The 288358-nt window shown below is 44.4% G+C and overlaps 4 protein-coding genes across 6 annotated transcripts; 3 read left to right on the forward strand and 1 right to left on the reverse strand.

Annotated features, from left to right (window-relative positions):
• Window positions 1-10964: 10964 nt before the first annotated feature.
• Window positions 10965-154950, forward strand: GLS2 (glutaminase 2). Its single transcript, XM_073576914.1, has 18 exons — window positions 10965-11585; window positions 54334-54430; window positions 63086-63207; window positions 65785-65914; window positions 91922-92001; window positions 98837-99000; window positions 106522-106580; window positions 106999-107031; window positions 128319-128377; window positions 136126-136192; window positions 136616-136666; window positions 139226-139402; window positions 142482-142613; window positions 144480-144572; window positions 144665-144726; window positions 145701-145777; window positions 145863-145926; window positions 151043-154950. The coding sequence occupies exons 1-18, from the start codon at window positions 11434-11436 to the stop codon at window positions 151197-151199; spliced, it is 1776 nt and encodes a 591-aa protein (XP_073433015.1). The 5' UTR covers window positions 10965-11433; the 3' UTR covers window positions 151200-154950.
• Window positions 154951-171661: 16711 nt separating this feature from the next.
• On the reverse strand, window positions 171662-177596 carry SPRYD4 (SPRY domain containing 4). The gene is made up of 2 exons (XM_073576915.1): window positions 177372-177596; window positions 171662-172456 (listed from the first exon to the last, which is right to left on the reverse strand). The coding sequence occupies exons 1-2, from the start codon at window positions 177472-177474 to the stop codon at window positions 171918-171920; spliced, it is 642 nt and encodes a 213-aa protein (XP_073433016.1). The 5' UTR covers window positions 177475-177596; the 3' UTR covers window positions 171662-171917.
• Window positions 177597-237540: 59944 nt separating this feature from the next.
• Window positions 237541-279893, forward strand: MIP (major intrinsic protein of lens fiber). Of its 3 annotated transcripts, XM_073576918.1 has the most exons (7): window positions 237541-238026; window positions 238422-238769; window positions 249561-249725; window positions 259747-259827; window positions 275458-275622; window positions 278089-278169; window positions 278326-279893. In XM_073576918.1, exons 1-7 carry the CDS (start codon window positions 238012-238014, stop codon window positions 278509-278511), a joined length of 1041 nt encoding a protein of 346 aa, XP_073433019.1. In that variant the 5' UTR covers window positions 237541-238011; the 3' UTR covers window positions 278512-279893. The 3 variants fall into 3 exon arrangements, with proteins under 3 accessions (XP_073433019.1, XP_073433020.1, XP_073433021.1); XM_073576919.1 differs by lacking the exons at window positions 275458-275622; window positions 278089-278169; window positions 278326-279893 and adding an exon at window positions 260666-262982; XM_073576920.1 differs by lacking the exons at window positions 237541-238026; window positions 238422-238769; window positions 249561-249725; window positions 259747-259827 and adding an exon at window positions 267680-268039.
• Window positions 255244-258448, forward strand: LOC141091361 (uncharacterized). Its single transcript, XM_073576917.1, has 2 exons — window positions 255244-255591; window positions 255692-258448. Exon 2 carries the CDS (start codon window positions 255784-255786, stop codon window positions 257935-257937), a length of 2154 nt encoding a protein of 717 aa, XP_073433018.1. The 5' UTR covers window positions 255244-255591; window positions 255692-255783; the 3' UTR covers window positions 257938-258448.
• Window positions 279894-288358: the final 8465 nt, after the last annotated feature.

Here is a 288358-nt window from a genome sequence, read left to right on the forward strand (position 1 = left end):
GGACGGCTGGGGGTAACATGGTGGAAATAACTTTATAGCCAGATCTTTCTAGCTCCAAGAACCCTCCCCTCATAATTTTGAATTATTTAATGTTTATTGTTAATGTTTGTTAATAAAATTGGCCGCTGTGGCCAAAATTATCCAAAGAATTAAATTGTACCGTGTCTTTTTCTCAGGAGAAGGGAAAGAGGGGGATGATAAGAGGCGGCGAGGTATCGAGGAGAAGGTAAAACTGAAGTCACCATATGCGGTCAAGAAGGGGGCTGGGGAAGGGCACAGCCTAGGGGAAGCCCCCCATGACTGCTATGGGCGGGAAGTTTTAGAACTAGTGTGGTGCCATTTTTGAAATGGTTGGCCGGGACGGGGGACGGGGGAGGGGTTTAAGGTGGGTGGCAGCCTGTATTAGGGAAAAAGTGCGGGAAAAACCGCACTCACCGCCAGGAGCAGAGGAGAGAAGTCCCACCCGCCCTCCCTGTTTTTGGGTAGTATGTTGGGGGCTGCTAGGGGATGTACGTTTAAAAAAAAAAAAAGGGTGATCGGTATATAGATTCTTGTCAGGGTCTAGATGAGGCGTTGTTGTTGCTGTTGTCACAGCGGCTGTGGGGCGGGTGGTGGGGTTCTTGGAGTTGACGGTGATTGGTCGGGGAAGGATTCGGAAGTAACATTCCCGACAGTTTAAAATGGTATGGGGGATCTGGCTTTTGGCTATGGGCTCTGGACGGGGTTTTACCTCGGGAGCTATGGTGGTTGGTCTCCCAGAAGGGGAGTTACGGTGCCCTCGAGCTGGGCTGGACGGCTGGGGGTAACATGGTGGAAATAACTTTATAGCCAGATCTTTCTAGCTCCAAGAACCCTCCCCTCATAATTTTGAATTATTTAATGTTTATTGTTAATGTTTGTTAATAAAATTGGCCGCTGTGGCCAAAATTATCCAAAGAATTAAATTGTACCGTGTCTTTTTCTCAGGAGAAGGGAAAGAGGGGGATGATAGGAGGCGGCGAGGTATCGAGGAGAAGGTAAAACTGAAGTCGCCATATGCGGTCAAGCAAAAATTCTGCAGGAGTATGTAAACAGAGCACAACTGTATATGTATATACACTCCCTGACAGAAGGTATGTCGCTTATCCATGTTATGTAAATAAAAACTTATAACCTGATGCTAAATTCATCCATTGGTTGTATAAATTATTCATTTGAAAGCTGAAACCCTCCGAAATGTGGTTTAGGTTAAGAAAATAAATTGGCATCAATGCAGAAATATTGATCATTTAATGGACACAGAATGGTCAGATTTTGGCAAGACAAAAGGTTTGTCGCCTGGTCATATAATGCACCCAATCCTAGTTTACATCCACAACATGCCAAAAATCCACCCTGCGACCAAAGCCTGGATTATCAAGAGGCTGAAGACCAGATCCACTGCAGAGGTGGCTGGCACCTTTAGGCTGTGTGCCCACATTGCATTTTTTTAAGCGTTTTTGAAGCATTTGTGCCTGATCAGACGCTTCAGAAACGCTTAAAATAAGCTTCCCGTTCAATTTAATGCATTTTTGGCTTTTTGTGCCAATGCATGCGTTTTTTTCCGCTCAGAAAACGCGTAGCGGCTAAAAATGCAGCATGCTCATTATTTTCCACATAGGTCCGCGTTTTTAGACGTTTCCAAGCTTTCCAGAAACTGTGCGGAAAAAAAAGCATCAAAAACGCGCGGATTTTGTGCAAAAATCGCACGGAAATAAAACGCACGGTTTCTGGGAAGGAGTCCGTTTTTTTTTTTAAAAACACTAACGTGGGCACATAGCCTTAATGTGTCTCAGCGTCAAGTGCAAAGAATTAAAAAAAAGATTTAAAAGAGACTGGAGATGTGTTTGACAAGCCCAGGTCCGTCAGACCCCGGAAGACAACTGCTGAAGAGGAACGTTTGTTGGTTAGAAAGTCCAATATATATATATTCACACATGGAAAAAAACAACACATGTAATAGACATCAGATAGGTTTTCTCTGAAATGCCTCCATTGACATCTGTTTTGTTATGGAATGATGGAATGCTTTTCTTTTTACAAGTTAAAAATTACAAAAATGTGGTGTGAAAGACCTAAGGCGTGTATTTGGAAGGGGAATACAGAAGACAGGAGATATCAAAAGTCAAAATCTTGTGTTCAGTATATAAACAGCACAGATAGAAAGTTTACACCAAGAGTCTATAGTATAAAGCTGCACATTCAGCATGGTATTGTTTTTTCATGGAATTTTTGAAATCGTTTATATAATACTATACATGACAGATATGTTGTTTTAGAATAAACATGAAGTTAAAAATCCTTACTGCTACCAATGTGTTTAAATAAGGTTTCCCAAATAACTTACCAGGTTGTATTAGTAAGGCTAGTTTCACATTTGCGCTTTTGAGCGCAGCAACGGCCTGCGCACGGCCGCCAGTAAGCCCCGCCCCCTGCAGCACCTCCGCTGGTAGCTCCGCCTACTGGCGCATGACGCTGCATGCGTCCTGCGTTCCCTATCTTTATCACTGGGGGCGCAGGCCGTGCGCAGTAAGCGTTTGGCGGCGCATGCGTCCTTTTCACGGTGCGCCGACCAGCGCCAGATGCAACCTGCTGCAGTTTGGTTGCGCTCGGCGCACCCTGAAAAGGACGCATGCGCCGCCAAACGCATACTGCGCATGGCCTGCGCTCCCAGTGATAAAGATAGGGGACGCAGGACGCATGCAGCGTCATGCGCCGGTAGGCGGAGCTACCGATGGAGGCGTGGCAGGGCGGGGCTTAGCGGCGGCCGTGCGCAGGCCGTCGCTGCGCTCAAAAGCGCAAATGTGAAACTAGCCTAATCTGTCCACCATGTACAATGACAACAAGAAAGATTACAATAAAATTACTAGTGGACATGCTCTATATCGATGGAAGGTGAAATATCATAATCATTTCCTGTGGTGGTCTTGCGCAAACTCACTAAAAGAAGACATGGGAATCTTCTATTATAGCACCACTCCAGAGTTTAATTTTATTGCAGAGCTGGAACGGTGCTACTAATCTAAGTTCCCGGCCTCTAGGCCTCTTTCACACTTCCGTTTTTTACAATCAGTCACAATCCACCAGGTTTTGAAAAAAAACGGATCCTCAATTTTTTTTTGAGGATCCGTTTTTTCCCATTGACTTGCATTAATGGCGGATTGTGACGGATTGCTGTCCGTTGCATCCGTTTTTTGTGAGGATCCGCCAAAAGTTGCTGTCCGTCACCATCCTCAAAGATTTCAAAACGGAGCTTGTAACGTTTTTCCTCTGGCGGATCCTCCAGACACTGATTTAACCCGAATTTCTTTCTGGGTGCCGGACAAAACAAGAAAAAAAATTCATTCAAAATTCTCTCTCTCTCTCTCTCTCTCTCTCTCTCTCTCCAGCGATTTCTTCATTTTCAGGATCCGTCTGAAAACGGATCCTGTGCCATCCGTTCACATCAGTTGAGAACGGATCCGCTTGTCCGCCTTTTTGGCGGATTATAACTGATGCAAAAAACTGAAGTGTGAAAGAGGCCTAAGTAACAAGTAATGGTCACAAGATGGTTGGGCGGGACAGGAGCAGCATCGGAAAGAGATGAAGACAGCAGCTGGTGAGTATATTACTGGGGTACGGGAACTTATATTAGTAGCACCACTCCAGCGCTGAAATAAAAAAAATACCGCTGGAGTGGCACTTTAATACTAAAATATAGCACATAATATATTATTCTACACCAAACATATGGCGCACATCGTTAATAAATTAGCACATTTTACAACTTCTTTGTAGATTGTTGTTTCAGAATTGTTAAGAAACGCATAAAAGTGTCTGAAAACATAACAAGCTTGCATATTCTTATTCCGGACAGAACTGGACCTAGAAGTTAATAATTGTGACCAATTTACAGAGCAATTCCAACTATTCCAAATATTTATAATGGGATCTCCCCAGTGTAAATCCACAACTCCAATAACAAGGGAAGCATTGTTGTTGATTTGATCGTCCATATTGTGGAAACAAGAGTTGATGGTATATAGTTGTAAAGATGTAAACTTCCATTTCAGGGTCAGAAAAATCTCAGAAGTTGGATAATGGTAGATTGTGAGCCATCGCGGGCAGGGTCCTCTCTCCTCCTCTACCAGTCGGTGACTCGTTCTGTTCAAGATTATTGTATCTGTTTTTATTATATAAACCACTTTCACATCTAAAGCTCCAGGGAATAAATGGCGCTATAATAATAAATAATAATAATTGGTAATTGATGGTTAAAATTATTACATGTAATGGATATCTCTTGCCACCTTCTGGTCATCAGTGGTATTTCAGGCTCTCTGAGCATTCTCTGCCCAGCAACTCCTCTCTGTGTAGTATCATTTTACAACATTTCATGACTTGAGGAAGACTAATCACAAGATACTAAGCAAATTGCGCCTGAATTCTGTAACAAATTTCTCCCAAAAATGGAATACATAACCTGTTCTAGTGTATATTCTAGACAATAAAATGGTTAAAACTTAAAAGGGCTGTCAAGGTTTGGTACAAAAGTCAGCAGTCTCTCTACGTGACTGCAGACTTGTGAGTTCTCACAATGCGCACAGAGTGCACTGTTAGGGTTCTCTGGTACATATACCAGGAGTGGCCTATCACATGACCACAAGGGTGTGATATGCATAGTACCTGCCACATCCCAACTAGACGTGCACCGCCTCGTTCAATGAAAGTTAATTGTTTGTGGCTGTGATTAGTTGGAAAGTGGCCAGAAGTTTGCATGTCACACATTTGCGATCACATGATCACTCAGTCCTAGGTTGTGTGCGCTGTCAGAATTCACATAGAGTGACTGCAGACTTTCCTGCCAAACCAGGATAACCCCTTTTACAGTTTTAAAAAGGGTGTACAAAAATGGTCACAATTAAGTTGTAGATGGCACCAAACTCATTAGCTGTATATGTTTGGCTCAAAATACTGTTATAGAAAAGTGGGGCGTGCAATATTATTTAGCCCCTTTACTTTCAGTGCAGCAAACTCACTCCAGAAGTTCATTGTGGATCTCTGAAAGATCCAATGTTGTCCTAAATGAATAATGATGATAAATATAATCCACCTGTGTGTAATCAAGTCTCCGTATAAATGCACCTGCTCTGTGATAGTCTCAGGGTTCTGTTCGAAGCACAGAGAGCATCATGAAGACCAAGGAACACAACAGGCAGGTCCGTGATACTGTTGTGGAGAAGGTTAAAACCAGATTTGGATAGAAAATGATTTTCCAAAACTTTAAACATCCCAAGGAGCACTGTGCAGGCAATCATATTGAAATGGAAGGAGTATCATACCACTGCAAATCTACCAAGACCCGGCCGTCCCTCTAAACTTTCATCTCAAACAAGGAGAAGACTGATCAGAGATGCAGCCAAGAGGCCCATGATCACTCTGCATGAACTGCAGAGATCTACAGCTGAGGTGGGACAGTCTGTCCATAGGACAACAATCAGTCATACACTGCACAAATCTGGCCATAATGGAAGGGTGGCAAGAAGAAAGCCATTTCTCAAAGATATCCATAAAAAGTGTCATTTAAAGTTTGCAACAAGCCACCTGGGAGACACACCAAACATGTGGAAGAAGGTGCTCTGGCCAGATGAAACCAAAATGGAACTTTTTGGCAACAATGCCAATCGATATGTTTGGTGTAAAGGCAACACATCACTCTGAACACACCATCCCCACTGTCAAACATGGTGATGGCAGCATCATGGTTTGGGCCTGCTTTTCTTCAGCAGGGACAGGGAAGATGGTTAAAATTGATGGGAAGATGGATGGAGCTAAATACAGGACCATTCTTGAAGAAAACCTCTTGGAGTCTGCAAAAGACCTGAGACAGGGACGGAGATTTGTCTTCCAACAAGACAATGATCCCAAACATAAAGCAAAATCTACAATGGAATGGTTCACAAATAAACGTCCAACATGCTGCATTTCGGCGCGCACGGCGCACCGTCAAAAGTGCGCAGCACGCTACTTTCACACTGGCAGCGCATGATCTGCGCACCCTATGCTAAAGATAGGGTGCGCCGATCGCATGCGTGCAAATGCGAAAGTAGGCGGTGATCCCGGATGGGGCGGGCAGGGAGCCGGCTCGGGGCGGGGCTTAACGACGCAGGGCGCAGCGTTGTTTTAACGCAAATGTGAAACCAGCCTTAGCATGACGTCAGTGCTGCAGACAATCACAGACACTGGGAGCAGCGGTGGAGACTCAGCGTTGGACCTGGTAAAAGGATGGGTTTTAAAGCAAACTGCAGATGGGGGACAGATTTTCCAAAACTAGAGACCCTCTTTAATTTAAAAAATTGTAAGATTTTATCATTTAAGGTAACGGAAGAACTTTTTACGATATTGAGAGATGTCACAATGTAAAAACGTATTACATAATATCATAATGAAAAATGTTATCATGTGAGGAAATGATAAAGCTATTTTTTTTCTCTTTTTTGTTACCCAGTTATACGGACTCCTTGAAACCTATACGTAGGCTGCAGAGAGTTAGAGCTGCCATCAATCTAATGTCAATGGCCTATCCTAGAATCTTAGTGTCCCTGCCCCATACAGTGACATTGGGTTGGAGTAGCTGGAGGTGTTATGGAGCGAAGGTCACCTGGTGTCACCAGCTTGATATACCGGTACACAGGCTTGCAATATGGTACTGTAGTAAATAATTAACAATATTTCCACTTACTGAGACAAAAGCGCAGAAAGCAGCAGGATGCCGAGTAACGAGAGCTAGAAAAAGAAACGTCGCTGGGATTATTTTAAACACTAAGCACAGAAGTTTGATCAGGAGTGGCCACGGGCCACTGTGCCAGTATAATGTATGGGCCCCACGCTCCCTAACGGCTCCATACGTCACCTCCTGCCTGTATGTTCGGTAAATTGCTCTCATGCCATGGTGGATGGCAACTGACCAGTGATTGTGAGCCATGAAATTCATTATTATTAACTTTTAGAAATCGCTATTTCTAATGGCGTTCTCGAGTTCCTGTCCTCTTTCTCTCTGAGGAAGCCGTTTGCATATTTATGTTCTCATAGAGGAATTGTGTGTCTATGTCTTGGTGCTCTCCACAGGGAGAAACTTTACCCTTTAGGCTATGTGCCCACGCTAGCGTTTTTAAACGCTCAGGAAAAGGATCCCCTACCCAGAAATCGCGCGTCTTTTTCCGCGCGTTTTTTGCGCGATTTTGACGCGTTTTTTGACACGCGATTTCTGAGATCATTGGGGAAGGCTAAAAACGCTGAGCAATGCGGGAATTAATGAGCAGGCTGCGTTTTTAGCCGCTAAGCGATTCCTGAGCAGTTAAAAACGCATGCATTGGCACAAAAAGCCAAAAACGCATACTAATTAATTTGATGCATCTTTTAAGCATTTCTGCAGCGTCTGAGCCGGCACAAACGCTGCGGAAACGCTTAACAAAACGCATTGTGGGCACACAGCCTTAGAACTCCTTTCCACCCAGGAAAATCAGACCTCTTGCTTTGTACTGATGAGGAGCAAACAGTCCCAAAACACAAGTTTGCAAATAGCTTCTAGTTTTCTTGTTCATTCTCACCAAGGACAACATCTGCAAGGAGGTTGTATGCTCTCCCCGCATTTTCGTGGGTTTCCTCCGGGTTCTCTGATTTCCTCCCACACTGCATGCAAACACATACTGATAGGAATTTAGAATGTGAGCCCCAATGGGGACAGCAATGATAATGTATGTAAAGTGCTATAAAATGTGATTGCGCTACATAAGTAAAATAATTAAAAAAAATTAGGCCTATCTATGTGACAAAGCCTCAATGACTAAGAATGTGATCTGATACATAGCGAGTCATCCATGTAGTGAAAATCAGACACCGACACTGAAGAAATGAAAAAGTCAAACTGTAGATGAGAAAAAAGTTCTGTATTTCAAATATCGTATTACTTTTTTTAAAATAATGATTAAATGCAGGAACAGTAGCACAATCGCTTCTTCCGCTTTTTCACTTTCATCCCTACTTTGTTCATTATCATTTCTAGCCCAAGCTGCTGTCACACTCGTCTATTCTCCATTGGTCTTCCATCCATTTTTTTTGCCTGTGATACAGAGCTAATGTTAATGTATGACTCCATTCACAAGTGTGCAGGTTATGGCGGATCAGTCGCCAGTTTTCACAATAGAAACTGTAAACATTATTAAATAAATCTCTTAGACTTGATAAGGCTGGTGTACTTACCTTGACAATTTATGGAAGAATGGCTGTAGAATAGTTTAGCTCGACTTATAAAATAAACATTTTAATTTGAGAATTGTCCAGTTATTCTTCTATGGGTTTTCAAATTAAGAACATCAGCCCAATCAGGTCTAAGAGTTCTATCTAATAACATCTGCAGTTTGTATTGCAAAATCTGATGACAGATCTGCTTTGACCCTTTGTGTCCCTGACTTTGATGCTCTGAGCCTGCATCTTTCCCCGCTCATGGCAGCTGATTTAAAAGGAATCTGGGTCGCCTTCCCAGGGCTGTGGAGTACTCGTTACCAGGCCGGTGTCAGGGGAACGTGTCACAGCAGCGGTGACCCGGACCGTGGCCCTGGGCGCCCAAGTCAATAGTGGAATGTATATGTACTTAATAGTTCGTGACGCCACCTGTGGTGTTTGGCAAGCAAGATGTTAAGCCAACGCTGCGTGCAGATCCTCTGGGCTGATGGTGTATGGCAGCATAGATGGTGTAGCTCCCCACAGGTGAAGCTATAACCCCAGGGCAGTGTAATTGCAATAGATGAGGATAGGCGCAGGCGGTGTGAGGAATGCTGGTACCCAGATGTAGCGGTGCTGACGGTGTTAGCGCACAAATGAATGGAAGACACCAGGGCTTGCAGTTCCAAGGCTTTACTCACAGTTCGTGGTACACACTGGTGCCTGCCTCCGTGCTGTGTCCTCCGGGGCAGAGACTCAATCATCCACCCGGGCAAGTCAGGATTCTCCTGTCCAACACTCCGCCAGCATGTACCTTTCCTGAACGACTCCTCTATTGCGCCTTAAGGTGTGAAGAGCTCCAGTACCGTGGTACTCTGAAGTTCCTCCTGTCAGATGTTCCTAACAACTCTACTCGTATGGCAAACAGCTGTAGCCTCTCTCGGGGACTCCCTTCTCCGGACTCCTGGCTCTCTATTCAGTTGCTGTTGTGCCCCAAGTCTTAGATGGGAGTAATGCATTTACAGCTCACTACTCCACCGGTGTCTGCTGCAGAACCATAAGTGTCCATACAACCTCGGGGACCGGGCCCCGGCCTTTCGCTGAGAACCTATAGGCAGGGTTCCTCTTCCAACCCACGTCTTCTCTCTATTCTCCTACTCCTTCGTTCCGCATTGTTCTTTCTCTCTCTTATGGAAGCTTTGGTTGCAGTTCTATGTCTTTCTCCTTCTGTTCCTTTCCCATGCCAGCTGGCTCAGATCACTGAGGCCTGCTGCAGCACTCCTTCTCCTCAGACCCGTCCTCAGACTCTCCTGACTGACTGTCCTTCTCCCGCCTGACCTCCCGTCAGACTGACCTGTAATTTTAATCCTTCCCAACCTTTTATATGGATCTCAACTCCACCCATCTCCCAGCACATCCAGTGTTCCAAGCAGGGAACCACCAAGGCACTCCTAATGTCTAGGAGGAGAGAGAGACCTCAATGTGGTTGTGCTGAACTACCCTGTCATGTGGGATGCGAGTGTTGGAGTGTGGAAAGGAGCTCCCAACTTACCTAGGTGGTGGGGCGCTACACCTTAGGAGAAGGTGCACTACCTCTGTGGCGACTGAGCCTCAGGGGCGCCACAAATCTGTCACCTATTTTTTTGCATATAAGATGCGGCCACCGCCATCAGGGGCTTATCTACAGCATTCTGTAATGCGAAGGGAAGCAAAGAAGAGGACGTCATCGCTAGAAGATGGGAGGCGTCAGACCAGACCCCCCCCCCCGTGAGTATAATCTAACTCATTTTTCTTATCTTTCAGGTTACATCTGGGGCTTATCTATGGCATTACACAATGCTGTAGATAAGCCCCTGATGGCGGTGGCCGCATCTCATAGGGGAAAAAATAGGTGACAGATTCCCTTAAATCAGTGGATGGAAATGGCCCTGCATTTAGTATGCATTGTATGGGCTGGTGCAAGCGAGCGATCTGACAAAACATCGGATTGCACTCGGACCAATGTTAGAAATGGGGCCGTGCATGAAAAATTGCTTCATGTCCAAGTTTGATCCAATATTCGGATCTCACTCAGCCATACAAGTCAATGAGTGCGTGGAAAACCTCAGACTGCACTCGAATGACATCTCAGTGCAGTCTGATTCCCATGTACTCACAGAATGGAGAAGAGAGAGATTTTGTTTCCATGTTCTTCTCATCCGTGAGAATCAGAGTTTGATCAGAGTGTGATTTGCATCATGGCCGATTCCCTTGGATAGGAAAACACACGACTCCCTATCGGCCATCGGTATCTCATCTGTCACTGTGGCCGGGTCCACAATTGTGGATGTATTCTCTCATCCGTTTCCATCGGAATGGTTGATTCTCCTATTCGACATCCTTCCTATGAATCACTACAGCAATATTAGGTGCAATGATTCATCGGGGGCGATGTCGCTTGATGTTATAGGGAGGAATTTGGTCCTTTTTGTGAATTTTATAGAATATAAGATCTTGTCGTAATCACGGTCACTAAGACTCGTCTTCTACGTGGCGGATTTTAGAGAGCAGCGGTCTATGGTGAGTCTGAGTAAGAAGCGAAGTGCACAGCGCAGGAGGCAGGTGTCTGTGGTGGAAGCACACGATAAAGCACATCCAGTGGGTGTGGGAGCCTCACAACTAAGATAACAGTTTCCCTTTCCGCCCTCTTGACCGAGTCCCACCTCTGGGCCTGTGTGATTGGGTGTAGGGGCCGCCTTTGTAGGGGGCTTGACATTTATCTTGAAATAGCTACTATGTAGCACCCAGAGCTTCCTTACAGGGACTGTGCCTGTGGGTGTGCTGTCACAGCTCCTCTGCCAGAGATGACACATGTCAGAAGGACCTCGTGCTTGAGAGCCATGGCATGCTGGGAACATGTCTGCTTGTGAATGAAGCAAGCTCTTCAGACTTGTACGTCAGCGCCCGGTAGCCACAATCGTCGCTTGGCGAAGCGTTTACTCAGACTTCTCGGGAATAGTTTACACTGGGATGAATGAGACTGTGGAGCATTTCCCACAGACACTTCTCTAACCAGCCACATCAGTTTCTCTGGACAGTTGACACTGGGAACCTCAGTCTATTTGGTTATTTTAGAGGATTTCTACCTGATTTTCTGCCCACATTTTTATTTTCCAATTTCTTCTCATCGGTCATCTGTGAGTCTGAAGTCCAATCTGTAACCGTCAGATAGCGATGTTCATCCTGAGATGGAGGCTACGGAGCGACCCAAGACTTCTGTCATGGATGTTCACCTTCCCGGCCGCGGAAAAGCATGTCCCACGCCGTCACCTTGGAGAATACAAGCCTGGCACATCTGATGGGGCACTGGAGCCCAACAAAGAGTTGTAAGTGGCAGTACCAGCATGTGAGGGGCTTTCACTTATATTTTCACTTTTGTTAATACTTATCAATCGATACCAGGAGCTGATAGACCTGGCGAATGTTCACTGAGGACCACATTCAATTTTTAGGGTCCTCACTACTACCAGTTTACTTTTCCTTTTTTTAAACTTTTAGATTTTATCATCAGATCTTTAGAAGGTAAACCCAGTCATTGATTATATTTGTGACCACAATGTTTCTTAAGAATGTCGCATCTTCCGTTTATGTCTCCAGGGGTCCTCAGGGAAAATTTAGGACTTACACTAATATCATCAATCCATTACGATTTGTTGGTCGATCTCACTGTCATGGGTTAAAGGGTTATTGCTTTTATAGAATATTACGGCATAGCACTAGGGGTTTGTGGCAGAAACCCACCAAACAAGTGAAGCATGTGTTCTGCGAAGAGGCACTCCAGATAACCCATCATGTAACCCAACGTACCACTATTTAACAGAATAGAGGGCTATACAGCAGTGCCGTGCACAGAATGGCCAAGTGGAGCGAAACACTGTAAGGCCTTCTTCATGTCCGTTTTTTTATGTCTGTATAAAGTCTGTTTTTTTTATGTCCGTATAGTCTGTTTTTTATAGTCCGTATGCGGTCCGTTTTTTTTTATGTCTGTATAGTCTGTTTTTTCAGTCTGTATGCGGTCCGTAAACTGTCCGTTTTTTTATGTCCATATGTGGTCCATTTTTTATGTTCATATGCTGTTCGTTTTTTATGACCATATGCAGTCTGTATGCTGTCCGTTTTTTATGTCCATATGCGGTCCGCTTTTTATGTCTGTATGCGGTCCGTTTTTTATGTCCATATACAGTCCGTTTTTTATATCTGTATGCGGTCCGTTTTTTATGTTCGTATGCGGTCTGTATGTGGTCTGTTTTTTATGTTCGCATGTGGTCCATTTTTTATGTCCATATGCGGTCTGCATGATGTCAGCTTTTTATGTCCGTATACAGTCCGTTTTTATGTCCGTATGCGGTCCGGTTTTTATGTCCATATGCGGTCCGGTTTTTATGTCCATATGCGGTCCGGTTTTTATGTCCATATGCGATCCGTTTTTTATGTCCATATGCGGTCCGTTTTTTATGTCCATATGCGGTCCGTTTTTTATGTCCGTATGCTGTCCGTTTTTTATGTCCGTATGCTGTCCGTTTTTTATGTCCGTATGTGGTCCTTTTTTAAGCCAGTATGTGGTCCGTTTTTTATGTCTGTATGCTGTCCGTTTTTATGCCTGTATGTGGTCCATTTTTATGTCCATATGCGGACCATTTTTTATGTCCATATGTGGTCCGTTTTTATGTTTTTATGCGGTCCTTTTTTTCAGTCAGTATGTGGTCCGTTTTTTATGTCTGTATGCAGTCTGATCTTTAAGGACTGCAAATACGGTCACATGCACACCCATTGTATTCAATGGCAGTGCACGCATGTCACAGACATGTCCCTTTTTTAACGCACCACAAATTAAATGTGTACGTGTTTTATCAATTTAATTTTTTTATAAGGATAGAACACACATTCACATGTTATGTTTTTGTAAATGATCCGCAAAAAAAAAAAAGAGACCTGTCCGAATTTCAAATTTACTGACCAAACTCGCACATGGCAATGAATGGATTAGTGATGTGACGCCATGTATGTTGCTTCCGTGTCCTGTCCATTAAAACACAGACGTCTGAATTTGGGCTAATTACACGGCACATTGGCTATTAGAATTTGAACCTGTGTTTGCCTGGAAACTTTTTAAGTTTAATTATATATCCTGTACACGCTGTTGTTCAAAATAAGATTTGCTTCAATATTCCAGGCTGTCCTAAAAAATGATTGATTGTGGGTCAGAAGCAAAATCTGGACTGGTGCATACAGAGATTATGGTACTATGTCATGTTCAATATATTTTCTGTACAACGCAAAATTAATATTAGACATCTAAATTTCACAAATTATTCATAAATTAATATTCTGAAACAATGCAGGACTGGGGAGCCAAGGGCCCACCAGCGACATTGATAGCGGGGGCTCACTGTTCAGTGACCGATTCCTCATTCACAAATTCACCGGTGCGAATATTATTACATAGTAAACTGAGTAGTTTGTGAAATGAATGATGAGCTGCCGCCCTTTCTGCACACGTTGCATTAAGTGTACCGGCGCTACTCATATAGGAGGGTGGGGTCTCATCCTACAGAGCGGCCCATCTGGGGCTTCACCTGTCCCCCGTGGGCGAGTCTAGGCCTGCTGTGAGAAGGTGATGGAAGCATCCGAGATACTGCAAATATCTATGGAGTATACTGACAGACTCTATATTGGTTGTGCACCCGAATTCTTCTCGCAGAGACGTGTATTAGCAAGTCCTGCTGCAAAAGATCATTTGTGCGATGGCACGTGAGCCGTCACGTTGTCATCTTTCATGCATGTCTGGGATACAAAGACTGAGCGTGGCTAAAGTAAAATGCAGCACACAACTCTGTAGTTGTTTCTATGAACTCCCAGAATTTGACCCTGAAACTTGAAAGTGTAATTCCATTTTTAACCACCTTTTGTACTTTAAATCATTTAGCATTATATATATTTTGCTATAATATTTTTAAACACATTTTTTTTTCTTTCAATAGTTGAGAGCAATCCTTTTTGATGGATGATTTGAAAAACAGCAAGTTTGTGATTTTATTTTATTTTTTTTATCATTTTTGTCATGACATTCACTATGGAATAAATCGAGTATTTCTTATTCTGGTCACTAGAGCAGAATGTCAGCAGTAATATGGCACACTGTACATGTACGATAAGTTGTGCTAATCTCTGGGTGGCAGCACTATATACTGTATATCGGCTGTATATCTCGCTAAATGGCTACCACATGGGTTGCCATACAGCCTGTTTATCTACACAGAAGTTTAACCCCTTCATAACCTATAGGTACGTTGTAGGTCATGTCCCTGTATTTGTGCCGGAGTCCGCATCTAGCCTGGCACACGACAACTGACATGTGCCCCTAACAGCCGCGGGTGGAATCCAGATCCACCCGCAGCTGTTAATACATTAAATGCCAATCCCTGACAGCGCATTTAACTCGTGTCCGGAGGAAGCGCATCACAAGACTCGCCCATTGGCTCCCCAGGCACGTAATTGCAGGGCGCCAATGGGTTGTCATAACAGCCGGAGTTCTGCAGAAGATCCCTGTGTTTGTCAATGCAGATCTCCCATAAACGCCGGCCTGTGACTGGCGTTCATAGGAGATGATGATTTCTGCAGGCTATGGTAGCACATTTAGGTTACACAGGATGCTCACAGTAGCACGAGCAACATGTAGCCTGGCGGTGTTATTCCATGACCAAATCAATGTAACGTAGACTAGTTAGTGTACCTAGAACGAAAACTAGAAGAGTTCGGCTACCATAGATTATTCCACCTTACACCATAATCCTGGGAGTAGGACCGGTATGATGTAATGTTTGGGCAATGTGTGTAATCTGTAGGATATGTCCAAAGTGTGCGGTGCGTGAGTGGCCAACATTTCAATTCGCTATCATTGCTATCATTGATAGTCAAGATATCTGCTTGCTGTCAGTAAAGCTAAACAATCTTGGTCTGGATATCCAGCCTTGCATAGTACAATTGGTAGGTGTTCAATGTGTAAGCAACTTGTGTGTGACGTATGACCAGTGTGTGAGTGCTATATATGTGGCATGTGCCCTACCCAAGAGAAAGGTGATATATAGAGTATTCAATGTGACATTTATTTTAATAATTATTTTATAGAATAGTTATTATAAATGTATACACTTAAGTTGACAGCAGCAATAGGAGCCCATGTTTAGGAGAATTATTAAATGACCTAGGTAAGGATTTCTGCGCACTGTAAATCGTCTGATGGTCACGCACACATTTCTATAATGGGAGCTGAAATTCCAGCCAGGCTGCATGAAAATTCCTCGAGCCATGTGTCTTTCGTTTGATTTACAAGTCAGTTAGTGCAGCTTACAAGAGCTGTAATCCTTCTGACTATACTGATCATATAGAAAAGGATGATAGTGGTCAAATTCTCACTCCCTCTGCCGCCTAAAAAAAAAAAGAATAATATTTGGTTGAGTGCACATAGGCACAGACACAGAAGGGTAGACCTCCCAACTTTTAAAGACAGTAACAAGTACACAGAAATAGTGTGTTATGAACCCAAAAATGCCCCAGTAAACAATATGATACACCCACAGTGCATTCCCCACCTCGCTTTGCCCCCACTGTACCCCCCAACACGCACAGCATGATGACTCCACAGTGCATCAAAGGTTTATACCCCTACTGTGTCCCAAACACAGTATGATACCTTCTTAGAGGCCACAATACAATATGATGCCCCTATAATGCCGCCACAGTATGAAGCCCCATCAATTCTCACTAAATTTGAGGTGCCATAGTGAATCACCTTCCCCCACAGTTCCTCTCATAAATACTGACAAAATGAAAAACTAACAAAAAAACTCTACTCACCTAGCCCTGTTCCCCCAATGCGCTGCTCCAGTCTGTGCTGTGTATGGAGTGAGGCTCTGGACTGCAGGCGCGATATAGTGATGTCATCATTCCTGCTGTGCTGCGACTCAGATAGACAAGCTGATTGGGGGAGCAGAGAGCTGACTCCTCCTTGTTCCCCCATTGTATTCAACTTAATCTGCATCCCGAGAATGCAAAAATCGTTGAAATCGAGATGCCATGCTGGGGGGATTCACACATGGCAAAATTATTGCAGAAATTTCTACAACTGGCTGATTCATCTGGATCAGACTCTAAATATCTATGTGTTTGCTGTCAAAGCAACTGTATACAGATGAATGGAAATGGTTTTCAGGTGCAGTCTCTTCACCCTACTCCTGATTTTAATAAGAACATAGGTTATATTCACTAAATAGAATCACAGCCTTCAAGTCTTCTCTAAAGGTGCAATCCAGGATTAGAAAAGCTTGGTTGCCTTCTTCCAAAAACAGTGCCACACCTGTCTATGGTTTGTATGAGGTATTGCTAGTCAGTTTTATTAAGCTTTATTATTCATGAGATTCAGCTGCAACACTACACAAAACGTATAGACAGCTATGCAGATATTTTTTAAAAGAAATGTGCCATGTTTTTCTTACTTTTGACAACACCTCTAGCATAGCTCCCAACCATCCCGGATTCAGCGGGCCTGTCCTGGAAGATCAAGGCTATGTCTTGCCTTTAGCTCATGGTGTCTGCGCTGACTCCTGCAGTGAAGACTTTAAGAAGTGTCCAGGGCTCCTCCCTGCTCTGGTTATATTTCCTGTAGTGACGAGTTCTAATCGAGTATTTTTGGCGCGCTTGAAAAAAATGTTTGAGTCCCCACAGCTGCATGTCTCACGGCTGTTTGACAGCCGCAACATGTGCAAGGATTGCCTAACAAACAGGCAGTCCCTACATGTGTTGTGGCTGTTGAACAGCCGCAGCGACTTGAGCATTTTTTCGAGCACGCAGAAAATACTCAATTAGGACCAGAGCATGCTCGGATAACACCTTATCCAAGCACACTTGCTCATCACTATTTTACAGTCATTTAAAAATATTTTTTTTTCTTGAATTCTCGTCTCCCCGAGAATTGAACCCACAACCTGTATGATGGAAGGCAGCAGCAAAACCTATGAACCCCATGCTGCTCTGTAGAAAAAAGAAGATTTTTTTGTACTGAGTAGTGCAATGTCTTCTGCTGCACTATGGGCTCAGCATACAGTATATAGAGATACATTTCCATATACTAGTGCATTTCATTGTACCAGTATTCTAGAGGTCAGACATTTTTTATGCTATAAAGATACTACAAAATATGGAAAGATAATTACAAATTAAATTTTTAATACATACATTTGGTATCCGTATAATTGTAACAACCCGTATAACACAGTGAACAGATTATTTACAGTGATCAGTAAATGACGGAAAAACTGGAGGAATTTTTTTTTCTCCATTTAACCCATAAAAATGTAAGAGAAATGTAACGCTGAGGCTGCATCTTTTCTGCTGCTTTTTATCTGTATGTTTTTCTGCCGGTGGCTGCTCCAAAGGATTCTATATCAATTCTCTTTGTGTTTTTGCTGCATTTTTCTCCGCTTTTTCCTCTAAGGGCTCATACTCACTGGTGCAAAAATCGGATGAGTGTAATCCGAATACAAATCGGATTGCACTCTGACCAATGGTAGTCAATAGGTGACATCTCATTTGCGATTTTTTTCTCAGCCGAAATTGGACTGAGAAAAAAATAGCAGCATGCTGCGATTTGCTGCCATTTTCAGGTGAAAATCGCCAATGCAAGTCAATGGGTGCGAACTGTGCGATAAAAAAATCTGACAGCACTCGCACCATGCGAGTGTTGTCCAAGTTATACGCATCGGTGTCCTTTGAAAAAAGCCAGCAATTCATCTCCGGCTACTGTATAATCACACTGACATGTTAGCATTAGAATAGATAGAATATATACAGTACTAGCTGAAGAGCCCGGCGCTGCCTGGGCATAGTAACTAACTGTGGTTAGTTATAGCAAATTATAATTATCCTCCATCCCATAGTCCCGTGCCCATATAGCCATCACACATCCTCCATCCCATAGTCCCATGCCCATATACCCATCACACATCCTCCATCCCATAGTCCCATGCCCATATACCCATCATACATATTCGCCATCCCATAGTCGAGTGCCCATATACCCATCACACATCCTCAATCTCATAGTCCCATGCCCATATACCCATCATACATATCCTCCATCCTATAGTCCCGTGCCCATATGCCCATCATACATATCCGCCATCCCATAGTCCCGTGCCCACCCGTCATACATATCCTCCATCCCATAGTCCAGTGCCCATATACCCATCACACATCCTCCATCCCATAGTCCCGTGCCCATATACCCGTCATACATATTCTCCATCCCATAGTCCAGTGCCCATATACCCATCACACATCCTCCATCCCATAGTCAACCATTATGACATCATAATGAGGGGCGGGGCTTGATACACACGCACTGTTTCCCCATTATGTAGATAGGGGCAAAATTGTTTGGTGAATTGGAACGCGCGGGGATAAAATTTCGCCTCACAACAGCCTATGACGCTCTCGGGGTCCAGACGTGTGACTGTGCCAAATTTTGTGGCTGTAGCTGCGACGGTGCGGATGTCAATCCCGGACATACATGCATACATACACACACTTGAGCTTTATATATTAGATATACACATAGAATACATAGATATATACTGTACATGTCAGTGACACACACACATATATATATATATTTATATTAGATAGATAGATAGATAGATATAATATATATCTAATATATTAAATATATAACATATATTTAATATATAAATATATTATATATATACATATCATATATAATCAAAATATAATATATATATATATATATATTAGTGATAAATACAATTAGTCTAGTGTTGTTTCTATATTGTGGACATGTATTTAATTAATAAATGATTTTTTCAAGGAACAAAATGGCGTAGGGTCCCCCTATAATTTAGAGACAGCAGCACTATACTAATTGTATTTGTCAATGACATCTTTCTCTCTCCCTCTCTCTCTCTCTATATATAAATAATATGTATATATATTATATATCTTTTATATATGATATGTATGTATATTATATATAATTACATTTTATATATCTCTATATATATAATTATATTTTATTATATATATATATATATATATATATATATATATATATATAAATATATATATTTATTTATTTGGCACAGTAAGATAGCAAAAAAGCCAGTAATTCATTTGCTGGCTTCTGTCAAATCATTTAAGAAACCGTGCAGGATATGAGACATGGTTTACATATAGTAAACCATTGCAGATCCCTATTTTTTTTATATGTCCCTGACTAAAAATTTTAGTAGTGTAGTGTATGTGTTTCAAATTTGTGAGCTCTTAAATTCAAGGGTTAATTCCCCGAAAAAAATCTGTGGGCTCCCGCGGTAGAATCGTAACCAGAGAGGGAAAGCAGGTGATTGACTGCATATTTTATTAGCCTAGAGAGGGACCATTGTTTTAGCACCCCCCCCCCCCCCGGCTAAAAAAATCTGCCCCCAGCCACCCCAAAAAAGGCGCATCTATAAGATACGCATTATCTGGCACTTATCCTCTCTATTCCCATTGCCCTGTAGTGGTGGCGAATAGGTTAATATTATTGGTTTAATGTCACCTTGCAATTGGAAGGTGACATTAAGCCGATTAATAATGGAGAAGTGTCAATTAGACACTTATCCATTATTAACCCTAGACTATTAAATGGTTAAAAAACACACACACACACAGACATTAATTAAAAATTATTTTAATGAAATAAAGACACCTAGTTTTTGACCACATTTTATTGCTCTGCTAATCCATAAATAAAACCATGATCTGGAAAAAAAATAACATAAAAAATCAACAATATCCATACCTCTCCGCCGTTCAGTTATGTCCAACGCTGTAATCCTTCACAAGGGGTTAAATAGTTTACAATGAGGACCGGTGCTAATGCGACCAGCCCCACTGTAAACTACTTCAGAATGATTTAATTCAGCTCTCTGCGCAGCCTCACTGGCTGCCTGGAGATGAACTAATTAGCGTGGGAATGTTTCTGACTTTTTTCCCACGCTCATCAGTTCCCCTCAGGTCAACCAGGGGACTCCCACTGACATCACGTCCATATACGCATGTCATATGGAAAAATCGCACAGAAATCGCATTACACTCGCAGGACAATCGCATAGAATCGGTCCGGTTTTTCCATCCAGAAAACGGACCTTTTTTGTCTCGCAAATGGGGATGAGCCCTAAATGCGTTTTTGGTGAAGATTTCAAGCAGCGTTTATTAATGCTTTTTTATAGCACAGAAAAGTTTTTCTGCACCTGAAAATACCTAAAAATTGCCTTTTTACATGATTTTTTAAGTTCAACAAGGAAGCCTACGGTAAAAACGCACATAAAGCGCACAGCTCAGCAGCGTCTTTAGATGCGCAGTGGGCAGAAGTTTTCAAGAATTCACATCCACTTTGCTTGGTCAACGTAGTCACTTAAAGTAAAAGATAAAATGCGACTGCTGCATAATTGTTGCCAAAATGTAAAACCTACTGGATTTTTGGCCTCAGAGTCCATCATGTTCAGCTGTCTCGTGGCCTGCCTGCAATATGGTTGTTTTACAGCTAAATTGCAATCGTGAAATAGTCACCCAATGGCCGGTCGCAAATCACTAACATTTTTTCGCTTGAATGACTTGTCTGAGACTTCGTAGAATGCAATTAAAATGACCCTGTAGCCCCAGCGCACGACAACTAGCATACATTATAATGTCATGCTATAAAGCAAGGGCGGACACAGACATTAGAGGGTCCCTGTGCATAAACAGTATATGGAACCTTGCAGTCCAATAGGTCATCATAATGTACAATTCCACCTAATTTGGAGTTGGCTGTGACCCCCTTACAACTTGGGTCCCGATTCAGTTGCGCTAATTGTATGTCCGGCCTATCCTTAAAAAACAGACCAAAAATATCTGATCAGCGGGGATCCCAGATCCCCCATCCATCAGCTGAATGAGGGGGCTGTGTCTCCTTCATTATTTACCCGGTAAAGCGCCATACATTTGGTCGTGGCTGTTCCTGGTACTGCAGCTTTGTCCCATTATCTGGAATCAGACTGAGCTTGCGTGAGTTGCAATACCTGGGAATTGGACCACCATCAGTGAGGTCCTAATTCCCTACTCTAAGGGATCATTCACACAACCATATTTTTGGTCCGAGTTCTATCAGAGAAAAAAACGGAGAGCATTTGGCCCAATGTTATTCAACGGGGCAGTGCAGAGGAGAGTTTTTTTTTATCAATGACCAAATCTGCGTGTGAAACAAACTGCAGTATGCACTAGTTTCTGTCATGATCCCAGTGCAGGTTTTTGAGCTGCACACCGGGGGTTAATGTCTGGAGCTCTGGGCAGGTTTTGACCTGCACACTTGGGGTTAATGATTGTGGCCTCTTTCTAGTTCTGGGAGAGCTTCATAAACCTCTGAGTAGCTTCAATCCCTGCCAGTTATACTTTTGCCTTTGGCCTAGTGTGCTGACCTCTGTGTGCCTGTTTGTTGCTATAGCTTGTTTATATGGTTCTGACCCGGCTCTGTTTCCCGTTGTGAGTTTGCCTGTTGTTTTTGTACTGCGTTATTATCTGTGTATGACTCATTGCCTGTGACCTGACTACTCTCTGCTCACCCCTCTTGTACCTTGCAGCTATCTGTGTATGACTCATTGCCTGTGACCTGACTACTCTCTGCTTGCCCCTCTGGTACCTTGCAGCTATCTCTGTGTGTGACTCATTGGCTACGTCCTGACTATTCTCCCTGTCTACGCCCCTTGGTAACTTTGTCTCGCAGTTACTCTTCTAGGAATTGTCTTGCAGCTCCTAGCTCTGTGGAGTTTAGGCCACGCCTCTAGCAGTCACGTGCTTCAGGTCCTGCAGCTCTGAAGTACGCATCTATTCGGTTGCTGCCCGCTCCACAGGTAGCTTTGAGCACGCTTTCGCTTTACTCAGGGCACGCGCACTGGCTTAGTGAGCAAGTTCAGTGCGGTGTCTCTGACAGTTTCCCTCTGTAAATCGGATGAGACTCGGCCATTCACGTCTAAGGGTGTGTGAAAAAAATAAGATGCCGTACGGAGACAGAGTCCGATTTTTACTGATACATTGCAGTTCTGTAACATAAGAGCTTGTAAATGGTCTCATAAATGATAAATAACTGCTGTAAAAAAAAGTAATGAATATCAATTGCACACAGATAACAAGTGAGAAAACAAAGTGCTACTTTTGTGGATGAAACTGTCCGATTTTTTTCATACGCGCGTATAAACCGACCTTGGATAGAAATAGCAATATTATAGCCCAAAAAGGGCTGTCTAAGGATTGATTTATAAAAAAAAAGATAAAATTGTGATTATAATATATTTAGTAGTGTTCCCATTCTTTCATGTGACAGGGGACTATGCACAGTCCTCTTTGTGAATTTATGCTTTGAAGTATCATTTAGCATAATTTATCAATTATTTGTGTAATTTATGATTGAATGAGAAATTATATTATCACGTTGTAAATATTAGGTTTCATAATTATTAAACCTTGTTGGATATCAGCAGTGACCTTGTTTAGGAAAGTCCTGGCCACGTCATCAAGCATTAACGTTGAAAGGCAGACAGACATTTCCACTTAAAAGACGAGAAAAACCAGAACCAATGAAGCTGTTTACTTTTCACATTCTTTGAAGATCATGAACGTATTCATCAGACTAGATCCGAAGAATATCATTTCTAATAGTTGCAGGAAGAAAAATGTTCTCGTTCATTTATACAGAATGTTCTGGAAGAGTGTTGCCATTATTTATCACAATTCAGCCATATAGTGCCAATGACTGCATCCTGTAGCGCTGCTGCACCTGGATATGCAGAAAATCAAGATGGCAGCCACTCACATATTGTACCATACCTTGCTGTTAGTGAGAGCAGCTACAGAGGAATGAGGAGTGCAGGTCATTCTGCAGCCAAATTTGACAGCTCATTGGTTCAGTAGGAAATTTAAAGGGATTATCCAACTTTTACATAAAAAAACATAATGGCAAATGTTCAAAAAGCCAAACACTACTCAGCTCTCCATTTTCCCTGTGATGTAGTGCTAACAGTCCGCTGGTTCTCCTGATCTCTGTGTACTAGAGGCCCGAATGTGACCCAAGCAGCAAATCAGCACCTAGAGAGGTCTTCTGTCATCTTACAAACCTCATGGCTCCCATTACTGTTATGCCAGTAGCACGCCATCTGGCTCCTGTTGCCACTGATTGGCTTCAGTTGTCACATGCTGGCTGCTTTAATGCTGCAGGAACAAAAAGGTAAGTATTGTTTTGGTTTAAAACCTTTATTAAATGTTGTCCCAAAAGTAATAGGAATGATAAAATAACTTTTCACCATGTCAAAGGAGTTGAAAAGAAAAGTCTTGAGTGAGGAAAAGAAGGGCTCAATTCTGGATTTACTAGCAGAGGGATACAGTGAGTGTCATGTTGCCTCCATCCTTAAAATTTCTAAGACGGAAGTCCGTTACAACAAGGTCAAGCAGAAGACATTGGGGACAAAGCTACAGACCGGCAAAGGGCGAAAACGACTCTCCACTGACCGGGATGACCGTCATCTTATTCAAATGTCACTCAGCAACCGCAGGATGACATCAAGTGACCTACAGCAGAAACCGGAGGAATAGAAGTTGTGACCACTTTATTCCCACATAAGACTCGACGGACACAGTAGCAAGGTGTGTGAGCTGGGACATGATTGTAAGGAGTCCCCGAAGTTGGCTACAGCTGCCTGTCATGCAAGTGGAGTTCTAAGTAACAGCGAAAAAGAGGAACTTGAGTGTAATTCATAACTACAAGTACTTCAGATTAGCGCAGTAAGGAGACGTTCAGAAAAGGCACACGGAAGGGAGTGCCGGAAGGATGTACTCCATCTGCTTGGGAGTTGGCAGAGCCCCTCACCAGGAGGACACGGCACTAAAGAGGGCACTTGTCAATGCCAGAAACGTGAGTAAAGCATTAAAATTGCATTCAGCTGTGTCATTGCCTTCTTCCTGTGCCAACCCCTTCAACACTGCTACATCTCTGAGCCTAAACACTACACCATCTACCTCAACACCTACTACCACTGCCCTGGGACTACAGCTCTGCCTGTGGAGAGCTATTACACCTCTGCTGCATCCCACTATCTGTCCCAGAGGATCTGCACTGCAGCGCTGGTCACCTCTGACCAGATACCACAGGTGGCGTCACGAACTTATCTACACATAAACTTTATTCCACCTATTTTACATGGACACCCAGGGCCACAGACCGGGTCACTGCCGGCGACACATTCCCTTTAAGGCTTCATACCCATTGGCGATTAAAAAAAGGTCCAATTTCTGGACTGGAAAAAAGGGTGGAGTGTTATGCCAGTGTCATGCGATTTCTTTGCGATTTTTTATTTTTCCATCCGTTTTTCATCCGTTTTTTTTCCCAGCCACTCTTTTTCTACAGTCATTTACAGGACCATTTACAGTGTTCTATACCACATAATGGTGGTGATGTATCCGTTAAAAACGGATAGAAAACGGATGGTCCGTTTTTTTAATCGCACCCATTGACTTCTATTGTCAAAAATCGCTGCAAATCGCAGCATGCTGCGATTTTTTTCTCAGACCGATTTTGGCTGAGAAAAAAATCGCAAGTGAGATGTCACCCATTCACTAACATGGGTCAGAGTGCAATCCGATTAAAAATCGGATTGCAATCATCCGATTTTATCGCCAGTGAGTATGAGGCCTAAGACACCGGCCCGGTACCGAGTAAGAACCCCACTTGCCTTGGGGGTGATCCAAAAGCATGCCACGACGCATGAAAGCTGTGATTAAAAATCATGGTTATTCCACAAAATATTAATTTCTGAACTCTTCCTGAGTTAAGACATTAGTATTGTTGTTTATAAGTGATTATGAACTTGTTTTCTTAGCATTATTTGAGGTCTGCAAGCACTGCATTTTTTGGTTATTTTAACCATTTCTCATTTTCTGAAAATAAATAGAAAATCTAGTGCTTGGAAATTCAGAGAAATGTTGTCAGTAGTTTGTAGAATAATAGAGCAATTTACATTTTATTCAAAAATATACTGTGGTACAGTAAAGGGTGTTTTTCTGGATGGAAGATACGTTTCTCCTAGCAGATTAATGCTTGGCCGGGTGTTTTTCTTAAAGACGGGACCTGCGATGATGTCAGGGTCACGTGATCAGCCCATGTGATGTCTACCTCACTGGTGGGAGGGGTTAGGCCCTATGTAATGGAGGTTGGTGATTGCCACAGTATGAGTGTGTTTCTGGAAGCTACAGGAACTTGTGTGGACTCAGCCTGAAACTTGTATATAGGACTCCCGTGCTGCAAGACTCGGAAGAACCCTGGGAATGGCACCTGGTGGATGCCGCAGGACCTGGCAGCCGCTTAGTTACGCCCGTCCCGTGCAAGGGGTGAGTCTGGGACCAGTGGTTCTCCAAGATGGAGTATGTGTTTGCTTTCCCTTATGTTTTGTTAAGCTGCTTGTTACTGAGTGACATTAAAACCTCTGAAAGTGGACTTTATGCCTGTGTGTTGCCTCGTTACTGCCGCCCAGCTGTTGCCTACCAGAGCGAATCCCTACAATTGGTGGAGAATGCGGGCAGAAGCAGTGAGGCCAGGCTGTTTTGATTTTTGATCTACCCCAGCCTATGTCCTGGGTGAAACGAGTGGCAGATATCGAGGCGGGGAACTTTCCAGAAATGGAGGCCACGGTAAAGACGCTCATAGAGGCCATGCGACAGCAACAGCAGGCTATGCAGCAGCAGCAGGCTATGCTGCAGCAGGTTACACAGCAGCAGCAGGCTATGCAGCAGCAACAGGAGGCCATGCGGCAGCAGTAACAGGAGGCCATGCGACAGCAGGCTATGCAGCAGCAGGCTATGCAGCAGCAGCAGGAAACCAATCAGCTGTTGATACAGCATATCACAACAGCGCAAGCAAAAGGAGCTGACCAGGGAATCCAGGATATTCGGAAAGCGGTTTGTACAGCGATTCCTAAAATGGAAGAATCGGACGATGTGGAGGTGTATCTGGAGATGTTCGAAGGAGTCGCTGAGAGAGAGAAGCTCCCCCGGGACCATTGGGCAGGTGTCCTCGTTCCGTTTCTGACCCCAGGACCGTTGAAAGTATATCTCGACCTACCACCAGAGCAAAGGGCGGACTACACGGTCGTCAAGGGTGAGATACTGGCACGCCTTGGGGTAAATGTGTTAGTGCGGGCCCAGCGGGTACACCAGTGGGAGTTTACCCCCTCCAAGCCAGCCCAGTCCCAGTATTACGATCTTTTGCACCTGTTACAAAAGTGGTTGCAGCCTGAAGTGTTGTCCCCCACGGCCATACTGGACCGCATAGTGACTGATAGATTTTGGAAGGCTTCGCCCCACTCCCTCCAGACCTGGGTCGGACAGGCATCCCCTACTGATGCCATGCAGATGATAGACCTCATTGAAAGGTATGGGGCTACCAAGGAGTTACAGGGAGGGACCCCCCGAAAGGTAACAGGAAGGTTCCCCAAGTCCCCGCCCCAGGTTCGGCGAGCAGAGCCCAGGAAGGCCGCTCCGGACTTATCCGGGGAAGTAAGGAGCCCCATAATCTGCTGGCGGTGCCAGGAACCAGGTCATATGAGAGCTGATTGCCCCCACCTGACTGAGCCCATGGACACCAATTTTGGTTACCGCCAGTCCCACTATGCCGAACCAATGTGTGCAATGGGCACCCCGAAAGGCCCTAATATGGAACATTTGTGTCGGGTAGAAGTGGAGGGCACCCCCCGGCTGTGGCCCTATTGGACTCAGGGAGTCTTGTAACCCTGGTACGAGCCAGCTGGATACACACCAGTGACTATACGGGTCGGAAAATTGGGGTGTTGTGTATATATGGAGACTTAAAGACTATCCCACCGCACTAGTCGTAATCAGCACGCCAGCAGGGAGGTGGTGCCACGTGGTGGGGGTGGTGACTAATTTACATTATGAAGTGATAATTGGAAGAGACTTTCCTTTGTTTTCTGTGCTGTGGCCGTCGGTTGTCCCGTCCACTGAGCAATTGCCGGGACCAACGGCAACCAGGTTACATTCTCCAGAAGGGGGGCATGAACCTGGTGGCCCAGAGGAAGAAGTGCTGGCGGTAGGAATAACCTTCCCTTTGGTGGAGGAGGGGGAGAGTTCTCTCATAGAAGTATTGGCTGGAGAGGTGGAAGACTTGCTGCTGGGACCTGAGTTGTCAGACTTGAATGTATCAGGTGATAATTTTGATACAGCGCAACTCCGAGACCTCACTTTAGCCCGGGCCAGAGAAAATGTACTGTTTTTCAATGGGGAACCCCAACAACCTGGGGCAGATACGGTGTTTCCACACTTTGAGTTGAATCAGGATTTGTTGTACCGAGTCGAGAAAATACGTGGGGAAATGGTAGAACAGTTACTGGTACCTCAGACATATCGAAGGCTGGTAATGGATTTAGCGCATGCGCAAGTACTTGAGGGGCATTTGGGCCAAAAGAAGACCCTCGACCGAATCCTGCAATGATTCTACTGGCCAGGGGTTTATGAAGAAGTTAAACAGTACTGTAGCTCCTGTCCAGTATGCCAGGTAACCAGTCCCCAGCCTCACTTTCGGAGCCCTTTGGTGCCTTTGCCAATTATAGAGGTACCCTTCGAGAGAGTGGCCATGGACCTGGTGGGGCCTCTCAATAAGTCGGCAAGGGGACACCAACACATTCTTTTAGTTCTAGACTATGCTACCCGATATCCTGAGGCCATTCCTCTGCGCCACACATCAGCTAAGCTTATAGCAAAGGAACTCATGGGTATGTTTTCACGGGTAGGAATTCCGCAAGAGATTTTAACAGACCAGGGAACCCCCTTTATGTAAAAAATTATGAAGGAACTCTGCCGGTTGTTAAATGTTAAACAGTTGCGTACCTCGGTCTATCATCCCCAAACAGATGGTCTGGTAGAAAGATTCAATAAGACACTGAAGAGCATGTTAAAAAAGGCAGTTTCCAAAGATGGGAAGGACTGGGATCTTTTATTGCCATATTTGTTATTTGCAGTGCGGGAGGTACCCCAGGCATCTACGGGGTTCTCGCCCTTTGAACTACTGTACGCCAGACATCCACGGGGCTTAATAGATATAGCCAAAGAGGCCTGGGAGAACCAACCTACTCCCCACAAAAGTGTGATAGAACATGTTGCAAAAATGCAAGAGAGAATGGAGACAGTCCTACCTTTGGTCCGGGAACATATGGAGGCAGCACAACGGTCACAGAGTCGGGTCTATAACCGGGAGGCTCGGGTAAGAACCTTTAGCCCTGGGGATCGAGTTTTAGTGCTTGTGCCTACCGTAGATAGCAAATTTCTCGCAAGGTGGCAGGGACCCTACGAGATCATGGAGAAGGTGGGGCCAGTAGACTACAAGGTACACCAACCAGGTCGGAGAAAGCCAGAACAGGTTTACCATGTTAATTTGCTTAAACCCTGGAAAGATAGAGAGCACCTTGGTGGGGATAGTCCGCTGCCAGCATTTCAGATGGAAAAGGCTCCGTTACCTCAGGGCGAGGCAGGAGAAGCCAAACCCGCAGTCAAAATTGCAGATATTTCGTCTCCTAAACAGGTTCAGGAGGTCCGGGAGTTCATCAGCCGAAATACAGATGTTTTTTCGGAGCTCCCTGGATGCACCTCCCTAATCCAACATGACATTGTCACAGAGCCACAGGCCAAGGTCCGACTAAAGCCATATCGAGTGCCTGAGGCCCGGCGACAAGCCATCTCGGAAGAGGTAAAAATGATGCTACAGTTAGGGGTCATAGAAGAGTCTCAGAGTGAGTGGGCCAGCCCAATAGTTCTAATACCCAAGCCTGATGGGTCTCTAAGATTCTGTAATGATTTTAGAAAACTCAATGACATTTCAAAGTTTGACGCCTACCCCATGCCCCGGGTTGACGAGTTGATAGAGCGCTTTGGGCAAGCACGGTATTTTACAACTCTGGACCTCACAAAAGGTTATTGGCAGGTACCCCTAACAGAGACGGCGAAGGGAAAGACGGCGTTTATAACACCTGAGGGGCTGTTCCAGTATAAGGTGTTACCCTTTGGGTAGCATGGCGCTCCAGCAACGTTCCAGCGGTTAATGGATATTGTTCTCAGTCCCCATCGCCGCTATGCCTCAGCCTATCTAGATGATATTATTGTGTTCAGCACCGATTGGGAAAGCCACTTAGCAAAAGTACAGGCAGTGGTAGACTCCCTGCGACAAGCAGGGCTAACTGCCAACCCAAAGACGTGTTTAATAGGGTTGGAGGAAGCCCGGTACTTGGATGTCATTGGGAGGGGAGTTCTCAAGCCCCAAGTGAACAAGGTTAAAGCAATTCAGAACTGGCCCCGTCCCCTCACAACAAAGCAGGTAAAGGCCTTTTTGGGTTTGGTGGGATATTACAGGCGATTCATTCCCAACTTTGCAACCCTGTCCGCGCCTTTAACAGATTGTTTAAAAGGGAAAAAATCTGTGATGATCCACTGGAATGATCAGTTAGAGGAGGCTTTTACAAAATTAAAAGGGGTACTGTGTGGTATACCAGTCCTGATCACTCCAAATTTCAAAAAATAGTTTGTGGTGCAGACTGATGCCTCTGACATAGGCCTCGGTGCCGTGCTGTCTCAGGAAGTTAATGGAGAAGAGCATCCCGTTAGCTTCCTAAGCCGGAAACTTACCCCAGCTGAAACCCGGTACAGTATTGTGGAGAGAGAGTGCCTAGCCATCAAGTGGGCACTGGAATCGTTGCGCTACTATTTGCTGGGGAGAACATTTCGGTTGGTGACAGATCATTCCCCTCTTACGTGGATGAGTCAAGCTAAGGAGAGGAATGCCCGAGTCACTGGGTGGTTCCTGTCCCTGCAAAACTTAAAATTTTCAGTAGAACATCGCGCAGGCAGACTACAGGGGAATGCAGATGCCCTGTCCAGAGTTCACTGTATGTCATGTGTCCACCCCTCTAAGGTTGAACATAGGGGGGAGGTATGTGGTACAGTAAAGGGTGTTTTACTAGATGGAAGATGTGTTTCTCCTAGCAGATTAATGTTTGGCCGGGTGTTTTTCTTAAAGACGGGACCTGCGATGATGTCAGGGTCACATGATCAGCCGATGTGATGTCTACCTCACTGGTGGGAGGGGTTAGGCTCTATGTAATGGAGGTTGGTAAATGTCACAGTGTGAGTGTGTTTCTGGAAGCTACAGGAACTTGTGTGGACTCAGCCTGAAACTTGTATATAGGACTCGCGTGCTACAGGACTATCGCAGCAAGACTCGGAAGACCTCCGGTAATGGCACCTGGCGATGCCGCAGGACCTGGCAGCCACTTAGTTACGCCCGTCCCTTGCAAGGGGTGAGTCTGGGACCAGTGGTTCTCCAAGATGGAGTATGTGTTTGCTTTCCCTTATGTTTTGTTAAGCTGCTTGTTACTGAGTGACATTAAAACCTCTGAAAGTGGACTTTATGCCTGTGTGTTGCCTCGTTACTGCCGCCCAGCTATTGCCTACCAGAGCGAATCCCTACAATACCTATAAAGAGAAAAATCAAACAAAATGAAAATTTTGCAGTGGTCTCTTAATTTTTGCCTGAACTGTATGTCTGGTATCCTGCTTTTTATCGCCACTTTTCTCCTTTATTTGCCCGCTCTAATTTTTTGTTGTCTGAACTGATGGATTGAGACTAGCAGTAATGATGTCTCCCATGCACAGTACACACAGACATGAGGAATTGCTGCTTTTTGGCATCTATGTAGCACATAGATAGAGGCAGTAGTATGGAGGACTTTATACAGCAGTACTAAGCAGTTTAGCTGTGAATCCAGTTTTTGGATGAGTTACACTTACTAGTAAGGCTGCTTTTACACTTGCCGTGTTTTTTGCGGCCCATTTTTACAGGCTGTTTTTGCAGGCCGTATTTCTGTGATTTTCACGGTATTCCGCAAAAACCTCGGATCGCCGTTTTTCCCTGTTACAGCAAAAAAACTTAACGTTGTTTTTGCTGTACCATTGAAATGCATTGCAGCCGTGTCCGTAAGCCGTAAAAATATCGAGCAAGCTCGATATTTTTTCACAGCCGCAAATATGGCCCTCACGGCCTTCCTACCAATTTTTGCAGGCCGTTTTTGCGGCCCCATAGAAATGCACTGGGGCCGCAAAAACGGCCAGGAAAAACACGACAAGTGTAAAAGAAGCCTAAGTAGCATCAAGGGTCTGTGTGTATCTGTGCCATTCTTTTTGACTCTACTTCTCACTCAGCTTCTCCCTTCTCTACCATGTTCAGTAGGCAGCTCTAATCTCAACCCTCTGTGACCTTGCACTTATTTAGTTACATACTGTAGGTTTAAAAAAGACAGGGCCAACAAATTCAACCTTTCTCCACTAGTTATACATTTTGTACATCATTTATAACCCACAATGACATTTTTGAAAAACTAATGCAGTGTCTAACATTACTACATCTTGGTGTACACAGCATTCCACAGTCTGACTGCTCTAACTGTAAAGAACCTTTTCCGATTCATATGCTGGAATAGCCTTTCTTCAACACATAATGTATGCCCCCTGGTCCTTTGTAAGGTCCTTGTAAAGAATAAGTCATGTGTCTTTGCCTTTGTACTAACCACACACATATTTATACATGTAAATGAGATCCCCTCTGAGGCGTCTTATTTCTAAGGTAAACAAGCCCAACTTTTCCAACCTCTCATCATATGAGAGACCTTCCATCCTTTGTAATAATCTAGTTGCCTGCCTTTGAACTGACCTTAACTTTACAATATCCTTTTTAAAATGTGGAGCCCAAAACTGGATTCCATCTAGATGATCTGACCTTACAAAGGATTTATAGATGGGTAACACTACATTGGGATCGCTGGATTTTAACTCTCTATTTATACACCCTAAAATCTTGTTTGCTTTTGTTGCTGCTACTTGACATTGAGTACTGCTGCTCAGCTTACTTGTAACCAGAATACCCAAGTCCTTCTCCTGCTCTGTAGTCCCGAGTATACTCCCATTTAATCTATATGCAGCAATAGGATTACTCCATCCTAGGTGCATTACTCTACATTTATCTACATTAACTCTCATTTGCCAAGTCTTGTGATTTTCCCATGATGCTACACAAAGAAGCAGTTTTTCAGGTGTGCATCAAAATACATCCACAGGTGTGTCTCTAATTCACTAACATGTTGCCAAAAAAACTATCAGAAGCTTCCAAGCACATGACATCATATGGGCAGTTCAGAATTGATTAAAAGTGTAGGGGAAGTGGACTGACATACGGACCTGTCTGCAGAGGAAGGGTTAATGTACACTGTGCTGGACATGGACTGCTGTAAATGAAGGCTGGAGACAGCTAGACAGGGGAGAAGGTTGTTGAAGTACAGCGTTTTTGCCACTAGAGGGAGACCAAAGACAGCAGAAGAGTAGGAAGGTGTAGTACTGCAGTTTGGCCACGAGATGGGAGCAGGGAGCAGTGAGAGCAGGGCTTAACATCAGCTTATGGCTACGAAACCGCACAGTTATGGGGGGCGGGGTTACAAGGACTCTAGGGGGAATTCCCAAGGAGGGGGATAAAAGGAAGACAGAGAGTTCTAGAAGCGGTCAGCTCAGGAGAAGAGAAGACTAAAGGGAGAGGTGGACAAAGAAGAAGCTCCGGAAGGGACTGACAACAGAGACAGTCAGGGGGTGCCCCTGATGGGAAAAGCCGCAGACAGAGAGAGAGCCTGGGGTACCACAAAACGGACTGACTCGGACGGGTGAAGCGCTGTGGTGGTAGACTTAGGGCAGCCACAGTGAAAGAGCCGCGAGAGACGTCAAACAGGAAAGGAAGGAAGTGAAGGTACCCGGGCCTGTGTGTGGAGTCGAGCAGCTGCTGTGTGGTGCTGCAGAGTCGAGCAGCTGCTGTGTGGTGCTGCAGAGTCGAGCAGCTGCTGTGTGGTGCTGCAGAGTTGAGCAGCTGCTGTGTGGTGCTGCTGGTCGTCGAGAGGACGGCCAATAAAGAGGACCTGTTGGACGCACTACAGTCTCTGTCTCAGTCTGTTTGCGGCTGTAAGAGGAACACCTCCCAGTCAGCCCCCCTACCTACATTTGGCGTAGTCGGCAGGATCATCGCCACCAATACTCCATCTTCAGCGGTAAGCCTGCACCGAAGATTCCAAGAACCCAAGCTGAACAGGTTGAAGATTTCCCCTTTGGATTACAAAATTGGACTGTGTTCAGGATTGCTGGCTGTCATCAGGCGGATCCGGAGCGGAAAAGAACTTTGCAGGATGGCGGTGGCGTATAAGCGCCTGAAAGAATCGGAGGAGCGTGCGGCCACATTGGACTACCAGGAGCAGCCACTGGAGGAGCTGTTGCCGATCGTTCCTGCGGAACCATCAGGCCTGAAGGCTGGTCCTGCCGGACGGCAGGATGAAGAACAGCAGCGGACCTCAGATGATGGGACCAGGACCTGCGGAGGAGCAGCGGAGACCAGCGACTCCCCGCACCGACCCCTGGAAGAGCGGTGGAACGGCCTGAAGGGAGCTGCGGCACCGGGGAAGGTGAGCGTTCCCCCGGCTCGGCCGTTCCCACGCCCCATGCTCCCGATTACTCTGCGGCCCCCGCAGAGCCGACCAACGCCCTTGTCAATGACCCTGAGCCGCCCCGCCCGGCGGCGCCCCGTCCCGCTTCACCAGCGCGGAGCAAACCAGCGGCCACCCCTGCCGCACTCCACATCCCGGCAGTGGCCTATCCATCGGGGCTTGCCGCCACTTCGGCCCCGCTCCAGACCGCTGTGGTGGCCGGGCCGCCATCCTCCGTGGCCTGCTCACCAATGACCGAGGCCACCTATGCTCCGCTTTCAACTCCGGCTGTGGCCTACTTGTCAGGCTCCGCGGCCTACTCACCGGCACCTGTGGCTGCCCCTGCCGCACTCCAGATCGTGGCTGTGGCCTGGTCACCGGGCTCCGCCCCCTCTGCAGAACCGACTCGCCCGCGCTGTCGGCCCCGGGTTCCCCGCTCTGCTCCTTGCTGGTTGGCATCTCTGGCCCCTCGCCTGCGGTTGGAGCTGCAGGATTTGGGAGCCAAATGGAGCGGAGCCACCATGCTGCCCGAGATGAGTGCACCCACGCCACCACCGGTGGTGAACTGCTGGGCCCCGACGTTGTCCCCCGGTGGGGACGCGGGGTCTGTAGCCCCTGTCACTGGACATCCACGCCAGGCATCCCCGGGGGCCACTGGGCCCTGCAACGGAGGTGCCAATCCATGCGCAGGGGCGACTGAGGCCTTCTCTGCCCCTAAGACTCCTCCGCCGTTTAAAGATGCTGCAGCGGTGGAGCTCTCTTCAGCCCATGCCAGGGCCTGGTTCCCATGCAAAGATATGGTGCAGGATGCGCGCCGCGGAGCTATCCTTGGCCTCTTCTAATGCATCTCTCAGGAGGGAGATGTACTCCTGGGTCCTGGGCAATAAGAACACTCGGGGCCTAGGGACAGTCAAGACATCCCGGGGACTTCACGGCTGTGGAGTTCCCTGTTGTTGGCGAAACATCGGCCGTCAGGAGATGGCCCGGAATATCCTTAAAAAATTGGCTGCCGAGACTGCTGTGCGCCGTTGTACAGCCTGGGGACAGTTCGACATCCTCAGTTGGGTAACAAGTCCCACTCCTGGTGTGGCGGGGATGCATGGAGGGAGTGCTCTCCTTAAAGGAAGGGGGAGCACCTATGTTCATGTTTTGTTAAAAACAAAAAAATGTTATGTCTTATATGGAAAAAGCTGAAAGTAAAGGAGAAGTTAAAGGCGGTAGTATTAAAACATAGTATAGTTAAAAACTATGTATAGTATATAATAGTTGATTTGAAATGTTATTTGCATCTAAAAATGAGACTGTTCAACAGGTCCCGGGTACTAAGGGTACAGAGGAAAAACGCCACCATGACTATTTAAATTTGACAGGATGAAGAGACAGGTGGAATTGTAACAGGCAGCGATCCATAGGTCAGGCCCGAATACCATGAACACTCCAAAAGGAAAGGAGGACGCTGACAATGACCTTGTAGGTTAGGGCCTCGGTCATTGCGCTCCAAATTTCCAAAATATCACAGGACGGGAGAAAAGTGGGAAGTACGCACCTGTAGAGGAATCCGGGTGGTCTTAGCCCAACCAGACGGAATTGTCATAGTGGCGTACGCGGCAGTGAGTAGCTGTAAGCTACTCGGAGCATGATTGCTCCCAGTTTGGTTCCGCCCCCCACGTATCGCGGGCATGGCTCAACAACCGGTCCGACAAAAGAAGGTGGGGAAGTTTCAGAGCGAAAAAGAGGGGAATGAGATTGTCGAGGATGGCAATAGTCAAAGGAAGGGGAAGTGGACTGACATACGAACCTGTCTGCAGAGGAAGGGTAAATGTACACTGTGCTGGACATGGACTGCTGTAAATCAAAGCTGGAAACAGCTAGACAGGGGAGAAGGTTGTTGTAGTACAGGGTTTTTGCCACTAGAGGGAGACCAAAGACAGCAGAAGTGTAGGAAGGTGTAGTACTGCAGTTTAGCCATGAGATGGGAGCAGGGAGCAGTGAGAGCAGGGCTTATCAGCTTATGGCTATGAAACCGCACAGTTATGGGGGGTGGGGTTACAAGGACTCTAGGGGGAATTTCCAAGGAGGGGGATAAAAGGAAGACAGAGAGTTCTAGAAGCGGTCAGTCCAGGAGGGGAGATCAGGAGAGGAGAAAACTAAAGGGAGAGGTGGACAAAGAAGAAGCTCCGGAAGGGACTGGCAACCGAGACAGTCAGGGGGGGGTGGCCCTGACGGGAGAAGCCGCAGACAGAGAGAGCCTGGGGTACCACAAGATGGACGACTCGGACGGGTGAAGTGCTGTGGTGGTAGGCCTAGGGCAGCCACTAGAGTTGAGCGACTTTGGTCGGATCGGGTTTCGTGAAAACCGAATGAAACAAAATAAGTTTCAGATGAAACTCGTCCGACTAGAGCAAAACAAAGTCGGAGTTTCGTCCGAAACCCGACACCAATGCAAGTCAATGGGAAATAAAAGTCGGACGAAACTCCCACTTTTTTTGCTCTAGTCGGACGAGTTTCATCTGAAACTTATTTTGTTTCATTCGGGTTTCACGAAACCCGATCCGACCAAAGTCGCTCAACTCTAGCAGCCACAATGAAAGAGCCGCGAGGGACGTCAAACAGGAAAGGAAGGAAGTGAAGGTACCCGGGCCTGTGTGTGGAGTCAAGCAGCTGCTGTGTGGTGCTGCGGAGTCGAGCAGCTGCTGTGTGGTGCTGCAGAGTCGAGCAGCTGCTGTGTGGTGCTGTGGGTCGTCGAGAGGACGGCCAATAAAGAGGACCTGTTGGACGCACTTGTGATGGACTCAGCTTCTGCTGAGCCGATTCTTTTTCTTTAGAGTGGACCCTCTGGGTCATGGCACCCACCCACCGAGGGCGAGCTAACCTTGTGAGGAACCACCCCCTATACAGGGAGTGTCAGGGGCAAGACCAAGGGCGTGAGCCACCACGACTGCTGGAACCAGACGGCCGGCTCAAGGAAGACATGAGTGTCTGACGACAAAGGATACGCAGGAAACAAGACAAGACAAGACGTGAATTCAAGGTATCTTCATTAAGGCAAACTCAGGGTTACATCAGGTGCAAAACGTGATAACAGGGAAAACAGCAAGGTGCGTGCAAGGGCACGCCAAGATCCATGGCATGGTACGTGCCAGGTGGCACGCCTGGATACAGGCAAGGGCTCAATGGCATCGGACTCTGGACAGCTGGCAACGATCGACTTGATCAGGGCATCAGGCTGTGGACATCAGCTCCTGACATCAGGCCGCAGTCGTCAGGCTTACGATCTCTGGCAGCGATCAGCAGGTTCCAGGCATCCGGCAGGCAAACCAGGGTTCAGGCAAGGAGGCACGACAGATCTCCAGACATGGTGCGTGTTAAGGAACACGCCAAGATCCAAGACAAGGTTCCAGGCAGGGTGCGTGCTAGGGGAAACGCCAGGTTCAAAGTACAAAACACAAGACATGGTGCGTGTGTAGGGAACACGCCAGGGTCAGGGTTCAAGGCAAGGTCCTGCACATGCCGAGGGACATGCCAGGGTCAGGGTTCAAGGCAAGGTCCTGCGCATGCCGAGGGACACGCCAGGGTCAGGGTTCAAGGCAAGGTCCTGCGCGTGCAGAGGGATATGCCAGGGTCAGGTTCAAGTCAGGGTGCGTGCTAAGAGACATGCCAAGGTACAGGCTAAGGCAAGGGCCTGCGCATGCTAGGAGGCACGCCAGGGTACAAGCTAGGGCCTGTGCGTGCAAGAGGGCACAACAGGGTACATGGCAAGACCTGCGCGTACTTTTACAGAAGCACGGGGAGGTATGCCAAGGAGCAGGCTAGGGCCTGTGCGCGCTATTAGAGAAGCACGCAAAGCACAGTGCAGAAACAGCGTGGGTGCAAGGAAGCACAGAGAGCACGGCTGGGGCACTGGCTAGCTGGTCGGGCTGTGTCACAGACAGACGGGCAAGATTCCAGCTAACCCGGCTGAGGCATAACAGGCGACACAGCTGTCACTGGCCGACGAGCACGGCTGAGGCACAAGCAGGCGGGCATGGCTAGGGCGGGCACGGCTGAGGCACAGACAGGAGGCTAGGAAGGCCAGGCGCATGCAAAGGGCACACGAAGAAACAAGGCAAGGCAAGGCGGGAAACAAGGCAAAGCTGGACAAGGTACGGAACAAGGAGCAGAACGTAGGCAGAAGCACAGAGCGGGGTCAGAGAGAGAAAAGGACTAGCAGCAGAGTGTAGACCGAAGCTCAGAGCCGGGTCAAGGAAGAACCTTGAAACTAGCCTGGAAATGTGCTTGAGAAGCACCATAGGTCAGAGAGCAGAGGAATGATGCGTGTACCAGGAGGCACAACAGAGCACCATAGGTAAGAGAGGAGGAATGGTGCGTGTGCCAGGAGGCACAACAGAGCACCCCAGGTCAGAGAGCAGAGGAATGGTGCGTGTGCCAGGAGGCACAGCAGAGCACCCCAGGTCAGAGAGCAGAGGAATGGTGCATGTGCCAGGAGGCACAACAGAGCACCCCAGGTCAGAGAGCAGAGGAATGGTGCATGTGCCAGGAGGCACAAAAGAGCACCAGGCAGAACAAGGAAGACCAGGCAGAAACAGGGAAGCGGAAGCAGTACAAGGAAAGCATAGCATAGACAAAACATGGCAAAGTAGGCAGAGAACACAGGAAGGACTACAAGTCCAAGCAAGACAGAGACAAAACATGGCACAAAAGACAACACAAGACATGGCACGAGACAAGAGGCAGAATACAAGCACAGAGCGTGTGCAGAGACGCACGACAGGGCAAAGTGCAGGGGCACAGAATACGGGGAGCGACCGAGCAGACCAAGCAGCCATGCAGGGAAGCAACAGGATACTCAGGCCCCGACCATAGGAAGGGGCGGTCTGATATTGCACCATAGCACCTGCGATTCTGGGTCAGGACCAGGGAAGGACTTCCGGTTCAGCTCCTCCAGGGTCATAGAGAGCATTGCTAGATCAGACTGGGCTGGACCATAGAGAAGGTCACATGATCAGGGGCTCCAGAAGCACTGAGAGGTTAGCTGGGTCAGACAGTGCTGGAACATAGGAAAGGTCACATGATCAGGGGCAGGACCACAGAGACAACCACAGCAGGCAGAGCAGAGACGGGCGTGCACACAGCAACGGCGTGCAGCCATGAGGTACGCGTGCGTATACACACTGCTCCAGGAGTCACGCAGCACAGCAGTCATGAGGTGCACAGGCACACTGCTCCACGGATCTTGCAGCATAGCAGACATGAGGTGCGCGTGCACACTGCTTCAGGGATCTTGCAGCATAGCAGACATAGCGGGCATGACAGCAATACAGTCTCTGTCTCAGTCTGTTCGCGGCGGTAAGAGGACCACCCCCCAGTCGGCCCCCCTACCTACATTGGCATAGTAATCTTAGTATATGTAAACTTTTGACTTTGCAGTAAGTAATAATAATGCCTTTAGGCTATGTGCACACGTGTGGAATTGCCGGGCAAATTTATGCGGCAATTCCACAACTCCCTGCTGCTGGAAATACCCATGCGGAATTCCCACGAAAAACTAGCATTTTGCAAGTGTAATTAGCTTGCAGAATACTAGCGTTTTCCAAGCGATTTGTAGCATCGCTTTGGAAAACTGATTGACAGGTTGGTCACACTTGTCAAACATAGTGTTTGCCAAGTGTGATCAACTTTTTACTATTGAGGCCGCCTATGCAGCATCAGTAGTAAAAGATATAATGTTGAAAATAATAAAAAAAAAAATAAAAAATCGTGCTATTCTCACCTTCCGGTGTCCCCTGCAGCGTTCCCAGGCCTCAGTGATGCTCCCGGCAAGTCTCGTTCCCAGCGATGCCTTGCGACAATGACCCAGCATCGTGCAAGACCGCTACATCATCACAGGTCATTGTCGCAAGGCAACGCTGGGAACGGGACTTGCCGGGAACATCGCTGAGGCCTGGGAACGCTGCGGGGGACACCGGAAGGTGAGAATATCACGATTTTTTATTTTAATTCTTTTTTTTAACAGGGATATGGCACCCAGGGCCTGGAGGAGAGTCTCCTCTCCTCCAAACCCGGGGTACCATCCGCACATTTTCCGCTTACTTTGCGCATGGTGGGCATAGCCACATGCGGAAAGTAAGAGGATCAATGCATTCCTATGTCCCCGCGATTCCGCACAAAGATTGAGCAGGCTGCATATTTTTCCGCTATGCAATTCCACCGCGAAAAAATGCACAGCATGTGCGGAATGCCATTGAATTCAATGTGTTGCTTTTTGTATGCTTTTTCGCGGCGCAAAAACGCATAAAATCCGCAACGTGTGCACATAGCCTTAAACATTCTCTCTCTCTATCTCATTAGTTTGGCATTTGGCAAATATTAATAATTATGGAAATCCTAACTGACCTAAAACTGGAAACGTTTATTCTGATTTCATGTCGGATATTGAGAAAAACGTGCACATGTGTATTTTTATATAGTGTATGTAAACTTCTGGTTTCAACTGTATAATAAATTGGGGAATGAGGGAGGATGCTATTAGAGACTTTGCATCCTCAACCCTCAATTAATTTTAAGTCTCTATACAGCATCCTCCCACCCCACAATTAATTATAAATCTTTGTATAATGTCGTATGTATGTGTGTGTATCAAGCCACACCCAATCCGCATAGCCACAGTCACTCCACACACAAAGCCCCGTCCACTCGGCCCACGTTGTAAGCGCACACAGGCAGAGACACATTCACCTCGAAAGCCACCCTGCAAAACTCACCGGCTGCAACGTCCCAGCCGCTGCGAGCCATTGAACCTAGCGATGTAGTCGTGATGATACTGTGGCATCCTGTAAATAATCACTGAGGAAGTGGTAGAGTAGCATTACTAGACCCAAAATATGAAACCAGAAACCCCTTTAAGATATATCATGTCAAGCCCCCTTCTTTTCTATCAATATTGAAATGTCTGTGCTCTCTGAGAATGAATAAAGCCAGTAAACAACAAGGAGGAGTACTCATTTATCTAGATTAATTCCAAATGTATAATTACACACCTTCGTGGACATCCTAAATGAAGGTAGTCCTACACCAGTATGTGACATGATAGTAGTATCCACCATGTTCAGCAACTCAGGACAATGTATCTGATGACTACAAATAATGAGCAACACCAGATTGTACCATGCAGATAAAAAATAGTCAAGGCTGGTAAACTAGTGGCATGGAACTTGGAAGACATTTTCCTTTTCCTGGGATTTTACAATTGGCGGGTGTGCAGTACCTGGCCGTGACCACTATAAGGAGACGGAGCAGTTCCGTTAGTGAGCACTTCTTGCAGCTGCCGACACCGAGAATAGCTGATCAGCGGGGATGACGCATGTTCCATCCTCATCGATCAGACATTGACATATTCTAAGGAAAGGTCTATGTCTCCTATCTAGGAGACAGTGATCTGCTCATCCATTGCTACATTCAGCTGATAACATTAGATAGCAGCTTGTCTTTTAGCCACATCAGCTCCATGGCTCTTTGGAATTTGATCACCCATAGTCTAATTGTAATGAATGCCTAGATTCCAAAAACCCACCATCTGGCTAGTCTTTAGGACATAAACCAGGACTAGGGAACATTTTGCTGTAAATAAAGGCATAAATCAACTAATCTTAATTGATTTAATTATTAACTTGTAGAAACATATGGGGAGATGAATGGATGATTGTGTAACACTCGCCGGGTACAGATATAACAGAGCCAAGAGCACTAAATACAGGATGTTTAATATCTGCTCTAGGGGACAGGTGAATTTGTGTGCCGGGCCCAATGCCGAGCCCTAGACTATAGTCGTGCTAAGAGCACAAAAAGGACGACTCTATAGGCCTGGTTTCTCAAAGCTTTTAAGCCACAATTCTGGAGTAAAAAGCTTTGAAAAGTCACAGTATGTTGGCGCAAAGTGAGGCCATGCTAAAATGTTGGAGTTCTCACGCCATTTTCACCCAACTCCAACAAAGTAGGGAGAGATGGGATGAGGGTGTAGCAAATCTCGCTCATAAAATCAAGACAAGCGGCGGTGTCCCTTAACCCAGAAATCTTAATCTAGTGAATTAAGATTTGTGGCAAAGCGCACACCACTTATCAGACTCATTAGGAGACATATGTCGCTTAATAAATCTGGGGCGTCTGACTCCAACATGCCCCCTCATCAAGACTGGGATGAAAAATTCCGGTCCTGATGAACCGATGCCCATATCTGTCTTTTTTCATAAGACGCACTATTATTTTGAACTAAAGTTTTTAATAAAATCAACAATTTTATTCTTTTGAAATATTTTAGTTTTCTTATTTGCACTAATACATTACGCTGAAATTTCCTGTTTTCAACTGCTTATATTTTACAGTTTCGGTTCAGACTTCGACAAGGTTCAATATGTCACCATTATCATCAGATGGTAGGATTCAATGACTGGAAGACAAACCCATTGATCTAGGTTCACATTTGAACATCGCCAGACGTACACGTTAAAAATGTCTGCAAATGTGCACCATATACATCAACCTATATCTGCCAAAATTTACAGGGAATCTGTCACCAGTTTTTCTTATGCGATCTGAGAATACCGTGATGTAGGGGAACCGCCTGTTTACAGTGATGTGTCACTTACTGGTCTATGTTTTGCTGTTTCAATATAATCAGTGTTTTATCAGAATATATCCAAAAAAGATTATAGAGGCCTAATAATGGCACTTCCCACTAACTCACTTTTGGGGAAGAAGCTATACGCGAAACGCGCGTCGGAGAGTCTGGATTGCTCACTGGTCAGGTACAATTTCCTTTCTGTGATCTCCTGCATAATGATTTTTCTATTACCGCAAAATCTCCATTAATCTGAAGCTGCTGTGCACTATTTGCACTTTGTAGGCAGATTTACAGTATTACTATGCATGTTGATATGTTGTTTAATTAATTTTGCTGTTATGCACTGCTGCTATGCACTAATGCACTCTGCAGACAGGTCTATCATCATGTATTTGTAATGATTTCCACTTTACTTTGCTGCTATGCACTATTGCGCTTTGCAAGCTGAGTAAACTATTAATAACTTTTGGTGATATACACTGTTGCCAGACAGCTTTCTTGTATAGGTAGATAATGGAAATGTCATTATTTTGAAAAATCTTAGGAGTGTTGCACTATATACACTTTTTATGGATATTTATCCTAATCTATTTATTCATTATGTGGACACTTGGTTGTTTATTTTATACATAAGAAATAATTTATTCTCGGTGTAGGTTAATTATTTAGCCACATATATTGTTTTTTTTTTAAAATAAATTATTTTCCTAAGTTAATAATAATATAATAATAATAATAATCTTTATTTATATAGCGCCAACATATTCCGCAGCGCTTTACAGCTTAACAGTTCCAAACACAAGTCATAAGTAACAAAGTTAGCAATACAATAATTAAAGCAAAATAAGACGACCCTGCTCGTGAGAGCTTACAATCTACAATGAGGTGGGGGAGATACAAAGTACAGGTGTGTATTTACAATGATGGTCCAGCCATTTTGAGGGAGTGAGGGATGGATGGAGATAGTGAATGGGCTACACACGCACACTTACACATAAAATGACTGATTAGTGAACGTGATAGGCCGCACTGAACAAATGTGTTTTGAGGGAGTGCCTAAAACTATGCAAGATGTGGATAGTCCTAATTTCTTGGGGTAGAGCATTCCAGAGGATTGTCGCAGCGCGGGAGAAGTCTTGGAGTCGGGAGTGGGAGGTACGGATTAGTGCAGAGGTTAGGCGAAAGTCGTTTGCAGAGTGCAGCGGTCGGTTAGGCCGATAAACAGAAATTAGGGAGGAGATGTAGCACCATAAATAGAGGGTGTATTGTACTATTTGTGACCCGTGATTAGCAGTCAATTTTTGCACGTGTATTTCCATTTGTTTGATCTTAAACATGTTTGTTTGAATGAAGATGCATTATGATTCATTTATACCAGGCGTATACTTCCAATTCTTTGTAGGCGTTGTCAGTGTTTTATCAGTAGGAGATTATCACTACAGGACAACTGACCTCATGCCTCCTACTCCAACTACATCTCCAGCAATGATTTTAGCAACTCTCTGTCTATACAATGTACACAGAAAGCTGCAGTGAGTTTGGGATTATACAGCTCAAGAACTGAGCTCTGCTAGATCTGCAGCAGGGAAATCAGTCTCAAAATCATGCTGCTGACAGAATACATAGGAAAATCCTGCTGACATATTCCCTTTAATTATATACATTTAATATATGTAATTTGTCCATCTATGTCTGTAGAGAAAGAATGTTAATGCACTCAGCATAATCCGTCAGTAAAAATAAAAGATTTTATTAGAAAATATATCAATTCATCACTACATAATTACAAAAAAAATCAAATAAGTTTTAAGGGCGCGTTAGTTCCACGTGTAATTTTTTCTCATATGAGTGCTAATGACTTTTTTTCACCGATATCACGCGTACATACAGTATGATAGTCTATGGGGTTGTTCACATGTGCAATTTTCTATTTTTTCGGACCGAGTGGTTCATGCAGAATCGCACAGACTGTGCTGTCCATTTGGACTAATAGATAGAAGAAGCTGGAGAATTTTTTTTATCCTATGAGAGAAAAATTGATGAAAATCTTAAACTCTGATGAAAAAAACTGACATCTGAATGAGGGGGTTTTGTGTGAAATGATCTGATGTCCAGTTTGCCTTCTTTTCTCTGCTTTTTTTGTGTTGTTTCAGTATACACACAGGAAATAAACACGTGTATAACAAAACCTGCGTAACTGCAGTAATGTTCTGGGAGAAATACTTTATTTTCTGCAATAATTTCAATGGTGCCAACACTTTCCGCCATGATTGTGTATAATATTAAAATGTGTGTGTATTCTGTTATTTCCAGAATTCCATTACTTTTCCTTCCAGCTACAATTTCAAAAGCAGCAGAGTACCTCCATACAGTCATATGTTAAAGTTTGGGCACCCCTATTAATGTTAACCTTTTTTCTTTATAATAATTTTGGTTTTTGCAACAGCTATTTCAGCTTCATATATCTAATAACTGATGGACGCAGTTATATTTCTGGATTCAAATGAGGTTTATTGTACTAACAGAAAATGTGCAATCTGCATTTAAACAAAATTTGACTGGTGCAAAAGTATGGGCACCCTTATCATTTTCTTGATTTGAACACTCCTAACTACTTTTTACTGACTTCCTGAAGCATTAAATTGGTTTTGTAACCTCATTGAGCTTTGAACTTCATAGCCAGGTGTATCAAATCATGAGAAAAGGTATTTAAGGTGGCCACTTGCAAGTAGTTCTCCTATTTGATTCTCCTATGAAGAGTGGCATCATGGGCTCCTCAAAACAACTCTCAAATGATCTGAAAACAAAGATTATTCAACATAGCTTTTCAGGGGAAGGATACAAAAAGTTGTCTCAGAGATTTAACCTGTCAGTTTCCACTGTGGGGAACATAGTAAGGAAATGGAAGAACACAGGTACAGTTCTTGTTAAGCCCAGAAGTGGCAGGCCAAGAAAAATATCAGAAAGGCAGAGAAGAAGAATGGTGAGAACAGTCAAGGACAATCCACAGACCACCTCCAAAGACCTGCAGCATCAACTTGCTGCAGATGGTGTCACTGTGCATCGGTCAACAATACAGCGCACTTTGCACAAGGAGAAGCTATATGGGAGAGTGATGCGAAAGAAGCCGTTTCTGCAAGCACGCCACAAACAGTCGCCTGAGGTATGCAAAAGCACATTTGGACAAGCCAGTTACATTTTGGAAGAAGGTCCTGTGGACTGATGAAACAAAGATTGAGTTGTTTGGTCATACAAAAAGGCGTTATGCATGGAGGCTAAAAAACGCAGCATTCCAAGAAAAACACTTGCTACCCACAGTAAAATTTGGTGGAGGTTCCATCATGCTTTGGGGCTGTGTGGCCAATGCCGGCACCGGGAATCTTGTTAAAGTTGAGGGTCGCATGGATTCAACTCAGTATCAGCAGATTCTTGACAATAATGTGCAAGAATCAGTGACGAAGTTGAAGTTACGCAGGGGATGGATATTTCAGCAAGACAATGATCCAAACCACCGCTCCAAATCTACTCAGGCATTCAAGCAGAGGAACAATTACAATGTTCTGGAATGGCCATCCCAGTTCCCAGACCTGAATATCATTGAACATCTGTGAGATGATTTGAAGCGGGCTGTCCATGCTCGGCGACCATCAAACTTAACTGAACTGGAATTGTTTTGTAAACAGGAATGGTCACAAATACCTTCATCCAGGAACTCATTAATAGCTACAGGAAGCGACTAGAGGCTGTTATTTTTGCAAAAGGAGGATCTACGAAATATTAATGTCACTTTTATGTTGAGGTGCCCATACTTTTGCACCGGTCAAATTTTGTACAATAAACCTCATTTGAATCCAGAAATATAACTGAGTCCATCAGTTATTAGATATATGAAACTGAAATAGCTGTTGCAAAAACCAAAATTGTTATAAAGAAAAAAGGTTAACATTAATAGGAGTGCCCAAACTTTAACATATGACTGTAGCTGTTGCAAAAACCAAAATTGTTATAAAGAAAAAAGGTTAACATTAATAGGAGTGCCCAAACTTTAACATATGACTGTATCATTACACTACTGCCACCATGTAGAAGCAATAGGGCATTCCACATCTTCACATTACTACCAAGTAGAAGCAGCAGAGCACTCCAATTCATTACACTACTGCCTCCAATTACCAACAGCAGAGCACCTCCATATCATCATACTACAGCCACCACTTTGTAACTGCAGCGCACACTATATCATAACACTACTTTCATCACATAGGAGTACAGCACGCCAAATTGTCACTCTACCCCACCATGTTAAAGCAGCAGAGCACTTCCACATCACCATACTGTCTCCCACCATGTAGAAGCAGCATAGCACATCCGCATTCTCATACTTATACCCAACATGTAGAAGCATCAGAGCATCTCCTCATCATCACACTACTGCCACCACTATGAAGAGGCATCAGAGCATCTCCACATCGTCACACTACTGCCACCACCATGAAGAATCATCAGAGGATCTCCATATCATCACACATAATAATAATAATAATCTTTATTTTTATATAGCGCTAACATATTCCGCAGCGCTTTACATTTTGCACACATCATCATCACTGTCCCAGATGGGGCTCACATTCTAAATTCCCTATTAGTATGTCTTTTTAGAATGTGGGAGGAAACCGGAGTGCCCGGAGGAAACCCACGCAAACACGGGGAGAACATACAAACTCCTTGCAGATGTTGTCCTTGGTGGGATTCAAACCCAGGACCGACCACTGAGCCACCGTGCCGCCCACTCTGCCACCACCATGAAGAAGCATCAAAGCATCTCCACATCATCACACTACTGCTACCACCAAGAGGAAGCATCAGAGCATCTCCACATCATCACACTTCTGCCATCACCATGAAGAAGCATCAGAGCATCTCCACATCATCACACTACTGATACCACAAAGAGGAAACATCAGAGCATCTGCACATCATCACACTTCTGCGACCACCATGGAGAATCATCATAGGATCTCCACATCATCACACTACTGCCTCTACGTAGAAGCATCAGAGCATCTCCAAATAATCACACTACTGCCACCACCATGAAGAAGCATCAGAGCATCTCCACATCATCACACTACTCCTACCACCAAGAGGAAGCATCAGAGCATCTGTGGTGCCCCTGAGACTCAGTCGCCACAGAGGTACTGCACCTCCTCCTGAGGTGTGGTATCCCACCATCCAGGTAAGGTGGAAACTCCTGACCACGCTCCAACACCTGCACCCCACACCACAAAGTAGTGTAGCAAAGCACCTTCGGCGGCTCCCTGCTTGGAGTATAGCAAAGCACCCATTAGTGGCTCCCTGCGTGGAGTATAGCAAAGCACCCATTGGTGGCTCCCTGCTTGGAGTATAGCAAAGCACCCATTGGTGGCTCCCTGCTTGGAACACGAAACGTGCTGGGAGGTGGGTGGAGTTTAGTTCGCACCAAAAAGAGCGGGAAGAGTTCAGTTCAGTCAGTCAGTCAGTTGGTTAGAGAGTTGGAGAGAAGAAGATCCCTGGAGAGAGGGATGGATGGATGGAAGTGGGACGCCCCCGCGGGCTTCACCCAGGGCAGCGGGGTACTCGGTACCGGGCCGGTGTCAAGGCGGGAACGTGTCACAGCAGCGGTGACCCAGTCCGTGGCCCTGGGCGCCCAATATCAATGGCGGTGATGTTAATGGTGTTAGAGTTTATATGAATAGTTTGTGACGCCACCCGTGGTGTTTGGCAAGTAAGATGGTAAGCCAATGCTGCATACAGATCCGCTGGGACTGATGGTGTGGTGCAGCAGAGATGGTATAGCTCCCCACAGGTGGAGCTGTAGTCCCAGGGCAGTGTAGGTACAATGGATGAGGAGAGGCGCAGAATGATATGGAGGCTGGTACCCAGGTGTAGTGGTGCTCGAATAACTGGAGGACACCAGAGTATGCGGTTCCAAAGCTTTACTCACTGTTTGCAGTTCACACAACTGCCTGACTCCGTACTGTGTTCTCCAGGTCAGGGCTCCAGCCAACCTCCGGGCAGGATAGGATTCTCCCTTCCACACTCCGCCAACATGTACCTTCCTGAACGACTCCTCCAATGCGCCTTTAGGTGCAAAGCACTCCAGTACTTAGTTACCCTGGAATGCCTCTCTCTAGGTGTTCCTAGTCTTTACTTGTATGACAGACAGCTGTAGCCTGCTTCGGGGACTCCTCTCTGCGTCCCGGCTCTCTATTCAGTTGCTGTTGTGTCCCAAGTCTATGATGGGAGCAAGGCGTTAGTGGCTCACTACTCCTCCGGTGTCTGTTGCCGGACATAAAGTTCCAATCAACCTCGGGGACTGGGCCCCGGCCTTTGTGCTCTCTGGACTGGAAGGGTTATCTCTCTTTCTCAACCTGCTTCCCACCGTCCTTCTATTCTCCTTCGTTCCGATCTGTTCTATCTCTCTCTTATGGAATCTGTAGTCTTCAGTCTATGTCTCTTTCTCCTTCTCTTCCTTCCCTGAGGAGCTTGTTCCACTAAGACCAGTCCTCAGCCTCTCCTGACTGACTGCCTTCCTCCGACTTGAGCTCCTCTCAGGCTGACATGCTGTCAGCTTGCTCTCTCTCTGGGACTCACCCCAGACTGACCTTCTGCCAGACTGACTTGAAATCCTACACCTTCCCTCTCTTTTATATCTATCTACACCCGCCTCGCCAGCACCTCTCGTGTTACGAAGCCAGGGACCACAAAAGGCACCCTATGACCTTTCCAGCATAAAGCATGGATGGGTCCCTGCTGAACTATCCTGTGTGTGGGGTGCAGGTGTGGAGCATGGTCAGGAGTTCCCACCTTACCTGGATGGTGGGGCACTACAACTTAGGAGAAGGTGCAGTACCTCTGTGGCGACTGAAGCCTCAGGGGCACCACAGAAGTGCTGCAGCAGATCCCAGTGACCTGGGTCTGCTGGCACGGGAAAGGAAGAGAGAGAGCAACATAGACTGAAAGCCTGATTCTCCATAAGAAAGAAAGACTAGTACGGAACGTGAGGAGTAAAAGGGAACAGAGGACGTGGGTTAGAAGAGAACCCTTCCTAGAAGTTCCAAGCGCAAGGCCGGGGCCTGGTCCCCGAGGTTGTATGGATACTAATGGTCCTGCAGCAGACACCGGAGGAATAGAAGTAGTGACCACTTTATTCCCACACAAGACTTGGGGGCACGACAGCAACTGGATAGTGAGCCGGGACTTAGTAGCAAGAAGTCCCCGAAGCAGGCTACAGCTGTCTGCCGTACAAGTAGAGTTCATAAGAACATCGGACAGGAGGAACTCCAGTGTAACTCAGTACTAGGAGTACTTCATTTAAAGGCGCTATAATATTGTTTCATTGCAGCCATTTGGTAAATTCAAAAAAGTTCATTTTTTTCTCATTAATGTACACTCTGCACCCCATCTTGAATGAAAAAAAACAGAAATGTAGAAATGTTTGCAAATTTATTAAAAAAAGAAAAAATGAAATGTCACATGGTCAGAAGTATTCAGACCTTTTGCTCAGACACTCATATTTAAGTCACATGCTGTTCATTTCCTTGTGATTCTCCTTGAGATGGTTCTACTCCTTCATTGGAGTCCAGCTGTGTTTAATTAAACTGATAGGACTTGATTTGTAAAGGCACACACCTGACCTCACAGCTCACAGTGCATGTCAGACCAAATGAGAATCATGGGGTCAAAGGAACTGGCCAAGGAGCTCAAAGACAGAATTGTAGCAAGGCACAGATCTGGCCAAGGTTACAAAAGACTTTCTGCAGTATTGAAGGTTCCTAAGAGCACAGTGGCCTCCATAGTCCTTAAATGGAAGAAGTTTGGGACCACCAGAAGTCTTCCTAGACCTGGCCATTCAGCCAAACTGAGCAATCGTGGGAGAAGAGCAATGGTGAGAGAGGTAAAGAAGAGCCCCATGATCACTGTGGCTGAGCTCCACAGATGCAGTAGGGAGATGAGAGAAAGTTCCACAAATTCAATTATCACTGCATCCCTCCACCAATCGGGCCTTTATGGCAGAGTAGCCCGACAGAAGCCTCTCCTCTTTGCAAGACATATAAAAGCTCACATAGAGTTTTCTAAAAAAACACATGAAGGACTCCCAGACTATGAGAAATAAGATTCTCTGGTCTGATTAGATGAAGATAGAATTATCACCAAAAAGTTCTAAGCAGTATGTGTGGAAAACAAACAGGCACTGCTCATCACCTGCCCAATATAATCCCAACAGTTAAACATGGTGGTGGCAGCATCATGCTATAGGGGTGTTTTTCAGTGGCAGGGACAGGATGACTAGTTGCAATTCAAGGAAACATGAATGCAGTCAAATACAGAGATATCCTGAAGGAAAACTTCCAGAGTGCTCTGGACCTCATACTTGGCCGAAGGCTCACCTTCCAACAATACAATGACCCTAAGCACACAGCTAAAATAACAAATGAGTGGCTTCAGAACAACTCTGTGACCATTCTTGACTGGCCCAGCCAGAGCCCTGACCTAAACCCAATTGAGCATCTCTGGAGAGACATGAAAATGGCTGTCCACCAACGTTCACCATCCAACCTGAAGGAACTGGAGAGGATCTGCAAGGAAGAATGGCAGAGGATCCCCAAATCCAGGTGTGAAAAACTTATTGCATCATTCCCAAGAAGACTCATGGCTGTTCTAGCTCAAAAGGGTGCTTCTACTCAATACTGAGCAAAGGGTCTGAATACTTATGACCATGTGATATTTCAGTTTTTCTTTTTTAATAAATTTGCAAAAATTTCTACATTTCTGGGGGTTTTTCAGTCAAGATGGGGTGCAGAGTGTACATTAATAAGAAAAAATTAACTTTTTTGAAATTACCAAATGGCTGCAATGAAACAAAGGGTAAACAATTTGAAGGCGTCTGAATACTTTCCGTACTCACTGTACATGTCTATATCTAAAAACCATATAATTATAGGCTAGCCTCCCAGGAAAGGAATCATATTAGGTTAGGCTCCCAGCAAAGAGGATTGTCTTGTTATTCGCTGCTGGGCACACATGAATTGGCCAATTTATGCGCTAAATATCTTAGTTTTTTCCTATTTTCTAGAGCAGTAATGCAAATCAAAGTTCATGTTTGCATGCTATAGCTCTACAGAGTCCAGCTTTATTTGTTAGTTACATATGGAGGTGGCTACTCTTAGCTTGCACTTGTTCACACCTGTTCTCTGTTTGGAAGTGACAGTCAGTCTTTGACATTGATCACAAGGAAAAGTCATCAAGATCTTGTGAATGGACAGCTCCTTTAGATCTAAAATTGGGAAGAGAGACAAAATAAAAGTAGTGTTTATTGTTACTTTATTCTTTTAGTATCCTCTTACCTTGCACACCATAAGCTGCATGAAATTAGATTTCATTCATCTTTTCTCTTTGGCAACTGTTCATGGTTTACTAACCCAAAAGAAGGTGATCTATGATTGAACCACGGGTCTATTTTCCCCACACCAATTATTCTTAGAATTCAAATATTAAATTCTCTTTAATAAGAATTTTTTAACATTAGGCCTCATATCCAGGCTGCATTTTGTGCATGGAGCCTGCCTAAAGTTTCAACGAACCTGCTCAATTTTGGTCAAACTTAGAGGTTAAGACACTAGCGCAGGTATATATCCAGGGTGTTCTTGTTTCCCTTGACCAATGTCAACAGCTCTATCAAGTCCCCAGACACGCTTTCTTTAGGTATCCGCAACTAAGGCATGTCCTATATTGTCAATTCCCAGACACTGGAAATTCTCACATCCTCAAATCCCTGATTGGGATTCTAATGAGCAAGGGACCTAAGGTGTTGATCTCATTTGTATACAGTACATCCAGTTACTAAGCAGGAAATGCTCCTCATCACCATTTTTGGTTGAGGCCAAATGGAGGACAGTAAGGCTATGTGCCCACGTAGCGTTTTTCAAGCGTTTTTTTCCTGAGCAGAAACGCATGCCCTTGCCAGGGAAAACGCATGCGCTTTTTGACACGCGTTTTTGATGCGATTGTCAAGCGTTTTGACATGCGTTTTCCTATGCATTTTTGCAATTACAGTGTATGTATGTGGAATCGCACAATTAATGAACATGCTGCGTTTTTTTCCGCTAAGCGTTTCCACAGCGGAAAAAAACGCACCATTAGCACAACATGTGCGTTTTCCATTCCATTACATTAGATGCTTTTCTTAAGCGTTTCCGCAGCAGAAACGCTTGTCTAAAAGCGCTGCGGAAACGCTTAAAAATGCAATGTAGGCACACAGCCTAATACCCTCACTATCAGAGGAGGATTGGAGCAAGGCATTGACCTTCCCATAATATGTTTCACTGGCAATTAATAACAAGCTAGTCCAAATCTTTATCAATGCTACCTGACACATAGCAGGTTATATAAAATGGGTAATTCCACAACTGCAGATTGCTATAGGTGTGGGGAAGAGGTGGCAGATTTTACACACCTGATGTGGTATTGCCCCCCTATTGCAGACTTTTGGAAGGAGGTCAAAACTAACCTCATGAAGAGGTTCCTCTTTGACTCATATTAGTCCCCAGGCAATACGGAGTTGGTTAAAGTATGTGATATTTGGTGAAGGACATGGGTGTCTTGTAGTTTTAGTTAAGACATTAGAGCCATGGTAAGTTCAAGGCAACATTACATTTGCCAGATAGCATTAATGAGCAATAGGAAATGTTGTTTGCTCTTTTGTTCTAGTATGTGACCTTGTTATGTTGTATAATCTTCAATAAAACGAGTTAAAAAGAAAAAAGTTTTGATGGGCCCATAAAATGAAGATGCAAGCACTCAGGATCTCCATGTGCCTCTATATGTTGTCTCCATCATATGCCAGCTGATAGAAAATGCCATACTTCTTTCTTCTATTATCCTACATACACCTGGCAAAGAAGAAACAAAACTGTCTACGCCTCCATATTATTATTATATAACCTTCAAGGCTTCTGTGGCTGCCGACTCACGGCGTGCACAGAGGAGTAATACATCCGTGTACGTATGACCTTAGGAATGACTGTGTTAATAACTGGTTGTCCTATCTCACGCTAGGTAAATTGCCCACTCGCCCGGCAGTAGTTTCTCTTCCCTGCCAACTAGAGAAATGTTTTTACAATGAATACATCATTCCTCCAAGGTGAGGCTTCTATTGTGTTGCAAGTTATTGCAAAATATTATAAATACTCGGGGAAAAAATCAAACTCAGAAGAGGTTAGTCAGGCAATAGATCAAAGTGATCCTTCAGTTTGGTCGCTCGTTCACATACTACATAAGGTGAATGAAATCTATTCTGAAGGACTATTGTGCAAGGACACAATGTCTCATGTAAACATGCTACGAAAAGATTTTGCTGTATATCAGAGTAATAACGGAAACAACAACATTTCTGCCAATTTCCAGTAAGATAACAGTTTGCAAAAGATGGCATTTCTGTTTTTATAAGAAAAGGATACTGCAGTCATGAAGTGGTTAAAAAAACTTGTTTTACTCCTCTCCCGCTCGTGCCTTTGGATTGTGTATTAGAGACGTCACACTGTTTGCGCGTGTTTTTATATTTATAGGTGTGTTTGTGTGTAGCACAACTGTATAGCGTGCCAAGAATCTTAGCGTAAAATGGACATTGACCTCCAATTTCATCCAACGTTTATTATCTTCAGAGTCCGTAGAATGGAGCCACTATTTTATTAAGAGTCATGTCCTTGATGCAGTGGAAACGTATATATTAGGATCATTAAATTATTTTTTTCTTGTCTTTCATTTCAGAATTCCAAGCAACACGGTGATCAATCGCCTGACTAACCTTCTCTTCTACACAATTTCTGAAGGCCATGAGCAGCTTCCGGTCAACAAGTTTATTAATGTAAGACAAAGATTCTCAAACATCTCCAAGACTAATGACCAGGTTTGAAAAAAAAAAAAAAAAGAAAAAGGAACATATTAAACACTAAAAAACAATGAACAAGCCTATGAGATGAGGCAGAACTCATAAATTTGTTCAGGGAACGTTTGACCAATTTTGCTCACTATTGGTCTCTAACATCTCATAGTAGACGAATCATCTATAAAAATGTAGAGAAAGTGACTACATTTAAAGCTTATATTTTCTATAGTATAAATATTTATTATTTTCTACATTTACCATTGGGACAGCAACAATCACTATAAGGGCTCGTGCAGGCAACTGTATATTCGATCTGAGTGTGAGCCAACAAAACATCAGATCAAACTCGGACCAATGTTATTCTATGGGGCCGTGTACATGTCCGATTTTTTTCCTCGGACAGAGTCTGTTCAAGGTAAAAATCACAGCATGCATGATTTGCTCAATATTTTCACAATGTTCAAATCTCACTCGGCCATGCAAGTCAATAAGTCTGTAAAGAATGGAAGCGGAGGCAGAGATGGTGAAGTTCACATTTGTTTATTTTTAAAATGGAACCTCGGAACCACGGTCCAGGGGGCTCCGAAGGGGGCGTAACTAGTGAGCCCCGGATACCTGTAGTAAAGCCCCTCAGACAGGACCAGAATGGAATACCTGGAGGACACAGGTGCTACCTCCAGTTAGACCCCGGACACATGGCAGGGATAACAGAAATGACAGCAGAGTTCGTAATGAGACGGGTCCTGGATCCGGGTAGATGGTGTGTAGCTGGCTCTGGTAACCTTGACTCAGTTCTCGGACTCGGATGGCTATTGGCGGAACGGCATGGCTTTTGCCCAGATGATTGCAGGTATAACCAGGGTTATCTGGATTCAGACATTTCTGTGGAGACAGACAGCATAAGAAAATGCACAGAGACTGCTACGCAGCGCAGACAAGTTAGCAACAGAACCGGATGTAGCAATGATTGATACTCGTTGCTCCGGCGCACTCCCTATGGAGGAGAGGCCAGAAATAGCAGCCAGTGTGCTGCCATTGGATAGTTGCTTATTTTGAAAAATGCACGTGTCATGATCCAGGTTGGATATGACAGAGAAAATGCACAATGTCGCCTCTGTTGTCGATCCCAGAATGAGTTCACTGAATTATGACAAACGAATGTGTGGCAATAAACGTTCAGGTCTGGATCTGTGTGTGAACGAGCATGTATAGGTGGCCACCAAAAAATATCCTGTGGAAGTGTGTTGCGGAGTCTTACCAGCTGTTACCGAACATACACATACATAACTCGTTCCCCAGGTCGACGCTTTGGAGACATGTGGTGCCTCCAGAACATACATTGCCAATACCAGCGGTGCATTTATCATCAACCATACTTTTTTTTTTCTGGTGAGCTTTGGGCCATGTTCAGACCTGTGAGCAATTGCTGCTGGGCCTCACTGAGTTGAGTGAGAAGCTGCATGGTGTGTAAGCAGTTCCAGCAGCAGTAATCAGGATCTGGGGCCTTCCCCCTGACTCAACCGGAAAATCAAATAGCGGCTGGCAATGAAGCCCCCTAGAGTCGCTGCTGGGGAGCGGGACTTGCTCATACAGGCGGATGCACCCAAACAGGTGGGTGGAGTTGGTGTCCCCATGGTGCTGGCTGGGGTTCCCCGAGGTGAAGGGGTACGTCCCTGTAGTGAGCAGACTGGTGTTATAGTCCGTGGGGCTCACGCCAAATCTTCCATACCACCGAAGAAGCCGCCCCCTCCTGGTCGTGTGGAGGAAGGCGACCAGGGAGTGTATTTTTCCTCCATATCCCAGGCCCCTCCCTCTCCAGTGTGAGCAGCAGGTGTGCTGCGGGGGAGTAGGAGCAAATCTCAACCCTCGCCATTAGCCAACCCTGGGAGGCGCAGACCTTGTGGTGTAAAGGGTTGGAGGGTGGTGTTCCCTTGGTGAATAGCGGGGGTGTGAGTGTGGTGACACAGGGGGACGCCTCTGTTGTCGATCCCAGAATGAGTTCACTGAATTATGACAAACGAATGTGTGGCAATAAACGTTCAGGTCCGGGCCTGTGTGTGAACGAGCATGTATGGGTGGCCACCAAAAAATATCCTGTGGAAGTGTGTTGCGGAGTCTTACCAGCTCTTACCGAACATACACATACATAACTCGTTCCCCAGGTCGGCGCTTTGGAGACGTGTGGTGCCTCCAGAACATACATTGCCTATACCAGCGGTGCGTTTGTCATTAACCTGAAGTGTCAGGTAGTGGTTGGGGTGAACTCTGGATCTGGGCGTCCCCGCTGTAGGTGGTTCCCTAATGAGGAGCGGTCTTGAGGGTCCAGAGGCCCCTCATTAAGGGGAGGGTACTGTCATGATCCAGGATGGATATGACAGAGAGAATGCACAAGTAACCTTTTTTTTCCTTTGGCTGTTTTTGCCCCGGTGGCCATTAGGATTATTGCACTGTGGTGTCTTTTGTTCTAAATTTGCCCCCCGGTGATGGTGAGTGTCATTGCACTCTGTTTCTTTAGTTTGTGCATGTAATTATAAAACAGGTGTGATTGCTGGCTCTGCTATAAAAGAGTCACAGGTGTGGTAATCACTGTTGGTGATAGTTCCTCAGTTACAAGCAAGCCTGGGTGAAGGATGGCGCTGAAGGAGAGTCCCTGGCAGCTCAGAGAGAGTCCTGGAGTGGCAGCTTTGGTGTCTGCGAGGAGGACTGGCATGGCTTGGTGGAGTTGCAGCTATGGTGTCAGCAAGGAGTTCTTGCATTGCTTGGTGGAGTGGCAGCTATGGTGTAGAGCTGCACTCATGATGCTGGACTTGGTTGCTGGAAAGCTGGACTCAAGATGCTGGACTCTTTTGTTGGAAAGCTGGACTCATATGCTGGACTCTGTTTCTGGACAGCTGCAGGCAGGTGGTGGACTCTGGTTGCTCCAAGGCTGCACTATGGTGTTGGATCCGGTCGGAGGAAAAGATGCACACAGGTGGTGGGCTCTGTTGCTGGGAGCGTAAGCAACAGAGCAAAGCTAAGTTGTGTTCCCCTGTTTTGTCTCTTTTCCTTATGTGTGTTTAGTGCAGTGGTGGGATTAGTTTCCGCACCGTCCACTACACTAGAAAGGGGTAGGTGGAGGGCAAGCTAGGTTTTAAAGGTATCCTGACGGCGCCCGGTGCGGAACCGGCCTAGGGAACGTTAGGAGTGTAGAGACACTGACTCAGGGGAGTGCAGGAGGTCTCCACATCCTCCATTCCCTATCGCAGGGCCACCATTGTTATTGTTACCCAGGTTTTCCCTTTATTGTTTAACTTCGCCTTACTGGAGGCAGGGTTTCCAGACATACGTGTACTTCCGAAATTCGCCTGTTGGAGGCGGCGTATCCAGCTTCACGTTTTATTATTTAAATTCACCCAACTGGAGGCGGTGTATCCAGGGTCACGCGTGTCATCTAAATCCACCCTGCTGGAGGCGCTGTGTCCAGCCATGCGTGACCGTGACAGCACGCTATCCCTTTAAGAAGCCAGGGGGCGTGCAGGTGTGCCCTAATAGCTCTGGCTGAAGACCTGCCGACAGGACGCCAAGAGGTGGGGGAAGGGGAGATAACTGAACGCTGAGAAGCAGGATGGGACACACAGGGAGCCGGCTGCTGCACAGGCACAGCGTGCAAGGCACGAGGTGAGTGCCCTGAATGGGGAGCAGCGGCAGACCGAGGCGCAGAGCCAGGACAGGGACCGGGTGTAACAAAGTCCGTGGAAAAAAAAATCAGACTTGGATAACATCTGAGTGCGGTCCGAATTCACGGACTGACAGAATTGATAAGATGGAGACTTTTTTTCACATCTTATCCTGATCTGATAAAATCGGATCACACTGTGATCATACTCTGACCAAACTCTGATTAGAGTGCGATTAGCATAAACTTCCCGATTTTCTTGGATGAAAGAAAATATTGTCATGTGACTCTAGTCTAAAAGGGGTCCTGTAGCTTTTGTTGTACACATGCTTGCTAAGAGAGGCGTTAAAGAGTTGTCTCATAGATAATATACAGTATATCACATACATAGGATGGGTATAAGCATACAGTCTAGATCACGTGAAGTCATTATTTCCCTCTACTCCTCTTTGGTCAGACCTCATCTGGAATATTGTGTCCAGTTTTAGGCACCACATTTTAAAAAAGACATCAACAAACTGGAGCAAGTTCAGAAAAGAGCGACCAGAATGGTGACCGGTCTGCAAACCCTGTCTTATGAGGAAAGGTTGCAGGATTTGGGAATGTTTAGTTTGCAAAAGAGAAGACTGAGAGGAGACTTAATAGCTGTCTACAAATATCTAAAGGGCTGTCACATTGTAGAAGGATCAACTTTATTCTCATTTGCACAAGGAAAGACTAGAAGCAATGGGATGAAACTGAATGGGAGGAGACACAGATTAGATATTAGAAAAAACTTTTTGACAGTTAGAGTGATCAATGAGTGGAACAAGCTGCCACGAGAAGTGGTGAGTTCTCCTTCAATGGAAGTCTTCAAACAGAGGCTGGACAGACATCTGACTGGGATGATTTAGCGAATCCTGCTTTGAGCAGGGGGTTGGACCAGATGGCCCAGGAGGTCCCTTCCAACTCTACGATTCTATGATTCTATGATTCTATGGTATAATCATTGGTGGTCCAACCAATGGGACACCCATGATCACAAGAACATAGTGGAGTCCCACTATGTAAACCGCGACCGATTAATCATTTATTGCATATGTTATAGATAAATAGAAATGCTGGTAATTTGTGAAAAGGTGTAAATGGGGTTATTTATTGCTTACACTGATGAGCAAAAGGGTAGCAATGCTTTGAACTTTTGACTTTCAGGCTTCATATCTCACCATCCACTTCTGAACGTGTGACTACCATTATTTTATAGACAGTCATCTTGGATATCTTATACATAAATGTGACTTGCAATATTTAGCATATGATTAGTTATGCAGATTATTTTCATGTCACTGCATTGTTACTGTTTAGCTCGTGGTGGTGTAAAAATCTTTTTCTTCCTGTATACTACAAAATACAACCTGTTCTCACATTCCTTAATAGATCAGTGTGTTATTAGGTTGCTTCCCAAGTGAGAGGTCACTGGCTCGAAACGAGGAGCAGCCATGAAGATTTTCCAAGAAAAGAGAAACAGCATCATCCAGCTCATCAATAGCTGTCTCTTGGCCAAGAAAATTGCCAAACGACATCATATGAGTGACATGACAGTTGGAAGAATACGAAACGAAGTCCGTCTATCCATTCAAGCCAAGAGGTGGGCGTCCGGGTAAAATATCGGAGTCAACACAAGGGCTATCAGTTCTGGTGTGACAAATGCGGCAGTGGAGGTGGCTCATATGCTTCATAATAGTGAGATTGCAAATATCCGTGCAAGCACCGTGAGATACACATTACACAAGTCTGGAATGGAGGCCCGGAAAAAGGTGAAGAAGCCTCATCATCAATATCATCATAAGAAGCGTTGGTTTGCAAACAAGTACGAAAAGTGGACATTTAAAGATTTGAAAAGGTTGATTTGGAGTGACAAAGCAAAATCAATAGACTAGGCTATGATAAGTGCAAATGGGTCCACTTTTCGTGCTTGTTTGCAAACTTGAACCAATGCTTCTTATGACAATATTGAAGTTGTGGCTTCTTCACCTTTTTTTGGGCAACTATTCCACACTTGTGCTTGCATCCACATGTGTGATCTCACTATTACGAAGCATATGAGCCACCTCCACTACTGTGTTTGTCGCACCAGAACTGATAGATCTTGGGATGAGCAGACTAGTTGACTCCGATTTTTTCCTGGATGTCCAACTTTTGGTTTCTGACTGGATGGACTTCATTTCGTATTGTTGCAACTGTCATGACAATCACATGATGCAGCTTAGCAATTTTCTTGGCCAAGAGACCGCCGCTATCGGTGAGCTGGATGATGCTGTTTCTCCCACTGATCTATTAAGGAATGTGAGAACAGGTCGTATTTTGAAGTATTCAGGAATACTTTTCCACCACAAGGAACAAAACAGTAACAATGCAGTGACAAGACAAGAATCTGCATAACTAATCATATGCTAAATAGTTGCAAGTCAAATTTCTGTATGAGGTAGCCAACATGATTGTCTATAATTTGATGGTAGTCTCACATTCAAAGCAGTAGTGGATGGTGAGATATGGAGCCTGAAAGTCAGAAGTTCAAAACATTGTTAACCTTTTGCTCGTCAGTGTATTTCAGGTAGTTCTTACACTGATTTTTCTAGGGCTAGTGCTGTATTTTAATAATAATAAGAAAGAAATTAATATATAAGCAATACAACATGATTCACTGAATATACCTTTTTAGCATCTTACTATTTGTTAGTATTATTTTAGCACTAGCAGTGTCAGGTCTACTACACTAGAGTTGTGTGGTGTCTTGTTCATTGCATTGAATAAAGAGTTGTGATGGTGATTTATGTGTCATTTCTTCTTCTGTGCCCTCCTTGATAGGTGGCATCAGGAGAAGCAGAAGTGTATGCTGAGATCACTGCTGGAGCAGTACTCATGGGAATGGATCAGATGGGGGTGACTGAACAGCTTGTCTTTATTGCAACTTTCACCTTGTAAAAATGTATTTTGACATTTTTCCAGTGAGATCAGTGAACTCTATGTGGATTCCTGGGTTGAGCATTTAGTTTATGTAGCTTTCCTCGGACAGGTGTTAAACAGCCAAGCCCAGATCCTGCTCTGCCCGCTGTTTATGGAGGCCTGCTGGCACATAGAGAAGAGAAATTCTAGAGTTAGGACCATCGTTTTGTTGGTCTTGCATCTGGGTATCCACCTCCAGTAGGCGGACATGCCAGAAAATGATACATGACAGACAGCATGTTCGCTCTGTTGGCACCATTATAATCCATGGCCTCGTCAGCACTATTGCCCGAATCACGTTTTACGTGGGGTTCGGCTGTAAGCCCTGAAGGAGCCACTGAACGGGTGCCCGGACGCAGTGTGAAAGCACCCTTAGGCCATGTGCACACGGTGGTCGTTTTCCTGAAAACTTCCTTTGACATTACAGTGTGAAGTGTAGAGAGTGGGTGGCTTCTAAGTGGAAGCCGCTTGAAGAATGGTTATGTCACGTCTTTTATCCGCGTCAAGGTTTCCGAACCTTTAATCTGTTAAAAGAAGCGACATAAGGCAGAACATGTGCACAGCAACGTCGTTTTGATATGGCTGTACGCCATGTTCATTTTATGCTTTTGCGGCACTTTTTCAGTCAGATTCTGACAGAAGCCATGTGCAAATAGCCTAAGGATGCTTTTTATAGCCAGGATATATGCAAATTGCCTCTTCACAGAGGAAGAGGACTAGAACTCTTGTGTCACCTATTGGAAGTAGCAATCCTAAAAGTCATCGACCCTTTAACGAGCCTTGCCTTATGGCTTAGTATAAAACCCAAACCAGAATCTCAATAGACAGAAACGTGTTTCAGGGTCTTGCCCCTCCTCAGCGCAAAGCATGAAATCTGATTTGGCTGTACAAACAGGCCCTCATGGACTTGTATGGGTTTGGCTGACTCTGACATTCTTTTAAAGTATTTCATATCAGGCAGTTGCTGAGTAATTTGATGCAGGAATGAGAAAAAGAACAGAGTGTCAGCTTATCAGCACGAGATCAAAGTTTGAAATTTTTGTCAAATTTCTGACATTTTTGTAAATAAATCCAAAACATATTAGCATAAAGTATAATGTGTCACGAAAACACAATCTCAAAATCACTGGGATATGTTGAAACATTGCAGAACTATAACCACATAAAGTGACACTGGTCAGATCTGAAAAAAAAAATGACAAGGTCACTAATATAAATTAAAGAGGTATTTCCATCTCCAAGATTCTAACTCAATATGTAGTAGGTGTAATAATATTAATAATAATAGCAAATACCTCCAATGAGAAATGTAGTATAGTTTTTCTGATTCGCTACCTAGCTTACCTCATGTAGGGCATTGCAGTATACATGGTTATGACCACTACTGTAAGAGCTATCTGTCACTTTATCAGTGGTCTTAATCATGGACAGCTAAGCTACTGCAATGTCCTACATGAGGTAAGCGACATAGAGAATCAGAACAACTATACTAAAATTTCTCATTGGAGGTATTTGATAATATTATTATTATTATTAGACCTACTACATAATAGGATAGGATCTTGGAGATGATCATATAGGCCCCTCAAAGTCACTTCAAATGTGATGTTGTCCCTAAAAAAATGGTTTTGTAAATGTTGTTGTAAAATTGAGAAATCGCTGGTTAACTTTTAACCCTGCTTCACCGGCGCCGGCGTGTGGTCCAGCACACGGGCGACACATGGTTGCCACAAGTATCACACTGACGGACACTGATATCTCCAGTACCGGAAATATCAGTACATGTGAAACAGGCCTTACTGTTGGAGAGTTTAGATAATTCTGTCCTTGGCTGCAGAAATTATTCCCCCACGTTGGTCAACTTTTGTTTTAATGCCTAAACTTAATTAAATCATTCTTACAACTTGCCACAAAATATAAAATGTATAAGGACAATGAAAGTCATAACTAATGCAGTCTTCATTACATTGTTTATGTGATTTGAAACATTCTAGACACTGAAAGCCAATGGACTCCTCGTATCAGACCCCAGGCTGAAGGACTGTATGGACAAGCTGCAAAATACCATGCAAGAGTCAATGATAGGAGCATCGATGGACTTAGAAATCTTTCGAAAGTATTTTTTTTTAAACTATTACACATATACTAATCAGATCACACATTCCATACTGACCTTGTGCACACCTTCAGTACTTTGTTTTGTTCCCTTTTTTTATGTGCGTTTTTGCTGCAGATTTTTCCACACTCCTTTAGGATGGGTGAAATCTGCTGCAAAAAAAGCTGAAGGAATTGACATGCGGCAGATTTAAATCTGCTGCAAATCTGCAATGAAGAAATAAGTAACAAGTGCACAAAACTTGAGGAATCTCATTCACTTTGCTGGTACTAGGAAATTCTTCAGGCTTTGTGACAAAACTGCAGAAAATAACACACTTGGACTGTGTTCACATGTTGCATTTTTTTAATGCAAATTAAAATCTGCTTTTTACAGTGCCAGCAATTTTCAGAATTGCTGACAATTTCAGAATACTAATGCAAACATTTGTTTTTTTTTTTCCTGACTGAATTGGAAAATTGCTGCTATATTGAAAACTGCAGCATGTCAATTCTTTCAGCGCTTTTGCAGCGTTTTGCAGTGTTTTTTCACATACAGAAAGCAATGAGTAAGTGCAATAAAGCAGAAAAAATATAGCAAAAAATGTCGCCATCAGTTTTTTGAAGCGTTTTTAGGGAAAAAAAAGTAGGTAGCAGGATCTGACACCCATTTATTTCTTTTTATTTTCACAAGTTTAAACCAGTAGCTTGTGTCCTCACAGGAGGCTGGCAGTTAGGATTAGTACCGTGTAATTCAATTAGTGATATGTGTTAAAGTAAACATTGCCTTACCATCTCAATGCCTGACCAATGTGTGACAGTAAACAATGTCCTACTAAAGTGTGACAGTAAACAGTGCCCTGCCAACATGTGACAGTAAACAATGCCAGACCAATATGTGAACGTAAACAATGAATTACCAATGTCTGAACATAAAGAATGTCTGACCAAAATGTGACATTAAAGAATGTCTGACCAAAGTGTGAGAGTAAACAATGACTTACCAATGTGTGAAAGTAAACAATGACTTACCAATGTATGAATGTAAACAATGCCCAACCAATGTGTGAACATAAACAATGCCCGACCATTGTGTGAAATTAAGCAATGTCCGACCAATGTGTGAATGTAAACAATGCCCAACCAATGTGTGAAAGTAAACAATGTCCAAGCAATGGGTGAAAGTAAACATTTTCCCAACCAAAGTGTGACAGTAAACAATGCCCAACAAATGTGTACAAACAAAGCCAGACCAATGTGTGAAAGGAAACAATGGCTGACCAATGTGTGACAGAAAACAATGCCCAACAAATGTGTACAAACAAAGCTGGACCAATGTGTGAAACTAAAAAATGGATGATCAATGTGTGATAGTGAACAATGCTCGACCAATATATGAAATTAAACAATGTCTGACCATTTGAATGCTCAGTCAATGTGTGAAATTGAACAATACATGACTAACTCAATCACCTTACCAATGTGTGAAAGTAAATAACGTCTGACGAACTCAATGCACTGCATTGTAATTGTGTTTTTTTTCTGTTAACTCATATGATTTTCTTTGTTCAGAATAGTCACTATTTTTTCAGACATAAAAATCTCTTTGCATTACATAATTTGTCAAATTGCTCTTTTTTTCCAAATGTTTTATGGTTTCACATATGTCTTGCATTGGTGCCCTAACACCTGGCATTGTTCATGCTTGTATGGTGGAAGCAAAGCTGAACATTGGGATCCTGAAAAACACAGCAAAAAATGCAGCAAGAAAAGCAGTATAAAACACATCAAAACGTACTTTTTGTCTGCAGCTTTTTTTTACTGCCTAGAGATCTGGTTTTGTCTGCAGAAAAAAGCAGCAAAAAAGCAAAGTGTGGACATAGCCGCTGTTTTAGGAGAACTTGCAACAGGTTGTCATTATGTGCTTCTAGCTTCCCCCCAACCTTCTCCATTGAATTGTAATAGTAATCTCCTATCTCAGTAATGAGAAAATCTATCTTCACTGAATACAGATTTTACCCATGAAATGAATGTGAAATCTCAATCCAGAATGAAAAAGAAGCACATTTCTCTAATAAAATATATTACAAATTTGTTTATTTTCATGTGTACTATTAAATTATGAAATGAAAGTTAAAATTAGTTATTGTTTACTATGACCAGTCACTTGCTCAAAAAAATGAATGAAAAACCTTGCAAAAATCCCTGCGCTCTTCCGATTCTGCATCCCTTTTCCAGTTTGCCCTGCATCACTACATTCCAGAGATATTCACAATTGTTTCTTCTGGTGTGCAATATGTGAAATCTCTTCTAGCAGTTCAACTGGATGTTGCTTCAAATTTTTCTCTGTTGGTGTGCATTTTCACCCCTCCCTCCATATTGCTGCCAATCACAGTTTGGAAGCATATGAGAGACTGCTAGGTCAGCTGCCGATTGGCAGGAATTGGGCAGGAGGATTTGAAAGAGCACGCCCTCAAAGAAGCCTCTGAAGAAAGTCAAGCAGATATTTTAAACCTTGCACTCCAGAAGATACAACTGTTATAATGTGAAACCAGCCTTACCGGTACATAGTAATAATTCTAGAATATTTTTTCTACAGGTGTGTTCAGAGTAACATTGTTCTGCTGACTCAGGTTGTATGCAAGAAGTGTGTGATTCCAGATTTTGAGCAGTTCTCATTAAACATAAACCGGCTGTACGAGAGCACACTCAGTATAAAGGAAGGGGAGGTGAGCACATCTTATATTTTTAAAAGGTATGAAGCATAATGTTTTATAGTGGCAAATCTAAACTATGTAATATATGGAAAAAAATATAAAATAAGTGTGTTAGAGTCCTACAGTCATTTACTTACAGTCGTATAATGATCTTTAGCTTCACACAAATGATTTAGAAAAAAATTGTTTTAAAATAAAGAATTCTTGTAATTGATTGCTGCAGTGCAAATACAACTAATATACATGATGTGATGATAAATATATGATGTAACGTTACAGGAAAATTACATTTAGTACTCACAGCAGCCTCCGGCTTTCAGTCAAAAAGGCGCAGCTTCAGTCACTGCTCAGTGCATAGTGAGCGGCCACTGTAACCACTCCCCGGCACTGACTGACAGCCAACTCTGCAGTGCATCATTTTTGAACCAGCTTTCAATCAGTGGTGTTGTCACTATGTATTGAGTGACAACTGAAGCCGCGCTGGCTGAAATTCTACGACTGAATGCCAGAGGCTGCCGGGAGAAATAAAGATCACTACATCCTACTAGCCGAGCTTTCAGTGCAGTGGCCGCACAGCTTTAGAATGCTATTAACTTTCAGTTTAACCCCATATCTCTAGGTGTATTAATGGTTTTTGACAGGTTCCTTTTAAATTACACGTTTACATTAAACAATTTCAGTAGGTAAAATTCCTTTAATCCAGCATCCCCAAACCAGAATCAGGGGATTGACAAGTAATAACTAACTTTCAAAAAATCAGCTACGGTTAGAGTTGAGCGATACGTCCGATACTTCAAAGTATCGGATCGGAATGGATCGGCCGATCTTAAAAAAAAGTATCGGTATCGCCGATTCCGATACCGGAAGTCCCATTCAAGTCTATGGGACTTCCGGTATCGGAATAAGAAAAATCCTGTTTTTCCCTTGTACAGCCTCTCTGGGGTCTGTACGGGCCTTTCGGGGGGCTGTGCCGGCCTGCCAGGGGGTCTGTGCAGGCTCCGGTGGTCTGTGCCGGCCTGCCGGGGGGCTGTGCCGGCCTGCCAGGGGGGCTGTGCAGGCTCCGGTGGGCTGTGCCGGCCTGCCGGGGGGCTGTGCCGGCCTGCCGGGGGGCTGTGCAGGCTCCGGGGGGCTGTGCCGGCCTGCCGGGGGGCTGTGCAGGCTTCGGGGGTCTGTGCAGGCATCGTCCGATGGGACTACAAGTCCCATCGGGCGATGCCTGCTACCATGACAGTGATTGACACATTAGCCAATGATGGGACAGTAGTAGTCCCATCATCCGGCTAATGTGTTGAATGTAAAAAAAAAAAAAAAATTACATGCTACATACATACAACATGCATACTACATACATGCTACATTCATACTACATACATGCTACATTCATACTACATATATACTACATGCAACATACATACTACATACATACTACATGCAACATACATACTACATATATACTACATGCATGCAACATGCATACTACATATATACTACATGCTACATACATACTACATATATGCTACATACATACTACATATATACTACATGCATGCTACATACATACTACATACATACTACATATATGCTACATGCATACTACATGCTACATACATACTACATATATACTACATGCATGCTACATACATACTACATGCTACATACATACTACATATATACTACATGCATGCTACATACATACTACATGCTACATACATACTACATATATACTACATACATACTACATACATACTACATGCATGCTACATACATACTACATGCTACATACATACTACATATATACTACATGCATGCTACATACATACTACATGCTACATACATACTACATATATACTACATACATACTACATACATACTACATGCATGCTACATACATACTACATGCTACATACATACTACATATATACTACATGCATGCTACATACATACTGCATGCTACATACATACTACATATATACTACATGCATGCTACATACATACTACATGCTACATACATACTACATATATACTACATACATACTACATGCATGCTACATACATACTACATACATACTACATGCTACATACATACCACATATATACTACATACATACTACATACAATACATTCATACAATACATACATAGACATACAGTACATATAACATAGAGTAACATACTTACCAATACTTGTCACATTGTTCCCCGAAGCCATTGTCTTTTACGGAATAAATATTAACATAACAAACCACAAAAATACTCACCCACGATCCGAAGCAGTCCACGAGTGTGTCCCACGACGATCTTGGGTAGAGAACTGCAGCATCAGCTGTTGCTGCCGTTCTCTACGGGCTGCAGGAATCCAATGACGGAAGGTAGGTATCCTTCCGCACTGTATTCCTCCGCCACTTAAAAAAAAAAAAGTCCCTAGTCTCACTTTATGCCATTGCTGTGTGGGAAATTCCCACGCAGCAATGGCATAAAGTGAGACTAGGGACTTTTTTTTTTTTTAAGTGGCGGAGGAATACAGTGCGGAAGGATACCTACCTTCCGTCATTGGATTCCTGCAGCCCGTAGAGAACGGCAGCAACAGCTGATGCTGCAGTTCTCTACCCAAGATCGTCGTGGGACACACTCGTGGACTGCTTCGGATCGTGGGTGAGTATTTTTGTGGTTTGTTATGTTAATATTTATTCCGTAAAAGACAATGGCTTCGGGGAACAATGTGACAAGTATTGTTAAGTATGTTACTCTATGTTATATGTACTGTATGTCTATGTATGTATTGTATGAATGTATTGTATGTAGTATGTATGTAGTATATATGTGGTATGTATGTAGCATGTAGTATGTATGTAGCATGCATGTAGTATGTATGTAGTATATATGTAGTATGTATGTAGCATGTAGTATGTATGTAGCATGCATGTAGTATATATGTAGTATGTATGTAGCATGTAGTATGTATGTAGCATGCATGTAGTATGTATGTAGTATGTATGTGGTATGTATGTAGTATATATGTGGTATGTATGTAGTATGTATGTAGTATGTATGTAGTATGTATGTAGCATGTAGTATGTATGTAGTATGTATGTAGTATGTATGTAGCATGTAGTATGTATGTAGCATGCATGTAGTATATATGTAGTATGTATGTAGTATATACACTCACTGGCCACTTTATTAGGTACACCTGTCCAACTGTGTGTTAAGACTTAATTTCTAATCAGCCAATCACATGGCGGCAACTCAGTGCATTTAGGCATGTAGACATGGTCAAGACAATCTCCTGCAGTTCAAACCGAGCATCAGTATGGGGAAGAAAGGTGATTTGAGTGCCTTTGAACGTGGCAAGATTGTTGGTGCCAGAAGGGCTGGTCTGAGTATTTCAGAAACTGCTGATCTACTGGGATTTTCACGCACAACCATCTCTAGGGTTTACAGAGAATGGTCCGAAAAATAAAAAAAATCCAGTGAGCGGCAGTTCTGTGGCCGGAAATGCCTTGTTGATGCCAGAGGTCAGAGGAGAATGGGCATACTGGTTCGAGCTGATAGAAAGGCAACAGTGACTCAAATTGCCACCCGTTACAACCAAGGTAGGCAGAAGAGCATCTCTGAACGCACAGTGCGTCGAACTTTGAGGCAGATGGGCTACAGCAGCAGAAGACCACACTGGGTACCACTCCTCTCAGCTAAGAACAGGCATCTGATGGCTACTTTCAGCAGGATAATGCGCCATGTCATAAAGCTCGAATCATCTCAGATTGGTTTCTTGAACATGACAATGAGTTCACTGTACTCAAATGGCCTCCTCAGTCACCAGATCTCAATCCAATAGAGCATCTTTGGGATGTGGTGGAACGGGAGATTCGCATCAGGGATGTGCAGCCGACAAATCTGCGCCAACTGTGTGATGCCATCATGTCAATATGGTCCAAAATCTCTGAGGAATGCTTCCAGCACCTTGTTGAATCTCTGCCACGAAGAATTGAGGCAGTTCTGAAGGCAAAAGGGGGTCCAACCCGTTACTAGCATGGTGTACCTAATAAAGTGGCCAGTGAGTGTATGTGTTATGTATGTAGTATGTATGTAGTATATATGTGGTATGTAGTATGTACTGTATGTAGTATGTATGTAGCATGCATGTAGCATGCATGTAGTATGTATGTAGTATATATGTGGTATGTATGTAGTATGTATGTAGTATGTATGTAGTATGTATGTAGCATGTAGTATGTATGTAGCATGCATGTAGTATATATGTAGTATGTATGTAGTATGTATGTAGTATATATGTGTTATGTATGTAGTATGTATGTAGTATATATGTGGTATGTATGTAGTATGTATGTAGTATGTATGTAGTATGTATGTAGCATGTAGTATGTATGTAGCATGCATGTAGTATGTATGTAGTATTTTTTTTTTTTTTTTAACATTTAACACATTAGCCGGATGATGGGACTACTACTGTCCCATCATTGGCTAATGTGTCAATCACTGTCATGGTAGCAGGCATCGCCAGATGGGACTTGTAGTCCCATCGGACGATGCTTGCACAGACCCCCGGACATCAGCACAGCCCCCCGGCAGGCCGGCACAGCCCCCCGGCAGGCCGGTACAGACCCCCACAGGGTGCACAGACCACCGGCAGGCCGGCACAGCCCCCCGGCAGGCCGGTACAGACCCCCACAGGGTGCACAGACCACCGGCAGGCCGGCACAGCCCCCCGGCAGGCCGGTACAGACCCCGGGCAGTCCACACAGCCCCCCGGCAGGCCGGCACAGCCCCCCGGCAGGCCGGCAGAGACCCCCGGAAGGCCCGAAATGACGGCGCATCATGATGCGCACACACCGCGCATCATGATGACGTCAGGCTGTCAATCAACTTTGAACTTCCGATTCCAATGCCGACTTCCGATATTGAAAAAATATCGGAAGTCGGTATCGGAATTCCGATACAGCAAGTATCGGCCGATACCCGATACTTGCGGTATCGGAATGCTCAACACTAGCTACGGTGTAAAGATGCTTATCACCGTATTCAAAACCCTCAGGGGTTAACTATCAAGAGCTAGGAGGATTCCCTACTTCATAAAACATAACCTTTAATCAGTCATTAAAACCTAAGACATCATAAAAACACAGAACAAACATAACAGTGCTCGTGCAAATCAGTGCTCATTAAAAAATGGTTCGGTCTCACCACTAGTCACGGACATGGTACTCCCGGTCTATTCTCGGATGTGTTCTGCTGGGTAATGGATCCACACGGTGGAGCAGGACAGCATACGGGGAAAGGGATATACATGTATAATGATCCCTATCCTCCCTGTCGTGCCCAAGTTTTGCTCCTGCCCTCACAAGGACAGGCCCCGAGTGGACCCTATAGTGTCACCCCCAATGTGTAAAAACGGGGGTGGGACATATGCTTAATAGGGTCTATTTAAGGATACTCCACCATCTACACATGGGACTTACTTTTTGGCAGTGACTTGGACAGTCACTCTGCTGGATAAGGCACTCAGCCACTGCGGGGCCTTTATATAAGATATGGACAATTCTCAGAATAAACCCCCACTTTTTGATTTATCTATCTAAACTCCCCTGATGAATCCCCACTATTGGGGAGGAAATGCGTAGGGAGCCAGTACCCCGTTTTTACACATTGGGAGTGACACTATAGGGTCCACTCGGGGCCTGTCCTTGTGAGGGCAGGAGCAAAACTTGGGCACGACAGGGAGGATAGGGATCATTATACATCTACTGTATATCCCTTTCCCCGTATGCTGTCCTGCTCCACCATGTGGATCCATTACCCGGCAGAACACATCCGAGAATAGACCGGGAGTACCATGTCCGTGACTAGTGGTGAGACTGAACCATTTTTTAATGAGCACTGATTTGCACGAGCACTATTATGTTTGTTCTTTGTTTTTGTGATGTCTTAGGTTTTAATGACTGATTAAAGGTTATGTTTTTATGAAGTAGGGAATCCTCCTAGCTCTTGATAATAACTAACTCTACACTGACTGACAGCTGGTTGTCATACATAAATGCCAATCAGAGGTTATTTAACGGCTTATTTACACAGACCGACCACACTTCTTATTAGGCCGATGTCACACTAGAGAGAAATACGGACGAGTAAGAGGCGTAAAAACCTCACACTAAACACGGACCAATGTTTCTTTATGGGACAGCTCCTAACAGTCGTATATTTCTCGGCCGTATTTTACGGCCATACGCCAATGCAAGTCTATGGGGGCGCAAAAAATACGGATTACACATGGACCAGACGTGTGACTTGCGAGAAATACGCACCCGGTGTCCTTTAACAAAAGCCGGCAATTCATTTAGCGAGACAATAAAATCACACTGACATGTTTAATAAAGAAACGAAAGAATATATATATACACATAGAATACATATACAGTACAGACCAAAAGTTTGGACACACCTTCTCATTCAAAGAGTATTGGGAGGACTGAACTTGGTGGAAGGCATTACTCTTTATACGGAAGGCAGAGACAGGATGATGTCGCTGGCTTCATATGTCTACAACAACTACAGCGGGGTTTTTTTTCTCCATAAATGTGTTTATTAAACTTTTCAAAATAAGGTACAACAATCCAGAAAGTTGTTATACATATGAATACATCAGAATATACAGACAGGTAAGATACAACATTGCGAGGGACAAAACAAGCTTGTAATCCTAGATCTCTCAAATCAGACACGTCATGTCCATTCACATTTTTACAGCGGGGTTTTTGTTGGGACCAAAAGTGGCCGGATTAAAAAGATTCGGGCAGATGGTCCTCCGTACGGTGGCATTCAGTATGAAGTAGTACACGCAATGAGAGATGGAAGTCCATTCCTTAGGGACATGGCATTTTCCACGGACAGTAAATACCTCTACATCATGTCAGAAGGACAGGTAATTGGGCCATATGACGACACTCAGATCTACCTCTCTGGCCCAGACATCACCTCTCTGCTGTCCAGAATCCTGGAGTGTCTAGCAGCCATATCCTCCTTCTCCTCTCGCTTCCTCAAGCTCAATGTGGACAAATCCGAACTCATCATCTTTCCTCCATCTCACAGATCTTCCTTACCTGACCTATCTATCACAATTAATGACATCACGCTTTCCCCAGTACCGGAAGTCCGCTGCCTTGGAGTAACCCTTGACTCTGCCCTGTCCTTCAAACCACACATCCAAGCTCTTTCTACCTCCTGTCGCCTCCAGCTCAAAAATATTTCCAGAATCCGTCCTTTCCTCAACCTTCTAAAATGCTTGTGCACGCCCTCATCTCCCGCCTCGACTACTGCAACATCCTTTTCTGTGGTCTCCTTGCTAACACCCTCGCACTTCTCCAGTCCATCCTTAACTCTGCTGCCCGACTAATTCATGTCTCTCCTTGCTACTCCTCCGCTTCTCCCCTCTGCAAGTCTCTTCACTGGCTTCCATTCCCTCAACGTATCCAGTTCAAATTACTAATACTGACCTACAAGGCCATCTATTACCTGTCTCCCCCATATGTCTCTGAACTAATCTCCCGATACCTTCCCTCACGTAATCTCCAATCCTCCGAAGACCTCCTTCTCTCCTCCACACTTATTCGCTCCTCACCCAACCGCCTCCAAGACTTCTCCCGAATAGCCCCCATCCTCTGGAATTCTTTGCCCCAACATGTCCGACTATTAACCACATTCGGATCCTTCAGACAGATCCTGAAAATCCACCTCTTCAAGAAAGCCTACAGCCTGCAATGACCCCACTACTTCCTCACCACTACTGGAGATATCACCTCAACCAACACCGGAACTGCTGCAACCCCCCAACCTACTGTCTCCTTCCCCACCATCCTGTAGCATGTAAGTGGAGCGCCCCGCGGGGCCTGGGGGTACTCGTACCGGGCCCGTCGACTTCCATGAGGGACGGTGTCACGGCGGCGGCGACCCGGTCCGTGGCCCAGAGGCGTCCAGTAATAAAATAGGGGAAAGTTGTGTGGTATTTACTGTATGTGGTAAAAATAAAGATAATGTTTATAGATGGTGAAATATGTGACGCCACCTGTAGTATTCTAGTCAGAGGTGACCAGCGCTGCGGTGTTGCTTCTCTGGGATGGACGTTGGGCGCAGCTGATGTTGTAGCCCTCCACAGGTAGGGCTGTAGTCCCAGGGTAAAGATGTTAAATAAATAGTAAAAGTGGCTGTAAACGTTGGGGTGCAGATAAATGAGAGAAAGACACAGAGAGGTGCAGTTTCTTTACCTTTTACTGGTAATAGGTTGCAGTCTGGAGTACTACATACAGGTGATGGAATGAGTCCGGCTCGCCTGGAGGCATTCAGGGGATCCACCTTGCCAGGTGGGGATTTAGGATCTTCCTTTCTGCGCTATGTGTGTGGGTCTCCGCTGTATACGACTATGCTGCGACCCTCTATTCGTGATGGTTTCACTAACCTGTACGGCTGTCATCGTGAGCTTATTCCACGGGTACCGTCCTTTTCACCGTCAGCCCCGGGCTCCTTATCTGTTGACGTCCCCTCAGGTGTTCAATGTGCACAGGAATCTACAATTCCCTGTACTTTCAGATTCGGCTGTCAGGACTTACAGCTCCTGTCAGCCTAGGACTCTGATGTCCTTTTTCTCTTTATTAGCGCTTCACTCAGGGGTCTGCTATATGCAGTATTTTAGCTTCCCTAGAGTCTTAGTCTCTGCTTTTGTCCTTTTCCTCTTCACAGATCAGCTCTGCCTATTGAGCTCCTCTCATATCAGCTCCCTGTCTTCATCTCACAGGATCTTCCAGGAAGATCTCTTTACCTCACGTCCTCTCGTTTAACTGTCATTATTTCTCCTCACAGCTGTTTTGTTTCCATGACAACCCCCTCAGCTGACTTCTAGCTGACTCACCAACCTCCTCTGCTGGCCAGAATTTATAAGGCATCTCCCTTTTCTGACAAGCAGCAGGAAATTGTGATTAAATCTATGCTGCCTGGCATGGGGGTCCCTTTTTGCCTCCAAGCATGACCTTACCCATTAGAGGGAGGTAATGTCACCGTGACAACCGGACTCTGGGGTGTCACATTCCCCCCAGTTAAGTTCAGTACTCCTGGACTGAGGAAAATATAACAAGAATTGTTAACAACAACAATTAATGAAAATCTACAAAGTCTTAAAAATTGTAAAAATTATCAAAAACCAGACAAGAAAAAGAAAACAATGGCACAGTTACTGCAGCGACCAGTCCTTAAGCTGCTATCCAGGAATTGTCTTTGTGCTTGTACCTGGAGTTTAGTTGGTGGGAACTGCCTTAACCCACTTTGTGTGTCGTCCCTGGGTGTGGCTACAGGGCACTCTGTAGATGGGCCTGTTTTCCAGCCATGCCGACGGCTTATTTTTAAGGCCTTTTTGGAGTAACCTTTAGCTGGTTATTGCGAATACTTTAAAAAAAAGGTTCTTACATTAAGTCTCTGTAGGCTCTCATGCTTAACGGTTACTACTATACATTCTTATTACTTTATTTACATTACGTAATCTCTGTAACGGGCAGGGATCTGACCTCTAGTACTACGAGTGGATCTACCCAGTATAGGTATTTCTGATGACCTAACCTGTTCTCTGATGTCTGCTGTTGGTGCATTAGTCACTACGCTATAAGTAGACTTGTGTAAGATAGGTATTCTAGACTGCCTTCTCTCTACTCTTAGACTCACCATAAGATTGTTAGATTCGCTGTTAGCAGGGGACAGATTTCCGCATTACTCTGCAGATATGGTATCTGTTACTGGAGCTATTTCATTATGAGTCTCTTCTTCATCTGGTGCAGTAGGCTGATGAAAGGTTAGTACTGGTACTACTATTGCCTGATTTACTTGTGTCCACGTCCGTGGAAATTCTCCAAGTATAGTTTGAATCTTTTCTTCCACCTCTACTATGGGTTGTGGAGTGTCCTGGACTTCTTTCTTTCTTCAATTGATCAGGGCACATCTTTAGATGATCTCTTGAGACTGTTTCGAAGGTTTCTCCTCCAACTTTGCTGATGATACATACTTTGGTGTTATTAAAGTCTGAAGGTATCACAGTGTATGGCTCTGCTTCCCACTGGTCATCTAGTTTGTGAACACGTCTCTTTCTTTTAAGTACTTGTTCTCCTGGTGTTAAGGGAACTGCAGGGGCATGTTGGTTGTAATTTCTTTCCTGCCTCTGTCTTGCTTGGAACAAACTTTTCTCCACACATTCTTGTACTTTGCGGTATTGTTGTTGCCGCTCTGTATCCCAGTCTGCATCTGGTGATGTTGTCTCTGGTGTTAAGACTCCCATATCTAAATCAATGGGTAACTTGCCTGGTCTTGCTCTCATCAAGTAGGCCGGAGTGCAATTTGTGGAGTTTACCGGTATATGATTATATAGATCTACCAGATCTGGCAACTTCTCTGGCCACTGGTTTCATTCTTCCAGAGGTAAGGTCTTCAATAAGTCAATGACCACTTGGTTCATCTTCTCACACATGCCATTTATCTGTGGATGGTACGGCTTCGTTCTGATTTTCTTGCAACCGTACATGTCACAGAACTCCTGGAACACTTCTGCCTCAAAGGCTGGACCTTGGTCAGTAAGCACTTGTTCAGGGTATCCGTGCGGTCGACAAAAGTGCAGCTGAAATGCCTTGGCTGCTGTCTTCGCTGTTTGGTCTTTAACAGGCACAACTACCAAGAACCTTGAGTAATGGTCCACGATGGTCAAAGCATAGGTGTAGCCATTCCTACTTGGAGTTAACTTCACGTAATCCAAGGCTACCAGTTCAAGCGGCTGTTTTGTGATGATCGGCTGTAATGGGGCTCGCTGGCTGTTTCGGTCTTTTCTGCGCAGGTTGCATAGACCACATTCTTGGCACCACTTCTCAATGGAACTCCTCATGCCAACCCAGTAGAATCTTTCACGAAGTAGAATTTCCATTTTCTTCCAGTCGAAGTGTCCTGCTCCATTGTGGTACGCCTCTAAGACCATTGGCGCATCCCTCTTCGGGACTACCACCTGCCAGACCAGTTCGTGTGTGCGCAAGTTGATGTTTCTCCGACACAGTTTACCCTCGTAGATGAACAGCTTGCCTCTCTCCTTCCATAGCTGTTGTGCTTCCTGTGGGTCATCTGGACCAGGGTGTGCATCAGCTTGTGCCAGGAACTCCTTTACTAGGCGAACAGCTGGGTCACTATCTTGTGTCTCTGCCCACTCATGATGGGGTAATGGATTCAGAGTTACCTCTCGTACGACAAAGCGCTTATTCCTCACTCCTTGAGAGTGCTGGGCTGCAATTGGATGGTGGAAGGCTGGTAACTCGATTTCTTCAAGTTCTTTTGGATCTTCCCCCCCCCGTCTGGTGAATTGGGCATCCTGGACAGCGCATCTGCATTAGCGTTCTTATGTCCTGCTCGGTACTTGATGGTGAACTTGTAGTTGGACAGCCGGGCCATCCATCGCTGCTCAAGTGCCCCAAGCTTTGCCGTTTCAAGGTGGGTTAGCGGATTATTGTCCGTGTAGATGGTGAACTTTGCAGAAGCCAAGTAGTGCTTGAAGCGCTCTGTTACCGCCCAGACTATGGCAAGGAACTCCAGCTTAAAGGAACTGTAGTTGTCGGGGTTCCTCTCAGTGGGACGAAGCTTCCTGCTGGCGTAGGCAATCACTCTCTCTCTGCCTTTCTGCACTTGTGACAGCACTGCTCCCAATCCCACGTTGCTGGCATCAGTGTAAAGTACAAACGGTTGGTCATAGTCAGGGTAGGCCAGTACCTCATCTCCCGTGAGGGCCAGTTTCAACTTGGTGAAGGACTCGTCTATCCTTTTGTTCCACTCGAATGGAAGATTTTTGTTCTTCGCCTTCTTGGATTGGCCCACTAGAAGATCTTGCAGCGGTGCTGCTATCTTGGTGAAGTTCTTGATAAATCTTCGGTAGTAGCCTACTAACCCAAGAAATTGCCTCACTTCATGGATAGTGCTGGGTCTTTGCCAGTCCCGGATAACGGTGACTTTGTCAGGATCGGGTGCCACACCTTCCGCGCTCACCACATGGCCTAGGTACTGCACCTTGGGTTTCAAAAGGTGACATTTGCATGGTTTTATTTTCAGGCCAAAGTTTGACAGGGCTTCGAATACCTCGGCTAGGTGCTTCAAATGGTCTTCGTAGGTTTTGGAGAAGACAATGATGTCATCCAGGTACAGCAGAACGGTTTCAAAGTTTTTATGTCCAAGGCAGCATTCCATTAACCGCTGAAATGTTCCTGGTGCATTGCTGAGCCCGAACGGCATGTACTGTAGTTAAACTCGCAGAGGCCCATTAGTGTTGTAAATGCTGTCTTCTCTTTGTCTGCCTCTGCTACAGAGACCTGCCAATACCCACTTGTGAGATCTAAGGTAGAGAAATAATTAGCAGTTCTCAGTGCAGCTAGTGATTCCTCAATTCTAGGCAATGGGTATGCGTCTTTATGTGTAATGCTGTTAATCTGCCTGTAGTCTACACACATCCTCATAGTACCGTCTTTCTTCTTAACGAGGACTAATGGAGCTGCCCAGGGGCTACAACTATCTCTGATTACCCCAGCCTCCTTCATCTCCCATAACATACTCTTGGCACATTGATAGTGTGCTGGGGGTACAGGCCGGTATCTCTCTTTATTGGGTGGATGATCTCCGGTGGGGGATATGATGTTGAACCCCTTTTGCTTGCCCAAAGTCTAGAGGATGCTTGCTGAAAACCTGTTGCCCCATGCTTTTGGTGTGAAGGGTTGGAGTCAGTGCCTACATGTAGCTGCTGACACCAATTTTCCTGTTGCCCTTCAGAGCCTTCTCTTCCACCTTGTCAGACGGAAGCAAGGGTTCTAGTGCCTCTTTTGCATTGTTACTGACGGTGAGCAATTTAGCAAGGTGGCATACCGGGGTAACTGGACCTCTCTCTCCCCACAATTTAAGATGAGTATTGGTACTCTCCCCTTGCGGACATCAACTACCCCTCTGGCTGTCAGGATAGTGGGCCTACTATCAGAGTACATGGGTTCTACAAGGGCTTGGTAATCTTGACCCCTTAGGCCTATTGCTGCCCGACACCAAATTAACATTTCACTTCTGGGAGGTACTGCAATGGGGAAAGGATCACTTACTCTGACACTGCCGACTTCTCCACCAGACAGCTCTACCTGTTGTCTCTGCATCAGGGCTCTGATCACCTTTTGCAGGACCCGCTGCTGACTGGAGCTGGCGGTCTCGGCTACCTGTTGTAACAAAACAATTATTTCTCCAAGACAATTTTCAATTAAATTAGTGCCTAAAGAGATCATAGGATGGCATTCTCATTTGTCAATATCAACTATTATCAAACATTGCGATTGCAATTCTACTCGGCCAATTTTGATGGTCACCTCTTTATATCCCATCTGAGGCAAGGGCTGATCATTGCTGGCCAATATGGAAAGGTCTTTATCTGGGCGGTGAGTAATGTCTGAATCTGCCCAGTACTGCTTAAAAAGAACATATGGTATCGTTGTCACCTGTGAACCGGTGTCCAGTAAAGCGTTCATCGGAAAACCGTCAATCACAACAGGCAAGACTGGTCGTCCTGCTACGTACTTGTCTCACCAATTTGGTGGGCCTGGTCGTCTTACTCCTGGGGATTGGCCCTTTGCCCCAGGGGTTGCTTGTCTAAATGATAGTATCTTGCTAGGTGTCCTGTCTTGTTGCAGCGGCGACAGATGGGCTGTCCGTCCTCGTCGTAACAATCGCTGTCTCTCCCTCTGGTCGGTGGGATCCTCTTCTGCTGTCGCCACGGGATGTCATCTGGACTGGAGGCCAGCTGGATCTTTTTCTTTGGAGTCACTTGCAGGGACTACACAGTTTTTGTTAGTGTAGCCACACTTTTAGTTAGTTCCTTGACTTGGAGATGTAAGTCTGCAGCAGAATCATCATCTTGGGACGGCTTGTCAGTCTCAATAGAGGTCTTTGGAAAGGATATAATAATAATAAATTTTATTTTTATAGCGCCGACATATTCCACAGCACTTTACATTTCAGAGGGGATTTGTACAGACAATAGACATTACAGCATAACAATAATCACATACAGTAGATTATAACAAATAACAAGAGGAGTGAGGGCCCTGCTCGCAAGCTTACAGTCTATGAGGAAAGAGGTAGACACGAAAGGTGGGTGGTAACAGTTGCTCTGATTGTATGGACCAGCCATAATGTTAAGTGTGTAACAGTACAGACACAGAGGGCTAATGGATGCATAAAGCATGTGGGAACATGATGCTGGGAACCTGGTTATGGTAAAACTTTTGGCTCTGCCACACAGGGATAGGTTAGGTTAATGTGTTGAGGCGATAGGCCAGTCTGAATAAATGCGTTTTCAGGACACGCTTAAAATTGTGGGGATTGGGGACTAATCGTATTGACCTGGGAAGTGCATTCCAAAGAATTGGCGCGACACGTGTAAAGTCTTGGAGACGGGAGTGGGAGGTTCTGACTATTGAGGATACTAACCTCAGGTCATCAGCAGAATGGAGGGCGCGGGTAGGGTGGTATACTGAAACAAGGGAGGAGATGTAGGGTGGTGCTGAGCCATGGAGGGCTTTGTGGGTGAGGGTAATAAGTTTATACTGAATTCTGGAGTGGATGGGTAGCCAGTGTAATGACTGGCACAAGGTAGAGGCATCGGTGTAACGATTGGTGAGGAATATGATCCTGGCTCATTAAAGTCTATAGCACTCAATTTAATAAAGTCTATGGCGCACAGTACCCAGCTTTGCTAGGTTCGCTAAATCCTGTTCGTGACGCCAGTTGGAGCACCCCGCAGGGCCTGGGGGTACTCGGTACCGGGCCCGTCGACTTCCATGGGGGACGGTGTCACGGCAGCAACCCGGTCCGTGGCCCAGAGGTGTCCAGTAATAAAATAGGGGAAAGTTGTGTGGTATTTATGTGGTAAAGATAATGTTTATAGATGGTGAAATACGTGACGCCACCTGTGGTATTCTAGTCAGAGGTGACCAGCGCTGCGGTGTTGCTTCTCTAGGATGGATGTTGGGCGCAGCTGATGTTGTAGCCCTCCACAGGTAGGGCTGTAGTCCCAGGGTAAAGATGTTAAATAAATAGTAAAAGTGGCTGTAAACGTTGGGGTGCAGATAAATGAGAGAAAGACACAGAGAGGTGCAGTTTCTTTAGCTTTTACTGGTAATAGGTTGCAGTCCGGAGTACCACATACAGGTGATGGAAGGATGCTGTCTCCTGCTGGTATGTAATTGCAGGATGCTTAGAGGGCTCTGTGCTGCTAGGGTTCAGTTCACTCAGCACTCTGATGGCTTTATCCTTAAAGTGTGCAAAGTCCAATTCAGGATTTTGTAGAGCCAATCTGCGCAGCTGTGTCCTTTGGTTGTTAGACTGGAGTCCCTCTATGAACTGCTCTGTTGATAATCTATCTTCATCTTGCACGCTCTCAGGATCAACCTGCTTTACAGCCCGGAGTGCCTCCTGTAGATTAAGGGCATAGTCCCGTATACTGTCCTGCACTCTCTGTTTGCACCCCAAAAAATCTCATTTTTATCTCTGTTGCAGTACGGGTATCAAAAGTGTCTTTCAGTCTGGCTAAGATTTGTTGGACAGTTCTTTTATCAGTGTCCGGCCAGGACTTTACTTCCCTCTGAGCCACACCAGTTAACTGGCCAATGAGGATACTGACTTTTTGGCTTTCTGACAGGGGGTACGCTTTGAACAAACTACATAGTCTTTCTTTAAAATCGCTCAGGGTGTGCGAATCCCCTGAGTACTGTGGTAACCAGGCCGCTCCTGGTATATATGGCATTGATAGCGGCATTATTGAGGCTGCGGCTGCGACCGCCGCTGAATCTTCACCCGCGTTGGGCATTTTCTTCTGCTTTTTACCTGCTCACAATAGAGCGCAGCTCCAGCTTCACTGGCACGCCCATCTCTGCTTGCACGCACTGTGTGATGCGGTTATTTGAAAGCTCATTAAAGTCTATAGCACTCAATTTAATAAAGTCTATGGCGCACAGTACCCAGCTTTGCTAGGTTCGCTAAATCCTGTTCGTGACGCCAGTTGGAGCACCCCGCGGGGCCTGGGGGTACTCGGTACCGGGCCCGTCGACTTCCATGGGGGACGGTGTCACGGCAGCGGCGGCAACCCGGTCCGTGGCCCAGAGGTGTCCAGTAATAAAATAGGGGAAAGTTGTGTGGTATTTATGTGGTAAAGATAATGTTTATAGATGGTGAAATACGTGACACCACCTGTGGTATTCTAGTCAGAGGTGACCAGCGCTGCGGTGTTGCTTCTCTAGGATGGATGTTGGGCGCAGCTGATGTTGTAGCCCTCCACAGGTAGGGCTGTAGTCCCAGGGTAAAGATGTTAAATAAATAGTAAAAGTGGCTGTAAACGTTGGGGTGCAGATAAATGAGAGAAAGACACAGAGAGGTGCAGTTTCTTTAGCTTTTACTGGTAATAGGTTGCAGTCCGGAGTACCACATACAGGTGATGGAATGGGTCCGACTCGCCTGGAGGCATTCAGGGGATCCACCTTGCCAGGTGGGGATTTAGGACCTTCCTTTCTGCGCTATGTGTGTGGGTCTCCGCTGTATATAACTATGCTGCGACCCTCTATTCGTGATGGTTTCACTAACCTGTACGGCTGTCAGCGTGAGCCTATTCCACGGGCTCCTTATCTGTTGACGTGCCCTCAGGTGTTCAATGTGCACAGGAATTTACAATTCCCTGTACTTTCAGAATCTGCTATCAGGGCGTACAGTTCCTGTCAGCCTAGGACTCTGATGTCCCTTTTCTCTTCATTAGCGCTTCACTCATGGGTCTGCTATATGCAGTATTTTAGCTTCCCTAGAGTCTCTTAGTCTCTGCTCTTGTATTTTTCCTCTTCACAGATCAGCTCTGCCTATCGAGCTCCTCTCATATCAGCTCCCTGTCTTCATCTCACAGGATCTTCCAGAAAGATCTCTTTACCTCACGTCCTCATGTTTAACTGTCATTATTTCTCCTCACAGCTCACAGCTGTTTCGTTTCCATGACAACCCCCTCAGCTGACTTCTAGCTGACTCACCAACCCCCTCTGCTGGCCAGAATTTATAAGGCATCTCCCTTTTCAGACGAGCAGCAGGAAATTGTGATTAAATCTATGCTGCCTGGCATGGGGGTCCCTTTTTGCCTCCAAGCATGACCTTACCCAGTAGAGGGAGGTAATGTCACCGTGACAACCGGACTCTGGGGTGTCACATTAGCCGGAAAGGTCAGGGTCCTCTCCCCTCTGTATCAGTCTGTCATTGTAAGTTTGTTTACTGTAAGTGATATCTGTAATTTGTATGTAACCCCTACTCATGTACAGCACCATGGAATTAATGGTGCTATATAAATAATAATAATAATAATAAACTGTGTCTCCAGCCTTATAATATGATCTGTTGGTGCACATAGAATATTATCATTGTTGTCGGCAGCACATTACCTGTTTACATACAACAGCTGTTGAGAACATTGATTTTTATGCAAGCTTAAAAATTATTTCATCTAATAAACAGATGTTTTGTTTGTTTGTCAGGTGATCGGCATCCAGTTTTAATAAACAGATAATCTGGAAACAAGCATTCCTAGAAACATTCGTTGTGATTATCAGCCAGAATAATTGCACTATAACAATCTAATGATTAAAAAAAACAAAAAACCAGTGATTGTATCAATTGTTACCCATTGTATGTTGCCGTCCTGGTGGCACTCTTCACATGTACAGTGTAAAAGTTTGGGCACCCCTGGTCAAAATTTCTGTTATTGTGAACAGTTAAGCAAGTTGAAGTGATCTCTAAAAAGCCTAAAGTTACAGATGACACATTTCATTTGTATTTTAGGCACAAATATATATATATTTTATTTTAAAAATTACAAGGGAAATGGGCCAAAGTTTGTGCAGCCTTTGAAGATTTGAGCGCTCAGATAACTTTGACCAAGGTTTCAGACCTTAATTAGCCTGTTAGCGTTATGGCTTGTTCACTATCATTGTCAGGAAAAGCCAGGTGATAGGTGATGCAAATCTCCCATCCATATGAAAAACCAGCCCCCTCTAACCCTGTGCCAAAAAACAGCAACCATGGGATCTTCTTTGCTTCCTCCCCTTCCCAGGAGCTGTGGTATGATCAGACCATGTCCCGGTACGGTCAGACACAGCCATACACAGTACACAGCAGGGGCACATTTATAAGATTATCTCAGCACAGGAACATTAATTTTTTCAAGCACATCCAATTGTGCAAATTATTGTTATACAAAGATCTATTAATTAAAATGTTGATTAAAATGAACTTTGTTCATGGGAAAACCCCTTTAACTGTTCACAATAACAGTAATTTTTCGACCAGGGGTAGCCAAACTTTTACATGCCACTGTACATAAATAACTTTCTATGATGTTCCATTAATCCAGAATGTTTTGTAATTTGGCATGCATTACTATTGGATTTTCACTGTGTAGAATCAAAGAAATGCTCACGGTCACATGTGTTTAGAGCTTTATTGCTATCGCCTACAATAAAAAAGAGAAAACATTTACTTATGGATTATATGATGCCAAACAAGGTTATGAACTGATAAGATTACATGCTTTCCTTGATTAGATGAACATGAACAAAAATAATATGAAATTCTCATATCTTAAGAGGTTGTTTGTTTTTATGGGTTTGATCTAATCTAGACTTGGGCAATACCTTTTAGGGACTAGTACAGACATTTACATAGATACATACAGTGGGGAAAATAAGTACGGAGTAATCCTATTGCTGCATATACATTAAATGGGAGTATACTCCGGACTACAGAGCAGGAGAAGGACTTGGGTATTCTGGTTACAAGTAAGTTGAGCAGCAGTAATCAATGTCAAGCAGCAGCCGCAAAAACAAACAAGATTTTAGGGTGTATAAAAAGAGATAAAATCCCATGATCCCAACATATTGTTGCCCCTTTATAAGTCACTGGTGAGGCCACATCTAGAATATTGGATCCAGTTTTGGGCTCCAAATTTTAAAATGGATATTCAGAAGTTAGAGTCAGTTCAAAGGCGGGCAACTAGATTATTACCAGGGATGGAAGGTCTCTCATATATTGAGAGGTTGGAAAAGTTGAGCTTCTTTAGCTTGGACAAAAGACGTCACAGAGGAGATCTCATTTACATGTATAAATATATGTGTGGTCAGTACAGAGGACTGGCGCATGACTTACGGTATTCCTTCCAAACACCATACTAAGGACTTGTGGGCACTCAATAAGGGTGGAAGACAGGCGATTTGTCATTGTCAATTTGTTTTGGCTTACACATCCTGCTGTAAAATACTGACCAAATACTGAATGTGTGAATGTGGCCTAAGGCTACGCTCCCACGATGAGTTTTTGGTGAGTTTTTGATGTTACAGATTTTCTGCACCATTTCTGCACGTATTAAGAATTAGGTTACTTGCGTTTTTAGTGCTTTTTTAACAATAATTTTTATCGCGTTTTTTTTGTCTCTCTTTGGTAGGTTATATTTTAAACAAAGTTGATTTTTAACATTTCCTGGTATCAGTATCCTTACTTCTTTATTGATAAAGACATGTGCGGATTTCATGCTTTTTTTATTCATTTTCGCCACAGAAACACACTAAAAATGCACGTGTCTTTTTTATCTGCAGATTTTCTGCATCTAATGCAAGTCTATAAGAAAAATCTGTACATAAAACTCAACGTACCCGCAAGTGAAATTGATACATTGTGGATTTTAAACACGCACCGCGGGTCAGTTTACATGAGTAAAAAAAAAAGGCCCAGTGGGGAAGAGATTTGAATAAATCCAATCCATTCTGCTGGAACTATAACACACTGCGTTTTTGATGATGCAAAAATACTTAGCGTCAAAAACCTACTAAAAGTTAATCGTGGGCGCCCAGCCTAAGGCATCCAACCACTGAGCATCACTACGTGGCTGGTGATACGCAGCATATTAGTGTACAGCATAAAATGACATGACCAGGCTCGGTCTGGCCTGGCGGGGTAGCGGGGAAATGCACGGGATGCCCCGAAGAGAGGGAAAATAGGTCGTTGGGGCCCTTTAAAAATGCGGCCCCTTTAAAAGCATGGACCCTTTAAGAGCGCGTCCCAGACTTTGCAGAGTCGCGTGTCCACGTACCAGCCTCTCTCTGACACGGCGTTGGGCGACCCTGGCTGACTCCACTCCACGGAAGGACCTTGCGTTCTGCCGCTCTTTATGGGCGGTGACGGCCCGCGCTCTCATTTCCTGCTCTGCTGCTGGCTGCCTGGCTGGCTAATCTCGTGACGCCTCTGCTATCCTGGCTGCTCCCAGCCTCCCACTCTCTACTGTTGGCTCCGGCTGTGTGGTGAGTAGTGTAGAGTGAGTCTCTGTGTCCTGTCTGTGACCTCTGGCTCTCTGTCTCAGTTCTGCTCTGCTGGCTCCCACTGTCCTGCCGGCTGTGTGGTGTGATGAGTGAGTGTGACACAGTCTCACTCTCTTCTCTCCGGGCTCCCTCTGTCCTGTGGCCTGCCCTGTATACCATGGGGCAGTGCTGTATATCATTTGGTGGCTGGATGAGGTGAAGTTTCTGTGTGGGGTCAGGAGGAGTTTACAGTGTGGATGTAGCAGAGCCAGAGGTGTACGGAGAGGCGCCGCGTGTGTACGAGGTGTACGGAGCGGCACCGCGTGTGTACGAGGTGTACGGAGCGGAGCCGCGTGTGTACGAGGTGTACGGAGCGGAGCCGCGTGTGTACGAGGTGTACGGAGCGGAGCCGCGTGTGTACGAGGTGTACGGAGAGGAGCCGCGTGTGTACGAGGTGTACGGAGAGGAGCCGCGTGTGTACGAGGTGTACGGAGCGGAGATATGCGTGTATTTTGGCATGGGGGGCCCCATTTGAAAGTTTGCACTGGGGCCCATAACTTGTAGTAACGCCACTGCATGTGGGACTGTGCTGTATACCATGGCGCTGTGCTGTATGCCATGTGGGGCTGTGCTATATAGCATGGTGCTGTGCTATATACCATGTGGGGCCTGTGCTGTATACCATGGGCCTGTGCTTTATATCATGTGGGGCTGTGCTGTATACCAATGGGGGGCTGTGCTGTATAACAATGGGGGGCTGTGCTGTATAACAATGGGGGGCTGTGCTGTATAACAATGGGGGCTGTGCTGTATAACAATGGGGGGCCGTGCTGTATACCATGTCATGCTGTGCTATATACCATGTGGTGCTGTGCTGTATACCATGTGGGTCTGTGCTGTATACCATGTGGGGCTGTGCTATATACCATGTGATGCTGTGCTATATACCATGTGGGACTGTGCTGTGTACCATGGTGGTTTTCTGTAAACCATGGCGCTGTGCTGTATACCAACATGGGGCTGTGCTGTATACCAACGTGGGGCTGTGCTGTATACCAATGTGGGGCTGTGCTGTATACCAATGTGGGGCTGTGCTGTATTCCAATGGGGGGCTGTGCTGTATACCATGGTGCTGTGCTGTATACCATGTGGGGCTGTGCTGTATACCATGTGGGGCTGTGTTATATACTTTGTAGCTGTGCTATATACTATGTGGCTGTTATATACCATGGGGGGCACATTATACATTATATTCTATGGGGGAGGCTGTGTTATATAATATGGGGGGCTACATTATATTCTATGGGGAGGTGGGCTGTATTATATTCTGTTCGGGGCTACATTATATTCTATGGGGGTCTGTATTATCTTTATTGTATTCTATGGGGAGTGATTGCATCATACTCTATGAAGGGGCTACATAATACTATATGAGGAGGCTACATTCTATTCTATGGTGTATATTTTGGGGGGCTGCATTATATTTTATGGGGGGCTAGATTATATTGTATGGGGGCTTTATTATACTTTATGAGGTGGCTACATTATATTCTATTGGGGCTGCATTATACTATATGAGGAGGGCTACATTGTATTCTATGGAGGGGCTACATTATACTATATAAGGGGCTGCCATATATTCTATGGAGGGGCTGAATTATATTCTGTGGGGGGTAACATTGTATTCTGTGGGGTGGCTACATTATGCTCTAAGGGGTGGCTGAAGTATACTATAAGAGGGGGGCTGCATTATATTCTATGGGGGTTACATTATATTGTATGGCAGAGCTGCATTATACTCTGTGGGGTGGCTGCATTATGCTCTATGGGGTGGCTGCATTATATTATATGTGGGCTGCATTATACTGTATCGAGGACTATGGGGAATACATTATACTATATGAAGAACTATGGGGTGCATTATATTATGGGAAGTGAACTGTACTACATGGATGACTGGCGGTGTATTATACTATATGGAGCACTAGTCTATAAGGAGTGTATTATACTAAATGGAGGACTGAGCAGTGTATTTTAATATATGGAGGAGTATTATATGGAGGACTGAGTGTATTTTAATATATGGAGGGCTATGAGGAGTGTATTATACTATATGGAGGACTGAGGAGTTTATTATACTATATGGAGGACTATGGGGTGTAAACTGTAGATGTGCTGCTGATAACGTGATACTGTATGGGGACAGATCGATCCATTAGTGATTGTTCTGTTCCCATCATTCTTTCTCAGATCGTGGAAAGAGGCCGGGAAACAAGTGTTGAACGACTTCAATATTGTCGATCACACTCATTTAGCGGCCTGAACTCCGCGCATGTAAATACAATCGAAATGCTTCTATGTGATGTGCAATATGTTAGCATTTGGGGCCCCATTTTAAACTTTGCCTAGGGCCCCACTTTGCCTAAAACCGGCCCTGCTCATACACATTACATGATGCAGCATCACAGATCACAATCTCTGCCAGTGCCTCCTATATAAGATACACACACCACACCTGATATGTCATATGAGGCCTGTATACCGACCGTACAGACCGCACTATCATCCTCCTGTATGCCGTACATAGGCAGAGAGTACGGTCTGTACAGTATCTAAGAGGGCGACAGTCTGTATGTCTTATAGGGGGCCTAATAGGAGGCCGACAGTCTGTATATCTCATAGGAGGCCTAATAGGAGGTCGTCAGTCTGTATGTCTTATAGGAGGCCTATTAGGAGGCCGACAGCCTGTATGTCATATACGAGGCCAATATGCCATGCATACCGCAATATCGGCTTCCAATATACTGTACATACCACACTCTCAGCCTCTTATAGAAAGTATCTGTTATAGGAGACCGAGAGTGCGGTCTGTATGTGCTATAGGATGCCAAGAGTACAGTCTGTACGATATATAGGTGGCTGAGAGTGCGGTCTGTACGATATATAGGAGGCTGAGAGTGCGGTCTGTACGATATATAGGAGGCTGAGAGTGCGGTCTGTACGATATATAGGAGGCTGAGAGTGCGATCTGTACGATATATAGGAGGCTGAGAGTGCGGTCTGTACGATATATAGGAGGCTGAGAGTGCGGTCTGTACGATATATAGGAGGCTGAGAGTGCGATCTGTACGATATATAGGAGGCTGAGAGTGCGGTCTGTACGATATATAGGAGGCTGAGAGTGCGGTCTGTACGATATATAGGAGGCTGAGAGTGCGGTCTGTACGATATATAGGAGGCTGAGAGTGCGATCTGTACGATATATAGGAGGCTGAGAGTGCGGTCTGTACGATATATAGGAGGCTGAGAGTGCGATCTGTACGATATATAGGAGGCTGAGAGTGCGGTCTGTACGATATATAGGAGGCTGAGAGTGCGGTCTGTACGATATATAGGAGGCTGAGAGTGCGGTCTGTAAGATATATAGGAGGCTGAGAGTGCGGTCTGTACGATATATATGAGGCTGAGAGTGCGGTCTGTACGATATATAGGAGGCTGAGAGTGCGGTCTGTACGATATATAGGAGGCTGAGAGTGCGGTCTGTATGATATATACGAGGCTGAGAGCGCGGTCTGTACGTATATAGGAGGCTGAGAGTGCAGTCGGTATGATATATAGGAGGCTGAGAGTGCGGTCTGTGCGTATATAGTAGGCTGAGAGTGCGGTCTGTACGATATACAGGAGGCTGAGAGTGCGGTCTGTACAATATATATGAGGTGGAGAGCGTTCTCTTTTGCACACTGTATAGCTTGCTAAAAGGCACACATTTTAGTGGGAGAGTCCAAAAAATGAACACGTAATAAAACCGTTTATGGTAGCCATAGTGTGTGTTAGGGCTAGCGGAATGCACCAAGTAATAAAATAATAGTTAGGTGCGTTCGCAGCCCGGGGTCCAGGGGTGGTAAACTGCTGCTTAGTAATGGCGGTGTACAAAAGGTCACACATAGGTTAACGTCACCCAGTGTGAAGAGAAGCAAACTCTGTTAACTCACAGAGCCGCGCTACCGCAGAACATAAATGCTGGTGCTTGTTTAGCTCACAAAGCCCGGCCATAGAGCGCACAGAAAGCGGTCACAGAACTCTGCCCCAAGGACACGGGGTCAGAGTCCCGCTAGACCTCCTGATCGCACGTCGTCGCACCTGCAGACGCCACTACAGACGCTGACTATGGAGTGTCGATCACGTGCACCGTGGCGTGCCGAGCCACAAGTGGACACTTATGCCTGTCTCAGACTCTGTCCTACCTACACCTAAGCCTGGGCGCTTAACAGGCTAGGCTGCACAACACATGCGTACCAAGGGTTGGGGTTTCTTAATGAGTCATTCACCAGAGACATTCATACATGCATACAACACTCACTCCTCATAGTCTGATAATGCAGTCTATACGAGCGCATGGCCGAGCGGCCATGCGAACCTTTATTAGCCGTGTCCTCCGGGACCTTCCTGACCTTTCTGATGGTCCAATCCGAGCTGGAGAAGGACCTGAGCATGTTACCTCCAATCTCCAATGAGAGATTGTCCCACGGGCATGCTCAATGGACCGAAAGGAGGACTTAGTCCCTGGAGTAGCTCGCTGCTGACCAGCATGCGTTGCTATAGCTGGACCAGAGGTGGCAGCAGCAAGCAAACCCACAGAGCTGGGTTGAGCAGAGTGCCGGGATCGACGAGTCTGCTGAGCAGGCTCCTCTGTGGATGAAGAGGAATGGGAGACTGCCGGATGCGAGTCTCGGGATTCCTGCTGTGCAGCGACAGGAACCTGACGCCTAACATTGTGGGCCCCTAGAGTCAATTACCCTGGTGGGCCCTAGGCACCCCAGTCCGACCCTGGTCATGACACAGCCTCAGCATGGTATACAGTATATGCAGTAACTGATCTTATGTAATCATGTGGTATCTCCACCCACTTAATAAAGGATATAACAGGCCAGGACGTAACAATGGGGTCCATGTATGTAGTGCTAGAACGTTATTTGTATGAGGGTGGCGGACCCTCTACTACCCTTTTTCATACAGATTGCCTCACCATCACTTTTCGGGCAGAAATAAAATTCTTCTGTAAAGCGCAAATGAGGTACAATACCGGGCACATCATTAAATTCACACAGCTATTTGTCTTTTACCGTATGCAGATTTTCATTTTTCATGTGTTTGCAATGCATCATTAGGGAGATTTGTTTTCAACAACACAACAAACCGACATGAAAGACTAAGAAACATAGTAGAAAAAAGGCAGCCATATTTACCAAAATAGGACACAAAACTAATGCACTTACAGGGTTCAGCAGCTCCCCTTGATAAAAGCAACATGGGTGCAAAATACAGAATTATTTTTTTCTGTATACAAAATTTTCACATACAAAATTTTTAACAAAACTGCTGCTTTTTCCCACATTTTTGTGCTCACTGGTTCCCCTTCAGATTACAGCGTTGCTTGATATTGATGTTGAAGTTGTGCTCAGATGAGTAAGGGGTGGGGTTTCCTGAGCGTATTGCTATGTCGTTTGTATCCATGCTTCCATGAAGGAGGCTCCTGAACAATGCAGTTAGCACCACAATTGAGAAATTGTTCAACTGTTTTTATTTCTAACTATTTTTAGGTGGCAAACTATATTCCACAACTCGCCAAAGTAAGCCCTGACCTGTGGGGTGTATCTCTCTGTACTGTGGATGGACAGAGGTAAGAACAAAAACAGGCGGTGACCTGTTATCATACTAGTATCATTATTAGTATCCTAGAGAGAACTATTGGATGGTAGAAGATCAGCATTTTGTCTGTGTGATTTGTGCTGGTGGAACACAATTAAAGAATGTATTTTACCACATGTCCTAAAATCCACATTGTGAATGGAGTAATTTCTGCTAAAACACGTTTTACCACATGGATTTTTGTTTTTGATTGTGCAGCAGGCTAGGGTACGTGCACACACTGTGGACTGGGGTGCGGATTTGGCCGCGCGGATTTTGTAAAACCAGCAGGTAAATCTGCAGGTCAAAAGACCTGCGGTTTTACCTGCGGATTAGCCTGCGGTTTTGCCCTGCGGTTTTTCATCTCCACAATGGAGGAGATGGTAAACCGCAGCGGAATCCTCAGAAAGAATTGACATGTCAATTCTTTCTGCGGTTTAGAAACTGCAGGAAATCCGCGCGGAAAAATCCGCACCATCTGCACTGCGGTTTTTAATATCCATAGGATATTATGGTACTGTACACCGCAGCAAAAACTGCTGCGGATCCGCAGGGGCCAAATCCGCTGCGGAACCGCAGCAGAATCCGCAGCGTGTGCACACACCCTAATGTCCTGGTGAATAGACCCGGCAAGCTGCTTCATGCAAATTTAGCATCTTTAAAGGGAATGTGTCACCATAAAAATCCAGTCCAATCTGCAAGCAGCATGTTATAGAGTAGGGAGAGCTGAGAAGATTGATATACAATTATGTAAGAAAATATTCAGTATAACCTTTATCTTAATCATTCAAACCTTTGCTCTTTCTGGGCTCTTTGGACTAGTGGGTGGTCCTATCAGTGACTGACAGCAATCTCTCTAGCCACACTTATACAAAGAAAGCTGTCCGTCACTGACAGGACCACCCACTGGACCAAAGAGCCCAGAAAGAGCAATGGTTTGAATGATTCAAATAAAGGTTATACTGAATCTTTTCTCACAAAATCATATACAGTTGTGGCCAAAAGTATTGACACCCCTGCAATTCTGTCAGATAATACTTAGTTTCTTCCTGAAAATGATTGCAAACACAAATTCTTTGGTATTATTATCTTCATTTAATTTGTCTTAAATGAAAAAACACAAAAAGAATTGTCCTAAAGCCAAATTGGGTATAATTCCACACCAAACATAAAAAAGAGGGTGGACAAAAGTATTGGCACTGTTCGAAAAATCATGTGATGCTTCTCTAAGTTGTGTAATTAACAGCACCTGTAACTTACCTGTGGCACCTAACAGGTGTTGGCAATAACTAAATCACACTTGCAGCCAGTTGACATGGATTAAAGTTTACTCAACCTCTGTCCTGTGTCCTTGTGTGTACCACATTGAGCATGGAGAAAAGAAAGAAGACCAAAGAACTGTCTGAGGACTTGAGAAAATTGTGAGGAAGCATGAGCAATCTCAAGGCTACAAGTCCATCTCCAAAGACTTGAATATTCCTGTGTCTACCGTTCCCGCTGTGTCATCAAGAAGTTTAAAGCCCATGGCACTGTGGCTAACCTCCCTAGATGTGGACGGAAAAGAAAAATTGACAAGAGATTTCAACGTAAGATTGTGCGGATGTTGGATAAAGAACCTCGAGTAATATCCAAACAAGTTCAAGCTGCCCTGCAGTCCGAGGGTACGACAGTGTCAACCCGTACTATCCGTCGGCGTCTGAATGAAAAGGGACTGTATGGTAGGAGACCCAGGAAGACCCCACTTCTTACCCAGAGACATAAAAAAGCCAGGCTGGAGTTTGCCAAAACTTACCTGAAAAAGCCTAAAACGTTTTGGAAGAATGTTCTCTTGTCAGATGAGACAAAAGTAGAGCATTTTGGGCAAAGGCATCAACATAGAGTTTACAGAAAAAAAAGAGGCATTCAAAGAAAAGAACACGGTCCCTACAGTCAAACATGGTGGAGGTTCCCTGATGTTTTGGGGTTGCTTTGCTGCCTCTGGCACTGGACGGCTTGACCGTGTGCATGGCATTATGAAGTCTGAAGACTACCAACAAATTTTGCAGCATAATGTAGGGCCCAGTGTGAGAAAGCTGGGTCTCCCTCAGAGGACATGGGTCTTCCAGCAGGACAATGACCCAAAACACACTTCAAAAAGCACTAGAAAATGGTTTGAGAGAAAGCACTGGAGACTTCTAAGGTGGCCAGCAATGAGTCCAGACCTGAATCCCATAGAACACCTGTAAAGAGATCTAAAAATGGCAGTTTGGAGAAGGCACCCTTCAAATATCAGGGACCTGGAGCAGTTTGCCAAAGAAGAATGGCCTAAAATTCCAGCAGAGCATTGTAAGAAACTCATTGATGGTTACAGAAAGCGGTTGGTCGCAGTTATTTTGGCTAAAGGTTGTGTAACCAAGTATTAGGCTGAGGGTGCCAATACTTTAGTCTGGCCCATTTTTGGAGTTTTGTGTGAAATGATCAATGTTTTGCTTTTTTGCTTCATTCTCTTTTGTGTTTTTTTTCATTTAAGACAAATTAAATGAAGATAATAATACCAAAGAATTTGTGTTTGCAATCATTTTCAGGAAGAAACTGAGTATTATCTGACAGAATTGCAGGGGTGTCAATACCTTTGGCCACAACTGTATCAATCTACTCAACTCTCCCCGCTCTATAACATGGGGCCTGCAGACCGGACTGCATTTTCATGGTGACAGGTTACCTTTAAAGGGAATATGTCACCTACTTTTGGCGGGCTATTTAAATGAGGTCGGTCCGGTCCGATGGGAGGTGTTTCCGATCTTTGCCGCCTCCCCATCCTTGGCCGCCCTCCGCAGTTTTTTCATGAATAGAAGTAGGTGTCCGCCATTTTTCACGAGTGCGCAAAGCATTCTTGGCTTGCGCACGCGCAGTATGCTTTGCCCAACTGCGGGCAAAGCCGAAAAGCCTGACTGCACATGCGCCGGTTAACTAAGCCCCGGAAGTATTTTGCTGTGTTCCGGGGCCTAGTTAACCGGCACATGCGCAGTAAGGATGGGGAGGCGCCTATTCAGCTCTGCAATTTCCTTTTCTAGCAGCGCCAGATCGAGGTGTTCCACAGGCCCGGAGCCTGACTCCATAGAGCCGGGAGAAGTTGTTATCTCTCCACCGCACTACACAGGCCTCCTTCCACTCTCCATCATGGCCTCCTGGTCTTCTGGCTTCTTCTCCGCTCTCTTTCCTGCCGCAGAGCTTCTTTCCACCCCCTGGGGGCAGTGTCTCTTTCCTTTGCCACCATACTAGGCTAGAATCTGGACCCCTCTTTAGGTCGGTCATGACGCAGTTGCATAGAAGTACAGTCATGGGAGGTTCATTCTGTTTCGCGATCTTTCTTGGGTACCGCCCACGATGGCACACCTCACTGAATACCTCGTGGGACCGCCATAGCCGCCATTTTTACAGTCAAAATCACAGTCCAATTCACAGTCCAATAAACTTGTTTCTTTGCACATTTTGGTTTGTCATTTCTCAGTTCAATCAAATTTAAGGCACACAGGACCCGATGGCACCGGGCGTCATAATCCTGTTTGTGACGCCAAGATGGATCACCCCCACGGCTGCGGGAATTACGTGGTACCAGGCCGGTGTCTTAAAGGGGCATGTGTCGCAGTGGCAGTGACCCGGTCCGATGCCTTGAGTGTCCATGTAAAATAAGAGGATTGATGCTGAGTTAAGTTTAGGTGCAGATAAGTTTGTGATGCCACCTGTGGTATCTGGTCAGAGGCGACCAGCGCTGCAGTGCAGATCCTCTGGGACCAATGGTGGGCTGCAGCAGAGATGTAATAGCTCTCCACAGGCAGAGCTATAGTCCCAGGGCAGCTGTGGTAGATGTTGAGATAGATGATGTAGTGGATGTAGCAGTGCTGAGAGGCTGACGCAGGAAGAAGGCAGAGACACAGCTGAATGTGGTTCCAAAGCTTTACTCACTGTTTTCCGATGCTCACAGGTGCCCGCTTCTGTGCCGTGTCTTCCAGGTGAGGGGCTCAATCAACTCCCAGGTAAATGGAGTACACCTTTCTAGCATTCCCTTCAATATGTGCCCTTCCTGGACGTCTGCTTTCTTGCGCTAATCTGAAGTACTTGTAGTTATGAGCTACACTCAAGTTCCTCTTTCTGTCTGTTACATAGAACTCCACTCGCATGACAGGCAGCTGTAGCCTACTTCAGGGACCTCTTACAATCATGTCCCGGCTCACACACATTGCTACTGTGTCGTCAAGTCTTAGTTGGGAATAGAGCATTTACAGCTCCCTTTCCTCCGGTTTCTGCTGTAGGATCATTAGTATCCACACAGTCTTGGACACCAGCGCCCGGCCTTTGACGCTTAAGCTTAGGGAAGGGCTCTGCTCTAACCCCAGTCCCCAGCTCTCCTCCACATGTCCCGTTCCTTTCCCCTCTTGGGAACTTCTCCTCCCTCCTTCTCTCATTTTTCCCACTTTTCTACAAATTAAGCTCCACCCACCTTCCAGCACCCTTCATGAACCAAGCTGGGGTCATATAGGGTGCCCTGTTGTTCTAAGGTGTCTGTGCTGGGTGCAGGTACTGGAGTCTGGTCAGGTGTCTCCATCTTACCTGGATAGTGGGACACCCCACCTCAGGAGGAGGTGCAGTACCTCTGTGATGACTGAACCTTCAGGGGTGCCACATGAGCGTCTAAACATTTTCTGCATTTGCCATCTGTAGGTGATCCATTTTTATATAGCAGCAGTTCTTAAAAATTTACAATTTTCTTTACTACAGATAACTACGTTAAATAATTACAGTGTATCCTTAAAATCGGATACTATACTGTGGCATCCAATGCTTTTTACGCATCCATAGAATTGAATGGGTGAGTTTTATCCGATTTATGGAAGAAACTAGTATGTGCTGCTATTTTTTTCAAGTGGCCTCCAACAAATACTGCATCCTCTGGATATTGCATAATACAGTAGGTTGAAATTAAGTTTTTAGAATTTGTTTTTTAGCCATGCAATCCCTGTGGGGCCAGTAGCACTTTTTACTACGCTCATTACACTTATGTGCTGTACAATAATTTGGTCCTGGAGAACAGCTACATTCATGTATCTTCTCCTGTGTGTAAATCCTTTTCCAAGAGTTACGTATGAATGAATTATTATGAAGTAATTTTATCAATTAAAGAAAAAAGCAGAGAGATCTCTTTTAATGTGGTGACTGCATAGGCAATTTGGTAACCAGGGGCGGACATGCCATCGGTGCAACCTGAGGCCCAAGAGCTATGGAGCTGGAATCAAGTGCCCATATATTGTTACTGACCAGGGTCCTCTTCTGTCTCTGTCCACCCCTGGTGGTGCACAGTTGATTTTAGAGATGAAAGAATGTTTTTTTGGCCACATTCAGACACCCATGATTTTTATCTTATATGAAAACACGGACTGCTCTTCATCAGTGTTTTGGATCGATGTTTCATCAGTGTTTGGCCAGTGTGTCAGTTTGTACCATCATTATTTCATCAGTGATTCTAACAAAGGAGAAAAGAAATAAATGACAAAGCTTCTCCTATCCATTACAATGTTCATCACAGACAGTACGCCATCCCTGTGCTCTCTGATTGATGTCATATGAAAGCCTATAGGTTAATATGAAATACACAAAACAACATCTTGACATTTTGGACGCTTATTTTGCACTAGATTATGGCCCGATGCTATCACATAGGGAGGATGCGATAGCATCACACCTCTTGCCATGTTAACCCTCAACACACACACACTCCTCAACACGCACTCCTCTCACCTTTCACCATCTCCTCTCACGTCCACTCACTCCTTCACTCCACATACGACCCCTTCTCTCACTCCGTTTCTCATACTCACGCCGTCATCGCCGCTGCTCCACGATCCCCGACATCTTCTTCCGCCGGCGCCATCCTGGATCCAGACGTCCTTCCACGCCGGCGACATGTTCTTGCGGCGACGCCATCTTGAGTATCGTGAAATCCCACGATACTCAAGATGGCGTCGCCGCAAGAGCATGTACCCAGCGTGGATGCCGTCGGGATCCAAAATGGCGTCGGCGAAATCTCGCGAGTTTTCGCCGACGCCATTTTGGATCCCGACGTTGTCCTCGCCGGCGACATGTTCTTGCGGCGACGCCATGTTGAGTATCGCGGGATTTCGCCGATCCAAAATGGCGTCTCCGCAAGAACATGTCGCCGGCGTGGATGCCGTCGGGATCCAAAATGGCGTTGGCAAAATCTCGCGAGATTTCGCCGACGCCATTTTGGATCCCGACAGCATCCACGCTGGCGACATGCTCTTGCGGCGACGCCATCTTGAGTATCGCAGGATTTCACGATACTCAAGATGGCGTCGCCGCAAGAACATGTCGCCGGCGTGGAGGACGTCTGGATCCAGGATGGCGCCGTCGGAAGAAGATGTCGGGGATCGTGGATCAGCGGCGATGACGGCGTGAGTATGAGAGACGGAGTGAGAGAAGGGGTCGTATGTGGAGTGAAAGAGTGAGTGGACGTGAGTGGAGATGGTGAAAGGTGAGAGGAGTGTGTGTTGAGGAGTGTGTGTGTTGAGGAGGAGTGGTGTGTTGAGGGTTAACATGGAAAGAGGTGTGCGGTGACGTCACCGGTTACAACTGGACGGAAGTTGTTACAACCGGAAGCTGCTTAGGGCATTTATTATTATAGATTATTTTGGTCTGTGCCAATTTTTCAAAAGTATGTATGCTGCAGGCGTGGCTATGGTATTATTAATAGATATAATTAATTATTATTAAGAGATATAGAGGATGTCGATATAATTTTTTTTTTAAGCAAATCATGTGTCTGCTTTAAGGTATTCGGTAGGAGACACTGAGGTCCCTTTATGTCTGCAATCATGTGTGAAGCCATTAAAGTATGCCATCGCTGTGAATGACCTGGGGGCAGGCTATGTCCATCAGCATGTTGGCAAAGAGCCCAGTGGCCTTCGTTTTAACAAGCTTTCACTTAACCAACAAGGTAAGAGGTCCACGTTGCATGGAATTCATGATGTGTCTAGACAGTATGTAGTGAAATTTTCAAATATAAAACACATCTTAATAAATAGGTGTATGAGACAGGGCTGATTTTTACCTAGTGGTCTACCATTGTTCAGTCTGGCCAAGGTGCCTCTCTAGTAGGGTCACTATTGTTGATATATACTTTATGACATAAAGTTCACGTTTGTCTTCACGTGATAACCTGGGGAGAAAAAAAAAATACTTGTATTTTGTAAGTAGGAGAAGGCATTGTGATGTGCAAACACTGTCTGCTGACTTCAACTCCATTCCTCACTGAAGCCACTCGAGTGGTGTCCAAAGGTCAGAAGGAACCAGGCATGAAAAAGCGCCCACAGCCAATTCTGTGCGTGCCCCCACTGACATTTGGGGTGTACAGCTGCGCTTTTCCAGTGTCGATGAACAAGTGCAGACACAAAAACTGATATTAGACAGTAAGACAAGGACTTTAATATGGAAATAGGAAGTCATAACGGGGCACCAAGGCATAGGCCATGCCAAGGGAGCACCGAAGTGTCTTCATTTGCATAACAAATAAAAGTAGATTTTTCAGCAAATATTAAATGAATCTATATATGGCTGGTATGATTTTTAAAAGGGCTGCCTTTGCTCTATGTATATGTTTATACAGTTTAAAGAGAACCTGTTACCATGAAAACGCCATTCAATCTGCAGGCAGAATGTTCGTAGAGCAGTAGGAGGAGATCAGATTGATATTTAGTTTTGTGAGAAAATGTTCAGGATATCCTGTGTTTTAATCATTTAAACCTCTGCTCTTTCTGGGATTTTCAGTCCAGTGGGCAATCCTATCAGTGACTGACAGCTACACACATGGTCAAAATTGTTGGTACCCCTCTTTTAATGACAGAAAAACCCACAATGGTCATAGAAATACCGACTCTGACAAAAGTAATAATAAAACAAAAATCTATGAAAATGAACAAATGAAAGTGAGACATTGCTTTTCAACCATTCTTCCACAGAATTAAAAAAAAAAAAAAACTCATGAAATAGGCCTGGACAGAAATGATGGTACCCTTATCCCCTTAACATCCAATGATGGACATAGTCCGTCATTGGACGCCTCCCTCTATTTGGTGCCATGAGCCCACACCTTTGATCTGTTCAGCTGACATGTGGCCGGAACAGCCACGGGTGAAATCCCGATCCACCCACGGCTGTTAACATGTTAAATTCCGCTGTCAAACTCTGACAGCGGCATTTAACATGCACGCGCAGGAAGCGCGTCATTATCTCCTCCCATCGGCGCCCGTGTCACATGACCGCGGGTTGCAGATGGGTTAGCATGACAACCTGGGGTCAGGACAAGACCCCTGTGATTGTCATTGCTGGATCGCAATGAGCGCCGCCTAGTGGTCAGCGCTCATAGCAAGTGATCATTTCTGCTACATAGAGCAGGACTGCAGCCTGAGGCTATCGGACAAGTGCAGCTTCTAGTCTCCCATGAAGACTATTGAAGTAAGTAAAAAGTAAAAAAAAAGTTTTTAAAAATATAAAAAAATTAAAAAAGTTCAAATCACCCCTCTTTTGCCCCATTCAAAATAAAACAATTAAGAAAAATCAAATATACAAATATTTGGCATCGCCGCGTTCAGAATCGCCCAATCTATCAATATATGAAAAGAATTAATCAAAATCGGTAAACGGCGTAGCGAGAATAAAAATCAAAACGTCAGAATTACATTTTTTTGGTCACTGCAACATTGCAATAAAATGCAATAACGGGCGATCAAAAGATTGTATCTGCACCAAAATGGTATCCATAAAAACGGCAGATCAGCACGCAAAAAGTAGGCCCTCACCCAGCCCCAGATCCCGAAAAATGGATATGCCACGGGTCTCGGAAAATGGCAATTTTTTTTTACAAATTTGGGAATTTTTTTTTCACCACTTAGATAAAAAAGAACCTAGACATGTTTGGTGTCTATGAACTCGTAATCACCAATACGCCATAAAAAGAGCACATGAACCGCTCCTCCAAAAATCATACGTTGATCTAATGCTGCTAGGTTTTGTGGTGGTGAGCCAGCGCAGTCTGGAGTCATGGGAACTCCGTCTTGCAGCATGGGTGCTGTGAGACACCAGGCTGTCTACCCTGCCGCTGCATTGCCGCTGTGGCGGTGGTCGGTGCACGGCTCCATTCTGTGGGGGAGATGAGGACTCCTTTCATTTGGTGTTGGTGCTGTGTGGCGGCCATTGTTGCTGTGGCTTTGTACTGGTGGAGCAGCGTGGTCTGGAGACTCCGGGCCGTCTGCTCTGCCGGTGCATGGCCACTGTGGCGGTGGTCGGTGCATAGCTCCGCTCTGTTAGGGCTGTAGGACCCACTACGAGGTTTGCCATGACATGGCAGTGGGCTTCATACAGTCTGTTCAGAATGTTAAACTAAGAACTTCATGTTCAGTTATATATATTTTTGCCGAGAGGCATTAGATCATTGTATGATTTTTGGAGGTGCTGTCCTCTCTCTGTTTTTTCAGCATACCAGAACATAACAGAACCTCCTCCATGTTTCACAGTAGGGAAAGTGTTCTTTTCTTGATATGTTTCATTTTAAGGAGGACACCGTTGTTGAAACAAAATCATAAAAAGCCAGACTTGGAATTTGCCAAACTACATGTTGACAAGCAACAAAGCTTCTGGGAGAATGTCCTATGCACAGATGAGACAAAAATCGAACTTTTTGGCAAGGCACATCAGCTCCATGTTCACAGACGGAAAAATGAAGCATATCAAGAAAAAACACTGTCTCTACTATGAAACATGGAGGAGATTCTGTTATGTTCTGGGGTTGCTTTGCTGCATCTGTGCAGGGTACAGAGAAATCTCAAGACTATTAAGGAATTCTAGAGAGAAATGTGCTGCCCAGTGTCAGAAAGCTTGGTCTCAAGCATAGGTCTTGCAACAGGATAATGACCCCACAGCTAAAAACACCCAAGAATGGCTAAGAGGAAAACATTAGACTATTCTGAAGTGTCCTTCTATGAGTCCTGACCTAAATCCTATGGAGCATCTTTGGAAAGAGCTGAAACATGCCATCTGGAAAATGCAACATTCAAACACGAGACAAATGGAACAGTTTGCTCTTGAGGAGTGGGCCAAAATACCTGTCGAGAGGTGCAGAAGTCTCATTGACAGTTAGGCCGAATCACACATGCGAGAAACTCGGACGAGTCTCACATGTTAATACCCGGCACTGCCACCGGCACTCAGGAGCGGTGCGTGCGGCTGCATGTATTGCTATGTGGCCGCACGCTCCGATCCAAGTGGCGGTGTCAGTGCCGGGTATTAACATGTGAGACTCGTCCGAATTTCTCGCATGTGTGATCCCGGCCTTACAGGAATCTTTTGCAGTGATTGCCTCAAAAGGTTGTGCAACAAAATAGTAAGTTAAGGGTAACATCATTTCTGTCCAGGCCTATTTCATGAGTTTTATTTTTTTTTAAATTCTTTGGAAGCATGGTTGAAAAGCAATGTCTGACTTTCATTTGTTCATTTTCATAGATTTTTTTTATTTATTATTACTTTTGTCAGATTCAAGTTACTTCTCTGACCATTGTGGGTTTTTCTCTCATTAAACGAGGGGTACCAACAATTTTGACCATGTGTGTATCTCTACATGCACTCTTTTACAAAGAAAGCTGTCAGTCACTGATAGTCACTGAAAATCCCAGAAAGAGCATAGGTGTAAATGATTAAAACGATCTTCTTTCACAATTCTATATATCAGTCTGCTTCGCTCCCCCACTCTATAACATGAGGCCAGCAGACCAGACTGTATTTTCATGGCGACAGGTTGATTTTTGGCATTTTGGGGGTAACAGACTCCTTTTAAAGCCCTTATATACTTATTATTCAAGGTATGTAAAGTTTTAAAATGTACTAAAACATTGTTAGAGTTAACATTAAAAGTACTAACACGTAAAAACTTGTTTTACAGCAGTGATTAATTGACGTGTCTACTTGCACATATAGTATTTTAGAAGAAATATTACATGGAATTATAGGGTAATTAGAGAGAGTATTCCGCAAAGTCTGCATCAAACATGTTCTGATGTTAACTCAGTGACATTATCATCTGTGTAGATGGCTGATCCCAAACTTCTTAAGGCTCAGTTCACACATCAGATTTCATGTACACCTACATTCCATCAGCTTTTTTTCTAATGAATAGCATATAGACACACAGGGGATAACTGAAGGTCTATAAAAACAGCAGAGACTTGAGCAGTTTTGGTAAATTTTGCAAATAAAATTCTCCCTCGATGAAGTGAATGCGTCCATGAAAAAAATGATATCACACAAATGTTGCATTCTAGTGCTGTCCTTTTTTCACTGACTGGCTGCTAGAAAAAAAAAGTTTGGGAATCCTCCATCTTTTTGTTTACTAGACGGAAGTATCAAAAAAAGGGCAGTTTTATTTAAAACATTACATGACAAACAGATACAAAAACCGCAGAGATTGAAATGCAATAAAAGCACATGTAAAAGTAGCCTAATTTGGCCTAAGGCCACGTTCCTTTGAGGAGCTTTTAATGATCTTTTCACGTTTCTGCAGCCTTTCTGCACCTATTATGTAAATTATGCTACTTGCTTTTTTCATTGCGTTTTTGTAGTGAGTTTTTTACATGAGTTTTTATTGCTGCGCTTTTTTGCCTCCTTTTGGAAAGTAAATAAATAAGCTTTTGTAAATAAAGCTTCTTTGTTTTGATACTTCCCGCCATTTGGCTTTGACAAAACTTTATTGATACAGTCATGTGCAGATTACATGTGTTTTTTATGCGTTTCCAATGTAGAAACACACTAACAACACGCACCGCAGGTAAATTTACGCTGAGTCAAAAAAAAAAAGCACAGAGGGCTGGAGATTTCTTTAAATCCCATTTGCTTTGCAGGAATTGTAAGATGCTGTGTTTTTGACGCAGCAAAAATATCCAGCATCAAAAAGTCACCAAAAACTCATCGTGGGCACAGAAGCTAATATAGTAGGTGCAGAAATGCTGGAGAAAGCCAACAGCATCAAAATTCACTGAGTATTCATCGTGGGAACGGAGCCTTAAATATATTGTTTCATAAACAGACCCAACCCTGAACATCATGGCACTAATTGAAGCCCCATCATGCTGTACTGTGCAATGCAATACTACATACACATCAATTACAACAATTTCTTAGCTCGGACTAGCTGCAGGGAGCCGAGACCAAATGTAGCTGCTGCTCAAAACTGACCCAGTGTGACAAGTTCAGATATCTATGGTAGATGGCTCTTTCACGTGACATGTGTTGAAGGACAAAATGTGACCTGGTAATCCAGTTACTAACATTGTAGCGTGACCGTAATGAAAAGTAATATGTCTGCTGATCTATAATAGAGGTTTGGAGCTAAAGTTCTTGTCACTGACTTCAGGTTGAAACTATGTAGTGTTATATACACTATATATATATATATATATATATATATATATATATATATATATATATATATATATATATATATATATATATATATTATATATTTCTGTGGGTACATATATTTAACAAAGAAAAATTGGATATTGCACTCACCAAGCCAGCTCAATTGGCTATATATATATATATATATATATATATATATATATACACCGTATTTTTCACTTTGTATGACGCACTTTTTTCCCCCAAATTTGAGGGGAAGAGAGGGGTGCGTCTTACAATGCGAATATACCTTTTTTGTGCTGCCGCTGCAGTGTCCTGTGCTTGCCGCCACCGCGCTCTGTCCCCCGGTGCTGCCGCGCTCTGTCTCATGCTGCGTGGGGGGCTCTGCCATTCCATCCATGCTTGATTGCCCTGTGCGGTGGATTCCTTCCGGGAAAATGGCTGCCGTGCAAGTGCAGATGGAGATCGATCTCGTCACTGAAATCTCGGGAGATGAGATTTCAGCGCTGAAATCTCATCTCCTGAGATTTCAGTGCTGAGATCTCCATCTGTGCTTGTGCGGTGGCCATCTTCCCGGAAGCAAACCACCGCACAGGGCAATCAAGCATGGATGGAACGGCAGAGCCCCCAACGCAGCACGGGACAGAGCATGGCGGCAAGCATCGGGGGATAGGGCGGGGCGGCGGCAGCACCCGGCAGCATTGGGGGACAGAGTGCGGCGGCAGCACCAGGTACAGACCGCGGTGGCAGCACCGGGGGACAGAGCGGGCAGCAGCACCGGGGGACAGAGCAGGCAGCAGCACCGGGGGACAGAGCGGGCAGCAGCACCGGGGGACAGAGCGGGCAGCAGCACCGGGGGACAGAGCGGGCAGCAGCACCAGGTACAGAGTACAGTGATAACACCCGGCAACACTGGGGACATAGCACAGCGGCAGCATCGGACACCCACCCATCAAAATACCCCCTCATCCTAGCAGCAATTTTCCACTCCTGCCTTTTCCAGCAGCAACCCTGGGACCCCACTTCCCACCACCCCCGGTAAGCAATAAGACGCCTGGATTATAAGAAGCACCACCATTTTATTAAAAAAAAAGGTTTTTTTCCTATTTTTCTCCTCAAAATTTAGGGTGCGTCTTATAATCCGGAGCGTCTTATAAAGCGAAAAATACACTGTATGTATACGCTGACTACTATGTACTACTAACACTAACCTACCAGTCTTTTCATGCTCTGTCTTCACCATATAGCTCCAAATTAATCTTCTAATATATTCCCACATGTACTCCTCTCCCAAGACATTCGTCCCTTCTCCACTCTCGTACCTTCCCTACTCAGTCACCTCCAAAACTTCTTGAGTATCCCCATCTGGTTTTCTAAGCCCCAACACATCCGATTATCCACCACATTCAGAACTTTCAAGGACAAAACTTGAAAACCCATTTCTTCAATAGGTTGCAATGACTCTGCTGCCACCTCACCGCCACCGGAGCTGCTGCAACCTCCTAACCTACTGTCTCCTTCCCCATTATCTGTAGACTATAAGCCCACAAGAGCAGGCCCTTCTCCGATCTATACCTGTCTGTCATTTTTAATTTGTTCATTATAATTTATATTTTGTATGTAACCCCTTCTCATGTACGGTACCATGGATCAGCTTTGATCCCCTGCTGTCCTGTCTGTATCCTCTCTTTTGCGTCTTCCCCTGCACAGGAGCTGTGGTATGATCAGACCATGTCCCTGTACGGTCAGACACAGCCATTACACAGTACACAGCAGGGGCACATTTATAAGATTATCTCAGCACAGGGACATTGTTTATCATATCCAATTGTGGAAATTATTTTTTATTCCAACATCTATTAAGTAAAATGTACTTTATTCGTGGAAAACCCCTTTTACGTCCATTGAGTTCACTATATAGCTAACATGTTGAACCAGAGGAAGGCAAGAACCTCACAGGCAGACACTAATATTAGGGGGAAAATGGAAACTGAGCATTATCCTTCCATTTACTGTAACCAGAAATTTATATGTATTCTTTTTTTATTAGGAAAGCCACACAACCCCATGGTGAATGCGGGAGCGATTGTCAATTGTTCATTGATTAAAGTGAGTACGGAACTTCTTCATATATAGTTTACAGAATGTGGGAATCTGTTAGCAGGTTTTTGTTATGTAATCTGAGGGCAACATGATGTAGGGGCAGAGACTCTGACTACAGTGATGTGTCACTTATTGGGCTGTGTTTTGCTGTTTCAATTAAATTAAAATTATTTTTATTAGCTAGGGATTTTCACCAGAGGAATAAGTGTCTCCTGATCGGTGGCTTTCTGTCACTATATGAGAAAAATCATGACAGCTACAGTGTGAGGAACTGAAAGAAAACCGCAGTCACATAAGAATATATTTATTATATTATTCTACAGTTAGTGCTCCAAAAACATAATAAAAAGACACTTTTAATGAAGGTAGTGCTGACGTGACATTTTCTGGTTTGATAATGTATTTTTTTTCTTCTTTTTTTTAGCAAGGGGCTAACAAGGCTGAAAAGTTTGATTATGTAAGTATGTTGCATTATTCATTATAATGTCTGGTCACTTTTTCATCTGCCACAGACACAGGTTTCAAGAAGTTGTCTACTACTTGGACAATTTCTTCTCATATCCTTCGCTTTGCCCCCTTAAAATAATAAAGCCGATCCTCACTTCCTGTGCTGGCACTGTTTCCGCGGTGTCGGCACTCGCTCTCCCCAGAGCTCTTCTGCGGTATTGTAACATGTGACCGCGTTGCCCAATCAGCACTGGTGTCACTGTCCCCGCCTCCCGTCAAACTGAGCAGGAAGAGGAAATCCAGATTTGTCAGAAGGCGGGGACAGTGACGCCAGTGCCGATTGGGTGCTGGCATCATGAGTCACTGTGGGAGAGAGGGTCCCCGCCAAGTGTCCGGGTCGGAACCAAGGGGACCGTCACCTAGGTTCCAGGGGAAACTGTTTCCGGGGGACAGAGTTCAGGGACGGACCGTGGAGACTGACAGGTGGACTGGAGGAGGAGCCAATATAAAAGGGGTGGGGAACGCTAGTCACAGTGAGTCAGCAGAATGGGACAGAAGGAGCAGGAGACCGTGGGAGCGACTGAGAGCCAGAGTGACTCACCGGAGCCAGGAAGGAGGCCAGAGACAAGAGAGACACTCCCCTGGATATCAGTGGGACGGCGCCGAGACGACCGTCCGAGAACCTCTCCCCCGCATCAACCAGCGGCCGCTGCCGCCTTACTCCAGCCACGGCTGCGGTCTGCCCGCGGACACTCACGGCCGTTGCCGCCTCGCTCCTGCCCGCGGCTGCGGCCTGCCCACAGGTCCCAGCGGCCGTTGCCGCCTCACGTCAACCCATAGCTGGGGCCTGTCCCCCGCCGCCCGCAGCCGCCCTGCCTCTACCCGTGGCCGCGGCTAGTTCAGTGCCGTCGGCGGCCACCACTGTCCCTCTCCAGTCTACACCAAGGGCCGGGCCATTGCTCGCCGCGGGTCCTCCATTGCAGTCGCTGGCTGCGCAGGTGGCCTGCCAGCCGCCACCCTGCATCGCCAATGCTTGCCCCTATCCGGGGGCTCCGGCCCATATGTCCAAGGACTCCTCCAGGGCCTGTTGTGCCCCTGCTTCACCGGAGCATTGGAACGCTCGAAGACTACGAAAGATCTTCAGCGGCTGGGCCCAGCGGCTTCTACGCCGAGGAACCATCGTCCAGGATGCCGAGGGACATCGGGACGGTTAAGTGACACTATATAGCTAAGGACCCGTAGTTGGCCATACCGCGGCCCTATAGTGACCGGCTTTGCCGGACGTAGTCGTGTTCTTACTTCTGTGTTTGTTTGTATTGAGTCCCTTCGAGGACAATCCCTTATTTGTTCGGTTGCTTAGACTACCCCTGCGAAAAGTTACCTATAAACCTACAAAAGTTATTACCAAAAACACAAAACCGTCTTGCGTCTCATCACTGCATCCTGCATACCTGCTAGTACCACATTTGGCGTAGTCAGCAGGATGCGGTCTCCGAGCGCGGACAACGAGGGCACCCGGCCCTGCATTTCTTTGGGGGCTATGCTAAGCAACATACTCAGGTTCTCCGGCAGCTGTGGAACTGGACGGAGCGAATGTGTGGGTTATTTAGGATGCATCCGCTTACCCCTTGTCAGAGACACCGCACTGCACTTGGTCATAGAGCCAGTGCGCGTGTCCTGAGTACAGAAGCAGTGCTAAAAGATACCTGTGGAGCAGGGCATCAGAGGTGACAATGCGTGCTTCAAACTATTAGTGTCAGGGTCCAGTAAGCGCTGGAAGGTAAAGAGGCACGGGACCTGCGGACACTGAAAATGAGTAAGCTTGCACGGGACCTATGGTCATGTGACTGCAAGGGGCGGGGCTTAGCGTCCTGTATTCAGATAGGACAGGACACCATACAACAACTCAGAGTCAGGCAAAACAGAGGTCACAGCAGTACGGGCAAACGAGGTACAGGAGGGACAAACAGACGGGTAGTCAGACAGAGCCAAAGGTCATACACAAGAGGGCAACGTGGTACCAAGGGGACAAGCAGAGCGAAGTCGGGTCACAAGCAGAGAGTCATACACGAGAGGTAGCGCAGTACAAGAGGGTCAGGCAGAACTCGTAACAGGGACAGAACCAGATCACAACCGAACAAGCAAGCAAGATATCAGGCACAAGGCACACGTATACAAGAGGTCACTTAACTCACCCGAGGGCAGGAGTATAACTGACACCGGACCCAGGTCCAGTGAGCACTAAATAGCCTCCTGCTGCCAGAGAGAGGCAGCACAATTAACCCAGAGTATAACCAGGACGGGTCAAAGCGAAATCCCGTCCTGGATCATGACAGTACCCTCCTCTCAATGGGGGGCCACCGGACCCCCAGGTCTCTCAGGGTACTTGGTGTGAAAGGCTTGGATCAACCGATCCGCATGAACTGATCGAGCAGAAACCCACGAGCGTTCCTCAGGACCGTAGCCCTTCCAATGTATCAAATACTGAAGGGCGCGACGGACCAACCTGGAGTTGACAATTCGTTCCACCTCGTACTCAGCCTGCCCATCTACCAGAACCGGTGTCGGGGAAGATGATGATCCCTCCCCACCGGACCTCACAGGTTTCAAAAGGGCCTTATGGAAAACATTAGGGATCCTTAGAGATGGCGGAAGACTCAACCGAAAAGCCACCGGGTTAACTGCTTCGGTAATTACATAGAGACCTATAAACTTGGGTCCAAGCTTCGCAGAGGGGACCTTGAGCCTTATATTTTTGGTGGATAACCATACCTTATCTCCGACCTGAAACACTGGACCCACGGATTGTTTTTTTGTCCGCAAAAAATTTAAATTTGTCCTGGGCCTTCGTAATGTTATTCTGGACCTCCCGCCATACCTTCCCCAACCGCTGGATCGTCTCGTCCGCCCCAGGACACCCAGAATTCAAGCGGGAAAATTCTCCAAAATGAGGATGAAACCCATAATTGCAAAAAAAAGGAGATGTACCCGTAGACTGGTTAGTGCGGTTGTTAAATGCAAACTCAGCCAATGGTAACACAGAACACCAATCATCCTGTCGGGCTGAGGTCAAACAACGCAGAATTTGCTCCAGAGACTGATTGGTCCGCTCAGTCTGCCCATTAGTCTCTGGATGGTAGGCGGATGAAAAGGACAGACCAATACCCAACCTCCTACAAAAAGCTCTCCAAAATCTGGACACAAATTGCACTCCACATTCAGGGGTACCCCATGCAACCGCACCACATGCTCCACAAACAATCTGGACAATGTTTCCGCATTAGGTAGAGCTGCCAAAGGTACAAAATGTGCCTGCTTACTAAACCTGTCCACTACGACCCAGACCACGGTATTACCCTTGGAAGGGGGAAGGTTGGTGATGAAATCCATGGACAGATGAGTCCATGGTCTCTCAGGAATTGGCAGCGGTACCAATTCCCCGGCCGGCCGGTTATGGGGAGTTTTCGCACGGGCACAAACCTCACACGCAGACACATACTCCCCAACATCAGAGGCTAAAGAAGACCACCAGAATATTCTAGCAATGGCCTTCCGGGTCGCTGAGATCCCTGGATGTCCACCCAGAACTGAGTCATGGAACTCCTGGAGGACCTTGAGACGAAACTGAGCTGGCACAAAAAGTTTATCCACCGGCTTAGCTGGAGGTGCAAGAGCCTGGGCTTCTCGAATCTCCCGTTCCAACACATTACAAACCTCTGCCACCACCATCCCAGGCTGAAGAATGGAGGATGGAGGTTCCGGGGGGGACACCGGATCAAGACTGCGTGACAACGCATCCGCTCTGATATTCTTGGATCCTGGTCGAAAAGTGATCGAGAAGTTGAATCGGGAAAAAAAAAGTGACCATCTAGCCTGTCTGGGAGTCAACGTTTTAGCTGACTCAATGTAAGCTAGGTTTTTGTGGTCCGTGATTACCGTTATAGGATGAACAGCCCCCTCCAAAAAATGCCTCCATTCTGCAAAAGCCAATTTTACGGCCAGAAGTTCCCGATTCCCCACATCGTAGTTTCTCTCCGCAGGGGAGAACTTCTTTGAGAAAAAGGCGCAAGGTCTTAAATTGGTCAAAGTGGCGGGTCCCTGGGACAATACCGCCCCCACCCCCACCTCTGAGGCGTCTACCTCAGCAATAAATGGTTCAGAGGGGTCCGGTTGGATAAGAACCGGGGCCGACATGAAACATTTTTTCAAAAACTGAAATGCCGCTACTGCTGCGGTTGACCAATTCTTGATATCGGCCCCCTTTTGAGTCATGTCTGTGAGGGGTTTAACCACCTGTGTAAACCCCCTTATAAATTTCCGATAATAATTAGCGAACCCTAGGAAACGTTGCAGACCCTTCAAATCACACGGTTGAACCCACTCGAGAATGGCCTGCACCTTATTAGGATCCATGCGATACCCTTCAGCAGACACGATGAACCCCAGAAAGGACAGTTCCTGAACAAAAAATAAACATTTTTCAAGTTTAGCAAACAGACAGTTCTCCCTGAGCCTTTGGAGAACTGCCCGAACATGACCAATGTGAGTCTGTTTATCAGGCGAGTAGATTAAAATGTCATCCAAATACACCACCATAAAATGTCCAATCAAATCGGAGAACACATGATTTATGAAATTTTGGAAGACCGCTGGAGCGTTGGTCAGGCCGAAGGGCATGACCAAATTTTCAAACAACCCTTCAGTAGTGAGAAAAGTGGTCTTCCATTCATCTCCGTCCCGGACTCGGATAAGGTTATACGCTCCCCGTAGGTCTAATTTCGAAAACCACTTGGCTCCGGACAACTGATTGTATAAATCAGGAATAAGTGGAAGGGGATAAGTATTTCTCACAGTTATTTTATTTAACTCACGAAAATCGAGGCATGGGCGCAAACCACTATCTTTTTTTTTTTTTACAAAAAAGAACCCTGCCGCCACAGGAGAAACAGAAGGACGAATATGTCCCTTACGGAGGCTCTCGGAAATATATTCCTTCATCGCAGCCCGTTCCGGACCCGAGAGGTTATACAGGCGGGCTTTGGGCAATTTAGCACCTGGAACCAGGTCAATGGCACAATCAAATGGGCGGTGTGGTGGTAAAACCTCAGCCTCTTTTTCGGAGAAAACGTCAGTATAATCTATCAGGCACTCCGGAATGCCTTCTAGACCCACGGACGACACAGACACAGAAACAAGACATTTGTCAGAGCAATAGGGACCCCATTTAACAATATCCCGAGATTCCCAATTAATCACAGGATTATGCAGCTGTAACCAGGGGAACCCCAACACCAGTCCTGCAGGCAGGTTGTTCATTACAAAACATGAAATACGTTCCTGATGTAAGGAACTCACTTTAAGGAGAAACTCTTCAGTACAAAACACAATGTCATTCTTGACCAGTGGTGTTTTGTCAATAGCAACAAGGTGAATCGGAGTCTCCAACCTAACTGTCCCTAACTTACAACCTGGCCACCAAGTCAGAGTCAATAAAGTTCAATGATGAACCGCAATCCACGAAGGCAGAAGTGGATGTGGAGACACCCCCACAACAAAGTTCCACTTGAAATGACATTTTAGAAAATGCAGAAAAGGGTACCTGAGAGCCTGGGTGACCTCCACGATAATCACCCGGGCTCAGTCGCTTGTTGGTTAGTGGCCGGGAGGGGCAATCCCTTTTCCCATGTCCAGACTCGCCACTGTGAACACAGCATTTTCTCACGTGCCGTTGTCTCCTTTCTTCCTCCTTAAGGTTGATGGTTCCCATCTCCGTGATTTTCAATGAAGAACTGGCTCCCCTTCCTTGGGAGAATAATGATGTCTCCGTTTGTATCACTCCCCTTGCCCGTAACCTGCGATCCATTCGGACGGCCTGTGTCATAGCTTCCTCCAGGGCATCAGGTGGGGGGTGGAGAGCCAAGGCGTCTTTCAGATGCTCAGACAAGCCTCTACGGAACAACCCCCGGAGAGCGGCGTTGTTCCAGCAGACCTCAGCAGCCCAGCGTCTGAACTCTGAGCAAAACCACTCAGCTGAGTGTTTCCCCTGGCAAACATTCATCAGCCTGTCCTCAGCCATAGGCACCCGATCAGGCTCATCATAAATATGCCCCAGGGCCTCAAAAAATGCATCCACAGTCATATGCTCAGGGGCCGTGGTAGGAAGGGAGAAAGCCCAAGCTTGGGGGGCTCCCCTTAACAGAGACATAATGACCCCCACTCTCTGACTTTCATCCCCAGAAGAGTGTGGTCTTAAGGAAAAAAAAAAGCTTACAGCCCTCCTTGAAAACTCTGAAGTCATTTTTATCTCCAGAAAAGGTATCTGGTAACTTCACTGGAGACTCAGGGGAAATTAATGTAACATCCCGAGCCCCCAATGAAAGAACCCCCTGCACAGTGTCAGCGATCAGCTGCTGAGACTGAGCCAGGACTCTTTGTTCTCCAAAGAATTTCTGAGACATCTGCGTCAGATGCTTAACCTGTTCAGAAAGAGTGTGCATAGGATCCATCACACACACAGGTGAATGAGAGCAGAGAAAAAAAAAAAATGGTATGGGTCAGTTATAATGTCAGAGACACCGCACTGCACTTGGTCATAGAGCCAGTGCGCATGTCCTGAGTACAGAAGCAGTGCTAAAAGATACCTGTGGAGCGGGCAGCAGAGGTGACCATGTGTGCTTCAAACTATTAGTGGTAGGGTCCAGTAAGCGCTGGAAGGTAAAGAGGCACGGGACCTGCGGACACTGAAAATGAGTAAGCTTGCACGGGACCTATGGTCATGTGACTGCAAGGGGGCGGGGCTTAGCGTCCTGTATTCAGATAGGACAGGACACCATACAACAACTCAGAGTCAGGCAAAACAGAGGTCACAGCAGTACGGGCAAACGAGGTACAGGAGGGACAAACAGACGGGTAGTCAGACAGAGCCAAAGGTCATACACAAGAGGGCGACGTGGTACCAAGGGGACAAGCAGAGCGAAGTCGGGTCACAAGCAGAGAGTCATACACGAGAGGTAGCGCAGTACAAGAGGGTCAGGCAGAACTCGTAACAGGGACAGAACCAGATCACATCCGAACAAGCAAGCAAGATATCAGGCACAAGGCACACGTATACAAGAGGTCACTTAACTCACCCGAGGGCAGGAATATAACTGACACCGGACCCAGGTCCAGTGAGCACTAAATATCCTCCTGCTGCCTGAGAGAGGCAGCACAATTAACCCATAGTATAACCAGGACGGGTCAAAGCGAAATCCCGTCCTGGATCATGACACCCCTGACCTAGAGGCAGAAGTGGCCCTGATGGCGATGGACGGGGAAGCCCGGGATTCTGTAATGTTGAGGCCCCGGGGGCAGCGAAACACCTTCGTCAGGGTGTTACAGATCTTAGAAAAGACCTATGGGGACCCGACCAATGTGGGGGAATTGAGAACCCGGATGTTTAGTCGCATGCAGAAAGAGGGGGAAACAGTGACCCAGTATATGAATGTTTTGCAGGAACTGTTTTTAGAAATTGAAAGGAAGGATGGAGTCGGCGTGGGGACCGTGGACGTAACATTACGTGACCTGTTAGTGACCGGGTTACGAGACACCCTGACGAGACAGGCTTTGTGAGAGCGGTTGCAAGTGGACCCACATCTGACCTTTTCAGAGATAGGGAAGGAGGCACGTGTTCGGGAACAGGAGCAAGGGGTGACGGTCCCCGTGGGGATGGCTCGGAGTATCGAAGTGTCCGTAAGCGCCCTGGGCGAACCCCACTGGGTACAAGAAGTGAAGCAAGAGATACAGAGTATTAAAGGCGAATTGGCCGAAGCCAAGAAAGCGGCCACAAGGAGTCGGCCAGGGCCGGGTAAAGGAGGCATGAACCATCGCGGCCCTCACCCAAGTTGGCCCCCATGACCATTCGCCTGTTACGATTGTGGAGAATTGGGACACTCCGCCCAAGAGTGACCACGTTCCAGGGGACACCCGTCCCGCTGGCCAAGAAAAGCAGAGGACCCTGAGCCGTGGATACGTCGCCCGGAGCCGGAGCCTACCACACGGGGTGGTGGAAATTGTCATGGGTTATTCAGGATTCTGGACAGATGGTGCAGAGGTTAATAGGGAGAGCCTCTCTTTGGGGCCAGGGAGGGTTTTTATAGCTACAGGTGAGCACCCCTCCCTGTCGTTTATACTCTTAGCTTGAGTTTGCCCGACCCTGTTTCGTTTGAGCTCTCATCTGTCCCTGTGTGCTTGTTTGGTGTATGACTCGGTTTGACTACGGTAAAATGTCCTTTGGCTTGTGATTCTGTACTTATTGCTCCTCCTGTGTATGACCTCTGGCTTTCGTCTTGACCTCCCTGTGATCGCCCCTTCTGTACAGTTGCAGCTATCTCGTGTATGATCTTATGCCTCGTCTGACCCTGCTGATATCTGACTCGGTACCTTATTGCTCCTCCTGTGCATGACCCCTGGCTTGTCTGACTACGGTTGTTTCCTAACTCTCTGTTCCATATCTCGCTGGCCCCGGCGCTGCTGGAGGCCGGTGGTGAAACCCCACCCACCTCCTGACGCGCAGTCGCCTGATCAGAAGGTCCTGCGGGCATTGAGCGCTTCTCTGCCGTTCTTCCCCTCCCGCAGGTCCTAGAGCAGGATTCCCTTCTCTGAAGTCGCGCTCCTACCCGGTAGGATTGTGAGTACTGTACCTTCGTATTATTACTGCTTAATTCAGGTCACTTAGTAAAACCTGTCAGTCACATGTGTAGCTTGGGGAGTGTGACATTATAAACGACCATACCGTTCTTTTCCCTCCTCTCCTCTTGTTTCCCTCTGACCGGACGAGTGTGAGTGTGGGGGCTTTTGTTACAATCATGGATCCTATGCAGGCACTATCTGAGCAAGTTAAACAGCTCTCACAAATGTTCCAAAAAATGAACATGAAACAACGCAGTCTGGCTCACACCCAGCAACAGCTGGTCAATACTGTGCAAGGGGCTATGGCTCCCGAAAGTAGGGATGTGTCACTTACGTCTCCAGAGTCTCCGGTTAAATTACCCGATTACTTTTCCGGAGACAAAAAGGAGTTTAGAGCTTTTCGGGAGGGATGTAAATTATTCTTCTCCCTGAGGCCCCGTTCGTCTGGGGGAGAATTCCTAAAGGTAGGGGTGGGGGCTGTTTTGTCTCAAGGGCCAGCTACTTTGACTAATCTCAGACCCTGTGCATTTTTCGCCAAAAAATTCACTCCGGCGGAGAGAAATTACGATGTGGGGAATAGGGAGCTCCTGGCAATAAAGCTGGCGTTTGAAGAATGGAGGCATTTTTTGGAGGGGGCCGAGGAGTATCCAATTATGGTCAACACTGACCACAAAAATCTGGAGTACATTAAAACAGCAAAAAGATTGACTCCCAGACAGGCCCGGTGGTCTTTTTTTTTTTTTTCTCGGTTTCAGTTCTCTATTACTTTCCGGCCTGGATCTAAGAACGTGAAAGCGGATGCTTTGTCACAAAGTTTTGAACCATTGTCTGCCCCCGAGCCACCGGCATCCATTCTTCAACCCGGGGTGGTTATAGCTGAACTCTCGTCAGAATTGGAGCGGGAGATTGTGGGGGCTCAATCTTCGGCTCCAAGGGCCAAAACGCCTCATAGATTGTACCACAGCATTTACGTTCCGAGCTTTTACGGGAGTTTCATGATTGTTGGGTGCTCACCCAGGTATTGCGGCCACATGTGAGGCAGTAAAAAGAGTGTTTTGGTGGCCATCAATGTCTGTTGAAATTAAGGAGCATGTCACAGCCTGTGGGGTTTGCGCCCGTTCAAAGAGCTCTCATTGCCGGCCGGCCGGGGAATTGGTACCTTTACCAATTCTGAGAAGACCATGGACTCATCTGTCCATGGACTTCATCACCAATCTCCCTCCATCCCGGGGTAACACGGTGTTCTGGGTAGTTGTGGATAGATTTTCGAAGATGGCACATTTCGTACCCATGGCCAAACTACCCTCAGCCGAGGTTCTTTCAAAGCATTTTCTTTCACAAATCATTCGTCTCCATGGCGTACCTACTAATGTTGTATCCGATAGGGGGTCACAATTTATAGCAAAATTTTGGCAAGCTTTTTGTAGGAAGTTGGGGATTTCTCTGTCTTTCTCCTCAGTATATCACCCGGAGACCAATGGACAAACGGAGCGCACCAATCAGTCATTGGAGCAAATCCTCCGGTGTTTGACTTCAACATTGCAAGATGACTGGTGCGACGCATTGCTGTTGGCGGAGTTCGCTTTTAATAACCGAATTAATCAATCCACTGGTAGGTCACCTTTTTTCATTAATCTGGGATTAAACCCTCATTTCGGTGAGTTTTCACGTTTGGATTCAAACTGTCCGGGGGTCGAAGATTCGGTCAGACAGATTAGTGATCTGTGGGCAAAGGTTCGAGCAAGTATTGGGAGGGCACAGGAAAAGTACACACACTTTGCTGATAATAAGAGGGATCCGGGTCAGACCCTACACTGTGGGGATAAGGTATGGCTCTCGACATGAAACATAACTTTAAAACTGCCGTCCGCGAAGTTGGGTCCCAAATTTATTGGGCCCTATGTGATAACGGAAGTGATTAACCCAGTGGCTTATCGCTTGCTCCTTCCGTCCTCTCTGAAATTGCATAACGTTTTTCATAGATCCTTACTCAAACCTGTAGGTTCAGTAAAGGAGGAACCCACACCTTTACCACCCCCGGTATCGGTAGACGGCCATATGGAGTTTGAGGTACAAAACCTTGTGCAGTCTCGATGGGTTCGCGGTTCACTGCAGTATCTCGTCCATTGGAAGGGGTATGGTCCGGAGGATTGATCATAGATACCGGCCAGGTCAGTGCACGCGGATCGTCTGGTCAGGGCGTACCATGCGCGATACCCGGGGAGACCTGGGTGTCCGGAGGCCCCCCGTTGAAGGAGGGGTACTGTCATGGGTTATTCAGGATTCTGGACATATGGTGCAGGGGTTAATAGGGAGAGACTCTCTTTGGGGCCAGGGTGGGTTTTTATAGCTACAGGTGAGCACCCCTCCCTGTCGTTTATACTCCTAGCTTGAGTGTGCCCGACCCTGTTTCGTTTGTGCTCTCTTCTGTCCCTGTGTGCTTGTTTGGTGTATGACTCGGTTTGACTACAGTAAAACGTCCTTTGGCTTGTGATTCTGTACTTATTGCTCCTCCTGTGTATGACCTCTGGCTTTCGTCTTGACCTCCCTGTGATCGCCCCTTCTGTACAGTTACTGCTATCTCGTGTATGATCTTATGCCTCGTCTGACCCTGCTCTGATATCTGACTCGGTACCTTATTGCTCCTCCTGTGCATGACCCCTGGCTTGTCTGACTACGGTTGTTTCCTAACTCTCTGTTCCATATCTCGCTGGCCCCGGCGCTGCTGGAGGCCGGTGGGGAAACCCCGCCCACCTCCTGACGCGCGGTCACCTGATCAGAAGGTCCTGTGGGCATCGAGCGCTTCTCTGCCGCTCCTCCCCTCCCGCAGGTCCTAGAGCAGGATTCCCTTCTCTGAATTCACGCTCCTGCCCGGTAGGATCGTGAGTACTGTACCTCCGTATTATTACTGCTTAATTCAGGTCACTCTGTAAAACCTGTCAGTCACACGTGTAGCTTGGGGAGTGTGACAGAAATCACGAAGACCTGGTCGCACGGTGTCCAGTGGTATGGGCAGAGGTCGAAGGCCGTGCCGTACGATGCCTAGTAGATACGGGATCGCAAGTAACGACCATGCCAGAGACTTATTTTCGGCAGCATTTTCCCAAAGCAGTGAGACCTCAGTAGGGGACCGTGATAAAGTTGGTAGCCGCCAATCAGCTACCAGTTCCTGTCGTCGGAGTAGCCTGGATGCAGATTTCGATAAGCGGCAAATCACTCGGCCACCGGGGAGTGGTCCTGACCCAGGGAGACACAAACAGCAAACATCCGGTTACTCTGGGTATGAACATACTACGAGAGTTCGGCAACCTCCTCCTCAATGAGCCCAGACAAGAGACTCTGAGCCACTGGGGTTCTCGCACGGCTCAAGGGCAGGTCTTCCAGCGGTTGGTTCGGGAGGCGCGAGTGCTCCAGGAGTGCCAGGAGGGTGAGGCGCTGGGCAAAGTCATCGCACCGGCGGCTCCCCCGCTCGTGCTTCCTCCAGGGCAGACAGTGGTGGCCCTGCCGATCCGCGCCCCGATGCCACTGGAGGGCGTGGAGGTGCAGGTGGAACCATGCTACTCAGAGCGCCTGCATCCTGGCACACTGGTAGCCCGCTCCCTGGTCACGGTGCGGGAAGGGACCGTCCTGGTGCGTTATGTCAACCTGGAAGACCAAGATATCGCCTTGAACCCCCGGGCCGAAATGGCCAAACTAGTAAGGCCTTTGGAGGAGATGCTGCCGGACCCTGCGGTCCAGTTGAAGGTGTAGCCCAAAGATCCGTGGGCAGTAACGATACGGACCCTACAGACTGCCGTATCTTCGACCCAGGAGAAAGGTCGAGCCATCCTGGAGAGAATGCGGGACGAACTTTCCGGCCTAGCGCCAGCCCAACTTCTACAGGTAGAGACACTTCTCGGACAATATTACAGTGTCTTCGCCAGTCATGAGGATGACTTTGGATGTACCACGGCCATCACGCATGGGATCCCCACGGCAGGAGCGGCCCCCATCCGGGAGCGATATCGGCAAATTCCACCGCAGCTATACCAGGAAGTGAAACTCTTAGCTCAAATGCTTCGGAAGGGGGTCATACGAGAAAGCCAGAGCCCCTGGGCAACCCCCATTGTACTGGTTCGCAAAAATGATGGTACTCTGCGTTTTTATATGGATTATCGAAAGTTGAACACCTGCACCATCAAGGACTCGCATCCACTGCCCCGCATAGAAGAGTCTCTGTCCGCCTTGGGGAATGCAACGGCTGGTGCCGATGTCGGAGGATGACAGAGCCAAGACGACATTTATCCTTCCCATGGGACTGTTCGAGTTTAATCGGATGCCGTTCGGGCTGGCCAACACCCCAGGATCCTTCCAGCGGTTGATGGAGCGGTGTCTGGGAGACCACAACTTTGAAGCCACGTTGATATACTTGGACGATATCATCATCTATTCCGCCACATTCAACGACCAGCTGTGGCGGTTGGGGCAGGTGCTCGGCCGGCTGCAGAAGTACCTGTTGAAGGTAAATCCCCAGAAATGCCACCTGTTCCGCACCCAGATCGAATATCTGGGGCATACCGTCTCAGCGGAGGGTGTCAGACCCTCCTTGGGAAAGGTTGCTGCCATCCAGGGGTGGCCTACCCCCGAGACGGTGAAAGACGTGCGGGCCTTCCAGGGGTTGGCCGGCTACTACCGTCGGTTCGTGAAGAATTTTCCACACCGAGCCCGAGCCCTGCAGGACCTGCTGAAGGGGACTCCAGCCGGGGCAAATGGACGGAAGGTCCAGTGGCAGCAACCGCAAGAGGATGCGTTTCAAGATCTCAAAGCTGCACTCTCGGAAGCCCCGGTATTTGCGGATTTCTTGCAACCGTTCATCCTGCATACCGACGGGAGCCTCCAGGGACTAGGAGCTGTGTTGTCACAGGTGCAGGTCGGCCGAGAGAAAGTGATCGCCTATGGTAGCCGGTCGCTGCATGACTCCGAACGCAACCCGGACAATTACAGCTCCTTTAAGCTCGAGCTCCTCGCGGTAGTGTGGGCGGTTCGCAGAGTATCTGGCGGGCTCAGAGGTGGTGGTGCGGACTGACAGCAACCCACTAGCCCATTTGGAGAACGCCAAACTGGGGGCCCTGGAGCAGCGGTGGGTGGCTCGGATGGCCAAGTTCAACTACAAGATCATCTATAAAAGAGGGGCTGAAAACGTGCACTCTGACGCACTCTCCAGAATCCGACACACCACCTCAGGGAGGAATCAAGACAACGAATTAGAAGGAGAAGAGACGCCGTTCGCCCTCACCACCGTCGCGCTTACAGCCACCGCGCAAGAAGCGCCTCATCCGGGACCCTTAGGGGGAATGCTGGAACAGCCATGCGACAAGTGGATCCAGCAGCAGCAGGAAGATGGAGAAATTGGACTCCAGCGCCGATGGGTGGCCACCGGCAGATTGCCCTGACAGACTTTGACCCAGGATATGTTGCTGATGTTGCGCCAGTGGGAGAAACTAGTCATCAAAAAGGGACTTTTATATCGGAGAGCCGTGTCACGAACAACGTCTGCTACAGTATGGCAGGTGATCGTGCCCGAAACCCATCTCAGCCAACTGGCTCGGGAAGCCCATGAAAAGGGGGCTCACTTTGGTGCTCAAAAGACTTTGCAATGGTTGCAGCAGATAGTGTACCATCCATGCTTGCACGCTGCTGTGGAAGAAGTTTGCCGAACCTGCCGCCCGTGCAAGCTCGCTAAATCTCCCACACAATGAGGCCCGATGCAGACAATTGTAACATCAGCTCCCCTCGAGCCTCTCACGGTGGACTATCTGACCATAGGTCCTGCCTACCAGGGGTATGAACATTGTCTCGTTATGGTGGATCATTTCACCAAGTTCGCCGTGGTCACCCCCACCCAAGACCAGACAGCGGAGTCGGCCGCCTATGCGATTTGTAAAAACTTTATCCAAGTGTACGGCTGCCCGCAATGAATACATTCGGACCAAGGAGCGTGCTTCCTAGGAAGAGTCATGGAAGAACTACATCATCTCTACGGTATCGATAAGTCTCGGACTACACCATACCACCCGCAGGGAAATGGAGCCTGCGAACGATTCAATCGGACACTAATCCAAATGCTGCGTACCCTGAAGAGTGACCGAAAGGCCCGCTGGCCTGAATACGTCCCTGAGCTGGTGTGGGTATATAATAACCGGGTGCACCGGGTGACTGGTTACACCCCCTACTCATTGCCGTTTGGATGAGAAGGCAAAGGAATCACGGAAGTGGAGTTAAACCCGGTGGAACCCCAACCCTGGACCGGAGTATCCTCGTGGGTCCGAAACCACCGGCATCGGCTGCAGACCCTCCACCGAATCGTCCATACAAAGCTCCAGGATCTAGAACACCCAGGGGGAGCGCTGCCCCCACCAATTGACTTCCAGACTGGGGATCGGGTACTCTACTAGATCAACACCCCCAAAACAAGTTCGAACCACGGTGAGAGGTGAAACCGTACCGAGTGTTGCGCCCCGAGTGTTGTTGTTAAGCCCCGACGGGCCTGTGTACGAAATACAGTCCGAAGGAAACGACGCACCTCTCACTCGCACGGTGCATCAAAATGTGTTGCGTCCCTATGTGTCCACTGATCCCATGCAATCCGAGCCGATCCCCCAGGTCCCCGACCCCCCCGTCAACGGTCTGGGACCTGGATGACGAAGAGGACTTTCCAGCCACATCCGCAGGCCCTCCAAGTAGTGACATCGCAGCAGACCCAGTTAGGCCGCCAGAATCGACCAACCTACCAGCATCCATCACCCCAGAAAGCTCCACCACAGTTGAACTTAGACGCTCCGAGCGGTCAACAGCTGGCAAACCCCCTGAACGCTACGAACAGGACCGGTTCATATGGCGACAAGAACTGTCATCTCCAAACACTAACTCGAGTCTACTAAAGCCCTCGCCTGAGGACTGGCGAGCATACAGAGTGGGGGAGTGTGGGAGAGAGGGTCCCCGCCGAGTGTCCGGGTCGGAACCAAGGGGACTGTCACCTAGGTTCCGGGGGAAACTGTTTCCGGGGGACAGAGTTCAGGGACGGACCGTGAAGACTGACAGGTGGGCTAGAGGAGGAGCCAATATAAAAGGGGCGGGGAACGCTAGTCACAGTGAGTCAGCAGAACGGGACAGAAGGAGCAGGAGACCGTGGGAGCGACTGAGAGCCAGAGTGACTCACCGGAGCCAGGAAGGAGGCCAGAGACAGGAGAGACACTCCCCCTGCACATCAGTGGGACGGCACCGAGATGACCGTCCAAGAACCTCTCCCCCTCATCGACCAGCGGCCGCTGCCGCCTTACTCCAGCCGGCGGCTGCGGCCTGCCCGCGGACACTCACGGCCATTGCCGCCTCGCTCCTGCCCACGGACACTCGCGGCCATTGCCGCCTCACTCCTGCCCGCGGCTGCGGCCTGCCCGCGGGTCCCAGCAGCCATTGCCGCCTCACGTCAGCCCACGGCTGGGGCCTGTCCCCCGCAGCCGCCCCGCTTCTACCCGTGGCCGCGGCTAGTTCAGTGCCGTCTGCGGCCACCACTGTCCCTCTCCAGTCCGCAGCAAGGGCCGGGCCGTTGCTCGCCGCGGGTCCTCCGTTGCAGTCGCTGGCTGCGCAGGTGGCCTGCCAGCCGCCACCCTGCATCACCGCTGCTTCTATCCGGGGGCTCCGGCCCATATGTCCAAGGACTCCTCCAGTGCCTGTTGTGCCCCTGCTTCACCGGAGCTTTGGAACACTCAAAGACTACGAAAGATCTTCAGCGGCTGGGCCCAGCGGCTTCTACGCCGAGGAACCATCATCCAGGATGCCGAGGGACATCGGGACGGTTAAGTGACACTATATAGCTAAGGACCCGTAGTCGGCCATACCGCGGCCCTATAGTGACCGGCTTTGCCAGACGTAGTCATGTTCTTATACTTCCATGTTTGTTTGTATTGAGTCCCTGCGAGGACAATCCCTGGTATTTGTTCGGTTGGTTAGACTACCCCTGCGAAAAGTTACCTATAAACCTACAAGAGTCATTACCAAAAACACAAAACCGTCTCGCGTCTCGTCACTGCATCCTGCGTACCTGCTAGTACCACATCACAGCAACCACACGAGAGCCCTGGGAGAGCGAGTACGGACACCGCAGGAATGGCGCCGGCACGTGAGGTGAGTAAAAGCTTTATTATTTTATGGGGACCAAACATTTTGATCAAGAAGAGTGGACAACCCATTTCAATAAATGTTTAAATGCTTGAACATGGCTAAAATATTGGTTTCCACATGAGAAGTATCCATTATTGACTAATATATTAGCATCAGCTCATGTTGTCAGTGCAACGAGCTGCAGAGTTTAATGACCAATGTCATGATTATTCTGCGGTTTAGAGAACACTGGGTCGTCTGGGATGAAAAATAATGTGCTTTATGATAGGAACATTAATAAAATATAAAAGAAATTATTATTGACCCCTTTAACTCACGCAGGACTAGTGCCCACACTCTGGTGGTCTCTGGTGTGTTGGCGTGCAGCAGGTTTACACGTTGTTATACAGTATTCTTCATGTTTCTTGCACTTTCTGGTTAGGAGCCGTCAGACTTGTATCTGAGCATCTCCATACAAGGAGAAGATGAATGTTCCCATCGATTAGATCATAAGACATGTAATCCTGTCCTTACAGCACCCAGCCTTCAGGACACCAGACATCTCCAGCTCTGCACAATTACACCACAAGGCTTGACAGTAGCCGGTTACCTGCAGTATGTCTCCATTCTAGATACGAAGTAGAACATCACTATTTTTAAGCATTTTTTTTTATTTCATGCATCTGTTACCTTGAAATGCTCAATGCAAAATCTGTAACAGGGCAAGACTGCCACGTGCCAGTTATAATTTGAGGATGTGCCAATATATTGCTTCTTCCTCATTTCCCGCTTAGTGCCATCTATGTAATCGGCAGCTCGGTCGTTCTTTTTGTCATTCCTGTAGTGTAGGTGCCCACAAATGAGAATGTACTGCAACTGAGCTGGCCCACGTAGTTATGCCCCATGCAGGATTTTCCGCTGCCATAGAGATGACAGAGGTCGGGGCTGTCAATCAGAGAAAGGAGTGTGCTGCCGGGAAGTAATGAAGAGGAAAGAATAAGTCCGGGTGTATAAACATGCCCCAATGCATTTTCCGTCTCATTTGCATATAGCTTCTACACTAGATTTCTCATGACAGGCACACCGGATTTCTAAAAAAAAAAATTTTATTGTGAGAGAGGTGTCTACACATTCACAATAGTGATGAGCGCGTATACTCGTTGCTCGGGTGTCCTCCGATTATTTTGGTGTGCTCGGAGATTTAGGCTATGTGCCCACGTAGCGATTTTTAAGCGTTTTTGCCGCGATTTTCGGTGCGAAAACGCTGCAAAAACTCTTAAAAATCGTGTACAGAACGCCCCCCATGCATTCCTATGGCATTCCGCACATGCTGTGCTAATGCTGCGCTTTTTTCTGCAGCGGAATCGCATCGCGGAAAAAATCGCAGCATGGTCATTCTTTTGTGCGGAATCGCAAAGAATTGCCGCGATTCTGCACACATAGGAATGCATGAGAATCGCTTACTTCCTGCATGTGGCTATGCCCACCATGTGGGAAGTTAAGCGTCTCATGTGCGGTTGGTACCCACGGTGTGGAGGAGAAGAGACTGTCCTCCAGGCCCTGGGTACCATACCCCTGTAAAAAAAAAGAATAAAAAATAAAAAATCGGGGTATATTTACCTTCCGATGTCCCGCGCTGCATTCCCGGCCTAGCGTTCCCAGTAATGCCTTGCGGCAAGGCCCTGTAATGACGTAGTCTCGCGTGACTCTAGCGGTCTCGCGAGATCGCTATAGCAACGCGAGACTACGTCATCACAGGTCTCGCAAGGCATTACTGGGAACGCTGAGGCCCGGGATGGCAGCGCGGGACGCCGGAAGGTAAATATACACCGATTTTTTTTATTTTTTTTAGCATTTTAACATCCTATCTTTTACTAATGATGCCGCATAGGCGGCCTCAATAGTAAAAAGCTGCTCACACTTGTCAAACACTATGTTTGACGAGTGTGACCAACCTGTCAATCACTTTCCAAGCGATGCTTCAAATCGCTTGGAAAGTGCTTGAATATCGCACGCGAAAATCGCGGCAAAATCGCAATCATAATCGCGGTAAAATCGCGGTGAAATCGTGCGGAAAAAAACGCGCGATTTCTGGGAAGGAGTCCGGTTTTTAGTGAGCGTTTTAAAACGCTACGTGGGCCCACAGCCTTACGGTAGTTTTTGTCGTCTCAGCTGCATGATTTGCGACTTGTAGACAGGCTGAATACATGTGGGGATTCCCTAACAAACAGACATTCCACACATGTATTCAGCCTGTCGCAAATCATGCAGCTGAGACGACACAAACTAAATCTCCGAGCACGCCAAAATACTCGGCGGACACCCGAGCAATGAGTATACTCGCTCATCACTAATCCATACCCCTATTTCCCAAACTCATAAGGCCAGATTCACATATCTGTATTTCATGGACCACGATGCAATGACCGGCCACAGGTTATCTGACTTGAACTCGACAGCTTCTAACTGCAAAACACACGTGTGAATCCTGTCTAAGGCCACGTTTACATATTCAGTAATTGGTCAGTATTTTAATCAATATTTATAAGCAAAAACCAGGAGTGGAACAACCAGAGGAAAAGAAACACGTCACCACCACTTCTGGATTTATCACCCACTCCTGTTTTTGGCTTACAAATACTGAGGGAAAATACTGAACGTGTGCACAAAGCCGTGTAAAAACCTGGACTAAGCACTATATTAAATATTTCCATGCAGTGTGGATTTAGTGCAATCTGACACTCCAAGTTGTTGAAGGGGATTCCAGGGGAAAGTGGTTGTTGATTTAGAAAATACTTTAATTTATAATTTATTTAGTTACATTTATTTTTTTTTTAGATAGCCAGTTTAGCCATTTAATAGCATCTATTGTGCTACATAATAAGGCCGGCGTCACACTTGCCGTATGAAAAATCGGTCCGATTTTCTCAAACAAGAATCACGGGAGTGTTCACCGTATGGTCATCCGTGTGTAATCCGTTTGCAATGTGATGATGCGATTTCCTCGCATCTATGTATCCGCGTGACATCCGTACGCAATGCGATTTTAACATAAGCTTTTACATACAGCAGTTCCCTGTCATTGACACATTGTTTTAAAACGAAATATTCTTCAAAACACACACACACATATATATATATATATATATATATATATATATATATATATATTATATAGATATACAGATAGATAGATTAAAAGCCAGCAAATAATGTGCCGCGTACAGTGTAATCACAGAGTAATAGGTTAGAATAGAATAGATAGAATAGATATATACACATAGAATAGATGTATGTATATGTATATATATTGCATAGAGAGACAGATAGCAGAATAGCCGGTAATTCTTTTTCCCTATTCTGTAAAATCACTGCAGGAGCAAACAGGATAGGAGAGATGGATTACATACATTAAATCCATATAGAATAGGTAGATATATAGATGTTGGTGACAAATACAACTAGTATAGTGTGTGTGCAAGATACTGGACATGTAATAATCTTTTATTAATTAAATACATGTCCATAATTTTGCACACACACTATACTAATTCTATTTGTCACTGACATCTATATATCTACCTGTTCTGCATGTGTTTACTGTATATAAACCATGTCTTCTATCCTGTCGGCTCCTGCAGTGATTTTACAGAAGCCGGCAAATGAATTACCGGCTATTCTTCTATCGATCTCTCTCTGCAATATAAATACATATATGTGTGCACATATATATATATATATATATATATATATATATATATATATCCTTTTCTAACCTGTCAGTGTGATTTTTCAAAGGACACCGGTGCGTATTTCTCGAAAGCTACACTGATGGTACGTGTGTAATCCGTTTTTTTTCTCGCACCCATAGACTTGCATTGGCGAGTCTCGGCCGATATACGGTGCAAATCGCAGCAGGCTGTGATTTCACTCGCACATATAATACAGGTGAGAAACAAAACGGTGATGGAAGCTGCCACATAGATTAACAGCGGTCAGAGTGCTATGCGATGTTTTACGGCATAGCACTCATCCGTATTCCTCGCTAGTGTGACTTCAGCCTAAATATGATTTCTGCATGGAATTATTCAATCCGTATAAATAATCTGTAAGGTTTTGGTCAAAGCCAGACCTCCAGTGCTTCTGCCATTCAACAACACTGCCAGATATATCATAGAGCAGATTTAAACTGAACCAAGGGAATTTTGACAGCAAAAAACATACTGCTGCATACTGATTGAGACCCCAAGTGCAGATGTGAACACAGTCTTAGATAAAATTAAAAATTTAAGGCAAAACGCCTACATGTGCCCAGTCCCCTCCGTTTTCTACATCTTTCCATTAACAGGGAGGAATCTGTTTCTGTGGAAGAAAATACAAATGAATTCATTATGTACATTACCTGTAGACCGAAGAATAAATAATGTTCTTATTTGTGTCAGGCTACTTTGACAAAATCCACTCAAGCTCTCTCTTTCTGTTCTCAAGGTCATGCAGTTTTTGAAAAGGATGGCAGGAAACGAGTTCATTGGCTTCAGCAATGCAACGTAAGGACAAGTGATGTATCAGTCTGGGCACCAGAGTCAAGTGTGGAGGGCTCGCATGTCCCACTGTAATTATCCTGTCATGACTCTTACAAAAACACATTGCCACATTGCTGTTTTCTTACCTATATATGGTTGTGTGCTTTTGTGTGTTTGTTAGTATGTGTGGATCTATTACGTCTCCTAAAGTGAATGTCCAATTTTTATAGTTTATCCCTACCATGTAAAGTTATCTCCTATCTGAAACTACGTATTATTGGTTCTTGAGAATAGGGCTTTGAAATGCCGCTGCTCCATTCTTTCTTTCTGGGAGTCCAGGAAGTAGTGGATTATAGTGCTCATCTGTCTCTGGTGGGTATGTGATGCTTCAATTATGACCAGCATTTCAGAGTCCTGTTCTTGGGATCAGCGAACCCCACCAATCTGCAAGTTATTGCCTATCCTTTCTCGCTTTTATTCTTTATACCTATTTATTATATGTTAAAATGGGAGTCTGTTAGTAGTATCAAGCCTCCAAAGTCGTCTATATGAGCACGGAGGTCATAGGAAGCTGAATACAATGATACCTTGATATCTGGGATGCGATGTCTTATTCCACTACGAGAGGACAAGAGCTGCTCCAAATGTTAGTGATGAGATGAAGTTCACTTTTGCTGTACTGTGTTAGTTCTGATCTCATTGCAAAGCTGTGTGTTAGTGATGGGTCGTTCACAAATGAACGGAGGCAAAGAGCCAGTTCCCTGCTGTGAACAACGGGAGCCGGCACCCCAGTGAGAGCCACTGAATTCTCTTAATGGATCCTCATTGGGCGTAAAATTCAAGTGTTCAGTGGACAAAACCATGCCCCCCAAAACCAAATCCCGCCCACTTATCAATTTAATTGGCTATCTGCAAGTGGGTGTGGTTTTGGCCTAGATGGGTGAAGTTTTGGCCACGTTAACGTTATCATAATTATGTGTTCACCTAGTGGACTGCCCATCACTACTATGTGTGATTTTGAGAGCAAAGGGTCATCCATTCCACATCACACTGGTAACTCCCCTTTCATTTATAACCAGCTCTGGAGACAGATTCTCATGCAGATCAGTGTCCGGATCATAAATCTTAAGATAATAAGAAAAACGTTGGATTTCTCTGGAATAAGACATCAGATCACAGATATCAGGGTATTATTTTATTCTACTTTCTATGACCTACATGTCCATGTAGACAACTTAGAAGGGCAGAGAATATTTGATGCTTACTAAAAAAAAAGGTGCAGCTCCACGCTGAGGAGTGCTTGGTGCATGGCTTATGATGCAGCAACATAAGCCAAACTTCACCAAAATTTTAAGTGCAAAAAAATGGCCAAAGTAAACCAGCCAAAAGTCTCTAAAGATGCATTAAGTTTATCATCTGTCTCTACATACAGTTGTGGCCAAAAGTATTGACACCCCTGCAATTCTGTCAGATAATACTCAGTTTCTTCCTGAAAATGATTGCAAACACAAATTCTTTGGTAATATTATCTTCATTTAATTTGTCTTAAATGAAAAAACACAAAAGAGAATAAAGCAAAAAGCAAAACATTGATCATTTCACACAAAACTCCAAAAATGGGCCAGACAAAAGTATTGGCACCCTCAGCCTAATACTTGGTTGCACAACCTTTAGCCAAAATAACTGCGACCAACCGCTTCTAGTAACCATCAATGAGTTTCTTACAATGCTCTGCTGGAATTTTAGACCATTCTTCTTTGGCAAACTGCTCCAGGTCCCTGATATTAGAAGGGTGCCTTCTCAAACTGCCATATTTAGATCTCTCCACAGGTGTTCAATGGGATTCAGGTCTGGACTCATTGCTGGCCACCTTAGAAGTCTCCAGTGCTTTCTCTCAAACCATTTTCTAGTGCTTTTTGAAGTGTGTTTTGGGTCATTGTCCTGCTGGAAGACCCATGACCTCTGATAGAGACCCAGCTTTCTCACACTGGGCCCTACATTATGCTGCAAAATTTGTTGGTAGTCTTCAGATTTCATAATGCCATGCACACGGTCAAGCAGTCCAGTGCCAGAGGCAGCAAAGCAACCCCAAAACATCAGGGAACCTCCGCCATGTTTGACTGTAGGGACCGTGTTCTTTTCTTTGAATGCCTCTTTTTTTCTCCTGTAAACTCTATGTTGATGCCTTTGCCCAAAAAGCTCTACTTTTGTCTCATCTGGCCAGAGAACATTCTTCCAAAATGTTTTAGGCTTTTTCAGGTAAGTTTTGGCAAACTCCAGCCTGGCTTTTTTATGTCTCGGCGTAAGAAGTGGGGTCTTCCTGGGTCTCCTACCATACAGTCCCTTTTCATTCAGACGCCGATGGATAGTACGGGTTGACACTGTTATACCCTCGGACTGCAGGGCAGCTTGAACTTGTTTGGATGTTAGTCGAGGTTCTTTATCCAACATCCGCACAATCTTGCATTGAAATCTCTTGTCAATTTTTCTTTTCCGTCCACATCTAGGGAGGTTAGCCACAGTGCCATGGGCTTTAAACTTCTTGATGACACTGCGCACGGTAGACACAGGAACATTCAGGTCTTTGGAGATGGACTTGTAGCCTTGAGATTGCTCATGCTTCCTCACAATCTGGTTTCTCAAGTCCTCAGACAGTTCTTTGGTCTTCTTTCTTTTCTCCATGCTCAATGTGGTACACACAAGGACACAGGACAGAGGTTGAGTCAACTTTAATCCATGTCAACTGGCTGCAAGTGTGATGTAGTTATTGCCAACACCTGTTAGGTGCCACAGGTAAGTTACAGGTGCTGTTAATTACACAAATTAGAGAAGCATCACATGATTTTTCGAACAGTGCCAATACTTTTGTCCACCCTCTTTTTTATGTTTGGTGTGGAATTATATCCAATTTGGCTTTAGGACAATTCTTTTTGTGTTTTTTCATTTAAGACAAATTAAATGAAGATAATAATACCAAAGAATTTGTGTTTGCAATCATTTTCAGGAAGAAACGGAGTATTATCTGACAAAATTGCAGGGGTGTCAATACTTTTGGCCACAATTGTATTAATAATTGTACAGCTCTGTGGAATATGATGTTGCTATGTAAGCAAGTATAGTAAAGAATAAACATAATAACTAGTGATGAGTGAGTATACTTGTTGCTCGGGTGTCCTCCGAGTATTTTGGAGTGCTCAGAGTTTTAGTTTATGTCAACACAGCTGCATGATTTGCGGCTGCTAGACAGCCTGAATACATGTGAGAAATGCCTGTTTGTTAGGGAATCTCTACATGTATTCAGCCTGTCTACAAGTCGCAAATCATGCAGCTGAGACGACGAAAACTAAATCTCCGAGGACGTCAAAATACTCGGAGGACACCCGAGCATGCTCGGGGTGACCCAATCAACGAGTATACTCACTCATCACTAATAATAACCATAATCCACTGTGCTACAATAACACAACACCTGGGTCACAACACCTTACGAACTTACAGTTGTGGCCAAAAGTATTGACACCGCTGCAATTTTGTCAGATAATACTCAATTTCTTCCTGAAAATGATTGCAAACGCAAATTCTTTGGTATTATTATCTTCATTTAATTTGTCTTAAATGAAAAAACACAAAAAGAATTGTCCTAAAGCCAAATTGGATATAATTCCACACCAAACATAAAAAAGAGGGTGGACAAAAGTATTGGCACAGTTCGAAAAATCATGTGATGCTTCACTAATTTGTGTAATTAACAGCACCTGTAACTTACCTGTGGCACCTAACAGGTGTTGGCAATAACTAAATCACTCTTGCAGCCAGTTGACATGGATTAAAGTTGACTCAACCTCTGTCCTGTGTCCTTGTGTGTACCACATTGAGCATGGAGAAAAGAAAGAAGACCAAAGAACTGTCTGAGGACTTGAGAAACCAAATTGTGAGGAAGCATGAGCAATCTCAAGGCTACAAGTCCATCTCCAAAGACCTGAATGTTCCTGTGTCTACCGTGCACAGTGTCATCAAGAAGTTTAAAGCCCATGGCACTGTGGCTAACCTCCCTAGATTTGGACGGAAAAGAAAAATTGACAAGAGATTTCAACGCAAGATTGTGTGGATGTTGGATAAAGAACTTCGACTAACATCCAAACAAGTTCAAGCTGCACTGCAGTCCGAGGGTACAACAGTGTCAACCCGTACTATCCGTCGGCGTCTGAATGAAAAGGGACTGTATGGTAGGAGACCCAGGAAGACCCCACTTCTTACCCCGAGACACAAAAAAGCCAGGCTTGAGTTTGCCAAAACTTACCTGAAAAAGCCTAAAACGTTTTGGAAGAATGTTCTCTGGTCAGATGAGACAAAAGTAGAGCTTTTTGGGCAAAGGCATCAACATAGAGTTTACAGGAGAAAAAAAGAGGCATTCAAAGAAAAAAACACGGTCCCTACAGTCAAACATGGCGGAGGTTCCCTGATGTTTTGGGGTTGCTTTGCTGCCTCTGGCACTGGACTGCTTGACCGTGTGCATGGCATTATGAAGTCAGAAGACTACCAACAAATTTTGCAGCATAATGTAGGGCCCAGTGTGAGAAAGCTGGGTCTCCCTCAGAGGACATGGGTCTTCCAGCAGGACAATGACCCAAAACACACTTCAAAAAGCACTAGAAAATGGTTTGAGAGAAAGCACTGGAGACTTCTAAGGTGGCCAGCAATGAGTCCAGACCTGAATCCCATTGAACACCTGTGGAGAGATCTAAAAATGGCAGTTTGGAGAAGGCACCCTTCTAATATCAGGGACCTGGAGCAGTTTGCCAAAGAAGAATGGTCTAAAATTCCAGCATTGTGAGAAACTCATTGATGGTTACCGGAAGTGGTTGGTCGTAGTTATTTTGGCTAAAGGTTGTGCAACCAAGTATTAGGCTGAGGGTGCCAATACTTTTGTCTGGCCCAATTTTGGAGTTTTGTGTTAAATGATCAATATTTTGCTTCATTCTCTTTTGTGTTTTTTCATTTAAGACAAATTAAATGAAGATAATAATACCAAAGAATTTGTGATTGCAATCATTTTCAGGAAGAAACTGAGTATTATCTGACAAAATTGCAGGGGTGTCAATACTTATGGCCACAACTGTACATGTGAACAGCCAATCAGCAGCTGCTTTTATGTGGCTGCACTTTCCTGGCCGATCTATAAGAGATCAGTATGATTTAGTCTTACATGAGTGGCAGTTTAGGGCAGGTCTGGAAACCGAATCCTGGGCAATTATTTGCCATATCATTAAGATACTATGTGAATATAAATGGATGTATAATAAAACCGTACCAAAACAACACCAATTTAAGAAGAGCACCTCTAAGGCTATGTTCAAATGTTGCATTTTGTTGTGTTTTCTTCCGCAGGCAAAACCTGCTCTCTTGGCAGTAAATATGCTGCTTACAAAAAGTATTTTTGCTGCGTTTTTTGTTGCATTTTTGTTATCTCTTGTGCATGCTGATAAAGTTTAGTGCCCCCCAAGAAATCGTGATGCAACTTCCTTAAGGTTTTAGCACCAAAAATGCAGCAAAACCTGATACCTGCGTTTCTGCACTTATCCATTTTTGTCTGTGGATGAAAAAACGCTGAAAAAAGTGACAAGCTGCAGTTTGCAAAAATGTAGCAGTTTTCAATATCAGTCAGGAAAAAAAAGCAATGTGTGTGCATGAGATTTCTGAAGTCTCATAACTTTTTCTGCTACTGTAAAATGCAGCTTAAAATTGCATAAAAAACGCAGCAAAAATTGAACGTAGCCTACGATAGACCAAATTTTTCTGTGCACACTTGACTTCCTCTTTGAGAGAATAATCTCTCTAGAAGATCATTTCTCACTTCCTTATGAGGATGTCTCAATACCAACAATCTCCTCCTTGCAATTTGCAAGAGCACCACAACTAAGTGAAAAAGCAAATGAATCCCTTTATGTTTCCTCTCCTCTTCTTGCCTTCATATGGCGTAAAAAAAAAACTTTGGATATTTCTTTACGTGTAATAATTTGAGATGAGCGGATCAGTTTGCAAAGGATGGAGTAGAGTCAAATTTCCAGAACACCACGCGAATTCGAAAACTTTGAAATTCGATTCGCAAAAAAAAATCCCACACAACTGAAGCAATTGTGTGTTCATCCTGGCTTTCCCATAATGCCCTGTAACTATGACATACTCTTATTAACGTGTATACACTTACACATGAGAAACTTTGCACCTACACCAGACTGGTCCCAGTACGACTGGAAAGGCTCTAGCTGCATGACTAAAAACACCACCTTGGACCTAACTCCTTAAAATGCCAATGTGGAGTTTCTCATTCCTCATGGGGAACAGAGGGGAGGCCACAACACACCACCAACAAGGGGAAAGGAAAGTGTGAAGAAAGATATGATAACCCAGAGTGAGAAACTAAAACACATTCATATAGGATAGAGAGGGAAACTTAAGGAAAAGCAAAAAAAAGGAACAAGTGTAACTTCCCAGAAACCTAACAGTGGTAAAAGAAAGAGAGAGGGAAAGCAAACAGACTCACTGCAAGAATACAACTGGAGTTTACCAAGCAAGGTAAGCCCCTTAGCTGAAAAGCTAAAACTCCTGAACACATCCACCAAGAGGTATAACCAGCAAGGAAGTGTGATGAAGGATGACAGTATAAAACCCCACCCTGAATGTGGTTAGAGCAAACCAAAACAGGAAAATAAGAAATATCTGGAGAGGAGCAAACCAAGAAAGGAAAACAAAGACAACAGAAAACATCAGCATTTGGACAGGGAAGAAAGGGCAACAGCTCTGCAGAAAAAGGAAGTGACCGTGCAGCAACAGGTCACCGGACCGAAATCCCAAACTGAGCTACGACACATACCTTGCATATTCGTAGAAAAAGATGCAATTTTTTTTACTTAAAGAAGATGCTAGTCCAGGGTTGAAACTTGTCATGGAAATAAAGCCAATTGAACTCATCCAACGGATTCTTCATTACAACAGTGCAGCCTAAAATCGTGTTATGTCTAAATTGGTCATTCCCTGCACATTTTCATACCCTGTACATTGATGATGGTCAGTAATTGGGTCATTAGAGATCAGCAGTTATCAGGGGAGCGCAGTCAGGTACAGAATGGGCAGTTTGTACGGCAGTCGGTTTCCATCTTCAGATTCTACTGTGTAAGTGGAATATACATTCTCTCCCTTCCCTTTCCAGTACTTAAATCTTCGCATATTTGTACACCGCAAATCAAATTTCTGGGAAAATTTCAGTGAGGCCGACGAACCTGAATTTCAAAAGATTTGCTTATCTCTAGCAGTAATACATTTGCATGGCTAAGGGCTACTCAAACTTTTTGTATTGGGGTTTAACCAGATAGACCCTGAGGATGCAGAAGCCACCAACTGTGGTCAAAGGCCACGCCAAAATTAAAAATATTGCTGAATTTTTAATCTCTTCTTTAAATTATGTCTCCTCAATGTTTGTGACTCAGCACCTAGTGGGCGCTCCACTAGTAAGACCTTGTTCAAGCTTTGAGAAGCACTGGTTTAATAGCATGATGTTTTAAAATGCACAACCAAGTCAATTTTAGGCAGATTGCATTAAATCCATACAGATGCAACCCAGCTAGCAGCATTCAGTGTATATCACTTTACTCACCCAACATATGAGGTGACATTTCGTCTCACAAGCTGAAACCTTTTTCACTGCATTACATTAAATGTAAATAGCTTGTAAAAGATTTTTTTTATCCCAATTTGTATTCCATATTCTACAGTTTTCAATCGGAAAAGGAGACTGGCGATCGGAACTATGCTATTGGATATTACCTCAAAGAGAAAAAGGTAAAAATTCTCACCCCAGTCTTAGTGTACTCGTAATAGGAATCAGCAACTAAAACGTAAATAGGATATTTTCTAACATTGATTTTATTTTATGATTTGTAAAAACTGTGTTCGCGCTGATCTAAAAGGAGGGCACCAGTCTAGATCCCAGTGATTGACTCTGAATGCGCAAAGGATATTGCAATCAATGTTTAAGGGTAAACTTCCAGGGTTCAAAAACAGTGAAGAGCGAATGTGCTTGGATAAAGTGTTATCCGAGCATGCTCATGTGCTAACCGAACATATTATTCGAGCACGCCTTATCCGAGCACCTTCGCTCATCACTATTCAAAAACTAATCTCATAAAATCTTTAATTCCATATCTACATACTTGTACTTCCTTATAACTTTTAAAATTACTTCTTGGATTTCTGCTTTTCTAGTGTTTTCCAGAAGGAGCTGACATGGTATCTGCTTTAGACCTTTACTTCCAGGTAAGAAAATGTCATCTTCATCATTAGGCCGGGGTCACACTTGCAAGAAACCCGCATGAGTCTCACGTCTCAATACCCAGCACTGCCGCCGGCAATCGGGACCGGAGTATGTGGCTGCATGTATTTCTATGTAGCTGAATGCTCCTGTCCTGAATGCCGGCGGCAGTGCTGGGTATTGAGAAGCGAGACTCGTGTGAGCTTCTTGAAAGTCTGACCCCGGCCTTAGTCTAGTGCTTGGCACCATTCACAAATTGGCTTTGGTGTAAACTATTGCAAATCTTTGTTCATCACTTTAAAGATGATCTCTTAATCCAGAGGTGGGGAATCTTTTTTTCTGCAAAGGGCCATTTGAATATTTCTACCATCCTTTGGGGGCTGTACAAATTGTTCCCTAACTCCGCCCACAAAGTACGTCCTGACCCTAACACCAGTGCAGGATATAATCTTGAGCCTCAGCGTCCTGTGGTGAACACTGAGTGAGTGTGCTCATACAGCAAGAATAAATTAATGGGAAGGCGGCCATCAAAATACAGCTGCTGGTCCAAGCACCGTGGTGCCCAGGAATCTGCCCAGGGGCTGAAGGAAAGGTCATCGAGGGACCTAAACGGCCCCTGGGTCTGAGGGTCCCCACCCCTGTCTTAATCCTTTAACAGTATATGATGGATATATCCATCATGAGCACATCAATTATTGTGCCATGATGGATATATTGCATTTTCCAAATCTCGGCCTCTAAGCCATGAGTATGGACTGTGATGTTATCCAAGCTGCAGACTGAGTCCTGTGTCACTGCTGCCTCCCTGTCAATGCAAAGCAAGTCTTCATTGGCGCCCTGTGCAAGTTGAGGATGGCAATGGTGGTGTAGGACACACCTAGCCGCAAGAGCCTGCGCAGTATCAGGGAGGCAGAGATCTGCAAAGAGCAAATTAGAAACAAAGGGACGCCCAATACTCTATATGAAGAAATGGGCAGTAACCTGGATATATAAACCACCATTACAATGAAGATTCCACTCCATATGTACTTTAAGCAAAGAGAAAAAAGGAGTAATGGATTCAAAAATTAGTAAAAAGGTACAAAAGTTTTTATTTGGCACATGCACAGACGAAACATGTAAATAGCAAAATTGCAAAAATCATGAGACACAAACAGGACAGACCAGGGAAGGGGAAATACAAAACTGTGCACCAACATAGCCATAATCACATTAGCACATGTAGTGCATTGATGTCACATAGATATCAAGAAGAACCACCCATAACAGCAAGTAATTTGGCCAAAATAGGCACATAAACTATGAAAAGGGGGTGATCCTGCCACAAAAGAAAAATGCAGCGCTACTGGTAATGGCGGTAAGTTATGTCCACAGAAAATATCCACAGGGCCATAATAGGTGCATATAAAGTGGATGCAGGCAGCTTACCAAGTGGTGCACAGATGACCAAATCCAGAGGGCGACCCCGACGCACGTTTCGCGCTCACACAGGGTGCTTTCTCAAGGGGATGAAGGCTGCAGGGGGAATAGGACCTTTTGTATCCTGATGACGCGATCACGTGTGTGATCACACTAAGCTTATCACCACCTCTGCAGTTTTAAAATTGTTTTGTTTTTTTTTTGGAATATACAATATTAAAAAAAACAATAAAAGGGCTTGTTAGAGTATAAATATAGTAATAAATAAATGTGGCAGTTTGGGGGATGGGAAACTAAAAAAAAAAAACAGATTTGCTTTTTTTTTTTCCACCACAAACAGTTATTAATGTGGTAACTTACATGTACCCCAAAATGGTGTCATTGACAAACACAACTCAATCTGCAAAAAAAACAAGCCCTCATAGAGCTACTTTACTGAGAAAAAAAAATGAAATATTGTGGCTCTTCGAACACGACAATGAAAAAAAAATTAAAAAATAAAGCTATGTCCTAAACGCTCAAAATGAAGGGGTTAAAGGAGTTTTCCACTACTTTTATATTGATAATGTCTCCTTAGCATAAGTTATCAATATAAGATCAGTACTATTGCAGAGAATATGAGCAGATCTGCAGTGTCCAATCTGTACGCTGTTCATGTCAGGCTGCCAAACAGCTGATTGGTAGGGTGCCAGGTGTTGGCTGCCATCCAGCTGATCGGTAGGGATGCCAGGTGTTGGCTGCCATACAGCTGATCGGTAGGGGTGCCAGGTGTTGGCTGCCATACAGCTGATCGGTAGGGATGCCAGGTGTTGGCTGCCATACAGCTGATCGGTAGGGGTGCCAGGTGTTGGCTGCCATACAGCTGATCGGTAGGGGTGCCAGGTGTTGGCTGCCATATAGCTGATCAGTAGGGGTGCCAGATGTTGGCTGCCATACAGCTGATCGGTAGCGATGCCAGGGGCTGGACCCCTAATAATCTTATATTGATCAACTATACTTAGAAGAGGTAATCAATATACAAGTACTGGACAGGCTATGTATTTTTTGTCTTTCTTTTTCTAGTTCTTTGTATGTATTCCAGCTTTTATAGTGTATTCCCCACACATGATCCCATGAATAATCTACCGTATTTCTTTTCTTTCCAGTTATGCTCCATTGAGGTGACCTGTCATTCGGGAAGTGTGATTGCTGCCACACTGGCTAATGGTGGCATCTGTCCCACCACAGGAGAGCGGGTTCTGAGTGCAGAAGCCGTAAGAAATACTCTAAGTCTAATGCATTCGTGTGGGATGTATGACTTCTCTGGACAATTTGCCTTTCACGTGAGTCCAAAGTTATAATATTTAAACAAATTTTAAGTGGTTGTTTGTTTTTTTTATACATATTTAAAATGTTTCTAGTAACAACACAAGATAAGTTATGGGAAGTCTGAGTTCAAAAGCTTGACAGTAGCAAGTGAGATGTTTGACAGAGGAAGAGCACTCCCTCTGTCAGGCCATTGACACCACACAACTCAATTGCAGGATACCTATCAGTTGCTTTGGAAACTAGAGACAACATGGCTTCCAAGTGTGTCATATAATACAGCATATCTGTCATGATCCATGCTGGATCATGACAGATAAAAGCACTGGTAACCTTTTTGCTGTGTGCTTAAAGTTAGTTTTTGCCCCCGGTGGCCATTGGGGTCATTGCACTGTGTGGTTTCAGTTTTAGTTTTGCCCCCGGTGGCCATTAGGGTCATTGCACTCTGGTTATTTTAGTTTAGTGCACATGATTATGAAGCAGGTGTGATTGCTGGCGCTTACTTATAAAAGAGTGTCAGGTGGTTGCAATCACTGTTGGTGATAGTGCTCATTTCCAACCAAGCCTGGTGGAGGAAGGAACTACAGAGAGGAGTTCCTTGAAGCTCATGGGAGCTTTGGTGTCATAGCTTCAGGTGGAAGCTGAATTCAGGTGTCGAGCTTCAGGGGTGAAGTTGAACTTTGGTGTCTTAGGCTAGTTTCACACTAGCGTTTTTGAGCGCAGCGACGGCCTGCGCACGGCCGCCGCTAAGCCCCGCCCCCTGCCACGCCTCCGCCGGTAGCTCCGCCTACCGGCGCATGACGCTGCATGCGCCCTGCGTCCCCTATCTTTATCACTGGGGGCGCAGGCCGTGCGCAGTATGCGTTTGGCGGCGCATGCGCCTTTTTGACGGTGTGCCGGCGCAACCAAACTGCAGCAGGTTGCGTTTGGCGCAGGTCGGCGCACCGTCAAAAGGACGCATGCGCCGCCCAACGCATACTGCGCACGGCCTGCGCCCCCAGTGATAAAGATAGGGGATGCAGGGCGCATGCAGCGTCATGCAGCTGGAAGGCAGAGCTACCGGCGGAGGCGCGGCAGGGGGCGGGGCTTAGCGGCGGCCGTGCGCAGGCCGTCGCTGCGCTCATAGACGCTAGTGTGAAACTAGCCTTACTCTGTTGCTGGGAGCAATAGCAACAGAGCAAAGCTAAGTGGTGATTTCCCTGTTTGTATTTTTCCCTGGTGTGTATTAGTACAGCGGTGGGGCCAGTGCCTGCACCACCCAGCTCCCTAGCAAGGGATAGGTGCAGGGTGTGCTAGGGTGACAGATTCTGGCTCGGCGATAGGTGAGGAGCCTGTATAGGGAACGTTAGGAGTGTGAGGGACACTGACTCAGGGGAGTGCAGGAGGTCTCCACGCCCCCGTTCCCGATCGCAGGGCCCACCGTTGTAACTGTTTCCCCTTCCCCCGTGTCTTGTTGTTTTAGTTACCGGCCTGTGGGTCGTGTCACACAGGACAGTTACACGTGCCCGGTCTTGTTGTTTTAGTTACCGGCCTGCGGGTCGTGTCACACAGGACAGGTCCACGTGACAATATCAGATACATCTGGAGGTGACGTATCAGTCTAAGGGCTCATGCAGACGTCCGGGGATCTCGGTCCAATCAATGGCCAAAATTCACTACACTACTTAGGTGGTACAGTGTTTTATCTATGCGATCACAGGATCGAATGTTCTAGTCTTCACGTGGAACTAAAAAGTATTGTGGAAAAAAGGTTCTACATATTATGAGGGTAAAACAGTGATAAGCCATGCTAGAATACAAAGAGCATCCTGACTTCGGGTGACCTTTTCTCTCCTGCATTACTACAATTACCCATTGATTGGAACAGATGCTTTATTTCCCTTGTGGTGTGTTGTAAGAAAATTAATGACTTATTGCCGGGTTTCTCTACAGATTAGAGCTGAGACATATTCAGCTTATTGTCCAGGGACCTTCATAACAAGTAGGGATTGTCCAAAGCGGGAAACCCCTTAATGATGAAACCTAGGACTGTTCTTTAGCTTTATAAAGGGAAGAATCAGTGTTTCTCACTTATTAATTGTACTTTTATCTTTATTAATAATACCTTTCAAGAATGTCACTAGACACTTAAAATATGAAATTGTCTACGTATTTAATAGTGCTTTGAGCTAACAGTAAAATAAGAAAAATACACCAAAGACTAAAGAATAACCAAATAATACTAGGTAACCTTCAGTACAAAACTGCTCTGCAGTTGAAAGGAAAAACACTTTCTCAATAAGTTATAAAAGGAAATAAAACAAAGTAAAATAATTATGTTTCCATTTTAATAGCCTCTCAAAATCTCTTATGTAATGCTATCGCCATCTTGTGGACAGATGTTGTAATTACAATAAATCTTCAAGTATTGTACAGCAAAAAAATAATTGTATTATTTTGTTTCCAGAAATAGCTACACTTATACTTTGTTTGTATATTGTAATGGTAAAAAACAGTCTGATCAAAAAATATTAAAAAGCAATCGATACATTTACAGTTAGCGCTAAGATTTTTATAGGATTAATCTGCACTGTCCTCATCATTAAATTTGTGCCTTATTTTAATTATTTTGTTTTTTTTTGCTGTTATTTCCCTGCACCTAATTCACTATCTGTTTTATGCCTTTTTGTGCTTTTTCTTTACTTTTTGTTACTTTTCAATGCGGGCGTGGGCGAGTTTGGTCAATTAAAGATGATTTTGCCAAATTTATAATTTGTGAGTTTTTAAAAAGTAGCTTTTTTTGCACAAATGTACTCTACTACTCCCTGGTATATTATTTGTAGCTTTTGTTTGCGGAGTTGATAACTAAAGTTCAACATTTTAAAGGGTTAGGATTGTGAGACTTTACAAGGTACAAAAGAAGCGAAACAATGAAGAAACTCACGACTTTGAAACTACACAAAACTCATCAAACGTGTTGCGTTACTTTGATGAATTCGGTGCAAAAAGAAAGATAAAGCAAGAGAAAATTAAAAAAAAAATGCAAAATGATGACTCAGTGGTTCCTATGTCTCTGCTTCTATAACATGTTCAAAGACTGTGGTTGTTTCTTTCCAGGTTGGTCTCCCAGCAAAGTCCGGTGTGTCTGGAGCCATATTACTAGTCGTTCCTAATATTATGGGAGTTTGCTGTTGGTCCCCTCCTCTTGACAGAATTGGTAATAGTGTCCGAGGGATTCATTTTTGCTATGTAAGAAAAACTTGTTTTTTTTGTTTTTCCCTCCTACCTACTAGTTGAGTTTTTTCTAAATTCTGTAAAGATATGAAACACATATTTAACCCTGGTATATTATTTATTTCTGATCGGTCCTGTCAGGGCTGCCACCAGGAATTTCATACTGGCAACATTTTTGGGCCCTCTTGAGACTCCGCCCAGGCTCCACCCCAGCTCCCCCTCCATCCCAGCTCCACCTCCACCCCAGCTCCGCCTCCACCCCTCTAACCTTTCTCGAAACTCCACTTCTGAACTCCGTCCTCACCAATCACACATTAACAGTTCTCATCTAACACCACATCACATATAGCATTTTGTTTTGGCCAAAATATTTTTTTTAAGCCTGCCACCACGACAAGGTAGGCCGGGCCCTACTCTACTATAAACTATAAGACTTTTGTTAAAAAATCCAACACTCTTTTTAGATATATTTTTATTTATTTTTCTTTTAAGGGAATGTGCCACATACATTTTTCAAACTATTTGAAACCAGATTGTGATAATTATTTTCTAATCTGCATTGCTGATTGCAGATTATTGTATTCTGTTTTCTGTACATTTATGGAAGCTGCTCTCTTGCCTGTTTGGAGATATGGGTATTGGACACTTCTGGGACCCCCCACTAATCACAAGAACAGGTCCCCCGTAAATCTCATCGCCCCCTGAAATGAGCAGAACAGCTGATTGGGCATGCGTGCAGCTGATCGATTTTAAGGGCCAGCTCACATGGCATATTTTCAAGCAGAATTTTGGTGCGAACAGGTCCTTTCTCAGTACGGCTACAGCTAAAATCCCCCGTTCTGCATTCCTCATCACTGTCTGCCATAGAAATGAATGGGAGGTATGAAGGAAGTGGCTGCCATGGGTATTCAGCAGAATGTCGGCGTGGCTGTCTGCGCCAGACCTCTGCTTGAAGATCCCTCATGTGAACTGGCCCTAATAATTATCCCATATGTTGTGTATAAGGGATAAGTTTTAGGTTTCTAAAATATTCCTTTTATGACAAGCAACTGTACCTTATTGCAGGCAGACAGGCAGCAGTCAGTAGGGTAGTACTTAGAAGTTTGCAGGCAGCAGACAGAGAAGGTCTCCAACTTCACACTGCATGAGCAGGAAGAGAGGCACAAGAAGAGTAGCGGGTGGGTGAATCAAATAGGAGGTCAGATGGGGGAACCGGAGGTCGGACAGGCAAGTGGGCAGGAACACACAACGCATCAATTTTGGGCCCTAAACTTCTGCATATAATGTGCTACAAGGGCCAGGGGCGCGCCGGCAGTTTAGGAACAAAGGGCGGGCTGGCAGTTTCTGACGTCACTGATGTCTGACGCGGCCGTCTCCCTCTGCTGTGGCCATACAATGTAAGTAGCTGTGGTTGTGAGTGACGGAGGCCCCGGGGCTTAATAAAGCAGCATGCCACACAGTCTGCCAGGCCGTTTATGCAGTGCTGCCTAAGCGCAGGCTGTGCAGCGTGTCTCACCCAGTCTGGGCCTTAACTCTTTGCTTCTGCTCACCGGGTCCCATACACCAGTAATGGCAGTGATACCCTGATGGTGGCCCTGTGACCTGCAAGCAAAGCACTTGTGCAAAATAAATTTCCTTGGATTAATCACCTTGTAGTCGCACACTCTCTATGCACCAATCTACAAAGGGCCTTGAATCTAGAGAAGTCTAAAGTCTGGTTGTTACAGTTGTTTCCTTGTGTCATCTGTGAGGAATTAAGCTGCTCCAAAATCAAGTGAAAGCTTACCAGGTCCCTTATCCACTGCACTATACACTATACTGAAATGCTTGGATCTAAATATCCTGTGTATCAATTATATGTAGAAATTGCTTACTTTGTAGGAACTGGTATCACTTTTCAATTTTCATCATTTTGACAACTTGCGTCACTGTGCAAAGAAGCTGGATCCCCGCAAAGAGACAAGAGAAATACAGGTATTATTCTGTATTCTAATATGATCGGGATACAACCCCTTTGCTGCTTGTCTGATGCGCTGATGCTGCTGTTCATATTCTGTTTTCTGCAGCAAAAGACAGTGGTGAACCTTCTATTTGCAGCTTACAGCGGCGATGTCTCTGCGCTGAGAAGGTAGGGTGTACTTCTTCTAATAATATAACATTTGAAAGTGCCAAACAAAAACAATATTGCCACCAAGTACAGTATATCCAATCCACATACCATCCAAAAATAAAGAAAAAAAACCAAAGCATTAAAAGGACCTAAAAACTAATTATATAGAAGATTGGCACTTTTATAGAGTGGCCTGGAATAAGGCAAGTATTACACCCCCTAATCTTGACATAATGCCTCCTGAGTGCCCCTATAGAAATATTATTGCCCCCTTAAAAAGTAATTACCGTATGTCCTTTTAGTGTCCTCCTAACACACTCCAAAAGCAATAATGCCACCTTTGCGCCCCAACAGAATTCTGTATTGACAGGTCGATAAGGAATGAGACTGCGCTGTGGACTAGTCAGATAAGCAGGTCCCCAGCGGCTTCTCCCCACCCTGCCCTGTATTGACAGGTCCCTACCCACGTGCTCATATTGAGAGAGACCTGTCAATCCAGGGCCATGGGCAGGAAGAGGCCACAGAGGACCTGCCTGTCCAACTACTCTATATTGCGGTCTCGGTGCCCAACAGCCATTATATGTTTTTCTTTGAAACTCCGCAGCATTTCAGAGTCAAACATATCTTCCTGAGATAATATAGCCAATGCCTCATACATGTTGACCACGGTTCGGGCAGAATGTATCAAGTGTTAGGTTCTTTTAGGTTCTTTTTAAACATCAACCTTTGTGCATTACAGTATGTATTAGGCCACGTTCACATGTTCTGAATTTAGTCAGTATTTTACATCAGTATTTTTAAGCCAAAACAAGGAGCGGAACAATCAGAGGAAAAGCATAATAGGAACACGTCACCACTTCTGTATTTATCACCCACTCCTGGTTTTGGCTTACTGATACTGATGTAAAATACTGACCAAATACTGAATGTGTGACCGTGGCCTTAGTACGAGTTTGTCTCAAAACAGGCAATAAGGTTTCACTGTTTTCCAGATTTGCACTTTCTGCCATGGACATGGAGCAAAAGGATTATGACTCCAGGACAGCTTTGCATGTTGCTGCAGCAGAAGGTTTGTAATCAGATCATTATAAATTAAACTCAGAATACAAAAGCTCATTTTCCTCATTTTTAATACTTTATTTTGACTCTGGCAGGACATGTGGATGTGGTCAAATTCCTCATAGAAGGTTGTAAAGTTAACCCATTTGCAGAAGACAGGTACGGTGTATGTAAAGCTCAGTAAATGTAATATATAGATATGAACAAAATATTTTTAAAGAATTATTGGAGTGACGTATAGAAAATAAACATGCATAGAACCTTAATTGTATGGTCAAAGGCTACATCATACAGATATGCTCTGATAAAAAAAAAAGTTAAATAATAATTACAAAACCAATTCCAAAAAAGTTGTGATGTAAAGAATGCAATGATTTGGAAATCTCATATTTTATTCACAACAGAACATATTACACAGATCAGATTCTGAAAGTTAGAGCTTTTACATTTTATTTGAAAAAAAAAATAACTAATTTAGAAATTGATGACATGACGATTGACATCACCAAAAATTTGGGACAGGGTTAACAAATGGCTGTAAGTAATACTAATGAGAGTCAGCTGAAGGGTCAATTTTTAACTACATGATTGTGTATAAAAAAAACATGCTGAAACACAAAGACGGTAACACCCTTGACCTGTTCTTTGTCTGGCTTTGTTCAATCTCCTACCTAATTAACTCACCGCTTCCACTCTCTGACCACAACATTCTCTCCTTCACGCTCACAAATCCTCACCCACCCCAGCACTCTCCTACCTACCACACATTCAGAAATCTACAAGCCATTAACCACATACACTTGCAGACTCCCTACTCTCATCATTTTCCCCAATCATCTTTTTCCTGTCCAGAGCTGGCTGTACATCACTACAACAACACTCTTAGAAGCACCCTTGACCAAGTAGCTCCCCACACCATCAGAACCACCAAGCACAGAGTAAAACAGACCTGGCTCACATCGCAAACCCTATTTCTCCAGCCATGCTCTTGGTGTGCTGAACACTTATGGAGGAAAACTCGCTCGCCAGAAGACTTCATCCACTTCAAATTTTTATTAAGAACCTATAATTCTGCCCTTAACCTTGCCAAACAGACCTACTTCACCACCCTGACCTCCTTACTATCCAACAACCCAAGAAATTTTGTGACACCTTTCACTCCTTCCTCAGGCCAAAAGCACAAGCCCCTATCACAGACATTTGTGCTGATGACCTGGCCTCCCACTTCATAGAGAAAATAGATAATATCCGTCAGGAAATCCGCTCTCAGCCCCCAGGGGCAGTGACTCCCATCCCTCCCTGCATTTCTCCTGGCTCACTCTCCACATTGGATCCCATCACAGAAGAAGTCTCCAGGCTCCTCTCTTCTTCTCGTCCAACTACATGCACTTCTGACCCCATTCCCTCACATCTCCTCCAGTCTCTGTCTCCAGTTGTCACAACTCACTTAACTACAATCTTTAATCTCTCCCTCTCGGGCATTTTCCCCTCCTGCTTCAATCACTTTATCATTACTCCATTATTAAATAAACCCGCTCTCGACCCATCCTGCACAAACAACTACAGACCAGTCTCCAGTCTCCTCTTCCATCTCTAAACTCTTGGAGCGCCTGGTCTACTCCCACCTTACCCGTTACCTCTCCACTCATTCCCTCCTCTAGACCCTTCACAGTCCGGCTTCCGCCCCATACATTCGACAGAAACTGCACTCATCAAAGTGACCAACGACCTTCTGACAGCAAAATGTAACGGTGACCACTCTCTGCTCATTCTTCTCAAACTTTCTGCAGCTTTCGACACTGTTGACCACCATCTCCTACTCTCTAGGCTCCAGTCACTAGGCATTAAGGACACTGCTCACTCCTGGTTCTCTTCCTATCTTGCACCTTCAGTGTTCTGTTCACTGGCTCCACTTCATCTCCTCTTCCTCTTACTGTTGGGGAACCTCAGGGGTCAGTCCTTGGCCCCCTTCTCTTCTCTCTACACGGCCCCAATTGGACAGACCATCAGATTTAGCTTTCAGCACCATCTTTATACTGATGACACACAACTATATATGTCATCCTCTGACCTTACCCCCGCTGTACTACAGAACGTCAGTGACTGTCTGTCCGCAGTCTCCAACATCATGTCCGCTCTCTATCTCAAACTCAACCTTTCCAAAACTGAACTTCTTCTGCTCCTGCCGTCTACTAACCTCTCGTAATCTGACATTTCTCTCTCCGTGGATGGCACCATAATAACACCCCGGCAGCAGGTGCGCTGTCTGGGTATTATGTTTGACACCAATCTCTCTTTGACCTCCCATATATAATCCTTGGCCGCTTACACCTAAAGAACATCTCTAGAAGCGGCCCTTTTCTTACCATGGAAACATCAAAAACCCTCACTGTCACTCTGATCCACTCCCGCCTGAACTACTGTAACGCTCTATTATTTGGCCTCCTCCTCACTCGACTTTCCCCTCTTCAGTCCATTTTTAATGCAGCTGCCAGGGTCATCCACCTGGGTAATCGGTACTCGGACGCAGCCACTCTTCGCCAGTCGTTACACTGGCTGCCCATTCACTACAGGATCCAATTCAAAGTACTTGCTCTCCACAGTGCAGCACCCCCTTACATCGCCTCCCTCATTTCTGTCTATCGGCCTAGCCGATCGGTGCCCTCTGCAAACGACTTTCGACTAAACTCTGCACTAATCAGTACCTCCCACTCCCGTATCCAAGACTTCTCCTGCTTTGCGCCAATTCTCTGGAATGCTCTACCTCAAGAAATTAGGACCAGTCACAACTTGCACAGTTTTAGGCACTCCCTCAAAACACATTTGTTCAGAGCAGCCTATCACGTTCCCTAATCAAAGTCATTTTATGTGAAAGCGTGCGTGTGTAGCCCATTCACTATCTCTATCTATCCCTCACCCCCTCAAGATGGCTGGTTCATCATTGTAAATACACACCTGCACTTTGTATCTCCCCCACCTCATTGTAGATTGTAAGCTCTCACGAGCAGGGTCGTCTTATTTTGCTTTAATCATTATATTATTCTTAACGTTGTTACTTATGACTGTTGTGTTTTAAAATGTTTAACTGTAAAGCTCTGTGGAATATGTTGGTGCTATATAAATAAAGATGATTATTATTACTATTTAATGGACCGAGGCAAAATGAAACACGGTTCTTTGGTCAGGTAGATCAAAGTTTTTAATTCTTTATGGAAAGCACGGGCACCGTGTCCTGCGGTCTCAAAAGGAGAGGGACCATCCAGCTTGTTATCAGCACACGCTTCTTGCATCTCTGATGGTATGGGGTTTGCATTAGTGTCTATGGCATGGGCAGCTTGCACATCTTGGAAGCAACTATCAGTGCTGCGTGGTATGTAGAGGTTTCAGAACAACATATGTTCCCATGCAGTTTTAGAAAGACAAATACTAACCCAATTACAGCATCCATCACAACCACATGGCTTTACAGAAGAAGAGTTCGGGTGATGACCTGGCCACCTGCAGTCCAGACATTTCACCAACAGAAAACATTTTGCGCATTATGAAACAAAAACTCCATACAAAAAGAGCCTTGACTGTGGAGTAGCTAGAATCCTATGTCAGACAAGCATAAAACAACATTCCTCTCCCAAAAATCCAGCAATCAACCTCCTCACTTTCCAAATGTTGGTATGCGACACAATGGTAGACATGGCTTTTCCCAGTTTTACTGAGATGTGTGGCTGCCATCAATTTCTAGATGAGTAATTTTTTCAAATGAAATGGAAAAATGTCTAACTTTCACCTTCTGATCTGCGTTCTATGTCCTGTTGTTAATTAAAATATGGTTAGAAGAGATTTCTAAATCATTGCATTCTTGTTTTTTGACATTTTATACATTGTCATAACATTTTTAGAATTGGATTTGTAGAAAAAAAAAAACTAACAGCTGACAATCCTCAAATTACCACAAGTGTGGCCTTTATGTAAAGCTTTTACAACCCTAACACGGTGCGGATTATGCTGTGGAATTTTCCGCGCAGATTTTGCTAAATCCACAGGTAAAATTACCTGCGTTTTACCTGCAGATTTAGTGCGGATTTTCTGCAGTTTTTGTGCGGATTTGTATAATGGAGCAGGTGTAAAACTGTTGCAGATCTGCACAAAATAATTGACATGCTGTAGTTTTAAATCCACACCAAATCTGTGCAGAAAAATCTGCAGCATGTGCACTGCGTTTTTTGTTTTACATAGCCTTAAATGGTACTGTACATCACTTGCAGTTCTGCTGCAGTTCTGCAGGGCCAAATCTGCTGCAGAACTGCAGAAGAATCCGCACCGTGTGCACATACCCTAAGTCTATAATTCTCTCACACAGAGGTATATCTATAGGAGATAGAAGTTGCAGTCATGCCCAAGTCCTGGAGCCTAACGGGGGGGGGGGGCAAATAAAGCCTTCTGACACTTAAAAAGATAGCAGTACAAAAATGTGTGATAGGGGTCTCTTTTACAGTTTTTGCATTGGTACCCAACACCTTTAAGGAGATCCCTAACTCCTGAGTGGTAAATCAGCAAAGTTATATCATACTAGATGTGGGCCCGATGCTATCGCATCGGGAGGGCGGTGGCATCACGATGGGGCAGCTCTGTGGCGCTGGGGGTGGCGGCTGTCTCTCCCCCCTCCCCCACCGTGCTATCTGTGCAGTCATAGCCGACAGGAAAGACAGTGGTTTGCGGCCTGTGCTGGAGATGAGAGGGCACCCGCACCACATCTCCAGCACAGGCCGCAAGCCGCGGTCTTTCCTGCCGGCTGTGACTGCACGGAGGTGGGTGGGCAGGCAGAGGCGGGATCTGGCACGTGTAGTCAGGCGGTGGTGGGTCCTAGCGGGGGTCTGGACGCGGGTCGTGGCAGGTGTCCGGCGGCGGGTCCAGCGGTGGTGGCGGGAGGATCCGGAGTGGGTGTCCCAGCGGTAACCTGCTGGTGGTACTGCACAAGGGCAGTCGGCGTACTTCCGATGCGGCGCGGTGGATTGTGAGATTCGAGGACATCTGGCCGGAAGTGGATGATGGACAATTTTAGGTAAGTATATAATAGATATCGTTATGGCTGGATAACTTTCTAGATCTATGACAACCCTATGTGAGGCCTGAGATAACATCTATATGACGGTTATTAACCGTCTATTCCAGAAAGAAAAGGAATGTGGAGAATATTAATCTCACAATTAGTGTTTAGAGTTCTCTTGAATCATACATAATTAATAGGTGGCATAAAATGATTCACTTTTCTCTTTAGGTGGGGAAATATCCCTCTGCAAGATGCCATAAGGTTTGAGAGACATGACGTGGTAAAATTACTGACTGAATATCAAGAAACCTATGTGAAGAGACAGATGGGGGCAGACAGCTCCAAGGAACATATTTCTTTGGAGAATTTGGAGAGTATGGTATAGGGGATCCTCATTACAAATTTTGAGGACTTCACAATTCGTTACACAACCCAGTGAATTCAATATTTCATACAGGGATCAGCCAAGTCCAATAGCACAATGTCCAAATCCGTCATCAAGCAAACTCTGTCGTCCGTACGACAGGCCCCTATGATGAGTAAAAAAAAAAGGGGGCTTACATGCACCAATACATTGTAGCACAAACTCAGGACGTTCTAGAAAAGAGATGTTTGTCTGTGATATGCTTAGCTCAAAGTGCAAGAAAGGAAGAAAGGATCATGACTATATAATCACATTCATTAATAGTATATACCGATCAGGGAAAATCCATTATGGTGACAGGCCGCTATATCATAGGGAAACTATGAAGACAAGTAGGATTGAGTAGTAGAATGGGCTCCACATACATAAGTCAAGGCCCTTTTGGCTAATAGACCTAAAGGGACCAGGACTTCCACATCCGTTCACACTAAAGGCCCCCATACACCTTAGATAAAAGTTAACTGAACCTGTTGATTTTAGCTTGATTGGGCAAACATCTAAGGTGTATAGGGGCCTCCTGACAACCCCCACTATATCCCCCCAAAAACTAATTATGTCGGGTGGCATAAGGATCGTCAGCATTCAGTTGTCTGATACTTTTGTTTGGTGGGGAGATATGCAGCTGCCAGATGATTTTGGCAGTGGCTTTGTCATAGAAAACAAAGGAACGCTAAGTCGAGCAGAGTAGTCTAGTGTATGGGGGGGTTGGGCAAGACAGTGGATAGTTCAGCGGATAGCTATCTAATATATATGGTCAGATTGAGTATTGTGCTATTATATCACTGGTTCAAATGAAAAGAACCATTTACATATAGTTGTTTTTGGCTCCCCGTGTGTTTGGGCAATGCTCTGTAGATAGTAGCATCGGCTAGCTTGTTTCTATGCAGGTATCCAATTCCAAATTAATTGCGTCTGTTATTATGACAGATTCCCTTAAACTTGTTGTCCAGGAATATGTACTTTTTTGTACTTAGTTTATTAAAAAAAATAAATAAAATGATTACCCCATTTGGGATATTTCTAGCATATCAGCAGGATATATAACATATGTCTAATGGGTGCAAGTCACGCTGCAGCAAAATTATGTAATAGATACAGTGGTGGTTACCCAACAGTATACTCTGAAAGGGCAGGATTCTCTGGTCTGAAAAGAAAAGTCCACAATCACTATATCTGACTGCAGAATGCCGAACCATGACCGTGTCCGGTGTGCACAAGATACCTGGCTACAATCGTGCATCCAAGCGCTGATTCATGCTGTCTGTGGTTTGGGCAGCATGAAATGTGTGACAAGTTACTGTTTAAAGAGAATCTGTCACCTGTCATCTATTTTTCGCATATAAGATGCGGCCAGCACCATCAGGGGCTTATCTACAGCATTCTGTAAACCACATTGTGGGCATGCAGATCTTTGAAAGCTAAATCCATCCCCACCTTTTATATCTCTTAGCTGTGCCTGCATTTCCAAGAAATCAGCATTTCAATTAACATGCAAATAAGGAGTTAAGTGCTCTGGGCGTGACAGAGCCTCTGCACTTCTCAAGTTGTTTCTCAAGCGAGCTCCAGCCTCTTTAGTTGGGCTGATAGCTAAATGTCTGTCACATCAGGCGCTAGACAAGGAAAGACAGCAATCTATCAGAGAAACTAAAGAGGCCGGTGCTGGGCAGGGAAACAGCCTCAGAGGTAGAGGCTTGGGAAGTGCTCTGTAATACCTAGCGCTCCCTAATTTGTGTATGAATTAAAACATTGATTTCTCAGGAATGCAGCAACAGATAGAAGATATAAAAGTGTCATGGACTTAACTTTCAAAGCCTTATATGCAGCTTTGGGGAATTGATCTTACTGAGAGTTCCTTTAAAATGTTTCTGTCTAGAATAGATATTGCTTTCATGGTGTTCTTTGATACTAGTTGGATTCCCTCTCCAACTAATGTGTTCTATCCCAGTAGATATGATTCCAGCAGCTTAGGCTTACCACCCCGGTCGAGTGATTCTTGCTGTTGTGCAGACCAGTCATTAACAATTTGTTTTTGTTTTTTTATGTGGGTTGAATTCGGTAGGTAAATGGGGTGAAAAAAACACCACGGAGCACCGTAACAAGTACATAACAGCAGCATCTGCACACAGGAGCCGAGAATAGATAAATGTAATATTTTGCTGTGGAGCAAACCCCTTAATTGTATATAAAGTTTTATTTGCACTAGAGGTAAAAATCAGATATATCATTTCAGAGCAACAGAAGTGATTGCATATGCAAATTGTACAGTATAATGTTTATGAGCAGGGATTCCCAAGCACACTGAGATTAAGGATATATTACTTTCATATACCATGGAACCGTATAAATTATTTATTTTTAATGTATTCTAAAAGTGAATCTGTCAGCAGGATTTCTTACCCTAAACTTTTTACATGTGCATGTAGCTCTTTAACAGGCGCGTCCAGCAAAACTTTTACATGGCTGGTTCGTTTCTTTGTTACTGAGAAATCAGTGTTTGAATTTAATATGCAAATCTATTTCTAGATCTGAAGCCTCTGTCACTCCAGCTCTATTCTCTGCCCAGTGCTGCCTCCTTTTTGCCTGAAGTTACACAGCATAGAGCTGTCAGTCAAGCAGGGGCACTGGGCAGGGAATTGTGAGATATGAAATGTATTAGTTCTCACATGAAAACTAATTGAGTACAGGAAACTGCTTCTTAAATGACAATGGGCCCCTTCACCTATTTGGCCCCTGTATAGTTGCACAGGATGCACTAATGGAATATCTGCTCCTTCAACACAAATTTGTTTCTCGTAAAGTTTACTGCTTCTGTGTTTTTAGATCTTGTAGTCGGATGTTCCTCTGGTTATTGATGTAGAATTATAAGCATTTCCTCTAATCATCGTCTACGAGCATCTTCTCCCAACGACCCAGGAGCAATTTGATGAGGAGCAATACTATTCGAAAATAATGGAGCATCATGCCAAATGGCAAAAGTGAAGCCAGCATTGAAATTTTGGCTCAATTGCCAAGAAACTCCCCAGTTCCTAATCCTGTTGAGAACCTGCAGTCAATCCTCAAAAAGCAGATGAACAAACCAAAAGACACAGAAATTGTGATAACCTCCAAGCACTGATTAGGTAAGAAAGTATCGTCATCATTCCAAATTTGGCCCAGAAGCTGATATCCAGCAGCCAGGGTGAAGGGTAGAAGTCCTGAAAAATAAGGGTCAACACTATAAAAATTGAGTCTCTACATAAACTTGATGTTTTTGCTAGTAAAAGTGTAAAAACTTATAATCGTACTTCAGTAATAGCAACATCTGATTAAAGATCTACAAACACTGAAGCAGTAAACTTTTTGAAATCTAAAATTTGTGCCAGTCTCAAAACTTTTGGCCACTACTGTACATAAAACAGAAGCAATGAATGTGATGCGAACAGGGTTCTACAAGCAAAGAGCACACGTGCATTTTACATGAAATCTACTGAGATGAGACAAATAGGTCATGTTCTCTTCTTTTATCAAGTTGTTTTCTGCTTCACTTCCAATGCTTCGCCAGCAAAGTGACCATTGGAGACAGAATGAATGTACTTGATAATTGAGATGTGCTTCTTCTCTACATTGCTGCTATGTAATATTGGCCAAAAAATTCAAGATAATTTGCATTGTGTGGTTTTATAAAATGCTGTATCTTTTTGTATGCTTATTAAACTGTTCATTTCTGAACACATTTCCAGATCTTTTCTCATCTATTCAAATTTTTATCAAATATTGAAGTGCTAGAATATCAATCTTCGTTAAAGGTAATTATCGTAAAAAAGTCAAACTAGAAAACAAAAATTAATGTATACATTAAAAAATATATTTTGTATGGTATAAAATATGAACATCTACTTAAAATTTTGATAGTTTCAGCTTTAAACACCAGGGGGAGAAAACAGATGCTGACATTTGTAATGAAAAAGTGTACTACTTCCTCACTTTATGACTGCAGTAAATGTGGGCAGGATCTTCTTGTATGTGATGTTACTCCTCCCCTTCTGGGTGTTTGCGAGAGGAGTGGGTAGGCTAAAGTTTAGGATAACACTGCCGAGCCATTTTGTTGGTGACTGCAATGTGATACCGAGATGTGGATAGTGTCACAGAGTATGGCTAGCAGCACTGATTCTAGCCTTACTGGTAACTGAAGGGAAAATTGAAATCACATCCCATCCCGGAGTGCGATATAAGCAAGCAGTGAATAAATGCAATCCGCCATTGGATTTTTGGGATTCATTGTATGGTAAAAATGACCTGGCAGAATTATTCTCCAGGTCAGTCTAATTGAGGCAATGCAAAACGTCACAATACAGTGTAAAAAAAAAAAAAAAAAAAAAAAAAAAAAATCAGTGTTGTTGTGCTGCCATTTTCAGAGACTCATAACATTTTTTTTTCCCATCATTAGAGACAAGTGTTTTTTGAGTGGTGAGCCCAAAGTCTTGGATACCAGTTTGAGTACATACAATGCTTTTTATTGCATTTCTTTTAGAGCTTGGTGACCAAAACCCGCAATTCTGGCTTTTTGTTTATTCTTATGTTCATAGCATTTCTTGTATTGGTTAATTAATTTATATTTTTGATACTGTAGACTGTTCCGGATGCATCAATACCAAATATTTTTCTTTAAAGGTACAAATAAAAGCAAACATAAAATATAAATGGTGAAAACGAGCGGTGGAGATAATTCGAATTGCTTTTTTATTTTTTTACATAGCATTGAGCAGTGACCAGAGCCAGAGTTGGGGGAAGGGATGGTGATACAAACTAAAACTCCTCTTTAACACCTCCTCCTACAGGTGCTTCTCACAAAACTAGAATGTCATCAAAAAGTTAATTTATTTCAGTTCTTCAATACAGAAAGTTTCAGTAGGCTCCACAATCATGGGGAAGACTGCCGACTTGACAGATGTCCAGAAGGCAGTCACTGATACACTCCACAAGGAGGGTAAGCCATAAAATGTCATTGCTAAAGGAGCTGGCTGTTCACAGAGTGTTGTATCAAAGCATATTAATGGAAAGTTGAGTAGAAGGACAAAGTGAGGTAGAAAAAGGTGCACAAGCAACCGGGATAACCGCAGCCTTGAAAGGATTGTTAAGAAAAGGCCATTCAAAAATTTGGGGGAGATTCACAAGTAGTGGACTGCTGCTGGAGTCATTGCTTCAACAGCCACCACGCACAGATATATCCAGGACATGGGCTACAAGTGTAGCATTCCTTGCGTCAAGCCACTCATGACCAATAGACAATGACAGAAGCATCTTACCTGAGCCAAGGAGAAAAAGAACTGGACTGTTGCTCAGTGGTCCAAGGTGTTGTTTTCAGATAAAAGTAAATTTTGCATTTCATTTGGAAATCAAGGTCCCAGAGTCTGGAGGAAGAGTGAAGAGGCCACAATCCAAGCTGCTTGAGGTGTAGTGTGAAGTTTCCACAATCAGTGATAGTTTGAGGAGCCATGTCATCTGCTGGTGTAGGTCCACTGTGTTTTATCAAGACCAAAGTCAGCGCGGCCCTCTACCAGGAAATTTTAGAGCACTTCATGATTCCCTCTGGCGACGAGCTTTTTGGAGATGGAAATTTCATTCTCCAGCAGGACTTGGCACCTGTTCACACTGCCAAAAGTACCAATACCTGGTTTACAAACAGTATCACTGTGCTTGATTGGCCTGCAAACTCGCCTTACCTTAACCCCATAGAGAGTCTATAGGGTATTGTCAAGAGGAAGATTAGAGACACCAGACCCCACAATGAAGACTGCTATCAAAGCAACCTGGGCTTCCATAACACCTCAGCAGTGCCACTGGCTGATCGCCTCCATGCCTCGCCACATTGATGCAGTAATTGATGCAAAAGGAGCCCTGACCAAGTATTGAGTGCATTTACTGAACATACATTTCAGGAGGCCAACATTTCGGATTTTAAAATCATTTTTCAAACTGTTGTTATAAAGTATTCTAATTTACTGAGGTAATGACTTTTGGGTTTTCTTTGGCTGTAAGCAACAATCATCATTAAGAGAATAAACACTTGAACTAGATCACTGTTTATAATGACTCTATACAATATGAATTTCACTTATTGCATTGAAGAACTGATATATTTAATTTTGTGAGACGCACCTGTATGTTATTAGGTTCTTCAGTTGCTGATAGGAAAACTGGATGTCAAGCTGATCAACTAGGAACATAAATAACAGCAGTTGAAGATAATACAGAAAGGGGCATTATGGATGGGTGTGTAGTTCCCCCTACACTCCAACCACAGCTGTCCATGGTCACTATTTACCAGTATTTACAGCAGAGTGAAGCGGTCATATCATTGCCTACTGCTGTGCTCTGATCACTGTACCTACCAGTGAGCGGTGACTGTGTGTCTAAGCACCAGGTTTGTGGTAGTGACTTCAGCTAATGACCTGGAAGAAGGCACCGGCACAACCCTGGGGCCCAGAGCAGCTGTCACAGCTACCAGTAACTACAGTGATCAGAGCATTGCAGCCAGCAATGATATGACTGCTCTCTTCTGATCACAGTAAGTAACATTGACAGAGAGAAATTGTAGCCACATTATATCACCAGGCTCTACTTACATGCCAGGCCATAAGCCCAGTAGACAGCTGAGGCAACCGAAACCACAGGAGATTACGGTCTGAACCCAGTCTCCTATGCTCGGCGGATGCTGTATTTGCTGTGTGTAAGGGTTGTGCTCTGATACCTAAACACCAACCATTATAAATAGCAGTCTCTAGCAGCTGAAGTAATAAATAAAAAAAATAAGTATTACCACAGCTAAATTTAAACATCCGTAAATAATCTTTTTCGCATTAATACAAAATATAAAAACCGGATTACTTACCGGCAATACTCTTTTGTAGAGTCCACTACAGCACCCACTGAGAGAGAGGATCCGCCCCTAGGAACAGGAAACCTACAGAGAGATAAATGGGGCGGTCCCCCTCGCTCCCTCAGTTTGGATTACAGAGAACAATGGAGGAACCGCCATACATGTTTTAGTCAATTTGTTTAGATAATTCATCCATCCTTATATATACTTCTATGCTTGCTATAGTTATCTACATATTAATTCCTAATTCTAATCTCCACCACCAAAGAGAACCACTTGTGAAATTTTATGGGCGGGAAGTGAGCGGGTGCTGTCGTGGACTCTACAAAAGAGTAATCCGGTTTTTCCTCTTCGCCACGACAGCACCCACTGAGAGATTTTCAGAGATAATCACCTGGGAGGGCACACCGTGTTTAGTACAGATCTACCAAAGGCCAAGTCCTCGGAAGAGGACAAATCTAGTCTATAGTGACTATAGAAGGTAGATGGAGAAGACCAGGTTGCAGCCTTACATATTTGTTCAATTGGAACATTTGCCCTTTCGGCCCAGGAGGATGATATGGCTCGAGTAGACTGCGCCTTAATGCCTTGTGGCGCTTCCTCTCCTTTTTGCTGAATACACCATCGTGATCGCGTCTCTGATCCATCTGGACAGCATGCCTCTAGTAACTCTGGCTCCCTTCTTGCTACCCTGGAAGGAGACAAAAAGAAAACTACTCTGCCTCCAGGAACTGGTTCTGTCTAGGTAGGCTAGCATGGCTCTCTTTACGTCCAAGGTGTGATATCTAACCTCCTCCGGTGTTACCGGATTCTCATAGAAGGAGGGTAGGCAGATATTCTGAGATCTATGAAATTTTGTAGCCCGTTTGGGGAGATAAGACGGGTCCGATCTCAACACTAGTCTGTCCTGAGCTACCGACAGGAATAAGGGATCTACCGATAGGGCCTGGAGATCACTAACTCTTCTGCCGAGAATAAGGCTACTAGCAGAGCAGTTTTTAATGAAAGGCATTTTATTGGTGCCGAATGAATGGGCTCGAACAGAGCTTGAGTAAAGGCATCCAAGACGAGGCTAAGGTTCCATGTTGGCAACTGAGGTATGTGAACTGGATCAGATCGCTGACAAGCTGCAATGAACTGGGCCACCCACTTGTTATTTGCCACACTGTAGTTAAATAAGGCTCCTAGGGCTGACACATGGACCTTTAGAGTATTAACTGAGAGCCTCAATTCCCGGCCCTTCTGAAGGAATTCTAGAATGGCAGCAATGGGTATTTCCCCCGAAAGTCTTGCTGGGTGGAAGGCTAAGAATTTTCTCCACACCTTAGCGTAAGTCCTCGTTGTGGATTCTTTCCTACTTTGTAGAAGGGTGTTAATCAAGTTTTTTGAGAAGCCTCTCCGCTTCAATAGCTCCCTTTCAAATTCCAAGCCGCTAGGCGCAGGGCTTTGACCCGTGGATGGTAACAGGGTCCCTGCGAGAGAAGGTCCTGATGTAGCGGCTGAATCCATGGGTCGGTTATTGGCATGGCTCTCAGCCATGAGAACCACGGCCTCTTGGGCCAAAACGGGGCTATCAAGATGACCCTCGCTTTCTCCTGTCTTATCTTCCTGACCACTGTTGGTAGCAGAACCATTGGAGGGAAGGCATAGGCTTGCCGGAATGTCCAGGATGCTTGGAGGGCATCTAGCACGTCTGGGTTGTCCGCTCTGCAGAGAGAAGCGAACCTTTCTACGCGCCTGTTGGCTCTGGTCACAAACAGGTCTATTTACGGTCTGCCCCATCTCGCCGCTATCATCTTGAAGATGTGCCAGCTGAGGACCCACTCGCCCTGATATGAGGTTTGGCGGCTGAGGAAGTCTGCCCGAGAATTGTCCACTCCTCTGATGTGGAGTGCAGATAAAGAGTGGAGATGCACCTCGGCCATCTCTAAGATCTTTTTCGCGATAGACATCAACGGTCCTGATCGTGTGCCTCCTTGCCGGTTTATGTATGCCACTGCGGTGGTATTGTCTGATTGGATTTTCGCGTGGGTTCCTCTTAGTTGCGGGAGAAATTCAGATATAGCATAATAAATTGCTGTTAGTTCATTTATATTAGAGGAGCTTTCTGCTTCATGCTCCAACCACTGGCCCTGCACCATCTCCTCCTCTAGGTGGGCCCCCCACCCTGAGGGGCTAGTGTCCGTGGTGACTACTCTAGAGGGAGTAACCCACCATTGAACTCCCTTTGACAGATTGCTAAGGTCCAACCACCAACTTAACTAATCACTTCGGGTGATAGGGACATTCTCCCTTTCAACCGTCCCTGCAGTCTATCTGTCTCAAGTAAAATGGCCCACTGCAATTTTCTGGAGTGGAATTGGGCCCATTGCACTGCCGTAATGCATGATATTAGGGACCCCAACAAAGACATACCCTGTCTTAATGATATTGTGGGTTTTTCAGTAACCCTCCGTATTTTGCCTGCGCCTTAGTTTCTGGTAGAAAGCATTTCTGACTTACGGAGTCTACTTGAAGGCCCAGGAACGTCTGACAGGTTACCGGTTGCAGCCTGGATTTTCCCCAGTTGATCAGTCAGCCTAGTGTCTGTAGGGATGAGACAATATCAACTATTCTTTTTTCACATCGGGAAACAGAATTTCCTACTATGAGGAGGTCGTCCAAGTAGGAGACCACTAGGGTGTCATTCAGCCTCATATATGACATCACCTCCAGCATCAATTTGGTAAATATGCGAGGAGTCATAGATAGTCCGAACGGCATCGCCGTAAATTGGAAATGTTGAACCCGACCTCTGAACAACACTGCTACTCGCAGGAATTTCTGGTGCCCTTGGTGTATGGGGAGATGGTAATAGGCATCTTTTAGGTCCAAGACTGCCATACAGCACCTGGGGAACAAGAGTTTTATTGCAGAACGTATTGACTCCATTTTAAACGGCCTCAGCCTCAAGAATGTGTTAAGCTTTTTCAAATTTATTATTGTCCTAAAGGAACCATCTGGCTTAGGGACTAAAAACAGGGGAGAATAGAAGCCCCTTCCCCTTTCGTCACATGGGACCTCTATCAGAATGCACTTGGTTAACAGCACTGTAATCTCCATCTCCAGTTCTTCCTGCTGTGTTTGGGACTTCATAGAAATCAATAGGAAGGAGTTCGGTGGGTGTCGAACAAATTCTAGTTCTAGGCCTGATGAAACGATATTAATGGCCCAGGGGTTGGATGTAATTTTTTCCCATTGGCGACTGAATTTCAGTAGCCTGCCACCTACCGGTGAACTGGTGCTATCGGAATCTGTCCCCTGGTCTGAAGGGACATTTCCCAAATAGGCTGCCCCTCTGTTTGGGATCCTTACTACCCCAGCGGTCCTGAGGTTTGAAATCCTTCTTTTTCCCAAACGGAGGCTTCCTGAAGGCTCTCCTGTTGAAGGGAATATACGGGTTAGGGAAACCTTTCTTCCTCTCACCCGCTTTGGTTAGGATCTCATCCAGCTCCGTGCCAAATAGGTACTTACCCTGGCAGGGTATAGAGCAAAGTTTGGTCTTTGTCTGCATATCTCCTCTCCACCCTTTTAACCATAAGGCCCGCCGGCCTGAATTGGTTAGCCCTGCTGCTCTAGCAGATAAAAGTCATCCAGGCCACCAGTCAGAATGGGAACCGGGTGACGTAGGTGTGGGTCCTTTACTTTCAGTAGTGCCTGTACGTGGTACTACAGCTTCTTCCCTCTAAACTGGAAAAGACGGTGCTGCAATACAAAGAATAGCTGCTACTTATAAATATGGAGTATGTCTAATTGTGAATGACATGGAAGTGCTTCCTAGCATGCTGTGGACCATTTATACTAAAATGAAGACGCCACCAATTATAAAGAATGAGAAAACCCCATTGAATGTAGAAACAGTACAAAGGAGATTATATATCTATACACACACACACACGGGAAGCACAAACTGTGCAAGATTTGCATAAAGATTAAATATTATTTTACTCTTATCGTTGGTTTAATGCGTTTTTGTGTGCGCACTTTAACAGGGAACCTATTCGGTATCCCAAGAGCCCAAACTGCCGCCAAGTCCAGGTGCTGTAACCCCACCCCCTCGGCGTGATTGACATCTCCACATTTCACAAGTCATACAATTTTCTGCACAGAATTTATGACGGAGAACAGTGAAGATGAAGTCCCACAGAGGAGGTACCTAAGGCTGGACTAGTCCTGGCTTTCATGAATGGTGAGAAGTCTTTTTGCAGCTCATATGAGCAGTGTTTTGGAACACCATACACTTCAATAAACTGCAAAATACCACTTTAAAAATGTAAGTGCACAAGGACTCGATATACCACAAAATTAGCTGCATTCTCCACAGAATATACTTTTTTGGAGATGCAAGGGTGATAGTCAGTGTGAAGACACAGCACTTTGTCTTAATTAATCAGACGACTATTTCTAGCAAACCAAGAAGAATAGACTGTTATCTGTATGTTGGCTTGTGAATTTGTGTTGTTAAGAAAACAGACTTTTGCTTCTGTAAGTCTGTAATATTGACATTTCATTTATCATTGTACTCTTATCCTTGATGACTAGGGATGTTTACCGATATGCTAATTATGCATTGTGTGGGCAAGTTTGGTGACTTTGAAAACAGCAGGAAAAACTATGCAAATAGATTAAATAATCAAGTAATGTTACTTGAGTTAATCTCCATTCTTACCCTTTATTTCAATACTGAATGAAGAACATTTGTTAAGTATAAAAAGAGGGTACATGCCTCTACAGAGAGACCGAGCGTCAGCCAGAGATTCTGCAAGACATCCAACATCCAGGGGACCCTACAGGACTGCTGCCAATACATCATGGCTCCATCACAAGCGACACGGAGCTATCATTCTACAGGAAACAACCTAGGGGACCTCGGCCCCAGTTGGAAGAATACAGATCTACTCCATTGAACATCGCTGAACCATGGCCACATTTGGAGAAAGCCAGGATTGGGACCAGCTGGTCGCCTGGCTCCATGGAACTGCCCAGTTGTGACCCTCGGGTCAACTGGCCTTGTACAGTTGTGCTCAAAAGTTTACATACTCTGGCAGAATTTTTGCTGTCTTGGCCTTTTTTCAGAGAATATGAATAACACCAAACCTTTTTTCTCCACTCGTGGTTAGTGGTTGGGTGAAGCCATTTATTGTCAAACTACTGTGTTTTCTCTTTTTAAACCCCTTAATGACAGTCAATACGTCTTTTGACTGACACGAGATATAATAGAATATCATCCCCATACAGGTGACAATCCAGCAGCTGTCGGCTGTACACTATAGCTGACAACTTGCTGTATCGCAATCAATCAGTGTTGGCACTGTCCATATCTGTTTAACCCCTTAGTTGCTGCTGTCAAAAGTGACTACATCAAATAAATAAAAAAAGAAAAGAGAAGCCAGCGTTGCCAAGGTCAGAACGCATAACAAAGTGCATTTGCACATAACATCTAACTGTATTCAAAATGAGATATATAGCAAAAAAATTGATCAATTCAATTGAGCCACCCCGCCGCGCCAAGGCAATCTTATGTGGGGGGTCCTACTCTACGTTTTTAATAAACACTGTGCCATTACGGCCTCCTAGATACATTAAAAGCAAGACCACTTTGAATGCAATCCGTACCTGAGCATTTCTGGATCGCTCCCATGATGCCAGAAAAGGCAAGTGCGGATGAAGGCCAACCAGGTCTGAATACAGACGTGTCAGGTTTTAGCCTCCACACATTGCCTGACCAGCAAGCATAGATGAAGGGCAATGCAGGTTCAGATACAGGTGCACAATTAAATAAAGCTTGGGGCAGGGTGGGGCTAATGTGTATGTGTGCACAGCAGCCTAGATCCATCACAGTGAACACAGAAAAAATGGCGAACACAACCCAGCGCGCACGGCAACAGTGGTGGTCAACCACATACCAATGTACAAAAAAAGCGACATTTAGGTGGTAAAAAACAGTTTTTCAATCACTGCTATACCACTTGCATTAATTCCTGAAAATCACCTGAAGGGTTAATAAACTCTGACAGAAGTTTTCGATACGTCAAGGGGTGTTCCTTTTAAAATGGTATCACGTTTGGGGTTTTCCAATATATAGCACCCCCAAAGTCACTTCAAACCTGGATAGCTACCTCAAAAAAATAAATTTTGCAAATTTCCTTGAAAAAATGAAAAATTACTGCTACCTTTTTAAACCTTCTAAAAGGCTAACAAAATAAATTAGTGTTTCAAAAATGGTGCTGATTTAAAGGCAGACATGTGGGAAATGCTATTTATTAATGTTTTTGAGTGGTATGACTATCTGGATTAAAGGGATAATCAAAGTTTGAAAACCGATTTTTTTTTACATTTTTGTCAAGCTTATATTTTAATACATAAACACAAAACATATCAACCTAAATTTGTCATTATCATAAATGATAATGTGCCACGAAAAAAACAAATCTCAAAATCAGTGGGATCAGTTGAAGCGTTCCAGAGTTATCACCACATAAAGTGACAATGGTCAGAATTTAAAAAATTGGCCCCGTCACTAAGGGGTTAAATCATGACAACCCAAAACATCCTGATCAAATGTTCACATACCCTGGTGGTTTTGGCCTGATAACATGCACAGAAGTTGACACAAATGGGCTTGAATGGCTACTAAAGTAACATTCTCACCTGTGACCTGTTTGCTGGTCATCAGTGTGTGTGCATAAAAGCTGAGTGAGTTTCTGGGATCCAGACAGACTCTTGCATCTTTCATCCAGCCACTGACATTTCTGGATTGTGAGTCATGGGAAAAGCAAAAGAATTGTCAACGGATCTACGGGAATAGGTAGTTGAACTGTATAAAACAGGAAAAGGATACAAAAAGATATCCAAGGAAATTGATAATGCCAGTCAGTAGCATTGAAACTGTGTTTAACAAATGGAAAATCGGGCTCTGTAAAAACAAAACCACGGTGAGATAGACCAAAAAAAAACTTTGTCCCCAACTGCCAGGAAATTGTTCGGGATGCAAAGAAAGACCCACAAATAACATCAGCTGAAATACTGGACTCTCTGAAAACTAGCGGTGTGGCTGTTTCAAGATGCACAATGAGGAGGCACTTGAATAAAAATGGGCTGCATTATTGAGTCGCCAGAAGAAAGCCATTACTGCGCAAATGCCACAAAGTATCTCGCCTACAATACCAGCACAGAGACAAGCCTCAAAACTTCTGATACAAGGCATTTTGGAATGAGGAGACCAAAATTGTACTTTTTGGCCACAGGAAACTTGGTCAAAGTTGAAGGAAAGATGAATGCAGCATGTTAGCAGCAAATACTGAAGGCAAGTTTGCAATCATCAGCCTGGAAGCTGCGCATGGGACGTACTTGGGCACAAGACAGTCCACCATGCACCGCTGTGTACGTGGTGGGTGCTAGGCCCTGAGCTGCCTTGGCTGCTTGTCTGTGTTGCCTCACAGAGATGAAGAACTGCAGAGCTGACTGTTCTACCTTCTAGCACACCCCAGACTGACACTCAACCTGACACACCCAAACCCTTTACTGCAGGAATTTTAATTGGGATCTGTGGCCTTCAGCCACATGGAAAACAAAGGCCTGGAATGAAACAGACTGCATGACTATCATCCAGCAGTCTGTTTCAAAATACAAAAAACCCAGGGCAGGTTTTCCCTAAATCTGCCTTGGACGCTAGCATGCCCAAGACTTACACTATATTTTTAGCCTGCATTGCAATCACAGCTACGCCTGTGACTGCAATGCACACTCATGGCCTCCATGCACATCCGGGGGGGGGGGGGGGTGACAGAGACCCCCTACCTGTGTCATTAGTCAATCCCTCAATTGCAATCACAGCTATGCCTGTGACTTCAACGCACCCCCATGGCCTCAATATGCCTCCGTGCGCATCCTGGGGAGAACATGCAGCGACCCCTACCTGTGATACCCATCACTGCCTCACAAACGTATTAACTAACAGAAAAAAAAAAAAAAAAAGTCACAGCCAGAATAGTCATCTGCATCCACAACATGTGACCAAAATATTTATTTTGTACAATCAATATTATTGCAAATTGGTAAATGTAGCCAGCCTTTAAAGAAAATCAGTCAGTAAATAGGCAGGGAAATGTATTTTCTTTACTTCTAGCTCAGGATCTTTGCCATTTCATTAAATAGGTATTCTCATGTGATGAAATTGGTATAGTTCGACAGCACAAAATAAGCAAGTTTGTAATAGAAAAAGCAAGTCAATCAGCCGTCATTCTCCTGCTAGGAGGGCTTTTATTTTACACAGTGTACAGCTTGTTGTCAAGAGGATAAATCACAGGGGCCTGGCCAAGTGTATACCAATAGTTATTTTCTAGGCTGAGGAGTTAACTGCTAAGATCCCAGTCAGCTCTCTTCAGCCCATAATTTCAATGCAGCAGTTAGCTTCTCACCTCCCTCTCAGCTCCTCAGCTACTGTTAGCAATCCTGCAAAATCATCAGCGTCCAACAGTTTCCAGAGCAGTTGTCACTTGCTCAAGGCCTTGTTATTTCTACATTCAAATATAGTGAGAACAGTGTAGACTTTGGGTACCGTCACACTTGGAGACGCACCAGCGATCCTGACAACGATGCGACCTAGTAGTGATCGCTGGTGCTTCGCTACGAGGTCGCTGGTGAGATGTCAGTCAGATCTCAACAGCGACGCAGCAACGATACGACTGTCGTTGGGACCCTGTCTCTCAGACGTGTAGTATTGAGGTCGTTCGTCGTTGTCCATGTCAAACACAGCGATGCATGCTGGCCAGTGGGACACCAGCGATAAAAAAAATGGCCCAGGACATTCGAGCACCATCAGCGACATTGCAGCAGGGGCCTGATCGCCGCTGTGTGTCACACATAAAGAGATTGCTGTTGCGTCACAAAATCGGTGACGCGCTAGCAATCTCGCTATGTGAGACGGGGGCTTTAAGAACAAGCACTGACAGACCATTAATGTGTCACAGAAGCAGGGCTGTGGAGTCGGTAAGCCAAACCTGCGACTCAGACTCCTCAATTTCCCTTACACCGACTCCAACTCCGACTCCACGACTCCGACTCCCACACATATTGTTTATATTTAAGTGAAAAATTTATTGTAGTACAATGTGAACCTCAGACATTTAATCATTTTTATGATCCAATAATCAAGATATTTAGATAGAACAGAATATATATTGGTGTACTACCCGGTTTTCATTCTTTTTGGTACAGATACGATATGGATAGACAGATATGGATAAATGGATATATAGATAGAGCAGATTTCTAATCTGCTTTTGCTATTGAAAACATTATCTATGAGCTCAAAAACCTTTCAGGTGATGCAGTTTTTTTAAAAAGATGATCAGCTTTTGCAGCTGAAAAACGTATCCTCAAAAAACACAGGAAAAATGCTGTGTGTGAATGTAGCCTTAGATCAGGAATATAACAGCCATTTATAGGACATTTCATAACTTTCCCAAACTCCTATGAAAAAATATTCAGCACATCCTGCATTGAACTACTGCACCAATTTATTATATATTTTAGGAGTCGGAGTCGGTCCATTTTATACCGACTCCAACTCCGACTCCGACTCCACCAAAATGAGCACCGACTCCGACTCCACGACTCCGACTCCACAGCCCTGCACAGAAGTATCAGGAACCTGAGCGAGAACTGCCACTCAAGGAGGAGCGCCTGCCCCCATCAGCAACATGGAAGTGAAAACACTGGAGTTTTGCTGCTCTAGCAACAACTTGAGAATACCCCTTTAAACAAGTCAGAACTTGGTATTTATTTATACAGAAGGTAAATTGGGCCCCTTTGTTCTACACGATAAGCAATGGGCTTCATCACCAGGACGTCAGCAAAATCGTCATGACTATAGGATTGAAAAAACAGTGATCTTTTAAGGGAGAGGAGTCGGGAATCACAAATATATTTAAAGGAGGTTTCCCCATTATAGCTCTTGACAAACCACTTGATTGTTTATGTACCTTTCATTCGTGACAACCAATACTAATCTACCTCTACACCAAACCTATGGGAATGGCCACTGCTGTATTCAAGACTAATCCAATCTGAACAGACATTTATAATATATTCTAGCAGGATTAGGGATGGGCGAATCTACTCGTTAGGACTCGTTACTCTGCGAGTAGTAGGGGACTCGCAGGAGTCGGTACTCTGCGAGTTTCCAAGCGATTACTCGCACAGTAACGAGTCCAATGCAAATCAATGGCAATCCTAGTTTTTTCAGAGTTTAATACAAGCAATCCTAGTTTCTTAGCGATTTTGTGTCCTCCTGCTGACACAAAATCGCTAAGAAACTAGAATTGCTTGTATTAAACTCTGAAAAAAAAAAAAATAGGAGTCTTAGCGATTTTGTGTCCCCCTGCTGACTAGTGTTGAGCTTTCCGATTGGCTGCCGAAATGACGTCATCATGATGCGCTGTCTGTGCGCATCATGATGCGCCGTCAGTTCGGGCCTTCGGGGGGCTGTGCCGACTGTCCGGGGGTCTGTACCGGCCTGACGGTGGTCTGTGCCGGCCTGCCGGTGGTCTGTGCAGGCTCCGGTGGTCTGTGCAGGCCTGCCGGGGGTCTATGCAGGCTCCGGTGGTCTGTGCCGGCCTGCCGGGGGGCTGTGCCGGCCTGCCGGGGGGCTGTGAAGGCTCCGGTGGTCTGTGCAGGCATCGTCCGATGGGACTACAAGTCCCATCGGGCGATGCCTGCTACCATGACAGTGATTGACATATTAGCCAATGATGGGACAGTAGTAGTCCCATCATCCGGCTAATGTGTTGAATGTAAAAAAAAAAAAAAAATTACATGCTACATACATACAACATGCATACTACATATATACTACATGCAACATATATACTACATACATACAACATATATACTATATATACTACATGTAACATACATACTACATGCTACATACATGCAACATACTACATGCATACTACATACATACAACATATATACTATATATACTACATGTAACATACATACTACATGCAACATACACTACATGCATGCAACATGCATACTACATATATACTGCATATATACTACATGCATGCAACATACATATATACTACATACAAATACATACATATAGACATACAGTACATATAACAGAGTACATACTTACCGTCACTTGTCACTTTGATCCCCGAAGCCATTGTCACCTGAGGGTTAAATATCAAAATAAAAAAACACCAATATACTTACCCCGATCCGCAGAAGTCCACGAGGGTCCCACGTCCATCTTGCGTGGAGAACAGCAGCATCAGCTGATGCTACCGTTCTCTACCAGCTCCAGGAATACAATGACGGAAGGTAGGTATCCTTCCGCACTGTAAAAAAAAAAAGTCCCTAGTCTCACTTTATGCCATTGCTGCGTGGGAATTTCCCACGCAGCAATGGCATAAAGTGAGACTAGGGACTTTTTTTTTTTTTACAGTGGTGGAGGAATACAGTGCGGAAGGATACCTACCTTCCGTCATTGTATTCCTGGAGCTGGTAGAGAACGGTAGCATCAGCTGATGCTGCTGTTCTCCACGCAAGATGGACGTGGGACCCTCGTGGACTTCTGCGGATCGGGGTAAGTATATTGGTGTTTTTTTATTTTGATATTTAACCCTCAGGTGACAATGGCTTCGGGGATCAAAGTGACAAGTGACGGTAAGTATGTACTCTGTTATATGTACTGTATGTCTATATGTATGTATTGTATGTAGTATATATGTATGTTGTATGCATGTAGTATATGTATTATGCATCTTGCATGCATGTGGTATGTATGTAGCATGTATGTAGTATGTATGTTACATGTAGTATATATGTTGTATGTATGTAGTATGCATGTAGTATGTAGCATGTATGTAGCATGTAGTATATATGTTACATGTAGTATATATAGTATATATGTTGTATGTATGTATGTAGTATGCATGTTGCATGTATGTAGCATGTATGTTGCATGTATGTAGCATGTATGTAGCATGTATGTAGCATGTATGTAGAGTGTATGTATGTTACATGTAGTATATGTAGTATATATGTTGTATGTAGTATGTATGTAGTATGCAGCATGTATGTAGTATGTATGTTGCATGTATGTAGCATGTAGTATATATGTAGTATGTATGTTACATGTAGTATATATAGTATATATGTAGTATGCATGTTGCATGCATGTAGTATATATGTTGTATGTTGCATGCATGTAGTATGTATGTAGTATGTATGTAGCATGTATGTAGTATGCATGTAGTATGTAGCATGTATGTTGCATGTAGTATATATGTAGTATGTATGTTACATGTAGTATATATGTTGTATGTATGTAGCATGTAATTTTTTTTTTTTTTTTTACATTCAACACATTAGCCGGATGATGGGACTACTACTGTCCCATCATTGGCTAATGTGTCAATCACTGTCATGGTAGCAGGCATAGCCCGATGGGACTTGTAGTCCCATCGGACGATGCCTGCACAGCCCCCCGGCAGGCCGGCACAGCCCCCCGGAGCCTGCACAGACCACCGGCAGGCCGGCACAGCCCCCCGGAGCCTGCACAAACCACCGGCAGGCCGGCACAGCCCCCCGGAGCCTGCACAGACCACCGGCAGGCCGGCACAGACCACCGGCAGGCCGGCACAGCCCCCCCGAAGGCCCGAACTGACGGCGCATCATGATGCGCACAGACAGCGCATCATGATGACGTCATTTCGGCAGCCAATCGGAAAGCTTAACACTAGTCAGCAGGGGGACACAAAATCGCTAAGAAACTAGAATTGCTTGTAGTAATATCTCTCTCTCTCTCTCCCCAGCACAAGAATCGCTGCAATACTCGCATCCCCATTCATTAACATTGGACTCGCTAGACTTGCAACGAATAGCGAGTTTCCGACTCGGACTCGTTACAGTCTAGCGATTCCGAGTATTTCAGGATTCGCCCATCCCTAAGCAGGATGTTATGTTATTGAATAATAAATGCTAGGGAACCACTTTCTTAATAAACTCTGCGCATTATAACTCCAGAACATCTATACCTCTTACATATACTGAAAAGCTAAAAGCCATAATGCCCCAATACAATACACATTTATAACAGCTGGACGGTTGATTCTGCTGAAATTGATGGTCTCAGATAACTACTGTTTAAAATGTATGGAGATTTTAAGGGAGCATGGATAATTCGCTATACTCATGTTTCACCATTACAATATGTTTCGTGGCCCATTACGAGGGTATAAGGTCCAGAGGTATGAGCAGGTTAAGTAGTCATCCTCAAGTCACTGGGGTTCACTATTGAATGACTTTTTATTTTTAATTGCAACCATCATGAGCAAAAAAAAAAAAAAATAAATAAAAAAAAAAAAAAAAATCAACAAAACAGCAATTTAGTAAGAAGAATTGGAGAAATGTAAAGCCTTTCATCATGATGACACAAATAAATAATTCCCCATCTCATTCTATACATTTGGTAAGGTCCTTATAAAGAGTCTGTCCTGAAAGCAAGTCATTTCCTGTGCTGGAGCCACAAATTAAATCTTTAATTGACTTATTCTCCCCTTAGATACATCAGAATATATCTTTATTGTACTTAGGAATTAGGAAAATATAAGCAGCAATTTCCAGGTTGATGCGGTCTAAACTGAAATACTGAAGACTATAAAATGTTCTCACTGTATACCATGGAACACCAATAACAAAGCGTTGAGCAGTTTAATGCCAGGCTATGAGTTGAGCTGATGAGGCACTTTTATTGTAGAGATTTACATATTACCAGGGATATCCAAGCCCGAGTGGGTAAGAAGTTCTCCATCCCATAAAGCAAATGCGGGCACAACCGGGCCTCGAAAGTCAGTATTGAGAGTATGGACAAGGGAGCCTTTTTCAGGGTCCACTAGGCTGAGTTTTCCACCTTCGTAGTTCACCAGGAGGCCCACCTTGCTTGGATGGCCAATGTTGGTAATGGGGATTATTTTCTTTACGACCATTCCACTCCATTTTTTATGGCTATACGCAAAGACCCATGAACGGTTGCTTACGCCAATGCATTCATCTCTGGACATGTCAGCATCTGCCACACCGATACGGAACTCATTGGACTTCTTCACAGTCACCTCCCAATAATGACGACCACTCATGATTGGGGTGTCTCCAAGAACAACCGCCCATTCACGGAAACGCTCAAGATTTTGAGGGACTTTGGAGGGCTCAAGGCCTAGTATACGATAGATGACCCCTGTGTCCTTCTTGAACAGGTCCAGGCTACTGTGAGCAGTTTTTTCGTCTAGTTTAAATGAGATTTCTGCATCAGGAGAAACAAACAAAAAAGTTTAGTTTCTAGTAAGCAAATCTTGTTAAATCTTAAAAGATAAATGAAAACATCCAGCTAAACCAATATAGTTAAAGGGATGGTTTCATCTTGGTACATGGGTAAAACTGTAAAGTCCTTGTAGAAACAAGCAACTTATCTCTCACTAATAATCCTCTACAATCTCAAGAGCAGAGGGATTTTTACTTCCATAAATTATAGCTCATTGCCTAGGTTACCGGACACCTCGGTAGTGTTTTCTTGACAAGAAGAGCGCACTTACAACCTCTTTATTTTAAATCCTGCATTGGATACACAACTCTGAAACTGTCCAGCTCGCTGTCCTTTCCCCGCATTGCTCGCAGCATGTGAAAGCACACACTCCGGGAGAGCGGTGGAACAATGTGCTCCTGAAGAAACAACTCCTTAAAGCAGGGCTGTGGAGTCGGTAAGCCACAGTTGCGACTCCTACTCCTGGATTTTATCAGGCTCCGACTCCGGCTCCGACTCCTTCATAAATGGCCAATTCATAACAACAAATTTACTGTTGTAAAATATTAAACATCGTGCTTATTCAGTTTCTCACCATCATAAGTAATCAGACCACTTAGAGCAAAAACTACATTTATTAGAATATAGCAAATAACTTTTATAAACTTTTCTAAACTGTAAGTAAATATGCAATAAACACTTATGCAGTTAAGAAGAAATCTATAAATTTGTCCTCAGAAAAAGTATTGCCTCAATCAGATCCTCCTTCATGGATGCCCTCAAATCTGATCTAATTATTTTGAGAGCAGAGAACAACCTCTCTACACTTGTGTTGGTGGCAAAGCAGTAACCACTCGGGCAACATCTCTGACAATGTCAGGATACAGAGGAATCGCTTGTTGCACTGTTATTTTTGATGAACGGTCAAATTTCTCAATTTCTTTTAATGCACATGAAAAATTCTGCTGAAATGTACTGGCTGTGTTCCTTGAAGGGGATGACTCTTCTTCTATGCGGGAACGCTTTGCACGGTCCTTGTGATCCAAATATTTTTCGAAATTAAATTCTTCATCAGTTGATGATGAGGGTGAAGATGTGGCAGGACGACCAAATTCTTCTTGTTCCTCCTGACTGTTCTGCAACCCTTTCATCCTTACTGCTATTTCAAACAGAGCTTCTTTTCCTTTACTTAGCTGTTGATCATCTAGAAGAATCCGATGCATTGGGTCTACATAAACAGCTGCCAAAAGAATGTTATTTTGTAATAGTAGCTCCTCTCTCCGTTTCATTGATGTAGCAATGCCACTTGCAATTAACCCTTCTCTTTGGGACAGGCGAAACATCAGGTTCTTCCACTCCTTTAAGAAAATACCTGGAGTTAAGTCCTCTGCTTGTAATTTTTTAGTCACTGTAAATGGGTGCTCTAGCAATTTTTCCAGCTCAGTCACCTGATTCCACTGACTTTCATTTAGCATCAGTTGAGGGTTAGCCATGTCTACAAGAAAGGTTTTCAGTTCAACCAAGCGCTGAATCATTAAGTAAGTACTGCCCCATCGTGTGGCTTGATCAATAATTGCCCCTTTTCCAGCACGTCTCTTCAAAATTGAGTCAACTTTAGGGGTTCTGGCAACAGTAGCCAATTTTCTCACCTTGCCAATCAGTGCAGCAGCATGTCCTTCTTGCAGACTGTCTCTTATAGCCAGCTGTAGCATATGCACAACACAGCGCATGTGATGAATGAAAGAACATATTGACACAGTTTCAACAAGATCTAAACTATCATGTTGCTGTTCATCTGAAGCAACTTCAGTTTGCTCCTCAGTTACAATACTGTGTTCCTCTATTTCAAACATTTCTGTGTCTGTGGACCCAGAATGTTCTTCTAGCTGCTGGTCACCATCATTACTCTCATTCATTAGCTTAAAAGTATTTATCATATTTGAAGCATTGTCAGTTACGACAGAAAGAACTTGCTCTTTTTTAAGTTCATAGTCTTGCAGAACCTTTTCCACCAAGACCTGGAGAAACTCACTGGTGTGATGAGCTTTGGTGTCTTTTACTGCCAATGTCTTGGTAACGATTTCATTTTTGTCACAAACAAATCGGACATTGATGGCAAAATAGTTCACTCTGTGACGTGTGCAGGCATCCATTTTAAGAAACAGAAAGTGTCCCTTGAGAGTTTTTTTAAGTTCTTCCTTTTGTTTAAAAGCTTCTGTGATTACTAATTTTCTAATACTCTCTCTCTCCAGAGAAACACCAAGCTTGCGGGCCATTTCCCCATTCAGACACATAAAAGCTGGTCGTGAAAATAATGAAATAGGCACACTATCCTTTACAACAAGCTCTATGATCTGTTTTTTAAATGTATCTACTGTCATTGTCACAGTAACTTTGTCACTGACAAAATATCTTGCAACTGATGGCTGCAAAGTTCTCTGCTCCTTTGTTTGGCTGGAAGAGCTGGGCACTGGTTCATTGGTTTGGATGCAGTCTTTCTCATCCACTGCTTTCAGTACTTCTGGATGAAAGCGCTGTAAATGTCTCTTTAGATTAGAAGCTCTGGTAGGAGCATTTTTATCTTTGCCTGAATATGCACTCATCTTGGCTTCACAGCATTTGTTTTTGTCTGGATCATTTGTCATACACGGACAGACATAATGTTTTCTATCTTGAGTGATGGTGAAATGTTCAAATACAGCTGATTTAATGTGATGCTTCTTTGACATTCTCAGGTTTTTAATTCTGCATTCACAATCCAAATGACAATTGTTTTTCCTAAAAACAATTGTACAAAATTATTGCCAGGTCGTACAACTGATATAGTGGTCAGTAATACTGTTATTATTCCTCATGTACTCACAGTTAACTGATGCAAAGTTTGTTGAAAGGATAATACTTCTTACAGTCTTCCTCTTCTGAGTAGCAGGCAGCTGTGAGATGCTTGGAAGACGCACACCTAGTATGATCTAGTCTAGAGGAGGAGCTTTACTACTAAGAATTTGCAACACATTTTCACTTTCATACATTGTAAGTAGGGGGGTTGGGGCAGCATGAGGTTAACCAAGTATAAGATTAGATAAGGGCAGTGGAGAACAGTGACACACAAGAAGTAAGAAATGTCTCTATCTCCAGCAGAACTGCTTATCACTGTTGTTCATAGTTTGATAGAACATATATATTTGAGTAACATTTATAAAATTCATATGAAAGTTCAATTATGAAATATTAATACATTTTTTTTTAAAGCTGGAGTCGGTACATTTCTACCGACTCCGACTCCAACCAAAACTAACTCCGACTCCACGACTCCGACTCCACAGCCCTGAAAAAAAACACCGAAAATATTCCCGAAACTACCATGAATCGTGGACGGTTCCCTTAGGCCATACCACCACACCAATCCGACAAATTACCGGAAGCTACTTGCAGTTTCCCATTACGTCTTTAATGTGTTTTTATCTCGTTTTTTGTCTCTTTTTGGGGTCATGTTTTCAAGGGAACCGGTCACTCCCCCCCAGGGCGTTTTTCAGTTAAAGAGCCACCTTCAGCAGCACTAAGGCTGCATTCTATGAAGGTGGCTCTTCTTTTTCTGACCCCTAGTAATGCTGAAATATTGACTTTTATAAATGGTTCCTCCTACCAGTAATGTGTCCCATAGGTATGGTGCGTCCCCCTGTATCAGCCGCCTACCATCCGTCCATCATGCCTGTCTGGTGTCTCGGCACCGCCCACCATCCGTCCATCGGGGCGGGAACTGGGGCCTCCACAAAAAGCAGGCGCAATAGCCTGATGTCGGTTCTCGGGCAGCGCGCACTACGCTTGCCCGAGATCTCTTGTCACAGCGCTAGCATTCAAAACAGGAGGATGCAGCGACACACAGGGGCATCATGATGGATGGATGGCGGGCGGCGCCGAAACACCGGACAGGCATGATGGACGGATGGTAGGCGGCTGATACAGGGGGACACACCATACCTATGGGACACATTACAGGTATGAGGAGCCATTTATAAAAGTCAATATTTCAGCATTACTAGGGGTCAGAAACATAGGAGCCACCTTCACAGAATGCAGCCTTAGTGCTGCGTGCTGAAGGTGGCTCTTTACCTGAAAAATGCCCTGGGGGGGTGACAGGTTCCCTTTAAATAAAGAGGTTACCTTTTTTTTTATACTGCCTGATTTTTGGCTTTGACAACATTTTTGGTACAGTCATGTGCGGATTACATGTGTTTTTTCCTTGACTCGCCCTCCCCCGGTTACTGAACTCAGTAGCACAGGCTGCAGCGGTGACGTCGCTAATACAGCACACATCACTGCTGCAGACAATCACTGAGCTCAGCGGTCTCTTGGTATCACCACTGACTCTAGTGACTGGCTGCAGCGGTGATGTGTGCTGTAGTTGTGACGTCACCGCTGCAGCCTGTGGAAAAGGCATACAGCTGGGATAGAGGAGGGCGAGTAAAGCCCCTGAGGCTTAAAAATGTAATCACTGGAAAACCCCTACAAGCATTACACAATAAGGCTGTGTTCACACTGCAGAGCCACGACATGTCCGCTCACCAATGAGCGCGCACAGAGGGCGCTGCTGTTATTCACGCCTCACGATGACTGCCGTGCACACAGCCCGGGGCCATCATGGCTGCAGTCACAGAACCCACTATTATTTATGGGCTTTCTATGAGGTAAATGCTACCGCGGGTGCCCGCGCTGGTGAGTGACGTCATTCTGTGTGCAGGACAAGGTCAGGTGAGGTCAGTGACGTCACACGCCCGCAACGCTCGCCGACAGCCTAAAGAGCGACCTCCCGCTGGCAGCTACTCTGCGTGGCATGCTGGGACTTGTAGTTCTATGATGCTCTTATGAAAATAGGTGATGTCACTCTCACTCGCCTTCCACGCGCCGCACTTGTCCTCACCTCTCCTGGAGCTGACGACTGCGTGATGTCCCTGGAGACCCGACACGCGCAGGCACCTCACGGCGCGACACCCTAAAATCATTGCCCTCATGGGCGACGCCATTTTGGAATAAGGCGGTCAGTGCCTCCGCGTCACGTGATGTAGTTAATCTAGGAACGGTTCTTATGGGTTTGGAGGGGACTATAGTCCACGTATCATGGGTGGTGGCTGATATACCTCCATAGGGAAGCATGGTGCTCCTCTGTGGGTTAACAGGGTACGTGTCTGGCCTGTGGAGGGCGCACGTATACTCTCCATACAGCGCTGTGCACACAGATCCCTTCTATATACAGCACTGTGCACACAGATCCCTCTATATACAGAACTGTGCACACAGATCCCTCTATATACAGAACTGTGCACACAGATCCCTCTATTTACAGCCCTGTGCACACAGATCCCCTCTATATACAGCACTGTGCATACAGATCCCCACTATATAGAGCACTGTGCACACAGATCCCCTCTATATACAGCACTGTGCACACAGATCCCCTCTATATACAGCACTGTGCACACAGATCCCCTCTATATACAGCACTGTGCACATAGATCCCCTCTATATACAGCACTGTGCACACAGATCCCCACTATATAGAGCCCTGTGCACACAGATCCCCCTCTATATACAGCCCTGTGCACACAGATCCCCCTCTATATACAGCCCTGTGCACACAGATCCCCTCTGTATTCAGCACTGTGCACACAGATCCCTTCTATATACAGCCATGTGCACAGATCCCCCCTATATACAGCACTGCACACATCCCCTCTATATACAGCACTGTGCACACAGATCCCCTCTATATACAGCACTGTGCATACAGATCCCTCTATTTACAGCCCTGTGCACACAGATCCCCTCTATATAGAGCCCTGTGCACACAGATCCCCTCTATATACAGCACTGTGCACACAGATCCCTTCTATATACAGCCATGTGCACACATCCCCCCTATATACAGCACTGCACACATCCCCCCTATATACAGCACTGCACACATCCCCCCTATATACAGCACTGCACATATCCCCTCTATATACAGCACTGTGCACACATCCCCCTCTATATACAGCACTGTGCACACATCCCCCTCTATATACAGCACTGTGCACACAGATCCCCTCTATATACAGCACTGTGCACATAGATCCCCTCTATATACAGCACTGTGCACATAGATCCCCTCTATATACAGCACTGTGCATACAGATCCCCACTATATACAGCACTGTGCACACAGATCCCCTCTATATACAGCCCTGTGCACACAGATCCCCTCTGTATACAGCACTGTGCACACAGATCCCCTCTGTATACAGCACTGTGCACACAGATCCCCTCTATATACAGCACTGTGCACACAGATCCCCTCTATATACAGCACTGTGCATACAGATCCCCTCTATATAGAGCCCTGTGCACACAGATCCCCTCTATATAGAGCCCTGTGCACACAGATCCCCTCTATATAGAGCCCTGTGCACACAGATCCCCTCTATATACAGCACTGTGCACACAGATCCCTTCTATATACAGCCATGTGCCCAGATCCCCCTCTATATACAGCACTGCACACATCCCCTCTATATACAGCACTGTGCACACAGATCCCCTCTGTATACAGCACTGTGCACACAGATCCCTCTATATACAGCCATGTGCACACAGATCCCCTCTATATACTCCAGAAATATGGGAGCAGAACCAAGCTTACTACAGAAATATGGGAGCAGAACCAAGCTTACTACAAAGATATGGGAGCAGGACCGAGCTTACGCTATAGATATGTGAGCAGAACCGAGCTTACTACAAAGATATGGGAGCAGATCCGAGCTTACTCCAGAGATACGGATCAGAACGGAGAATACTCCAGAGATATGGGAGCAGAAAGGAGCTTACTACAGAGATATGAGAGCAGAACCGAGCTTACTACAAAGATATGGGAGCAGAACCGAGCTTACTACAGAGATATGGGAGCAGAACCGAGCTTACTACAGAGATATGGGAGCAGGACCGAGCTTACTACAGAGATATGGGAGTAGGACCGAGCTTACTCTAGAGATACGGATCAGAACAGAGAATACTCCAGAGATATGGGAGCAGAAAGGAGCTTACTACAGAGATATGAGAGCAGAACCGAGCTTACTACAAAGATATGGGAGCAGAACCAAGCTTACTACAGAGATATGGGAGCAGAACCGAGCTTATTACAGAGATTTGGAGCAGAACTGAGCTCACGCCAGAAATATGGGAGCAGAACAGAGCTTACCAGAGATATGAGATATATACAGTGCGATTGCCCCAGTTCCCACCATAAATATAGTGCGATGGCCCCAGTTGCCCATATATAGAGTATGATGGCCCCAATTCTCCCCACATATCTATTATGATTGTCCCAGTTCTACCCACATATATATAGTATGATGGCCCCAGATCTCACATATATATATATAGTATGACGGCCACAGTTCTCCCCATATATATAGTATGACGGCCACAGTTCTCCCCATATATATAGTATGACGGCCACAGTTCTCCCCATATATATAGTATGACGGCCACAGTTCTCCATATTAAAAATAATGAAGTTTATACTCACCTCATCCTGATTCCCGGCATTGCAGCTTATGAGACAGACCAAGGCTTCCACTAGGAATTTCGGGGCCCCATACTGGCAAAATTTTTGGGTTCCCTTGAGACTCCACAGTCCCACCGCCCACTCTTGGAAAAACCCAACTTCACCACCACATCCTCACCGAGATATTAACAGTTCCCATCAAACACCAGATCACATTCATAACCAGCAGCTTTTGTTCTGGCCAAAATCATTTTTAAGCTGATACCATGACACGGTAGACTCTTTCGGCTGGGCCCTACTCTACTCTACACTATTAAAAATAAATATATATTTAGGTATTTTTCTTTAAGGGAATGAGTCACATACATTTACATTTTTTTTAAACAACCATTAATACCACATACAAGGGACAAACATCGTCACACCATGACCAGACCAAATATTACCACCACTTAGTGACCGAATAATACCACATACAAGGAACAAATACAGCCACACCATGACCAGACCACATATTACAACCACATAGTGACTGAATACGACAATACTGATCATTAATTAAAAAAACCCCACAATACTAAGTGCCATTGTATACAGGAACTCTGTATTTACTGTCAGTCCGTACTGTCAGTCAGGGCTCTGTCCTGGGCCCTGTATTGTTCAACATCTTTATCAACGATTTAGATGAAGGAATTGAGGGTAAACTGATTAAATGTGCTGATGACACAAAGCTAGGAGGGATAGCTAATACTAGAGAAGAGAGAGAGAAGATAACAGGTAATACAGTGATCACTAGTGACATTATACACAGGAGCTCTGTATATAGTGTCAGTGTACAGTTAATACAGGGATCACCAGTGACATTATATACAGGAGCTCTGTTTGTAGTGTCAGTGTACAGGTAATACAGCGATCACCAGTGACATTATGCACAGGAGCTCTGTATATAGTGTATAGTGTCAGTGTACAGGTAATAAAGTGATCACCACTGCCAGTGACATACACAGGAGCTCTGTATATAGTATACAGTGTATAGTGTCAGTGTACAGGTAACACACTGACTCACCAGTGACGTCTCTAGCTGAAGTCCTTCATCTTTGCTTTTCTTTTTCGTTGCAGGGAGCCGAATACTTTCATATAGTGCGTTGCTAAACTATATAATTAATAGAAGAAAAGACGACAATTCCTGTGCGCATGTACAGTAAAATCTCACTGACAGGTTAGAATAGAATAGATATATACACATAGAATACATACATATACTGTATATATATACACTGCTCAAAAAAAAATAAAGGGAACACTTAAACAACAGACTATAACCAAGTAAATCAAACTTCTGTGAAATCAAACTGTCCACTTAGGAAGCAACACTGATTGACAATCAATTTCATATGCTGTTGTGCAAATGGAATAGACAACAGATGGAAATTATTGGCAATTATCAAGACACCCTCAATAAAGGAATGTTTCTGCAGATGGGGACCACATCTTAGTACCAATGCTTTCTGGCTGATGTTTTGGTCACTTTTGAATGTTGGATGTGCTTTCACACTCGTGGTAGCATGAGGCGGACTCTACAACCTACACAAGTGGCTCAGGTAGTGCAGCTCATCCAGGATGGCACATCAATGCGAGCTGTGGCAAGAAGGTTTGCTGTGTCTGTCACCGTAGTGTCCAGAGGCTACCAGGAGACAGACCAGTACACCAGGAGACGTGGAGGGTGCCGTAGGAGTGCAACAACCCAGCAGCAGGACCACTACCTCTGCATTTGTGCAAGGAGGAACAGGAAGAGCACTGCCAGATCTCCAGCAGGCCACAAATGTGCATGTGTCTGCACAAACGCTTAGAAACCGACTCCATGAGGATGGTCTGAGGGCCCAAAGTAAACAGACGGTAGCTATCCCGTATAGCCTCTACAGACTCGTCACTGACTGATGGCCTACCAGAACAGGGTTTCTCCACCAAACTGCTGGTTTTCTTCAACTGCTTATGCCACCGAGTAATGTTATTCCTATGTGGTGGCGCATCGTTATAAAAGCGCCGATATTCACGTAGCACTTTGGTCACGGATTCTGAAAACTGGGAGGGTTTTCCTTTTATTTGGTGCAGATTTCACATTTCTATAGTCTTTTTTTGCTTTCCTGTGACTGGTCAAAAGTGCACCATGACTTTACGGACACACTGTATATAGTCAGTGACACACACACATACACTCACTGGCCACTTTATTAGGTACACCATGCTAGTAACGGGTTGGACCCCCTTTTGCCTTCAGAACTGCCTCAATTCTTCGTGGCAGAGATTCAACAAGGTGCTGGAAGCATTCCTCAGAGATTTTGGACCATATTGACATGATGGCATCACACAGTTGGCGCAGATTTGTCGGCTGCACATCCCTGATGCGAATCTCCCGTTCCACCACATCCCAAAGATGCTCTATTGGATTGAGATCTGGTGACTGAGGAGGCCATTTGAGTACAGTGAACTCATTGTCATGTTCAAGAAACCAATCTGAGATGATTCGAGCTTTATGACATGGCGCATTATCCTGCTGAAAGTAGCCATCAGATGTTGGGTACATTGTGGTCATAAAGGGATGGACATGGTCAGCAACAATACTCAGGTAGGCTGTGGCGTTGCAACGATGCTCAATTGGTACCAAGTGGCCCAAAGAGTGCCAAGAAAAAATTCCCCACACCATGACACCACCACCACCAGCCTGAACCGTTGATACAAGGCTGGATGGATCCATGCTTTCATGTTGTTTACGCCAAATTCTGACCCTACCATCCGAATGTCGCAGCAGAAATCGAGACTCATCAGACCAGGCAACGTTTTTCCAATCTTCTACTGTCCAATTTCGATGAGCTTGTGCAAATTGTAGCCTCAGTTTCCTGTTCTTAGCTGAGAGGAGTGGTACCCAGTGTGGTCTTCTGCTGCTGTAGCCCATCTGCCTCAAAGTTCGACGCACTGTGCGTTCAGAGATGCTCTTCTGCCTACCTTGGTTGTAACGGGTGGCAATTTGAGTCACTGTTGCCTTTCTATCAGCTCGAACCAGTATGTCCATTCTCCTCTGGCATCAACAAGGCATTTCCGGCCACAGAACTGCCGCTCACTGGATTTTTTTTCTTTTTCGGACCATTCTCTGTAAACCCTAGAGATGGTTGTGCGTGAAAATCCCAGTAGATCAGCAGTTTCTGAAATACTCAGACCAGCCCTTCTGGCACCAACAATCATGCCACGTTCAAAGGCACTCAAATCACCTTTCTTCCCCATACTGATGCTCGGTTTGAACTGCAGGAGATTGTCTTGACCATGTCTACATGCCTAAATGCACTGAGTTGCCGCCATGTGATTGGCTGATTAGAAATTAAGTCTTAACACACAGTTGGACAGGTGTACCTAATAAAGTGGCCAGTGAGTGTATACTGTATATTATATATATATATATATATTATATAATATTGCATAGAGAGATAGAAGAAAAGCCGGTAGGTAATACATCTGCCGTGTTCTGTAAAATCACTGCAGGAGCTGACAGGATAAAGTGGGGGTACCACAGGGCTCTGTCCTGGGCCCTGTATTGTTCAACATCTTTATCAACGATTTAGATGAAGGAATTGAGGGTAAACTGATTAAATATGCTGATGACACAAAGCTAGGAGGGATAGCTAATACTAGAGAAGAGAGAGAAGATTCAAAAATATATAAATAAACTGGAGCAGTGGGCAGCAACTAACAGAATGGGAAAAATGCAAAGTACTACATCTGGGCAATAAAAATGAAAAAAGCATATACAGAATGGGAGGAATAGGCCTAAGCAACAACACATGTGAAAAAGACTTGGGTATACTAATAGATCACAGACTGAATATGAGTCAACAGTGTGATGCAGCAGCAAAAAAAGGCAAATGCAATTCTAGGATGTATTAACAGAAGCATACAGTCTAGATCACGTGAAGTCATTATTTCCCTCTACTCCTCTTTGGTCAGACCTCATCTGGAATACTGTGTCCAGTTTTGGGCGCCACATTTTAAAAAAGACATCAACAAACTGGAGCAAGATCAGAAAAGAGCAACCAGAATGGTGACCGGTCTGCAAACCCTGTCTTATGAGGAAAGGTTGCAGGATTTGGGAATGTTTAGCTTGCAAAAGAGAATACTGAGAGGAGACTTAATAACTGTCTACAAATATCTCAAGGGCTGTCACACTGCAGAAGGATCATCTTTATTCTCTTTTGTACAAGGAAAGACTAGAGGCAATGGGATTAAACTGAATGGGAGGGGACACAGATTAGATATTAGAAAAAACTTTTTGACAGAGTGATCAATGAGTGGAACAGGCTGCCACGAGAGGTGGTGAGTTCTCCTTCAATAGAAGTCTTCAAACAGAGGCTGGACAGATATCTGGGATGATTTAGCGAATCCTGCTTTGAGCAGGGGGTTGGACCAGATGGCCCAGGAGGTCCCTTCCAACTCTACGATTCTATGATTTTATGGTTCTATGAAAAGAGATGGATTACATACAGTAAATACAATAGAATATGTAGATATATAGATGTCAGTGACAAATACAATTAGTACAGTGTGTGTGCAGCTTTCTGTACATGTATTTAATTAATAAAAGATTATTTTTCCGAAAAAAAAAATGGCGTGGGCTCCCCCACAATTTTCATAATCAGCAGAGGGTAAGCCAACGGCTGGGGGCCATTGTTTATAGACTGGGAAGGGGGTAATACCCATGGAGCTTCCCAGGCTATTAATATCAGCTCACAACTGTATACTTAGCCTTTACTATTAAAATGGGGGACCCTAAAAAAAATGACGTGGGGTCCCCCTATAATTAATAGCCCTCAAAGGCTATGCAGACAGCTGCGGGCTGATATCTAAAATTTCCTGGTAGACGGCTGCGCTGACTTTTGTCTTGATAAAACACAGTGAACCTACAACAGCAGATGACATGGCTCCCCAAACCATCACTGACTGTGGAAACTTCACACCATACCTCAAACACCTTGGATTGTGGTCTCGCCACTCTTCCTCCAGACTCTGGGACCTTCATTTCCAAATGAAATGCAAAATTTACTTTCATCTGAAAACAACACCTTGGACCACTGAGCAAAAGTCCAGTTCTTTTTCTCCTTGGCCCAGGTAAGACGCTTCTGGTGTTTTCTATTGGTCATGAGTGGCTTGATATAAGGAATGCGACACATGTAGCCCATGTTCTGGATACGTCTGTGTGTGGTGACTCTTGAAGAAATGTAGCAGTCCACTCCTTGTGAATCTCCCCCAAATTTTTGAATGGCCTTTTCTTCACAATCCTTTCAAGGCTGCAGTTATCCCGGTTGCTTGTGCAACTTTTTGTACCACACTTTTTCCTTCCACTCAACTTTCCATTATTATGCTTGGATACAGCTCTCTGTGAACAGCCAGCTTCTTTAGCAGTGACCTTTTGTGGCTTACCCTCCTTGTGGAGTGTGTCAATGACTGCCTTCTGGACATCTGTCAAGTCAGCAGTCGAACCCATGATTGTGGAGCCAACTGAAACAGACCAAGGGACCTTTTTAAACGCTTAGGAAGCCTTTGCAGGTGTTTTTTGTTAATTATTCTAATTTACTGAGATAATGACTTTTGGGGTTTCATTGGCTGTAATAATAATCAACATAAACAGAAATAAACACTTGAAATAGATCACTCTGTTTGTAATGACTCTATATAACATATGAGTTTCACTTCTTGTATTGAAGAACTGAAATAAATTAGCTCTTTGATGATATTCTAATTTTGTGAGAAGCACCTGTATATTCTGTGTGTATTTATACTCTATACTCTACAGTCCAGCTTCTGGAATTAGAGTGACAGCACTGCTACCTGTCTATGCACAGACAATGGAGGAGCCTGCACTGGATTTAGGTGAGTTTGACTGAGTATGTTATTCTCTTGTACGTGTAACGTGTAACATCCCCTGGATAAAGTTTGATTTTGCCTGGACGACCACTTTAATGTAGTGTAGCCCATGGGTAACAATGCAGACCTCTTGAACCCAGGTGTATTGTGCCACAGAAATCGCACCATTTCCCCCTACTCCCCCCCCCCCCCCAAAAAAAAAAAAAAATTACAATAATAATCCCTGCACTCTGCATTAGTTATTGAATTTTAGAGTGTTTTATTCCCAGAAGTATATTAGAAGGTAACGGGGTGCTCACTGCTCCAGTCTGGTGCTCAGAGGAAAAATTAGAACATATTATAGAAAAAACCTCGGCACACAGTATAGCATGAATCCAATGTTTATTCTTCCAGAAAAAAACGTATCATGGGACCCAGATAATACAGACAAAAAATATCAACGTTTCGGCTATTCAGCCTTTCTCAAGATTTTATCTGCATAAGCAAAGGTCCATGTATATCACGATTAAGAATCCCTCCACATTCAATTCATATAGGTGATCAGTGAAAAAAATCCTTCACCAAAGTGTTCGTCCTAGAGGCATAACGGCAAGCGCCAATGTGAATAGCCGAAACGTTGATATTTTTGTCTGTATTATCTGGGTCCCATGATACGTTTTTTTCTGGAAGAATAAATATTGGATTCATACTATACCGTGTGCCGAGGTTTTTTCTATAACTTATTCACAAAAGTACTATTTTCAGAAACATGGTGTTGAACTCCTCCAAGTACAAGTATAGGATGAGCCGTAAAACTGAATTGGAATTGTCAGGGGAGAAATGGTGCATGCTACAAACTGGTGTATCATTCAGCTATGTGCCAGCACTAGTTAATGTGGCCAAGTATTCCTCCATGCTGGCCACATAAGGTGCTACTTATCGCTTATCATCACTGTCTATGGACCCTCAGGAGTAAAGGGCATGTCACACTAAGAGATATCGCTATAACTAGTGACGTTATAGCGATATTGCTAGCGATATCGCTGTGTCTGATATTTACCTACGACCCGCTCCCCCGCTGATTATCGCTGATCGTGCGAGAACAGGCTGGACCGTTTCTCGTCGTCAGCTTCCTGCGGCGCTTCCTGCTGTGAAGACGAGCGACGCGTGGACGCGGGCAGGAGGACGCAGGATCGCCTGGTGTGACAGGTAAGTAGCGATCCCCGTCCCCAGCGATGTCGCTGGTGAGATCTGCCTGTGTGGCAGCTCACTAGCGACCACTTAGCGATGCACCAGCGATCCTGACCGCGTCATATCGCTGGTCGGGACCGCTGGTACATCGCTAAGTGTGACAGTACCTTTAGAACCCATTTGCCTCTCTTACCTCTGCACGCCCCTGATCAGTATTCTATGTTGTGCTGAGGAGTGCCATTAAATTGTGTCATTCCATTAGATGCTTTATTAGAGAATTTCACAGGTAAATTTAGGCAACTGAGCAAAAAACAAGCCACCATGCTAACACAGCCTGACACATCACTAAATAGGTGGAGTATTTGCAAACAAATGTGTTCACAGTTGTAGACTGATGGGGATTTCTAGATAAGTTTAATGCTTATTGCTGTTTTCTGATTGTTCTGGCTGTTTTCTGTTAAAGAACCCAATGCATCAGCATTATGAACACAGAACACTGCTGGAATACAATTAGGACCCCCTCCCCTGCTCTGCTCACACTCCCTCCCCTGCATGTACTCTCTATGCCAGCACTGAATAAAGGGCCACATGACAATAGCTTTTCTCCCTGTATGGTTCATCCTAATGTTGGACCTGTGTTGTTTTGCTGATGTCTGTTGTTTAGCTTAAATCTGCATTCAATTTTCTGTCCCTGCCCTGCATGAAAAACAAAATGGGGGAAAAAATGAAACTCGTGTCATTAATTATACTGCAAAAAGTTCAAGTGCTGTCGATGGAAAATAAATAGGGAAGAAACGGGGAACTAGAAAAATGGTAAAAGTATTATACACAAAATAGATGATACAATGAAAACCCAAAGATACAGACGCATCATATTCATACATTATACTATGTAATTTCCATATTCTATACCAAAGTAAATAAATGTCACTGTTGTAAGCTGTGCATTCCGAATTCAGCCAGAACGTTCCAATATTCCTATGTTCACACATCACACAAGTTTCCAACAATTATTATCTGCAATGATTGCACTCTGGGGCAGATTTTATTGCAGAAATCATTTATAGCTGCTTATTAACTGCGACAAAAAATAAATGTCCACAAGCAACACAGATCACATTTCACAAGCACTGATACCGTGGTTCGTCCTCTCATGCATTCAGGTCTGATGTAAGACCGCAAACGTTAAACAAACCTTGAATGCAATAGTAAAAGCGATTTATTTCACCACATCTCTATTTGAGTGCCAAGTTCTTCAATTTGTTAGTACATACGGGTTGGAAATACTTCTTGTGCACCATCCACTCCAACCACAAGAGTGCCGTATATATATTTCTACTTCTAAAAAATAATTGTTGGTCGTCTTCTAGAAGTGTCTAGAAAAGAGGCCTCAACTTTGATGAGCTGTAAGAAGTTCCAAATATATTGTTAGCATGCATCACTAGGTGCAATATACTGGTTATAACACGCCAATGGCGTTGTAGGGCGGCATGGCCGTGACATGGAAGGAAACAGTCCATATAAACGAAACATGGGGATTTTATTTTCATCCAAAATTCATCAAACAATAAAGCAACCGAAAAACAACAAAGACTTGACCGGCTAGGCACTAACGAATACACCATACCCCTGACTCACGCTACCAGGGATGTATGCGGGAGTTGGCTCTCCAGCATCTCAGCTTTTAGCACATTTAACGGTCGTGCATATCCTTCTCAGAAATACACCATAACAGTCCGGAGGCTGTGTCTCCCTCTGAAGCTTTTCTTCTGCCCTTTATGTGTCTGTAATGAGACAACCTCTCCCAGCTGAGGTGCCTAAGCCTTCAGTACTACCCGCATTGGAGCGAGAGTGAGATTTTTGAGTCCCACTACCAAATCCTACTTATCACGCCAATAAAAACCAGTCGGAAACTACCATGAATAAAACAGCTTTTCACCTAAGCTGCTGCACCAACCAGTACTATGCGGCTTTCAATATATCACCCAGCTTAACTTTCTGGGAGAGATATATACACAATACTTACAGCAACTCCCCCTCTTCTCCAGACCAGAGTTCTGGGTACTTTGGGTCACCATACAATGAATTCTTGATAATGTGTCAGCATTCCCCTGTGATTTCCCCGGTCTATGTGCTATAGAGAAATTAACATTTTACAGCAAGAGAAACCACCTTGTTAGCCTATCGTTTTTTCCCTTCTTGTGTTACATCCAAGTCAGCAGGACATGATCTGAGACAAGCTTAAATCTCCTACCCAAGAGGTAATACTTCAAAGATTCTAGTGCCCTCTTTACAGCTAAACATTTGCGCTCTACGATCGCATCGTTTTTTTCCACCACAGTCAACTTCCTGTTCTTCTCCATTTAGAGTTTGAGACAAGACGGCTCCCAACCCTGTGTCTGATAGGACGTAGGGACCAATAATTGCTCAACGATTTCCAGATCTTTCTCGTTCACTCTATATAGGAGGTCATTATTCATAGCAAAATGGGGAAACCGTTGGTCAGCTCCTGGATATTGGGAAACTCCATTGACAACGGAGACATTTTCCCTTGCATATCTAAGGGTGTCATCCTTCAATTGAGCTCTACCAAATTTATCTCGTGTTACCTCCACCTCCAGTATTACTGGGAAATAAGGGAGCATTTTATCTTTTCCAGCAAAGACCTGCAATGTCAGCTCGCATCACCTTCCATATGCTCTGAGCCTAATGGGCATTGATCCAAGACATGACAGAACTCCCTACACCTCCAACACTGGACCAACCTGGGATTTCTAAACAGAGTCTGTACCAGGGATGGGATTTTTCCTGGCAGCCCCTTCCACCACCCCTTGGATGGTTGGACAATTCTGACTGAGTGTGGGTTAACGGCTCACTGCGGGTGACAGGTTGGGGGAAGCGTCCTGGAGATTTCCCTCTATAGCAACAAATCTCTCCACCAACTCGACTAAATGATCCGCACTACGGGGGGTCTCCATGGCCAACCCAACTCTGCAGTTTACTGGGAAAGCCCAGTAAAAAAAGGTTGACCACCCACTCCACAATCTATGCAGGCGAGCAAATATTGGGTTCCAGCCATTTCTTCCATGGGTAGCTGCTCCCTTTGGGCTGACCGTTCAAAGATAGTGAAGTAAGTCGCCACGTCATCATCTGAAGTCATTTTTTTTGCAGGGAGCATTGTACCACCTCTGTGGTATTGTTTGTTTTGATTTATTCCTCTGTTTTTTATATGATTACAATAAAAGTTAGGTTTTAAACACCCTACTAATATCTATCCTTGCTGCTGCCAATATTTGATAGGAACCTTTTGCTGAAACATACCATCTCCTTGGCACCCTACGACACGGGGCCCTTAACTGGTCTTGTCTCAGAGAGTGCCACAACCACCTTGTGCAACAATGCCATCTGCTCCTGCATTAGGTGAGTGGTCTGCTCCTGGGCCTGGTGCTGCTGCTCCAAGGCTCGTTCCTGGGCCTGGATCAGAATTTTTACCACTTCTTCCATAGCGTGGGGCTTGTGACTGCATAATATTCAGCAACTGCACACAGGACAACAACTGGACACTCCCCAAACCGCAGGGTAGAAAAACCTTCAGAAGCCAGCTGTCTCCCCCCAAATGCTTCTCCCGCCTCCAGGAGTCTTTGTGGACCTACAGCAACAGCACACTTCAACTCTCACTGTCCTGTAAAGCCTTTATGTGTCACACTGTTGCCCTTAGCAACCCGAATGCCCACATTCTAAACCATATTGTAGCACATTAGGGGTGTTGCAGTTCAGCATGGCCATTAAATAAAAGGAAACAGTCCATATAAAGGAAATGCCGGGCTTTTATTTTAACTTGCCCGGCTAGACACTAAAGCCCCCGTCACACACAGCGAGATCCCTGCTGAGTCACAAGTTTTGTGACGCAACAGAGATCTCACCAGCGATCTTGCTGTGTGTGACATGTATCAGTGACCGGCCCCCCCGCTGGGTATCGCTGATCGTGCTCGAATGCCCTGGACATTTTTTTGATCGTTTGTCTCCCGCTAGCCAGCACGCATCGCTGCGTGTGGCAGCGAGAGACCATCAATCAGAGAGCTGCAGCTGGTATCCAAGGTAAACCGCGGGTAACTAAAGGCCCTTTTACATTTAGCGATGCACCAGCGATCCGACCCGGTCAGGATCACTGGTGCATCGCTAAATGATCACTAGTGAGCTTTCACACAGGAAGATCTCACAGCGATGCAGCGCACGATACTCACCTTTCACACACAGCGATCCAGACGTCCTCCTGCCCGCATCCAGCGTCGCTCGTCTCACACAGCAGGAAGCCCAGCAGGAAGCTGACGACGAGAAATGGAGCCGCCCGATCTCGCGCGATCAGCGATGGACAGCGGGGGAGCTGGTCGGAGGTAAGTATCACACATAGCGATATCGCTAGCAATATCGCTATAACGTCACAAAATCAGTGACGTTTTAGCGATATTGCTAGCGATATCGCTTAGTGTAAAACCCCCTTAAGCGCGTATCGCTTAGGCTAGTTTCACACTTGCTTTTTTTTGCAGCGCGTTTTTCCCGCAAAAAAACGCATTAAAAAAACGCATACAAATGCATACAAACGCTGCGTTTTTTTCCAGCATTTTAATGCGCATGCAGGAAAAAAACGCAGCGTTTTTGCGCGTTTGTATGCGTTTTTTGTGCGTTTGCGTTTTTTTACAGATTTTGGAAAAACCCCACAAAAAAGAAAAAACAACCATTCAACAACACACAAGACCAATGGGACTTCATTGTGGGTGTGGTATGTTAATATATATACACCCTGTCTACAGTATTCTTCACATTTGCTTGATTCTTCTCGTGACCATGGATCTGCGCTGGAAGAGTTTTCACTTCAACTTGGATTTGGACATCGCGATGGCTCAGGCGTATGCAGTTGCTTGCCATGAACAAAGGAAGAGAGAGAGGCAGCGAAGACGGCGGCGTATGTGGATACATCCGATTGTTGAACTCCGGGAGAGCCGTGGGGCATACCACACCCTCTACAGCGAGCTACGTGCAAACCCGGAGAAATTTACTGATTATATCCGGATGTCCCACGAAAGTTTCATGGATTTGCTTGCTCGTGTCCAACAATCCATCCGGAGACAGGACACACAGCTCCGTCGTGCGATTCCTCCTGAGGAACGGCTACTGGTGACATTACGGTATGTTTTAAAAACAAAGGGGTGTGGTCTGATGTTTTTTTTTGTAAATTTAGTATTCAAAACCTTGGGTAATTAGTTTTCGTGAATGTACTAATATTTTTTTTATAGTTTTTAAAAATAATATACATAAATATTAATTTTACTTCTTTGTCTGTTCACAGATTCCTGGCGACTGGAGAAACCCTATCCTCACTACACTTCCAGTACCGTATTGGAATCTCTACCTTGTCTGGAATTGTTGCTGACACCTGCCGGGCTCTCTGGAATGTTCTTTGCCCAGAATTTATGCCCCTGCCCACCGCTGAAAAGTGGATGGAAATTGCTGACAAATTCTGGACAGTATGCAATTTTCCCAACTGTTTGGGAGCTGTTGATGGGAAACACATACGGATCATCAAACCCCAAAGAACGGGATCTGAGTACTATAATTACAAAAAGTACTTTTCAATAGTACTCATTGCAATTGCGGATGCCGGATGTATGTTTGTAGCAGTGGACATTGGAGCATTTGGCCGTGGTAATGACTCGCAGGCTTTTAAAAACTCAGACATGGGCCGGAGGTTGTATGGCAACCAATTTAATTTCCCTATGCCACGGCCTCTTCCTCACACCGAAGCTCCGCCACTGCCCTTTGTAATGGTTGGCGATGAGGCTTTTCAAATGTGCGGAAACTTACTGAAACCCTACTCCAGCCGGGACTTGGACCACACCAAAAAAATTTTTAATTACAGGCTGACCAGGGCCAGAAGAACTGTCGAGTGTGCTTTTGGGATTCTTGTTTCCAGATGGCGAATTCTGGGCACGGCCATTAATCTTAAACTTGAAACAGTCGATGAGGTGGTGAAGGCCTGTGTGGTTCTACATAACTTTGTGATGGCTAAAGAGCACCCGACCTTTGAACTGGACGATGATGCTCCTAACCCATTGCCTGAATTCACTCAGCACACTCTCAGGTCATCCGTTGAAGTTGGCCAAATGAGGGACAAATTTGCGGCCTACTTTATTTCTGATGTAGGACGGGTGCACTGGCAAGATGAAATGGTGTAATGTTGTTGTTTATGGTAATAAAAATCCTTATTTGATACCATTACTGAGTGCACTATATTTTTTAAACTCCGATTAATTAAAAAACTTCCCATGTATAACTGAATTTTGTTATGTTCACACACCTGGGCAGGTAAATACACATACGAGTTAAAATGCAGCATTGCTAGTCTGCGTGAAATATATTGGAATGAGCAAAGCTGCAGGCCATGAATCAGGAAACCATTTTTTTTCAAGATAAAATTGTGCAAATAGTTTAAAACAAAGTATGTGATTTTCTCAAAACACAACACTCAAAACCCAACCCCAATGAAAGTCCATGGGGAATACAAGTCAGCATTGAGTGGATGAATGTAATCTGCTCCATTAAAAGTTATTACACTAGGCCTTTGAATGACTATACTAGGCCGTGGTATTTCAAATATGAGTATACTAGGCCTTGGGGCTAGTAGTATAGTAATATGTGAAATACCACGGCCTAGTATAGTCATACCAAGGCCTACTGTAATAACTCGATTTTTAACAACTAGCATCTTGTTTCACCAAAAACAAACTGGTGAAACTAGAAAGAAACTTATTTTTTAGACAAGTTTCAACAGTTTGTTTTTCATGAAACCAGATTCTATTTGGTAAAACTAGAGTTATTACACTAGGCCTTGGAATGACTATACTAGGCCGTGGTATTTCAAATATGAGTATACTAGGCCTTGGGGCTAGTAGTATATGTGAAATACCACGGCCTAGTATAGTCATACCAAGGCCTACTGTAATAACTCGATTTTTAACAACTAGCATTTTAAACAACTAGCATCTTGTTTCACCAAAAACAAAGTGGTGAAAATAGAAAGAAACTTTATTTTTTAGACAAGTTTCAACAATTTGTTTTTCATGAAACCAGATTCTATTTGGTAAAACTAGAGTTATTACACTAGGCCTTGGAATGACTATACTAGTCCATGTTATTTCACATATGACTATACTAGCCCTTGGGTTGGTTTTTAACATGTATTTACCCATCAGTGTGTGTGAGCGGCGCAAACAACATTAATGAAACTTATTAATGGTGAACCACAAATGTAAATTTATTTTTTATCACAAAAAAAAAAATTACAAATTATTTTTTACGGCGTTTGGGGGCAGATGGTTTCAATTTGGGGGTGTGCAGGGAATATGCAACACTTGCAGTTGAAGACGGTGTTTGAGGGGAAGGGGCAACAAAACTTGTGGGGGAAGGTAGTCCAGTTAAGGGAATTAAACTTGGAACACTTGTAGGAGAGGAAATCTGTTCAGTTACATTAGTTGTAATGGCATGTCGCCGTAGGCTTGTGTGCCTGGACCGACTTTGGCCCAATGCCCGCCTTGATTGATTTCGCCTTGAAGTAGGGGCAAATATGGAATGTAGGTCCCCCGTCTGCTGGTATGGCTGCTGCTGCTGAGGTGGCGGCTGCTGATGCAGAGGTGGCGGCTGCTGCTGAGGTGGCGGCTGCTGCTGAGGTGGCAGCTGCTGCTGAGGTGGTTGCTGCTGCTGAGGTGGTTGCTGCTGCTGCTGAGGTGGCGGCTGCTGCTGAGGTGGTTGCTGCTGCTGCTGCTGAGGTGGCGGCTGCTGCTGAGGTGGCTGCTGCTGCTGAGGTGGCGGCTGCTGAGTTGGCTGCTGCTGCTGAGGTGGCTGATGCTGCTCTTCTTGGTCAGTGCTCGTCCTTGCAGGAGGACTGGTGGCGGCAGTGATGGCCCAGGTTTGCAGAGTGGTGGTGGCAGGGCTACTACATGTTGTTGTAGCGGCAGGGCTGTTCCATGTTTGCCTAGTGGTGGCTGAGCTCCACGCATGCATGGGATTGGCGGTGGTGCTCCAGACAGGAGCAGCGCTTGCCATGGTGGTGTCGGTGAAGTGACCAGCTGCACTCAGACTTGTGGTGGTGTAACGGTGGGTGTCCAGCCTTTGAAGAGAGGTGTCCGTGCAGTGGTATGCAGCACAAGTCGGTAGTGAGGTGAAGCGAGTCAATGGTGGCACAGGTGGAAAGGACACCACTGACTGCTGACCGTACCGATTATGCTGCATAGCCTGCAAGAAAGCATTGTTGCAGGCCTGCAGCACATTCAGCTGTTGATCAGGACTAAGGTGTTCCGCCATGCCCTTTTCAATCTTACTAAAAAAATGGTGTGCTGGTCTGTTGAGGTCGGCCTCCAGACGGTCAAGGCGCTGTTCTACAGAATTGAAGCGGTGTTCAAAGTGGTTAAAACCACGTTCCATCAGTGCAAAACCGCTTTCAACTCTGTCGGACAGTGACTTGAGGCTGGAATTAAATGTCTCGCTCAAATGCATAAACTCGGGCAAGACATTCCTGTCCAAGGCCCTCTGCCGCTGGCGGGTAGTGCCCGCATAACCAGTGGCAGAGACCTGGGACAGGGGAACACCTGATGGCCCAGCTTCCTGGTCACCAGCTGTGTGTGTGTGGGACCTGCAAGGTGCTTCCTGGCTGTCGGATGGCTGGGACGGGTCAGAGGACGTCCGAGGAAGGACCGCTCCAGGGCCAGGTTGCAGGGTGCTGCTCCAGGTGCTGTGGAAGAAAGGAAAATCATTACTACCATGCCTTTACAAGAAGCATCAGCTGTGGATTAGAAAAACACAGATTAATAAAAATAAAAACCCAAAATGTATAATACTTACGATCTTGTGGCAAGGACCGGTCTTAGGAACTGCAACGCGTGATAGTGACGGTATCTAGTTCTGGTCCTTGACGCAGATCCACTGCGAACCTGGCCCTCAGCACGAACATCACTGTTGAAGCGGTCCTTGATCGAACGCCAACGTGTTCGGACTTTGTCCACTGTTGATAAAAAAAAACAGTGCCGTCAAGGACAACAGTCACTGCTTCACAATTTAGCAATACAATACTCAAAGCAGTCACTGTACACCCCGATGACACTGTTGGGTTTCCTGCTAGAATACGCCTAGCACGAAACCCAACAGTGCCGTCAAGGACAACAGTCACTGCGGCACAATGTAGCAATACAATACTCAAAGCAGTCACTGTAGACCACGATGACACTGTTGGGTTTCCTGCTAGAATACGCCTAGCACGAAACCCAACAGTGCCGTCAAGGACAACAGTCACTGCGGCACAATGTAGCAATACAATACTCAAAGCAGTCACTGTAGACACCGATGACACTGTTGGGTTTCCTGCTAAAATACGCCTAGCACGAAACCCAACAGTGCCGTCAAGGACAACAGTCACTGCAGCACAATGTAGCAATACAATACTCAAAGCAGTCACTGTAGACCACGATGACACTGTTGGGTTTCCTGCTAGAATACGCCTAGCACGAAACCCAACAGTGCCGTCAAGGACAACAGTCACTGCGGCACAATGTAGCAATACAATACTCAAAGCAGTCACTGTAGACCACGATGACACTGTTGGGTTTCCTGCTAGAATACGCCTAGCACGAAACCCAACAGTGCCGTCAAGGACAACAGTCACTGCGGCACAATGTAGCAATACAATACTCAAAGCAGTCACTGTAGACCACGATGACACTGTTGGGTTTCCTGCTAGAATACGCCTAGCACGAAACCCAACAGTGCCGTCAAGGACAACAGTCACTGCGGCACAATGTAGCAATACAATACTCAAAGCAGTCACTGTAGACCACGATGACACTGTTGGGTTTCCTGCTAGAATACGCCTAGCACGAAACCCAACAGTGCCGTCAAGGACAACAGTCACTGCGGCACAATACAGAGCAGGGAAATACTCACTAAACGCCTTTTTGGCGGATGCTGTGGCGCTGTCCCAGCCATCCATCAACGCTGCGGCCACCTCATTCCATAGCCGCCGTGTCACCACATTGTCCTTGTACAGCCGGTCACGGCTGTCCCACAACGGCGAACGCTCCTGGACCAGGCTGATGAGCTGCTCATTATCCAGGTAGACGTCTTCATCCCGTTGTGGAACCTAGACAAAACACATTCATTAGAATAATCAAATTTAAATTGACTAAAAAGTTACAAAAAAAGAAACAAAAAAAGAGTAAAAATAGAAGATAAAAAAAAAAAAAAAAACATTACAAATCATTTGATACTTACATTACGTATAACCACCGGGAATTGGCTTCGCTGCTCCTGCTGTTCGCCCTCACTATTCCCGTCCGCAGATGATGATGACGATGTCTGAAAGTTGAAAAAAACGTAAGAGATTTGGAGAAGCAGCAGATATACTTACCAGATGCACGAAAATAATCACCTCACGGTCTGCTTGCGCCAATTCCTGCCGCGATGGGGAATACTCCGATTCTGAAGACATACTGCATGTAAAAATAATAAAAATCATTAGTACATACATAATTTAAAAGGACAGGCATATAATGTAATATACTCACATTCTTCGCTGATATAATGGGTTCTTGGTTGAATGTCTGCTCTTCAATCTGTCTAGTGTAGTAGTGGCAGAGTTTTGGCAGGCACCTCCTTTATATAGACTTTTTTTTTTGGACTTTAGAAGATTCTAACTAGGATAAAAAGTGGACACCACCCAAAAAACGCTGCGCTAAAAAAGCGCATGCCAGTGCGCACGTATGCGCATCCATAGGCTATAATGGCCATTTTTAGCGCAAAACGTGCGCATACGTGCGCATGCGATTTTTTCAAGGGCCAAAAAATGCAACATGCAGCGTCTGGAAAATACCAACGCACACCCCAAAAAAACGCAGCGCATGAAAATCGCATACATGCGCTTACAAGTGCGCAGGTATGCGCACCCATGTTAAATATAGGGGAAAAATCGCATGCGCACGTATGCGTTTTTTTCCAGCGCTAAAAAACGCAAATGTGAAACCAGCCTTAGTTACCCGTTGTGTACATTGGATACCAGCGTGCTGGCGCTGGGAGCTGGTATCCAAGGTAAACAGCGGGTAACTAAGTGCTGCGAGCGCTTTAGTTACCCGCTGTATACCTTGGTACCTTGGATACCAGCTCCCAGCGAGAGCACGCTGGTATCCAAGGTACACAGCGGGTAACTAAGCGACGCGCGCACTTGATACCCATGTCGTCGCTAGTCCTGATCGCTGGTGAGATCTGCCTGTTTGGCAGCTCACCAGCGATCATGTAGCGACACAGCAGCGATCCTGACCAGGTCATATCGTTGTCGGGATCGCTGGTGCGTCACTATGTGTGACGGGGGCTTAACTAATACACCATACCCCTGACTTACCAGGGATGTATGCAGCGCTTGGCTCTTCAGCAACTCAGCATTTGGCACATTTAACTGTTGTGCATATCCTTCTCAGAAACACACCATATCAGTCTGGAGGCTGTGTCTCTCTCTGAGACTTTTCTTCAGCCCTTTATGTGTCTGTAATGAGGCGACCTCTCCCAGCTGAGCTGCCTCCAGTACTACATACACTGGAACGAGAGTGGGAGTGATGAGTCCCACTACCAAATCCTACTCATCACTTCAATAAAAATCATCCCTGAGCTACAATGAATAAAACGGCTCATTACCTAAACTGCTGCACCAACCAGTACTACCTGGCTTTTAATATCTTGCCCAGATTAACTTTCTAGGAGAGATATACACTCCATCCAGTATCCTCCCTTTTGACCACCTACATGGTCTAAAAAAGGTGCTGTGATCAGGCATACAAAAATGTTTAAGCCTGATCACGGCACTATAGACATGAAATTACTTGTTTTGAAAGGTAGTTACAAATCTCAGAGAGACAGAAGGGTCTGGGGGTATAAACTCATGACAACCTTTGACACACTCAGAACAGGAATGAATGTGTCGCATGTAGTGATGAGCGAGTATACTCGTTGCTCGGGTTTTCCCGAGCACGCTCAGAGATTAGTTTGTGTCGATGCAGCTGCATGAGTTATGGCTGCTGGACAGCCTGAATACATGTGGGGAATCCCTAACAAACAAGCATTCCTCACATGTATTCAGGCTGGCTAGTAGCCATAAATCAATCAGCTACTTTGACACAAACTAAATCTCCAAGTACGCCAAAATACTTGGATACCACCCGAGCATGCTCGGAAAAACCCGAGCAACGAGTACACTAGCTCATCACTAGTCGCATGGATTTATGTCTTTTTACATCAGTTAAGGAATTTGCCCTTAAGACCTTGTGGGGGCATCACAACACAGAACTGCTCTAATATTTATGGCGAAAACTGTCTATTACTCTCCCGTCCATAATGATAGTTCTGCTTCACGTTACTTACCTATTGCATTATATCTGTGCTGTGTTGTGCATAAATATGTGATTCTTCAGATTTTGTATTGGTCAATGCCTGATGACGAGACCTGAGTAGTCTCGAAAGCTTGCAATTTGTTGCCATCTTTTCAGTTAGCCATTAAAAGGTATCAACCACTGAGGACTCTCAATTCTGAATAATTTTTCTACCAGACTTCTAGTGTCCTGAACACCGACTTCTTACTGTATTTCCTGTTCAGGTCCAGAAGTCTAATAAAGCTTGTTAAAACGCTGCAGCGCAGCCAATCAACAAGCTTTAAGACTGTAGGCACTTTTGGCTTCAAGTAGTTGCTTAATATGGCCAGATGTGCATTCCCATTCTTTTTTAAAACCAACCAGTCTAGGGTACTTTTAGACTGGGAAAAGAGCAGTATCCAAGGAGGTGCCAAACCTATGAATATCAGCCTGTTAAGATCAGACCGCAGCTGTCTGTTTAGCCTTTGATGGTTCTTAAAAATAGGGGAGACCCCCACAGCATTTTTGGGGTGGTCCCCCCCTTTTTATAACGAGTAAAGGCTAAACAGCCAGCTGTGAGCTGATGTTAATAGGATGGGAATATTGTAGAAAAAAAATGGTTCTCCAGCGATGATGGAAAAACAGGTATAAAAAAAAACTATAAAACTTCACATTTATTTAAGCACATTAAAAGTCCAACATGTTCACATGATACAGACATGCACTACAGAAAAAAACAACTGCTAACTAATAAACATTTGTTCACTAGTTAATTAATTAGCACCTGTGTGCCAAAGAATATTTAACTTAATCCTAGCTGGATGCAATAAAAGACTGAAAACACAATAAAAACACAACTTGAAACAAACTATTAGCACTGAATGATTACATTTTGTCTAATATTCATACTATGGCAATATTCTATCATACCAATGCTTTGTGCTGATATCCTCTTCTAAGCCACGAAAAGAAATATGTTATAGCCCCTACAGATGCTATATGCCTCCTGCCAGCACTGAGAGCACATTATTCCACATCTACCTTGTTTTTTGGACATAGGTTTGTACAGTGACATCTATGCAGACAAAACTATTTTCTGTTCCTTTCCGTTTTCTGTATCCACATTACTATCTGTTGTCTCTATCAATACCCTAAGTCAGACCTAGGCAAAGTGCTGCCTGCGAGCCACATCAAGCCCTCTGGCTGTCTCAATCTGGCCTGCAGACCGAGACAGCCGTGGGTCTGGAAACCAGAGGTCCACAGGCCGCACGTGCCGGCCCGCTCGCCGTCTCCATCTGCGCTGACTGCATTGGTGGAGGAGGGGCTTACAGCCACTTCCTCCACCAATCAGCGCGTGAAACAGTTGATGCGATGACATCATTGCATTGCGTCAGCTGTGTACTGCGGAGAGTCAGCGCACTGGAGACACCGAGACAGAAGCAGAAGGAGAGCGCCTGGGGAATGGGACAGAGGTGAGTATGTGGTGTTCTTTTTTTTTTTTTCATATGCATAGGATGTTTGGGTAGGCATGGGGAGGCTATGGGGGTGACATGCAGCACATGGGGAGGATATGGGGATGTCATGCAGCACATGGGGAGGCTCTGTGGGGCCTCATGCAGTACATAGAGAGGCTCTGTGGGGCCTCATGCAGTACATAGAGGGGCTCTGTGGGGCCTCATGCAGTATATATAGGCAGGCTGTGTGGGAGTTCATGTAGTATATAGGGAGGCTGTGTGGGGGCCTCATGCAGTATATAGGGAGGCTGTGTGGGGCTCATGCAGTGTACAACTCTGGCAAAAATTAAGAGATCACCACATCAAAACCTTGTTATGGGCTGAACCCCATTGAAAACCTCTGGAATGTAATCAAGAGGATGATGGATAGTCACAAGCCATCAAACAAAGAATAACTGCTTACATTTTTGTGTGAAAGACTGGTGGCAATCATGCCAAGACTCATGAAAGCTGTTTTTAAAAATCATGATTATTCCACAAAATATTGATTTTTGAACTCTTCCTGAGTTAAAACATTAGTATTGTTTCTCAATTATTATGAACTTGTTTTCTTTGCATTATTTGAGGTCCAAAAGCACTGTTTTTTTTTTTGTTTTTTTTTAATTTTGTCAATTTCTCCTTTTCAGAAAAAAACCCACAAAATTTATTGCTTGGAAATTGAGACATGTTGTCAGAAGCTTGTAGACTAAAAGAACAATTTACATTTTACTCAAAAATACCGTATACCTATAAAGAGAAAAATCAGACAAACTGAACATTTGGAAGTAGTCTCTTAATTTTTGCCAGAGCTGTATATAGGGAGGCTGTGTGGGGCTCATGCAGTATATAGCGAGGCTGTGTGGGGGCCTCATGCAGTATATAGGGAGGCTGTGTGGGGCTCATGCAATATATAGGGAGGCTGTGTGGGGCCTCATACAGTATATGGGGAGGCTGTCTTGGGCTCATTGGCTCATTCAGTATATAGGAAAGCTTTGTGGGGCTCATGCAGTGTGTATATAGAGGGAGGCTGTGTGCGGCTCATGCTGTACATGGGGAGGCTGTGTGAGGCTCATGCTGTATATGGGGAGGCTGTGTGGGGCTCATGCTGTATATGGGGAGGCTGTGTGGGGCTCATGCAGTGTGTATAGGGAGGCAGTGTGGGGCTCATGCAGTGTATATAGGGAGGCAGTGTGGGGCTCATGCAGTGTATATAGGGAGGCTGTGTGGGGCTCATGCAGTGTATATAGGGAGGCTGTGTGGGGCTCATGCAGTGTATATAGGGAGGCTGTGTGGGGCTCATGCAGTGTATATAGGGAGGCTGTGTGGGGCTCATGCAGTGTACATAGGGAGGCTGTGTGGGGCTCATGCAATGTACATGGGGAGACTGTGGTGCTCATGCAGTATATAGGGAGGCTGTTTAGAGCTCATGCCGCATATGGGGGAGGCTGTGTGGGGCTCTTACAGTATATAAGGGTGTCATGATCCATGTTGGATCAGGACTGATAAAAAGCACAGGTAACCTTTTTTTTTTCCTTAAGCTGTGCTTAAGTTTGTTTTTTGCCCCCGGTGGTCATTAGGATTATTGCACTGTGGTGTCTTTTGTTCTAAGTTTGCCCCCGGTGGTGGTGTGCGTCATTGCACTCTGGTTTCTTTAGTTAAGTGCACATGATTATAATGCAGGTGTGATTGCTCTGGCTCTGCTATAAAAGAGTCACAGGTGTTGCAATCAGTGTTGGTGATAGTGTTCATTTCAACCATCCTTGGTGGAGGAAGGAGCTGGAGAGCGTTCCTTGCAGCACTGTCTTAGCCCTGGTGTGGAAGTAGTCAGAGGGGATTTCCTTGTAGCTCTGACAGAGCTTGGTGGCAGATATTCAGGAGGAGAGCTGCATTCTGGTGGTGGACTCTGTTGCCAGGAGCAAGAGCAACAGAGTAAAGCTAAGTGGTGTTTCCCTGTTTGTGTTTTTCCTTAGTGTGTATTAGTACAGCGGTGGGACCAGTGCCTGCGCCACCCAGCTCCCTAGCAAGGGGTAGATGTAGGGTGTGCTAGGGGGACAGGTTCCTGATCGGCGCCCGGTGCGGAAGCGGCATAGGGAAGGTTAGGAGCGTTAGGGACACTGACTCAGGGGAGTGCAGGAGGTCTCCACGTCCCTTTTCCCTATCACAGGGTCCACCGTTGTAACTGTTTCCCCTTTTCCTGTGTCTTGTAGTACTGGCCAGCTGGCTGTGTCACACAGGACAGTATCACGTGCCGCGTCTTGTAGTTTCAGTTACCGATCTGCGGGTCGCGTCACACAGGACGGGTCTCATGACATTATCACCAACCGACCACTTTTTTTTCCTGCTGAGCCATGGACCCAGTTCAGCCCTTTGCCCAAATGCTGCAGATCCTTACTAATGAGATTAGGGGGCTGCGCGGAGGGTTGGTGCGGCAGCTGCGGCTTTGGGGGGCTCTGGGGGCTTGGTTCAGGAACAGGCTCAGCCAGAACCCAAGATATCCCTCTCTGACAGATTTTCTGGAGGGAGAGATCAATTCTTGGTGTTTCAACAAGCCTGCAAATTATATTTCAGGCTGCGCCCTCATTCATCAGGGAGTGAAGAGCAATGGGTGGGACTCATGTCCCTTCTTAAAGGGGATCCCCAATCCTGGGCCTTCTCCCTACCGGATGATTCTCCATCATTGGTGTCTGTGGACGAGTTTTTTGCGGCTTTGGCGCTTGTGTATGGGGATCCTGATGGCGTCGCCCTGGCAGAATCCCGACTCCGTAGGTGCAAACAGGGAGCCCGGGTTGCTGAGGAGTACTGCTCAGAGTTTAAGAGGTGGGCCACTATCACTCAGTGGAATGACCCTGCACTTAGGAGTCAAATTGTGCAGGGTTTGTCTCCAAAGTTGCAGGATACTCTGGTGCAGTACGCCGCCCCCAGGTCGCTGGAGGCCGCCATGTCCCTTGCCATCCGGATGGATAGACGCCTTAGGGAAAGACATATACAAAAAGTGCCCCCTGATGTCCTCGCTAGGGAGGAGGACCCACCAGTGCGGACGGAGGAACCCAGACAGCCCGGTGTTGTTGATACAAAAAAGGGGGTGTCTGTGGCTCATCGTGGTGGGGGGGTATGCTTTTCCTGTGGGAAGCCTGGCCATTTTATGAGAGCCTGCCCAGTTCATGCCAAGTCTCCAGATGAACCTATGCAAGTAGGAGGAGCTAGTTTACGTTCAGAGCTGCCTAAGGTTCGGGGAGTGGTGTCGGCATGTTTGTACTGTGGGCAGACTGGTCATGTCCTGAAGGCTTGCCCATTGCGCGCCAAATTATCTGCGCCATCTGAGAAGCCGCATTCTCCTGGTTGCTTGGAGGGAGGCGACCAGGGAGTATACATTTCCTCCATTTTACCCTCTGTGAGAATCATGTGGGAATAGTGGATGAGGGCAGGTATATCTCGCCCAGATTCCTTTCCTATGTGGCCTAGTCTGGTCAGTATCGCACCTGCTTACTAATGGATAATGGGAGGTGGATATAAAAGGATGCCAGGAGGTTGTGTGAGGGTCTCAGCCTGGGAACACAGAGAGCCTGTCTGTGTGAGAGACACACGTGAGTGGAAGCAGTGCCCACTGCAACTGTGGTTTGGCTGGACGGGAGAAGCCCGCCAGTTGGTAGTTAGGTTGTCCATTGTTTAGTTAGTGCCGGACAGGCAAGGATTTGTTTTATGTTTTATTTCTTTATGCATTGCTTTCACCGTTAATAAACCTGACCCAGGGTCAGTTATACACGAATCCCAGCTCTGCGCCTGAGTTTAATGCTGAACTCACGTGACCTTTGACCCCAGCAAAGGCGATCCCGGAGTGTTTTATCACACCTCCCAAGGTACCATGTCAGCAGAGGTCTTGGCTGGCGGGGTACCAGAGGTGATACCGGTGCTTGTGGACAGTGGAGCAGGAGTCAGCCTGGTGAATGCTCGCTTTGTCCAGACTCATAGTCTGAGGTGTAGGTCGCTAGCCCAACCTATTAGCGTCCAGGCCATAAACTCTGTTCCACTGAGCCAGGGGAGCTTGACCTAAGTCGTAGAGAATATCCATCTGCGTATAGGACATCATGAGGAGTCCTTGTCATGCTACGTCTTGGAGGGAATGCCAGTACCTATTGTTTTAGGCCTCCCTTGGCTGAAAAGACACAACCCGGTAATAGATTGGTGGGCGAGGGAAGTGGTCAGCTGGGGGCAGTCGTGTGAGGGCTGCTGCCTAGGAACTACTGTCTCTGCCATCTCCTCAACGGACCCCTTCCTCTCCGGTGAGAGCAGCAGATGTGCTGCAGGAGAGTAGGGGCAAGTCTCAACCCTCGCCATTGGCCAACCCTGGGAGGCGCAGACCTCGTGGTGAAAGGGGTTGGAGGGTGGTGTACCCCTTGGTGAAGTGCGGGGGTGTGAGTGTGGTGACACAGGGAGACGCTTCTGTTTTCTATCCCAGAAAGAGTTCTCCAAATGGTGACAAACAAACGAGTGGCAATAAACCTTCAGGTCTGGACCTGTGTGTGAACGTGCATGTATGGGTGGCCACCAAAAAACATCCAGTGGAAGTGTGTTGTGGAGTGTTACCAGCTCATACCAAACATAATATCGAGTAGAATTAATTTCAGTCTCTTGGTTCAGCCCTCCACAACAGTCATGGTCTCTCAGGTGGCCCCTCGGGAAAATTAATTGCCCACCCCTGCCCTAAGCAATACTTATTTTCGTGACACTCCCCCTTCTCAGAAGGGGGAGGAAGGGGATGGGGGAAGCTGCAGCTAGAGTTGTGAAAGCACAGGCATACTACACAGGAGGAGGTGGCGCCCAGACACAGGACAGAGGCATGATGGACAGCTGGCAGATGGCTGATACAGGGGGACACACCATACCTATGGGACGCATTACAGGTATGAGGACCTATTTATAAAAGTCAATATTTCGGCGTTACTAGGGGTCAGAAACAGAAGAGCCACCTTCACAGAATGCAGCCTTAGTGCTGCTGAAGGTGGCTATTTTACTTAAAAACGCCCTGGGGTGGTGAAAGGTTCCCTTTAAGGCTGAGTTCACACGTGGCGTTTTTTTCGCGTTTCCGCGGCGGTTTTAACCGCGCGATTTTGCCGCAAAAACGCAAAAAATAAGCATCCCATGCATTCCTATGGGATTCCGCAATGCTGTACTAATGCTGCGGTTTTTACCGCGGCGGAATCGCTTCGCGGTAAAAACCGCAGCATGCTCATTAATTTGCGGAATCGCGGCGATCCCGCACCCATAGGAATGCATTGTTCCGCTTACTTTCCGCATGTGGCTGTGCACACCATGCGGAAAGTAAGCAGAACATTTGCGGATGGTACCCACGGTCCGGAGGAGAGGAGACTGTCCTCCGGGCTTTGGGTACCATATCCCTGTAAAAAATAGAATTTAAAAATAAAAAATATTGTTATTCTCACCCTCCGACGTCCCGCGCAGTCTTCCTGCTTCTCTTCACGCTCTCGTTCCCAGTAGTCCTTTGCGAATTACCGCGAGACGTCGCGATCCCGCGAGAACTGACGTCATCGCGGGCATTTTCGCAAAGGATTACTGGGAACGAATGCGCGGGACGTCGGAGGGTAAGAATAACACCATTTTTTTTTTTTTTTTTACATTCTATCTTTTACTACTGATGCTGCATAGGCGGCCTCAGTAGTAAAAAGTTGGTCACACTCGTCAAACACAATGTTTGACGAGTGTGACCAACCTGTCAATCAGTTCTCCAAGCGATGCTACAGATCGCTTGGAGAATGCTAGCATTTTGCAAGCTAAATACGCTTGCAAAATGCTAGTTTTTCCGCGGGAAAATCGCGGGAATTTAAAATGCGATTTTCCCGCGGACTGGAATTCCGGAATTCTCGCGGTAATTTCCGCGAGAGTTCCGGTACGTGTGCACTTAGCCTAAGGGGGTCGGCTTATACACGGGTCGGCTTATACACGAGCATATATGGTAATCACTATAATTTGTTTTATTTAACCACAGTTAGTTACTATGTCTGGGCAACGCCGGGCTCTTCAGCTAGTTATTAATATTTGCCAAATGCAAGAATAATGAGAGAGAGAGAATGTTTTAAGGCATTTTTATAATCATGACTACTATCAGACACGGCCAAATCTGAGCAAAGGTAAAGGTTGCAATACAATGAGGGGAAAATATTTGCCAAGAGTAGAAACATTATATTAGATATATATTGTAAGACAGCGCTTACTGCATGTGTTGGGGGACACTCGATTAGCAACGGGATGAAGGCACACGGGTTACACATCACACACATAGTCCATAGCACTTCCTAGTACATAGCACTTCCTAAACACATCCGACTTCTTTGTCCAGTTACCGTGGACGACCATATGCCGAACAGTTCATTAATGTCCATGGAACACAACCGGCATCAACTGACGACATTAAGTTGCAGCCTCTAAACAGGCTGGACCTTACTCTGTCCAGTTACCATGGGTGACCGCACAGTTCATAAACATCCATGGAACATCATAGGCACTAACAGTCTGTTCCAATAGCAGATACTTGTCTGCCAATAACCCCCTTGTCTGGAGTTACCTTACAGGAGCTCCTGCTCCACACGCTGACTCCTCGTCAGGCCTCTCTCCCAGGGAAACTGCCTTACTGGGATCACCATCTCAGCAGATCCTTTGGGACAAAGGCACTCCCGACAATCCAAAACCTCAGAAGGTCTGTAGCTTCCCCAATACAGTACCGTCACAGACTCTGCACATACATAGTCACCCTGTGCTCGTCAGGAATCCAGTCCCCTCGTGGGCCTTTCCAATACAGCGACCTTGCAGCTCCCTGGCCTCTCATGTGCTATTCAGGACGTCCGTCCAACACACAGGCCTTCAGGTCCATGGCCTCTCCATGTGCTATTCAGGAATCCGGTCCTACTCACAGAACCTCCAACCCACAGGCTATCCAGGACCTTATACACTGAACTTGTGACCCAAACTCTGGTCACATTATGTAGCTGTAACCAGAGGTGGGCGGTGTATATGTGGTTAGTCAGTCCCGCCCAGGTCTCTGACTAACCCTGTAAGCCCCCCTTATAAGTAAACAAACAAGGCTCGGAGGACAACAGTTCCCAGAGCAACATTACTGGCTTACAGTGCAGAGGACCCCCTCTGCAACACATACCGGCCGTTCACAATGACACCGACCACTGTATCACCATCACAGTTACGCCTCCATGCGTATCCTGGGGAGCACATACAGCGCCCCCTAGCTGTAACAGGGGCCATTGCCTCACATTATATATATATATATATATATATATATATATATATATATATAATTATTAGACCAAACAAATGATGTTTATATTTACAAAGTCAGAGAATAGCATGATGGCAATTCATTAAGCTTAGATTATTCTTATTATCAGATTATTTTAATCAATTTGGTTTCATCAGCAGAAACAATGAAAATCCCTGTAAGTCAGTCATAAATAACTATTAAATAATAAAATTAGCATTTTAATTATTATTGTTTTGTTTAATATATTTTGTATATTGCCTATGTTTATTTATATAAGCCCGGGCTCTATAGGCATGACAAAATTGATTGTGCTAGTAACAATAATAAATATCATAAGAATATAATAAATTGTGCACTAAAAAATAAGTGATTAAATAATAAAAGTGACTGAATATTATTAGCTTTCTTCATGTATTACACAAGTTGCTATTGTATGTTCTTCATGTACCATAAGAACTGTGAAAAGAAGAAGAGAAAGGAAACAAAGAACTTACCAAATTGCAGAGTAGAGGATATTGCGAGTGGATTCTAAACAGACCATATACAATAGCAAATGGCATAGACATGATTTAACTCCTTAACGACGGCAGTAGTTAAGGTTACTTAAACCACAGCGCCCCCCAGAGTCGGATTTTCTCCAGGGTCTCGGCAGCCGGGGGCAGCCGAGACCCCAGAGACCATGATTCAGGTCGGTATCCACCGACCCCACTTTTGCGATCGCCGTTATTAACTGTATAACTGCGACCACAAAAAAAAGCAGCGATTTTTTTTTTTTTTTTTTTTTTTTTTTTTTTTTTTTTTGCACTTACTTTCTCTCTCTCCTCTGATGTGATCGCACATAAGAGGAGAGAGAAACAGGGTCCCCGATTCCCCCTGGTACCTCCCGGTGGTCCTCGGGCCCTCCTGACTCCTCCAGTGGGCACCGCCATCTTCTTCTGGCCGGCAGATTCATTCATTCATTCATTCATTCAAAGTACATTTTGATCATTGTGATAAACCATATCACAGTGATCAAAATAAAACAAATAGTAGATAACCCCCAATTTTATCACCCCCTTAGTTAGGGAAATATAATGAAATAAAGAAACTATATTTATTTTCATTTTTCCATTAGAGTTAGGATTAGAGTTAGGGTTGGGATTAGGGTTAGGGATTATAATTAGAGTTAGGGTTGGGATTATGGTTAGGGGTGTGTTGGGGCTAGGGATGGAGCTAGAACGGAGGGGTTTCCACTATTTAGGCACATCAAGGGGTCTCCAATCGCGACATGGCGCCACCATTGATTCCAGCCAATTTTGTGTTCAAAAAGTCAAATGGTGCTCCCTCCCTTCCGAGCCCAGACGTGTACCCAAACAGTGGTTTACCCCAACATATGAGGCATCAGTGTACTCAAGACAAATTGCACACCAACTTTCCTGTTACCCTTGGGAAAGAAATTGGGGGCTAAAAAATCACTTTTGTGGAAAAAAAATGATTTTTTATTTTCACGGCTCTGTGAAACACTTGAGGGTTCAAAATGCTCACCACACATGTAGATAAGTTACCTGGGGGGTCTAGTTTCCAAAATGGGGTCACTTGTGGGGGGTTTCTACTGTTTTGGCACATCAGGGGCTCTGCAAACGCAACATGACTCCCGGAGAACATTCCATCAAAGTCTGCATTCCAAAATGGCGCTGCTTCCCTTCTGAGCTCACCCATGTGTCCAAACAGTGGTCCCCCCCCACATATGGGGTATCAGTGTACTCAGGATAAATTGCACAACAACTTTTATTGTCCAATTTCTACTGTTAGCCTTGTGGAAATAAAAAATAGCCGACCAAAAAGTCATTTTTGAGGAAAAAAAAGTTTTTTATTTTCACGGTTCTACATTATAAACTTCTGTGAAGCACTTGAAGGTTCAAAGTGCTCACCACACATCTAGATACGTTCCTTAAAGGGTCTAGTTTCCAAAATGGGGTCACTTGTTGGGGGTTTCCACTGTTTAGGCACATCAGTGGCTCTCCAAACGCAACATGACGTCCGATCTTAATTCCAGCCAATTCTGCATTGAAAAAGTCAAACGGCGCTCCTTCCGTTCCAAGCCTTGCCGTGCGCCCAAACAGTGGTTTACCCCCACATATGGGGTATCGGCGTATTCAGGAAAAATTGCACAACAAATTTTGTGGTTTATTTTCTCTTTTTACACTTATTAAAATAAAAAAATTGGTTCTGAAATAAAATGTTTGTAAAAAAAAAAGTTAAATGTTATTTTTTTCCTTCCACATTGCTTCAGTTCCTGTGACACACGTAAAGGGTTAATAAACTTCTTGAATGTGGTTTTGAGCACCGTGAGGGGTGCAGTTTTTTCAATGGTGTCACTTTTGGGTATTTTCTCTCATATTGACCTCTCAAAGTGACTTCAAATGTGATGTGGTCCCTAAAAAATGGTTTTGTAAATTTTGTTGTAAAAATGAGAAATCGCTGGTCAACTTTCAACCCTTATAACTTCCTAACAAAAAAAAAAATTTGGTTCAAAAATTGTGCTGATGTAAAGCAGACATGTGGGAAATGTTATTTATTAAGTATTTTGTGTGACATACACTACTGTTCAAAAGTTTGGGGTCACCCAAACAATTTTGTGCTTTCCATGAAAACTCATACTTTTATTAATCAAATGAATTTAAAATCTAGTCCAGACATTGACAAGGTTCGAAAAAAAGATTTTTATTTGAAATAATAATTTTCTCCTTCAAACTTTGCTTTCATCACAGAATGCTCCCTTTGCAGCATTTACTGCATTGCAGACCTTTGGCATTCTAGCAGTTAATTTGCTCAGGTAATCTGGAGAAATTTCACCTCATGCTTCCAGAAGCCTCTCCCACAAGTTGGTTTGTCTTGATGGGCACCTTTTGCATATCATACGCTCCCACAACAGCTCAATGGGGTTGAGATCTGGTGATTGCGCTGGCCACTCCATTACAGATAGAATACCAGCTGCCTGCTTCTTCCCTAAATAGTTCTTGCATAATTTGGAGGTGAGCTTTGGGTCATTGTCCAGTTGTAGGATGAAACTGGCTCCAATCAAGTGCTGTCCACAGGGTATGGCATGGCATTGCAAAACGTAGTGATAGCCTTCCTTATTCAAAATCCCTTTTACCTTGTACAAATCTCCCACTTTACCAGCACCAAAGCAAGCCCAGACCATCACATTACCTCCATCATGCTTGACAGATGGCGTCAGGCACTCTTCCAGTATCTTTTTGTAGTGAAACCTCCACCAGGGGGAGCTGGTGAGGGAAGAGAGGTTACACACTAAGAGCAGCAACCCTGAGCAACAGCACAGGTGCCACAGGTAACGAGAGAGAATAGTCAGACGAACCGAGTCAGAAACTAGCAGGAGCAGACGTACCAGAAGGAGCAGCAATACACGTAGTCAAAATACCAAAGCCGAGAGTCAGAAAGCCAGAACATGAGCACGGGGTCCAAAACGTGAGACAAAATACGTGGTCGGGGTACAAGCCAGGGAGTCAGATGCCAGAGAGGGAACGTAACAGCAGAGACGAATACCAAGAGACGGGGTCAGAAATCAGTTCGGGTCATACACGTGAATATCAGTCAAAGGCAGGAGGATCACCAGGGTACAAGGGTCAGCGGCTCTAAACTGCAAGCTTGAGCTATCACTAACACTGGTCAGCAGGCTGTGAGGGATTGAAATAGCCCAGCTAGCTCCAGAACGAGGCTGAGGAGATTAACCCCCGCATGACCAGTCCGGAGTGAAGACAGCAGAAGATAAACTCCGGACTGGACCATGACAGTACTCCCCTCTCAATGGGGGGCCACTGGACCCCCAGGCTTCCCTGGATGACGAGCGTGAAAGGCCCGGACCAACCGATCCGCATGGACCGAACACGCCGGCACCCATGACCGATCCTCAGGACCGTATCCTTTCCAATGGACCAAGTACTGAAGTGAACGACAGAGCATACGAGAATCCACCACCTGTTCCACCTCGTACTCGGTCTGCCCATCTACCATAACAGGCGGCGGGTGCGAGGGAGACTCGTCAGAGGAAGGCACCGACGGCTTTAGAAGCGCTTTATGGAACACATTAGGAATCCGTAATCACGGAGGCAACCGCAGGCGAAAGACCACAGGATTAATCACCTCTAAAATCTCATACGGACCAATAAACTTGGGACCAACTTAGCAGAGGGAATTCTCAGCCTTATGTTTTTGGTGGATAACCATACCTTATCCCCCACCTGATAAGTCGGCCCCACCGAGTGTCGTTTATCCGCAAAAAAATTATATTTGCCCTGAGCCTCCCCAATGTTTCTCTGAACTTCCCTCCAAACCTCCTCCAACCGCAAAAAGGCTGAATCAGCCCATGGACACTCCGAATCTAGTCTGGAGAATTCACCAAAATGAGGGTGAAACCCATAGTTGCAGAAGAAAGGAGAAGTACCAGTAGACTGATTGACACGATTATTGAAGGCAAATTCCGCCATAGGTATCACAGAGCACCAATCATCCTGTCTGGATGTGACAAGACACCGCAGGATCTGATCTAAAGACTGATTGGTCCTTTCAGTCTGACCATTGGTCTCGGGATGGTAGGCCGATGGAGAGGTCAGACTGATGCCCAGCCTTTTACAAAAAGCTCTCCAGAATTTTGACATGAATTGCACCCCTCTATCAGACACCACACTGACAGGCACACCATGCAACCGAATTACATGCTCAATGAATAGCTTAGATAGAGTCTCAGCATTAGGAAGGCCCGTTAAGGGTACAAAATGTGCTTGTTTACTGAACCTATCCACAACTACCCAGATCACGGTTTTGCCATTAGAGGGTGGGAGATCGGTAATAAAATCCATGGACAGGTGAGTCCACGGTCTATCCGGAATTGGCAGTGGCACCAATTCCCCGGCCGGCCGGTTGTGGGAAACTTTAGCGCGGGCACAAGTTTCACAGGAGGACACAAAACCAGTGACGTCAGAAGTCAACGAGGGCCACCAGAACAGCCTAGTGATGGCTTTACGAGTGGCCGAGATTCCTGGATGCCCACTCAGAGCTGAGTCGTGGAACTCCCGAAGCACCCTTAACCGATACTGGACAGGCACAAAGAGCTTATTTTCAGGTATGGACGGGGGAGCAAGAGATTGGGTGTCATGGTCACGTGTCTCTGGACGCAGATGATACCGCAAGGCGAACCCATAACACACGTGACCCTGGATACACCTCCTCCAGTGGGGCGTATTTAAATAATAAAAACGTGCAGGTGGATACGCCGCCTCCACCTGGCGAATTTAGGTATTACACGTTATACATACAATAATCAAATAATAAAGGGGGAACCTGGGAAACTTTAACAATGGTGGGCCCTGCAATAGGGAAAAGGGAATTGGAGACCTCCTGAGCTCCCCTGAGCCAGTGTCCCTGCACTCCTAACGTTCCCTATGCCGGTTTCGCACCGGGCGCCGCACGCGTACCTCAACGCCCTAGCTCGCCCTGACCCTAAACCCTCACTAGGGAATGGGTCGGTGCGGAGACTAATCCCACCACTGCACTAATAACACACATGAGGAAAGAGACAATACAGGGGAAACACCACTTAGCTTTGCTCTGTTGCGTGCGCTCCTAGCAACAGAGCCCTCCACCTGAGTGCATCTTCTCCTCCACCTGGATCCATCACCGTAACAGGATCCTTCACCTTAGTGCAGCCTTGGAGCAGGGTCCACCACCAGTTGCAGCTGCTTAGAACCAGAGTCCCAAGGATGAGTCCAGCTGCTGACACGAAGTCAAGCATGCTTGAGTCCAGCTCAGCGGCCAAGTCCCACATTGTGAGTGCCACTCTCCATAGTTGCCACTCCACCAGCCCATGCAGACACTTCCCGCTGACACCATCACTGCGACTCCACCACGCCATGCCAGCCCTTCGTCCAGACACCATAGCTGAAACACATCCCCCCTGGCTAAGCTGCGCAGGACTCCTCACCAGCTCCATCCTTCATCCAGGCTCTCCAAAAACAGAGTGAACACAAACTCACAATATCACAGGCAGTGATTACACACCTCTAGCACACCTTTATAGGGTGTCACACCTGATACCTAATTAAGTGCACAAAAACCCAAAGTGCAATACCACAACCACCACCGGGGACAGTCAAAACACCTTTGAACTTAACCAAAGTAAAAAAAGTTCCCTTTGTGCTTTTAATACCGCCAGATCCAACACTGGATCATGACATTGGGCCTCACGAATCTCCTGCTCCAATCTCTGGGACTCCAAAGCCACCACCACCCCGCGCTGAAGAATGGAGGAAGGAGGCTCCGGAGGCGATACCGGATCTAGGCTGCGAGACAAGGCATCCGCCTTCACATTCTTGGAACCTGGTCTGAAAGTGATGGAAAACTGAAATCGGGAAAAAAAAGTGACCACCTTGCCTGTCTCAGAGTCAGACATTTGGCGGATTCGATGTAAGACAGGTTCTTGTGATCTGTAATGACAGTGATACGATGGACAGCCCCCTCAAAAAAACGCCTCCATTCTTCAAAAGCCAATTTAATGGCCAACAACTCTCGGTTACCCACATCATAATTCCTTTCAGCAGAGGAAAATTTTTTAGAAAAGAAGGCACAGGGTCTTAAGCTAGTTAATGTGGTGGGCCCCTGTGACAACACAGCCCCCACTCCCACCTCAGAGGCATCCACTTCTACGATGAATGGTTTAGACAAGTCAGGTTGCACCAGTACCAGAGCAGTCATGAAACGTTCTTTTAACAAAGAAAACGCCACCACAGCTGGAGCTGACCAGTTTTTAAGATCCGCTCCCTTTTGGGTGAGATCAGTGAGGGGTTTGACCACTTGAGAGAACCCCTTGATGAATTTTCTGTAATAATTGGCGAAACCCAGAAATCGCTGAAGACCCTTGAGATCTCTGGGTTGCACCCAATCCACAATGGCCTGTACCTTCCTAGGGTCCATACGAAACCCCTCAGCGGACAGGATGACCCCTAGAAAGGACAATTCTTGAGTAAAAAATGAACACTTCTCCAATTTGGCAAAGAGTGAGTTCTCCCTGAGCCTCTGGAGAACCACATGAAGATGACCCATATGACTTTGTCTATCAGAAGAATATATAAGTATATCGTCAAGATAAACAACTACAAAGCGTCCAATAAAATCAGAAAAAACATGGTTAACCCTCCGTCAGGCGCAATAGATCTGACAGGCACACAGTAATTAGTTTCACTTCTCTCTCCTTGCCCACTTATCAGAAAACCCCACCCCTCCTAGTTATCTCCTGACTCTACAGGCTCTGTGAAACCTGATATCACAGTGACTCAGCAGACCTTCTAGTGAGCAGATATCAACACTTTGGCTTCTCAGGCACATTGCGCCTGATTTCAACACAAATTGAAAGGTTAGTATTTTCTTTTTTTATTCATCACGATTGTGTATTTAGCTTGTTTTATGAAGGATTAATGCTAAGTTAGTGTACATAAGTACTGTTTTCTTAGACAAAAGGAGGGTGGCTTCTAAGGCACATTGCGCCCTAACACATACTCTTTCTCTCTTGCTTCAGATTTTCTGCTGCAATGGCCAGAAAACAGTATGATTCATCTAAACCCCTTCATTTAGAAGAAATGAAGATTTTTTTGTTAGAAGATGATGAGGAAGAACCAGCAGTAACTGAGGATTTAGAGGAATCTAGTGACATTTCATCTGACGATGAGGTAGCAGAATGTAACACTGATTCTGGAACAGAGCAGGATGGTGATGACACTGATACAGAGGAAACAGACACAGATCTAGCTTATTATTTGGGCAAAGATAAAAATACAAAGTGGAACAAAAAGGCACCCAAGAACAAACAGCGCAGAGAATCCCACAATATTCTTACACACCTTCCTGGAGTTATTGGAAGTGCTAGAAAAGCTAAAACTGCAGTGGAATGTTGGAGTAATCTAATTACAGATAGCATGTTGGAAACTATTGTTCGGTTCACTAACCAGTATATTGACACAATCAAAGAGCAATTCTCCAGAGAGAGGGACATCAAAAACACTGATGTGATTGAACTCAAGGCATTTATTGGCTTGTTATACCTAGCTGGTGCTTTCAGAGCAAATAGGCAAAGTTTGGAGGAGCTGTGGGGGACAGACGGTGATGGCATCGAAAAATTCAGCCTTGTGATGAATCAGAAACGATTCAAAGTCCTGATCCGTTGCCTCCGTTTCGATGATCGAAGTACCCGGACAGAACGAAAAGGTTATGACCGGCTTGCACCAATTCGGGACATATTTCAACAATTTATTATGAATTGTCAAAAAAGCTATTGCCCGGGGCAAAACCTCACTATTGATGAGATGCTTCCAGGTTTCCGTGGAAGATGTGGTTTTCGGCAATATATACCATCAAAGCCAAACAAATATGGAATTAAAATTTTTGCCATGGTTGATGCAAGGATGATGTACACTATGAACATGGAAGTTTATTGTGGAAGACAGCCATCAGGTCCTTTCAATGTGAGCAACAAGCCTAGTGATGTGGTAAAGAGAATTGCTGAGCCAATGTTTGGATCTGGTCGAAATATCACTGCTGACAACTGGTTTACTGACTTTGATCTGATTGATTTTTTAAAAACGAAAAAGCTGTCATATGTGGGAACTGTTAGAAAAAACAAAAGGCAGTTGCCGCCAGATTTTCTATATACAAAAGGCAAACAACAGTATAGCACTATGTTTGGGTTCAGTAATGGAAAGATTTTAGTTTCTTACATCCCACGCGAGAGGAAAAATGTGATTTTGGTCTCTTCATTACATAATGATTACACCATTGATCCAGAGTCTGGGGAGCTAAGGAAACCAGAAATCATAACTTTTTATAATTTGACCAAAAGCGGCGTTGACACTGCTGACCAAATGTGTGGCAATTTCAATGTAAGTCGAAATACCAAACGCTGGCCGATGGTAATCTTTACAATGCTGAATGTGGGTGGCATCAACTCACAAGTAATTTACCTCGGTAATGAACTTAAACAAATGCGCAGAAGAATGTACCTAAAACAATTGGCTAATGAACTGGTGAGTGGAGAGCTAAGCCTAAGAAGTACAAAGACGGTTGGAATGCCCCTTGCCCTGCAACACCGGTTGAAGAGATATCGTCCCAAGGACGTTCCAGAACAAACACCGACTCTACCACCTTCTAAAAGACGCAGTTGTACTACCTGCTCATTTGTATCTGGTTTCAGAAGGCTTTCTAAATATGACTGCAAAATTTGTAAAGAATCAATCTGCCTTTCCCATGCAACTTTCGTCTGCCAGCCTTGCTTTTCTAAGTGTACCTGTGCTGCTTCTGCTGCAATTGAAACCACTGAAGATGAGTAGAAAATAATTAAGTAACATCTAAGTGCAATATCCTTTAAGTTTTTTTCCATAATTTTATATTTAAGCAATAGTTAAGTAAAGATAACTGGAGCCTATTTGGCGGTACTACCGAAAAGTGGTACTTTTAGTTTTAATAAGTTTATGGTTAATAAATGTTTTTTTTTGCATCTGATTTGGTGTAATCTCTTTTAATACATTCCTATGAAGGTCACTGACTACTTCTATAGTCCTGAAATTGAAATATGTAGCTACTATAGGTGGTTTTCTGACCTGTGCTTGTCAGGCACATTGCGCATGAACTGAGGAGAATCTATATTGCGCCTGACGGAGGGTTAATGAAATTCTGGAATACCGCTGGCGCGGTAGTCAAACCGAAGGGCATAACCAAATTTTCAAACAGACCCTCAGAGGTGAGAAACGCAGTTTTCCATTCATCCCCCTCCCGCATACGGATGAGATTGTATGCTCCCCTGAGGTCCAACTTAGAGAACCACCTGGCCCCCGACAATTGATTGTACAAATCAGGTATCAGTGGGAGAGGGTAAGCGTTTCTTATGGTTATTTTATTCAGTTCTCGAAAATCGAGGCATGGGCGTAAACCACCATCCTTTTTTTTACAAAAAAGAACCCCGCTGCCATGGGAGAGACAGATGGCCGTATATGCCCTTTACGGAGGCTCTCAGAGATATACTCCTTTGTTGTGAGTTCATTTTCCCCTTCACTACTGAGGCCCGAGGAACTCCCTCTTCTGGTAAAGAAAGGTAGTGAGCCTGATTATCAAACACCTGAGTCTGATTATGATGACTGGCTGAGTGGAGTTACTGACTGGATATAAGGCTGCCGACGCCCTTCTGCCCTGCGGGTGATTTCTCTGTGGGATCCTTGGAGACCAGTCTGAATTCCTGCTCCTCTAAAGCTAAGTTTTCTGCTCGGCTTTTTGCATTTGTGCTTAGACTTTGTTTTGCTTTGTTTTTCTGGATTTCTGCCATTCCCTGCTGGGGTGTGCTGAATTCCTTTAGCTCTGTCTTCTGAAAATACCTGAGTGATGATTTAGTTTTTGAAGCCTAGCTGCTTCAGGGTCTTTTTCATATCAGCTTGTTGACTTATGTCTTTGATAGGGTTTTGGCAGATTGCAGACAGCAACCTTCCTTTCCTGTTCTGTTTAGTTAGCTTGGGCCCCATCGTTTGCTCAGCCTATCTTCCTATCTGTGTGAGTGTTTTTTCATCTTGCTTCACAGTCATTATATGTTTGGGGCTGCCTTTTACTTTGGGGTCTGCTCTGGGGCAGTTTAGATTTCCTTTTCTGTCTTTAGGCTATTTAGCGCTCCGGCTGTGATCGAGGGGTCTAGGGCATCGTAGGAACCCCCCACGGCTACTGCTAGTTGTGTTGATAGGTTCAGGGGTCTGCAATCTGATAGTTGCCAACTTCTCTGGTTTTCTGGACGTAGCTTCTATTTTTGTGTCTGCCTCCTATGGTGACTCAATCATAACACTCCTTCATAGCAGCCCGCTCAGGGCCGGAGAGATTGTACAGCCGGGCTTTGGGCAATTTGGCACCGGGAACAAGATCCACGGCACAATCAAATGGGCGGTGTGGTGGTAGAACCTCAGCCTCCTTTTCGGAGAACACATCCTTAAAACCCTTTAGGTACTCCGGAATACCCTCCAGGTTGACGGATGACATAGACACAGTAGCAAGACAATTTTCAGAACACCCAGGTCCCCATTTAACAATATCCCGGGACCCCCAGTCAATAACTGGGTTATGCCGTTGCAACCAGGGAAACCCTAACACCAGGCCAGCAGGGAGGTTATCCAAAACAAAGCATGACATGCGCTCCTGGTGTAGGGCCCCCACCCTGAGGGTAAATTCTTTAGAAATGAAATGGAGACCATCCTTAGTGAGAGGTGTAGAATCAATAGCCACAATTTTTAAGGGAGTCCCCAACCTAACTGTCCCTAATCTACAGCGAGCCACCAGCTTAGAGTCAATCAGGTTCAGGGATGACCCCACAGTCTACAAAAGCCGAAGTATGGAAAAAGCCGTTCTCAACACCAAGTTCCACCTTTAGCAGTACTCTGGAAAAGGAAGAAAAAGGTACCTGAGAGTCTGGGTGACCTCCACGATTATCACCCAGTCTCAGCCGCTTGTTAGTCAGAGGACAGGAGGGGCAGTCTTTTTTCCAATGTCCGGGATCTCCGCAGTAAAAACACAATTTTCCATCACGTCGCCGTCTCCTCTCTTTCTCCTGGGGGTTGGTGGCTCCCACCTCCATAGGTTCAGATGGAAGCAAAACATCAGGGTTAGCAGGGAAAAACGGAAACCCTCGCTGAGTAACACCACTCTCCCGCAGTCTCCGATCCATACGGATAACCTGACTCATAGCCTCCTCCAATGAACTGGGAGGTGGATGGAGAGCAAGAGCGTCCTTCAAGCAATCCGACAGTCCCTTCCTGAACAGACATCTCAGTGCAGAGTCGTCCCAGGACACCTCAGTGGACCATCGACGGAATTCGGAGCTGTACCATTCGGCTGAGTGCTTCCCTTGCCCCAGACCCAAAATAGTGTCCTCTTCCACCCTAACACGGTCCGGTTCGTCAGAGATAGGTTCTTTGAGGCCCTAGGACTTATCTACCGACATCCATTCAGGGGCAGTAGGGGGCAACGAAAAAGCCCAGGATTGGGGACCCTCCCTAAGTAAGGAGATAACAATCCCCACCCGCTGAGTCTCATCCCCAGACGATCGGGGTCTAAGAGAAAACCATAATTTACAACTCTCCTTGAATATATGAAATTTATCTTTTTCGTCAGAAAATGTGTCAGGAAGTTTAACTGAGGGTTCAGGAGAGTGCAAAATAACATCTACAGAGTCACCTTGTGGACAAACAATATGAGAGGTGTTTCCCTGCATGGTCTTAATAGTCTCAGTCAGTTCTTTCTGTAAGTGGGTCTGAGACATGACAAGGGACTAATGATTCACAGAAAAGTCCAGCACCATCTGCGTCAAACTAGACACTTGATCTGCCAAGTTATGCAGCAGATCCATGACCAAAGAAAAAAAAATGCAAAATCCCGTTTAAATGTGAGGTTAGTGATAATGTAGTGAAACCTCCACCAGGGGGAGCTGGTGAGGGAAGAGAGGTTACACACTAAGAGCAGCAACCCTGAGCAACAGCACAGGTGCCACAGGTAACGAGAGAGAATAGTCAGACGAACCGAGTCAGAAACTAGCAGGAGCAGATGTACCAGAAGGAGCAGCAATACACGTAGTCAAAATACCAAAGCCGAGAGTCAGAAAGCCAGAACATGAGCACGGGGTCCAAAACGTGAGACGAAATACGTGGTCGGGTACAAGCCAGGGAGTCAGATGCCAGAGAGGGAACGTAACAGCAGAGACGAATACCAAGAGACGGGGTCAGAAATCAGTCCGGGTCATAAACGTGAATATCAGTCAAAGGCAGGAGGATCACCAGGGTACAAGGGTCAGCGGCTCTAAACTGCAAGCTTGAGCTATCACTAACACTGGTCAGCAGGCTGTGAGGGATTGAAATAGCCCAGCTAGCTCCAGAACGAGGCTGAGGAGATTAACCCCCACATGACCAGTCCGGAGTGAAGACAGCAGAAGATAAACTCCGGACTGGACCATGACACTTTTCAGTTGTTCTGCGTCTCACAAATGTTCTTCTGTGTGATCCAAACACCTCAAACTTGGATTCGTCTGTCCACAACACTTTTTCCAGTCTTCCTCTGTCCAATCTCTGTGTTCTTTTGCCCATATTAATATTTTCCATTTATTAGCCTGTCTCAGATATGGCTTTTTCTTTACCACTCTGCCCTGAAGGCCAGTATCCCAGAGTCGCCTCTTCACTGTAGACTTTGACACTTGCGTTTTGCGTGTACTATTTAATGAAGCTGCCAGTTAAGGACCTGTGAGGCGTCAATTTCTCAAACTACAGACTCTAATGTACTTGTCTTGTTGCTCAGTTGTGCAGTGGGGCCTCCCATTTCTACTCTGGTTAGAGCATGTTTGTGCTCTCCTCTAAAGGGAGTAGTGCACACCGTTGTAGGAAATCTTCAGTTTCATGGAAATTTCTCGCATGGAATAGCCTTCATTTCTAAGAACAAGAATAGACTGTCAAGTTTCACATTAAAGTTCTTTTTTTCTGGCCATTTTCAGAGATTAATGGAACCAACAAATGTAATGCTCCAGATTCTCCACTAGCTCAAAGGAAGGTCAGGTTTATAGCTTCTCTAATCAGCCCAACTGTTTTCAGCTGTGCTAACATACTTGCACAAGGGTTTTCAAGGGTATTCTAACCATCCATTAGCCTTCTTACACAGTTAGCAAACACAAAGTGCCATAAGGACACTGGAGTGATGGTTGTTGGGCCTCTATACACCTTTGAACATATTGCATTACAAACCAGACGTTTGCAGCTAGAATAGTCATTTATCACATTAACAATGTATAGAGTGTATTTCTGAATCATTTAATGTTAGCTTCATTGGAAAAACACTGTGCTTTTCTTTCAAAAATAAGGAAATTTCTAAGTTACCTTAAACTTTTGAATGGTAGTGTATCTCTCTGATTTAAGGGCATAAAAATTAAAAGTTTGAAAATTGCAAAATTTTAAAATTTTTCGTCATATTTCTGTTTTTTTATAAATAAACGCAAGTCATATTGAAGAAATTTTACCACTAACATGAAATAAAGTATGCTTTTAAATGTCAAAGATATTTGTCATTTACAATAACACAACCATTCCTGATCTGTCGCTTTATCAATTGCAAAACCACAAGGGTTGTTTACTTGATAGAATGCATAATATGCAAAAAACAATATGTAGGTTGCACTAATGGCCCTTTAAAAAAAACACATCATTTGTCTGATGCTTCTAAATCGGCAACAGTTAATATGTCTGCAGCCTCTGAATATTTTCACTGATACATAAGGAGGATAGAACATTGTTCAGATTTGCAGACATTCTAAGCAGAGGGGGACATGACTTTGGGAGGGGTGGACCTTTAACAGCTTTGCTTGTAAAGGGGTATAGACTTTAAGCAAGCGTGATGTTGCTTTAAGAGGAAGGAGCACAGTATGTCTGTGCATGGTGTGTTACTGTGAAAGAGGGTGGAGCTTATATAGAGGAGGTCACTCTTTGTCTATCTCTCTCCCTCTTTATCTCACTGCATGGAGGAAAAAATCACCCAACCTGTTATAATCACTGTCCTAAAAGTTTTTATTTAACCATTACTTGTATAATGAGATAAAATGCCTATTGTATTTGTTTAATTAGGCATTGTATATATTTTACCACGTCCAATTTTATCATGGTCTAGCTGAAAAGCCCGGCGCTGCCCGGACATAGTAACTAACTGTGGTTAGTTATAGCAAATTATAATTATCCTCCATCCCATAGTCCCGTGCCCATATACCCATCATACATATCCACAATCCTATAGGCCCGTGCCCATATACCCCTCATACATATCCTCCATCCCATAGTCCCATGCCCATATACCCATCATACATATCCGCCATCCCAGTCCCGTGCCCATATACCTATCATACATATCCTCCATCCCATAGTCCAGTGCCCATATACCCATCACACATCCTCCATCCCATAGTCCCATGCCCATATACCCATCATACATATCCTCCATCCCATAGTCCAGTGCCCATATACCCATCACACATCCTCCATCCCAAGGTCAACCATTATGACATCATAATGAGCGGCGGGGCTTGCAACCTATGATGATATCAGCGTCCCCATGGCAACTATTATGACATCATAATGAGGGGCGGGGCTTGATACACACACTTTTTCCCCATTATGTAGATAGCGGCAAAATTGGTGAATTGGAACGCGCGGGGTTAAAATTTCACCTCACAACATAGCCTAGGACACTCTCGGGGTCCAGACGTGTGACTGTGCCAAATTTTGTGGCTGTAGCTGCGACGGTGCAGATGCCAATCCCGGACATGCACACACACATACATACATACACACACTTGAGCTTTATATATTAGACTAGCTGAAGAGACCGGCGCTGCCCGGGCATAGTAACTAACTGTGGTTAGTTATAGCAAGTTATAATTATCCTCCATTCCATAGTCCCGTGCCCATATACCCATCATACATATCCATGATCCCATAGGCCTGTGCCCATATACCCATCATACATATCCTCCATCCCATAGTCGAGTGCCCATATACCCATCACACATCCTCCATCCCATAGTCCCATGCCCATATACCCATCATACATATTCGCCATCCCATAGTCAAGTGCCCCATCACACATCCTTCATCTCATAGTCCCATGCCCATATACCCATCATACATATCCTCCATCCCATAGTCCCTTGCCCATATACCCATCATACGTATCCGCCATCCCATAGTCCAGTGCCCATATACCCATCACACATCCTCCATCCCATAGTCAACCATTATGACATCATAATAAGCGGCGGGGCTTGCAACCTATGATGACATCAGCGTCGCCATGGCAACCATTATGACATCATAATGAGGAGCAGGGCTTGATACACACACACTTTTTCCCCATTATGTAGATAGGGGCAAAATTGTTTGGTGAATTGGAACGCGCAGGGTTAAAATTTCGCCTCACAACATAGCTCAGGACACTCTCGGGGTCCAGACGTGTGACTGTGCCAAATTTTGTGGCTGTAGCTGCAACGGTGCGGATGCCAATCCCGGACATACACACACACATACACACATACATACATACATACACACACTTGAGCTTTATATAATAGATATAAAGAATTAACATTAGCATTAACCTCTAAGTCTAAGGAAGGGCAATCCTTCAGCCATGGTTCCCTCCACTGGGTTTTTTCCTCTCCTAAGTGCTGTAGGATGACTCTTCCCAGTCTATTAAGATCAGCCTGCAGTTGATATTAAAAATAAGGGGTCCCCACATCATTTTTTTTTTTCGGGGGGTCCCCCTCTCAACCCCTTTCTGACATCAGATGTACTATCCCGTCACGGACCGCCCCCGACACATTAACCCCTTGCACACCGCTATCAAACACGATCGCGGTGTACCGGGGGTTAAAGGGAAGCATCGGCAGGGAGGGGGCTCCCTCCGTGCTTCCCTGAGCTCCCCACAGCAGCGCAATGTGCAGCGCTGCTGCAGGGGGCTCCTTCCCTGCAGGTCCCCGGATCCAAGATGGCAATGGGGACCTTCGGGGGCCGGCAGGGAGCTGGCTTCCTCAGTGCCTGTCACATCTGTGATGTGACAGATCAGCGATCTGTCACATGACAGCTATGTCCCCCCCGGGACAATGTAATAAAGTTAAAAAAAAAAAGTGTAAAAATAATTTTAAAAAAAATCGCTAAATTTAAAAAAAAAAAAAATTCCCTAATAAATTCATTTTTTGCAAATAAAAACAAACAATAAAAGTACACATATTTGGTATTGCCGCGACCCGCCCTATAAAACTGTCCCATTAGTTAACCCCTTTAGCGAACCCCTTAAAAAATAAAAAACGAAGCAAAAAATAATGATTTATTATCACACCGCCGAACAAAAAGTGCAATAACGCGCGATCAAAAAGACGCATATAAATATCCATGGTACCGCTGAAAACGTCATCTTGTCCCGCAAAAAACGAGCCACAACACAGCATCATCAGAGAAAAAATAAAAAAGTTATAGCTCGCAGAATAAAGCGATGCAAAAATAATTATTTTTTTATATAAAATTGTTTTCATTGCATAAAAGCGCCAAAACATAAAAAACGGCATAAATGAGGTATCGCTGTAACCATACTGACCTGAAGAATAAAAGCTCTTTATCAATTTTACCGCAGGCGGAACGGTGTAAACGCACCCTCCAAAAGAAATTCATGAAACGCTGTTTTTTGTTCATTCTGCGTCCCAAAAAATCGGAATAAAAAGTGATCAAAAAATGTCATGCGCCCGAAAATGGTACCAATAAAAACGTCAACTTGTCCCGCAAAAAATAAGACCTCACATGACTCTGTGGGTCAAAATACGGAAAATTATAGGTCTCAAAATATGGTGATGCAAAAACTATTTTTACAATAAAAAGCGTCTTTTAGCGTGCGGCAGCTGCCAAAAATAAAAACCCGGCATAAATAGTAAATCAAACCCCCCTTTATCACCCCCTTAGGCTAGTTTCACACTTGCTTTTTTTTGCAGCGCGTTTTTCCCGCAAAAAAACGCATTAAAAAAACGCATACAAATGCATACAAACGCTGCGTTTTTTTCCAGCATTTTAATGCGCATGCAGGAAAAAAACGCAGCGTTTTTGCGCGTTTGTATGCGTTTTTTGTGCGTTTGCGTTTTTTTACAGATTTTGGAAAAACCCCACAAAAAAGAAAAAACAACCATTCAACAACACACAAGACCAATGGGACTTCATTGTGGGTGTGGTATGTTAATATATATACACCCTGTCTACAGTATTCTTCACATTTGCTTGATTCTTCTCGTGACCATGGATCTGCGCTGGAAGAGTTTTCACTTCAACTTGGATTTGGACATCGCGATGGCTCAGGCGTATGCAGTTGCTTGCCATGAACAAAGGAAGAGAGAGAGGCAGCGAAGACGGCGGCGTATGTGGATACATCCGATTGTTGAACTCCGGGAGAGCCGTGGGGCATACCATACCCTCTACAGCGAGCTCCAGTCAAACCCGGAGAAATTTACAGATTATATCCGGATGTCCCACGAAAGTTTCATGGATTTGCTTGCTCGTGTCCAACAATCCATCCGGAGACAGGACACACAGCTCCGTCGTGCGATTCCTCCTGAGGAACGGCTACTGGTGACATTACGGTATGTTTTAAAAACAAAGGGGTGTGGTCTGATGTTTTTTTTTGTAAATTTAGTATTCAAAACCTTGGGTAATTAGTTTTCGTGAATGTACTAATATTTTTTTTATAGTTTTTAAAAATAATATACATAAATATTAATTTTACTTCTTTGTCTGTTCACAGATTCCTGGCGACTGGAGAAACCCTATCCTCACTACACTTCCAGTACCGTATTGGAATCTCTACCTTGTCTGGAATTGTTGCTGACACCTGCCGGGCTCTCTGGAATGTTCTTTGCCCAGAATTTATGCCCCTGCCCACCGCTGAAAAGTGGATGGAAATTGCTGACAAATTCTGGACAGTATGCAATTTTCCCAACTGTTTGGGAGCTGTTGATGGGAAACACATACGGATCATCAAAACCCCAAAGAACGGGATCTGAGTACTATAATTACAAAAAGTACTTTTCAATAGTACTCATTGCAATTGCGGATGCCGGATGTATGTTTGTAGCAGTGGACATTGGAGCATTTGGCCGTGGTAATGACTCGCAGGCTTTTAAAAACTCAGACATGGGCCGGAGGTTGTATGGCAACCAATTTAATTTCCCTATGCCACGGCCTCTTCCTCACACCGAAGCTCCGCCACTGCCCTTTGTAATGGTTGGCGATGAGGCTTTTCAAATGTGCGGAAACTTACTGAAACCCTACTCCAGCCGGGACTTGGACCACACCAAAAAAATTTTTAATTACAGGCTGACCAGGGCCAGAAGAACTGTCGAGTGTGCTTTTGGGATTCTTGTTTCCAGATGGCGAATTCTGGGCACGGCCATTAATCTTAAACTTGAAACAGTCGATGAGGTGGTGAAGGCCTGTGTGGTTCTACATAACTTTGTGATGGCTAAAGAGCACCCGACCTTTGAACTGGACGATGATGCTCCTAACCCATTGCCTGAATTCACTCAGCACACTCTCAGGTCATCCGTTGAAGTTGGCCAAATGAGGGACAAATTTGCGGCCTACTTTATTTCTGATGTAGGACGGGTGCACTGGCAAGATGAAATGGTGTAATGTTGTTGTTTATGGTAATAAAAATCCTTATTTGATACCATTACTGAGTGCACTATATTTTTTAAACTCCGATTAATTAAAAAACTTCCCATGTATAACTGAATTTTGTTATGTTCACACACCTGGGCAGGTAAATACACATACGAGTTAAAATGCAGCATTGCTAGTCTGCGTGAAATATATTGGAATGAGCAAAGCTGCAGGCCATGAATCAGGAAACCATTTTTTTTCAAGATAAAATTGTGCAAATAGTTTAAAACAAAGTATGTGATTTTCTCAAAACACAACACTCAAAACCCAACCCCAATGAAAGTCCATGGGGAATACAAGTCAGCATTGAGTGGATGAATGTAATCTGCTCCATTAAAAGTTATTACACTAGGCCTTTGAATTGACTATACTAGGCCGTGGTATTTCAAATATGAGTATACTAGGCCTTGGGGCTAGTAGTATAGTAATATGTGAAATACCACGGCCTAGTATAGTCATACCAAGGCCTACTGTTATAACTCGATTTTTAACAACTAGCATCTTGTTTCAACAAAAACAAACTGGTGAAACTAGAAAGAAACTTATTTTTTAGACAAGTTTCAACAGTTTGTTTTTCATGAAACCAGATTCTATTTGGTAAAACTAGAGTTATTACACTAGGCCTTGGAATGACTATACTAGGCCGTGGTATTTCAAATATGAGTATACTAGGCCTTGGGGCTAGTAGTATATGTGAAATACCACGGCCTAGTATAGTCATACCAAGGCCTACTGTAATAACTCGATTTTTAACAACTAGCATCTTGTTTCACCAAAAACAAACTGGTGAAACTAGAAAGAAACTTATTTTTTAGACAAGTTTCAACAGTTTGTTTTTCATGAAACCAGATTCTATTTTGTAAAACTAGAGTTATTACACTAGGCCTTGGAATGACTATACTAGGCCGTGGTATTTCAAATATGAGTATACTAGGCCTTGGGGCTAGTAGTATATGTGAAATACCACGGCCTAGTATAGTCATACCAAGGCCTACTGTAATAACTCGATTTTTAACAACTAGCATCTTGTTTCACCAAAAACAAACTGGTGAAACTAGAAAGAAACTTATTTTTTAGACAAGTTTCAACAGTTTGTTTTTCATGAAACCAGATTCTATTTTGTAAAACTAGAGTTATTACACTAGGCCTTGGAATGACTATACTAGGCCGTGGTATTTCAAATATGAGTATACTAGGCCTTGGGGCTAGTAGTATATGTGAAATACCACGGCCTAGTATAGTCATACCAAGGCCTACTGTAATAACTCGATTTTTAACAACTAGCATCTTGTTTCACCAAAAACAAACTGGTGAAACTAGAAAGAAACTTATTTTTTAGACAAGTTTCAACAGTTTGTTTTTCATGAAACCAGATTCTATTTTGTAAAACTAGAGTTATTACACTAGGCCTTGGAATGACTATACTAGGCCGTGGTATTTCAAATATGAGTATACTAGGCCTTGGGGCTAGTAGTATATGTGAAATACCACGGCCTAGTATAGTCATACCAAGGCCTACTGTAATAACTCGATTTTTAACAACTAGCATCTTGTTTCACCAAAAACAAACTGGTGAAACTAGAAAGAAACTTATTTTTTAGACAAGTTTCAACAGTTTGTTTTTCATGAAACCAGATTCTATTTTGTAAAACTAGAGTTATTACACTAGGCCTTGGAATGACTATACTAGGCCGTGGTATTTCAAATATGAGTATACTAGGCCTTGGGGCTAGTAGTATATGTGAAATACCACGGCCTAGTATAGTCATACCAAGGCCTACTGTAATAACTCGATTTTTAACAACTAGCATCTTGTTTCACCAAAAACAAACTGGTGAAACTAGAAAGAAACTTATTTTTTAGACAAGTTTCAACAGTTTGTTTTTCATGAAACCAGATTCTATTTTGTAAAACTAGAGTTATTACACTAGGCCTTTGAATGACTATACTAGTCCATGTTATTTCACATATGACTATACTAGCCCTTGGGTTGGTTTTTAACATGTATTTACCCATCAGTGTGTGTGAGCGGCGCAAACAACATTAATGAAACTTATTAATGGTGAACCACAAATGTAAATTTATTTTTTATCACAAAAAAAAAATTTAAAAATTATTTTTTACGGCGTTTGGGGGCAGATGGTTTCAATTTGGGGGTGTGCAGGGAATATGCAACACTTGCAGTTGAAGACGGTGTTTGAGGGGAAGGGGCAACAAAACTTGTGGGGGAAGGTAGTCCAGTTAAGGGAATTAAACTTGGAACACTTGTAGGAGAGGAAATCTGTTCAGTTACATTAGTTGTAATGGCATGTCGCCGTAGGCTTGTGTGCCTGGACCGACTTTGGCCCAATGCCCGCCTTGATTGATTTCGCCTTGAAGTAGGGGCAAATATGGAATGTAGGTCCCCCGTCTGCTGGTATGGCTGCTGCTGCTGAGGTGGCGGCTGCTGCTGCAGAGGTTGCGGCTGCTGCTGAGGTGGCGGCTGCTGCTGAGGTGGCGGCTGCTGAGGTGGCAGCTGCTGCTGAGGTGGTTGCTGCTGCTGAGGTGGTTGCTGCTGCTGCTGAGGTGGCGGCTGCTGCTGAGGTGGTTGCTGCTGCTGCTGAGGTGGCGGCTGCTGCTGAGGTGGCTGCTGCTGCTGAGGTGGCGTCTGCTGAGTTGGCTGCTGCTGCTGAGGTGGCTGATGCTGCTCTTCTTGTTCAGTGCTCGTCCTTGCAGGAGGACTGGTGGCGGCAGTGATGGCCCAGGTTTGCAGAGTGGTGGTGGCAGGGCTACTACATGTTGTTGTAGCGGCAGGGCTGTTCCATGTTTGCCTAGTGGTGGCTGAGCTCCACGCATGCATGGGATTGGCGGTGGTGCTCCAGACAGGAGCAGCGCTTGCCATGGTGGTGTCGGTGAAGTGACCAGCTGCACTCAGACTTGTGGTGGTGTAACGGTGGGTGTCCAGCCTTTGAAGAGAGGTGTCCGTGCAGTGGTATGCAGCACAAGTCGGTAGTGAGGTGAAGCGAGTCAATGGTGGCACAGGTGGAAAGGACACCACTGACTGCTGACCGTACCGATTATGCTGCATAGCCTGCAAGAAAGCATTGTTGCAGGCCTGCAGCACATTCAGCTGTTGATCAGGACTAAGGTGTTCCGCCATGCCCTTTTCAATCTTACTAAAAAAATGGTGTGCTGGTCTGTTGAGGTCGGCCTCCAGACGGTCAAGGCGCTGTTCTACAGAATTGAAGCGGTGTTCAAAGTGGTTAAAACCACGTTCCATCAGTGCAAAACCGCTTTCAACTCTGTCGGACAGTGACTTGAGGCTGGAATTAACTGTCTCGCTCAAATGCATAAACTCGGGCAAGACATTCCTGTCCAAGGCCCTCTGCCGCTGGCGGGTAGTGCCCGCATAACCAGTGGCAGAGACCTGGGACAGGGGAACACCTGATGGCCCAGCTTCCTGGTCACCAGCTGTGTGTGTGTGGGACCTGCAAGGTGCTTCCTGGCTGTCGGATGGCTGGGACGGGTCAGAGGACGTCCGACGAAGGACCGCTCCAGGGCCAGGTTGCAGGGTGCTGCTCCAGGTGCTGTGGAAGAAAGGAAAATCATTACTACCATGCCTTTACAAGAAGCATCAGCTGTGGATTAGAAAAACACAGATTAATAAAAATAAAAACCCAAAATGTATAATACTTACGATCTTGTGGCAAGGACCGGTCTTAGGAACTGCAACGCGTGATAGTGACGGTATCTAGTTCTGGTCCTTGACGCAGATCCACTGCGAACCTGGCCCTCAGCACGAACATCACTGTTGAAGCGGTCCTTGATCGAACGCCAACGTGTTCGGACTTTGTCCACTGTTGATAAAAAAAAACAGTGCCGTCAAGTACAACAGTCACTGCTTCACAATTTAGCAATACAATAATCAAAGCAGTCACTGTACACCCCGATGACACTGTTGGGTTTCCTGCTAGAATACACCTAGCACGAAACCCAACAGTGCCGTCAAGGACAACAGTCACTGCGGCACAATGTAGCAATACAATACTCAAAGCAGTCACTGTAGACCCCGATGACACTGTTGGGTTTCCTGCTAGAATACGCCTAGCACGAAACCCAACAGTGCCGTCAAGGACAACAGTCACTGCGGCACAATGTAGCAATACAATACTCAAAGCAGTCACTGTAGACCACGATGACACTGTTGGGTTTCCTGCTAGAATACGCCTAGCACGAAACCCAACAGTGCCGTCAAGGACAACAGTCACTGCGGCACAATGTAGCAATACAATACTCAAAGCAGTCACTGTAGACCACGATGACACTGTTGGGTTTCCTGCTAGAATACGCCTAGCACGAAACCCAACAGTGCCGTCAAGGACAACAGTCACTGCGGCACAATGTAGCAATACAATACTCAAAGCAGTCACTGTAGACCACGATGACACTGTTGGGTTTCCTGCTAGAATACGCCTAGCACGAAACCCAACAGTGCCGTCAAGGACAACAGTCACTGCGGCACAATGTAGCAATACAATACTCAAAGCAGTCACTGTAGACCCCGATGACACTGTTGGGTTTCCTGCTAGAATACGCCTAGCACGAAACCCAACAGTGCCGTCAAGGACAACAGTCACTGCGGCACAATGTAGCAATACAATACTCAAAGCAGTCACTGTAGACCACGATGACACTGTTGGGTTTCCTGCTAGAATACGCCTAGCACGAAACCCAACAGTGCCGTCAAGGACAACAGTCACTGCGGCACAATACAGAGCAGGGAAATACTCACTAAACGCCTTTTTGGCGGATGCTGTGGCGCTGTCCCAGCCATCCATCAACGCTGCGGCCACCTCATTCCATAGCCGCCGTGTCACCACATTGTCCTTGTACAGCCGGTCACGGCTGTCCCACAACGGCGAACGCTCCTGGACCAGGCTGATGAGCTGCTCATTATCCAGGTAGACGTCTTCATCCCGTTGTGGAACCTAGACAAAACACATTCATTAGAATAATCAAATTTAAATTGACTAAAAAGTTACAAAAAAAGAAAAAAAAAAAAGAGTAAAAATAGAAGATAAAAAAAAAAAAAAAACATTACAAATCCTTTGATACTTACATTACGTATCACCACCGGGACTTGGCTTCGCTGCTCCTGCTGTTCGCCCTCACTATTCCCGTCCGCAGATGATGATGACGATGTCTGAAAGTTGAAAAAAACGTAAGAGATTTGGAGAAGCAGCAGATATACTTACCAGATGCACGAAAATAATCACCTCACGGTCTGCTTGCGCCAATTCCTGCCGCGATGGGGAATACTCCGATTCTGAAGACATACTGCATGTAAAAATAATAAAAATCATTAGTACATACATAATTTAAAAGGACAGGCATATAATGTAATATACTCACATTCTTCGCTGATATAATGTGTTCTTGGTTGAATGTCTGCTCTTCAATCTGTCTAGTGTAGTAGTGGCAGAGTTTTGGCAGGCACCTCCTTTATATAGCCTTTTTTTTTTGGACTTTAGAAGATTCTAACTAGGATAAAAAGTGGACACCACCCAAAAAACGCTGCGCTAAAAAAGCGCATACCTGCGCATGCCAGTGCGCACGTATGCGCATCCATAGGCTATAATGGCCATTTTTAGCGCAAAACGTGCGCATACGTGCGCATGCGATTTTTTCAAGGGCCAAAAAATGCAACATGCAGCGTCTGGAAAATACCATCGCACACCCCAAAAAAACGCAGCGCATGAAAATCGCATACATGCGCTTACAAGTGCGCAGGTATGCGCACCCATGTTAAATATAGGGGAAAAATCGCATGCGCACGTATGCGTTTTTTTCCAGCGCTAAAAAACGCAAATGTGAAACCAGCCTTAGTTAGGGAAAAATAATAAAAAAATTTAAAAAAATGTATTTATTACCACTTTCCCGTTAGGGTTAGGTGTGGCGGAAGGCACTAAATAAAAATATAAATAAAGTGCCTTCGCCACTCGGGGTCTACCGTGCAGACGATGTAATAACTGCTGCTAGGTGACGGCAGAGCAATCTGGCGGTAATGTGCACAGGGTTAACTGCACCCAGAATGCACTGCACACTCTGTTAAACTCACAGAGTACTGAAATAATATACACAAAAAACGCTGAGTCTGTTTGGGGCACAGAACTACAGTGCTGCACCCGCAGTATCTGGTCACAGGAGTAACACTAGATGGCGGTACTTACTCCGTCTAGACCTACCGAGAAAATCGGGTGCCGAGCGTCGCAAACGCAAGCAGAGCTGCTACTGCAGCGCGGCTAGAACAGAGCCGCTGCAAAAACGCTACAAACACGCAGGCGCAATGCTGACGCTAGGCTGCTGAAATGATGGAGCAATAGCGCGCTGGCGCTGGTACTGGCAATAACACAGACACTAACACAAACGTAGTATCAGAGGGTAGGGGTTTCCAATGAGTCATTCACCAGTCCATGCATCCATCCACAAACATACAGCAGCAGTATGGCTATACTGGCGCATGGCGGAACAGCCATGCGCGCTTTTTATAGCAAGTGGGACCTTCCGGAAATCTCCAGGTCTCCAAGAGGAGCCAATGGGATCCGACACAGGACCTGAACACCTGACTCCCGAACTCCAATGGGAGTTCATCCCATGAGCATGCTCAGATGCAGGAGAAGAGGACTTAGCCTCTGGAGAGAGTTGCCGCAAAGCACTCGCCTCTGCATTCTCCTCTACAGCAGATGAAGAGCAGGAGACTGCAGAATGTGAGGATCTAGATTTCAGAAAAGGAGAGGCAGAAATCTGACTCCTAACATAGGGCTAGGGCTGAGATTAGGGTTAGGGGTGTGTTGGGGTTAGGGATGGAGTTAGAATTGGGGGGTTTCCACTGTTTGGGCACATCAGGTGCTCTCCAAATGCAACATGGCGTCTGATCTCAATTCCAGCCAATTCTGCGTTGAAAAAGTCAAATGGTGCTCCTTCCCTTCCAACCTCTGCCATGCACCCAAACAGTGGTTTACCCCCACATATGGGGTATCAGCCTACTCAGGACAAATTGCAAAACAACTTTTGGGGTCCAATTTCTCCTGTTACCCTTAGGAAAATAAAAACCTTGGGGACTAAAAGATCATGTTTGTGAAAAAAATATGATTTTTTTATTTTCACACCCGGGCGTTATAAACTTCTGTGAAGCCCTTGGGGGTTAAAAGTGCTCAACACACATCTAGATAAGTTCCTTATGTGGTCTAGTTTCCAAAATGGGGTCACTTGTGGGGGGTTTTCACTGTTTAGGTACATCAGGGGCTCTCTAAAGGCAACATGACACCTGCAGACCATTCCATCAAAGTCTGCATTCCAAAACGTCACTACTTCCCTTCCGAGCCCCGACATGTGCCCATACAGTAGTTTTCTCCCACATATGGGGTATCAGTGTACTCAGGACAAATTGGACAACAACTTTTGGGGTCCAATTTCTCCTGTTACCCTTGGGAAAATAAAAAAATTGGGGACTAAAAGATCATGTTTGTGGAAAAAATGTGATTTTTTTTAATTGTATGGCTGTACGTTATAAACTTTTATGAAGCCCTTGGGGGTTCAAAGTTCTCACCACACATCTAGATAAGTTCTTTGGGGGGGTCTAGTTTCCAAAATGGTTTCATTTGTGGGGGGTTTCCACTGTTTGGATACATCAGGAGCTTTCCAAACGCGACATGATGTCCAATCTCAATTCCAGCCAAAAAAGTCAAATGGCGGTGCTTCCCTTCCGAGCTCTGCCATGCACCCAAATAGTCGTTTACACCCACATATGGGGTATCAGCGTACTCAGGACAAATTGCACAATAACTTTTAGGATCCTGTTACCCTTGGGAAAGTACAAATTGGGGATGAAAAGATCATTTTTGTGGAAAAAATATGATTTTTTTAATTGTACCGCTGTACGTTATAAACTTCTGTGAAGCCCTTGTGAGTTCAAAGTTCTCACCACATATCTAGATAAGTTCCTTGGGGGGTCTAGTTTCCAAAATGGGGTCACTTGTGGGGGGTTTCCACTGTTTAGGTACATCAGGGGCTCTCCAAACGTGACATGGCGTCCGATCTGAATTCCAGCCAATTTTGCATTGAAAAAGTCAAACGGCGCTCCTTCCATTCTGAGCTCTGCCATGTGCCGAAACAGTGGTTCCCCCCCACGTATCAGGTATCAGCGTACTCAGGACAAATTGCACAATAAATTTTGCAGTCTAATTTCTCCTGTTACCTTAGGTAAAATAAAAAAAATTGGACCTGAAGTAATTTTTTTTGTGAAAAAAAGTTAAATGTTCATTTTTTTTTAAACATTCAAAAAATTCCTGTGAAGCACCTGAAGGGTTAATAAACTTCTTGAATGTGGTATTGAGCACCTTGAGGGGTCCAGTTTTTAGAATGGTGTCACTTTTGGGGATTTTCTATCATATAGACCCCTCAAAGTGACTTCAAATGTGATGTGGTCCGTAAAAATAAAATGGTGTTGCAAAAATAAGAAATCACTGGTTAACTTTTAACCCTTATAACTTCCTAACAAAAAAAATTTTGGTTCCAAAATTGTGCTGATGTAAAGTAAACATGTGGGAAATGTTACTTATGAAGTTTTTTGTATGCTATATCTCTGTGATTTAAGGGTATAAAAATTCAAAGTTGGAAAATTGCAAAATTTTCAAAATTTTCGCCAAATTTCCATTTTTTTCACAAATAAACGCAAGTTATTTGAATGAAATTTTACCACTATCATGAAGTACAATATGTCACAAGAAAACATTGTCAGAATCACCAGGATACATATAAGCGTTTCAGAGTTATTACCTCATAAAGGGACAGTGGTCAGAATTGTAAAAATTGGCCCGGTCATGAACGTGCAAACCACCCTTGGGGGTAAAGTTGTTAAAATAATTAGGAAACACTAAACAGACAGCTGTGAGCTAATATTAATAGGCTTGGAACCTTTATGGATATTGGCTTCTTCCCAGAATAACAACACCAGCCCCCAGCTGTCTGCTTTCCCTCAGCTGGTTAGTAAAAATAGGGGGGACACCACATCATTTTTTAGGTCCCCTTCTTTATTAACTAGTAAAGGCTACGCAGACAGCTGTGAGCTGTTATTAATAGGCTGGGAACCATTATGGATATCGGCCCCTTTCCAGAATGATAACACCAGCTCACAGTTATCTGCATTTCTTACTACAGTGATTGAACACTTGGTGTGTTTTAATGAATGGATGGAAACTAACACTTGACATTGATAAGTGTAGTCGATATTGATAAGAATAGTCTACACTGACTTACATTGATTTTCGTCTGTATGTTTTCTAGCATCACACCATTCTATTGATTCTATCCAGCCTATTGGGTAAACTAATAAACTCAATGTTTACTGATTATTTTAAGGGTTTTAAGTCATTTTTCTATCCACATTTGTTTGCAGGGCAATTGTCATGCTCTTACCCCCAGGTTGCTTCCTTTTGCATCCCCATAGCCCTTACTAAGCCCATTTTACAGAAACAAAGTTCGGGTCCCAATTAACTTCAATTGGGTTCGGGGTCAAGTTCGGACTCAAACTGAACTTTTAACTCAAGTTCGGACGAACTCCAACTTCCACGAGTTCTCTCATCACTTTCAATATGCCCTCAGGTTACACCCCTAATATCCAAGTTTTATTGCGCCGACTGGTGATGGAAAAATCTGGCAATGTGGCCCTTAGACCAAAAAAGGTTGTGTATCCCTGTATTAAAGGGATAGGAAATGGATATCACCTTACATCCATCTGTCAAATGCAAAACAAGTGAAACAACATAAATATGTAACTTTAGCCTTAGATCTTGACTATTTTTTTGCTTGTTTTTTAATTAGTTTGTGATTTTTTTTTTTCATAGAATAGTGGTATCACCTTATTTTTCTGAACAGTTGTTACCAGTTTTAACATATCTTTGATGTTATTGCACGTTTGCCCCACATTTATTTCAGAATAGATAAAAGAGGTTCATCATAAACAGCACAATAGTCACCAAGGGAACAAGAGGGACCTCGTCTAAACAGCTGCACTGCTCACCTTGCTATTCACAAAGTGGTTTGATCACCATAGAAACTATGGCTTCATATAATGATTTCCAGCCAAGCACAATTTATGATGCAAAGATAACTTGTGAGTTTGCAAAATCAATAGAACGTAGTACAATACATCCTGTTTACAACAATTTTATTTACTATAAATTAGTTTTGATACTTTTATTATATTTACTTGGACTCAATAAAAATAGGGGAAGATGAAAGGAAAAAGGAAGCTACACATAATATGAAGAGTCTTTAGGAGGCGTTATGTTCACAGAGGAGGGCAATCTGTAGGAGTGGATGATATCAAATAAAAGCTTCAGGTTATATATTCATACACATTTCCATTAGCATTGAGCAAGGATGGTTATCAAAGAGGTAGGTAACATGCTTAAACTGTCTTCATGGGTATAACTTAACATGGCTTTAAAAAACCTTCTAGCCGACTGTTCTGGGAATTCCTGATAATGCTTTTACTTTGTTGATTATTTTGCACCTTTTGATCCATGTTCCTGAACTTATTGTCAATTTTAACATCATTAATACAGATTGGAGCTACACCACAGGATATGTATTTTATTATGAATAGTAAGTAATTGTAGAACATTTACATATTTAGAATATAATAACACAATATTTATTCATTACACAAAAGATTACATAAAGTGACTTCTAAGAAGCCATGTACTACCACTGTGATTTCTGCTGTGTGTTGTTTGCCATGTAAATGAAAGGAATCTAAATGAATTTAGCACTTACCTTTGATTTTGCAGAAACTGAGACAGCATCGTTTTTGGCGCTCTGTTTTAGCAGAATTTTTTGGAACGTTCATGCTGTTAACAGTGGTGCTAGGATCATCTTGCTTGGGAATTGGAACGTCACAATCTATGGCTCCACCACTAGCTGCAGGTCTGTCAGTTGTTAGTCTCGTACAGAGTTTTGGTGAAATAAGTGGTGCCCAATTAAACCCAGCTATCACTTCTGCCTTGGTATTTGCACGGAAATTGGATATTCTTCATGGTCTGGCCTTTGCCGTAGCTCAGTGTCTAGGTGGAATATGTTCATCAGCCATTTTTTATTTGTCTATACCTACATCTGTCTACAACCAACTTGTCACAAGGGTAAGTTTATTAGCAAATACACTTAATTATACATTACTGTATATGGTCTTATTTTATCAATCAAGAGATTTATTTCAAGAGATTAAAAAATGCACTTGAAAAAATTGTAGTCTGAATGCATATTCCTACATTTACCTTGAGTATAACTACATGGAAAAGTAGTTCTGTTAGTGAGTTTGCAGTCTGACACTTTGGTGTCCTTTTCCCTACATGGTCTGACTTTTAATGGAAGCCATAGTGTACTGTTGGATCCATCATATGACCTTCACCATCAAAGTCTGATAAACGCCAATCAGTAAAAATCCTGTATTGTTTTCCTTTCATTGTCCCACAGATGATTCAGAATCTACTGCATAAGCCATATGCTGAGTAGTGGGCATATATTAAAAATGCAAATGGAAACTATATTTTTAACTAAAAGATGAGAGATGCATTCTATTTATATGCCTATTTATCCATCAATCCAGAGAAGAGAAGAAAATGTGAAACAAAAAGAACAACTTTACCTGACATATGGAGAGACTGTCAGCAGGATTCTACACCCTAAACCATTTATGTGCACTGGTAGCTCTTTCACAGACAAGTCCACCTTTACATGGCCAATCTGTGCCTGACAAATCAACATTTGAATTGATATGCAAATTGCTATGGTAAATCTGAAGTCTGTCACTCCAGCTCTACTCCACGATCAGCGCTGCCCCTCCTACTTCAATGACAACTCATTTGGCTAAAGTCACACAGCAAAGAGGCTGTGAGTTAAGCAAAAGGAGGGAGGAGAATAGAGATGGAGTGACAAAGGCATCAGATCTTCAGCTACATTTTCATATCAGCTCAACTTTACTGACTTCTCAGTAATGGAGGAACAGACTGACCATGTAAAGATATAACTGGACTTGTCCGTGAAAGAGCTACACTACCGTTCAAAAGTTTAAGGCCACTTAGAAATTTCCTTATTTTTGAAAGAAGAAAAGCACAGTTTTTTCCAATGAAGCTAACAGTAAATGATTCAGAAATACACTCTATACGTTGTTAATGTGGTAAATGACTATTCTAGGTGCAAACGTCTGGTTTGTAATACAATATCTTCATTGGTGTATAGAGGCCCATTTCCAACAACCATCACTCCAGTGTTCTTATGGTACTTTGTGTTTTCTAACTGTGTAAGAAGGCTAATGGATTGTTACAATACCCTTGAAAACCCTTGTGCAAGTATGTTAGCACAGCTGAAAACAGTTGGACTGATTAGAGAAGCTATAAACCTGACCTTCCTTTGAGCTAGTTGAGAATCTGGAGCATTACATTTGTTGGTTCCATTAAACTCTCAAAATGGCCAGAAAAAAAGAACTTTCATTTGAAACTCGACAGTCTACTCTTGTTCTTAGAAATGAAGGCTATTCCATGTGAGAAATTGCCAAGAAACTGAAGATTTCCTACAACGGTGTGTACTTCTCCCTCCAGAGGAGAGCACAAACAGGTTCTAACCAGAGTAGATAGAGAAGTGGGAGGCCCCGCTGCACAGATCCTCACTTGGCAGCTTCATTAAATAGTACATGCAAAATGCCAGTGTCAACGTTTACAGTGAAGATGCGGTTCCGGAATGCTGGACTTCAGGGCAGAATGGCAAAGAAAAACCCATATCTGAGACTGGCTAATAAAAGGAAAATATTAATATGGGCAAGAGAGCACAGAGATTGGACAGAGGAAAATTGGTAAAAAGTGTTATGGACAGATGAATCCAAGTTTGAGGTGTTTGGATCACACAGAAGATCATTTGTGAGACGCAGAACTACTGAAATGATGCTGGAAGAGTGCCTGATGCCATCTGTCAAGCATGGTGGAGGTATTTTGATGGTCTGGGGTTGCTTTGATGCTGGTAAAGTGAGAGATTTGTACAAGGTAAAAGGAATTTTGAATTAGGAAGGCTATCACTCCATTTTATAACGCCATGCCATACCCTGTGGACAGCATTTGATTGGAGCCAATTTCATCCTACAACAGGACAATGACCCAAAGCACACCTCCAAATTATGCAAGAACTATTTAGGGAAGAAGCAGGCAGCTGGTATTCTATCTGTAATGGAGTGGCCAGCAGCGCAGTCACCAGATCTCAACCCCATTGAGCTATTGTGGGAGCAGCTTGACTGTATGATACGCAAAAAGTGCACATCAAGCCAAACCAACTTGTGAGAGGGGCTTCTGGAAGCATGGGGTGACATGTCTCCAGATTACCTCAGCAAATTAACTGCTAGAATGTCAAAGGTCTGCAATGCTGTAATTGCTGCAAAGGGAGCATTCTTTGACGAAAGCAAAGTTTGAAGGAGAAAATTATTATTTCAAATAAAAATCTTTTTTTTTCAAACCTTGTCAATGTCTGGACTAGATTTTAAATTCATTTGGCACCTCATTTGATTAATAAAAATATGAATTTTCATAGAAAACACAAAATTGTCTGGGTGACCCCAAACTTTTGAATGGTAGTGTACATGCACATATAAATATGGTAGTTTATGGATGTCTAATTCTGTTGACAGGCTGCCTTTAATAGTGTAACATGTGCTTATTTACTAGGTATGCATAGAAGCTTTTTTGTGAGATGAAGGAAGGTGGTTTATGATCTGTTGGAGTACATCCTTATTTAAATTAATAATTTATAAATAAGGAAATAACTATAGAAAGTTTCATACTCACTTAGAATAAAAATATTACTTCTTTGTTATATATTCTGTTCTTACATCTCTCACAGCAGTCAGAGACACTGGGATATGGCAGTTGAGGTTATCCTTGGGTTACTATACTAAGTTTGCACCATATTTTTTTTTCTGGCTGTGTACAAGGTGTTTACTGACATTTTCTTCACTTGTGCCTAATAGTTTGCGATCAAAACACAATAAAAGCTTTGCGATATGTCTGACAAAGTAATAACTAGAACAATGAGAGGTAAGAAAATAAAATGCAAATTTAAAAAGAAAAAGGTGTATACCCACAGTCTTACAGTGGGGAAAATAAGTATTTGATATACTGCCAATTTTGCAAGTTTTCCCACCTACAAAGAATGGAGAGGTCTGTAATTGTTTTCAGGGGCGTAACAACTGCTGTCGCAGCTGCGACGGGGCCCGGATTGTTTAGGGGCACCCTTGCAAGTTTGCACTTCGAAGGTGAGTTGTGTAGTGGGAGTGTCAGGGGAGTAGCAGTCTCTGGGAGCTGCAGCCGCTCACTGGCTGTGCAGCTCTGTGCTTTGAATGGCTGCCAGGCTGCAATTGGCCTGACGCTGATTGGTTCATCAGGGCAGCGAAGGCGCGCATTCAGGAGCGCGCTAAGTCCTTGAGGCAGGCTTAGAAGGTGGAAGGCACGATGGCTGTTCTGTGCACACAGGACCTGTGATGAGGTCACAGGAGGGGAGGAGTCAGGAGTCACGTGATCAGGGGCCTCAGTGTATGCAGGACTCTGCTGTGCTGTTTGTCATGGTGCTGGATGAGGGTAAGTTTATGTGTGGGGTCAGGAAGGGTTTACAGTATGGACGTTGCAGAGCCGTGCGTGTACGAGGTGTACGAAGCGGAGATGTGCGTGTACGAGATGTATAGAGCGGAGCCGCGCTTGTATGAGCTGGTACTGCAGTTGTAGAAATAAAAGAATAATGGAGGTCATATAGGTTGTCACCTCCCCTCCCCAACATATCACTGATAAATAATGGAGATTCTAATTGAATTTGGGTGGAAAATATTTTGGCATGGGGTGGCCCCCATTTGAAAGTTCACACCGGGGCCCATAACTTTGTAGTTACGCCACTGATTGTTATCATGCGTACACTGCACCTGTGAGACAGAATCTTTAAAAAAAAAAATCACATTGTATGATTTTTCCTGTAGTTCTTAACCAAGTTTGCACACACTGTAGCAGGGATTTTGTCCCTACTCCTCCATACAGATCTTCTCCAGATTTTACAGATTTCGGGGCTGTCACTGGGCAAAATTGAGTTTCAGCTTCCTCCAAAGATTTTCTATTGGGTTCAGGTCTAGAGACTGGCTAGGACATTCCAGGACCTTGAAATGTTTTTTACTGAGACCACTCCTTAGTTGCCCTGGCTGTGTGCATCAGGTCATTGTCATGCTGTATTCACAGTTTCAAAAAAGAATGGAATCAATGGGGTAAGAATGGAATCAATTGACTCACCGTAAATTCTTACTATTTAGATTAAAATATAACATTTATTACAACATACCGTAATTAAAAATATCAATCCTCAGAACGTAGAAAAAAACACCATCACCAGACAAGAATTAAATGTTCACACCACAGGGAGGTGCCTAGCCCTGTCCTGAACTGAATCTCCTTACCTACCAGAGGAGCTTGGCACCCTAAAACCTGCGCAATGGCGCCCCAGTTCGACGTCGGCTTACCCTGCTAACTCTATACGGCCCTAGTTGTGTCAGGGAAGTGACAAGATATATAGTTGGTGGCACACAGAGAATGTAAAATATATAAAGTGTCTGAATGTCTTCTTGAGATAGTGAGAAACTCCTTCTCTACACCTATGTGATAGCAGATAAATTTCTATTTGATTGGCAGCATACTCATACACTCTGGTTATCTGGCTAGAAACAGGAATAAACACCCTGGGACCAAAAAACTGGTGTCCCTGTTACTATAAAAGATTATGCTACAGCCTTTTTTTATCTAGCACAATCAATGTTATAATGCTTGATGCAACGACAAGATCTTGAACACTTGGTATCAGATAAAACTAGCTTAATGCAGTGGAAAATTAGCTGATGTTAGATGATTCTAGGAGATATAGGGTGATTTCAGATAAAAGTCCTAACAAGACACATATCAGATAAAGCTGACTCAATTTAGAGAATAATAAACTGATGTAAGATAGTTCAAAGAGATGTAGAGAATAGAGTATTTTCAAAAAAGAGTCCTAACAGTACACATATAACATGAATGGATGTATGCAAAGATCATCAATAATCATCATGGAAAAAGCCAATACAAATTATCATGTCTTAATAGATATGAAACCAACCAATGGCCTGTGATGTTGCACCTAAAGATTATCACATTGATGAAGTACAGTCAGACATAAAATAGCTCCCCACTGTTCAGGTATATATAAAGATTTCACCCTTCTAAATGACACCACACACAATATGCCACATGAACAACCCCCTGTTCATAAAACACCTTTGACACTCAAAGCTACACAGCAACTCAACGCGTTTCCCCTCTTCCAAGGTTCATCAGGAGTAAAAATAAAGAGCAAAGAGTACTTAGGTAATTGTTGTTCAGATTCAGATGCGGCTCAGTGGCCAGATATTACTCGATATGAAGGGTCAATCCACTCTTCTGGTATGATGCTACCCTGGCTGTGTGCTTCAGGTCATTGTCATGCTGGAAGACCCAGCCACGAGACATGTTCAATGCTTTGTGACAAAGTCACTGGAAAAGTGCTGAAGGGGAGATACGTTTCACTGAGGCCATTAACGTCAGTGATTTGAAATCCAGTTTACTCCAGCACACTATGTTTTTAGGGGAGTTAATTAGCTTTTTAAGGCCTGGGTTTTTGTGGACAACCATAGAGCGGGTGGGAGGTTGTCCACTTTATCTCCACCCCAGGATGTGGTCTGTGGCTTAAATACTCGGCCTCCAGAGGCATTGAGTGTTCAGTGGGACTGGAGAGAAGGCTAATTATGACCTGGCCTTACAAGATACCCAGAAATATGCCAAACCAAAAACTGAGATACTGGCACGCTCAGAAGTCACTATGTCTGTCTGAGCTCAAAGGGTCCACCACTTCGCAGTGATAAACCTACTTGCTCCCAAATGTTTTATTTGCTGCTGCATCTGGTACCGAAGTGGTATTAGCCAGAGTCCTCCACCCAACCAAGATGGTAGAGTGGGTCGTAATGGACAGATTTATCCACTCCCTTCCCAGGACGGTTCACACCTGGGTTGCCCAGAGGGATCTCCGAAATATGGATGACCTGGTTGGCTTAGTAGAAAGGTACCATGTGGTCGAAAGGTCCCTAAGGAAGTCAGGTGTTGTTGTATCCTCATACAGAGGGAGCTCAAATCCCAAAAGGGGGTAGTAGAGCCACCAATGTGGGGAGTCTGCAGTCACAAGGGGTCGCTGAGCAGTTGCCAAAGGCTGCGGATAAAGACTTGCTCTGCTAGAAATGTCACGGTCCTGGTCATATAGCCACCTGTGTCCTATGTCCTGCGAATGTCATGATCCAGGCTGGATTATGACAGATAAAAGCACTAGTAACCTTTTTTTTTCCTTAAGCTGTGTGCTTAAAGATAGTTTTGCTCCCGGTGGCCATTAGGGTCATTGCACTGTGGTGGTTTCAGTTCTAGTTTTGCCACCGGTGGCCGTTAGGGTCATTGCACTCTGGTTACTTTAGTTTAGTGCACGTGATTATGAAGCAGGTGTGATTGCTGGCTCTTAGCTATAAAAAAGTTTCAGGTGGTTGCAATCACTGTGGGTGATAGTGGTTATTTCCAACCGTCCTTGGTGTGGAAGGAGCTAGAGAGAGTTCCTTGCAGCTCTGACAAAGCTTGGTGAAGTAGCAGCGATTCTGGAGGAAAGCTGCATTCTGGTGGTGGACTCTGTTGCTGGGAGCAATAGCAACAGAGCAAAACTAAGTGGTGTTACCCCTGTTTTGTAACTTTCCTTTTGTGTGTTTTAGTGCAGTGGTGGGATTATTTTCTGCACCGTCCATTTCATTAGAAAGGGCTAGGTGCAGGGCGAGCTAGGGTTCTTAGGTTCCAGCTCGGCGACAGGTGCGGAGCCTGTATAGGGACTGTTAGGAGTGTAGAGACTGGCTCAGGGGAGTGCAGGAGGTCTCCACGTCCCCGTTCCCTATCGCAGGGCCCTCCATTGTATCAGTTTCCCTGGTGTTTCCCCTTATTATTTAAATTCGCCTTGCTGGAGGCAGTGTATCCAGTTACACGTGTAATTCTGAAATTCGCCTGCTAGAGGCAGTGTATCCGGCTGCACGTTATTTAAATTCACCCTACTGGAGGCGGTGTATCCAGGGTCACGTGTGCCATACAAATTCGCCCTGCTGGAGGCGGTGTGTCCAGTCACACGTTGACCATCACAGCGAACAGATGGACTGTAGCATGGGGAGGCGCTTCTCGTACTATGCTTACCCCTACTGCAGTGTGGACTATCAGCCCAGTGAGAGTCCGCAGGAATGTCTCGTAACAATAAATGCGGTACTGGTGTAACGACTCTTGGACTCGGGGAGTTTGGTGACCCTGGTAAGGGCCACACTCACTCCCCAGTTGATCCTCGGAAAACACGTTGGTATCCGCTGTATTCATGGGGGACGCTAAGGATGTAGTTGCATGGAGCATTTCCTTACACGTCTCTGGAATAAGGTAATCCCTACTAAGCTATGCTGGGTTACAGTCTAATACGGAACAAGCAGCCAAGAGACCCATCTCTACACTGAGAGGACAACTCCAGGATCTGCAGCATAACTAGTTTTCCTACCGAGGATTGCACAGAAGAGAGTTTTACAAGGATTAATCACGCTGTTGTGCCCATGCCTACCATCTGGCTTTCCAGAAGACTGCTCTGAAATATACAAGAATACAAGGATCCTCTGAATGGGTGATCTGAAATTTTTCTTTTCTCTTTTGGTGATAATAGGGTGGGACTTTAGCCTATTTTGGGACTTATGGCGGGAGGCGGGGATACCAAGTGACTCAGACAGGAGCCAGTTCAAGAATTATGAAACCCCATCGCAGTCATAGGTGGATAAGAGTGTGTCCTGGCTGTTGACAAGGGCGAGACTGTGACCAGTGAGGTCGAAATTCCTGAACTGGAGGTTTTTGGGGGAAATTTGGGGACTGCTCAAATTCGGCATCTTACTCTAAAAGGGGCATTTGACAATGTGACTGTCATAAATGGGGTCGCTCAAGAGCCATGGGCTGACACCAGGTTTCCACATTTTGCTTTAAATGAGGAGCTGCTATATTGGGTCATTAAACTGAGAGAAGTGGAGAGCAGTTGTTTGTATTGGGTCCCTAGAGGCGTAGGGTACTCGACCTGGTTCATTCTCATGTCTTGGATGAGCAAGTGGGATTAGACAAAACTCAAGAACAGGTCCTTCAGAGGTTCTACTGGCCTTGGTGTCACAGATAGATTGTTAACTACTGCCAGTCCTTCCCTACTTGTCAGCTAACTGCTCCCGTATCTCATTTCCGAAGTTCCCTAGTGCGGTTGCTCATTATAGAGGTCCCATTTGACTGGATTGCCATGAACCTTGTAGGCCCCATAGTTAAATCCACCAGGGGGCACCAATACATCCTAGTAGTGGACTACGCGACACGATACCTGGGAGGTGGTACCCCTGAGAAGCTCCTCCGCCAGGAGCATAGCCCAAGAGTTAGTCCATATTTTCTCCCAGATGGGCCTGCCAAAGGAGATCCTTATGGACCAAGAAACTCCATTTATGTCCAAAGTGATGAGGGAATTGTGTAAGGCTCTCCAGATTACACAACTCCGGACGTCGGTATACCATCTGGTAAAGAGGTTCAACAAGACCTTGAAGTCCATGCTTAAGAAGGTCGTGGAGAAGACTGGCAGAGGCTGGGATTGCCTACTACCTGTTGTTCTCTATCAGGGAAGTCCCACAGGCCTCTACGGGGTTCTCACAGTTCGAGCTGCTATATGGAATGCACCCCCATGGACTTCTGGATGTTACAAAGGAGACCTGGGAAGCAGAGGATACTCCCCACCGGAGCATCATCGAGCATGTGGCCCAGATGCAGGATCGGATCACAAAGGTGATGCCGATTGTGAAGCAGTGACTCCTTTAAGCACAAGAGACTCAGGCAAGGGTCTACAATCATGAAGCGAGACTAAGACAGTTTAGTCCTGGAGACCGGATGTTGGTCTTGATTCCCACGGTGGAAAGTAAGTTCCTGGCCGAGTGGAAAGGGCCATATGAGGTGGTTGAAAAGTTTAGAGACTTCAACTACAAGGTCCACCAACCAAGGAGAAGAAAACCGTGGCAGGTGTACCATGTTAACCTGCTCAAAACATGGCGAGATAGGGAACTGGTGGAAGCTACGTGCCTCAGGACCAACCCTGAAGCCAGGGTCGAGGATGTTACAGTGGCAGAGAGGTTGTCACCGACCCAGAAGCAAAATTGCCAGTTTGTATGCAGGTCATGGAGCCTGAAATCCTGATCAAACCGCTAGGGTGAACCAAAGACCATATCGGATTTCCAAGGAGGTGAGGATAATGTTGTGCCTGGGAGTTAAAAAGTGGCTGGTCCAGCCCCATTGTCTTTTTGACAAAACCGGACGGAATGGCGTTTCTGTAACGACTACAGAAAGCTAAATGAGGTGTCCAAGTTAGGCTGGGATCACACTACCGTGTGTGATGTGAGAAATGTATTTCTGTGCAGCCGTACCTCCGGTCCTGAGTGCCGGTGGCAGCATCAGGTGTTGATGTGAGAGACTCGGTCAGTTTCGTTCATCACACACGGTAGTGTGATCCCGGCCTTAGACTCATATCCGATGCCCCGGGCCGATGAACTCATTGAGAGGCTACGGTCAGCCAGCTATATCAACACCCTGGACCTAACAAAACAGTAGTGGCAAATTCTCCTGTCCTCAAGTGCAAAGGAGAAGACGGCCTTCTCTAATCCTGATGAGTGCTTTCAATACACCAGGATACCGTTCAGTCTGCAGGAAGCCCCAGCTGCCTTCCAGACCAAGGACTGGATCCTAGCCTCTCACAAATATTACGACGCCACTTATCTGGATAACATTGTGATCTGTAACCACCGATCGACCAAACCGCTGCACGACCAGCTCTACCCTCGCCTACTGTATTATCACCCATCCCTTGAAGATTGTGAGCCCTCGCGGGCAGGGTCCTCTCTCCTCCTGTACCAGTTATGACTTGTATTGTTTAAGATTATTGTACTTGTTTTTATGTATACCCCCCTCACATGTAAAGCGCCATGGAATAAATGGCGCTATAACAATAAATAATAATAATAATAATAATCTTTAGCCCGGATTAGGGAAGTCACATGCAGAAGGTCCAGGCGGTACTGGATGCACTGAAACTGTGTTCGCAGCTCTTTTCAAGTCATTGGCCAGGTCTTACCATGTAGTTCTGGGCTGATTCCTGACCTTTCTCAGAATCATCCTTACCTGATGAGGCGAGATCTTGCATGGCGTCCCAGATGAGGAAGATTAACAGTCAACTTGTGTTTCTTCCATTTTCTAATAATTGTGCCAACAGTTGTTGCTTTCTCACCAAGCTGCTTGCCTATTGTCCTGTAGCCCATCCCAGCCTTGTGCAGGTCTGCAATTTTGTTCCTGGTGTCCTTAGACAGGTCTATGGTATTGGTTATGGTGGAGAGATTGGAGTGTGATTGATTGTGTAGACAGATGTCTTTTATACAGGTAACAAGTTTAAACAGGTGCAATTAATACAAGTAATGAGTGCAGAGTAGAAGGACTTCTTAAAGAAAAACTAACAGGTTTGTGAGAGCCAAAATTCTTGCTAGTTAGTAAGTGATCAAATACTTTTTTTTATGTAATAAAATGCAATTTAATTAAATCATAATCATACAATATGATTTTATGGTTTTTATTTTTAGATTCTGTCTCTCACAGTTGAAGTGTACCTGCGATAAAAATTACAGATCTCTCCATTATTTGTAGGTGGGAAAACTTGCAAAATCGGCAGTGTATCAACTACTTATTTTCCCCACTGTATGTCAAAAATGTTGCCCTTTATCTGTCCTCTGTTTGCAGGTGAGTAGCGAGGGAAATGCAGGACAAGCACTCGGGATGGAAATTATATCTACCTTCCAGTTGGCTTTTACAATTTTTGCTGTGGACGATCGACGGCGTAGAGATATTACAGAGCCAGGAAGCCTTGCCATTGGTTTTTCGCTAACAGCAGGAGGGTTAGCAGCGGTAAGATGTATAACTGGCATCTCTTGCTATACAAAATAACACATTCAAATAAAAAGCTGCCAAACACTAAATCTACACATAAAAGCTATGTCGCAAGGGTAGAATATCAATAGCCCATGTTTACTGTAGAGGAATGGTGTGTCTGTGATGGTAGTTTAACAAGACCCATCATTTACAATAACCGCCATGTGAAGGCAAACCTTGCGTGTTACTAATCAGTAACCTGTGACAGTCTGCATTGTGGAGTGTTCTGCTTTCCTCACTCCTGAGAGACTCTCGCCTCCAGTGAGAGATGACTGTATGTCTAATGTAAAGTCCTGCGGAAAATGTCGGCGCTATAGAAATAAATTATTATTATTGTGCCATTTGGTGCAGAGACATTATGGCATAACATCATTATGCGTATAATAAGCTACCCTTAACATCCTTACCGAAGATCAGTCTTAACGGGAGCGGCAATGTATATAAAAATCTTGACGTCCCATAACAAAAGCCCAAAATGGCCTTCTCAAAAAAAAAAATTAGTCAGACATGATCATGATACATAGGCGCAGTCACACAATTGTGAACTTCCCAATTTTTCAAGACTGAGAGGATATGTATTGTGGCATTTACACAGTAATTGCACCCCATTCATGGTCACTATAGAGTATGATGCCCCAGAAATGCACCCCCCCACATACAGTATGATGCCCACAAAATGAATTCACCAACAGTACATTCCTTTACACACAGCATGATGCCCTCACAGTGCTCCATACAGAAAGATGACCACACAATGCCTCCTAAGTTTAGATGATGCCTCCATAGTGTTCCAAAACATATAGATCCCGAATAGTCCCTCGACCTCAGTATGCCTCCAAATCAGTGTGATGAAACCAGTGTCCCCAACACAGTATAATGCCACTTATTATGATGCCTCCACTATGCTTCCCAACACAAAATGATGCTCCAACAATAAGCCTCATACACACAATATGATGACCCACATAAATAATGAGGCCTCACTGTGCCCCCAACACAGTATGTGCTCCACAGTGACCTTTAAACATTAGAATGCCCCCACAGTTCCCACACACACATTATGTGGCTCTACAGTGCCTCCCAACACAGTTCTAAATTGACAAAATAATAACAAAAAACTACTCACCTAGTCGTATTTCCCCAATGTGCTGCTCCAGTCTGTTGTGTGTGTGGCTCTGTGCAGTCTTCTGATGCCATCATGCCTGCTTCACCAAGACTCAAAGGCTGATGATGCTCTGCTTTACCAATCAATTCAACTGTACCTGTATCTTAAGGATGCAGATAGAGTTGAAATCAAAATTCTAACAATGTGGCAGTACAGTTCAGCACTGGGCTACCCCAACCCACGAGCCTCATAGCAGCAGCGTGGTCTGGCGCTATTAGGGATACACCACTGCTAAATAGATACAAGAAAGTTCCTAATAGACTGAAAATGTGACAAAAGTCTGCTTTCTAGGAGAAATAGTTGCTGTCCTTTGGTCGGTCACTTTAATAATGTCCATCTTAATAGTAATTTGTAAGTAGCACCTGAAACTTTGCACAACCTACCTGAATCACTTTTTATATCAGTGGTAAAGGGAAATGCAGCTGAATTATATGCCAAAAATACATTGGTTTCTGACAGGGTTTTTTCATCCATATCGACTGTCGTGGGAAATTTACTAAAAATGGGATGTAACAGGACATCCATTTTTTGTGGTTAAAGGGGTTGTCCAAAACCCAAGGTGAATTTTATATTAAATGTCTATTTAATTTAATAATTTTACCACTTTTCCAATGTACTTCAATTCAAAATCCCCTAATGTTTTTGTCTCTAACTTTGCAGTGTTATTTTTTAACTTCTGATGACATTTCATTTGAATATCACAGCAACCATTGGTTATTCCCAAATGGGACTTTATCAGGGACCTGGGGCTGAAGTCAATGTTCCATCTGCTGTCATCACCTCGAAATAAAGTGTCATCAGTGACATCCATGTCAGGGTCTTGGCTAGTACCTGCTCTACAATGCATGCATCGGTTATCAATTTTGATGCATATGTAAGAGTGTGGACTGGCCTTTCGCTGCCCCTGAAGAAAGCCGCTGTATAATGTGAATAGTGTTGTGCGTTTTTACTGCGATTTATTGTGTCATGTGAAATATGTAATGTATAAGTAATGTGAATACTGCATAGCATGGTAGGTACTGATGCTACTGTGTGGGTAATTGCAAAGATAATGCCTAGGGTGACTCGGATATATTCAGCTCAGGTATAGGGAAAGTATAGGAAAATATATAATATAGAGTGTGATAGGCATTGCAAGTGTATAGCGACTGTAGTTAAGTAGGTGAAAGGTTAAGTTTGCCCAGCAACAGACTGCTGGGGCAGACAGAGTAAAGAGACAGTTAATAATTGGTCTAGCTCACATTGGGAGGGGTTAGGGCCAGACAAAGGGAACCACTTCCTGGTTTAGTCAGTTAGTGTGTTCGTTGAAGACAAGGTCAAGTTAAAGTGGCAGTGGGCAAGAAGCACGAGGTGGACAAAATTGTTCTGGCGGTATGAAGTTGTACACATCTCCCTGCGGACATTACTCTAACTACAGCTCAAGTCGGGAGCTATGAAGAGCACCAACACCCCTTCCGTACAGAGGAAGTTGGACGTGGAACCGTGTGAAGGAAACATAGCGGATCTCAAGAATACTGCCGTACTGGACTAGCAATCCCTGGGGCTAAAAGGAGGATCAAGCGTAGGGATAGTCTGAGTTGAACATAAGCAAATGATGGAAATGTACTGTGTTGCCGAAGAAAGTGGTGAACGTGTTTTGTCCGATATTGCGTGTTAAAGACAGATGTACTTGAACTGTTTAGTAAAGTTGAACTTGTTAAAACGAACCGGGTGTCCCCTGGTGTGTGCGTGGGGCTGTTTGTGGAACTGAGGACGTGGATACAGCGGCGGCCTCCAGCCTACAAGTGAGTGCAATGCAATCTACACAGCACAAGTGATGAACTGGCAAGCGAGCACAATGACAGTGTGTATTGAAAATTAGAACACAGTGCACAAAGAGAACAGAGACCAACTTAGCCCCTGAAATGGATATTACTGCCCTGATATCGTTTTGAGAGCTGGTCTCTGTGTTCCCCGCTTGTCACTTTCTCTCAATTTCAATGTGCACTGACTCTCCTCCTTCACCTCTTTTTAGATCCAGCAAGGGAGCACAGTGTCAGTGCAAGTTCAAAGAAATATACAGCAGGGAGCGCATAGTGAGCATGTGTCGGAAATGACAACTCAGTAGAGCAGATAATAGCCCAATCCCTAAACCCCCTTCCCAGGTCACTGATAACACTTCATTTCAGAATGCTTAGAGCAGATTGACAGTGACTGCAGCACCAGGCCAGTAGAAAATACCTAGTGCATGCTAGGATACTCAAACAAAATGTCATAGGAAGTAGAATAAAAAAAGCAAAAGACAGGAATTAGAGAAGAATCGGTAGATAGTGTAAAGTTAAAGTTTCTCTTAAAAACTATTGCAAATTGGTTGATTATTAAACTAAATAGTCATTTAGTTTAAAATTCACCTTTAAAAAGGACCCCAATCCCTTTAAAAAGGACCACTGTACAAAGTAAATGTTTAGTATTTACTTGTTTTCTTTCCAAAATAAGAATTCTCAGTCATTTTCCTTAGATTTTTGCATTATTATTCCTCTCAGAAATGTTAATAAATTGACAACTGAGCTTTACCATTTCCTTGACAGTATGACTTGTCCCTAAAAAATTCAGACAGTGTTAGTATAAATTGGTCAGTACCAAACTGTGTATGAACACATCCCTAAATAGTAATCCATGGTTGTCAATTTATACATACATTTTTGGAGGAAACAGAAGGACAGCACAAAACATACTGTAGGTATAAGAAAAGGTGCGTGAAAAGTTTTTTTTTAATGGGAAATGCAAGTATTTACATGTCGGTAAAGGAGAGAGATCTTCCTTATGTATGGTGGGATCAAGCAATATCCAAAAATACTAATTCTTGTATTTTCTACATATATGATAATGCCCAGTATCAGAGAACGAGACAAGGCGGTGACCATGGTCCAAAAACGCCTTGTGCATGGATTACCACTCCATATGCTAATCTTAAAAAGGAGAAAACGGAGTAACGGATCCAAAATATATGCAAAAGTATAAATTTTATTAGTACTCACATCAAGTGCTGACAAGTATACAAGTTGACTAAAATAGGGGGGATAAACCCCAATGATACAACAATCAGGACAGACAAGGACAGGGTAAATAAAATGATACCAGTGCTCCAAATCTACATGGCACAACGTTCAGTCAGCCCATGGGCATTGCACATAACAGACATATGTCTAATGGTAAAAGATAGTCAAATATGGCATACTCAATTAAATGTGTATTGTACATAGTTGTACATGTCTAGAGCGCCAAAAAAAAAACAAAAACATCCAGAGGGGTCAATGTGCAAGTCCAATGGACACTGAACATAAATGAATCAATGACATGTGAAAGGATTCTTAAATAGTTAATAACATATGTATCAGCATATCAAAACTGCGCAATTGTGCCAGAGAGAACCCGGGAGACGACCCGCCCAGCGGTCCAAATGACCGAAGTGTGGAAACAAGTAAAGGCAGGCTGCTTACCGGGGAGCAGAGGAGGTGAACGCCCATGCAACGACCCCCGACGTACGTTTCGCGCCCGCCACAGGCGCTTTATCAAGGGAGTGTTGACTGAGGTGAACCACCATGTTTTTATGCAGAAAGACCTCCCACTTGAAAGCGGTCACATGGGGCAGGTCTACCAACCAAAGGCAGCGGACAGAGCATGCGCAGTGCAGCTCACTCAAACCAGGAAGTGATCAATAGTATGGTCACAAAAAAAAAAAAAGCGGGACAAAACCGCACTCATATGAAAAACTAGATAGCATCGTTACCCTAGACGCCTGCGCAGTGTATTGCGTTGACAAAAAGTGTCAGAGCTTAATGAATGATAAAGATGTAATCAGACCATAATAGCGGCGCATACTCAGTGCAACACCTCAGTCCTCCAGGAAATGGGGCAGGCATCACGCGTCAGGGAAAACACAGAGGGAAATTAACCCCGTGTATAACCTGAGGCGGGCAGACGCCCAAACCCATATCGGAGCAACGGGTGAGCGCAGGTATGCGCACTAAGGTCACAGCATAAAGAATCAGGAGAAGAAAATTAAAAAAAAAATAAAAATAAAAAAAATTTAAAAAAATAATAAAATAATAATATAATCTTATCCCTAGGGGTCTGCGTATCCAGGTCTTCCCCTCTTTCCCCATTCAGGATGATGATTTCAAAGCCAAGTGGGAGGAGTTGGCCAATGTATGTTCTATGGGTTTTTTTGACCTATTGAAAACACAAAATAAAAAAACGCTTACTCTTCTTGAGAGTGAGATCGAAATTATTCAATTGGATTTACAAAAAGGCTTAACTGGGGAATCACTCAAAAAGTTTAACGATGAACTTGATGTTGACCTACAAAAATGGGCCCAAGAAACACAAGCAACCAAGACGAAGAAACTCAAACGAGATATACAGGATAAATTAACGGCCCATGTGTACAGATGGCGCCATCCTCCTGATAGATCCAGACAGTTACATAGGAGTATGTCACGTTCTCGATCTAGATCTACATCTATTAAATCCACTGTTTCTGTTGACGACGAGGCATCGGTGCAGCTGTCTCATCCAGGTGGTACCCTCAGCTCCAGCTCTGACCCCGTAACTAAACGTGTGGTTACACGGCAATCTGCCAGAAAGAAGACATACACCGGACGCAATTTTACTGATTACTCAGCTGGTGGCCTTCAGGTAGTTATCCTCTCAACACATGCTCTTACACAACCCCAGTTGGAGGTTTTGAGTCGTGGACTGACTTTCTCCCCCACTAATCCTTTTAACTTTTTTGTAGCACTGAAGGATCTTCACCTGTTCTCCAGAAAGCTACTATTACGCAAGCTACACCATAAGAATATCTCTCAGGAGTCGTTGACGGAGAGTGAGATGGAGGCACTTCGAGTTTTGGAGGATCTTCTCGATGAGCAGACACCACCAAGTAGGAGTAAGTTTCCTCCACACGTTTTGCCGAAATCCACGAGATTCCCCCCCCTGTCTCTCAGTCCCGCCATCGACATTTTCACAAAACTAGTCGCAGAGGATTTCAGAAAATTACCATCTAGACGTAAATTTGACAACCTCACATGGAGACAGCGGAAGGCTATCTCCGAATTACAATCACTTTCGGGGGTGGTTTTCAAACCTGCTGACAAGGGGGGGAATGTCGTGGTATGGCCTACACATATGTATGAACGTGAGGCACATAGGCAATTGAGAAACCGTAATACTTACGAAAGGTTATCCTATAACCCGACTGCCTCCTTCTCGCTCTCCCTTCAGCGTATTCTTGTTCGAGCTTTGGAGGGGGGTATTATAACCAAAACGGTCTTTGAGGGGCTGATGGTCCGAACCCCAAAGACACCCACCTTCTATCTCTTGCCTAAGATCCACAAGGACGCCGTTGAGCCGCCTGGCCGTCCGATTGTGTCTGGTATTGAAGGGCTCTGTGACCCAGTATGTAAATTTCTTGACTTCTACCTCAAACCACTGGTTGAATTATTATCATCTTACATTAAAGACACAACGGACGTCCTCACGCGGGTTGACGGCGTCCTTGTGGACGGTCATACCTTTTTGGTGACCGCGGAAGTAGAGTCCCTTTATACATGTATTGACCATACCCTCGGTTTGGATGCAGTCCGCCTCTTCCTGGGGATGTCCGACCTGGACGGCCCGATGTGTGGACTACTCCTTGAGCTGCTGCAGTTTGTCCTTACCCACAATTTTTTTGTATTCAAAGATCAATTCTATCTTCAGCTGTGCGGCACGGCGATGGGCGCGGCCTGTGCGCCCTCGTACGCTAATCTCTTCTTGGGTGCCTGGGAGAGATCCATCTTTGGCGACGAGGGCGCGCCGGCCGCTTCCCATGTGCTGTGCTGGCACCGCTATATCGATGATGTCTTATTTTTTTGGGACGGGACGCTGCAGCAGCTCGGGGACTTCATGGCATGGCTCAATGTTAATACTTTTAACATTAGATTGACATTTAAATATGATCTTAAAACTATTGACTTCCTGGACGTCACACTGGAGATCGACGATACACGCCGGATCCAGACTGACGTGTACAGGAAGCCCACTTCTGTCAACTCTTTACTCCATGCCGAGTCCGCACATAACACCTCTACCATCAGGGCCGTTCCTGTCGGTCAGTTCCTCAGGATGAGGCGGATCTGCTCCACCGAGGATGGTTTTGAAAGGCAAGCTAGGGACCTACAGACTCGTTTTCGCAACCGGGGATATAGTAACAGGAGCATACGAAAGGGTTACAGTAGAGCCAGGGCTACTGCCCGTAGGGACTTGCTTTATCCGAGGCGTGATAATACTGGGAGATCTGCTAAGTCAGGTGGATCTGCCCCAATACGTTTCATCTCTACCTTCAATCATGAATGGGAACACATGAGGAGCATTTTGGCCAAACACTGGGCAATTCTTGGCTCGGAGCCATCTTTGGGCCAGGTTATCGGTGATCGTCCTCTGATGACTTCAAGAAGATGTAGAAACTTGAGGGATTTTTTGGTCAAGAGCCATTACATCGCGACGACAACGAACCCCTTTGGATCTACTGGTCCAACTCGGGGGTGTTTTCCCTGCGGACACTGTGTTGCCTGCCCGAATGTCCTTCGCTGCTCCTCCTTTCAGTCCTCCGATGGTGAAAAAGATTTTCACATCAAACAACACATTTCCTGCAGTAGTACTAATGTCATATACTACGCGACATGTGGGTGCCCACTGATATATGTGGGCCTCACATCAAGAGAATTACGTGTGAGAGTTCGTGAGCATGTTAGGGACATTCGGGCGGCCAAGACAGTGGTCGATCCTACTACCCTTAAGACCATCCCACGTCACTTCAGATCCTCCCATGATTGTGACCCGGGGTCCTTCATGGTAAGAGGTATTGAATGTGTACACTTGGGAATCCGAGCTGGAAATTACAAAAAGGCGATGGCCCAGAGAGAGGCTAAGTGGATCGTCGCTCTGGATACCATGACCCCCAAAGGACTTAACGAATCTCTGAGTTTCTCCTCATTTTTGTAGCTTCTGCTGTCTCCGCTGCACTCACCACTGTTTTATTTTTTAGGCCCTATCAACGTTCGGTTTGTATGATTTTAACTTTTTGTCTTTTTATATTTTTTTTAATTTCTCTGTGTTTTCTGTGTTGGCTACATGTGGACTCACTGGTACCATTGTGTGGTGTGGACCCCTCTATTCTGGATGTCCGTACCCACGCCTGCGTTTATTATCTTTTGGATCTGGAAAGAATATCTACCTTCATCATCGTTTCACGGCATATTGATATTATGGAGAATGCGGACACTCCATCATGTTCGGGTCACTCATCTATTACTATATAAAAAAAAAGTTTCTCTGGACTGTTGCATCAATCTTATTGTGTGCCTTTACAATCCTTACTGGTGCTCTGGATTTTTGGTAGCACACACTATCATATAATGTGTTTATATTGTTTGCCCCAATTATGATTGATGTCACTATCTTTACTGTATTTCCTCCATGGTCTGTCTTCGTGACCTTGGTTTATTATTTATTTTTTATTTTTTATTTATTTTATTATTTTTTTAAATTTTTTTTATTTTTTATTTTTTTTATATTATTTTTTATTAATTTTTTTTTTTTTTTTTTAATTTTCTTCTCCTGATTCTTTATGCTGTGACCTTAGTGCGCATACCTGCGCTCACCCGTTGCTCCGATATGGGTTTGGGCGTCTGCCCGCCTCAGGTTATACACGGGGTTAATTTCCCTCTGTGTTTTCCCTGACGCGTGATGCCTGCCCCATTTCCTGGAGGACTGAGGTGTTGCACTGAGTATGCGCCGCTATTATGGTCTGATTACATCTTTATCATTCATTGAGCTCTGACACTTTTTGTCAACGCAATACACTGCGCAGGCGTCTAGGGTAACGATGCTATCTAGTTTTTCATATGAGTGCGGTTTTGTCCCGCCTTTTTTTTTTTTTGTGACCATGCTATTGATCACTTCCTGGTTTGAGTGAGCTGCACTGCGCATGCTCTGTCCGCTGCCTTTGGTTGGTAGACCTGCCCCATGTGACCGCTTTCAAGTGGGAGGTCTTTCTGCATAAAAACATGGTGGTTCACCTCAGTCAACACTTGATAAAGCGCCTGTGGCGGGCACGAAACGTACGTCGGGGGTCGTTGCATGGGCCTTCACCTCCTCTGCTCCCCGGTAAGCAGCCTGCCTTTACTTGTTTCCACACTTCGGTCATTTGGACCGCTGGGCGGGTCGTCTCCCGGGTTCTCTCTGGCACAATTGCGCAGTTTTGATATGCTGATACATATGTTATTAACTATTTAAGAATCCTTTCACATGTCATTGATTCATTTATGTTCAGTGTCCATTGGACTTGCACATTGACCCCTCTGGATGTTTTTTTTTTTTTTTTTTTTTTTGCGCTCTAGACATGTACAACTATGTACAATACACATTTAATTGAGTATGCCATATTTGACTATCTTTTACCATTAGACATATGTCTGTTATGTGCAATGCCCATGGGCTGACTGAACGTTGTGCCATGCAGATTTCGAGCACTGGTATCATTTTATTTACCCTGTCCTTGTCTGTCCTGATTGTTGTATCATTGGGGCTTATCCCCCCTATTTTAGTCAACTTGTATACTTGTCAGCACTTGATGTGAGTACTAATAAAATTTATACTTTTGCATATATTTTGGATCCGTTACTCCGTTTTCTCCTTTTTAAGATTCTTGTATTTTCTATAGAACCCACTTCATCTTCATGCACCATGTTATGAAGTAATATAAATAATAAAATTATAAATGTGCTTAGTTTCTTCTCTATTTATTCCCAGGGACACTTTTCAGGTGGAAGCATGAACCCAGCTAGATCCCTTGGTCCAGCTTTAATCTCTGGAATTTGGGAGCACCACTGGGTAAGTCAATGCTAATAATAAAGATGATATATGTCATATGCTGTATATTACATCAATATATTCCTCTTCAGTCACGTAGGTCTGTATGCTTACCTACTGTGACATTCAGGTGTGAAACTGTTGTCTGACATTACCTGCAGCCATACTAGTTTTTAATCAAACGGGATGGCTAAGCAACGGATTTCTTTGGCCTGTCAACCTCAACCTTATCTAATGGTCGTATTTATTAAACAATTGTCAATTTTAGTTTCCCTGATGATGCCAGAGTTATCGATTTGAATCCCTTTACATTGTGTTTTACAGAATAATTGTTTTATGCTCCAAATTACGGTGATTCAATTAAACAAATATGGTGGGGACCACTAAGTAAAAAGGGATCAGGGTATGCAAAAAACAGGGGATCACCTTCAAATATATAATAGATAAATATTTATTGACAGATAACCAAAAAGACATGCACATAAAAACAGGTAAGAAGCTGGAAAGCTATACTGTTGAAATGGCTGAAAAGAAATGATATACCTTAAATCCACTCTAATTGCCAAATGTAACAGAAAGACCACCAATAACCATGTCTAACCAAATGTGATAATGTGCTGGTGTGTGGTAAATCATGCAGAGCAGCTAAGCATTAAATGCCAGAATAAAATGGGCACAATACCACAGTACACAACCAAGGGATCAATGATGGATGAAAAGATAAATATGTGGAGGCAATCTGTCTGTATACTTCTTGCATACTTCTTTTTCTCTTTCTTTTTATGCTCCAAGTTAATGGTATTGATTTAGGTTTATCTACAAAACCTCAGAATCTAATTAAATTTTTGGTTCTCTCTAGGTGTACTGGATCGGTCCCATTTTGGGTGCCTTCCTTGCAGGGGCTTCCTATGAATTTTTCTTTGCATCAAGTGCATCAAGAGAAAAGCTGGTCGCCTGTCTAACTTGTAAAGATATAGAAATCGTAGAGGCGGCCAGTGTCTCTCGTTCTTCCCTTTCCATGGCCACACAAACAGCTGCACGAACAAGACCAACTGAGCAAAAACATGAACAAAATTAACAAAAAATACAAAGGAAAGACAGATTTAGGTGCAGACTACATATAACAAAGTCTCAGCAGAGACTGACAGACTACAGAGTACTGAAACCATGTACTGAATACATGGTTAAAATGTTTATATACATTTTAAATACTATAGTAAATTCATATCTTGGATCATTAGAGGGACTGTTACACTATATACATTTATCACCTATCCAGGTGCCTTGTATGAATGGAGCAGTAAAGGAGCACATGGGAAACAACTGCTACATTTACCTTTACGGCACTGAAGGAACAGCTATCTCCATTAAACTCATGGTAGTGAATGGACTAGAGGTTGAGCATGTGGATTGCCCGCCAGGGCAAGTGGGGTACTCGGTACCGGGCCACTTCTTAAAGGGGCAGTGTCACAGCGGCGGTGTCCCGGTCCGTAGCCCTGGCGTCCAATAAAAGTGGTGTATTTACAAGGGAATGAAAGTAAAAAGTTTTTGTAAAGAGTATTTGTGACGCCACATCACCTGTGGTATCTGGTCAGAGGCGACCAGTGCTGCAGCACAGATCCTCTGGGACAGATGGTGTGATGCAGCAGAGGTGGAATAGCTCTCCACAGGCAGAGCTGAGTCCCAGGACAGATGAGAAAGATATTGAGGAAGAGATGGGGAAGTAGTAGGTAGCAAGAGATGTAGCAGTGCTGAGAAGGTGATGCCGGAAGAATTCAAAGGACACAACAGTGCAGTTTCTTTTACCTTTTACTGTGCTTTGTAGGTACAGTCCAGGATCCAGATTATAGATGGTACAGGAGTTAGTCAGCCTGGAAGCAATTTAGGAATCTCTCTATGCAGATGGGTTGGGAGGTCTCCTTTCTAGCGCTATTCTGAAGTACTTGCGGTTCTGAACTCCACACAAGTTCCTCTTTCTGTCTGTTACTTAGAACTTCACTCGCATGACAGGTAGCTGTAGCCTCCTTCATGAACTGCCCATAATGGTGTTTCTGGCTCACATGTTGCTACTGTGTGGTCGAGTCTCAGTTGGGAACAGAGCATTTACAGCCTCTTGTTCCTCCGGTTTCTGCTGTGGGTCCTTTAGCATCCACACAACCTCGGACTCCGGCGTCCAGTCACTGCTCTTGAGCAGGGGATGAGCTCTGCTCTAGCTCCAATCTCCTCCGCTCCTCATCCACGTCCTCCTTCTTCCCTGTCCACACTTCAACTAGCTAACTTCCTATTCCTGACCACAGAGAGCAGCTCCTCTGCAGTTAGGCTCAGAGCTCCCTCTGCTGGCCTGGAGTAGGAACTGTGTTGTGTGCTGGAACTACCTGATAAAGAGATCCTTTCACTGCTCCCAGGCATGACATCACTCTCCCTTGGATGGAGGTAAGGTCACTGCGGCGACCGTACTCCTGGGGGCGCCACAGTTGCTCTCTACCACTCTATTCACGAAGGCATTTTGAGACCCCCATTCTTAGGATAGGTCAGATTTACAGGGCTGTTGGACCCCCAGTGTTCCTACATTTATCAGCTATTCTATCAATAGGTGATAAATGTGTTTAGTGGCAAAATCCATTTAAGTATGCAAGTGTCTAGGGTTTTGGCAATTACAGAGAATCTCCACTGATTGCTATATCCCAATCCCTCATTATTTCTCACTCAAATTAGATTTAGTTGAGCTGCACAGGTTTGCATGATCTAAGATAGTTATCAGCTATTTCTTTCAGTCTTTCAGTAATGCAGAATCATGTCTCTCCATTAAATCCTAATACCTTGAGAAAGAACTAGGGATCAGCAACCCAAATTACTGAACTGTGAGAGTCCTATCAGTGGGACCTGCAGCGATCAGAGATTTATCATGGTTTGGATGGGTGATAAATGTCATTTGTGGGACATCACTGAAGCAGGGGTTTTTATTTATATCTATTCTTTACCCATACCTGTTCCACCACTCTTTTTACTTTGCACATTTCTTTGTAACCAGATTAATTTAATAATATAATGTATTTGCTTCAGTATTTTCCTTATGTATGTGGGTTTTTTTTTATAGCTACATGTGGACTTCTTCTAGTGGATACACTGGGATGTAAATTTACAACCAAACTGAAAATAAAGAAAAACATCAAAAGTTTAAACTTTTATACCACCTAGCCTTCTAGGCACAATAAAACAAACAGTACATTTTATTTTAGACATAAATTCCCCAATATAAAAGCATATATTTGTAGACACAAGTGCTTTACCAGTCTGTGCATAGACTAGGATATGATAGTTAGAGCTTGTTCACACTTTTTGACAAGTTTTTCTCCAAAGCGTTTTACTGTAGCACAAAAGTGAATGAGATTTCTGAAATCTCTTGCACACGTTGCTCATTTTTTCATTACAGATTTGAACCATCAAATGTTTTTTAATATCTGTAGTATGTCAATTTATTCAATATTTTTCCTGCCAACATTCTAAGTTTGCTGCAGAAAAATCTGCTGAAAATGCTCAACGTGTGCACATACCCGAAGGGCTAAGCATTTTACAGTGCAAGCAAAGTGAATGATAGTTATGAAATTGAATGCACAAGGCTGTTTATGCCATCATTCCTCGGTAGAATAGGCAGATTGTCCAATAACTCAGAGTAGATCTGTCACACACAGTGTAAGAAAGACTAAGTGCAACATGAAGGGAAAAGGGGAAGGGAACCCAACACTAGGGAAGGGGGGATTGGAGACCCCCTAGGCAGATCTAACATCACCCAGTCTGCCCTAACGTCCCTATATAAGTTCTGCACCTATTGCTGAGCAGGATACCTAATCCCTGCTTGACCTTAGCAGTAAGCCTTGCATAAGGAAAGCCAGGATGAGCACTAGTTATGGACTGGTATGCGGTACTTCAGAACGTGCGCAAACATTGCAGGTAGCCACTTGTTCAACCACTTCCTGACGCAACCCCGGCCACCAAAAACAACAAGAAAGGAAGTCCGTGGTTGCCTTACCACCTGGGTGACCAGCAAGTACAGAGTCATGCTATTGTCTAGTTACTTTGTGGCGCAATTTAGATGGCACAAAAAATCTCCCCGAAGGGCAGGAAGCAGGGGCTTCCCCCTGGGCTTTCAACACCCTCACCCTCCAGGTCAGTGTACAAGGCCGAAATGCCTACTCCCTTCTGCAAAATTGGGCCAGGGTCCTCAAAGCCAGCCAAAAATGTCAGTAAGATCCCTATAGAAACAGAAGGGGAAACATTTATGCAGGTACCATGACAGTAATCTCCCCACTTTACAATCTCTCTGGATTGCCAATCCACAGTTGGATTTTGCTTCACCAACCAGGGCAAACCCAGAACCATTGGTGTGTGGAGACCCTTCAGGACATAACAACGGATTACTTCATAATGCGAAGACCCCAACTTCAGTCTTATATCATGAACAATCTATGTCAGTATTCTCTGTGCAAGTGGTGCTGAGTCGACGGCACAAATAATAATAGGTTCAGCCAAGTTAGAGCAGACAAGACCATGAGTTTTAGCCAACTCAGCATCCACCATACAGACTCCAGCTCCACTGTCTACAAACACAAATTTTTTTTCAGACATGCTCTCTAGCACCACCTCTGCTGTCAGGACAAAACGAGAACTACAGGTTGAAAATGAACACACCCCTTGATTATCAAGCTCAAGGTTCCCAAGAGTTAATCTAGTTTCTTTTTGCCTTGGAATTACAGGACCGTCCCCAATAAAATGTCCCTTCATACCACAAAAAAACACATACCTCCTTTTTCTTGTAAAAGTCAAGAGAAACATATGACATGGAAACAACGCCTAACTGCATGGGTGCCTATAACTCTGCAAATATAGGTTCACCCCGGTCCTTCCCTCCAACACTGGGATCTTGTCCCGGAAAGAGGGCTCAGAAGCAGGTGGTCTTACCCGCCTGTCCGCAATCGTCTATCCAAACGAACAGCCAAGGACATGGCAGCCTCCAGTGACACAGGAGTTTCATACACTGCTAATGCGTCCTTTATCCTTTCAGTGAGGTCCTGAAGGAATTGGTTTCTGAGAGCCAGGTCATTCCTTTTGGTACAGTATCAGCTGACCACCTGCGGAATTCAATGCTACAAATCTCCAATGAATGATTCCCTTGCTGAATGCGACGTAGCTTGGATTCAGCCAAGGAAATATGGTCAGGATCACTATAGATCAGGGCCAGGGCCCTGAAAAACTCATAAACAGACTGGAGACACATAGAATCCTGTGGCAGAGAAAAAGCCCAGGACCGAGGTTCCCCCTGCAACAGTGAAATAACAATTGCTACTCATTGCTCCGCATCTCCAGAGGAGTAAGGATGAAGTTTAAAGTACAATTTGCATGCTACATAAACAGAAAAAACTTATCCCTACCCCCAGAAAACCTGTCCGTGAGGGCTATTTTGGGTTCAATAAGAGCCTGCAGCTGCTGCCGTTGCTGCTGGACTTCAGAGTGAAGGTCAATCACCTCCAGTGACAACTTTTGCAGCTGCTCTGCCAGCACAGAAATGGGATCCATGAACCCAGCAAAAGAAATAACACAGAAAAAAAACACACCAAAAAAACAAGTGTTAGTTTCTTGTTTTTTTTTCTTTTGATTTGCAAATGTGAATGGCCAGTGATAATGTCACGCATAGTGTAGGAAAGACTATGTGCAACACGAAGGTAAAAGGGGAAGGGAACCCAACACTAGGGAAGGGGGGAGTGGAGACCCCGAGGCAGATCTAACGTCACGCTGTCTGCCCTAACGTCCTTATTTTGGTTCTGCACCTATCGCTGAGCAGGATACCTAATCCCTGCCTAACCCTAGCAGTAAACCCTGCATAGGGAAGGACAGGATAGCACTAGTCAATCTCCACTACAACAAAAGACAGACGAGGATAGACAAACAAGGCGAACACTTAACTTGAGCAGACTCAGAGAGAAACATAGACATCCTCCAAACACCAAAGAGCAAGATAGCCGACTGCTATAGCTCCAAGTTTCACCATGGAAATGGAAATATCACAGGCAACTTCCAGCAGCAAGCTGGGAGTATAAACATACGGTCCCAGGTGTGTCTATTAGAGTAGAAGGAAGGTTGCCACTGGATCCTAGAGTCAGAAGGATCAGGAAGAAGTCTGCAAAGCAAACTGCTGAGACTTTCTGCAGTCAGATGCAATGAGACGGTCTGCAGCCTCTGACACACCCGTGACAAGATCATAATACCATCAATTTACAAGTTCAAGTATTATTATCTATAGAGAACAACTAACCTGAAATATCAGATCATGTTAAAAACCCTAACATTACATCTTTTACATCCTATCAATAATTTCTAATAGTGAAAATGGGTTTTAGGTGACCCATTCTGGGATATGCCATCACTTTGAAAATGTGTCTAACCACACTATCATCAAACTATTAAACTGTTTTTGAGCTCCCTCTCATGCAAAAATGAAATTGGTTCTTAAACATTTTTTTTTTATTATGGGTCAAAATGATAGTTTTATAGATGATTTATCTCTGTGTACCTATACACTTATTTATATTTATGTTTTAGTTCTCTGCTGACAGTGCAGTTTACAGAAATGGAGATGGATCTGAGTTGAATGAAACATCACACACAGCAAGTGCTTTTGTTCACGGGGATGCTCGCACAGCGCTTTGCAAACAATTCCAACTGCACATGGGATAATCCCATAGGGGAGCTGTGGATTTAGGATGCCTCCCCCAGACTGAAAGGAGCCAGAGTGGAAAAATTCAGCTGAAATACAAACTGTCACTGCAATAAAATCAGCTGGAGAGGATGCCAGCTAGAAAGGACAACGTTAATATTAACAACCTCTCTTTATTTTAGTTGAGCCCCAAGCACCACATTATATGACTACCTTCAACTATATCCACCGTATATGTATATTTTTGCAAATATGGTTCAGACAAATATGTAATCCATGGTAGACTTGTCCTGTTCATCATTTTCCACTTATAATAAACAGAAAAGTCATTAGTGGTAAAAGTCTCACTAGCTATAGTAACATAATTGTAACATAACTCATATAAGTTTTATTAGGCTTAAAAATAGGGGAAATGTAGGTGATTAAAGATTAATAAACATTGCATTAATATGAATGCTAGAAAAATATCCATTGTCAGCCCTCACTGAAGGAAAACACAGAATTTCTCTAATAACTGTGAATCTTACATTTTTGCGTAACACATTTATCCCGTTTCTCTTCATGAATAGAGATGTAATTTTACCACCCTAATTTTATCAAAATGTGTTGTGGTAAAATACAGGTATATTCCAAACAGGTTATGAGCAAACATATTGATGCTAGGTAAGCCTAAAAATGGCTCTGATCTCACTGCTGAGCACAAGTGAACAGCAGCACTGATTAATCTAATATCCGAGCAAAAATTCTTGCTATGGCCTTATATTATCTTTTAACCTGAGGGAGGAGACAGTGCACAGGGAAGAGTTAAACACCAGCTCTTTGACATTACCCCTCCTGTCCAGGGGTGGTTAGTATCTGTATAGGAGGATTAAATATGTCACTGCCTCTGCCCCTTATAAATCCCCCCGCCACTCTATAAACAGGTTGGGGGGGAAGTATCCACAGCAGTTGGGACTTTGGAGCAGTTACTTTGTCCGTGGCTTTTTTTTAGTTGTTTTTTTTAACATTTAGTTTTTCTATGTAGGTTTACATTTTTTGTTAACCTTTTTTCTATTGCTCTACTGAAACGCTTCCATAAAAAGTTGGGGCATCTCCCAGCAACTCTGTAAATTTGCCCTTGCCCCATTCTCTCTCCCTGCTCCTTACCTACTACCTGAAACCATGTGGGAATTCCGCTCCTTCTCCTTTTGGAGAGCAGTTTTTGCAGAATTCTTTGCTACCATGTTCTATGTTTTCTTTGGCTTGGGTGCATCTCTAAAATGGGCTGCTGGGCCAGCTAATGTTTTGCTCATAGCATTATCATTTGGTCTGATTCTGGCCACTATGGTCCAATCTGTTGGCCATGTTAGCGGTGCTCATATTAACCCAGCTGTCACTTTTGCCTTCCTCATCGGCTCCCAGATGTCCCTTTTCCGTGCCATTTTTTACATTGCAGCTCAACTGCTGGGAGCGGTGGCTGGAGCTGCTGTTCTGTATGGTGTTACTCCTGCAGCAATCCGTGGCAACATGGCTCTTAACACGGTAAATACTTTTCTAAAAAGAAAGGTTTAACAGAGGGTGATGAATTTCTGCAGTGTTTTCATGTGCGATATTTTAAAACAAGGCACTTTGGTTTCTTCTACAATATCTCATACAGAATGAGGCAAATGCGTTGGACTTTGCTCAATGTTGGCATCTATCTGCTTTAAAGCCTACCTGCACACCAAAATCCAAACATTTTACATGTACCTAGTGTCTCTCTAGACCGCCGTATTATACACACTGGGCTCCAGCATATAACAGAAGTGGATCCTAAGTTACAAAAAAATGTAACTTGCAAAATAGCAGCTTTTGGATCTATCTGGGTTACTATCTTGTAACCAGTATGTCTGTACATACACATATATATATATATATATATATATATATATATATATATATATATATATATATAGCTAGTATAGCTAGGCTGGCTCTGTCATGAACTAGGCGATGAAACTATTCTGAACATAGCTTAACCCTATGAAACAGCTATTTATTTGGGAAAGTAAAATAATTGCTGGTCAACAGATTTTAGGAGCCCTGCCATCCAAATCTTCACCTCATGAGTGTGACATGGGGTATGGTGTAGTGAAATGTCAAGGATACTTGTAGTCACAACTAAGTTGAGTTAGGCTATAAAGGTGTTGCACAATACAATTGTAAAATAAAATTACAGAGTGTGAGCACATGGCATGCTAAAGCTTTTGAGATTTATATCTATATCTATCTATCTATATATATATATATATATATATATATATATATATATATATATATATATATCTATAGAGAGAGAGAGAGAGACCCAAAGCTGAGAATCTGTAGTCCTGTCTGTGCGATCAAATGTAATGTTTAAAGTGCACAATTTATTCTTTGGATTGCTGCTTACTGTGTCCTCTTACCTACTGATGTACAGTAGCTTTCACTTCCAAAATGCGACCTGTTTATATATTTTTAGCTTTGAGTAATCCTTGTACTTCTATTTACTACTGTTTAACTGATACGAACTGTGCATAGGTTTGTGTATATCAGTCAATTTGTTACTTACATCCTAATATTGAATGGATTTAATTTTTTTTTTTCATGGGGCTATGAACTGACAGGCATGTAGTTGCTAACTATCTGCTTGCTCTGCCCGGTGGCGCCTCATAGCAATTACAGCTGGCTCTAGCCGACGATCCTGATCCTGCTACTTCACATCAACAGTGCACCACTTTCTCTTTCAGGCTGCTTTTTTGATGAAGCATGACTGTCAATGTCATGCTTATTGACGCCCAGCTCCCTACACATATGCAGCGGGGAGCCGACCGTCAATCAGCATAAGGCTACTTTCAGACATCAGTTTTTTAGCATCAGGCGCGATGCGGCGAAAAATGTAAAAGCCGGATCCGGCGCCGGTTGCCACCGGATCCGGCTTTTATCCCATAGACTAGCATTATCGCCGCATTGCGCCTGATGGCCATGCGGCGTGTCCGGCTTTTGCCGGATATGGCAAAAAATGCCTGTCCGGCGTCTGGAAAAAAACGTTCCCTGCAACGTTTTTTTGCAGCGCCGGAACAGCTTTTTACACAGCGCATGCCCGGACACTGTGAGTGTTATCCCCACAAGTGCCCGGAAAGAGAGATCTCTCTCTCTCACCCGGACACTTGTGAGAGATCTCTCTCGCCGGGCACTTGTGGGTTAACACTCACAGTGTCCGGGCGAGAGAGAGAGATCTCTCTCTCTGTCGCCCGGACACTGAGTGTTAACCACACATGTGTCTCTCTCTCTAACCGACACCCCCTCCCCTCCCCCCATACCCTTCGGCGGCTGTCTCTCTCGTCCCCGATGTATCTTCTTCCTGCGGCTCCTTTAAATTCTGTCCGAGCCATATCAGACGCCGCATACACAGCCAGTGTCACCACTGCAGGCCGGATCCGGCGGCTCGGCTTTTTGCCGCACGCCACCGGACCCCACACACCAGATGTCTGAAAGTAGCCTAACATTAGCAGATACGCCCCGTCAACAGAGCAGAGCAGAAGAGAGGCAGCTACTCTTTCGACTTGACATCACTTGAAGCCACAGAATCTCCAGCAGGAGCAGTCCGTGACAGCTTTCAGCTGGCAGAGATCGCCATCCGGCACAACAAGCAGCTAGTCCTGCTTGTAAGTTCTTAGGTCCATAAGAAAAAAAGAACAGTTTTGGATAACCCCTTTACACATATAGTAATATACATTCAGCATTGATAGATTAAAGGAAAAATTAAGCAAAAATTGTATACACCATATTTTTGGTACAAGTTAACATGTGCAGGACTATGGATCACACCCAGGTTTAGACAACAGAAAAAAAGGATAAATAATATGTTATACCATTTAAAACTTTCCTTTATGTTTACCGACTAGAAGGGTGATCTTACTAACTTTGATGGCCTAGAGTAAAAGAAGGGGTTTTTTTGGTCTTTTATATTCACAAACTGATATTGCTGAAAAATATAGTCAGCTGCATGTACATAAGCAACTGCTGCAGCAAGTAGACCCTCCAACTCATGCCCTGTATTAAAGGAAATGTATCATCAGAAAATAATTGGTTGTTTAAATCAAGTTTTTGTGTTACAATGTTATTTTTTTAATGGCAATGATTTTTTTATATTAGGATCTCTTCTAAAAAAAAATGTTGCAATTCTCACACTGGCCATTGGGGCTATTTTAGACTCCTATCTTCTGTATTTTCAGCAAGAGTTTTCAGCAGCCTATGGTCTCATTCAGATGCCATGTTACACGTATGTGTGGTATCCTTCTTTCACAGATACAAAATGTATATTTTTTTTTACCATGTTCACTAAATGCTAAAACTTACCTGCCATTATGATTGTCCAGGTCATTACGAGTTCATACACAATAAACATGTCTAGGTTCTTTTTATTAAAGTGTTGAAAAAAATCCAAAATTTGTGGAAAAAAAATTGTGCCATTTTCAAAGGCCTGTAGCGTCTCCATTTTTCATGATCTTGGCCTGGGTGAGGGCTTATTTTTTGCGTGCTGAGCTGACATTTTTTATTGATGCCATTTTGGTGTAGATATGATCGCTTGATCCCCCGTTATTGCATTATATTGCAATGTAATGACTACTAAAATAAACTAATTCTGACGTTTTGAATTTTTTTCTCATTAACCGCTTAGTGATCAGGGTAATTATTTTTTTTTATATTGTTAGATCGGTAATTCTGAAAGTGGTGATACCAAATATGTGTATATTTTATTTTTTTCTTATTGTTTTATTTTGAATGGGGTGAAAGGGGGGTGATTTGAACTTTTATTTTTTTTATATTTTTTAAAACTTTTTTTACTTTGTGCATGCTTCAATAGTCTCCATGGGAGCCTAGAAGCTGCAATACTTCGATCGCCTCTGCTATACACCGGCGATGATCAGCTCACCTGTGTGTAGCAGAAATGCTCACTTGCTATGAGCGCCAACCACAAGGCGCCACTCATAGCAATCCAGCAATGACAACCATAGAGGTCTGCTTCAGAACTCTGGTTGTCATGCTGACCCATCGGTGACCCTCAATCATGTAACAGGGTCACCAATGGGTGGGAAAACAACACGCTGCCGGCAAACGTGAGTTAAATGCCACTGAAAGAAATTAACAGTGGCATTTAACTAGTTAACAGCCGCGCGTGGATCACGATTCCATCCGCAGCTGTTTTGGGTTGATGTCAGCTGTATAGATCAGCTGCCATGTGCCCAAAAAGGTGCATGCTCAGCACCGGAGCCTACACCAAACAGGGGGAGTCCAACATCTGCACATTATTACGCCCGATGTCGTAAAGGGGATAAAGTACAAATTACAAATTTAGAATTTAAGTACAAATATTAATTACATGTAGCCAACGTTTAATTCATACATGAAAAAATGAAGGCAGCACTCCTTTTTAAGAAGATAGAAAAAATGTTTTTGTATTTCAGACCCACATGGTTGGCGACGTTTCGGCTCATGCAGAACCTTTCTTGAGAAAGGCTCTGCATGAGCCGAAACGTCGCCAACCATGTGGGTCTGAAATAAATAAAAACATTTTTTCTGTCTTCTTAAAAAGGAGTGCTGCCTTCATTTTTTCATGTATGGACTTTGGCTTATGGAATATTTGCTGAGGAGGCCTGTGCACCCGCGATAATTGGATTGTGCTGTTCCATTTTTTATAGTATCAACAGTTAATTCACATATTAATTAACCTTTCTGCCTCACTGCCCAAAACTCACGATCATATCTCCTTCACTGTCTTCATTTTCAAAATAATATGATCCTTTTTACCGCATGCCACGCTCTCCTTTTAACATCCACTTGTGCCTCTTACTAGTTGGCAGGTAGGAGCCTGGCTTCACTACTGTCCACATCCGCTCAGCTGCTCCTTCTAAAAAATGTCAGGAAGCTAAACACTTTGTGCACATCAGAATCAGCTTCAACTCCTGCCTTTCACTTACTAAATAGGAGATTGTAGGGCAAGGAGAGAGAGAATTGCACAGTTATGAATTGCTCCACAGTTCTCACCATGATAGGAAGCTGAATGTGATATGCCACATCAGATTCAGTTTCTCTTGCTGCCCAGCCCTGATTGATCTGGGGCAGGAAGGTAGAGAATTGAGCACCTGCTTAATGAGTAGTGTGCCCAATGAGCCATTTCCATTTCAGATATTTATTGCCAGAAAAGAGAGAGAACAAAATAAAAATAGGAATACTGCATACAACTCAGAACTGAACTTCAATTTTTTAAAATGTTCCACCATTGTTGTATTATTTATTCATGATTACGCACTTTCATTTCTATGTATGTATGTATGTATGTATGTATCTATCAACAGCTGTGGCAAAAATTAAGAGACCACTTTCAAATGTTCAGTTTGTTTGATTTTTCTCTTTATAGGTATATTTTTGAGTAAAATGTAAATTGTTATTTTAGTCTATAAACTTCTGACAACAAGTCTCCGAATTTCCAAGTACTAAATTTTGTATTTTTTTTGTGACAAAGAAAAATGGTCAAAATTAAAGAAAAAAACCCAGCTCTTTCAGGCTTCAAATAATGCTAAGAAAACAAGTTCATAATCATTTAGAAACAACAATACTAATGTTTTAACTCAGGAAGAGTTCAGAAATCAATATTTTGTGGAATAACCATAATTTTTAAAAATAGCTTTCATGCGTCTTGGCATGCTTGCCACCAGCCTTTCACACTGCTTCTGGTGCAAAAATTTAAGCAGTTCTTCTTTGTTTGATGGCTTGTGACTATCCATCATCCTCTTGATTACATTCCAGAGGTTTTCAATAGGGTTCAGGTCTGGAGAATGGGCTGCCCATCACAGGGTTTTGATGTGGTGGTCTCTTAACTTTGTTATATACAGTTCTGGCAAAAATTATCATTTATAGAGGAGATTCACTGTGCACGTTTAGTGTAAAAAAAATGTTAGTTGCACCAATTTCAATTGGAGTGTTGTAAACATAGCTCAGAGATCCATGAATGACCGAGTTGGTAGAATCTTTATCCTAATTATCAGTGGCACCAACAATCAACCACCTCTATGATATATCAGAAGATCACAAGAAATTGTTGCTTATTGACCCCTTTAACTAAGCTTGATTGTTATAGCCATCACAATGATCTTGTGCCACTGCACCCACAAGATGAACGGTATGAGGGTGGCTGGTATACACAGCTCTGTTCCAGCTACAAACTCTACTTCCAACTGGTGTTTAAAGGGAATCTGTCACATTTTTTTGCCCTATGAGTTGCCGGCATTGACATCAGGGGCTTATCTACAGCATTCTGTAATGCTGTAGATAAGCCCCCGATGTAACCTGAAAGATAAGAAAAACACGCTAGATTATACTCACCGGAGGGGGCGGTCCGGTCCGATGAGTGTCGAAGTCTGGTCCGGAGCCTCCCATCTTCATACGATGCCGTTCTCTTCTTTGCTTCTCGTCGCGGCTCCGGCGCAGGCGCTCTGCCCTGTTGAGGGCAGAGCAGAATACTGCAGTGCGCAGGCGCCAGACCTCTCCCGACGCCTGCGCACTGCAGGACTCTGCTCTGCCCTCATCAGGGCAGCGCAGTGCACCTGCGCCGGAGCCACGACAGGACGGGAAGACGAGGACGGCATCGTATGAAGATGGGAGGCGTCGGACTGGACCGCGAAAATCATCGGACTGGACCGCCCCCTCTGGTAAGTATAATCTAAAGTGTTTTTCTTATCTTTCAGGTTACATCAGGGGCTTATCTACAGAGTTACAGAATGCTGCAGATAAGCCCCTGATGTCAATGCTGGCAGCTGATAGTCCAAACAAAGGGTGACAGATTCCCTTTAAAGGGAACCTGTCACCAGGTTTTTCCCATACAAAGTAAGGCCAGTACCTGTAAGCCCTCATATATAGCATTCTAATATGCTGTATATCTGCCCCATATCCGGCCTTCAAGACAAGAAAAAGACCTTTTGTTATACTCACCTATGGGGATGGTCTTGATCCAGTGCCTACTCTCTTTTTGCGATGATCACCATCCTCCTTTCTATGATTTGTGTGGAAGACGCGTGCTACATCATCGACACAGTATTCTCCATCGTGCATAGAAATACATGCAGCTGAGCGCTCCAGTCACAAGTGGCGACGGCAGTGCCGGGTATTGAGATGCGAGACTTGTGCGAGTTTCTCGCAAGTGTGACCCCGGATTAAGACAAATACCACCAGCGTTTCACCTCAATGACTTTTAATGTGGTCTGTCATGGTGCACATCTTTTAATAGGAAGAGTAGTGCTGCATGTGGCAATATTTTTCTCATCAAATCTGACAGCTAGTAATGAGAGAAACAGGTCGGCCAGATTCATAAGTTGCCGACTTATGGCAAAGTCGGGTTTCGCTGACCGAAACCCGACCACAGCGTGAAGTCGGCCATGTGGTCGGCAAAACAAGCGCCAAAGTCAGATTTCCCAGAATGCTTGCACGTGACTTTTTTTAGCCACTCAGCAAGGACGTACATTGTGGGCATGTGGGCAACGAGATGACATGTGCAGCGTCTGGGGAGGGAGAGAGAGAGTTTCGCGCACTTTAAAAAAGCGGTCCGGCATGTAGGTGTGTTTACTGTCCTCCACTCCCTGCTGACTTTGCTTCCCCATTGACTTGCATTGGGTTTCGTGTTTCAGTCGGACCTTCGACTTTTCATGATAGTCGGCCGATTTTGTTCGACTCGACTTTTGAGAAAGTCGGGTTTCATGAAACCCGACTCGACCCTAAAAAAGGCAAAGTTGCTCATCTCTACTGATAGCATCTGTGATGGAGGCTTAAAACAGAGATGCCAATTCAGATATGAAAAGATACTAAAACTGCAGGAATAGATGTATAAGTCTGGATAGATTTATAGCCAGATTAAAATATTGTTATTATTTCCCTCTACAAAGCTTCATCCCGGTGTGAGCCTTGGTCAGGCGACGACAGTGGAGATATTTCTCACCCTGCAGTTTGTGCTTTGTATTTTTGCCACCTATGATGAGAGGAGGAATGGACGACTTGGCTCAGTATCTTTGGCTATTGGATTCTCCCTTACTTTGGGACACCTCTTTGGGGTAAGTGGGGAACAATACCTATAGTACTAGAATTGTTATTAAACATTGTTATATCTGACATCTTTTTACATACATTATCACACTATCATACTGGGAGGTAAATAATAAGATAGCAGCCACATAGATAAAGAGGATTTCTAGTTCACGTTTAAGGACAGACTATCAATCTCGAGTTGGCAGGCTATGACCCTCGACACTCCCTAACGATCAGCTGTTGAAGGGTCGGCAAATTCAAGCTGTGCTGCAACTAAGTTTACAACCCTCTGATATATGGAGCAACATAAACAATAAAAAGGCAGAAGTGTTCACCCTAATGCAATGGCCGCTATAAACAGCTGATAGTAAGAGGCGTCAAAAGTTTGACCTCCACCAAATTGATATTGATGACCTATCCTGTACAAATAATAGGTAGATAATTCTTTGCAATGTCACCGTTACAAATACTATCTAGAAATTACATTATAAGCTACCTGACCACATTTTTATCCCTCAGGCTACAAAAGTAGCTTAAGTAAAAAGCATTTTTTTATTGCTGTTGTTTTTCCAAAATCATGATACTACTGCTAGATGTGATCCCTTAACAACATTACATTGGTAATAAACTTACCACAAAAAGTACTGATTCAGCATTGAGTAGTACTCATTGGCAGTGCTGTAGCATGTTGATTTTTTTTGTCTCTTACCTTTCTCCCCTGAGTATGCCCTGTCTCTTCTGAGTATTTCTGTTCACCCACTATACTTATGCCTCCACCCTGTGCCTGTCACTGTACAGGTAACCCATTCGCTACAGAGTACAATATAATCTTATCATTCTCACCTACAAAGCTCTTCATAATGCTACACTGCCCTACATCTCTTTCTTCATCCCAGTCTAAAGGCCCCTTTTACATTTAGCGATGCACCAGCGATCCCGACAACGATACGACCCGGTCATGATCGCTGGTGCATCACTAAATGGTCGCTAGTGAGCTGCCACACAGGCAGATCTCACAGCGATGCAGTAGCGATACAGCGGTCGTTACTTACCTTTCAGACGCGGCGATCCTGACGTCCGCCCGCGCGTCGCTCGTCGACGCCAGCAGGAAGCACCCGACGAGAAATGGAGCTGCGCGATCAACGACAGACAGTGGGGGAGCCGGTCGGAGGTAAGTATCACACATAGCGATATCGCTGCTGCGTCACCAAATCGGTGATGCTTTAGCAATATTGCTACACCCTACCCGTGCTATCTGTTCAGCAACTGATCTAAAGCTAACATCCTCCATTAACCAAACCTTCCTCTTCTGTATCTAAGACTTGTCTTATAATGTGCCAGTTCTCTGGTAGGCACTACCCCTGACAATATGATTAATACCTAGCCCTCACATTTTTAAGTGTGCTCTAAAACACATCTCCTTAGACAGAACTATCACCTCACTTCACTAATCTGACTTACCTTTCCTCCTTCTTAAATTTTCCTCAGAATCTTTTCCCTCCTATTATTCTGTCTACACATCCTCCATACACCCAAAAGCACTTGGTAACTGTACTCAGACAGATATTGGCTGATGTCGAATCATGAAACTTTATTTAAAAATCTTTATTATTATTAATCTTGTTTCAGTATACCACTCTACCCGCGCCCTCCGTTCTGCTGATGACCTGAGGTTAGCATCCTCAATAGTCAGAACCTCCCACTCCCGTCTCCAAGACTTTACACGTGCCGTGCCAATTCTTTGGAATGCACTTCCCAGGTCAATATGATTAGTCCCCAATCCCCACAATTTTAAGCGTGCCCTGAAAACGCATTTATTCAGACTGGCCTATCGCCTCAACACATTAACCTAATCTATCCCTGTGTGGCACAGCCAAAAGTTTTACCATAACCAGATTTCCGGCATCATGTTCCCACATGCTTTATGCATCCATTAGCCCTCTGTGTCTGTACTGTTACACACTTAACATTATGGCTGGTCCATACAATCAGGGCAACTGTTACCTCCCACCTTTCGTGTCTACCTCTTTCCTCATAGACTGTAAGCTTGCGAGCAGGGCCCTCTTTCCTCTTGGTATTTGTTATAATCTACTGTATGTGATTATTGTTATGCTGTAATGTCTATTGTCTGTACAAATCCCCTCTGAAATGTAAAGTGCTGCGGAATATGTCGGCGCTATAAAAATAAAAATTATTATTATTTATTATAATGATGGCTTTACCTACATGGCAAGCATAATCTACCTTTTGTGTCCCATCTATTTCCTTATAGATTGTATGCTTGTGAGTAGGACCCTCAGTCCTAATCTAACTGTTGAATTATGTGTTACTCGGTAATGTCTTTAGTGTCTGTACGGGTTTCCGCTTAATTGTAAAGTGCTGCAGGATATGTTGGTGCTATATAAATAAAATTATTATTATGCATTATGCACTGGTAAGTGGTTGTAATTTATAAAGGGCTTATTCTTATCTAAAATTTTGTGTGTTTACAGCTTTACTATACTGGAGCCGGTATGAATCCTGCAAGATCATTTGCGCCAGCTGTACTCACCAGAAACTTCACTAATCACTGGGTAGGACATGACTGGACATTTATTTAGTTTACATTAGCAATACATAAGTAAAAATAACCATGCTGGGAAGTTAATTTTACTGTACTCAGTAGTGAGAAAAAAACTAAAACATTTGTTCAAAATGCATAATTGTTTATTGCCTCTTACTTATTACAGGTCTACTGGGTTGGTCCCATCATAGGTGGAGCGCTTGGAGGTCTAGTGTACGACTTCATTCTCTTTCCAAGAATGAGAGGACTTTCCGAGAGACTTTCAATCCTTAAAGGAGCAAGGCCCGTCGAGCCTGAAGCCCAACAAGAAGCAACGGGCGAGCCTATAGAATTAAAAACACAATCCCTATAAATACAAAACTGCACAATTACATAGCAGTACACAAGCATCACATATGCACACAATTTGGGCATAGTTAGCGTATTATCCGTCATGGGAAGTGTGTTGGGGGTCGGGGTAAACTTTGAAAGATGCTTCTTTTCTTACCAGGCTGTGTGTATTGTGTTAAGGTATAAACAGAAAGGAACAGTTAATGTGTTTGACTTTCTCATTAAAGTGGAGATGGAGGCAAAGAAAGTGGGGTTGTTTGAAGGGGCCATACAACTCAGGGGCAATTCATATAGCATATAGAAGGATGTTTATTGCTTGAACCCAAGGGAAATTTTTCCCAGTCAAAAAAAAATATGTATCACTTCAGTGGACATTTCATATTAATGCATCCCTTATTTGAGAGCTATTGGTATCTAACTACCCGTAAAAAACATCCCCATCAAACTTTCCACCCACCTTCCCAACTGTGCCTTTCATGCTGCTGTACATCTCTGACAAATTATTTTCTTTATACTGCGTTACACTTTTTGCTAGTTTAAGGAAATTTTTTCTTTTTGTGTTTTATTTTTTTTGTTTGTTTTTTTAAGAGGGTGGAGGAAAATGATTGGCCAAAACCTCTATTATTTTACAAGAAACATTCTGTAGACATTTTGTAAGAATGGAGATGTTTCCCACATAACTTATACTTACTATTTCCCTCTGTTTGGCATTGTTTTCCCTGAAATCGCAAAGAAAATTTGGATTTCCAGGCAGAATACAATTAATGGGCACAAAAGAAAATGTATAATACTTTTAAAATTCTAATAACAGTCAAAGCAATCTTCCCTTTGTCACATTGGAACCGTTATGTTGATTGTCCCAGTTTCCATAGATCCCTCAGCTTTTTGTCTTTTTAATATTGTCATCTTTTTTTTTTTTTTTTAGCTATTTCCCTACGCTGAAGTTTTCAACATAGAGAATTCAGCTTTATGAGGACTTTTATGAGTTAACGATGTGTTTAATTATACTTGATTAATATATTTAATAATACTTGGTTTGATTATAAACACAAATCTTTGGGTAAGTAGGTGTGTCTTTTAAAATTGGATTTCTCTCTAGATTTTTCTATTAAGCTAGGTCTAGTACGACCTTTTCTAGCAAAGAATTCTATTTTGTGTTATACATCTCTTTATTTCAAACACCTAGACCATTGTCTAAATCTCTGTAAATGGCGTAAATGTTTATTGCATGTAAAAATACAAATGCTACTCCTGTTTTAAAGATTCTATGCCTGGGACTCCATGTCATTGAATGGGAATTTTGCTAAAATATTGGCACTCATGGAATATAGTATGGTGTATAAGATGTGTAATTATATGTTACTGTTCAAGTCCCAACACACCTCTGATAGTAATAAACCAATTACTAAGGGCAATTGTGGGTCAGAATCTTCAATATTTTTTTGTTTACTAAACATGCAATTATTAAACATTGCTAAATTACATAATAGACACAATGAACATATAATGGTATCTAACTCTTTGAATTATGGGTAGCGACTGTGTTGAAAAAAGTTCATGTATAAGAAAAAGCATCATGTCACCACAGTCTATATGCTTGTGAAGTAGTGTGCCCTTGAATTGCCTCTGGCTTGTGTTCATAGCAGAAGAAACATATTACCAGCATGAGAGATAGAAGCAGTTTAGGCTTTTTTTTCTTAATTTGTATTCAGATATCTATTAAAATACCATACAAGAGAAGTTTCCAAAAAATCAGTACAGCTGCTTCTGTGTTTTGTACATATGCTATGACTAACAGTCAGTAAGCATTTGCACTTCTTTTTGTACTTTTTCACTGTATGGATATTTTAATTGATTTCTTTATAAGGCCTGACCTGCTTTACCCATGTGCTATCCATAATGGTTTCTGTTGTTAAAGGGTTATTACTAGAGTTGAGCGAAAATCTTCGGTTCCCCTCTTATATTGCAAGCTATAGCGCTTGCCGAATAAGTTAAAGCAGGAACCTGGCTTCCTGGGTCGCGACGGCTGAACAGATGATCGCCGTCGCAGCTGCATGTGTCATGCTGTGTCACAGTCACAGCACATGCATGGAGAGCCCAACACACAGGCTCTTCATGCATGTGCTGTGACTGTGACACAGCCTCGACACATGCAGCTGCGGCTACAATCAGCTGCTCAGCCAGCATGATCTAGGAAGCCGGGCTCCGACTGTAGCTTATTCGGCAAACGCTATAGCTTGCCGAATAAGTGGGGTACCGAAGATATTCGCTCAACTCTAGTTATTACCTGCTCAGTCTTTCATGAAACAGTAATAAGACCATCTAGGTCCAAGCCAAAGCAGATCTGGCTGTGAAATTGATAAGTGAGCTTGAGCTACGCTGTTTCCAGAACTACATTATAGATTAATGCAAGTTTCAGAAGTAGTATATGAAAACCAGAGATACTAAAGCAATTAAGCCCACTACAGTATACTATGCTGTTTCCATAGCCCACCCCTTGTGGACAGTGCATAGATGAAGTTATGACCATCTAAGCCATGAAAGACTGCAATACGAATAACCCTTTTAAAAATGTCACCATACATATCTGGAGGAGGTGACTTAACTGAGAACATATACTTTCCACTTTCATACTACAGTATCTAGGTCAATGTTTATAAATCAGCGTTTGTAAGCCTAATGGAACAACTTACTGCGGGTGAAAATCTTTCCGTTACAGTTTCCCTCTGTAGATTTCAACACTCCTAGTATTGGCTTACAAAAGCTTACAAAAAGCAAAACAAAACAATGACCAAAATATGCAAGTGTGAAAATACAAGTGTGAAGAGCAGATTATGGGGCAGGTACTACGTGTGTTGCTGAATGTTGTACAGTCAAGTTCATTTTTGCAGAATGAGATTTTGTAAGTTTCCTATTATTGGTCTACCCCCCCATGAATTATATATATTATAACAAGCAAAAATATAACAATGGATAGGAGGTTAACAATTCATAGCTCTCTATGATATACATTTGGGAATACAAAAACTTGTACGGATATTGTACATTAACCCCTTCATGACCCAGCCTATTTTGACCTTAATGACCTGGCCATTTTTGGCAATTCTGACCAGTGTCCCTTTATGAGGTAATAACTCAGGAACGCTTCAACGGATCCTAGCGATTCTGAGAATGTTTTTTCATGACATATTGGGCTTCATGTTAGTGGTAAATTTAGGTCGATAATCTTTGCATTTATTTGTGAAAAAAACAGAAATTTTGCGAAAATTTTGAAAATTTTGCAGTTTTCACATTTTGAATTTTTATTCCGTTAAACCAGAGAGTTATGTGACACAAAATAGTTAATAAATAACATTTCCCACATGTCTACTTTGCATCAGCACAATTTTGGAAACAATTATTTTTGTTGGGAAGTTATAAGGGTTAAAAGTTGACCAGCGATTTCCCATTTTTACAAAAAACATTTTTTTTAGGGACCACCTCACATTTGAAGTCACTTTGAGGGGTCTATCTGGCAGAAAATACCCAAAAGTGACACCATTCTAAAAACTGCACCCCTCAAGCTACTCAAAACTACATTCAAGAAGATTATTAACCCTTCAGGTGCTTCACAGCAACTAAAGCAATGTGGAAGGAAAAAATGGACATTTTAATTTTTCCAACAAAAATTTTCTTTTAGCATTAATTTTTTCATTTTCACATGGGTAACAGGATAAAATGGATTCTAAAATTTGTTGGGCAATTTCTCCTGAGTACACCAATACCTCATATGTGGTTAGAAACCACTGTTTGGGCGCACAGCAGGGCCCGGAAGGGAAGGAGCACCATTTGACTTTTTGAATGGAAATATGCTGGAATGTTTAGCGGTTGCCATGTTGAGTTTGGAGAGTCCCTGTGTGCCTGAACATTGGAGCTCCCCCACAAGTGACCCCATTTTGGAAACTAGACCCTCCAAGGAACTTATCTAGATGCATAGTGAGCACTTTCAACCCCCAGGTGCTTCACAAATTGATCCGTAATAAAAAAAAGGACTTTTTTCACAAAAAATTTTTTAGCCTCAGGTTTTTCATTTTCACATGGGCAATTGGATAAAATGGATCCTAACATTTGTTGGGCAATTTCTCCTGAGTGCACCGATACCTCATATGTGGTCATAAACCACTGTTTGGGCACACGGCAGGGTCCGGAAGGGAAGGAGCACCATTTGACTTTTTGAATGGAAAATTAGCTCCAATCGTTAGTGGACACCATGTCGTGTTTGGAGAGCCCGTGTACCTAAACATTGGAGCGCCCCCACAAGTGACCCCATTTTGGAAACTAGACCCCACAAGGAACTTATCTAGATGTGTGGTGAGCACTTTGAACCCCCAAGTGCTTTACAGAAGTTTATGACGCAGTGAAAATAAAAAAATATTTTTTTTTCCTCAAAAATGATTTTTTAGCCCGCTATTTTTTATTTTTACAAGGCTAACAGGAGAAATTGGACCACAAAAGTTGTTGTGCAATTTGTCCTGAGTACACCGTTACCCCATATGTCGGGGGAAACCACTGTTTGGGCGCATGGGAGAGCTCAGAAGGGAAGGCGCGCGATTTTGGAATGCAGACTGATGGAATGTTCTGCGGGCATCATATTGCTTTTGCAGAGCCCCTGATGTGCCTAAACAGTAGAAACCCCCCACAAGTGACCCCATTTTGGAAACTAGACCCCCCCAAGGAGCTTATCTAGATGTGTAGTGAGCACTTTGAACCCCCAAGTGCTTCACAGAAGTTTATAAACTTTTTTCCTCAAAAATGATTTTTTAGCCCGCTATTTTTTATTTTCACAAGGGTAACAGGATAAATTGGACCCCTAAACTTGTTGATCAGTTTGTCCTGAGTACGCTGGCACCCCATATGTGGGGGGGAACCACTGTTTGGGCACACGGCAGGGCTCAGAAGGGAAGGAGCGCCATTTGACTTTTTGAATGGAAAATTAGCTCCAATCGCTAGCGGACACCATTGCCGTGTTTGGAGAGGCCCTGTCTGCCTACACTTTGGAGCTCCCCCAAAAATGACCCCATTTTGGAAACTAGACCCCCTAAGGAACTTATCTAGATGCATAGTGAGCACTTTGAACCCCCAGGTGCTTTACAGAAGTGTATAACGCAGAGCTGTGAAAATAAAAAAAATCTTTTTTTTTCCTCAAAAAATGATTTTTTAGCCCGCAATTTTTTATTTTCACAATGGTAACCGAAGAAATTGGACTCCAAAAGTTGTTGTCCAGTTTGTCCTGAGTACGCTGGTACCCAATATGTGGGGAGGGCCCACTGTTTGGGCACATGTCGGGGCTCAGAAGGGAAGTAGTGACGTTTTGAAATACCGACTTGATGGAATGGTCTGCGGGCGTCATGTTACGTTTGCAGAGTCTCTGATGTGCCTAAACAGTGGAAACCCCCCACAAGTGACCCCATTTTGAAAACTAGACCACCCAAGGAACTTATTTAGATGTGTGGTGAGCACTTTGAACCCCCAAGTGCTTCACAGAAGTTTATAACGCAGAACCGTGAAAATAAAAAATCTTTTTTTTTCCTCAAAAAATGATTTTTTAGCAAGCAATTTTTTATTTTCACAAGGTTAACAGGATAAATTGGACCCCAAAAGCTGTTGTCCAGTTTGTCCTGAGTACGCTGGTACCCCATATGTGGGGGGGACCACTGTTTGGGCACACATCGAGGCTCGGAAGAGAAGTAGTGACGTTTTGAAACACCGACTTGATGGAATGGTCTGCGAGCGTCATGTTACATTTGCAGAGCCCCTGATGTGCCTAAACAGTGGAAACCCCCCACAAGTGACCCCACTTTGGAAACTAGACCCCCCAAGGAACTTATCTAGATGTGTGATGACCACTTTGAACCCCCAAGTGCTTCACAGAAGTTTATAACTCAGAGCCGTGAAAATAAAAAATCATTTTTTTTCACAGAAATCATTTTTTTAGCCCCCAATTTTTTATTTTCCCAAGGGTAACAGGAGAAATTAGACCCTCAAAGTTGTTGTGCAATTTTTGCTGAGTACGCTGATACCCCATATGTGGGGGTAAACCACTGTTTGGGCACACGTCGGGGCTCGGAATGGAGGGAGTGCTGTTTGACATTTTGAACGCAAAATTGGCTGGAATAAACCATGGCGCCATGTTGTGTTCGGAGACCCCGTGATGTGCCTAAACAGTCGAAACCCCTCAATTCTAACTCCAACTCTAACCCCAACACAACCCTAACCCTAACCCAACCCTAATAATAACCCTAACCACAACCCTAACCCCAACACACCCCTAACCCTAATCCCAACTCTAACCCTAACCACAAGCCTAACCCTAATGCCAACCCTAACCCTAATCTTAACCCTAATACCAGCCCTAACCCTAATTCCACCCCTAACTCTAATTCCAACCCTAACCCTATTTCTAACCATAACCTTAATTCCATCCCAAACCCTAATTCCAACCCTAACCCTAATTCCAACCCTAATTCTAACCCTAAATGGAAAAAAAAAATATTTTTTTATTTTATAATTTGCGCCTGGCTATGGGGGTGATAAAAGGGGGGGGTGTATTTACTTTTTTTTCATTTTGATCACTGTGAAAGTTTATCACAGTGATCAAAATGAAAAATGAATGGGCAGCCGGCAAATTCATGGGCGCCGCCATCTTGGACAATGGTAGGCGCACTGCGCATGCGCCCGCCATTTTGCAAGATGGCGGCGCCCATGATCTGGACGGCGAGACACCGGGAGCCACGGCGGGACACCGGGAGCACCAGCAGGACATCAGAGGTGCCGGGGGGGCAATCGGAAGGTGGGAGGGAGCGATAGGAAGGGGAGGGGGAGCAGATGATGATGGCGGCGACCGATCGGCCCCGCCAGTCGGTGTGGGGGGGTCGGGTGTCGGTGTCCAGCCATGTCCGATGCTATTGCAGCATCGGCCATGGCTGGATTGTAATATTTCACCAAATGTCATTGGTGAAATATTACAAATCGCTCTGATTGGCTGTTTCACTTTTAACAGCCAATCGGAGCGATCGTAGGCACGTGGGGGCTAAGCCACGCCCCCTGGGATTAACCCATGAGTGTCCTCTGTGTGTGGGTCGGGTGACCTTTCAGTGACCCCGGTCACCCGACCTGCAGGGGGGGCTATTTATAGCATGACGCCTACGGGGGCGTCATGGGTCGTTTGGGCACGACTTTTCATGACGCCAACGTAGGCGTCATGGGTCGTGAAGGTGTTAAATGGAACCTGCCAATCGATTCATGCTGCCGAAACCACAGGCAGCCAGAATAAGACACTGGCTGCATTGTTGCAATCAGTGCGTTTCAGAGAAAATACAGTTTAACGATCCGGCCGGAGACCATAGGCGCCACCCATGACCAGCTTCTCGCTGCTACGTTCTAGGTGATTGACAGATCTCCCTGAATATACACACTTGTGAGAGCCCTGTCAATCAATTACAGTAGCTAAAAATAGTATAGAAGAGAACGGCACTCACCGGGTAATGTAGTCAAGGCTTTATAATAAAAGCATATCAACGGGAGAACGGGTGCAAAAAGGAAATGGCAACGACTGGTAACCCGTGGAAGCGCCTTTGTAGCGTGAAACGATCGTCGTTGCTATTTCCTTTTTGCACCCGTTCTCCCGTTGATATGCTTTTATAATAAAGCCTTGACTACACTACCCGGTGAGTGTCGTTCTCTTTCTACTATTTTTTGCTATGTGGATTAGCTTATTTTCCATGAATGTGCACCTAAGGGTAAAACAGTTGTATTGCCGGCTGTGTCTCTTTCATACACGTATGATGGTTCGGACGTGTGGAGTATTGTGATGGTGCTCGCCTTCTATTTCTGGACTTTGTACAATCAATTACAGTGTTGCGGGGAGAATCCATCCGGGGCCCTGCCAGACAAGGCTCATCTCTACCTATGGTCCCTGAATCTTTAAAGCTAGTGCATCTCAGAGAAAAACATACCTAGCTACAATATTGCAGCCAGGCTCAGATTCATGCTGCTCATGGTTTGGGCAGCATGAATCATCTGACCACTTCCCTTTCAAAAAATCAAATCATATTGATTCTTTGGCAATTAGTGTACTTACAAATATTTTACAGGTTTGGATACAAAATTATTTAGGCTGTGTGCACACGCTGCGGATTCCGCTGCGTTTCCGCAGCGGTTTTGGCCGCTGCGGAAACGCAGCAGTTTTAGCTGCGGTGTACAGTACCATTCATTTGAATGGGAAAAAAAAAAACGCTGTGCCGACGCTGCGGAAAAAACCGCGCGGATTTGCTGCGGTTTTGAATCCGCAGAAAGAATTGCATGTCAATTCTTTCTGCGGAAACCGCTGCGGGTTCCTATCTCCACCATTGTGGAGATAGTGAATCCGCAGGACCAAACCGCAGGCAAAACCGCAGATAATCCGCAGGTCTTTGGACCTGCGGATTATCTGCGGTTTTTGCAAAATCCGTGCGGATTAATCCGCAGCGGATTCCGCAGCGTGTGCACACAGCCTTATTGTTTACAAGGAAATTAAGGCTGCGTGCACACGCTGCGGAATCCGCTGCGGATTAATCCGCACGGATTTTGCAAAAACCGCAGATAATCCGCAGGTCCAAAGACCTGCGGATTATCTGCGGTTTTGCCTGCGGTTTGGTCCTGCGGATTCACTATCTCCACAATGGTGGAGATAGGAACCCGCAGCGGTTTCCGCAGAAAGAATTGACATGCAATTCTTTCTGCGGATTCAAAACCGCAGCAAATCCGCGCGGTTTTTTCCGCAGCGTCGGCACAGCGTTTTTTTTTTTCCCATTCAAATGAATGGTACTGTACACCGCAGCTAAAACTGCTGCGTGTCCGCAGCGGCCAAAACCGCTGCGGAAACGCAGCGGAATCCGCAGCGTGTGCACACAGCCTAAGATGGTTTTAACAGCATATAAATACTGTAGACAAAAAACTTTCACTTTCACAAATTTTGTGCACAGTGTGCACAAACCTACAGAACTGCATTTTTAATCACAATATCTCAGTGTTTCTTCACTGAACTGCTTCGGTACCAGTTATCACAAGCCAAAACTTACTTTCCTTGTGTTAGTTCACTTATTCTAAGAGATGTTAACTTATTTCTTTTAAAGTACTGCATGTGGCAAACGGATGGAAACAAAAATGGGAAAACCATATTATTATGTATATGGAAACATTGATACATAGCAACACAGTTACAGTACTATATACAGATTTACCTTTGCATCTGAATAATTCACTTAAATGATTATGATTTTACTTCAAGATAAAATATGATGTTTACAAAGTGAAATATGTATGTAAGTATATTAAAGTTATTCAGTCTTTTACTGTTTTGTGTGATGTACTTACAATAAATCATGAATTATCATTAGAACTGACTATACAGTACAAAAACACTTAGGTGATAAATCTGTAATCAGTGGAGCTGGAAGGAATTCATACTTGATAATGGTCATTACTGACTTCAGCACACAGTGTGTTATTTTAGGAAATAAAATAAGTTATTATATGTATCAGTATGAATCATACATTTTCCCTTTTTTCCTGTGAATATATTATAGAAATATGTAAATATAAACTATATGCATATATGAGTGTGTATATGCTTTCATGTATACACATCCATATGAACATATATGTCGAAGTTATCTGCAACATTCGTATTAAGCCGAGCACAGGACACAGGGTCTTGTCATTGTTCATCTATGTGAACTGATTATTTCTTTGGAAAATCCATCAATAAACGTTTGAATATTTGAATAAGTAAAGGGGAAAGCAGTTTCTTTTACATTATTTTTAAAGCATATGCCTGTTACCTGGAAAAG

This window comes from Dendrobates tinctorius, unplaced genomic scaffold (assembly GCF_039654945.1).
Source record: "Dendrobates tinctorius isolate UK_male_01 unplaced genomic scaffold, ASM3965494v1 ptg000051l, whole genome shotgun sequence".
Taxonomy (NCBI): Eukaryota; Metazoa; Chordata; class Amphibia; order Anura; family Dendrobatidae; genus Dendrobates; species Dendrobates tinctorius.

Bases quoted from the DNA above. Each gene is read 5' to 3' on its own strand.
- GLS2 (XM_073576914.1), top strand. From the start codon at position 11,434: ATGTTCATCCTGAGATGGAGGCTACGGAGCGACCCAAGACTTCTGTCA. The intron at 106,581-106,998 runs GTGAGTACGGAA...TCTTTTTTTTAG, and splicing joins TCAATTGTTCATTGATTAAA to CAAGGGGCTAACAAGGCTGA. The intron at 136,667-139,225 runs GTAAGAAAATGT...TTTTCTTTCCAG, and splicing joins CTTTAGACCTTTACTTCCAG to TTATGCTCCATTGAGGTGAC.
- SPRYD4 (XM_073576915.1), bottom strand. From the start codon at position 177,474: ATGGCGTCGCCCATGAGGGCAATGATTTTAGGGTGTCGCGCCGTGAGG. The intron at 172,457-177,371 runs GTGAGGACAAGT...CTCCTGATGCAG, and splicing joins AGTCGTCAGCTCCAGGAGAG to AAATCTCATTTAAACTAGAC.
- MIP (XM_073576918.1), top strand. The intron at 249,726-259,746 runs GTAAGATGTATA...ATTTATTCCCAG, and splicing joins CAGCAGGAGGGTTAGCAGCG to GGACACTTTTCAGGTGGAAG. The intron at 278,170-278,325 runs GTAGGACATGAC...TACTTATTACAG, and splicing joins GAAACTTCACTAATCACTGG to GTCTACTGGGTTGGTCCCAT.
- LOC141091361 (XM_073576917.1), top strand. From the start codon at position 255,784: ATGGAGGCACTTCGAGTTTTGGAGGATCTTCTCGATGAGCAGACACCA.